General features: G+C 41.8%; 5 protein-coding genes across 11 annotated transcripts; 3 read left to right on the top strand and 2 right to left on the bottom strand.

Annotated features, from left to right (window-relative positions):
- Positions 1–10729: 10729 nt before the first annotated feature.
- On the top strand, positions 10730–12534 carry LOC139584071 (5-hydroxytryptamine receptor 1B-like). The gene has a single exon (XM_071415586.1). The coding sequence runs from the start codon at positions 11196–11198 to the stop codon at positions 12336–12338; it is 1143 nt and encodes a 380-aa protein (XP_071271687.1). The 5' UTR covers positions 10730–11195; the 3' UTR covers positions 12339–12534.
- Positions 12535–59336: 46802 nt separating this feature from the next.
- Positions 59337–91836, top strand: LOC139530985 (interphotoreceptor matrix proteoglycan 1-like). The gene is made up of 12 exons (XM_071327776.1): positions 59337–59601; positions 60251–60472; positions 64888–65054; positions 65196–65230; positions 74327–74415; positions 74614–75330; positions 75455–76011; positions 88243–88462; positions 88870–89080; positions 89530–89718; positions 89828–90023; positions 91372–91836. The coding sequence occupies exons 1-12, from the start codon at positions 59337–59339 to the stop codon at positions 91468–91470; spliced, it is 2967 nt and encodes a 988-aa protein (XP_071183877.1). The 3' UTR covers positions 91471–91836.
- Positions 91837–94537: 2701 nt separating this feature from the next.
- LOC139530593 (unconventional myosin-VI-like) lies at positions 94538–173864 on the bottom strand. 3 transcript variants are annotated; one of them, XM_071327132.1, is made up of 34 exons: positions 173689–173864; positions 168658–168800; positions 152647–152716; positions 150368–150441; positions 149870–149999; positions 149562–149667; positions 148311–148366; positions 148112–148209; positions 147694–147858; positions 143310–143390; positions 136927–137107; positions 136073–136217; positions 134646–134803; positions 134263–134354; positions 129905–129977; positions 127603–127730; positions 125266–125361; positions 120002–120166; positions 118694–118732; positions 118483–118576; positions 118187–118317; positions 118006–118083; positions 117586–117715; positions 116916–117006; positions 116024–116174; positions 113697–113905; positions 113205–113283; positions 109077–109237; positions 108709–108753; positions 107746–107781; positions 105664–105764; positions 98146–98277; positions 96255–96473; positions 94538–96018 (listed from the first exon to the last, which is right to left on the bottom strand). In XM_071327132.1, exons 2-34 carry the CDS (start codon positions 168772–168774, stop codon positions 95819–95821), a joined length of 3831 nt encoding a protein of 1276 aa, XP_071183233.1. In that variant the 5' UTR covers positions 168775–168800; positions 173689–173864; the 3' UTR covers positions 94538–95818. The 3 variants fall into 3 exon arrangements, with proteins under 3 accessions (XP_071183233.1, XP_071183234.1, XP_071183236.1); XM_071327133.1 differs by lacking the exon at positions 107746–107781; XM_071327135.1 differs by lacking the exons at positions 107746–107781; positions 108709–108753 and having other exon boundaries at positions 173689–173863.
- Positions 173865–174958: 1094 nt separating this feature from the next.
- Positions 174959–181592, bottom strand: LOC139530576 (sentrin-specific protease 6-like). 2 transcript variants are annotated; one of them, XM_071327112.1, is made up of 19 exons: positions 181457–181592; positions 180981–181097; positions 180715–180867; positions 180571–180641; positions 180287–180477; positions 179882–180055; positions 179716–179749; positions 179210–179371; positions 178859–179046; positions 178091–178551; positions 177882–177998; positions 177627–177749; positions 177440–177532; positions 176896–177248; positions 176714–176781; positions 176476–176543; positions 176149–176217; positions 175905–176055; positions 174959–175693 (listed from the first exon to the last, which is right to left on the bottom strand). In XM_071327112.1, exons 2-19 carry the CDS (start codon positions 181070–181072, stop codon positions 175556–175558), a joined length of 2706 nt encoding a protein of 901 aa, XP_071183213.1. In that variant the 5' UTR covers positions 181073–181097; positions 181457–181592; the 3' UTR covers positions 174959–175555. The 2 variants fall into 2 exon arrangements, with proteins under 2 accessions (XP_071183213.1, XP_071183212.1); XM_071327111.1 differs by having other exon boundaries at positions 178091–178554.
- A 3037-nt stretch (positions 181593–184629) lies between these two features.
- Positions 184630–193307, top strand: colec11 (collectin sub-family member 11). 4 transcript variants are annotated; one of them, XM_071327116.1, is made up of 7 exons: positions 184630–184773; positions 185946–186100; positions 186256–186327; positions 187860–187931; positions 188025–188078; positions 188160–188255; positions 191446–193307. In XM_071327116.1, the coding sequence occupies exons 2-7, from the start codon at positions 185971–185973 to the stop codon at positions 191724–191726; spliced, it is 705 nt and encodes a 234-aa protein (XP_071183217.1). In that variant the 5' UTR covers positions 184630–184773; positions 185946–185970; the 3' UTR covers positions 191727–193307. The 4 variants fall into 4 exon arrangements, with proteins under 4 accessions (XP_071183217.1, XP_071183214.1, XP_071183216.1 ...); XM_071327113.1 differs by lacking the exon at positions 191446–193307 and adding an exon at positions 188459–189069; XM_071327115.1 differs by lacking the exon at positions 191446–193307 and adding an exon at positions 188477–189069.
- Positions 193308–288358: the final 95051 nt, after the last annotated feature.

Here is a 288358-nt window from a genome sequence, read left to right on the forward strand (position 1 = left end):
CTAATTTGTCCTGGGATATAAACATTGAGTTGTTATTTTACCTGAAATGCACAAGGTCTTCTACTCCACCAATTAATCCACACATAAAACGGTAAACCGAATCGTTTCTAGTCATCTCTCATCCTTCCAGGCCTTTCCTTCTCTTGACTTTATATTGCGATTGGCAACTTTCATAAATTAGGTGCATTACTACCACTGACCTCGTTTGTCTTTCAGTCACCCACATGTGTTTAACCTGCTTCTATAAACCAATGAGGAGATGGGAGAGGCAGGACTTGCAGTGCGATCTGCGTCAGAAATAGAACTGACTTCTATTTTAGCCCTTGGCAACGCAGACGCTCGTTGGTGCAATAATTTAATAATATAGATTTCTAAATTTATTTTGCAACGCGAGCGGTGTAGTCAGCCTGTTATGGCTTGGGGGTAGAAGCTGTTCAGAAGCCTCTTGGACTTAGACTTAGCGCTCTGGTAGCAGAGAGAACAGTCAATGACTAGGGTGGCTGGAGCTTTTGACAATTTTTAGGGCCTTCCTCTGTCACCGCCTGGTATAGAGGTCCTGGATGGCAGGTAGCTTTGCCCCTTTGATATACTGTGCCGTACGCACTACCTTTTGTAGTTCCTTGCAGTCGGAGGCCGAGCAGTTGCCATACCAGTCAGTGATGCAACCTGTCAGGATGCTCTCGATGGTGCAGCTGTAAAGCCTTTTGAGGATCTGAGGACCCATGCCAAATCTTTTCAGTCTCCTGAGGGGGAATAGGTTTTGTCGTGCCCTCTTCACGACTGTCTTGGTGTGCTTGGACCATGTTCGTTTGTTGGTGATGTGGACTCCAAGGAACTTGAAGCTTTCAACCTGCTCCAACCTGTCCTCCTTTTCATGTAGTCCACAATCATCTCCTTTATCTTGATCACGTTGAGGGAGAGGTTGTTGTCCTTGCACCACACGGTGAGGTCTCTGACCTCCTCCTGAAGTCTGTCTCATCGTTGTTGGTGATCAGGCCTACCACTGTTGTGTATTCGGCAAACTTAATGATGGTGTTGGTGTCGTGCTTGGCCGTGCAGTCAGGAGTGAACAGGGAGTATAGGAGGGGACTGAGCACGCACCCCTGAGGGGCCCCTGTGTTGAGGATGTGTTGCTACCTACCCTTTCCACCTGGGGGAGGCCCATCAGGAAGTCCATCTTCAAGTTGCAGAGGGAGGTGTTTAGTCCCAGGGTCCTTAGCTTAGTGATGAGCTTTGAGGGCCCTATGGTGTTGAACACTGAGCTGTAGTCAATGAATAGCATTCTCACAAAGGTGTTCCTTTGTGAGAATTACTCAATTTGAGGTGAGTAATCCCAGTTGTGATGCCCTGAAGATTTTTTCGGTCATCAAGGTTGAATCATGACATCAGAGATCAGGTCAAAACTTTTAGAAAGAGGCTTGAGATCGACCGTTCAAAACGTATTTTCCCAGTCGGAGCTTGTTTTTTCAGAGTTCCCAGTTGTCTTGAACTCACTGAAGTCTGAGATTTCTCAGTTCCGAGTTTCCAGTTGTTTTGAACGAGGCAGAAGTCATGATGGATTGACAGCATGGCCAATGTATTCAACCTTTTCTGGCCCATGGGGTTGCGTGTGAATGTTTATCCTTTTAAGCTTGGAAAGGGCTCCCGAGTGGCACAGCGGTCTAAGGCACTGCATCTCAGTGCTAGAGGCGTCACTACATACCCTGGTTTGATTCCATGCTGTATTACAACCAGCCGTGATTGGGAGTCCTATAGCACAATTGGCCCAGCGTTGTCCGGGGGAGGCCGTCAATGTAAATAAGAATTTGTTCTTAACTGACTTGCCTAGTTAAATAAAGGTTAAATAAAAAAATAAAAAATAAAATAGACCCTTTCCAGTCACCTCCCTAACCAAGGCCCTTCTCCCCCGATTGCTCAGTTTGGCAGGACGGCCAGCTCTCGGAAGAGTCTTGGTGGTTTCAAACTTCTTCAACTTAAGGATGATGGAGGCCACTGTGTTTTTGGTGACCATCAATGCTGCAGACCTTTTTTGGTACCTTTCACCAGATCTGTGCCTTGACACAATCCTGTCTCATAGCTCTACGGACAATTCCTTCAACCTCAAGGCTTGGTTTTTGCTCTGACATGCACTGTCAACTGCGGGACCTTATATAGACAGATGTGTGGATTTTCAAATCATGTCCAATCAATTGAATTTACCACAGGTGGACATCAAGTTGTAGAAACATATCAAGGAGGATCAATGGAAACAGGATGCACCTGAGCTCAATTTATTTCGAGTCTCATAGCAAAGGGTCTGAATACTTAAGTAGAAATAATATTTATGTTTTTTATGTTTTATACATTTGCAAACATTTCTACAAACCTATTTTTACTTTGGTTTTGTGTGTAGATTACAAAATATTTGTATTTTTTTAAAATTAATTGTAGAATAAGGCTGTAAATTACAGAATGTGGACAAATTCAAGGGGTCTGAATACTTTCCAAAGGCACTGTACATCTATGGCAGCACCCAAGGGGGCTTGAACTGCCTAGCGCTCCCTGTAGATTCTGCGGTGACGTAGTGTCCCTGTCACACCCTGATCTGTTTTACCTGTCTTGTGCTTGTCTCCATCCCCCTTCAGGTGTCACCCATTTTCCCCATTATCCCCTGTGCATTTATTCCTTATGTTTTCTGTTTGTCTGTTGCCAGTTCGTCTTGTCTCATCAAGCCTACCAGCCAATTTTTTCCCGCACTCCTGTTCTCTCGTCCCTGTTTTCTAGTTTTTCAGTTTTTTACCTTTCTGCCTGCCCTGACCCTGAGCAAGCCTGCCATTTTGTATCTTTCTGACACTTCCCTGGATTACTGACCTTGGTAATGTGCAGATGGATCCCGGAAAGGTGAGAGCCGTGGTGGATTGGCCTCAACCCACATCCAGAGTGCAGCTGCAACACTTCCTGCGATTTGCCCATTTCTATCGCCATTTTATCCGGGCTTACAGCACCCTGGCTTCCCCCCTTTCAGCACTCACCTCTCCCAAGGTCCCGTTCAGATGGTCCCCAGCTGCTGACCGGGCGTTCCTGGACTTAAAGCATTGCTTCACCACAGCTCCCATATTAATCTATCCGGACCCCTCCCGTCAATTCATGGTGGAGGTTGATGCTTCGGACATCGGAGTGGGGGCTGTCTTGTCCCAGCATTCTGCCCTGGACCTAAAGCTGCATCCCGGCCCCTTCTTCTCCTATCATCTTAATACCATGGAGAATGTGGGAAATCGAAAACTACTCGCAGTGAAGATGGCATTGGAGGCGTGGAGGCACTGGTTAGAGGGGGCTGAACATCCATTCATTGTGTGGATGGATCACAAGAACCTGGAATATCTCCACACCGCCACGCATCTCAACTCCAAGCTTGATGGGCGCTGCTTTTCACTCGATTCAACTTTATCATCTCCTACTTCCAGGGTCCAAGAATGTTAAGCCGGATGCGCTTTCATGCCGCTATAGCCCCGCTGCTACTCCCTTGAACCCCGAGACCATCCTTCCTACTTTGTGTCTGGCGGCTGCACTCATCTGGGGAATAGAGTACCAGGTCTGGGGGTGGGCCAGATGTTTGTCCCAGACGCTGCCCGTTCCCTGGTCCTGGAATGGGCTCATTTCTTCAGGTTTGCCTGCCACCCTGGCACCCGGCGGACCATGGCCTTTGTGCGACAACGCTTTTGGTGGCCCACCATGGTTCCTGACGTCTCCGTGTTCGTCACCGCCTGCACTGTCTGTGCTCAGAATAAGACTCATCGGCAAGCTCCGGCTGGCCTCCTTCAACCACTTCCTGTCCCTCACCGTCTCTGGTCACATATATCCCTGGACTTCACCACTGGTCTCGCTCCATCTGATGGCAACACCACTATCCTTATGATAATGGACAGGTTTTCCAAAGCCGCCCATTTAATTCCCCTCCCCAAGCTACCCTCAGCCAAGGAGATGGCCCAGCTCATGGTGCAGCACGTCTTCCAGATCCATGGACTTCCAGGGGACATAGTCTCCGACAACGGTCCTCAGTTCTCATCCCGGTTCTGGAAGGTGTTCTGCACACTCATTGGGTCATCAGCCAGCCTGTCCTCCGGGTTTCTCCCCCATTCTAACGGCCAGTCGGAGCGAGTCAATCAGGACCTGGAGACAACACTTTGTTGCCTCATCTCCGCCAACCCCACCACCTGGAGCCAGCAACTTGTGTGGGTGGAATACGACCGTAACACACTTCCCTGCTTAGCCACTGGTCTCTCGCCGTTAAAGTGTTCAATGGGTTATCAGTCCCCATTCTTCCCTGAGCAAGAGGAAGAGGTCAGCATACCCTCGGCCCAGATGTTTGTACGCCACTGTCGCCATACCTGGAAGAGAGCCCGGTCTGCTCTTCTTAAGACCACCTCCAGACCGCCACCGGACCCCGGCTTCCCGTTATTGTCTCGGGCAGAGGGTATGGCTGTCTACTCGGGATCTGTGCCTATCTTTCACAGCAATCTCTTTAGATTGAGACACATCTGTCATGGACGAGTGGTGAAAATCTTTCATACACTTATTAAAAACGACAGAGGAACAAATGGAGAATATTGATTGTATCAACCCTTTCTGTCACAGAGTAGGAAGAGATACCTGAGTAACAGTTGTGCCATGGACGACAAGGAAGGGTGCAGGTAGCTCAGTTTTTACCCCAAACCCCAAGGCAGCAATGCGCCTTTCTGAATATAGTCCGTCAATAAAGCCTTGAAGAAGAAGAAGAAGCGGAAGAAGAAGAAGGAAGGGCGCACACTCTTGTCCATACCCGTGGGCTGTGGTTGTGGCAGTTCGTCAAAGGTTTGCAACGTCTTCAACGCTGTTTTGGGGAGAAGCAGCTTATCACTGCTCTTACTGTAGTATTCGTTTGTGTGCCTTGCGGTAGGCAGGTAGGGTTTGGTATTCTGTCTAGTCCACCTTAGCAAATGAACTGTATTTTTAGGGGGTAAATCAGCTTTAATTTTGCGGATAAATTGTGGCTTGCATCAATGTAATTGTCTGCATCATTTCCAATCCCCCATATAATGTATATTTTTTTGTAAATATATATATAAATTTTTTTTTTTTTTTTCTTTATATATTTTTCTTTATTATTTTCCCATAACCCTACCACCCCTCCCCTAATTGGAGTAAACTACTTGGCAGACTAGTTCATTTAAAAAAAATGTTTGTTTGTCTACCTGTTCATTTTGTGACCACTTCCCCAGAGACCTTTACGGCTGGCTGTTCTTAGGAGGGAACTATTTAGTTAAAGAAAAGGCAAGTCTTATTAATTCACATGCGCTTCCTCATGCTAATTTGGTAAGATGATAACACACTTGTGCATGCTATTCTCCTAGAAGTGTTGTACATGCGCAAGGATTAAAACTCGAATACTTGCTATTATTTCTTGCCCTGCTGCTAATTCATTGTGTGTGCCCTCTAAGCCACAGTTACAGCCAGTGAGTCGGTTCAAGTTGTGGTGACCTGTTTTATGAATTGTATTTAGTGTGTCTTATCTGTAGTAAACCTCGGCACTTTGGCTAACTCTTTGTCATTTATTTGACAGACCTGTATTTAACATGTCCCGAGGGCCTCCCCTCGTGTAACAAAAAGGTGACGTAGACGTAGTACAGTTTACAATTGTATTGACAGTTATGACGCACCGCAGACAGTCCAAAAAGTGTGAAGAATCTTACGTTAAATTCTCCGCACTAAGCCAGCGCCAAGACGTTTATGGTTCCTCATTGAAATTAGATAACTATCCGCTGGGCACACACTGGTTGAATCAACGCGGGATTCCACATACTTTCAATGAGATTACGTTGAACCAACTTGGAATAGACGTTGCATTGACGTCTGTGCCCAGTGGACAAACTATGATATATTTGACACCACTTTGTCATCCCTGAACAATTTTGAAAAAGTTCCCATTGGCTTGTTTGCCACCATAATATCTTATGCTTTTGTTAGAGGTCAAACCAGAGTTTGAACAGATGACTAAAGGAAATCAAAGGGAGCTCTGAACCTTTGAACCAAATGTGAAGAAATGTAAAAGTAATTTCCCCCTTGACATATATTAGTTCAGAACAGAGAAACTGGCCTTCTTAAATAAGCCTGCTTGAAAGAGCAGCTCAATCCATTCTATTGTCATTTGAATACTTGAGCTACCCAGTACACTTCAAACTTGGTCTACAATCAACATGTCAATCAGCAAAGTTTGACTGAGTGTTTGATTGAGCCTGCATGGAGTGCCAGATGGTTGGGGTAACAGGTTTGCACTTCTGGGACTATTCCATTGCTTCCATTTCGTAAGTCAAGCTCAATAAAGCGCAGCTAAAGTATTTGAAAGAAAATACATACTATTTGAATACTTTTCTGCTATATATACACATATGGCTGACATGATGCCTCTTGTGCCTTTATCTAAGGTGATGAAAGGCAGTCTCTCCATCTCTGCAGTGGCATGACTGGTTACTTCATGGGTCATAAATGTGCTGGATGGAATTGATCTTCAGATCCTCGTCTACTGCACTGGCAGTGGGTTGTGAGAAATATCAATAATGTCTCTTAATAACCCACTGGGCAAAAACCTGTTGAATCCACGTTGTTTCCATGTCATTTCAACCCCCAAAATCGATATGATGACGTTGAAAGAACGTGGAAAACTGATTGGATTTGCAAAAACTTCTCAACGTAAGGGCATTTCATATTTTTTTCACCCCACTTTAAACCTAAATCCAATGACATGGTGACATTTGTTGTTGATTTTACGTTGAATTCACGTTAGTTGACAGCTCAAACAAATGTAAATCAAAATTAGACATTGAACTGACATCTGTGCCCAGTGGGAAAATACCCTATGTCAATCATATACATCATAAACCATCATTTAAAAGCTGATTGCTGTCATTTATGGAGATATTTACTTAGCAAAAAAGTCAATAAGTTATGCCTTTGATGTGCCCCCTTTCAAAAATATATTACATGTACTATAAATATTTGTTGCAGGCCCAATGGTCCATATCGTATTGGAAGAAATGTAATATAAAAAATAATAATGCTGGAATATTTGCTTCCAGACCTTTTTTTTTTTTTTACATGACATGATGTTTTCAGTCTCTGCAAAGTATGAAACAGAATAACTAAATTGCCATATAAATCCATTGTATCTGTACCAAAAGGGCACAGCGATCCTTGGACATGTTTATTATTACCACACCACATTACCACATTGTTATTACACCTAAACCTTTGAATTATGGAGAAACTGACCAAGACACTACCAGCCACCTAGCAATTTTATGAAGTTGGCTTTAGCTAGCCCAGATAGGTTCCTAATCTCCCAACCTCATAACTAACTATCAATAAAGTCAGAGTAGCTAGCTTGTCTAGAAAATACTTTAGAAAAGCAAGCATTTACCAAATGTACTGAATAAAACTCACATTCCTTTCAATATTTGATCCAGATTGGAGCAGAGATGCAGAGAAGCATATTTAGTTTCTTTAAAACGCCCTAAAGTTGATTTCCGCGCCCCGCGAAAATGTACTTAGCATAATAAAGAAATCCTCATCAAAATCTGTCTGTTTAAGCCAGAGATAACTGTCTCAATTCACAGCATCCGCCAATGTCGACCTTCCGCATCTCAGTGGAAGGTGGCCGAGCTACAGCGATGTCTGTCAGACCAGGAGAAATCCCGAAAATCGGTCTTCTCACAAAACGTCTGTAGTGTCCGAACCGTCTACAAACAAGTATGACCACTCTATGGAAAGATGATACTCTCACAAACATGTAAATGTTGGCATTTTACCCAGATTTAAGCAGAGATGAAGAGAAGCATATTTAGTTTCTTTAAAAAAAATAACCACCAGTCAGGAGTATGCAGACAGCTCAAGAGGTATGTTTAGAAAATGCAGATTAATACATTTTTTTTTTTACATAGAATTAAGCATAATGATTATGGCTCTAGATTGCAGGAAACGCTGTTTCAGGTGTTTGAAAAATACTAAATTCTCCAACCTCTTGATGGGGTGCATAGCCCCCTGCGGACTACCTTCCAGCAATCCTCATGTACTTTGTGGCCCCTCAGATATTTGGGGTGCATGACGCCCCTGGAAGTACAAATTTAAATATCCTTTTCATTATGCTTGGCTTTGTGACTGATTGGAGGAAAGGGTTCGATGGTGAGCAATCAAAACCACAATTTCAATCAGACAACAAGTGCACTCCAAGTCTCTCTCTCACCAACAGCACAGATTGTGCCACAATATGTGATGGAATACATGTATGTTTACTTTGATCATAGCTTGACACTAAGAAAGTACTCTTTCATTCACAAAGGATCAAAGTATTTTCCCTCATGCATTGGTATGGTTTCCTAATAGTATCATCAATGCTGGTCAATGATGGTCTCTCCCTGTCCTTATGTGTCTCATTTGCAAAGCAATATTTTTTAAATTTAGTTTCTATCGTGGCACACACTTGAAAGACACCATGACAATCATTATGTTTTGTGATATTAAAGAAAGTTCTACACTCTACATTTGCCTGACTCAAGCTGCAAAAACTCCAATAAGATCTAATCAAACAAGCTTAATCTTAAGGCTAGCGGAACCCCTCGACAACATCCGCTGAAATGGCAGAGCGTGAAATTCAAAAATATTGTTTTGAAATATTTAACTTTCATACATTCACAAGTGCAATACACCAAATTAAAGCTTAACTTCTTGTTAATCTAGCCATCATGTCTGATTTCAAAAAGGCTTTACAGCGAAAGCACACAATTCGATTATGTTCGGTCAGCGCCTAGTCACAGAAAAACATACAGCCATTTTCCAGCCAAAGAGAGGAGTCACAAAAAACAGAAATAGAGATAAAATTAATCACTAACCTTTGATGATCTTCATCAGATGGCACTCATAGGACTTCATGTTACACAATACATGTATGTTTTGTTCGATGAAGTCCATATTTATATCCAAAAATCTCAGTTTACATTGGCGCGTTAGGTTCAGTAATGTTGTGCCTCGAATTCATCCGGCGAATTTGCAGAGAGCCACATCAATTTACAGAAATACTCATCATAAACTTTGATAAAAGATACAAGTGTTATGCATAGAATTAAATATATACTTCTCCTTAATGCAACCGCTGTGTCAGATTTCAAAAAAGCTTTACGGAAAAAGCACAACATGCAATAATAAGAGTACAGCTCTAAGCCACAAAAACAAGCCATACAGATACCCGACATGTTGTGGAGTCAGTAAAAGTCAGAAATAGCGTTATAAATATTCACTTACCTTTGATGATCTTCATCAGAATGCACTCCCAGGAATCCCAGTTCCACAACAAATGTTCGTTTTGTTCGATAAAGTTAATCTTTATGTCCAAATACCTCCTTTTTGTTAGCGCGTTTAGTTCACCAATCGAAATTCAGAAAGGCGCGGGCAAGTCCAGACGAAAGTCCAGACGAAAAGTCAAAAAAGTTCTATTACAGTTCGTAGAAACATGTCAAACGATGTATAGAATCAATCTTTAGGATGTTTTATCATAAATCTTCAATAATGTTTCAACCGGGCGATTCCTTTGTCTTTAGAAATGAAAAGGAACGCAACTCGCGAGAATTAGCTCATGGCATTCTGCCAGACACCTGGTTCAAACAGCTCTAATTCGCTCCCCCTTCATAGTAGAAGCCTGAAACAAGGTTCTAAAGACTGTTGACATCTAGTGGAAGCCTTAGGAAGTGCAATATGACCCCATTTAAACTGTATATTCAAAAGGTAATGACTTGAAAAACTACAAACCTCAGATGTCCCACTTCCTGGTTGGATTTTTCTCAGGTTTTTGCCTGCCATATGAGTTCTGTTATACTCACAGACATCATTCAAACAGTTTTAGAAACGTCAGGGTGTTTTCTATCCAAATCTACTAATAATATGCATATATTAGCTTCTGGGCCTGAGTAACAGGCAGTTTACTCTGAGCACGTTTTTCATCCGAACGTGAAAATGCTGCCCCCTAACCCTGCACTCTGGTGCACATGATACGATGGAGGAGAGATGCTTCACCTTCACATGTCCCTCCACTGGGAATACTGTCACACCTCTACTCCTACCTGCCAAATAAATGACTACACTTTCACACAAAGTGGAGGAATCTTCTCTTTTATTGGAGAACATTAATAATTTTTATATGAAAATGGCTCTGCAGTCTCCCAATCCCAGCACAATACATATTATCTGACCACAACCTTGGAAGATACACGTAGCTCAAGACCATTGTAGCCTACTATACGTGTTGGAAATTAAAATAATGATTTGATGTGATATGTAGGCCTATTGTCTAAATGCAGTAAAGGTATACAATGCCTCTGGTAATGTATTTACTCAGACCATGAGTGGCCAATGATTTGACAGATGTAGGAAGTGATGGATCTATTCTATGTTGAAATTGTTTTATCTCTAGTAGTCTATCGTTTGTGTGTTTCAGGTTCAATATAGGTCATGGAAGCATGGATATTAATGATAAAGTTGTAAATACATGACTCATGGTGACAGGTAGAAATCGCAGGGCACTATGACCCAGTGGAGATGTGCTCACCTCTCCAGAAGAATCACTGTGATCAATGCTGCATGTTAATGTTTGCTGTCAGAGGCAGGCGGCAGCAGCTGTATAAAACCAAGAGTGGAGGTCTCCTCCCCATTCAACTGAAGCAGCCTGTAAGACAGCTCCAGGAGACAAGGATTACAATGCAAATGGTAAGCTTGCAGTTGCAACATTTGTCAAATGGCTGCAAGTCATTGTTCTTTCATCAGTCTCAAGGTTTATTTTGATAAACTTTCTATATACATACTATTTATTTTGTTCAGATAGCTAAACTGTTAAAACAGTTGAGGACAGACGTTGTTATACATTTTCCAGAGTACATAATGGATATTTACTTCAAAATCCTTTTTTTACATCAACAATTATAATTGGGTCGCTTCTGCAATGAAAAAAAAATGAAGAAGAAACGGACAACAATGTTTCCTGTCCCAAAATACTTCACTAGATTGATTGAAATTTATTAAGAAAAAAATGGATGTTGGAGACTTGGCAACATAAGAAGAATATCCCTTCTCTTTGGACTGACCACACTGTTTCAAAATGATTAATCAATCAGTGATGGAGAAAAGCGACTAAGGGGATGGAGCGTCAACTCCAGTCAACTCCTGTATTATATGGACAAATGATGAATATCACAAACGATACCAATGTGACAGAATCTTCAGAGCTTGATGAAAATGATGAGAGTTTGGCGTATCAAACCAGTTTGGCAGTGATTCTCTTCGTTGTCACACTCGCTACTACTTTATCCAACGCATTTGTCATTGCAACGATTTATCAGTCTAAGAAACTGCACACTCCAGCAAACTTTCTCATAGCGTCTCTAGCTGTCACCGACCTCTTGGTGTCCATTTTGGTGATGCCAATATGCGTCCTGTACACGGTGAGTCACACCTGGACTTTGGGACAAGTTACATGTGACATTTGGTTATCCTCAGATATAACATGTTGCACTGCTTCTATCCTTCACTTATGCGTAATCGCTTTGGATCGATACTGGGCAATAACAGACGCCGTTGAGTACTCCAAAAAGCGCACGCCAGCGCGCGCGGCGGGAATGATCGTGACGGCTTGGGTCATCGCTATCTCCATCTCCCTGCCCCCGCTTTTCTGGCGCCAGGTGAAAGCGGAGGAGTTAACTGAATGCAATGTCAACACGGATCACATTTTCTACACTATTTACTCCACGTTTGGAGCATTCTACATCCCTACTCTGCTGCTTATTGTGCTTTATGGAAGGATATACTTAGAAGCACGTAAGATCATTTTGAAACAGTCACCCAAAAAGGTAGGGAAAAGACTCACTTCAGCGCACCTGATCACCAACTCCCCTGGATCTGTGGCATCGACATCATCTACTCAGTGTAAAAGACACGATACCCACTTCAGTGACACGGGGTCCTTGGCAAGTAAGAACCATGTGAAAGTAACCGTGTCTGACGCACTTTTGGAGAAGAAAAAAATATCAGCTGCTAGAGAGAGGAAAGCGACCAAAACATTGGGAATAATATTAGGCGCATACATTATATGCTGGTTGCCCTTTTTCATATACACCCTGGTGGTGGCCGCATGTGAAACTTGTTTTTACCCCGAGTTGTTTGACTTTTTCACCTGGCTTGGTTATCTCAACTCGTTAATCAATCCAATTATATATACCATGTCCAATGATCACTTTAAAAAAGCTTTCCATAAACTCTTACGCTTCAGATTTTGCATATCCTGAACATATGTCTTCCATGTCCTATTTTGTTTGCATTATTGCTCTATACAATACAGCATACAATACAGATACCCCTGTGTGGTGTTATATCTGTAAATGCATTCATATGATGCAATTTAGGTCACGATAAACCTTTATGAAATGATGGTATTATGGGGACCACAATTTTTACACAGTAGCTAACGTTCGCAATACTCAAATTCAGGTTTAATATGTAATATATACTTAAGCCGATTATAATAAATTGTGAATACAACTGAATAAAAAACTGACAGTTGGAAAATTCAGATTTGTTATTTGTGTTTTGCAAGGGCTCCCATTTGGGGATTATGGTGGCTCGCGGCGCATTGCGCGTAATTCCCTGCGCGACTGACCGTTGCATTTCAGATCCGCTGCATCATTAGTAATAGCTATCCAAACCAGACTCGACTGAAACCATTACTTCTTGGCTGGCTATGACATTATCCACTGGGCACAGACGTCAGTTCAGCGTCTAGTTTTGATTTACATTTGGTTGAGTTGTCAACTACCGTGAATTCAACATGAAATCAACAAAACATTTCACCATGTCATTGGATTTAGGTAAAACATTGGGTGAAAAAAATACAAAATGCCCTTACGTTGATGACTTTTTGCAAATACAATCAGTTTTCCATGTTGATTCAACGTCATCTAACAGATTTTTGGGGTTGAAATGACATGGACACAAAGTTGATTCAACCAGTTTTTGCCAAATCATATCAATAATCTAATTTATTTGATGCGATTATTTCCTAACATGATGATGTGTTTTTTATGTTTTTGTTTTGCATACACTAGTGTGTACATAATTTACGTTTCTTTTTCATTGTGAAACTGTTACACGGAGATAAGGATCTTACTCTATTCTATTTATAGTTGATGGACACACCGTAAAAAATATACAGTTGTTTCAACTAATTATTATTAAGTAACTGGTTCCACAGCCTACTTTAGTTTACTAACCTTTTCAGTTAAAGTGTTAACTGAACTTAAAATGTTTAGTTGGCCCAAACCTAGCGCCAACTTTAGAAAACTTGGGCAAAAAATTCAGTAAACATCAAATTATGTGTTTCTTCAACTTGTCTCATATGTTCATACAACTATTATTTGGGCATCTTAACTAAAAAAAGTCTGTGTAACTGGTTACAGACACAAACATTGCTTTTAACATGCAACACTTTCAACATACACTACCGGTCAAAAGTTTTAGAACACCTACTCATTCAAGGGCGTTTCTTTATTTTTACTCTTTTCTACATTGTAGAATAATAGTGAAGACATCAAAACTATGAAATAACAAATATGGAATCACGTAGTAACCAAAAAAGTGTTAAACAAATCAAAATATATTTTATATTTGAGATTCTTCAAATAGCCACCCTTTGCCTTGATGACAGCTTTGCACACTCTTGGCATTCTCTCCACCAGCTTCACCTGGAATGCTTTTCCAACAGTCTTGAAGGAGTTCCCACATATGCTGAGCACTTGTTGGCTGCTTTTCCTTCACTCTGAGGTCCGACTCATCCCAAAACATCTCAGGTTGAGGTCGGGGGATTGTGGAGGCCAGGTCAATGCTCCATCACTCTCCTCCTTGGTAAAATAGCCCTTACACAGCCTGGAGGTGTGTTGGGTCATTGTTCTGTTTAGAACAAATGATAGTCCTACTAAGCCCAAACCAGATGGGATGGAGTATCGCTGCAGAATGCTGTGGTAGCCATGCTGGTTAAGTGTGCCTTGAATTCTAAATAAATCACAGACAGTGTCAGCAGCAAAGCACCCACACACCATAACACCTCCTGCTCCATGCTTTACGGTGGGAAATACACATACAGAGATCATCTGTTCCCCCACACCGCGTCTCACAAAGACAGTGGTTGGAACCAAAAATCTCCAATTTGGACTCCAGACCCAAGGACACATTTCCACCGGTCTAATGTCTATTGCTCGTGTTTCTTGGAACAAGCAAGTCTCTTCTTATTATTGGTGTCCTTTAGTAGTGGTTTCTTTGCAGCAATTCGACCATGGAGGCCTGATTCACACAGTCTCCTCTGAACAGTTGATGTTGAGATGTGTCTGTTGAACTCTCTTAAGCATTTATTTGGGCTGCAATTTCTGAGGCTGGTAACTCTAATGAACTTACAGTGCCTTGCAAAAGTATTCATCCCCCGTGACGTTTTTCCTATTTTGTTGCATTACAACCTGTCATTTAAATGGATTTTTATTTGAATTTCATGTAATGGACATACACAAAATAGTCCAATTAGTGAAGTGAAATGTAAAAAATAACTGTTTAAAAAAAAATAACGGAAAAGTGGTGCGTGGATACGTATTCACACCTTTTGCTATGAAGAGCCTAAATAAGATCTGGTGCAACCAATTACCTTCAGAAGTCACATAATTAGTTAAATAAAGTCCACCTGTGTGCAATCTAAGTGTCACATTATCTCAGTATATATACACCTGTTCTGAAAGGCCCCAGAGTCTGCAACATCACTAAGCAATGGGCACCACCAAGCAAGCGACACCATGAAGACCAAGAGCTCTCGAAACAGGTCAGGGACAAAGTTGTGGAGAAGTACAGATCAGGGTTGGGTTATAAAAAAATATCAGAAACTTTGAACATCCCACGGAGCACCATTTAATCCAATATAAAAAAACAAAGAATATGGCACCATAAAACCTGCCAAGAGTGGGCTGCCCACCAAAACTTACGGACCAGGCAAGGAGGGCATTATTCAGAGAGGCAACAAAAAGACCAAAGATAACCCTGAAGGACCTGCAAAGCTCCACAGCGGAGATTGGAGTATCTGTTCATAGGACCACTTTAAGCCATACACTCCACGGAGCTGGGCTTACAGAAGAGTGTCCAGAAAAAAGCCATTGCTTAAAGAAAAAATAAGCAAACACGTTTGGTGTTCGCCAAAAGGCATGTGGGAAGGAAAACGCTATGCCTGGCGCAAACCCAACACCTCTCATCACCCCGAGAACATCCCCACAGTGAAGCATGGTGGTGGCAGCATCATTCTGTGGGGATCTTTTTCATCGACATGGACTTTCAAACTGGTCAGAATTGAAGGAATGATGGATGGCACTAAATACAAGGAAATTCTTGAGGGAAACCTGTTTCAGTCTTCCAGAGATTTGAGACTGGGACGGAGGTTCACCTTCCAGCAGGCCAATGACCCTAAGCATACTGCTAAAGCAACACTTGATTGGTTTAAGGGGAAACATTTAAATGTCTTGGAATGGCCCAGTCAAAGCCCAGACCTCAATTCAATTCAGAATCTGTGGTATGACTTAAAGATTGCTGTACACCAGCGGAACCCTTCCAACTTGAAGAAGCTGGAGCAGTTTTGCCTTGAAGAATGGGCAACAATCCCAGTGGCTAGATGTGCCAAGCTTATAGAGACATACCCCTAGATACTTGCAGCTGTAATTGCTGCAAAACGTGGCTCTACAAAGTATTGACTTTGGGGGGTGAATAGTTATGCACGCTCAACTTTTCAGGATTTTTTGTCTTATTTGTTGTTTGTTTCACAATACAACATATTTTGCATCTTTAAAGTGGTAGGCGTGTTGTGTAAATCAAATGATACAAAGCCCCCCAAAAATACATTTTAATTGCAGGTTGTAAGGCAACAAAATAGGAAAAATGCCAAGGGGGGTGAATACTTTCACAAGCCACTGTATCCTCTGCAGCAGAGCTAACTCGGTCTTCCATTCCTGTGGTGGTCCTCATGGGAGCCAGTTTCATCATAGCGATTGATGGTTTTTGCAACTGTACTTGAAGACACTTTTAAAGTTTTTGAAATTTCCGTATTGACTGACCTTCATGTCTTAAAGTAATGATGGACTGTTGTTTCTCTTTGCTTATTTGAGCTGCTCTTGCCATAATATGGACTTAGTCTTTTACCAAACATGGCTCTTCTGTTGAACACCCCTACCTAGTCACAACACAACTGATTGGCTCTTATGCATTAAGAAGGAAATAAATTCCACAAATTAACTTTTAAAAAGGCACACCTGTTAATTGAAATGTATTCCAGGTGACTACCTCATGAAGCTGGTTGAGAGAATGCCAAGAGTGTGCAAAGCTGTCATCAAGGCAAAATGTGGCTATTTGAAGAATCTCAAATCTCAAATATATTTAGATTTATTTAACACTCTTTTGGTTACTACATGATTCCATGTGTGTTATTTCATAGTTTTCATGTCTTCACTATTACTCTACAATGTAGAAAATAGGAAAAATAAAGAAAAACCCTTGAATGAGTAGGTGTTCTAAAACTTTTGACCGGTAGTGTTCATATTTAACATAGGTTGACATTGTGCATGTTTACAGTAGTTATTATTTAACTGAAGCGTGTCCTCACCTGGGATTTGAACTCACAACTTTCAGGTTCAACGCATTCCAATCTCCCGTCTACACCACCATATCTGTGTCAATCATCAGTTAATCGGACTGTTCTGTCACGACTTCCGCCGAAGTTGGTGCCTCTCCTTGTTCAGGCGGCGTTCGGCAGTCGTCGTCACCGGCTTTCTAGCTGTTATCATTATTTTCCTATTTAACCCTCTGGTTCTCATTATGTTTTGTGCGTGATTGTTCCTTGTCTAGTGTTATCATTCTTCTGTGTTATGGTGTGTTTTCCCTGCGTGGAATTTATGGTTGATTATTTTCCGAGTAAAGTACTCAGTTCTGTGTCCTGCGCCTGACTCTGTACTCACCTCGGCATACTGATACATGACATGTTCTCTTATCATTTATTTGATTGACTTATTTCAGCAATTGTAGGGTTTTCTGTATCGTTGCCTGATGTTGGTGGAGCATATTACTGTTTTAATGTTACTCTTTAATAACTATGATAAATATAATAGTTTTACTCAAGTGTACTTTCAACAGAGCTGAGATTTACTTTGAAGTACAATGTGTGAAATTAGTCATTGACACAGACATGGTGGCGTAGCAGGAAGTGCGGTATGCCGTGAACCAAGAGATTGTGACTTAAAATCCAAGGCGAGAACATGTTGGAAAATAATTACTGTATAAATCAACATCAACGTATGTCAAATACAGTGCATTCGGAAAGTATCCAGACAACTTCACTTTTTCCACATTTTGTTACGTTACAGCCGAATTCTAAAATGGATTAAATCGTTTTTTCCTCATCAATCTACACACAATACCAGATAATGACAAAACTAAAACATTTTTTTTTAGAAATGTTAGCAAATTTATTACAAATAAAAAACAGAAATACCTTATTTGCATAAGTATTCAGACCCTTTGCTATGAGACTCGAAATTGAGCTCAGGTGCATCCTGTTTCCATTGATCATCCTTGAAATGTTTCTACAACTTGATTGGAGTCCACCTGTAGTAAATTCAATTGATTGAACATGGTTTGGAAAGCCACACACCTCTCTATTTAAGGTCCCACAGTTGACAGTGCATGTCAGAGCAAAATCCAAGCCATGAGGTTGCTGGTAATTGTCCGTAGAGCTCGAGACAAGATTGGGTCGAGGTACAGATCTGGGGAATGTTACCAAAAAATGTCTGCAGCATTGAAGGTCCCCAAGAACACAGTGGCCTCCTTCATTCTTAAATGGGAGAAGTTTGGAACCAACAAGACTCTTCCTAGAGCTGGCTGCCTGGCCAAACTGAGCAATCGGGAGAGAAGGGCATTGGTCAGGGAGGTGACCAACAGCCCGATGGTCACTCTGACAGAGCTCCAGAGTTCCTCTGTGGAGATGAGAGAACCTTCCAGAAGGACAGCCATCTATGCAGCACTCCACCAATCAGGTCTTTATGGTAGAGTGGCCAGACGGAAGCCACTCCTCAGTAAAAGGAACATGACAGCCCGCTTGGATTTTCCCAAAAGGCACCTAAAGACTCTCAGACCATGAGAAACAAGATTCCCTGGTCTGATGAAACCAAGATTGAACTTTTTGGCCTGAATGCCAAGCGTCACATCTGGAGGAAATCTGTCACCATCCCTACGGTGAAGCATGGTGGTGGCAGCATCATGCTGTGGGGATGTTTTTCAGCGGCAGGGACTGGGAGACTAGTCAGGATCGAGGGAAAGATGAACGGAGCAAAGTACAGAGAGATCCTTGATGAAAACCTGCTCCAGAGCGCTCAGGACCTCAGACTGGGGAGAAGGTTCACCTTCCAACAGGACAACGACCCTAAGCACACAGTCAAGACAACGAAGGAGTGGCTTCGGGACAAGTCTCTGAATGTTGTTGAGTGGCCCAGCCAAAGCCCGGACTTGAACCCGATCAAACATCTCTGGAGAGACCTGAAAATAGCTGTGCAGCGACGCTCCCTATCCAACCTGACAGAGCTTGAGAGGATCTGCAGAGAAGAAGGGGAATAACATCCCAAATACAGGTGTGCCAAGCTTGTAGCATCATATCCAAGAAGACTCAAGGCTGTAATCGGTGCCAAAGGTGCTTCAACAAAGTACTGAGTAAAGGGTCTGAATACTTATGTAAATGTGGTATTTGTGTTGTTTATTATTTATAAATTTGCAAAATTGACTAAACCTGTTTTTGCTTCGTCATTATGGGGTATTGTGTGTAGCTTGATGATAAAACAACAATTTAAAACAACAATTTAATCCATTTTAGAACAAGGCTGTAACGTAACAAAATGTGGAAAAAGAGAAGGGGTGTGAATACTTTCCGAATGCACTGTATGTACGTTGAAAACATTTTATGTCAAAAGCATTGTGTGTAACTTGTTCCACAGCCTATTTTTGTGAAGATGCCCAAATAATACTTTCTAGTTGAATGAACATTTGAGACAAGTTGAGCAAGCACAACATTTTAAGTTGACTTAATTTCTGCCAAAGTTGTCTCCAGTTGTTGCTAAGTTTGGGCCAAATAAAAATGTTACGTTCTGGTAGCTTTTTTAATCGAAAAGTTGAGTAAACTTAAAAAGGCTGTGGAATCAGTTACTTAACAATATTTAGTTTAAACAACTAGATTTTTTTTTTACAGTGCAGGATTAAATGATGGTCAAACTGTTTTGGTTCACTATTAGCCTGTTATAGAACATCAAATTACACATTTCTCAACCTCCTGGATCATGAACAAGTCTTGAGCTACACAATGACCAATTTTCTCTAGAAATGTTAAATGTGCCTGTAAAAGCTGAATCCCTGGCATAGTCACAAAGTTAAATGCTTGACTGGGTGTGGAAACCTTTTATTGGGGTTTCAAGAGAGAAGGCCAGGATTCATACAACCTGAATGTCAAACACAGACCCAGACTGGTTTTATTGTGGGTGATATTTATCCAATAGACATAAGAGCTGATGAATACCTTCACTTTTACTGAACAAACATGTAGAATTTACAGTGTATGAGTGGGTGTGTTTGAACTGTATGTTCATACATTTAAGTGTATTCATGTCTCTGTATGTTCCGGCTAGCATCTGCTTCAAATTCTGCCTTGAATTACATAATACGTTAGCCTATCAAGATACAGAAAATTACATAATAAGTTAGCCTATCAATATACAGAGAATTATATAATAAGTTAGCCTATCAATATACAGAGAATTATATAATAAGTTAGCCTCTCAAGATACAGACAATGTATATCAAACTCATCTCTTGGCATTGATATGTGAAACATTGTGTTCTACAATATGTCCGAGGGCTTGCCATACATGTGAATTTGTGGACATAATTTTTCACAATATGAAATGCTGTAAAATAAATACTTCTGCAATGAAATACTGCTCCATGAGAGTAAAATGTATTGTTAAATGGAATCTACAAATATGAAGTGTCATATGGTGTTACAGTGTAGAGTCCATCATTTGATGTGTTGATCACTGTCATTGGTGATGAGGGACCCATAATACTCTGTCAGTTACTATTATGTCCATTTTTGGATACAAAGTAGGTTGCACTCCCCCTTGTGCCATAACGGAGCCCACAAGCATGAATAAAGCATGATGCTAAAACAATGGAAATGGTACAAAAACATGTACTCAAGAAAAGACCAAGAGAAGCAACTACCAGTATTAATCAACTAACTCCATGTATGATTTCAATCCATTATAGAAGAATCGCTGTAGGACTGGTGGAAGATGTTGAAATCTCATTTGGAAATATAGTAACCTGTTCTGAAGACTGAGGGCTTTATTCAATCTGCATTGCAGAAGTTCAGCTTTACAGCGTGATGGAAATTTAAATGCAATGTTCCAACTTTAGCGGAGACTACATTCATGATAAACACTGCATATATTGGCTCAATCGGAAACTGCCTTTGCGTTAATATCGCAGAATCTGTAACGCTGATTGAATAGAGCCCTAAACATATAATTCCTTGACATTAGTTATCCATCACAACCTACCCCACACCTCTTTGCAGGTTTTATTACATCACACGCATAATGAGATCAGCTGTGATCGAGGTGTGAAAACATGCACACACACACACCTTGACCTGTGACCTCACGCATCTACCAAACACCTGAGCTGCCACAGCGCAGACCAGCACCACTGTCAGAGGATGTGCACCACTGGTCCTTCATCTGTCATGCACCAATAGCCAAACACGGCAGAGCAACACAGCAGAGCGCTCATGGATTTTCACCAGACTCATCATGCATGACTGATGAATGTGTCCGGCAATGATAAGCTCTGATTGCAAATATATCCCCTTATGGTTCAATGCAAATGTTTTCCTATAGGGTTCACGCTGTCAATGGGAAATTCAATATGGATCTACATTATGTGGGTTGTAATGATTTCAGGTTGACCAAATGGGCATGTTGTCTGCCAATACAATGCTGGTTTGGGCTAACTGTGGGCTAACATTATAATGATGTGCCATGCAATATGTAGTGTGCCCTTGAGAAATGTTAAATGTTTCTGCTGAGTTGGCAGTGACATCAACAGGAGTGGGTCACAGCTGTTCAAAGTGAGGAGTCTCTGGGCAGTAAAACCAGGATCATCTATGTACTGCCAAGGTGACATGAATAGGATGACTTACAAGGCCTGAGGCCAAGGTTTTTCTAGACAGAAAGACAAATGTTCTCTTGGGCAGTCAAGTCTTCATTCATGTTTCAACTCAATCCCCTGAAACACTACAGAAAGGAGTTTCCCACATTCCTTTTAAGGGCAGCTCTGACTCGAGGACAGAAACAAATGTGATTAGTTAAGTTTGGGGAGGGATTAGAACCAGCAAACTTGTGTATGGAAACCCATGTGTTAGTCAATTTTACAACCTAGAAATATATTCAGAGTGAACATTAATTAAACCAAATTATAACATTGCTTGGCACAAAGCTCATAATACTGACTAGGGATAATGAAACCTGAGGGACATGGTTGACCTAGAAAACCATTGGCTGAAGCGCTGATGCAATATTCTTGTTGTCAAGTGAGTAAGATGGAAGGTATAAAGATACGGTATGTTATACTTACACATGCAAATGTCTTTTACAAAGCAACACATACATCACATTGTTATTGGCGGCTAATGCGATACAGCTAATTATATGTTACAATTTATGTTATATAGCTCAGTGTTCTGCTTCAGCGCTTCAATAGAAAACCTGTAAGTTGCATGAAGGTTACAGTAGAATGATCAATGAAGACGAGGTTGAAATTAAGCCATAAATATTATTATCTTGTATGCAGCTTTATTAACAGTTTATCGATTCACCCTCTTTGTCCTCTGAGGCTTAGGCAATCATCAGCCCACAATGGCCTTGCGAAGCTCCTGATTGTTGTGACCAAATTAACTTATGCCTCTAATAACCATGATTGACCTTGACTAAAACTAGCAAATAATTTAGGCATGACATTAAAGCAGGGAATACGGGGTTAATAATGTGGTTCCTCTCTCTAATAAATTATACTTTTCATGTCATCTCTAAATGACAAAAACAAAGAATTGCAAAATACAGTATATCACATGAAAGGCATTACAACAAAACAATGTTCGAGACATAATGTTCTGTGGAGTGATTCGTAGGACATCAAAATATGTGTGACTTGTTAAGGGACCCCGTTTAGTCACATAAACCGCATGAGTAATCAATTGCTTTGATCTTGCAAGGGAATAGCACATCTTTAACACAGCAACAATAGCAGGGCGTGATACTGGTGAGACTCCAATTATGGGAGTCCATTTTCTACCCAGGAGAAACCAGATAACGCACACAAAAAACTCATATTATGGCAAATTGTGTTTCTTTCTCAACTAAATAGTGACAAATGGACTCCTGGTGTCCTTTCAGGCTTTCTTCCTCACTCAGAAGTGTCATGCCACCTCAGATTTGTCCTGTTTAATAATAATAATAATTATTAGAATTATACATTTGTTGTTGTTGTTTCTCTGTAATACTACTAGCCACCTAGCAATTTTATGAACTTGGCTTTAGCTAGCCCAGATAGGTTTCTAATCTCCCAACCTCATAACTAACTACCAAGAAGCCATTTCAGTCTATCAATTGAGTTAGAGTAGCTAGCTTGTCTAACTATCTTAGCCGGCATGCCTGCTGGCAAGGTTGGTAGACTTTAGAAAGCATGCAATTACTAAATGTACTGAATAAGACTCATATTCATTTCAATCTTTTACCCAGATTTTAGGAGAAATGCAGAGAAGCATATTTAGTGTCTTAAAAAAAAAACACCAGTCAGGAGGAAAAATAAACATTTTTTTTTTTACATAGAATTAAGAATAATGATTATGGCTCGTTTGCAAGAAAAGGCTATTTCAGGTGTTTAAAAAATGCTAAATACCCAGTCAAGCATCCTCACGTACTTTGTGCCCCCTCAGTCAACTACAAGCAGCTGGAAAATGACCCTAATTAATGTGCTTTCATAAGCTCCTGATGGTGATAAATATGGATAGGGTGCTTAGACATGAATCAAAGCCGACAAGAAATGTGAAACCCAAACCTTTCATTCCATTGAAAAGATGACATGCATATATTGTAGGCCTACATGAAGCGCACAGCTACATCTTTAGGATAATTATTATCTCTGCGCTCTGTTGGTATCTTAATATAGCATATAAGAAATCTTAAATCATCTTTTATAGTTGGAATCACCTTGTTATTAACAATATTTCAATTATGCGGTATTATACAGTATTATAGCCTGACCAATGAGATACGAAAATAATCATGGATGGTTGAGCCCACAAACCTCCCCAAGCTCTCAATGTTCACATTGAGGAAGTGAAGCAGACTTTTCTCCTCACTCCTCAATCAGCTTATTCTACAGTTTATTTTTCAACTGAAAATGTCAGAAAATTTACTTTTTAGGTAGCTGACATCATGTATAGCCTACACTCTCCGGCAATGAATGTCTCACTTTAATCCTGATAAATGTGATATGAGGTAGTCAGTGGAGCTGGGGTTTAGATTTGAAATGCAGCTGGTCCACATATTGGGTGCCCTTCCATGTTCAATGCTGGTTCACACACTGACACTGCACAGCTCAGCAGTTTGGATCCAGCCTCATCATACACAGCACAACATTGAAGAAACCCCAAACACACTTAGACCATGATGATATTTTGGATCACTAACCAGCTTTCCATCCAACCTTTTTATACATCAGATAAAAAAATGTCAAGACAGGGCCTCCCGAGTGGCGCAGCGGTCTAAGGCACAGTGCTTAAGGTTTCAGTACAGATCCGGGTTCGTGCCCGGTCGTCCTATAGGGTGGCGCACAATAGGCCCAGCGTCGTCCGGGTTAAGGGAGGGTCTGGCCCTGGGTTAATTACTGGAGAAATGTCATGGAAATACTACTATTTGCACATTTTTATATGATAACCATCATATCAAAGCAAATTTGGAGTCACGCAATGACATGTTTTGTGGTCCTCCCACTACAACACGTAAGGAAAGCACGCAGTATATTAGGCTACAGATTCAATAAATGATGATGAACTTCACAAGGAGGTGAAAGTGCAACGTCATGAGCTTGATGCTCCTTTCCAATAATTCTGCTGACATGATCATCGATCCTTGGCTGCCGTTTAACAATTAAAACAATCTCGCTCTTTAGTCCATAATAATCTCATCATGTAGGTTTATGTGGACTCTAGCTAAACAGCGCACGCTTGTATCTGTGCGCTGATGTTGTCACGCCCTGGCCTTAGTTATCTTTGTTTTCTTTATTATTTTAGTTAGGTCAGGGTGTGACATGGGGGATGTTTGTGTTTTTTGTCTAGTCTAGGGTGTGTGTATTGTCTAGGGGGTTTTGGTAGAGTTCATGGGGTTGTGTTCAGTGTAGGTGTTTATGTAAGTCTATGGTTGCCTGGATTGGTTCTCAATTAGAGACAGCTGTCTATCGTTGTCTCTGATTGAGAGTCATATTTAGGCAGCCATAGGCATTAGGTAGGTTGTGGGTAATTGTCTATGTTTGACGTTAGTAGCTTGTGTCTGCACTTTCGTTTGTAGCTTCACGGTCGTTTTTTGTTTAGTTTGTATTTAGTGTTCGTTTCATCTTCTCAAATAAAGTGAAGATGTATCTATATCACGCTGTGCCTTGGTCCACTCTTTCACACGAAGACGATCGTGACAGATGTCTACACCGCACGTGCCAATACCCGAGTGGGCACACTAGCTATAGAATGCAAAACATTTTGTGAGAAACATAATTACATAAAAATGAAAACTCATTTAACTTGTATTTTTTATTCGGTACATGGGAATTTAACAGCATCATGTATTCTTATGTGCACTACGTCCTCACGGACAGTCTTTTATCTGCAACAAGTCAATTTGATGGAAACCCATCTCTGGTGGGAAAGTGAGCATATTGTTTTTATGCGGATTTTAGAATATTCGCATGAAAATCTGTCACCAATTAGATGGAAACCTAGCTATTGAGAGCCATGAGGAATTTAAATGAGCGTTTTCTCCACATCGGTGATGATTTACATATGTCTAACCTTTTGACATCAAACCAGAGAAACCATATTAACCCAGGAACCTGTCTTGCATGGTTGTAATGCTCTCATTTCAAGCGGTGGCAATAACCAATAGCGGTGCATGAGTAAAATCAACCGGGAAGCCAAGCCAGAAAAAAAGCCATATTACAACCTATGTGTTGTGATAATTGTGTAACCTGCTCTATAACCTGTTAGTTCATATGCCTTGTGACCGTGATATATAGGCCTAAGGCAGAGACAATAAGAAGACAGTGGCAGACTACATTCAACCACACATTAGTTTCATCACAAAACCGGAAAGCAACCTCTGTCCGAGGAAGTCCACAAAGCATGTAACAAACAGTTACAAGACCTACAGCATGATCAAGCAAGTTAATGTTTCCGAAATGTGGATTTAGAACCACAGAGAGTTGCCACAAGTCGCAAAGAAAACTGGAGCTTCCTCCACTATTCCAGCACCATTTCAACTTCAACATTTCAACGTCATCAAATCACCTAATCTTACAGTGACATCGAAGAGATACCAAAAACAATTTAGTCCAATCAACATAAGGTAAATATGATGTGGCTGCTCATGTTTCTGATTTGTGTGTGTGTGTGTGTGGGTGTATGCATGTGTTTGTGAAAGATTAAACAACAACATGTTGACTAACCCTACTTGCAGTGGTGTAAAGTACTTAAGTTAAAGTACTTTAAAGTACTACTTTTTGGAGTCTCTGTACTTTACTTTACTATTTATATTTTGGACAACTTTTTACTTTTACTCCACTACATTCTTTAAGAAAATAATTAAGAAAAAGTTAATAAATAACTTTTTACACCCAAAGGTACTTGTTACATTTCGAATATTTAGCAGGACAGGAAAATGGTCCATTTCACACACTAATCAAGAGAACATCCTTGGCAGACTTACAAAACGTAATCGTTTGTAAGTTATGTCTGTGTTGGTACTTAAGTATATTTAAAACCAAATACTTTTAGACTTTTACTAAAGTAGTATTTTAGTGGATGACTTTCACTTTTACATGAGCCATTTTCTATTAAGGTATCTTTACTTTTACTCAAGTATGACAATTGGGTACTTTTCCCACCACTTTCTACTTATAGAGAAATGCCAATGCCACCCTCCTCTCTTTCATGTTGATGAAACTGTCTATGACTCATACAGTAAACGCTTGTATTTTTTGTTGTCCTAGGTTAACTGGCTAAAATGCACAGAGAGACGTTGGTACATTTTTTGGGGAAGCCTGGCTTCCCTTGGCATCCACTTGTAATAACACAAATGTCACAGAAGCTATTAGAGCAGACTTAGCCACAGAGAAAACTTAAGTTGACCCTTTTTAGGTGGAGAGGGGACTCATTTTAATTAAACAAGGTTATACTCTATTTGCTATCTCCCAAATGTCATTTTGATAGTGCTGCTTTCATTCATTCAAATTACCATAGTGTGTATGAAAAATTGTCATACTTTATATGAAGATATGTGGAATAACATACTTCATTGGAGATGCATTGTTGATTAAAGCTGGAATCCTTAGTTGCTACATCCATTTTTGCATGCAGAAATTAATGATATATACCCATTGATTCCTGGAGAATATAACTTAGTAATGCCTCATGAGCTTAGTTCAACTGTGCCAGTGTTGTGTTTGAGACCACCTAAAGCGAGACTGATTCAAGACCAGGACCGGAGCAAATAGAGACCAAGTCAAGACCGAGACAGGACCAAGTCAACACCGAGACCGGGAGGGACCAAGGCATCCGAGACTGAGTCAACACCGAGACCAGAAAAATGCGAGTCCAATTCAAGACCATGATTGTAATTTCGACAAATCACCACCATAATAAGAGTTCAAAATGTCCAGTATTTATGTGTTCATATTTGATGTTCTGATATTCTCCCCAGTTTTTGTTTGAAAGGAAAGGTTTAACACTGAAGAGAAAAAAGATCCAATCAGGATTTTTCTTTGCTGGTCTCTGGGGAGATAAATCTAGCTAGCTAAGTCAACCATTGGCTAGACCATCAGAAGCTAGATAAAGGCATCTGCCATTCAACATTTAAGGCAACATTTTGGAGTGACAGTAGAATCAACCAATCACATTTTGACTTAATGGGTGGGGCCGTTTTTACAAAAATGTATGAAAGGTTCTGCCTTCTTGAAGGTCAACAGGTCACTGCGCAATAGCGAGCAATAGTTTTCACACGGTCTAGCTAGCTAGCTTTTGTTGTCGGCTAGTTTGCAGCGGCAGCAGCAGGTGTTATCAAAGACGATGTTGTTGCTAATTTGTTAGCTTCCCCCTTTTCAAGAATATCTTTCAACATGAAGTTAAGTTTCAAATGAGCATCATCTGGTGAGTGGAACTGTGTTTTATATTGCATCTCTTTGAAAATAACATGTGTGTGAAACATTGTTGCATTTAAATAGGAATTGACAGCATTTTAGAAACATGACATCTTATTAAAATCTGGTCATATACACCCCCAGGAATAATTGTTTAACATTTTCTGACAAGCGACCACTTAGATATGGTCATTTTCACATTTTCATAAATTCATAGAATGTTTGGGAGTTACGTATACTAAGGCATTTGTGAAATTGCTATAGCAATATAGAGTGGGAAAGCGGCCGTGCGTTTGGACAATTAATAGACACTGCAGTAAATAAAACCAAATAAAAACATCTGTCTTGTCCAGGACCGGAGTCTACACAGACCGGTGCGCTATAGCTAATCAGAGCTACAGCAGGCCTTTATACAAACAAGCCATTTGGCACACGGGCCTGCCGTCATTCACTTCGAACTGGACTGTGTGTTTACAGGCAGTTGCAACAGCGCGACTTTAGATCATTAGAACGCATTCGCCAAAAGCCACAAAATACACCTGAATGGATTTCTGCAAATATGTAAACACCACGGCAGTCCTCTTACATTTGGGAGCTTTACAGTCCTATTGATCAAACAACCATGAAAAGGTAGGATCTTTCTCCCTCAGTTATGCACATCAACAACAACAAGATCAACAACTAATGCTAGCCGGAGCAAGATGAGATAAAATCTTACGAAGGAACATTAGAAGGAACATGATAGTTTTTCCAGTTAGTTGGCCGTCAAAATTGCACTGATAAACGATGGGGAATTGTAGCCTCCTCGTACTTCTACAGCTTGCCTGCCAATGCATGCTTATCCCAAACCAAACACCCAAGTTAACTGGCTAAAGTTGGCTAGCTTGCTAGCTACTTCCAGACACAAATGAGAGAACACCTCACTCTGACCATTTTACTCGCCGTAGCAGAGCTGGTTAGTCTGTTTACATGTTATCTAGAGCATTCTTGACTAACTATTACTTTTTCCGCCTACGTTTACTGATACCGGTCATATTCAGCAGGTGTTGCGGGTTCATAAATTCATCAGTTGTTCTGCTCTGGCACACTCAGAAAAAAAGATTGCAGTCAGAGTGCAGTATAACTGTACATTTCAATTGGGAAATGCTTAATGGTTGTGTTTTGTATTCGTATGATTGGGACCTACTGGCTTATTGTGTCAGAGTTTATGGACTGCTTAGCCTTTAACACCGTGCTGTGTGTGACTGTTGTCTTTCCATCGGCCCTATGCAGTGGTGTAGGGGTGCCTGGAGAAGTGGGTATATCCAAATTTTGCCCAAAAGTTCCCAAACGGCCCACCCAGAGAAGGAAAGGTATCCTGTGTTGAAAATCCTATGATTTCCTATGCTTTTTTAAATTCGTTTTCCTATCGATTTTTCAGATTTTCACTCTCAAAATTAAATAAATGCTAACATTTGATGGTCTAAGTCCACAACAGTGCTTAAACCACATCAATCTGATTGGGTGGGCCTGTCAGGGCCTGGCTCCCCAGTGGGCGGTCCTCTGTCCACCCAATGTCCATCCATGTCTACACCCCTGATGCAAACAGAACATGATGACAATTGTGCATCATAAATAGCCTACTAACCAACACTTCGGACTAAACTTTTACAATACCTGGTTTACATACCCATTGTTGCCTTGGTTAGCATTTACTGGTATAAATTTAAACGTCTTTCCTACCCTACCAGCTACCGATGTTATTCTTCTGTGAGCTGCTCCATGCCAAAACCAGTTGAGATTGTACACTAGCTGCCTGCAGATGATATTCCACTGAATCTAGGCTATGTGTGCGGAGAGCATGTAAATATATTCCATGTGCTTTGCGATTGTGTAGGCTACTTTGTGCATGATTTCTCTATTGTATTAAATAACTGATAAATCGTATACCTCCACTACACTACTTTGATACGCATCATTAGGGATTAAGAAGTGAGTATACACAATGCCCACTGAAAAATAAGTGGGCGTACGGCTTATACCTGCGTATAGCCTACCCTCCACTACACCACTGGCCCTTTGTGTTTTACAGAAAGTGCACTCTCCTACATGAGTGCGCTGGTATTACGTTTGCTGTCCTTTCAGAATCACGAACCTTCAGTCACACACTGAAGGCCTATAGGTTCACCACTGTACTAACCTGTCACACACTGAAGGCCTATAGGTTCACCACTGTACTAACCTGTCACACACTGAAGGCCTATAGGTTCACCACTGTACTAACCTGTCACACTGAAGACCTATAGGTTCACCACTGAACTAACCTGTCACACACTGAAGGCCTATAGGTTCACCACTGTACTAACCTGTCTCACACTGAAGGCCTATAGGTTCACCACTGTACTAACCTGTCACACACTGAAGGCCTATAGGTTCACCACTGTACTAACCTGTCACACACTGAAGGCCTATAGGTTCACCACTGTACTAACCTGTCACACACTGAAGGCCTATAGGTTCACCACTGTACTAACCTGTCACACACTGAAGGCCTATAGGTTCTCCACTGTACTAACCTGTCACACACTGAAGGCCTATAGGTTCACCACTGTACTAACCTGTCACACACTGAAGACCTATAGGTTCACCACTGTACTAACCTGTCACACACTGAAGACCTATAGGTTCACCACTGTACTAACCTGTCACACACTGAAGGCCTATAGGTTCACCACTGTACTAACCTGTTTCACACTGAAGACCTATTGGTTCACCACTGTACTAACCTGTCACACACTGAAGACCTATAGGTTCACCACTGTACTAACCTGTCACACACTGAAGGCCTATAGGTTCACCACAGTACTAACCTGTCACACACTGAAGACCTATAGGTTCACCACTGTACTAACCTGTCACACACTGAAGGCCTGTGGGTTCACCACTGTACTAACCTGTTTCACACTGAAGACCTATAGGTTCACCACTGTACTAACCTGTCACACACTGAAGGCCTATAGGTTCACCACTGTACTAACCTGTCACACACTGAAGACCTATAGGTTCACCACTGTACTAACCTGTCACACACTGAAGGCCTATAGGTTCACTACTGCGCAAACATATCTATAATATATATAAAGGCTGTTAAGATACTGTATTCATGTTTCAAGAAAGGAGTGTATATATTTGGCCTGGCAAAGCGGTTGAATGCGCTGACTGAATGGAACTTGATAATTATGAGTGCTTTACTCCGCTGGTCTCGGGAAGAAATTACAAGTCCTCACTGAGACCGAGTCAAGACCAAGTACAAATGTCCGACACCGAGACAAGAGACAAGACCGAGTCACTCAATATGTGGTCTCGAGACCCCAGCAGAACTCAAAATATAAGCTTGTTTTACTTAAACGTAAACAAACACTGTATAGCCTCAAAACATGGTTAAAACTATAATGTTGATGTCATGGATAGTCAGTCTGTGTATCCATATCTCTGTCTATGAAGTTTACAGTAGTTACATTTCTCTAGGCCCATCCCTCAGCTTTTTACCAAAACATAGGTGTGGTGTCTGCCTTGTTGTTGTTTCAATTATAAACATAAACTGATCCCTGGCACCTCCAGCTTCCATAATGGATGTGTACTGTTATGCTGTGTGACAGTTAATCAAAAGGCTAGTCTTAACTAATCAGCCAGATTTCCTCCTAAAATGTGTTCACGACTGACTTAACACAACACGAGTAACTGTGATTATCAAGATATAACAGTTTAGATAAATAACAGAAATGATTGCAGGCGTTGGGCACAATATGAGCATGATGAGAAAAATGTCTGTCACGATGTGTGCTCAACATATGAGGGCTTGGTTGAGCTGCTGTCACACTGCCACTATCCTTTCCCCATTCCATCAGGCAAGCTCTTAATATGCCAGTCCCAAAGCCACTATCCTTTCCCCATTCCATCAGACAAGCTCTTAATATGCCAGTCCGAAAGTTGATCACCTGTTGGCACTACCCTGTTGGCACTACTTGATCTGTCAAGAAATGTTCATATTGATCAAAGTCTGGTCATCATTACTTTAATCAGTCTGAGCCCCCATTCCTCCCCATATCCATGCACACACACACACACACACACACACACACACACACACACACACACACACACACACACACACACACACACACACACACACACACACACACACACACACACACACACACACACACACACACACACACACACACACACACACACACACACACACACACACACACACACGCACAATGTTAAGTGTCAATTGGCTAGAATACTTCCACTAGCTAGCTCAGTTCAGGGTTAAGAAGCTATGCCATTTCTGTCGACTGTCTCCCATTCAAGATCATGCTTCAGGGAGCTAGCTAACAAGTCCCTGAATGTTTCCCAAGCAACCCTGAACATCTCTCCTACCTCGAGTGAACCCCATTGAATAATCACATGTAACTTCATCAGCACCTAGTGAGGGATGAAGGCTAAACAAGAATGAAAGTCTCACACCTGTATAAGGGGCCTCTTCAGACTTAGAAACATCTTTCCTGCACACTTCCCAGTAGTTGGTATTCAGACTTACCTTATGCAGGCACGTAGTGCACCCTATGGGTGTGGCTACCGTGCGCACACTGAATATGTTATTCAACCTCTGAAAACTCTCCCACTTGCTGGCCAACAGATTTTCTCATGGAGTTTTCCATCAATAGGGTTTTCAGTACATTTATTTTAAGCCATCCCTTTAAATACTGTGTACCTTTAAGTTTGAATTTTGTCAACAAACTGACTAGAATATATTGAGAGAATGGGTCATCCATTATTAGGGATCAATGAAAGAAAGCCATCTAGATATATGCATATTCATCTCCGTTTCAGCACCAATTGGGAGATTTAAAACTATTCAGATCTTGTAGACTATTTAGGGTTAGGGAAGTGTTTATAAATGATAAAAAAGAGAGCCTTTTCACAATAAATATATTGTTTAATAAAAAATGCAGTGGTTGCCGTATTCATGTTCAATCGCTGAAAAATTGGAAGGTGAGAAAAGCGTTGAACAATAGTCCTGTAAAATATCCTATTCCTCACTAATCATGGAACTGTATTGCACCGGTCCAGTCGTCGTGAACCGCACACCAGGGTCCAGGTATAAACTGCTACATATGGTCAGAGTACCATAATGATTCAAATAGGCTACACGTCCCAAGTTATTGCACAACGTTAGCCTAATATGATCCACTATTGCTAGCGACCCTCAGGAACAACTACACGGAAGGTGACAGAGGAAAGAAAGGTTAACGAAATGGAATGGAGTGACGCAAAATGTAGGCTACAAATTGAAGGAGACTAACATTAAAGTGACAGTTATAAATGAATCGGTATTACTGAACGTGGCTCCCAATAGTAGCTAATTTAACACGATACAAATTGTAAAAAAAAAAAAAAATTAAAATGGAGAAAAGCCGGGGCATATAATTAAAATATTCTACAGTGCATAAATCAACTTGGCATGTTGGGCGCTACAGAAGCCTATAGATTGGTTCTCCAAATGTCATCCCTGCAAATTATGAGGACATACAATAAAAATGATGAATAAAGGCACAGCTATTCATAGCCTACTTCACTGTGGAAAATACATGTCATGTTGATATGATTTTCAGTTTGCTTCCATATGACTGGTCATCGTAAACAATTGCTATTAGTATTTACAATCCCCTTCTCCAAACGGAAGGATTACTCATTTACCTAGCTCTTATCAATAGCTCTCAATGTATAAGTTACAGTACATGGAGAATGGTGTTATTTCTGTTGTAAAAATATCGGAACCGACAGGTGCTCGACATTATTCATGGTTTCCTCCCACGTAAAAGTGGTGGAATTATTCGGGAATTAAGTCAAGGTCAGAATATGGCTTATCTGTAGACACCTCCGCCACACCTCCATTTCTTTTATCTCCACCCAAAATGCATACCTTGGAAAAACGGACTTTTCCCCATTCCGTAAGTTCAAGGTCGGAATATGTAGAGAGAAAAGTACAAAAAACTGGAATAAAGTTCCATGCCCCTAAGAGCATGTCTGAGTGTTCTCTATTCTGAAGCAGCCAAGTAGCCAAGAGATACTTTAGGCTGCAGATATACAGTAAAGCAGTTGTGCCTCTCTGATTTTGCACTCTCCTGTGGGTTGAAGCTGGTCTGAAGCTGTCGAGCCCCAGTGCCCAGAAGCAGCTCTGTCCACTGGGAGAGAAACAGAATGGGCTGTCAGCCGCCTGGCGCCTGCCTCCCCCTACCTCCTGGGAAAATGAGTCCTGCCTGTGGGGAACATGATAAATAGGCTCCATTTTGCTGGGTTACCAGCACCACACTCTCCCAGTGGCCATCGAAGTTGTACATTTTCCCATTGAAGTCGGTTACGATGCCAAACTGTAGTGAGGTCAAGACCCTGGGGAGGACGACGAGCACACAGATGAGCTTCCCAGAGACGGTTTCTGACAGTTTGTGCAGATACTCTTCGGTTGGCCAAACCCACAGTTTCCTCAGCTGTCCCGCAGGTGAAGAAGCCGGATGTGGAGGTCCTGGGCTGGCGTGGTTAAACGTGGTCTGCGGTTGTGAGGCCAGTTGGACGTACTGCCAAATTCTCTAAAATGACGTTGGAGGCGGCTTATGGTAGAGAAATTAACATAAAATTATCTGGCAATAGGTGTACATTCCTGCAGTCAACATGCCAATTGCACGCTCCCTCAAAACTTGAGACATCTGTGGCATTGCATTGTGTGACAAAACGGCACATTTTAGAGTGGCCTTTTTGTTTTCCCAGCACAAGGTGCACCTGTTTATTGGTCATGCTGTTTAATCAGCTTCTTGATTTGCCACACATGTCAGGTGGATGGATTATCTTGGCAAATGAGAAATGCTCGGTAACATGGATGTAAACAAATTTGTCCGAACAATTTGAGAGAAACAAGCTTCTCGTGCTTCTGGAAAATTTCTGGGATTTCAGCTCATGACACATGGGACAAACACTTTAAATGTTGCGTTTGTATTTTTGCTCAGTATATTTGTCTGTCACATTTGTATATCATTTGACTATTAAAACAAACAAACTTGGACCATGATGACATTTTGGATCACCAACCAGGTTTCCATCCATCCTGTTTATGTAACTAAAGTACATGTCGGATAAAAAAATGACAGGGGCCTCCCGTGTGGCGCAATGGTCTAAGGCTGTGCCACTAGAGCCCCTGGTTCGAGCCCAGGGTCTGTCGCAGTTGGCCGCGACTGGGAAACTCATGGGGCGGCGCACAATTGCCCCAGCGTCGTCCTGGTTAGGGGAGGGTTTGGCCGGCAGGGATGTCCTTTGTCCCATCGCGCGACTCCTGTGGCGGGCCGGGCGCATGCATGCATGCTGACACGGTTGCCAGTTGTACAGTGTTTCCTCTGACACGTTGGTGTGGCTGGCTTCCAGGTTAAGCTGGCATTGTGTCAAGAAGCAGTGTGGCTTGGCTGGGTTGTGTTTCAGAGGATGCACAGCTCTCGACCTTCGCCTCTCCTGAGTCCGTACGGGAGTTGCAGCAATGGGACAACACTGTAACTAACAATTGGATACCATGACATTGGTGAGGAAAAAGGGGTAAACAAACAAACAAATAAATAAAAAATGTCATGACAGACCTGATGGAAACAGAAAACTAATCTAGACCAATTACTGAGATGTACCCATGGGACTGGTTTTGTTTACTAAACCAAACAATGGCAGACATGTAACAGCTGCTAATCAGATTGAGAGTACCATCCTAAAGTCCTCCTCTCTTCATCCCATAGACATTGGCCGGGTCTTGGTACATTTTCACTTTAAGTGACCCAATGGACATGAGCATTCACGGAGGTGTATGCAGGTGGCCCAGACAGCAACGACGAGGAGGGGAATTTCACACCCACAGCACTCTCATGCTTCATTTCCATGTCACAGCGTCAAATAGAGCTCTGTGCCTGACAGAATACATTATGTTGCTCATTTACAGAGCAGCTGCCCTTATCCAAAGCAATTTACAATGCTTACAATTGTCATACCGTAAATCTTCTGGACAGATGGATGTTTAGTGCAGTAATCAAATTTAATTGTTTCTCCGCTGCATAAAACAGACATGTTCCCTGTGGGGACCTGAGTTTTGAGACTTCAGACTACAGTCATGACAAAGCACAACATGGCTCATTGAAACTGCTGCATCTCAAGGTTACCTGACGCACATACACTGAGTGTACAAAACATTAAGAACACCTTCCTCCTCCCTTTTGTCCTCAGAACAGCCTCAATTCGTCAGGGCATGGAATCTACAAGGTGTCGAAAGCGTTCCACACGGATGCTGGCCCAGGTTGACTCCAATGCTTCCCACAGTTGTGTCAAGTTGGCTGGATGTCCTTTGGGTCCTCTTGATACACACGAGAGGAGGCTGGTGGGAGGAGCTATAGGAGGATGGGCTCATTGTAATGGCTGGAATGGAGTCAATGGATGTGAGCCAAACACATTTTTTCCATGTATTTGATGTGTTTGGTACCATTCCATTAATTCCATTCCAGCCATGACAATAAGCCCGTCCTCCTGTAGCTCCTCCCACCAGCCTCCTCTGAGCGTGAAAAACCCAGCAGCTTTGCAGTATTGACACAAACTGGAGCACCTGGCATCTACTACCATACCCCGTTCGAATTTAAGGCACTTAAATCTATTTTATTCTCTGAATGGCACACATGCACAATCCATGTTTCATTTGTCTCAAGGCCTAAAAATCCTTCTTTAACCTGTCTCCTGATTGAAGTGGAATTAACAAGTGACATCAATAAGGGATCATAGCTTTCACCTGGATTCACCTGGTCAGTCTATGTCATGGAAAGAGCAGGTGTTCATAATGTTTTGTACACTCAGGGATGACCTGAAATATTCAACTTTTATAAAATGTTATGCTGTTTTCAATTTAAACATAATACCTTGCTCTTGTTAAAGTCTTTAGAATTGATAGACATGCATAATACATTGACATAAATTTGTATATTTATAGGCCTCTACAAAAGAGACATCAAATGAATGAATTATCTATACCTAGACTGAAGGCTCAGAGAGAGTACTTAAGATCATAATGGTGGATTCTCTCGTTTTATTAGTGTTGATGTGATCAAAGACTTCATCAACTTTCAAAGGATTCATATACTGCGTCTGAGAGGCGCTCAGTAGGTCAATCGGAGGAATCATTGTCTTTTGTACCTGATACAAAGACGCTTTACATGTGCATCACACTCAGAGAATGGTAAATACAAATACGTTTATATTTTTCACATGCGCCGAATACAACAGGTGTAGACTTTACCGTGAAATGCTTATTGAAGAGCCCTTTGCCAACTATACAGAGATAAACACTAAGAAAAATAAATAAAAAAGGAACTAGTAACACAATAAAATAACATTAAAGAGGCTATATACAAGGAGTACCGGTACTGAGTCAATGTGTAGGGCTACGAGGTAGTTGAGGTAATATGTACATAAAAGTGACTAGGCTATCAGGATAGATAATAAACAGAGAAGCAGCAGCGTATGTGAAGTGTGAAGAGTGTGTGTTGGACTGTCGGTGTAGTATGTGTAAATGTGTGGGTAGAATCTAATGATTGTGCATTGAGCCAGAGCAAGAAAAAAATAAGGAAGAAATAGGAGGTCAACGCAAATGGTCCCAGATAGCCATTTGATTAACTGTTCAGCAGTCTAATGGCTTGGGGGTAGAAGCTGTTCAGGAGCCTTTTGGTCCCAGACTTGGTGCTCCGGGAACCGCTTGCAGTGCGATAGCAGAGAGAACAGTCTATGACTTGGGTGCCTGGAGTCTTTGACAATTTTTAGGACCTTCCTCTGACACCGCCTGGTATATGTTTGTTCACAAGGTTGGGTAGGTTACATTCTAAATGTAATCCGTTACAGTTACCTGTCCAAAATTGTAACGCAACGTTTGGATTACCCAAACTCAGTAACATAATAGAATTACTTTCCCCTTAAGAGGCATTAGAAGACAAAAATTATCCATCAAAACATCTTTTTTTCAATGCTGAATTGAATGTCATTGAGAAAACAGGAAGGTGTCAATGTATTTTTTTTCTCACAAACATCCCTTCTGAATTTAAAAGTAATCAAAGAAGTAATCATCTAGTTTTTCAAAAGTATCTGTAATCTGATTACAATATTTATTCTGGTAATATAAGTGATTACAGTTCGGTTTTATTTTTAAATCAGATTACGTTACTCCCCAACCCTGCTCTTCAGTGCCATTCAGTAAATTTTTTCATCCCTTTCTGCTGCTTGTACGGATTTATTTCCTTCTGTTCTCTCACTTCCTTGGCTGCTCTCTTTAGAACCTCAAAGGGAGCTAGACCCCTTGTTTTACATTTGTATACACAGGGCATGATGATGTCTGCTCTGTAATAATACAAATTAGTTCATATGCATGACACATTGCAAAGATACTATGCATATTGTGCATAAAATGGACAAAATGTAATCAGAATTTGTATGGGGTCTGGTGGCCATTGGCTCAACTTACCCCAAGGCAAACAGTTTGACCATATATTAGTCCACACAGCTACAAGGATGGATTTTCATGCTAGGTTTAGGACCTCATGTTGTATCTTATAGAGACCCCAACTGATGTATAAAACAATCTTAAAATTATCTACTTTGGTTAAGATACAAGCATCATGAAACCTATAACACAATACATATTATTTTTGGGACTTAACTTGCTTACCACTTTTTCCATCTGGTTTCTTCCTTCACAGACTCCATGAAATGATGACCTCTTCCTAAAAATATGGTCACATGATTAATTATGTGTATGGTTTCCTAGAAACAAGGGATGGCACAACTAACCCTTTGCCTTAACTTACCCACTCTCCCCTACTAGACAAAACCTCCACAGGATCAAGATACAACATCCCAAGAACATCCTAAAATCGTCCTTGGGGCATGTCCCGGGAACTAACCAGGAACTAGACAAAACCTCCAAAGGACCATTACACAACGTCCTAACAACTTGAGGCGAAAATTTTGTGACTTTCCAGGGACAACCTAACGACACATTTTTTTTCCGCAGGGTTAGTCGAACAGGTTTTAAGACATTCAAAGTTCCTCCATAGAAGCCACTCCTCCGTATGTATAATTCTGTGGGCCTAATTCAGATAATGCATGTCATAACAAGATGAACAGCACTTCAAGGCTAGCTTCCTCCATCCTCTCTCGCTCTCTCCTCCTCAACATTTCAGTTGCATCTCGCGTCTTACACTTTGACTGGCAGCACAGTGTGTGTGTTTGTCTTTCATTATAATTAGACCATGCTGTTACGGCAAAAAACAATTGGCTCTTAACGACATTCCTATACTGATTAAATCGCTTACCCGCTCCACAGCAAGCATCTCTATCCGCACTGACTGGTGAACAGTGGTGTAAAGTACTTAAGTAAAAATACTTTAAAGTACTACTTAAGTAGTTTTTTGGGGTATCTGTACTTTACTTTTCTATTTATATTTTTGACTACTTTTACTTTTACTTCACTACATTCCTCAAGAAAATGATATACTTTTTATACCAAAAGTACTCGTTAGATTAAATTGTCAAATTCGCACACTTATCAAGAGAACATCCCTGGTCATCCTTACTGCCACTGATCTGGCGGACTCACTAAACACAAATGCTTTGTTTGTAAATGATGTCTGAGTGTTGGAGTGTGACACTGGCTATCCGTAAATAAATAAAACAAGACAATTGTGCCGTCTGGTTTGCTTAATATAAGGAATTTACTTTTACTTTTGATACTTAAGTATATTTTAGCAACTAAATTTACTTTTGATACTTAAGTATATTTAAAATCAACTACTTTTAGACTTTTACTGAAGTAGTATTTTCTATTAAGGTATATTTACTTTTACTCAAGTATGAGAATTGGGTACTTTTTCCACTACTGCTGGTGAAGTAATTTAATGTCGCCCTAAATGTAAAAATAAATGACTTTGAATAGGTTTAAAAAGGAAGAGAAAGGAGCAATATAAATCGGTAATGTTTGGGGTTTCGACCTGTTCATAACTTTATTTTACTGGTCCGACCAGTGGAACGGAACGGCGAAGAATAATGGTTGTGTTTAAAACAAAATGATTGGAAAATAATTTCAGTTCTAACACTTTAATTTGTATTATTATTACTTTCATTGACCCCATTTGTCCCCAAAGGGCTCAGGCAAGGCGAAGGTCGGAACATGCAATCCCTCCAAAACGTGACCCGCCAAGCCGAGACTGCTTCACATTGTTCGCTTTACCCGGATGCCAGCCGCACCAATGTGTCAGAGGAAACACCGTTCGACTGACAACTGGAGTCAGCTTGTAGGCACCCAGCCCGCCACAAGGAGTCACTAGAGCACGATGAGCCAAGGAATGCCCCCCCGGCCAAACCGTTCCCTAACCCAGACTGCGCTGGGCCAATTGTGCACCGCCCTATGGGGCTCCAGGTCACGGCAGGCTGTGACACAGCCTAGGATCAAACCCCAGGCTGTAGTGGCACCTCAGCTGTGCGATGCAGTGCCTTAGACCGCTGCACCACTCGGGAGGCAACCCTTTCTTTTAACATACAATGTTTTCAACTTCACTTTAACTTAACATACATGATTACATGTTCATATAAACAGTTATTGTTATCATTCATCATGTCCTCACCTGAGATTTGAGCTCACAACCTCTTGGTTCACGGCATTCCAATCTTCCTGCTTCACTACTATGTCTGTGTCAGTTATCAATTAATCTGATTATCCGCTTAATCTGACTATCCGACGTCATTTGGGTTCTGGCATTGGAATTATATTGAATTAGGCTTATTTCACGCTAAACCCCAATAAACATAAAAGTTTAAATGATTTTGGCCAAGAACTAACAGGTTCAATTGCACAAAATCTCAGCTGCGCTTTATCAGAACCTTAGACAGGACCCTACACACTAAAGTAAGATTTTGATAAAAACCAACCAGCTAGATTGTTTCAATATTACCTTTTCAAAAGAGTTCATTCTCCTGGAAATATTCTTGTAAAATCCCTCTCAAATGCCAGTTGGATTAATTTAGCTTTCCTCGGGTGTAGCATGCTTCTTCTGTGCTAACTGAACACGTTTGTCAAAGTGGATAATGTACTGTAGGCTATTTGGCACACTTGGCGCACGTACAGTTTAGGCCCTAAAGCTTACGCGTAAGCACTAATTAATGCCAGATTGCCTAAAATAATGAAAGAAAAACCTCAAGAAATTGAATAAATTACACATTTATGGATTTTCTAAGGTATTGTTTTCTCTTTATTCAACCCGCCTGCCACCCACCCGCCCTTCATACACACAATGTTTAATTACCCTAAACCCACCCAGGTTATGAGTCAACCCACCCATCACTAAGGTGCAAACAGACACTACGCCCTCTGGTGCACACCTTCGCTCTAGCCACAATGAATTCTTTAGCTCCACTGGAATTAGTAGTGGAATTAATCACTGTAATGACTGCAGAACTTAGCCTACTGAAGGCATTTAAGAATAAAGGGCAGTTGCAACTATAGGCCTAGATTATTGTATAAGTTAACAAACAATATTCAAATAATTTCTCACCATGATAGACATATTGACAAGGCTTCAAATAAAATCATGTTCTTTAAAAGCTTTAATGAGATAAACAAACCTATTGTCAAGAAGGTTTATGGTAGAGAAATAGCCTTTACTTCAACAAACAAGATGAAGTATGAATGGGTGCCATGTTGGTATGATCCATTTTCACTCCTCACTCTCCCTGGGAACCATTCAAATTTTTAGCTGCTAATGCTGAGCTGATCATGTATGTTCTTGAAAGAAACTGCTTCAGAGCATCAGTGTGAGAGAGCGTTCCTTTCGTTTGATTTCACTGTAGAGTAGAGTTCCCATTTGATTCCGTTTCTTTCTCTATCTACACACAAACACACACAAGCACGACAAACAAAAGCATGCATGCAAGCATGCACGTATGCACACAAATACAAGCACGCACACACACACATAGCAGGACACAGACAGGATAAATGTGCGGTATGGTCAGCCATTCCCTCATTGTAGTGCCAGCGGCCTCACAAAAAGTAATTGTGTCTGGTGAAGCAATCACTTGCTTCCTCCCTGCCGTAATTTAAGTCATCGTCCCGTTAGGCGGTCAAATTACTATGTGTGGAGCAGGACATAGAAGGATTCATTGCTCTACAGTCTAACATCTCAAAGTCACTTTGTGTGCAACGTTACAGCTCAGTCAACCAGGTGTGTTTTGTGCCTGTTTTGCCCCCATTTTATGATATATTACAGATAGAGCTGAAAGTTCATGGGCATTATGACATTTCATGTCTTCATACATATTTCAACATGTCTGTTCCTCCGGATAGGGTTTTGGGTTAGGCACAAATATACCTGGACCCTAACCCAACAAACCTAACCTTTACCTTAATCCTAACCCTAAACCTAATCTTCAACCTGATCTTAACTATGACTTGGCATGCTATGTTCACACAAGTGCAACAACACCAACATAGTAACATTGTTATTTTTTGGCTTTGAAACATTCTCAGCACATTTAAGAAACTTGACAAAATAAACTATGTTATTTTCTTGGTAATCAAGGCAAAGGGTGGCTACTTTGAAGAATCTAAAATCTAAAATATATTTTGATTTGTTGAACACTTTTTTGGTTACTACATGATTCCATGTGTTAATTCATAGTTTTGATGTCTTCACTATTATTCTACAATGTAGAAAATAATCAAAATAAATAAAAACCCTTTTAATAAGTAGGTGTGTCCACACTTTTGACTGGTACTGTATTTCTTTACCCCTATTTCGTCAGATCCAATTGGTATTTACAGTCTTGTCTGATCGCTGCAACTCCCGTATGGACTCGGGAGAGGCGAAGGTTGAGAGCCATGCATCCTCTGAAACACGAACCTGCCAAGCCGCACTGCTTATTGACACACTGCTCGCTTAACCCGCAAGCAAGCCACACCATTACATCAGAGGAAGCCAGCCACACCAATACATCAGAGGAAACACAGTACAACTGGCGACTGCGTCAGCATGCATGTGCCCGGCCCGCCACAGGAGTCACTAGAGCGCAATGGGATAAGGACATCCCGGCTGGCCAAACCCTCCCCTAATCCGGACGACGCTGGGCCAATTGTGCTCCGCCTCACATTTCTTTTCCACATTAAAAACCACAAGAAATCTTTAGTAACATTCAGAGAATGTTCTAAGAACGTTATTTAAAAACATACATTCCTTTCTCAGAACGTGAAGAAAACTTTCCATAAAAACCACTTTGAAAATTTTTGTAAATGTTCTAAGAATGTTATTTAAAAACATACATTCCGTTCTCAGCATCAACAAAACTTTCTCTATTATCTATCTTGTTAAAGTGTGTTCAGTTGTGTTGGTCTCGCTCACTAATTGGCAACACCTGATCTTAATGAGTGTTTGTCGCCCTTGAAATGGGGTCTGTTAGAATAGACTAAAATGAAAAAATATGACATCCTAGCTCCATCGTGGTGGTGCAGTAGACTAAATCTATAGATAGAGAACAGAAGATTTTGGTTTCAAATCTCACTGATGCTGTGTCATAATGAAACATAAAATGTGTTTGCATGATTAATGCCCAAGGATATTATTGTGTTAATGTCCAGTGTTATTACAAGTCTTATTGAAACATTCAGTTAAAGTTTTAAGGAAAAGCTCCAAATAACTTTCAAGGAACCAGAGTAAAACATTCTCAGAACCTCATTGCAACCCAAAAATAAACTTTCCCAGAACAGGAAACCTTTTCACTTCTGTTCTCAGAACGTAAAAAAAAAAGTTCAGTTTTACTGGTAAGGAAACATATGGCTTCGTTCCCACAACTAATGTGAATCCAAAAACATACATTGCCACAACTTCCAAGGACCCAACTATGGCACCTGTGAATATTCAAATGATGTTCAGTGTACAGAAATGTCATAGTTTTGATGCAGAGTCAATTGGATGGTTGCAAGATATGTAATAAAGCACGTACAATTAATTATTAATTGTAAATAAATGTGTAAAATATGTGAAATTGTATTTTGGTAGCATATCCTGATTTACATATTTTTTTTTATTATGTGAATCTTCTATAAATGGCTTGTAACTGTATTAAATGGCTGGTAACTCATAACCTTCTCTGTGGGTCACCACCTTGCCATGTTGGAGAAGCCTGTGAGTGCCAAATATCCCTAGAGCAATGTCATCTGGAGTATTTTTACTACTGGTAGGGTCACTCATGACGGAAAGGTCCAGGGGGAGGTTCCAGACGAAGCACGATCTCATCTTTAGAGATGGAGTCCTGCCGGTCTCAAGCCCGGACAAAAGAAAAGGGTTGGATTTAGGGCTTAGCGTCCTTACTCTGGAAAACCGAATAGAGAAAACATTGTTGTGGTTTTCTAATGGATTAATGGACCAGGACAATGGATTAATGACGGATGTGGGCTAACCTGCAAAGAAGCCCCTGCAAAAAAGCCCTCACCCTGAAAATGGATCTCCTAACACCCAAAATGAATATCGAAGTTGGAAGCTGGAATGTAAGGACCCTGCATCAAACTGGAAGACTTGCACAAGTCGTCCAAGAGATGCACACATATGGCCTGAGCATTCTGGGCATCAGTGAGGCACGCAGGACTGGAAATGGGAGGAGCAACTTGACCACAGGAGACACCATTCTTTGGTCAGGAAGGAATGACCACGACAAAGAGCTCTCATCATCCAAAAGAAGCACAAAAAAGTGGAAACCAATCAAAGAACTACTGCTTGATGCAAGATTCAACTCAAAATTCACTAAACTGTCAGTCATAATCTGCTACTCCCCTACAAATGACAAAGAGCACAAATACATTTTCTACGAAAGCCTACAATCATCCCTAGAGCAAGTTCCAAAACACGACATACTCCTGATTCTTGGTGATTTCAATGCAACCTGGTAATAGGAGGGACGCTCTTCCAACATAAAACCATACACAAAGTGACCTGGAAATCACCTGATGGAAGAACCAAATGTACCACATCTTCATCAATGGAAAATGAAGACGCTTCCTTAAAGATGTAAGGACCAAAAGAGTGGCAGATATAGGCAGTGACCACAGCCTGCCGATCCGGAATTTGTCTCTGAAGTTGATGAAAGCTAAACTGGGTGAGAAAAATAACAGTTTGACTCTGCCAAGTTGAAACACAGGTCAGGCGTCAGTTCAATATTTCCCTAAAGAATAGATTCAACATCCTCCAAAAGAAAGTGTCGATGACCATTTACTCTTTTAATCAGGGCAAGGCCCTTTTTTTCTCCATTTCCGCCTTAATGACGTGCCCAAAGTAAACTGTCTGTAGCTGAGGCCCTGAAGCCAGGATATGCATATGATTGGTACCATTTGAAAGGGAACACTTTGATGTTTGTAGAAATGTTAAAATAATGTAGGAGAATTTAACACAATAGATATGGTAGGAGAAAATCCAAAGAAAAACCAACCAGATTTTTTTTTGAGAGACCATCCTCTTAGAAAGGCAAGTAAAAGGTTGTATTGAAAATTATCTCCCTGGATGCAATTCCTATGGCTTCCACAGGGTGTCAGCAGTCTATGTTCAAGGTTTCAGGCTTGTAACTTCAAAAACGAATAAGATATATCCGTTCTAGTACAGGGACACAGTCTTGAAATTCGTGTTTGCGTGCGCCATGAAGACAGTACGCAGTACGTTTCCTATTGAACATACTTCTTTCCGTAAGAAATATTATAGCTTGATTACATTTTAGGGTATCTGAGGAGTAAATAGAAACTTATTTTGACTTGTTGAAACAAAGTTTAGGGGTAGATTTTCGGATTCCTTTCTCTGCATGTTGAACGAGTGGATTACTCAAATCGATGGAGCCAGCTAAACAGACTTTTTGGGATATAAAGAAGGATTTTATCTAACAAAACAACAGTACATGTTATAGCTGGGACCCTTTGGATGACAAATCAGAGGAAGATTTTCAAAAAGTAAGTGAATATTTAATTGTTATTTGTGAATTTATGAAACCTGTGCCGTTGGGAAAATATTTTGATGTGGGGCGCCGTCCTCAAACAATCCCATGACATGTTTTCGCTGTAATAGCTACTGTAAATCGGACAGTGGAATTTAAGCTTTCAGACGATATAAGACACCTATATGTACCTAAATGTTTAATATCCATATTATATATGATTATTTATTGGAATTGCGCACCCTCCAGTTTCACCGGAAGTTGTCCTGCTAGTGGGACGCCCATCCCTAAGATCTTTTAACTAGGCAATGGAGGAGGCTGGCAAGACAGTTCTGGGCTATAGATGAAAAACAAAAAAAGGAATGGAAGACAATAGAACAAAGGAAAGGTGTCAAGAAACACATCATGTGTACAAAATCTACAAGACTAAAGGGAGAACTCTCCAAAGAATACCCTCAGTTAGACATAGAGGTAAAGAAACGTGTTAGAAATGTTCACTGAAAAGGTGGCTACAGAAGCAGAAGAGGCAACCTAGAAACAAGGCTTGAAATCCTTTTACAGAATAACAAATGATCTATAATTTACATAGTGGTGTTAAGTACTTTACTGTTTATATTTTGACAACTTTTACTTCACTACATTCCTAATGAAAGAAAAATATTTTTACTCCATACATTTTCCCTGACGCAAAAAAGTACTCGTTACATTTTGAATGCTTAGCATCCCTACTGCCTCTGATTTGGCGGACTCACTAAACATGAATGCTTCGTTTGTAAATTGTGTCTGAGTGTTGGAGAGTGCCCCTGGCTAGCCATATATGAAAAAAAACAAGAAAATGATGCCGTCTGGTTTGCCTAATATAAGGAATTAGAAATTATTTATACTTTTACTTTTGATACTTAAGTATACTTCTGCAATTAAATTGACTTTTGACACTTAAGTATGTTTAAAAGCAAATAGTTTAAACCTTTTACTCAAGTAGTATTTTACTGGGTGACTCACTTTTACTTGAGTCCTTTTCTATTAAGGTATCTTTACTTTTACTCAAGTATGACAATTTGGTACTTTTTCCACCACTGAATTTACAGAACGGAACAGCCCCATATACACCACCTTATTTTGAAAGGCTTTCGACAGTCTCCACCGAATATCCCTATAAAATACTTTGTCACTATGGAATCCCTCCCAAAATGGCCAGTCAACGTAATCAAGACCTTGTGATTTCCGCTGTCAGGTTGTCTGTAATGGACACGTAACCAACAGTTTCGGAGTCAACACTGGTGTTAAACAAGGAGGCATTCTTTCTCCCACCCAGTCCATAATAGCCATTGACTGGCTTATGACCCTGAAAAACTGAAAGAGTGGCATGAGATGGACACTCACCTCAACTCTGGAAGACCTGGATTATGCAAATGTTAACAAGCTCACAAACACATCCCTCCAAATTGGTTTGAAAATCAATGAAAAGAAAACTAAGCTCATGAAGAAAAAACCAGAAGACAGACACAAACATGAACATAAATGGAGAAGCAGTGGAGGAAATTCAAGAATTCCTCTACCTAGGCTGCAAGGTCACTGATGATGAAGATCCAGAAAGGGATGTCAACACCCGGATCATCAAAGCAACATACACTTTTGGCATGTTAAAAACCGTGTGGAAATCAAAACAACTCAACATGTGAATGAAGAGGACTAAGAGGAAGAACTGTATTATTGGTTCTGAATGATTTCGGTTTGCTTAAAAAAAAAATATATATATTTTTTTTGCCCTTTCCTCCCCAATTTCATGATATCCAATTGGTAGTTACAGTCTTGTCTCATCGCTGCAAATCACGTACGGACTCAGGAGAGGCGAAGGTCGAGAGCCGTGCATCCTCTGAAACACAACCCAACCAAGCCACACTGCCCATTTAACCCGGGAACCCAGCTGCACCAATGTGTCGGCGGTAACACTACACCTGGCAGATGCTGGGCCAATTGTGCACCGCCCTATGTCACGGCCACGGCCTCCCGGTCACGGCTGGCTGCGACAGAGCCTGGACCCGAACCCAGAATCTCTAGTTGCACAGCTAGCACTGCGATGCAGTGCCTTAGACCACTGCGCCTCTCGGGAGGCCAAAAATATATATATTTTCTAAACATTTCCAAAAAATAATTGTATTACATTTTGATACAGTTATCTCTAGGCATATCTAATGTCTTTTCAATACAGTGTAATTGAGGTGTGTTATCAGAAATGACGCAGCATGACATTACACCTATTTTGACTTATTAAGCACCGCAAGGTCAAACTTCTTTGTTTGGGGAAACCCTTAATGGATTTGTCCGGAGAAGGCTTATTTACAGGCTAGTGGGGTAATATTTGATATTGTAAATAAGCTATATTTTATATGCGACCCGTGATAAGACTTATTTAGCAATATGCAAGAAACTACAATGAGTGTACAAACCATTAAGAACACCTGCTCTTTCCATTACATAGACTGACCATGTGAATCCAGGGGAAAGCTATGATCCCTTATTGATGTCACTTGTTAAATCCACTTCAATCAGGGTAGATGAAGGGGAGGAGGCAGGTGAAATAATGATTTTTAAGCTTTGACACATGGATTGTGCACAGTATGTGTGCCATTCAGAGGGTGAATGGGCAATACAAAATATTTAAGTGCCTTTGAACGGGGAATGCCAGGCGCACCGGTCTGTGTCAAGAAGTTTCCCGTGTGAATCAAGAATGGTCCACCACCCAAAGGACATCCAGCCAACTTGACAGTACTGTGGGATGCATTTGAGTCACCTTGCAGAGTCCATGCGCCGACTCAATATTAAGAAGGTGTTCCTAATATTCGGTATTCACAATTGAGTTACAGTAATATGTATGTGGGAATTCCATCAAGAAAGGACTAAGAATTGTCTGTATTAATGGCAGACATTTAATATCATTGTAAAATGAACGATTCACATACAAGACATAAAGCTTAAGTTACAAGGCAATACTTTCATGAACAAAACATTAAGTATCTAATGGCATGATCAGAGAGGGAGAGAGAGAGAAACAAAGAAACCATGGCTTGTGCCATGGCCCATATCTCATGGAAGAGAGAGGGTGAGAAAGAGAGAGAGAGTGCATCTCACCACAGCAGGTCAGGAACAAAGCGAAAGACACATTGGATCTAAGACCCTTTTATAACATCTGAGTTGTTTGGATTCAAAATCTGAGTTGTTGACCAATAGCATTACGGTTGAGTTAACATCCAATCAGATATCAGACCTACAGCATGTCATCACAGCAGAACCTCTGCTTCACAGAAGTGTGACAGAATGGGGGACATGGAGAGCAACACAGAGAAGGATGAATTCCTGAGTAGACAGAACCTTTTGCATTTAGTGTTGATGAAAGTGAAGTTGTTTGCCGGGCCAGCTTACAACAGCAGGAATAGCCTAGTGGTTAGAGCGTTGGGACAGTAACTGAAAGGTTGCTGGATTGAATCCCTGAGCTGACTAGGTAAAAATCTGTAATTCTGCCCCTGAGCAAGGCAGTTAACCCACTGTTTCCCAGGCGCCAAAGACGTGGATGTTGATTATGGCAGGCCCTCGCACCTCTCTGATTCAGAGGGGTTGGGTGAAATGTGGAAGACACATTTCAGTTGAACGCATTCAGTTGTATAACTGACTAGGTATCCCCCTTTTCCTTTAATAACAGGCTAGAGCTGGTAATCCTCTTGTCAGCTTGGTGAGCTGAGTGGAAATCACCACAGCCCATTAACAGAAGGGAGGAGGAAACAACAAAAATAACAACAGAGCAGCTCTGCCACGCACCCAGAGCAGAGATAAAGCACATTTTGTCGGTCCAGTACAGTCAGTACATCCAGTACAGTCCTACAGCCCAGCAGCCTTGGTTGGCAGCCTGTGAGTTTGGCGCCCTTGAGGAGCATCTGGTGTGAGCTAGCCTGAAGAGAGTGCGCAGAGAATCTAGCCTGGTCTGGGAGCTAAGAGACTGAGGATCAGGTACACTGAATGGACACTATAGGACCATAGGGCAGTGGGCCCCGCTGACTGACTGACAGATGAGGCTCCAGAAGGGCCCTAACAGGATGAGGCTAGGCCACCACGTGGCCAGGGAGGGATTACAACGAGCAAGCAGAAGGTAAACAGATTATTCACGGAACCTGCTTTTTGAATCTCAGCACAGTTGTCACACCTACACTTACAGTTGAGTAACTTGGAGTTCTTCTACATGCCCCCCACCTTGACACCTTTTTCCATCCTTCGTCCAGGTCTGCAGGGATCATTGATTGACTCAGAGATCAAACTTCAGCCAGGACTGTAACACCATCTGCTAGTACCTCACTGGAGACGAGAAAGGAGTGAACAACCCCCCTTTTAGCTCGTTGACGGAAACTTAGACACTTTGTCACCATTGACAATACTTTTTTCCTCGTGGACTTGAGATAAAAGGAACTTTCCTTTTGTTTCCAAATGAAAAAAATTGGGCTCCGAAAGGACTTGAACTAGTCCATCATGCATTTGAGAACAGGACTGTTCCTCACCCTATTTCTGTTTACCATTGCAGCCACTCGAATCAAAGGTAAGCTCTCACTCCAGGGAACCTGTAATAGCATTTGCTGCTCGTCTGGTTGGTTGTTTGTTCCCTGTCTCAGTCTAATTGAAGTGAGATTATGCTTTGTTCTTTCACAATGAGAGAGATATGGTGTGCATGGCTGAGTACAGCGCATTCATGATGGGTCAGATTAGAAGGCAGAACATTGTGACAGTTTGGCAATTGTGACAAATTGATTCGCAAATCCCCCTGGTTCAAAGTTTCTTCATACTGCAGAACTGAACTGAACCATGTTGAAATCAAAGTGTATTTTGACAAAAGTTGGGGCATGCTTGGTGCATTACGTAAGAGGACTGGGAGAGCGTTGTGATCCACTTGACCTTTACCCCTTACTCCATCAAGGGCAACTGTATTTACAGCTGCTTTAGACATTAAATACAGTATCAGCTCGTCCTACCTGTTGCACTTGAATACACGTGTTACAGCGTTGATTTGAATATACATGCATATAAAATGTAATAAACTGTTAGGTCACATTACAAAAGTCACTATTTTTTGTTTTTGTTGAAAAAAATAAATGTTATAAATCTGTTATTTTACCAGGTAAGTTGACCGAGAACACGTTCTCATTTACAGCAACGACCTGGGGAATAGTTACAGGGGAAAGGAGGGGGATGAATGAGCCAATTGTAAACTGGGGATTATTAGGTGACCGTGATGGTTTTTTTGAGGGCCAGATTGGGAATTTAGCCAGGACTTATTGAGGTAGTAGATCCCCATGAAAGCATTTGGTAACACTTTACTTGACATCCAGTGTCATAACACGTCACGGTCTACCGTGCCAATATATCCTCCAAACACCGGCTTCAAGGCTTCAAGGGCATTATTTTATACAATGGGTTACCAACATATTCAAATAATGATTGATATATTTTCATTAAAAAGTTATTTTGAAGAATTTACTCATACTATTTCATCCTTCCACAAAATATAGTCCCGACACAAATCTAGGGTTGCTACCCAAGCCGGCTGGTCGTTCGTTCTATCGGTTCGGTTGCTAGAGACACTACCCAGTGGTTTAGTCTATTTGTTCTCTATCTATGGATGCGACCCAGTTGTCTGTTCTAAATGTTCCGTTGCCAGTTCTTATCCCTTGCTTGCTAGCTAGCCAACTACGGCTAACTTACAGTCACGTGCAGACAGAATAACAGCAAAGTAGCCACATTTATATTTGTTTCAGCTGTTGTCTAGTGACATTTATTTGGATAGATCCATAACAATGAGCTAATGAGGCACGTCTTCACCTGTCATAGAACATTTGCTCAATTGTCAGGACACTGTTGTTCAGAGGAGCTAGCCAACAACACAGCTAACACGATCAATTCAAACTAAAGCTGGAAAGGCTGCAAACTAGCTGCACTTCATTTCGTTGTACCTTTTTCAATTAACATTTCTTGTACACTACCGGTCAAATGTTTTAGAACACCTACTCATTCAAAGGTTTTTCTTGTTTTTTTTATACTATTTTCTACATTGCAGAATAATAGTGAAGACATCAAAGCTATGAAATAACACATGGAATCATCTGGTAACCAAAAAAGTGTTAAACAAGTCTAAATATATGTTATATTTGAGATTCTTCAAATAGCCACATTTTGCCTTGATGACAGTTATGCACACTCTTGGCATTCTCTCAACCAGCTTCCCGAGGTAGTCACCTGGAATGCATTTCAATTAACAGGTGTGCCTTCTTAAAATGTAATTTGTGGAATTTATTTACTTCCTAGGTAGGGGGGTATACAGAAGACAGCCTTATTTGGTAAAAAACAAGTCCATATTATGGTAAGAACAGCTCAAATAAGCAAAGACAAACGACAGTCCATCATTACTTTAAGACATGAAGGTCAGTCAAACGTTGAAAGTTTCTTCAAGTGCAGTCGCAAAAACCATCAAGCACAATGATGAAACGGGCTCTCATGAGGACCGCCACAGGAATGGAAGACCCAGAGTTACCTCTGCTGCAGATGATAAGTTCATTAGAGTTACCAGCCTCAGAAATGGCAGCCCAAATAAATGCTTCATGGAGTTCAAGTAATAGACACATCTCAACATCAACTGTTTAGAGGAGACTGTGTGAATCAGGCCTTCATGGTCGAATTGCTGCAAAGAAACCACTACTAAAGGACAACAATAAGAAGAAGACACTTGCTTGGGCCAAGAAACACAAGCAATGGACATTAGACCGGTGGAAATATGTCCTTTGGTCTGGAGTCCAAATTGCCGATTTTTGGCTCCAACCGCTGTGTCTTTGTGAGACGCGGTGAGGGTGAACAGATGATCTCCGCATGTGTATTTACCACCGTAAAGCATGGAGGAGGAGGTGTTATGGTGCGGGGGTGCTTTGCTGATGACACTGTCTGTGATTTATTTAGAATTCAAGGCACACTTAACCAGCATGGCTACCACAGCATTCTGCAGCGATACGCCATCCCATCTGGTTTGGGCTAAGTGGGACTATCATTTGTTTTTCAACAGAACAATGACCCAACACACCTCGAGGCTGTGTAAGGGCTATTTTACCAAGAAGGAGAGTGATGGAGTGCTGCATCAGATGACCTGACCTCCACAATCCCCCGACCTCAACCAAATTGAGATGGTTTGGGATGAGTCTTATCGCAGAGTGAAGGAAAAGCAGCCAAGAAGTGCTCAGCGTATGTGGGAATTCCTTCAAGACTGTTGGAAAAGTATTCCAGGTGAAGCTGGTTGAGAGAATTCCAAGAGCGGGCAAAGCTGTCATCAAGGCAAAGGGTGGCTATTTGAAGAATCACAAATTTAAAATATATTTTAATTGTTTAACATTGTTTAACACTTTTTTGGTTACTGCATGATTCCATATTTGTTATTTCATAGTTTTTATGTCTTCACTATTATTCTACAATGTAGAAAATAGTCAAAATAAAGACAAATCCTTGAATGAGTACAGTAGGGGTTCTAAAACTTTTGACCGTTAGTGTATATATCCATAAAAATGATGCAAGCTGATTCGTGATGTCGACTGGTTGAGAAACGCTGCCTGCCTGTTTGTCTCGTTCCGACACCTTCATTACTATGGGACAGCTGGAGATCAAATTTGAATATTGAAACAATGTTGCAAATGTGGGAGAGACAGACAGAAAGGTTTATACAAATCTCCGCTGTTGAACATGAAATGTTAGTCTAAAAGAAATGTAAGATAATGTCTAGATGCTCCTGCGTTCATTCCAGTCATCAGCGACAGAACATTAGTGCTTGTCTGACATCAGTTTGTGCACAATTACAATGATAATTTAATATGGTCAATTTTTGTAGGGGTCATTACCAGCCATAAAAGAACACAATATATGTCACAAAAGGTCCTAATATCTGTGTCATGACAGTGTTATGGCCATATTATAACAGGTTACGACAAGTTATGTCAGTTGTTATGACATATATGACATGGTTATGACCATGTCAGAATTGTTAAGAAGCATTTTCAAAATTCAGCAACTTTTGCATGAGACTACTTCTGAATGTTGGGTCCTGATTTTGGATGGATTGTGTCTTCGGTCCATTCATTATCCCAAAATAAACAAAGGCTTTCTGTTTTCAGTGGCTCTGGACACTAATCTTTTCTGGCTTGTAGCTCTGCTTTATGAGGCCATCACTGTTGTGCATTGCATTAGCGGCCATTTCCCCTGCAGGCCCTCATGCTGGCCCACGTGCATGGGGACCTCCTCCTTCCTCACTGAGCACATTTCTAATGTTATCTAGTTTGTTTGTCAATATGCTCTCTAATAGGAGAATAATCGGATTGCGAGTCTGTTTTGCGGCTAATGATTCCCATTCACCATATTACACAAACTTAACATTTTAACTTTGAAGTTGAATCTCTCCAAAAATGTACTTTCTGGACAGAAAATCAACCTCTTGGTGGTCAAAGTATCAGTGTTATATCATTAAGCTGATTTCTTTGTAGGCCCTCTACTGCCAAGATAGGTCTGAGGAAGCCCCTTGCCTCTGATAGGAGTGGGGGCTTAATGTCTTAAGAAAGCTTTTGAAGTTTACCACCTGGTTGTTGTAAGGCACGCCTTAAACAATTAGCTCACTTTGAATGGACTAACTGTATTCACTGGCTTAATTGTCTTTCATAACACCATGGCACTACCTTGCTGTGATGGCCGAGGCTATGAAATGGAGGAAGTCAATGTCTTGTGTTTCCTGAACAGAGTAAAGCCAGCTAGATCATAGAGAGCTTTTTCATCTGCCTCAGCTGGGGATCACTCTAATACGGGACTGGTCTGAAGGACATTGAACACTGGTGACTTTATTCATGTTTACATACTGTTTGAATTGCACCCCCCTATACCCCCGGCCCTTGTTGACTCGAATGCTTACCACAGTTATATACACTACCGGTCCAAAGTTTTAGAACACCTACTCATTCAAGGGTTTGTCTTTATTTTTACTCTTTTATACATTGTAGAAAAATAGTGAAGACATCAAAAATATGAAATAACACATATGGAATCATGTAGTAACCAAATTTGTAAACCAAATTTAAAATATATTTTATATCTGAGATTCTTCAAATAGCCCACCCTTTGCCTTGATGACAGCTTTGCCCACTCTTGGCATTCTCTCAACCAGCTTCACCTGGAATGATTTTCCAACAGTTTTTCCCAAGGAGTTCCCACATATGCTGAGCACTTGCTGGCTGCTTTTCCTTCACTCTGTGGTCCGATTCATCCCAAACCATCTCAATTTGGTTGCAGTCGGGGAATTGTGGAGGCCAGGTCATCTGATGCAGCACTCCATCACTCTCCTTCTTGGTCAAATTGCCCTTACACAGCCTGGATGTGTGTTTTGGATAATTGTTCTGTTGAAAAACAAGTTATACTCCCACTAAGCCCAAACCAGATGGGATGGCATATTGCTGCAGAATGCTGTGGTAGTCATGCTGGTTAAGTATGCCTTGAATTCTAAATAAATCACAGACAGTGTCACCAGCAAAGCACCCCCACACCATAACACCTCCTCCTCCATGTTATACAGTGGTAAATACACATGCAGAGATCATCCGTTCACCCTCACCGCGTCTCACAAAGACACAGCGGTTGGAACCAAAAATCTCCAATTTGGACTCCAGACCAAAGGACACATTTCCACCGGTCTAATGTCCATTGCTCGTGTTTCTTGGCCCAAGCAAGTGTCTTCTTATTATTGGTGTCCTTTAGTAGTGGTTTATTTGCAGCAATTCCACCATGAAGGCCTGATTCACATGGTCTCCTCTGAACAGCTGATGTTGAGATGTATCTCTTACTTGAACTCCTTGAAGCATGTATTTGGGCTGCAATTTCTGAGGCTGGTAAGTCTAATGAACTTATCCTCTGCAGCAGAGGTAACTCTGGGTCTTCTATTCCTGTAGAGGTCCTCATGAGAACCCGTTTCATAATAGCACATGATGGTTTTTGCGACTGCACTTGAAGAAACGTTCAAAGTTCTTGAAATTTTCCGTATTGACTGACCTTCATGTCTTAAAGTAATGATGGACTGTCGTTTGTCTTTGCTTGTTTGAGCTGTTCTTGCCATAATATGGACTTAGTATTTTACCAAATAAGGCTATCTTCTGTATACCACCCCTACCTTGTCACAATACAACTGATTTCCTTAAACGCATTAAGAAGGAAAGAAATTCCTTCTTAAGAAGGCACACCTGTTAATTGAAATGCATTCCAGGTGACTACCTCATGTAGCTGGTTGAGAAAATGCCAAGAGTGTGCAAAGTTGTCATCAAGGCAAAGGGTGGCTATTTCATCATTCAGCAGGACAATAACATAAGACACAAGGCCAAATCTACACTGGAGTTGCTTACCAAGAACACAGTGAATGTTCCTGAGTGGCCGAGTTACAGTTTTGACTTGCATCTGCTTGAAAATATTGAATATTGTACAATCCAGGTGTGCAAAGCTCTTAGAGACTTACCCAAAAAGACTCACAGCTAGGGCTGTGACGGTCATGAAATTTTGTCAGTCGATGATTGTCAAGCAAATAACTTCCGGTCTCACGGTAATTAACCGTGAATTAACATAAACACATTTAGCATCTCCTGGCTTCCATGCATAGCCTACAAGCCACTGATGCAGACCTTTGGAACATTTACATTTTAAAAAGTCTAGTAAATCCATGTAATATAGCCTACACCATCACAATAAATCCATTATTCATTTTAGACAGGTCTAAAGAAACATGATATGAAGAAAAAAAATATGAAGAACAGAATAGCATACTCTGAGTTGTCCTTAGGCCCTGATGTTAGAACCTGATCTGGCTATGCCTGTATTGAGCGGTTAACAAAGAAACATGTTCTCCTATATGCTTAATTTATTTATGCAACTTTAGTTGTGATACAAACATTGGGCTATGTGTTTTATCCTTGTCGAATTCCAAGGCGCATATTGAAGATGTTGGAAGAACTGTCCACATTTTCTTTTCGTCAGCCAACAAGATGAGTAGACCTAATGAACAGCAAAAGCACTAGCCTATGTCAATCTACTATCCCCCATAGCACAAAAGTTGACCTATTCTATTCTGTGCGAGAAAAAAATATTCCAAACATAGTCTGGGACAGTTGTGGGATGCGATAGATCCCAAATTAATTACAACCACTAGAATCAAAAAACCTTTTAAAAGCAACAGATCAGAAGTTGACCCACAAACTGGGCATCATTCACAAGTGATAATATATCATTCACAAGTGATAGGCTAATATTATCACCCATTATCACCCAGACTATTCTTGATTTAATATTATACTACTTAGTATACGTAAATACATTTGTGATTTTTTAAATTTAGAATGGGGCAGGGGAAAAATACATGTCATCTATGCACTTAAAAAGCGAATGGAGGATGCTTTTCTTGTGGTTAATTTTCTTGCCAGCCAAGGATGCTTTTCTTGTGGTTCATTTTCTTGCCAGCCAGGTAGGCTATACTCCTGTTGTAAAGAGAAGCGATGTGCTTAATATTAGGAAAGTTGAGAAATGAATACAGTAGGCCTCTTCTTTTTAATAGAGGCCATCAAAACTCTGTTTTCTCACGCAATTGTATAGTCCATAGAAATCTTGCGCAACATGAGCTCATGGACTTCCATGAAGCGTTTGATTAGATTTTCGAATTACATTTTTATTGATGTCAGAGTGATTAGAGGGACAATAGAGTGCTGAGTATCAGGCAGCTAGTACATTTGGTAGGCTACTAATGACCATCAGCAGCTTCAGAGCTTGGAGAAGCCTAATTACCGTGACTAAAACGTCACGCGAATTTGACTGCCATCATGACTCGTGACCGCTGGTGTGGTGGTAATACGGTCATCATAACACACCTACTGTAATCACAGCTGTAATCACTGCCAAAGGTGATTGTAACATTTACTGACTCAGGCATGTGAATACTTATTTAAATTTGATATTTCTGTATTTCATTTTCCATAGATTTGCAAAAGTTTTTAAAAACCTGTTTTCACTTTGTCATTCTGTGAGTTTATGGGTTTGAAAAAAAATATATTTAATACATTTTGAATAACACAACAAAATGTGGAATAAGTCAAGGAGTGTCACGCCCTGACCTTAGAGAGCCTTTTTATTCTCTATTTTGGTTAGGTCAGGGTGTGACATGGGTGGGTACTCTAGTTTGTATATTTCTATGTTGGCCTGGTATGGTTCCCAATCAGAGGCAGCTGTCTTTCGTTGTCTCTGATTGGGGATCATATTTAGGCAGCCTTTTCCCACCTGTTGTTTGTGGGATCTTGATTTTGTATTGTTGCTTGTTAGCCCTACAAAGCTGTACGTTTCGTTTTGTTACTCTTTAATGTTTTGTTGCTCGTTCACATTAATAAAAATTATGAACGCCTTCCACGCTGCACCTTGGTCCAATCCTTCAAACAACGATCGTTACAGAAGATCCCACCAACAACGGACCAATCAGCGTGCCCAGGAGGAGCAGACATCCTGGACGTGGGAGGATATATTGGACGGGAAGGGATCCTGGACGTGGGAGGAAATCCTGGCCGGAAAGGATCGCCTTCCATGGGAGCAGACGGAGGCAGCGAAGGAGCAACAACAACGACACCGGGGTTCGTGGCCACGACGGAAGCCCGAGAGGCAGCCTCAAAAAATGTTTTGGGGGGCACACGGGGTGGTTGGCGGAGCCTAGGTGGGAACCAGAACCAACTCCCTGTACTCACCGTGTGGAGTTGGTCACCGTTCAGGTGCCATGTTTTCTGGTTCTACGCACTGTGTCTCCAGTGCGCCTCCACAGCCCGGTGCGTTCTGTGCCAGCTCCCCGTACTTGTCGTGCTAAAGTGGGTATCTGTCCAGGATGGGTTGTGCCGGCTCAGCGCTCCTGGTCTCCAGTACGCCTCCAGGGTCCAGTACATCCTGCGCCGGTTCTACGCACTGTATCCCCAGTGCGCCTTCACAGCCCAGTGCATCCTGTGCCAGCTCCCCGCACTTGCTGTGCAAAGGTGGTCATTTGTCCAGGATGCGTTGTGCCAGCTCTACACTCCAGACCTCCAGTGATGATCCATGGCCCGGAGCCTCCAGTGATGATCCATGGCCCGGAGCCTCTAGTGATGATCCATGGCCCTGAGACTCCAGTGATGATCCATGGCCCGGAGCCTCCAGTGATGATCCATGGCCCGGAGCCTCCATTGATGATCCATGGCCCGGAGCCTCCAGTGATGATCCATGGCCCGGAGCCTCCAGAGACGATCCAAGGTCCGGAGTCTCCAGCAACAGTTCCCAGTCTGGAGCCTCCAGCGACGGTTCCCAGTCCAGAGCCTTCAGCGAGGGTTCCCAGTCCGGAGGCTCCGGCGACGATCCACGGTCCGGTTCCTCCGGCGACGATCCACGGTCCGGTTCCTCCGGCGACGATCCACGTTCCGGTTCCTCCGGCGACGATCCACGGTCCGGTTCCTCCGGCGACGATCCATGGTCCGGAGTCCCCGGCGACGATCTACGGTCCGGAGTCCCCGGCGACGATCCACGGTCCGGAGCCTCCGGTGATGATCCGGAGTCCTCGGCGACGATCCACGGTCCGGTTCCTCCGGCGACGTTCCACGGTCCGGAGCTTCCGGCGACGATCCACGGTCCGGAGCCTCCGGCGACGATCCACGGTTCGGAGTCCCCGGCGTCGATCTACGGTCCGGTTCCTCCGGCAACGATCCACGGTCCGGAGCCTCCGGCGACGATCCACTGTCCGGTTCCACGGAGGCGGAGGGATCCGCGAGCGGAGTGGGGTCTACGTCCCGAACCGGAGCCGCCACCGAGGCTAGATGCCCACCCGGACCCTCCCCCATAGAGTCAGGTTTTGGGGCCGGAGTCCGCACCTTTGGGGGGGGTACTGTCACACCCTGACCTTAGAGAGCCTTTTTATTCTCTATTTTGGTTAGGTCAGGGTGTGACTAGGGTGGGTACTCTAGTTTGTATATTTCTATGTTGGCCTGGTATGGTTCCCAATCAGAGGCAGCTGTCTTTCGTTGTCTCTGATTGGGGATCATATTTAGGCAGCCTTTTCCCACCTGTTGTTTGTGGGATATTGATTTTGTATTGTTGCTTGTTAGCCCTACAAAGCTGTACATTTCGTTTTGTTACTCATTATTGTTTTGTTGCTGGTTCACATTAATAAAAATGATGAACGCCTTCCACGCTGCACCTTGGTCCAATCCTTCAAACAACGATCGTTACAAGGAGTATGATTACTTTCTGAAGGCAACGTATATAAAGATGATATCTCTATCATTCTCTATGGTTAGACCTTACATACGATTTGGGAAAGTAAGCAGTATACATATTCTACATTTATATTATAAAATGACCAATAATGTAATACTATATTTAGGTGTATTTGGACAAAAATATAAAAATATAAATATATGGTTAAGATAACCATTTCCTATATCTGTCTTTTTTGTTGCAGACCTACAGGTCCAAGATTTGTCTGGAATCCGAGATGTCAAACACAGACATTTCCTGGATAGTGTAAGGCCAATCAAACACACCGCCCATGTTAAAACGAGACAGGACCAGGACAGACACCGGACGAAGAGGTCTACGTTCTTCACCACTGGGGTGAAAGTATGTCCTCAAGAGAACGTAAAGGCGGTCATCTCCAGCCACCGGGCCTACTACAAACTCAGAGGTAAGGACATGGTCCTAGCAATGCCAACGTCAATACTTCAATTCCCACTGGGGTCACATACTAAAAATGTATTCCCTCACTGTAAGTTGCTTTGGACAAAAGTGTCTGCTAAATGGCATATATTGAGGGTGAAGATCTACTGGGAACAGGAACATATAAACCTTAGAGATCCTATTAAATTACTAGAGGGGCTACGTTATAAACCCTCAGAGATCCAGAATGGGGTGAAAATGGCAGCCATTGTGGTCAGGGTGTCACGTTGTTCGTAATAATGGTCAGACCAAGGCTCAGCATACGTAGAGTTCCACATATTTTATTAGAGAAATTGAAACAATAAAGAATAAACGAACCGTGACGACAATGCAACTAAACATAAACAATATCCCATAACCCACAGGTGGAAAAAATGCTACTTAAGTATGATCCCCAATTAGAGACAACGATAGCCAGCTGCCTCTAATTGGGAATAATACTAAAACACCAACATAGAAAAAACAAACCAGAACCCCACATAGAAAATATAAACTAGACTAAACCCCTAGTCACGCCCTGACCTACTCTACCATAGAAATTAAAGGCTTTCTATGGTCAGGACATGACACAGGGAGAAATCCAACCCAGTCTAATTGCAATGAATGGCAGAAGAGTCATATCAAATCAAATCAAATTGTATTTGTCACACGCACCGAATACAACAGGTGCAGACCTTACAGTGAAATGCTTACTTACAAGCCCTTAACTAACCAGTAGAGGCATATGTGATGCATTTCCTGCTTTTACTTACGCAGGGAAATATAAGTAAGGCATGTGATATCACAATCAGAAATTGTGTAATGGAATTATTGCCAACCTTAAATATTGTCATATATTTATAAAGATATTTTACACAGGTTTTATACCAATTGTCTGTATAAATAACCTCTAAAATACTGTATATGTAAACAGACCATAAATGTCAAAATGTTTGTTTTCTTGGAAAGCTGTGTGTTATTACTTGATACTGTCACGTTCTGACCCTAGTTATTGTGTTAATCCTTTGTTTTGTTGGTCAGGACGTGAGCTGGGTGGGCATTCTATGTGTTGTGTTTCTATGTTGGGTTTAATGTGCCTGATATGGTTCTCAATTAGAGGCAGGTGTTTGACGTTCCTCTGATTGAGAACCATATTTAAGGTAGGCTGTTCTCACTGTTTGGTTGTGGGTGATTGTCGCTGTGTCTGTGTCTATTGCACCACACGGTACTGTTTCGTTCGTTCTTCATTTTTATGTAGTTTGCATGCTCAGGTCAGTCTACGTTGTTTGTTATTTTGTATTTATCAAGTATAGTTCGGTTCAGTGTTCGTCTTGTCTAATAAATTCATGATGTCTACATACCTCGCTGCACATTGGTCATCTGATCCCTCTCTCCTCTCCTCGTCTGAGGAGGAGGACGACGTAGAATGTCGTTACAGATACAATATCAGTACTTGTTGCCTATCATAAACTGATTTCAGCCAGTGAATGGACTGCATTGTTTGTATGGAATGTTGGGATATTGACAGTTAATAATAATAAAAAATTGCAAACAAACATACCCTGCAGATAATCTTCAAATTCATTGTTTTACACAATATCTTATCACGGCACTGGCTGAGCACCAACTCCCTTAACAAAATGGCTGACCTTAATACCGCCAGAAGAAGGTTCATGTCCATATTGTAATTCCTAATTCTATGATATAAACACACCCTATTGTGCCACACTTTGCTGTGAGCTTGTAAAACCTTACAGTATTCAGAGTCATGGGACACCTTTAGACAGTGGGGTGATTAAGCTATTCCAAAAACAGTGGCTCCGAACTGTTTCCTTCAAGAGAGAGATAAAGCAGTTAATCAAACAGAAAATCTTTGTCACAATTTAATAAATAATTGCTGGCTTGGAAGTTTTCATGGTTGAGACTTTACAAACTGAGAGAAGTTCAACTTGAAAAATATAAAATACTGTAGGTGTTCACTTATATTCAGGGACTGAGTTACATTAAGGTGAGGGTATTCAAACAGTAAATATGCTGTGGAAATAATAACTTCACTCTATGAAATGGAAATGTAAGAGAACTTCCCCCAGGCATAAACATATTGGATAATTCAACAGTGCTCCTCATAACAGAGGTAAATAAATCATAAAAAGTGTTAGGGCTTTTTTGATTAATGTTTCTAACATTCCCAAATATCAGGGACGAGTACATTTCATACCAGCATTGGGTTTCAATATCTAAAGTGACTAGCACAGAATGGAATATGTTCCGGGATTCTTCCGATGGCATTGAGGGGTACACCACATCAGTCACTGTCTTCATCAATAAGTGCATCGATGACGTCGTCCCCACAGTGACTATACGTACATACCCCAACCAGAAGCCATGGATTACAGGCAACATCCGCACTGCCGCTTTCAAGGAGCAGTACTCTAACCCGGAAGCTTATAAAAATCCTGCTCGACCCTCCGGCAAACCATCAAACAGGCAAAGCGTAAATGCAGGACTAAGATCGAATCATACTACACTAGCTCCAACGCTCGTTGGATGTGGCATGGCTTGCAAACTATTACAGACTACAAAGGGAAGCACCGCCGAGAGCTGCCCAGTGACACGAGCCTACCAGGCGAGCTAAATAAAATCTAGGTAAGTAACACTGAAACATGCAGGAGAGCTGTTCCGGATGACTGTGTGATCAAGCTCTCCACAGCCGATGTGAGTAAGACCTTTAAACAGGTCAAAATTCACAAGGCCGCAGGGCCAGACGGATTACCAGGACGTGTACTCCGAGAATGTGCTGACCAACTGGCAAGTGTCTTCACTGACATTTTCAACATCTCTCTGTCTGAGTCTGTAATACCAACATGTTTCAAGCAGACCATCGTAGTACCTGTGCCCAAGGACACTAAGGTAACCTGCCTAAATGACTACTGACCTGTAGCACTCACGTCTGTAGCCATGAAGTGCTTTGAAAGGCTGGTCATGGCTCACATCAACACCATTATCCAAAAAACCTAGACTCACTCCAATTTGCATACCGCCCAACAGATCCACAGATGATGCAATCTCCTATGCAATCCACACTGCCCTTTCACACCTGGACAAAAGGAACACCTATGTGAGAATGCTATTCATTGACTACAGCTCAGTATTCAACCCCATAGTGCCCTCAAAGCTCATCACTAAGCTAAGAACCCTGGAACTAAACATCTCCCTCTGCAAATAGATCCTGGACTTCCTGACGTGCCACCCCCAGGTGGTAAGGGTAGGTAACAACACAGCCGCCACGCTGATCCTCAACACGATCCCCTCAGGGGTGCGTGCTCAGTCCCCTCCTGTACTCCCTGTTCACTCATGACGGCACGGCTAGGCACGACTCCAACACCACCATTAAGTTTGCCGATGACACAACAGTGGTAGGCCTGATCACCGACAACAACAAGAAAGCCTATAGGGAGGAGGTCAGAGACCTGACCGTGTGGTGCAAGGACAACAACCTCTCCCTCGACGTGATCAAGACAAAGGAGATGATTGTGGACTACAGGAAAAGGAGGACCGAGCACGCCCCCATTCTCATCGACGTGGCTGTACATCCACATCACCAACAAACGAACATGGTCCAAGCACACCAAGACAGTCGTGAAGTGTGCTCAACAAAACCTATTCCCCCTCAGGAGACTGAAAAGATTTGGCATGGGTCCCTCAGATCCTCAAAAGGTTCTACAGCTGCACCATCGAGAGCATCCTGACCGGTTGCATCACTGCCTGATATGGCAACTGCTCGGCCTCCGACCGCAAGGCACTACAGCGGGTAGTGGGTACAGCCCAGTACATCACTGGGGCCAAGCTTCCTGCCATCCAGGACCTCTATACCAGGTGGTTTTAGAGGAATGCCCAACAATTGTCAAAAACTGCAGCCACCCTAGTCATAGACTGTTCTCTCTGCTACCGCACGGCAAGCAGTACCGGAGCGCCAAGTCTGGGTTCAAGAGGCTTCTAAACAGCTTCTACCCCCAAGCCATAAGACTCCTGAACATCTAATCAAATGGCTACCCAGACTATTTGCATTGGCCCCCCCTAACAACATGTACATATGACTCTTTTTAGGTATTTTCTTAAAACGGAATTGTTGGTTAAGGGCTTGTAAGTAATCATTTCACTGTAAGGTCTACACCTGTTGTTATCGGCGGATGTGACAAATACAATTTGATTTGATTTGAACAAATAGTTTACTCAAACCTCGATCATGATGAATCAATTTCTGTGTATTGTCGTACATGCATAAAGTAATGAGATTGTGAATACATTACATTGGATTGCCATTTACTCTATAAGCTTAGTTGTTCCCACACGGACACACACATCTTTATTCAGCAATTCTGACATGTTTTAATATTTATTTAGTTTGTCAGGAGGCGATATGGGAAGCCTTCCACATATTCCTGGATAGGGTTCCTAATTCAGAGGAGTACAAGCATTGGACTTATGCCTGCCAGCATGACTCTCTCTGTCTGGATGAGGTGGCAAGAAACTTCAGCAGTACCCAGGAACACATTGACATGGTGGCCACAGTGAGTATTAAAACCTGCATGCATCACAGTAATAAGGGGAACATGGAGGGTTAATAGCACAATGATTGGCTGTGATAAGTCATAAAGATGTTATAACATTTTATGATATATTTTGAATTTGTATGTTTGTTTGGTTTTCAGAGAGTTGCTGAACAGGAGAAGATCCAGCAACAAAGGTAGGTAGATAAAAGGTTGGAGAAATGTTAAATATTGTTTATAGAGATTACAAGAAGTGGGCCTGCAACGTTTATTTGAAACGGGTGTTCAACTCCTTTCCCTCATAAATGTTCAACCAACGACCTCTTTCTATCACTTGAATTCTAATTTAATATGGGTGTTGAAAAACAAAATACATGGTAAGAAAATCTCTAATGAATGTTTCATACCCCACAGATATTTTTGGTTTGAAAACTTCTAAAATGGCTGGCAACCATCTACAACTCCAGAGACTAGACAAGCCTTTCCAAAGAGCTGTTCATAAAGGTTTCAATTCTAATGGTAAAATGTCATCAAGACCAAAAACACTCTCACTTGCTGTTTCAGCAAGCACAATTGGTAGAGGGCAAGAACAGATAAACTCAAATTACCCTCCTCAGCTTCCTAAACTGATGGAGTCTGTACGTCTGGTGGCCTGATTTAACATACAACCATATTGGAAGGAAGGGGGGTGGGGGGGAAGGGGGGATAGTGAGGGAGGAAGTGCTCTCTAAATAATGCTAATTTAACCACTCTCCTATTTGTTGAGAGTGCAATTTGTACTGCTACAGTGGTAAATATGAAAATGAAAGCTTATTCTAAATTAAACGAACACCCTCACCTCTGTGTCATGGTTTTAAAAAATTATAATAATGTGACTGTGCTTGTCATTGCTGTACAATCCCGTATTTCAGCCCCTTCTCTCAACTTTTGATTCGACGTAAAAAAGTAATTTTATCAGCGAGACGCATTGATCAAGTGTAGACCTAATGACAATCGCTGAATGTCATGACACTTTTTGGTGTTTTGTAACAAATGACTCTTTCCATACAGTGCCTTCAGAAAGTATCAACACCCCTTGACTTTTTCCACATTTTGTTGTGTTGCAGCCTGAATTTAAAATTGATTACATTTCGTCATAGGCCTACACACAATAACCCATAATTTCAAAGTGAAATTATGTTTTTCAAAATGTAAAAAAATAAATAAATAATTAAATCTGAAAAGACTTGAGTCAAAAAGTACTCAACCCTTTTGTTATGGCAAGCATAAATACAATCAGGAGTAAAAAGTTGCTTAACAAATCACATAATAACTTTAATGGACTTTCTCTGTGTGCAATAATTATTATTATTTTTTCCCCGTTATTTTACCAGGTAAGTTGACAGAGAACACGTTTTCATTTACAGCAACAACCTGGGGAATAGTTACAGGGGAGAAGAGGGGGATGAATGAGCCAATTGTAAACTGGGGATTATTAGGTGACCGTGATGGTTTGAGGGCCAGATTGGAAATTTAGCCAGTGTTTAACATTATTTTTGAATGACTACCTCATCTCTGTGACCCACACATAAAGTTATCTGTAAAGTCCCTCAGTCGAGCAGTGCATTTGAAATACAGATTCAACCACAAAGACCAGAGAGGTTTTCCAATGACTCGCAAAGAAGGGCACCTATTGGGAGATGGGTAAAAAAGCAAACATTGAACATCCCTTTTGAGCATGGTATTAATTACACTTTGGATGGTGTATCAATACACCCAGTCACTATAAAGATACAGGCGTCCTTCTTAACTCAGTTGCCAGAGAGGAAGGAAACTGCTCAGTGATTTCACTATGAGGCCAATGGTGACTTTAAAACAGTTACAGAGTTTAATGGCAGTGATAGGAGAAAACAGAGGATGGCGTAACATCATTGTAGCTACTCCACAATTAACCTAATTGACACAGTGAAAAGAAGGAAGCTTGTTCAGAATAAAAATATTCCTAAACATGCATCCTGTTTGCAACAAGGCACTAAAGCAGGGTTTCCCAAACTTGGTCCTCGGGACCCCAAGGGATGCACATTTTGGATTTTGCCCTAGCACTACACAGCTGATTCACATAATCAACTAATCATCAAGCTTTGACAATTTCAATCAGCTGTGTAATGTTATGGTAAAAACCAAAACATGCATCCCTTGGGGTCCTGAGGACCGAGTTTGGGAAACACTGCACCAAAGTAATATTGCACAAAATGTGGGAAAGCAATTCCCTTTTTGTCCTAGACACAAAGTGTTATGTTTGGTGCAAATCCAATACAACACATTACTAGTACCACTCACCCTATTTTCAAGCATTGTGGTGACTACATCATTTGTTGTGGGTATGGATTGGGACTGGGGACTGGGGAGATTTTCAGGATAAAAAATAAACGGAATGGAGCTAAGCACAGGCAAAATCCTAGAGGAAAACCTGGTTGAGTCTACTTTCCACCAGACACTGGGAGATTAATTCACCTTTCAGCACGACAATAACCTAAAACACAATGCCAAATCTACACTTGAGTTGCTTACCAAGAAGACAGTGAATGTTCCCGTGTGGCTGAGTTACAGTTTTGACTTAAATCTGCTTGAAAATCAATGGCAAGACCTGAAAATGGCTGTTTAGCAAAGATCAGAGCTTGAAGAATTTGGAAAATAATTAGAAAATATTGTACAATCTAGGTGTGCAAAGCTCTTAGTAACTTACCCAGAAATACTCACAGCTGTACTCGCTGCCAAAGGTGATTCTAACATTTATTGACTAAGGGGTGTGAATACTTATGTAAATTTGGTATTTTTGTAGTTCATTTTCAAGAAATGTTCTAAAATTGAATAAAACGTGTTTTCACTTTGTCATTATGGGGTATTGTTTAATCCATTTTAAATTCAGTTTGTAACACAACAAAATGTGGAATAAGTCATGGGGTATAAATACTTTCTGAAGGCACTGTATCTACCTACCTCTATCACTCCAGTATCCCTGCACATTGTAAATATGGTACTGGAACTGACTGACCCTGTACTTACATTTTTGTGTTCTTCTTATTTTTTTATTTTTTTTGTTCTACCTTATGTTATTTTTTGTATTACACTGTTATTGATTTCTGCATTGTTGGGTTTAAAGCTTGCAAGAAAGGCATTTCACTGAACTTGTGTGTGAGACTTTAAAGCTTGACATTTGAATGGTTGCAAAACATGTATTTTTGATTTCCAGGGTTGAAGTATCAACAGCTGGAGGAACTGAGATTGAGAAATGTAAGTACTCCACATCCATCAATGCAGTATGCTAAAAGTAATAATGCAAAATTCCTGAATGAATGCACAATGCTCACTTTGTAGGCTCGAAAACTCCATCAGAACCGTGTATCATTCCGACTGAAGCAAAGGAGGTAAGTTTAATCATATTTTCTGAGGGCTACCTTGCCTTGGCTTTATAATCTTGATTGAACGTTGACATTGATGGCCATTGAAAATGACATTGCTGCTTTTGCTTACCACAGATAACAGACATTCCTAATATTGTACCAGAGGAGGCGATTATTGAGGAGCAGATAGTGGAGTTCAGTGTCACCATAGCAGACCCTGGCTACAGTGAACTTGTTCTGAGTGACCCTGCAGCTCCCCAGTACCATGACATCACACAAGATCTCCATGATACGGTGAGGAGAACTGAGAGGAAAATTCTTAAAGGCCCAGTGCAGTCAAATACTTGATTTTCCTAAGTTTTATACATATTTCCACACTATAAGGTTGGAATAATACTGTAAAATTGTGAAGATTATGATAATGCAGTTTCAGTGTACGTAACGTGAACACTGGGAGTCGGGAAGCAAGTACAGAGAGTGCAAATGTAATAATAAATAGAACATAGTACAAAACAAGAAACACGAAAAGCGTACAGAAATGAAACAGAAACAGAGTCAATAACGCCTGAGGAAAGAACCAAGGGGAGTGACAGATATAGGGGAGGTAATCAGGAAGGTGAAGGAGTCCAGGTGAGTGTCATGAGGCACAGGTGCATGTAACGATGGTGGCAGGTGTGCGTAATGATGAGACAACTGGCTACGTCGAGTGCTGGAGGGGGGAGCGGGTGTAAACATAACAGTGTAAGAGCTGTTTGAAAAGACAGCATGAAATTTCTGCCTGTTTTTGGTGGGATGGAGTATAGGCCTGCCTGGTGACATCACCAGGTGGTAAATTAGTTATTAGACCAATAAGAAACAGTTCCAAACCTATCTACCTATAACAGCTCGTTTTCAGTTTTCCCCTCCCCACTAAGACCACTCCCAAGTTGTCCTAGCTAAATTCTTGCTTGAGATATTGCTTTTTGCTAAGAAGCTATTTTTATTTTTTTAACCTTTTTAATTGAAAACAATCACAGTAAGGTACTTAATTGTTACCCAGAAATGATTCGATATTGAGATAAAAACAACTGTATTGGACCTTTGAGAATGAACAAGTAAATGAGCCTTTATTGCAGAGATGGGTTTAGTGAACTACATTCGCACGATTAATAACCTTGACTCGACTGAGACCTGTCAACTCATTTTAGCTCCCAGAGCTAATGCCTAGGCTCTAGCTCAATGGGCTAACATAGATCTTGTGTCTCAGAGATGAATCGGGTTTCGTACCTGGTGTGTTAGATTATGAATTCATGTGAAAAAATCTGACTCTGAAGGCAGGGACATTTATTTCTGCTTCTCTCGTGGAACGAGGATGTTTAGGGGCCCGGGGAGAAAACGCAACATTCTTCCTATACAAAATGTCGAAATGACATCAGTTTGACCAGTTTTAAGGAAATTAAAAGCTGTGAAAACAATCAAACATGTTTCTGATAAGATTTCAGTCGCTCTTGGATGCATTTATGTGGTTGAAATACTGTCAGCTTTTATGTAACAGTGTCAATCTATGAAAAGGTTTGCGGTCCCTACCTGCGCATTTGCATTCTCTCAAGAAATGCTGAAAGAAACAAATCATATTTCTCCACTCCTGATCCCGAGACAAAATTAACATTTGGTATACCATTTTAGTTAACATTATAATTGGCTACATGTTATATGTTATAGGCATACAGTAGAATCAGTGTCCAGATTTCAGTTACTATTCCATTTGCCCATCTGAACTTCAAAGGTGCGCAAAACATGGCGTGTCCCGCCGCACCCGTACTTCCGCCATCCTTGTCTTTCAAAAAAAAAATGATATCACACTCTTAAGATAATACTTTCATTGAAAGAACTGTTGGCCGGAAATTAGTTAGGCCTTGTGTGGGACAATCCTTACAATCCCTCACTGTATACTCCCGAGTGGCGCAGCAGTCTAAGGCACTGTATCACAACCGGCCGTGATCGGGAGTCCCATAGGGCGGCAAACATTTGGCCCAGCGTCGTCCGGGGAGGGTTTGGCCGGGTTGGCTGTCATTGTAAAATAAGAATTTGATCTTAACTGACTTGCCTAGTTAAATAAATAAAACAAAATATATACAGTTGAAGTCAGAAGTCTACATACACCTTAGCCAAATACATTTAAACTCAGTTTTTCACAATTCCTGACATTTAATCTAGTAAAAATTCCCTTTCTTAGGTCAGTTAGGATATTTTTTATTTTAAGAATGTGAAATGTCAGAATAATGGTAGAGAGAATGATTTATTTCAGCTTTTATTTCTTTCATCACATTCTCAGTGGGTCAGAAGTTTACATACACTCAATTAGTATTTGGTAGCATTGCCTTTAAATTGTTTAACTTGGGTCAAATGTTTCGTGCAGCCTTCCACAAGCTTCCCACAATACGTTGGGTGAATTTTGGCCCATTCCTCCTGACAGAGCTAGTGTAACTGAGTCAGGTTTGTAGGACTCCTAATTCGCACACGCTTTTTCAGTTCTGCCACACATTCTCTATAGGATGGAGGTCAGGGCTTTGTGATGGCCACTCCAATACCTTGACTTTGTTGTCCTTAAGCCATTTTGCCACAACTTTGGAAGTATGCTTGGGGTCATTGTCATTTTGGAAGACCCATTTGCAACCAAGCTTTAACTTCCTGACTGATGTCTTGAGATGTTGCTTCAATATATCCACAGAATTGTCCTTCCTCATGATGCCATCTATTTTGTGAAGTGCACCAGTCCATCCTGCAGCAAAGCACCCCCACAACATGATGCTGCCACCCCCGTGGTTCACGGTTGGGATTGTGTTCTTCGGCTTGCAAGCCTACCCCTTTTTCCTCCAAAAATAACGATGGTCATTATGGCCAAACAGTTCTATTTTGTTTCATCAGACCAGAGGACATTTCTCCAAAAAGTACGATCTTTGTCCCCATGTGCAGTTGCAAACCGTTGTCTGTTTTTTTTCTGGCGGTTTTGGAGCAGTGGCTTCTTCCTTGCTGAGCAGCCTTTCAGGTTATGTCGATATAGGACTCGTTTTACTGTAGATATAGATATAGTTTCCCCCAGTATCTTCACAAGGTCCTTTGCTGTTGTTCTGGGATTGATTTGCACTTTTCGCACCAAAGTACGTTCATCTCTAGGAGACAGAATGCGTCTCCTTCCTGAGCGGTATGACGGCTGTGTCATCCCATGGTGTTTATACTTGCGTACTATTGTTTGTACAGATGAACGTGGTACCTTCAGGCGTTTGGAAATTGCTCCCAAGGATAAACCAGACTTGTGGAGGTCTACAATTCTTTTCTGAGGTCTTGGCTGATTTCTTTTAACTTTCTCATGATGTCAAGCAAAGAGGCACTGCGTTTGATGGTAGGCCTTGAAATACATACACAGGTACACCTCCAATTGACTCAAATGATGTCAATTAGCCTATCAGAAGTTTCTAAAGCCATGACATAATTTTCTGGAATTTTCCAAGCTGTTTAAAGGCACAGTCAACTTTGTGTATGTAAACTTCTGATCCACTGGAATTGTGATACAGTGAATTATAAGTGAAATAATCTGCCTGTAAACAATTGTTGGAAAAATGACTTGTGTCATGCACTAAGTAGATGTCCTAACCGACTTGCCAAGACTATAGTTTGTTAGCAAGAAATTTGTGGAGTGGTTGAAAACCGAGTTTTAATGACTCCAACCTAAGTGTATGTAAACTTCCGACTTCAACTGTAACTGCGAACGTCTAGCAACCCAAAGGTTTCATGTTCAAATCTCATTATGGAAAACTTTAGCATTTAACTAATTTGCAACTACTTAATACTTTTTGTTTTTTAAAATGTACTTTTACCCCCTTTTCACCGCAATTTTCGTGATATCCAGTTGGTAGTTACAGTCTTGTCCCATCGCAGCAACTCCCCTACTGACTCGGGATGCGAAGGTTGAAAGCCATGCGTCCTCCAAAACACAACCCTGCCAAGCCGCACTGCTACTTGAAACACTGTTCACTTAACGCAGAAGCCAGCCGCAGCAATGTGTCATCCAATTGGCGACTGAAGTCAGTTGCAGGCACCCGGCCCGCCACAAGGAGTCGCTAGAGCGCGATGGGACAAGGAAATCCCGGCCGGCCAAACTCTTCCCTAACCCGGACGACGCTGGGCCAATTGTGTACCGTCTCATGGGTCTCCCGGTTGCGGCTGGCTGTGATACAGCCTGGGATCGAACCTGGGGACTACTTAGCATGTTAGCTAACCCTTTCCCTAACCTTAACCCTTTAACCTTACTCCTAACCCTAACCTTAACCCTAACTTCTAATTACTAGCCTAGGTAACATTAACCACCTAGGCTAGCTAACGTTAAGCACCTACCTAATGTTAGCATTAGCTACCGAGCTAATATGGATAATGGATATCCACAAAGGAATACATACCATACAAAACATAACATATACTAATTGGAGTGTCATGGATTTCCGTTTACTATGTTACGTCTACCCCTGAGTCCAGGTTGAATGACTGCCTTTTGCTAGTCTAGCAATACTAATGGTGATTTTCCATCTAGACTTGCCAGTGTTTGGCTCCAAGTCAGAGCAGGTCCGTCGGAGCCATGGCCCAGTGAGACACGGGTCCAGGCCGGGTTTGATGGAAATAGAAAAGTCTGAGCCTTTAGGGTAAAACACTGGGGTAAATTCTCAGTGGAAATGTGCAATAACATCCCAAATGAGCTTGTGCTTTAAAGGAGCTTATGATAAAAGGTAGACAAAGGGTAAAGCCAGCAATGTATTGGGCAACATCAAAAGACTGCATTGGATTTGTAACCCCAGAAAGATAAAGTGTGTACACCTCATGAATGATTCCTAGAGAAAATGCAGCCCTTCCAGATAAAGCAGAAATTCACAAAAGCCTGAGAGCGCATAGAGGATTCTACAGTGACAAATCTATACTGAGTGTACAAAAAATTAGGAACACCTGCTCTTTCCATGACATAGACTGACCAGGTGAATCCAGGTAAAAGCTATGATCCCTTATTGATGTCACTTGTTAAATCCACTTCAATCCGTGTAGATGAAGGGGAGGAGACAGGTTATTAAAGAAGGATTTTTATGTGTGCCATTCAGAGAGTGAATGGGCAAGATAAAAAATGTAATTGCATTTGAACGGGGTATGTTAGTAGGTGCCAAGCACAACAGTTTGAGTGGGTCAAGAACTGCAATGCTGCTGAGTTTTTCACACTCAACAATTTCCCGTGTGTGTGAAGAATGGTCCACCACCCAAAGGACATCCAGCCAACTTGACACAACTGTGGGAAGCGTTGGAGTCAACATGGGCCAGCATCCCTGTGGAACGCTTTTGACACCTTGTCGTCCATGCCCCTACGAATTGAGGCTGTTCTGAGAGCAAAGGGGGGGGTGCAACTCAATATTAGGAAGGTGTTCTTAATGTTTTGTACACTCAGTGTACATTATACTGCATGCCACTTATTTGTGTTTGCTTTTTCTCTGTGTTGGCTACACCGTTTCCAGTTGCGTGATGTTATTTTGTTTAGAGTGATTACTGCCCCAGAGAGAATGCTAAACATAACCATCAGATGTCTCTCTTTTCCACAGATGGTTCACGTTTTTGACAAACTTCCTGGGTTCAAAAATCTTCGTGTTTTGGGATTTCGGTTGGTTGAATTTCGGTAGGTTGCTCAAGGAAATGTGAAAGTACTAAGAAGTGAGTCATAGCATCACTGCTCAGAGAGTGTACTGTATATGTCATTAGCAAAGGAAAAACAAAGCAGTGTTATATTAGCCAGAGGTATTTCAAACTTTGGTCTTTGCTATATCTGCTAAAATGCTAAGATAGGAAATACTGCGAGAAAGACATACTATTTTTCCAATATAAGCTCTGCTTTGTTGACAGATCTGATGATGTGTCGGTCCGCTATGCTGTGGTGTTTGAGACGAATGGAGAAGACCATGAAGAAGAATCGGTTTCCACTATAGAACCAGGCACAAAAACAAGGACAGTTGTTTACACAAATGGACACAGACTGAAAGATATGGTTTCCAAGGCCTTAAGCGTGAAGACGTCCCTGCCTGTGGAAATACATACACTCAGTTTTGAACCTGGTAAGCTTCATTTAAAGCTCAGGTCAACTGGGATATAATCATTGAGGAGAATGCTAACTTTTCATTTTCCCCCTTCAGATCCCACTGTTTCTCTAAGAGAGGAGTTGGAAGCGACAACCTTGGTAACCTTGCCAGAGAAGGGAGTCGGGCACACTGAAGGTTTTTTCCCAACAGTTGCTGTCGGAGAGGACTATCTTGAGGCTTTTACAGACATGCCTGAGGAATACACCATTGTCCCATTCAGTGACTCAGTTATTGTTCTTCCTGCTGAGGCTACCACTGCCTCAGCCCCAGATACACCCCCCGCGGATATTAGTGAGGGTCCTCCCTCAGTAGAAGCAGTAGAGGAGACTGTAGTGGATGCTAGAGATGAGACAGCTGATGAAGAGGCCACAGATGAGACACTTGGCATAGAGGAGCCTCCAGTGGAGATGATTGAGCTAGAGGAAACTGTGGATGCCACTGAGGAGACAATTAACATGAAGCCTGCAGAGGATGGCACAGAGGAGACACTTGATATAGAGGAGACTGTGGATGCGACAGAAGAAGACTACCTTTGGGTTTGGCCACCAGTAACAACAATGGCGGCCATTACGGAACAGCCTGCCACTGAGGAGACACCTGATGTAGAGGAAACTGTGGATGCGACAGAAGTCTACCTTTGGGTTTGGCCACCAGTTACAAGAACGTCTGTTATGAAACAGCCTACTACAAAATTGACTACTCCCTTTCCTCCCGAGAAAGATGCTGTAGATGAGGAAACCCTCCCAACTGTTGAACCTGAGGAAGATGAAGGTAACATTCCTCTTATAACGCGAGTGACAAAATTTATGGGAGCATTTTTTGATTTCAATTTCAATCTTTTTGATTGAAATGGATTTGAATGTCATTTTCTGATATTTTTGATTTTCTTTAAAAGGACCCACAACTACTGAGGCGGCTTTAGAGGAGCAACTGGACAGAGAAAATCTAATTATCACCACTACAGCATCTCTAGACGTAGAACCTGCATCCATCGGAACATTCACCACTGCTACAAAATCACAAACCATGCCATCGGAGGATGACATCATCCAAGCAGAGCCTGAGGAAATCCCCTCGGTATCTTTTCCCCCTATAGCCCATGGACCTTCAGAAGGAGGGGACACCACCCGAGAACAGGAACCACTTGAGACGGCCATGGATATCTCTGCTGATGACTCTGACATGCAGGAGGATGTAGAAAAGGTAGAAACGGACGGTACAGAAGCCGCGGATACGCTGGATGAGTTTGGCAGTGGATTGGAAGGTCCATTTGAGTCCACTGCAGCCCCCGGACTCAGACACATGAGCACCCCTTTAATGGCCACTACTGAAGAGGACAAAGAGATGGTGGTTTTCTTTAGTTTGCGAGTCACTAACATGATGTTTTCCGAGGACCTGTCCAACAAGAGCTCTCCTGAGTACAGGTCATTGGAGAATACTTTTCTTGAGCTGGTAGGTAGATACAACTTTGTGCTCGATATTATGTTTCTGCATGCCATGTTGTCATACCTGTATTTTTAGCTCCAAACTCTTCTTTCAAACTGTTTGATAATCTAATTGTGCAGTAAGTAATGGTTGGATGTGGTTTGAAGTGACACCTCAGTATGAACTAAAGATTTGAGTAGCCCCAAGTGACAAGAGGCTATTTTTTAACATAGACAAGTGATGGCATACTGTAAGCCTTAAGGCGTCTGCATTAGAGGTCAACCGATTATGATTTTTCAACGCCGATACCAAAAATAGCCGATACCGATTAATCGGCCGATTTTTATATATATTTTTAATAATGACAATAGTGGTTAGAGCGTTTAGTCTAGTAACCGAAAGGTTGCAAGATCGAATCCCCGAGCTGACAAAGTACAAATCTGTCGTTCTGCCCCTGAACAAGGCAGTTAACCCACTGTTCCTAGGCCGTCATTGAAAATAAGAATTTGTTCTTAACTGACTTGCCTAGTTAAATAAAGGTACAATGAACCCTTTTATTTTACCTTAATATAATACATAAATACAATCTAATTAGTCTCAAATAAATAATGAAACACGTTTAAATAATGCAAAAACACAGTGTTGGAGAAGAAAGTGCAATATGTGCCATGTAAAAAAGTTAACGTTTTAGTTTCTCGCTCAGAACATGAGAACATATGAAAGCTGGTGGTTCAATATTCCCAGTTCTTCAATATTCCCAGTTAAGAAGTTTTAGGTTGTAGTTATTATAGGAATTGTGACGCTTCGACTATTTCTCTCTATAGCATTTCATATACCCTTGACTATTGGATGTTCTTATAGGCGCTTTAGTATTGCCAGCCTAATCTCGGGAGTTGATAGTCTTGAAGTCATAAACAGCGCTGTGCCTCAAGCATTGCTAAGAGCTACTCGCAAACGCAGTAAAGTGCTGTTTGAATAAATGCTTACGAGCCTGCTGCTGCCTACCACCGCTCAGTCAGACTGCTCTATCAAATATCTAATCATAGACTTAATTATAATAAACACACAGAAATACGAGCCTTTGGTCATTAATATGGTCAAATCCGGAAACTATCATTTCGAAAACAAGACGTTTATTCTTTCAGTGAAATACGGAACCACTCCGTATTTTGTCAAACGGGTGGCAACCCTAAGTGTAAATATTGCTGTTACATTGCACAACCTTCAATGTTATGTCATAGTTATGTAAAATTCTGGCAAACTAATTACGGTCTTTGTTAGGAAGAAACACAGTTCGCAATGAGCCAGACGGCCCAAACTGTTGCATATACCCTGACTCTGCTTGCACTGAATGCAAGAGAAGTGACACAATTTCCCGAGTTAATATTGCCTGCTAACATGCATTTATTTTAACTAAATATGCAAGTTAAAAAAAATATACTTCTGTGTATTGATTTAAGAAAGGCATTGATGTTTATGGTTAGGTACATTTGTGCAACGAATGTGCTTTTTTCAGGGAAAAGGGAAAATACAGCGCGCCATATTCAAATAACATGATATAAGAATCTAACTTTCATTAAATCACACATGTAAGATACCAAATTAAAGCTACACTCGTTTTGAATCCAGCCAACATGTCAGATTTCAAAAAAGCTTTTCGGTGAAAGCATACGATGCTATTATCTGATGATAGCACAAAAGTAAACAAAGAGAGAAGCATATTTCATCACTGCAAGCACGACACAAAACGCAGAAATAAAATATAAAACATGCCTTACCTTTGACGAAATTCTTTTGTTAGCACTCCAATATGTCCCATAAACATCACAAATTGTCCTTTTGTTCGATTAATTCCGTCGATATATATCCAAAATGTCAATATATTTGGACCGTTTCATCCAGAAAAACACAGCTTCCAACTTTCACCAAGTCACTACAAAATATATCAAAAGTTACATGTAAACTTTACCAAAACATTTCAAACTACTTTGGTAATACAACGTTAGGTATTTTTAAACGTTAATAATCGATCAATTTGAAGACGGGATGATCTGTGTTCAATACAAAAAGAAAACAATCTGACGCAACTTTTTTCGTAACGTGACTCTCTCAAAATATGTATTTCATGTCACCCTCATTTACGATAGCCCTACTTCTTCACTACACAAAGGAATAACCTCAACCGATTTCCAAGGACTGGTGACATCCAGTGGAACCGGTAGGAACTGCAAGCAAGTCCATTAGAAATCTGGTGTCTCTAAAAAAGCTAATTGAAAAGACAGTGACATCAAAAAAATACAAATTCTGAATGGTTTGTCCTCAGGGTTTTGCCTGCTACATAAGTTCTGTTATTCTCACAGACATGATTCAAACAGTTTTAGAAACTTCAGAGTGTTTTCTATCCAAATCTACTAATAATATGCATATCTTATATTCTGGGGATGAGTAGCAAGCAGTTGAATTTTGGGATGATATTTTTCCCGAAAGTGAAAATGCTGTCCCCTGCCCTCAAGAAGTTAAATCATCACCCGTTAGCCGAAGTTGAATTAGGCTGTGATTCGATGATAAATGAACAGGCACTGCATTGATTATATGCAACGCAGGACAAGCTAGTTAACCTAGTAATATCATCAACCATGTGTAGTTAACTAGTGATTATGTGAAGATTGATTGTTTTTTATAAGATAAGTTTAATGCAGCTAGCAACTTACCTTGGCTCATTGCAGCCACAAGGTCCTTTTGACGCTGCACTCGCGTAACAGGTGGTCAGCCTGCCACGCAGTTTCCTCATGGATTGCAATGTAATCGGCCATAATTGGTGTCCAAAAAGGCAGATTACCGGCCATGCCTCTAGTCTGAGATTATTAATGCCTCAGATTATTAATCGGCCATGCCTCTAGTCTGCAATCGGTCGACCTCTAGTCTGCATACTAGGTTCGGTTTGCTCCTAGCAGAACTCGGCTAGGCGACGCGAACGTCTATGCCTTGCATACTCCCTTAAAAATACAAATTGCTGTTTGTCCCTCATGAGACGCCGTACAACAACATAGCTATAACAGTTCCTCAAAATAGCCTGAACTATTCAAAAAAAAAAAATCAAGAAATCTGTAATTAATGTTGAAGTTAGTTGCACAATTTAACATCTAACTAAGATGTTTGGTGCAGTACTTCTCAAGTGAAACAAATTGCATGAAAACTCTTCTTCTATGGTATATATCTTCTACTTACTGTGCGGGATGGAAACAGGATTCCCCAAAATTTAACAAAATTCCCCCCAAAAACTTCCAAACTACCAATAAATAAATAAATCAACTAAATCAAACAACGTTTCTGTTAAAAAATCAACCAGATCTGATCCCTACACAGGTTCAAGGGGAACCTGGGAGGGCGGGCCTTCCAGCGACAGTACCCCTCGCAAGTCTTCAGATGTAAAATCCTTAAGTTCCAACAACTTTTCTGCCGCAGCCACAATAATGTCAAGTTTCTTAGACTTCTTTGAGACTTGTGCCGTACTGTTTATAACTGTGGCAATGAACGCCACGAAATCCACCTTTTTAACTAACAGGGTATCTTTTGACTGGCAGCAAACATTTACTACAGGCTGTGGTGTGTCCACTACCATGTCTTCACTAGCATTACTTGTTTTCTCAATTATTTTAATCGCCTCCACATAGGAGATGGCCTCCCGAGTGCTAGAGGCGTCACTACAGACCCTTGTTCGATCCCGGGCTGTATCACAACCCGGCCGTGATCGGTAGTCCCATAGGGCGGCACACAATTGGCCCAGTGTCGCTATGGGAGGGTTTGGCCGGTGTAGGCCGTCATTGTAAAAGAATAATTTGTTCTTAACTTACTTGCCTAGTTAAATAAAGGTTCAATTGAAAAGGAGATTCAATTGACCGCTCTAACTTTTTCCACCTCAATCTCCTTCATCCTTACAGGGCACTCCAGGAACTCAGGATCATGAACCCCACCACAATTGCTTTTAAACACCGTTCTTCAATATACTCTGTCCGTCTGCACACACTTGAAACATGGCCAAATCTTTCACAATTCTTACACTACAATGGTTTGGGGACGAAAGCTCTTACAGCGTATATGACGAAACCATGCTTCACATGCGTAGGTATTTGCTCTTTATCAAAAAACAACAGGACTGACAGACTTTATTATTTTTCTCCATTCACCCAGCGGGTCAGACGCCGGGCACCAACCACACCAGGAAGTTTTCTTCATCAAAATAAGTCTGGTCACTTTTCACTTTTCCCAGCGCATCTTCAGCATTTTCCACACCTGAAATGAGTTCCCCACATATCCATCTTTACTCGACAAACACATCCCAACAAGAAGCGATTCATTATCAATCATACACATATCCTCCACTCCAATTTTAGAGTAGAGGATATGTGTAACAATTTCCTTTTTGTTCCAGTTTTTCCAACCACTGTTGTCCATTCAGAACATTCGTCTTCACCAACTTTGCTTGACGCGCTGCTTGATTCAAACTCAGCATCCACTTCCGCCATCTTTTTCCTGAACCGGAACCGTAGTCCTCAAAACTTGTCGTCTCTCGTTGAATGACAACAAACACTTAATTAAAGATTCTCTACTGTTGACCAATCACGATGAATGGGCGTAGACTTCAGCTACCAAACTTTTGGTTTTTCAGGGTCTCATTGCTGCTAAGAGTTAACTAATGGCAAAGAGGTTTGTTCATTAATGAACCATGTTTTAGGATGTGTATACAATCTTTATGTCTGTCCACTAAGATTTGCCAAAGTTTTATTAGGTAAATAAAGTTAGGAATGGCTGTTTCAGGTACAAAAAAACAGTGTATAGTTATGGCAATATGGGTAGTGTGTGTGCAAGGCACTATTTATTTTCACTTATGCCAGAACACGAGATAAAATGTTGATATTAGTATCCTGTATTTTTACCTTAAAGCTGAGATCCGCGATAGGCGAAACAGCGCCACTGGCCGTCGCAGGTCCATTTGTTATTGTTTTTGTTTTGAGGAAATTAGCATCCAGCATCGTGGTAAAAAAAATCATAGTACAAACTCTGCTTTTCTATCTCGCATGCAATGCTGTGCAGTGATATCCGAGGGAAAAAACTGTATTCGTTGTTTGAAGTAACGTCTTTGTTGTTGTAATATCACAAACGGACGTGGCAGTTTCATCGCTGTGGATTTCAGCTTTAAAAAGTTTAAAAACAGTGTCCGAACCAAATATTTGCTGCAATTGGTTTTTAGGAACATCCAACTATTGTTGACAGCTTAGAATTTTGCTTGGAATAATTATTTATCTTGTGCTCTTTTGCTTTGTATTCTCAATTTACATGCATCACAATGTTTGTAATACATTCTGACTAGTGTGCATGCTTGCTTTAGCTTGCTACATACTTTTGAAAGAGGAGCTGTGGTCAAGGAAAGTATTATTTTCGTATGTTGGCTTCTTACAGTATGTGTGAGTAGGACTCTAGAAGTGAATGAATTGTGACTATGGTTTGATGAACTGAATAAGTGCCTGATATTGCAAAAGCAGGAAAGTCTCCATCTTTTGTTCCATGATGGGAGTGAGCTTTATTAAACTCCCTTATAGCTAACTGTATGTGGACAGCCCTGGGTGGTCTGAGTCAGGGGTCCCAGTACTATAGGCAATGTTTGCCTAAGGGGGTTTCTGACTGAGTAAGAGGCTTTAGGTAATTCTGGTTAGCACAAGCACCACTCATGTTCTACATGAGTTCTCTTTTTAGTGGTCTCAATCCTCTTAGTTCAAGATCAGTCAATTGTGTGTGTTTTAGTGTGCACGAACATGTATGCATGAGATTTTAGGTACATCTTTTTGAGGATGTAGGCAGGATTACAGCTACTGGGTAATGGCATGGGTAATACAATTGGTTCAAGTGCACAAGAGAGAACAAGTGCTTAGGGAGCGAGCTATTTTCTCCCAATACGAGTAGGTTGTAATGAATTGGTACGTCGTCCCACTGTATACGTCTGCCAAGTCAGCTCTACCATTGCAATGTTTGACAGCCCTGCCTAGTACAAACTATAATCACTTAAGCCCATGAAAGATAAACACTGCTCTCTTTTAGAGATCTGAATTCATACCAATTGCAATTGAATCTTTGGATTCTTCCAACTTGCACTCATTGATATACATCAGTGAAAGTAATATATCTGTTGATGTTCGTATTTAGTTTGACAGTGGGAAATATACTTGGATTCTGTAGAAGTGCCTTTACTTCGTGTTATGTAAAGTCGTCAGCCTTGAACTTGGGATGTACACTGAGTATACCAAGCAATAGGAGCACCTTCCTGATATTGCCCTCAGAACAGCCTCACTTCGTTTTGGCATGGACTCTACAAGGTGTTGAAAGCGTTCTACAGGGATGATGGCCCATGTTGACTCCAATGCTTTCCACAGCTGTGTCAAGTTGGCTGGATGCCCTTTGGGTGGATGACCATTCTGGATACACACGGGAAACTGTTTGACGTCAAAAACCCAGCAGCGTTGCAGTTCTTCACACAAACCAGTGCGCCTGGCACCTACTACCATACCCTGTTGAAAGGGACACAAAAAATGTGCCTTGCCCATTCACCCTCTGAATGGCACTCATACACAATCCTTGTCTCAATTGTCTGAAGGCTTAAAAATCCTTCATTAACCTGTCTCCTCCCCTTCATCTATACTGATTGAAGTGGATTTAACAAGTGACATAAATAAGGGATCATATCTTTTACCTGGATTCACCTGGTCAGTCTATATGTCAAGGAAAGTGCGGGTGTTCTTAATGTTTTGTATACTGAGTGTACTGTATTGTAGTCATGGCTCATCCTATATACAGTAACTACTGCTTTACACACCTTTTCTATTTATATACTGTCCATACTGTCTATACACACCATTATTAATATTAGTACAAGTCAACATTTTGGACATACCTACTCATTCAAGGGTTTGTAGAATAATAGTGAAGACATACAACTAGGAAATAACACATATGGAATCATGTAGTAACTAAAAAAGTGTTTAACAAATCAAAATATATTTTATATTTGAGATTCTTCAAAGTAGCCACCCTTTGCCTTGATGACAGCTTTGCACACTCTTGGCATTCTCTCAACCAGCTTCATGAGGTAGTCACCTGGAATGCATTTCAATTAAAAGGTGTGCTTTGTTAAAAGTTCATTTGTGGAATTTCTTTCCTTCTTTAATGTGATTGAGACAATCAGTTGTGTTGTGACAAGGTAGGGGTAGTATACAGAATATAGCCCTATTTATTTGGTAAAAGACCAAGTCCATGTTGTGGCAAGAACAGCTCAAATAAGCAAAGACAAACGGCAGTCCATCATTACTTTAAGACATGAAGGTCAGTCAATGCAGAAGATTTCAAGAACTTTTAAAGTTTCTTCAAGTGCAGTCACAAAAAACATCAAGCACTATGATGAAACCGGCTCTCATGAGGACTGCCACAGGAAAGGAAGACCCAGAGTTACCTCTGCTGCAGAGGATATGTTCATTAGATTTACCAGCCTCAGAAATTGCAGCCCAAATACATGCTTCAAAGAGTTCAAGTAACAGACACATCTCAACATCAACTGTTCAGAGGAGACTGCGTGAATCAGGCCTTCATGGTCGAATTGCTGCAAAGAATCCTCTATAATAAGAACCTCTACCAATAAGAAGAAGACACTTGCTTGGGCCAAGAAACACGATCAATGGACATTAGACCGGTAGAAATCTGTCCTTAGTTCTGTCCTGAGTCTGTCCTGAGTCGAAACACTGTGCCTTTGTGAGACGCAGAGTAGGTGAACGGATGATCTCTGCATGTGTGGTTCCCACCGTGAAGCATGGAGGAGGAGGTGTGATGGTGTGGGGGTGCTTTGCTGGTGACACTGTCTGTGATTTATTTAGAATTCAAGGCACACTTATCCAGTATGGCTACCACAGCATTCTGCAGCAATACGCCATCCTTCTGGTTTGGGCTTAGTGGGACTATCATTTATTTTTCAAAAGGACAATGACCCAACACACCTTGAGGCTGTGTAAGGGCTCTTTGACCAAGAAGGAGAATGATGGAGTGCTGCATCAGATGACCTGGCCTCCAAAATCACCCAACCTCAACCCAATTGAGATGGTTTGGGATGAGTTGGAAAGCATATTTCCATCGGTCTAATGTCCATTGCTCGTGTTTCTTGGCCAAAGCAAGTCTCTTCTTCTCATTGGTGTCCTTTAGTAGTGGTTTCTTTGTAGCAATTTGTCCACGAAGGCCTGATTTTAATGTAGAAAATAGTAAAAATAAAGAAAAACCTTTGAATGAGTAGCTGTGTCCAAACGTTTGACTGGTACTGTATATGTTGTCCCCTTATCAATCTACACACAATACCCCGTAATGACAAAGCGAAAACAGGTTTTTATAACTTTTTGCAAATGTATTAAAAATATGAAACAGATACCTTATTTACATAAGCATTCAGACCCTTTGCTATGAGACTCAAAATTGAGCTCAGGTGCATCCTGTGTCCATTGATCATCCTTGAGATGTTTCTACAACTTGATTCGAGTCCACCTGTGGTAAATTTAATATGGATGGACATGATTTGTAAAGACACACACCTGTCTATATAAGGTCCCACAGCTGACAGTGCATGTCAGAGCAAAAACCAAGCCATGAGGTCGAAGGAATTATCCGTGGAGCGCCGAGACCGCATTATGTCGAGGCACAGATCTGGGGAAGGGTACAAAAAACATTCTGCAGCATTTAAGGTCCCCAAGAATACAGTGGCCTCCATCATTCTTAAATGGAATAAGAGGTGACCAAGAACCCGATGGTCACTCTGACAGAGCTCCAGTGTTCCTCTGTGGAGATGGGAGAACCTTCCAGAAGGACAACCATCTCTGCAGCACTCTACTAATCAGAGTGGCCAGACGGAAGCCACTCCTCAGTAAAAGGCACCTAAAGGACTCTCAGACCATAAGAAACAAGTTTCTCTGGTCTGATGAAACCACTATTGAAACCTTTAGTCTGAATGCCAAGCGTCACATCTGAAGGAAAACTGGCACCATCCCTATGGTGGTGGCAGCATCATGCTGTGGGGATGTTTTTCAGCGGCAGGGACTGGGAGACTAGTCAGGATCTAGGGAAAGACGAACGAGGGCAAAGTACAGAAAGATCCTTGATGAAAACCTGCCACAGAGTGCTCAGGATCACCTTACAACAGGACAATGTCTCTAAGCAGACAGCCAAGACAATGCAGGAGTAGCTTCGGGACAAGTCTCTGTCCTTGAGTGGCCCAGCCAGAGCCTGGATTTGAACCCGATCTAACATCTCTGGAGAGACCTGAAAATAGCTGTGCAGCGACACTCCCTATACAATCTGACAGAGCTTGAGAGGATCTGCAGAGATGAATGGGAAAAACTCCCCAAATACAGCTGTGCCAAGCTTGTAGCATCATACCAAAGAAGACTCGAGGCTGTGATCGCTGCCAAAGGTGCTTCAACAAAGTACTGAGTTAAAGGTCTGAATACTTATTGTAAATATGATATTTCAGTTTTACATTTTTAATACATCTGCAAAAATCTCAACTTTTTTTGCTTTGTCACTATGGGGTATTGTGTAGATTGATGAGGGGGAAAATGTAATCCATTTTAGAATAAGGCTGTAACGTAACAAAATGTGTGAAAAGTCAAGGAGTCTGAATACTTTCCAAATGCATTGTATACGTATACTGAACAAAAATTTAAATGCAACATGCTACAATTTCAAAGATTTTACTGAGTTTCAGTTCATAGAAGGAAATCAGTCAATTGAAATAAATAAATTAAGCCCTAATCTATGGATTTCACACGACTGGGTGTATAACTCAGTGTATATCAATACAAATTGGATTGCCTGCTCTTACTGACAGGGAGGCAGACGCTGCATAGTACAAAGAAGCCTACAGTACTGGAGGATAGAAAGTTACTGGTACAGTCTTGGAATGGAAAATTCTGTTTTAAGAGCTAACATTTACTTTATATTGTAGTAATATAAGATACATGAAAACATAAGTCAGTCAGCTCATATAAAGTTAGGGTCAATCATGAGATAAGATGTTTGGAATACTATAGGTCAAACTTGTTTCTTAATCAGGTTTTACTATGCATTTAATGCATTGCAATGTTGCGATGCAGGACAAACAGCGTAGCAATCCCTGGATTTATCCTTTCGAAAATGGTGAACTTTCTGCTGTATTGCTTTTAGATCATTGTATATGAGGTAACCTCAACTAAACCAGGCAAGTCAGTTAATTGACTACTAAGAACTCCAAGTTATTTGATCATTGAATAATTAGGTAGTGTAACACAGCTGCATCCATTTAAGTTTAAACAGATTTCTTGAAAACAATGAAAACAAATGTAACAATATTTCAATACAAAACAACTACTAGGTAGTTCTATTTCAGGCCCAGCTAAACGAAGAATCAAATTTGTGTTAAACGTTTATAGCCCATTTGTCATGTATCCCTGCTTCCCTTTTGTCATACGACTTATTTTACTCCTGTCTCTACTGGTTTGTGTAACAACCAATACATTGGATATGGAGGTTTAAGTAACTTCATACAAAAACACTACCTATTTGATTGATTGGAAAATGTTTACACGTTCAATAATTGAGACTATGGTAGGGAGGTTTCACCAGGACATCCCAGAAGAACTAATAGATACAAGTGTAACATTTGGACAAGTATGGGCGGGTTTGTCATAGACTGAATGCAATTACATTCTGTAGGTTTGTGTACATAATTTGATATTAAGAAAAACATTATTTTAGTGACATATTGTTTTCAGTTATTTTCTCAAACAGCAAGGTTATTGCTATACGGACCTAGCTTGAGCAAAGCAGGATGTGAAGACTACAGCACAGCGAGGGTGGCTAATTTGTTGATTTGAAATGTTGAGACAAATGGATGTACAGTACCTGAGAAGTGCACCTGTCTAGCAGTCCATTTGCTGCAGGCCTTACTATAGTATGGAGCATGGTGCTTTGTTTGTGTGTTAAATGAGGTTGTATGAGGCCCATAGTGACCTGGCCCTCTGCCTGCCAGTGATAAGTGGAGTAACCAGATCAGATAGAGCTCCTTTAATGCCTCTTATCTCTTTGTATACAGGCATGGAACAGCTGAGTTAAGGCACCGTAGTCTCTCCTCACAGTAATTGGTTTTCCTGCAGTTACTTGTCTAAATGCAGGTGCCTCACTCTTGAAGACTGAGAGAGCAGCTATAATAGCAATGCTCAGTCTTATTCTCGCTGGCAGTCAGGGACATTTTTTAAATTGCCAATCACGTTTTCGAAATGGACATGATAAATGGAGATGCCATAGATATGGCTAAAATATAGAGCTTGACGGATTTGAGATTGTTCTGGTGGATTTGAACTGTTGTATTGCTGTTTTTTTTATTTGTTTCTTGGACAGATTTTCACGGACAGATTGGTTGTCGTACAGGTCTCAATGGCCTTGCATTCTCGGTTTCTTACATTTGAACCTTTTTTTTCTCTTTTAACGTGGAACGAACACGGCTTGACTGTCCATAACACCTAGCTAACTAATGCTGGGTTTTGTGCTACATTTGGTAATGTTGATAATTTCCTTGTAATTTGCAGGATTTTACTATTGTGATGAATGAGATTATGTACACATGCATTTTATCAGTAAAAAAACGCTGACCTGAATACAACTGCTCAGTTCCAACCTGTATAGATGTAGAACTGACAGACTGTGTGGTCCTCTCCAGATAATGTTCTCCCAATCTTGGTCCTGGGAGGAAACAGATGTGCAGTTTTGTTGAAATGAAACTCTGTCAAATGAGAGATAAAAGTGGAACTTTTCAAATAAAACATTGAATTGAACTTTTATGCTCCCAGGAGCCAGATGAATTCACTAGTCCTTCATGGAGATGGCATTGGGGATGATTTTAAGATGACCTTCATGTAAAATACTCTATGCCAAATTGTCATACCGTGTCCCAAATGACCATAATCATTTCGAATCTAAATGGTATGTTTGCCATCATTTTATTTTATTTGCCATAATGCCGTCTTGAGAAGAAACTAGCCAACCAACACCGTTTCCTCCTTGAAACTAAAAGCCAATCAAATCAGATAGTTTTGAATGTCAACAGAAATAGTAGTCAAATTACCATGAGAGAGTGGAAAGACAAATGTGACTAAAAGAAAATGACATACTACATTTGTTCTTTCCCCTCTTTTCCAGATTCTCCCATATCTGCAATCTAATTTGACAGGATTTAAGCAATTGGAAATCCTCAACTTCAGGAATGGTAGTGTTGTGGTGAACAGCAAGATGAAATTAGACAAAGATGTGCCACATAACGTGACACAGGCCGTGCACTGTGTGCTCGAAGACTTCTGCAACACTGCATCGAAACGACTAGACATTGAGATTGATAGTCGCTACCTGGACATAGAACCTGGTAAGATATCTCTATATTGGCCTCAGAAAGTTCTCACTGTCCTATGTGATAGGGGATACCATAGACAGAATCAGCTCCTATCTAAGTTATGGCATACTAGAGGTCCCATGTCTTAATTATACTGTACTTCTAGAATGCTCAATCTGGAAAGGTCAAAAGAATGCATGCCACAGCTTTGTCCTCTGCGAATCATGTCAAAAATAATTCTCCAATAAAGCCTCACAAGCACTACTCTGTCTGAAACCTAATCACCTGCACCTTATTTAAAGCAGACGCCTTCATTCACGTCAATCAATGTGTCCTCTAGTTTGTCCTTTGCATGTGACGAAAATGAAGGAACAAAACAGGGAGAGACAAGCGGACAGCATTTAATTAATGCAAATGATTTATCTTCTTACTCATTTCAGCTGACCAAGCAACCCCCTGCAAGTTCTTAGCCTGCAATGAGTTTTCCCAATGTATGGTAAACAGTTGGACTGAGGAGGCTGAGTGCTTGTGTGACCCTGGCTACAGCACTATGGATGGTCTGCCCTGCCAGAGTATTTGTAACCTAGAGCCACACTACTGCTTCAACGGGGGCCTTTGTGAAATCATCCAGGGCCATGGAGCCACCTGCAGGTACCACCGAGCTAAACGATCAAGCGAACAGAGATAGCTATGGTCCTAACCAGTGGGGGCTGCTGCGGGGAGGACAGCTCATAATAATGGCTGGAATGGAGCGAATGGAATGGCATCAAACCATGTTTGATGTATTTGATACCATTCCACTCATACCGCTCCAGCCATTACCATGAACCTGTCCTCCCCAATTAAGATGCCACCAACCTCCTGTGGTCCTCACCATCTACAAACTGAAACACTGACAACAGCTCTTCTTGATGTTGTCTTGCAGTAAAAAAAAAAAAAGATCTGTCAATTCTGCAAGATGCCCTTCGTATTCAACAATGCTCCAGCACGTGCCTAGAGGCATTGTTCAATTCGAAAGGCTTTTTGATGTATTGTTACCATAGTAGAATAGCAACAGCTGATAGGGTTGACTCTAATCCTGTTTTCTCTTTAACATTTAGATGTCCTGTAGGGAAATACTGGCACTATCACGGAGTGCGCTGCAATGAGCTCGTGTTGCTGCCTGTAGACCCAACCATTTCCATAGCCTGCCTGGTGGGAAGCCTCACCTTGGTTTGTGTCATCATAGGCATCTTGGTATTCATAAACAAGAAATGTATCGGGACCCAAAAGACAGTGACTTTGGTGTAAGCAGGCCTTTTTAACCTTTATTTGTTTTAGAGAGTTTTGCTCCAATAGCTCTACCGGTTGTTGTTTTACAGCTTGGTTATTACAGCCGTATCTGCTTTATATTATAGGCACACTTGCTCCCTACGCCTTTGAGAACACATTGAGAGTGAATCCTGTTTTTGAAAATGACGACGGTGTCTTGACTCAAGTATCCAGCATAAGTACCCCACCAACATGGAGTAGTGGTGCTGGTTCTTCCCAAACAGAGCAAGAAGTTTTTCGCTCAATTGAAAATATACATCAAAGTGTTGAGCTAATCTATATGGCTCAATTGGCCCCATGTTCTAAATAAACGAATACTACTAATTCAAACCTTTAGCAATCACCTAATAGCTACTGATTCCGCTTATGACAAATTATCATTACGAGCCCCAGGAAACAACTTAGTATCCTTTCTATAGTAAGAATAGGGGTGACAAAATAAGAAAAAAGAAGAGCTTAAATCTTTGTGATTTAAAGTAAAGCTTTAAGGAAGTAAAGTACTCACAACAAAAATGTTCTGTGGTATATCTTAAAAATATCCAGAACAGACTACATAAGAAAGGCTTAAGAAAACACTCAGTGAGCACGCAACGCATTGCTTGGGGCAGACCAATAGGTTGAAACGCGGTGCGTGCTGTCCGAGTATTTGTTATGTGATACGTTTTATCTTTTGAAGACAAAGCACTGAGTACTTCCCTTCATTAAATCTCTTTTTTCAAAGGAGCTCTCTTTCCTCGTATTTTGCATGATCTGCTCTTTTGCTCTCCTTTTCTTTCCACTAACTTATGGCTTCAACAAACATTTGGGGTGGTTAGTTCCTTCAACAAACTCTGAAGGAACACTTTACTGCTGCATTGTACAGTGAGATATACTTTCATACACTAAACCCATGCAATAATATCCTCATGATACAGTATCCATGAAATTGGTTGAAACCTCAGTGATACTGTTTAGAGATTAAATGTCTGTCTATATATCAATTCGTAAAATATCAAAATCATGTGCATTCATTTCAATTCCCCTGCACATATTGGCCAGATTATATATCTATTGTATTGCAGTGATTTTACTTGAGATCCTTTGTGGTCATGATCAATGTACCCAAAAACATCCCAAAAACATTTTAGACTACTACGGTAGATGTGGTGCAGTTTCAAGAGAATACTCTATGCCAAACCATGCTGGGAAGGCAAAGTGGGGGGGATACCTAGTCAGTTGCACAACTGAATGCATTCAACCTAAATGTGTCTTCCGCATTTAACCCAACCCCTCTGGATCAGAGAGGTGCGGGGGGCTACCTTAATTGACGTCCATGTCATTGGCGCCTGGGGAGTAGTTGTTGGGGGTTCGAACCAGCAACCTTTCATTTACTGGCCCAAACCTCTTAAAAGCTAGGTTACCTGTAGTAATAGAGCCATGCACTTGTAGATGTCTGGTGTAATACTCATTTATCATCATTGCAGAAAAATATTACCCAACCTCCACCCTCAAAGATGTCTCCCCTTGAAATTATATTTAGTGCCAAACGCTTGCCTGCATACCCCTTTGCTCAGCCTTTTAAAACGCTTCTAGTGAGTTCCTTTTGAACTATGAACAGTGTAAAGCTGTGTTTCTCTTATGCTTTTTCACAGATCCCCAGACAGCTCTACACAACCAGACACGACAAGCTAGTCTCTGAAATGGTAGATTTACATCACCGTATACCACACAAGGTAAGGACAAAAATCTGATCTTGGGCTCAGTTTGAACGAGTCATATTGTACCATGTGCACATATGTTTAAATATTACTTTAAATACTTCCTTGGAAAAGCATTTAAAATCATTAGAAGGTAAGACATGAATTGATAAGGTTGATTCAGATGTATTACTTAACCAACTCATATTTTTCAGCTTTCCATTGTATTTCTTCAAATCAAAAAGTACGATTCAGAAAATGTAAAAGTAAATTACTGGTTGTGACATTTTCCATCTAACACGATCATAATTACTTACGAGTAGGAATTATTTTAAAATGGATGTGAATGATAATTGCAATATTACTGCATGCTAAAGTGAAATTATTCACCAAATGATTGTCTGCAAGATAACCTAAAAACAACCATAATGTATATTGTTTGTAATATACACTAACGTTCAAAAGTTTGGGGTCACTTAGAAATGTACTAGTTTTTGAAAGAAAAGCAAAAAAAAAATGGTTCATTAAAATAACATCAAATTGATCAGAAATACAGTGTAGACATTGTTAATGTTGTCAATGTCTATTGTAGCTGGAAACGGCTGATTTTTAATGGAATATCTACATAGGCGTACAGAGGCCCATTATCAGCAACCATCACTCCAATGGCATGTTGTGTTAGCTAATTCAAGTTTATAATTAAAAAAAATTGAAATTATGTTAGCACAGCTGAAAACTGTTGTGCTGATTAAAGAAGCATTACAACTGTCCTTCTTTAGACTAGTTGAGTATCTGGAGCATCAGCATTTGTGGGTTCGATTACAGGCTCAAAATGGCCAGAAACAAAGACCTTTCTTCTGAAACTCGTCAGTCTATTCTTGTTCTGAGAAATGAAGGCTATTCCGTGTGAGAAGAAACTGAAGATGCCAAGAAACTGAAGATCTCGTACAATGATGTGTACTACTCCCTTCACAGAACAGTGCAAACTGTCTCTAACCAGAATAGAAAGAGGAGTGGGAGGCCCCAGTGCACAACTGAGCAAGAGGACAAGTACATTAGAGTGTCTAGTATGAGAAACATACGCCTCACAAGTCCTCAACTGGCAGCTTCATTAAATAGTACCCGCAAAACACCAGTCTCAACATCAACAGTGAAGAGGCAACTCCGGGATGCTGGCCTTCTAGGCAGAGTTGCAAAGAAAAAGCAATATCTCAGACTGGCCAATAAAAAGAAAAGATCAAGATGGGCAAAAGAACACAGCGTTGTACGAGACCTTCAGTTTCTTGGCATCTTTTCGCATGGAATAGCCTTCATTCCTCAGAACAAGAATAGACTGACGAGTTTGAGGAGAAAGTCTTTGTTTCTGGCCATTTTGAGCCTGTAATCGAACCCGCAAATGCCGATGCTCCAGATACTCAACTAGTCTAAAGAAGGACAGTTTTATTGCTTCTTTAATCAGCAAAACAGTTTTCAACTGTGCTAACATAATTGCAAAAGGGTTTTCCAATGATCAAGTAGCCTTTTAAAATGATAAACTTGAATTAGCTAACACAACGTGCTGTTGGAACACAGGAGTGATGGTTGCTGATAATGGGCCTCTGTACGCCTATGTAGATATTCCATTAAAAATCAGCCGTTTCCAGCTACAATAGTCATTTACAACATTAACAACGTCTACACTGTATTTCTGATCTATTTGATGTTATTTTAATGGAGATTTTTTTTGGCTTTTCTTTCAAAAACAAGGACATTTCTAAGTGACCCCAAACTTTTGAAGTTAGTGTATGTAAATTAGTCTGGCATGCTATAATCAGCTGTTTTAGTCATTAAGGGATAATTTCACCTTGACATTTAGCACATATTAATTTATTTTAAGTGGGTGTTTAATAATGACATACCGTTGAGCATGTATCATTTGACTATTTTAATTGGGGTATATTTATATAATTTACCACTATTCTGGATATATTATTTCACAGTTCAATATGATTACAAAGGTTATATGAAATTTGTGACATGGAATAACATTTGGTATACCCCTTTTCACTTGTCCCCTTTTCAGTTGTGGCGACCACCAAATTAATACCGAACTTGTTGCCTGTTAAGGGCTTCAGATAACGAATGCTTTGAGGTAATTGTTCGTTGATGGCTCATCTCTTGCCAGTCTACACACAGACTTTAAAAGCAACATAAGTCTCGGTTGCTTTGAACTTGAGCTGTATATTCATGTCATGGCAGTGGACTCCTCTATTACTGGAATTACATGGTGAAATGTACCTAGGATAGGATGCATAATTTCAGACAGCTGTGTGGATATTATATGCTGGACTAGAGGGTTGTGTTAAACTGTACATATTAACGGCTAGGTTATATATTGAAGGCTAGGAATGTTTTTCAGACACTGTATATCCTTCACAAAGGTTGTTTTCTTTCCTCACAATGAGGAATTTATTTACACATTGATACACATGGTGGTATCATGACCATAGATGAGATTGTTGTTTCAATGTTATTCTAACTTGTGTTCAGTATCCCAAAAAAGAAAATGAATGTGAACTTTGACTCCAGTCTTGTTTTGAAGCAATACTCTTGTATGTGATTATAGCCTAGTGTTGAGTAGGTGAAAAATGTAGCAATACATCTGTGTGAAGAAAAAGTCAGTCCTATACTATTGGTCAATACATTTCCACCAATTACTTGTGTTTTGAGTACAGGATCAAAACACACTTGGAGGATGTGTAAAGATTTTTTTTACTCTTACATTTGATAGTAAAAAATAAAGTATTTTCCTACAAAGTTTTTTGGGGGATCAATTGGTTATTTCATTGAATTGCTAACAATCACAATGCATTTCAATTGTTTTTCGATCATCGGATTCTGTTATTTTCTCATGATTATTAGAAGATCCAAAGTCAAGTTTTTATTTTTACTGCTCTTCATGGCTTCATTTGGATCAGTAATACAACATGAGGACCACAATTTTTTCATCATTCATTCTTAAATCAGTCATCTTGTTAGATACTGTAATCAATTAGCTAGTCTAAGCCGTTTAGGGAGGTACTAATAGAAGACCTGACTTAATGGGAAAGTCTTGCTATTAACTAGAGTCTACACAATGAAAAAAGGTTGAACGCATTTATTTCCTATATTGCAGTGCAATACTCAGCATACAATTGAAGTTGAATCTGAAATCGCAAAACAATTTTAATATACAGAAAAGAATACAAACAATTAGATCACTCATTATCAAATTGTTAATAAATTATAGTTGGGGGTCCACAATGAGATGAATTACTCATATCAGAACATCAAGGATAGGCAAAAGAAGTCAAGCAATCTAGATTGAAAGACCAATACAAATCACACCTAGAAACCTTAAACAATGTTATTAAAATAGTTGGACAATTCGGTTTTTAGTGTTTTATATTAGTGGTGAACAGAAAGCGCTTGGGAGTTCCCTCTATGAAAAGACGTTTACAAATTCTACAATTTCTTTTAAAAAGGAGTTATTAGATGAAAATACAATCTGTCACTATGGAATACAAATACAGTGACTCCGATTTCTTTCACTATGCCATTATCGGAAAGTGTATATTTTCACTACACCCCAAAGAGGTTTGTGCTCTAATTAACCTCCTGTATGGTTAACGATGACATTCAAAATACAGTCTTCGACAAAGTCATAAACAAGATGTTATTTTTGATAAATATATCATGTCATCTGCCTTCCTATGAATCATCTATCATTGCAAAAGTCCTGCAATGTCCGTTGTTAAAAGATGTGAGCTAGTGCGCTTTCATTGTCATGAAAATACAAAATGTAAAATAAGCTTTCTTAAAAAAAAATAACAGCAACAAATTCAACATCAAGGATACAACCTGCCCCAGCATTATGGAAATACCAGCCCTATGGACAGAGGAACATTGCAGCTGCATTATCCTGAAAATGTGTCGACAAAATCAATTATTCCTAGAGATCTCCAGTCATAAAGCCAAATATTTGCAACAATTTATTCAATCAAATACAATAGTTCTAACAGTGCTTAGATTTCATTTAACAGCTAAACATGAATATACAATTAAGACTGTCTTGAGGAAAGGCCAATCTGAAACTTCTCATTAATACCAATAAAATAGTTAAGGCCTCGTAGTAAAATTTTTATTCAAGCGGAGGTCATTGCTTGAGGACGAGATGTAAATTGGTATGTATATTCACAGCAAACTAACAAAGAAACAAAACCAACATAAATGACCGAAATCAACAAATCTAAGTAAAATGTTTAAATGCCCTCAGTGAGATAACAGTTAGCCTCAAAGACTGCTATAACAGGGAGTGCTTCTGCTTTCTTCCCTTTATTTACTGTATTCCTTTTGAGCCCATGGACATGGGTGCTCCTCTGGTTCACTGGAGGAGGTTCTGCAGCATGGCTGTGGCGTACGTGGGCCTGGCCTGTCTGCTTTCGATGGCATTTCGCAGGTACATGTTCCCGTTGCAGCGTTCCCAGATCTCCTCAAATTGCCGAGGGAGGATCTCAGCACCCCTCTTCGTGGTCAGGCCCGTCTCCTCCAAGCTTAGCTCACACATCTCCATGTCATCTTTTCCTAAGGATGTGTGGGGGGGGGGGAGAGTGAGAGAGAGGAGGGACACTGACAGTCAAACACAGGATTTAATACACACACAGGAAAGGATAACATATGATTGAATAGAGATAATTTTTTAGGATAGGATAACCACATTCACAACATGCACTATGACATAGAGCACATAGTTTCATATTACAAACACATCAATGTACATTAAAAGAACATATGAAGCTGATCTAGCCCGAGGGACCCACCTGCCACCAGTAGGATGGGCTGCTTGTCTGGGTGTAGCTCCATCTGCCTGGCGATCCAGGGCCCGTCAAAGTGGGCGTACCACCAGCCCTTCTTCTTGTTCTGGGGGTCCTTATACTGGTCACTGGGATGGATGAAGGGGATGCGGAAGTAGCGCTGCTGGCGGTTCATGGCTATCTCCTGCTGCTGGGCGGCCACGGCTGGAGCCGGGTTCTGTTGGGCTGTGTGTGGCGGGTTTGATGTTCTTGTTACTGCCACAATACTGCTTTACTATGACATTGTGTGATTACTGGGGCAAATAAATGTAGAATAATTTTTTTTGTAAGCGGAGCAATACTGTATTTACACAGCAGTGTTTGAAGCAATATATTTGCAAAGTGTTCGAACATGACTGAGTTGAATGATTAAATCATAGGGTGGTGGAAGGAAGCAAAAACATGAAACTGTGAAAATATGGGACATCAAAGATGGCATAAAATACACAAACAATGCTATGGGTGAAAAGCCAGGTAAGCTGCTTTCTCTCCTCTTACATGGCAGACTTGCCGAGACCTGCTTCCATTAGCGAGAGAAGAGAGAACTGCAGCCAAACAAAAGGCATATAAAATGGGTTCAACATGCCTTTTAGAAGCTTTCACATCAACAAATGAGTAGCTGAAAGCTGGGTAGCTTTCATGTAAGTAAATAATACTTTCTTTAAACATGATTTCCAACCGCCCCTGTTGTCTGAGTTGAATACACCATGCTTGACTGGATAGAGCAAGCGGTCATGGTAGCGCACAGCTAAACCCGATGATGCGTTGTGGCAGCTGAGTCTAATTGGAACAAATACTTTTGACGCAGATGGGACCTAGGTTTTGGGGCCAGGCTTTTAAGAACACTAATTGAATGTCAGGAATAACAGGAAGGCAATTTATAAAGTGGACATTAATCCTCCTCCATCATTATCAGGAGAAGAGACGGTGAAGCTGTGAAGACAAACCCCACTGTTTTTACCTCATGTAACCCACCGGGGTCTCACTGAAGCATTGCTGCTTCTTCTTGGGTTTTTGACCTCCATGTTAATCTGACATGAATGCAATTGTGAGACTTTTTCCCTTTGGGAAAGTACATTGACAAGTGGGCAAATGAGTACCTTGCTAGCAAATTAGGTACTCTGTGTGGACGTACAAGTAACTGCCAAAATAATGTAAAGACTTGAGTAAATAAGGAATGCAAAGTATATTGAAAGAAGGTGCTTCCACACAGGTGTGGTTCCTGAGTAAATTAAGCAATTAACATCCCATCATGCTTAGGGTCATGTATAAAAATGCTGGGCAGGCCATTATTTTGGCTATCATGGATATACCCACATAGGATGACAATGCCTCCATCCGTAGAGCACGAATGGTCGCTGAATCGTTTGATGGGCATGAAAACGATGTAAACCATATGCCATGGCCGTCTGTCACCAGATCACAAACCAGTTGAACACTTATGGGAGTTTCTGGAGTGGTGCCGGAGACAACGTTTTCCACCACCATCAACAAAACACCACATTAAGGAATTTCTCGTGGAAGAATGGTGTCGCATCAGTCCAATATAGTTCCAGACACTTCAATGTCAAGGTGCATTGAAGCTTTTCTGGCTCGTGGTGCCCAACGCCCTATTAAGACACTTTATGTTGGTGTTTCCTTTATTTTGTCAGTTACCTGTAACACAACTTTCAAGGTCAAATATGGTCACAGAAAGAAAACAGATGAAAAAAGGATGTTACTGTTGAAAACATGTCTGCAATGGACACAGGAAATGGTAATAGCGGGGTTAAGACAAAACGTATTAATGTCTGAACACAATCCTGGGTTGAGGAGGGTAGCCTACAGTAGCACAATAGCCCAGGATGGGGTATCTCACCGTAGTCTGTGATAGATTTGGGGGCCCTCTGCTCCGTGGCTGTGTCACGTTTCTTGTTCTTGGCCTTCCAGGCATGGTAGACCTTTAGACGGCGATGGAACTCCTCCCTGCATGCCGCCAGCAGCTCAATATCTACACAGGGATGACATCAACAGAACTTAACCACAGTGAATGAGCATAAATATTTTTTCCCAAATATGTAGCCAAATCTATATGTCAATAGTTTTATGATTAATGAATGCCATAATGTAGTATTGTTAGTTACTTCTCCCTATTAGCTGATAGCTGTCGCGCTAGCTGTTTGGGCCATACATTTTCACAAATCATGGGAATTTCACGTGCCATCTAGACATTGACTACCTTCGAGGCACGTGTTGCTAGGCAACCCCCCAGACTTGCCTGGGCAGCCCCAGCTAAAGCCAGTGTGAGAGACTTGATAGCAAACATTAGTGCTATGGAACGAAATAAATACTGCACCCACAAAACTTATTTGCTAGATTCATGATAGTTTTGTTAGACAAAGCAAGGAAAGTGAACTTCAAAACATCATGTAGTTTTATTGGGATTTGCAGCTGTTGCTGGTAAGTAATGAATCTGCTAGCTTCTGAAATACTGTAACTTACTCATCCTTTAAGGTTATGAGAGTAGGTCTTTATTATCTTTTATGCCTCCATCAGTGGAGGCTATTCAGAGGAGGAAGGGGAGGACCATCCTCAAGTGAAATTTCATTTTTTTTAAATTTTATTTATTGTGAAACATAAAACTAAATATATTAATATGTCACCAAATAATTGATTAAAATACACTGTTTTGCAATAAAGGTCTACAATAACTTCAACAGCACTGTGGTGTAGCTAGCTTCAGTCCTTCCTCTGGCTACATTGACTTCAATACAAAACCTAGGAGGCTTGTAGGCAGAGCGTCGACCTCTGCCTGAGATCAGTTTCATGAAGAATGATGAAAAGGTGAGGGCGTTCAATACCAACTGGTATCAAACGTATAGCTGGTTAACGAGGAGCCTTTCATCAAGCCGCCTGTATCGCTGGCCTTGCCTGCTTTTTGGAAAGTCGGAGCCTTGGTCGAAAGGTGGGTACAGTGACCTGAAGAACATCGATCATTCAGCTAAATGGCAAAACAAAAGCGGGAAGCATATAAATGACCACATCAGATTCATGCTTCTGGGAAAAAGCTGCATCGATTAAGACAAAGGTCTGGGTATTCAAATCGCGCAATACAACGAGAAAGTAAGAAGATGCAGGGATGTTTCTCAAGCGGCTTGTCAACACCACTGTTGGGCATGCAAGCATTTGCTTTTAGAGGACACGATGAGAGGGAAAGTTCCGCCAACAAGGGAAACTACAAGGAGCTTGCAGAGGTAATTGCACGTTACGATGCTTTACTTGCTGAACTGTAGACTACTAATAAGAGCAGCTGCATACAGCCTATGCTGAAATGTGAATGTGATCTAATGTAGTTCATTTTCAAAATTGGGCTGGCTAGGCTGCCGATACATTTTTTATCCAAAATTATTAACTGGAATTAATCAATCAACATAAGTTTTAAAAAACTATTAAAATGTTTTATAAGGCCTACAGTTGCATAGGCCTGCATGATGCAAACATGCATAAAGCAAGCTCTGAGTTATATTGTCTATCAGTTGTTGTCTATGTGTCTGGATAGAGGAAATCCACCTCCTAATCTAAATATAATTTATATAAACAAATACTGTATAAGGTAGATGCAGTTTTTACAGGGTTTTAATCCTCCCCATGTGACCTGATTAGTAAAAACTGGTCCCACATAGCCCATATAAAACCTTTTTACAACTGATTAATTTACATTTACATTTAAGTCATTTAGCAGACGCTCTTATCCAGAGCGACTTACAAATTGGTGCATTCACCTTATGATATCCAGTGGAACAACCACTTTACAATAGTGCATCTAACTCTTTTAAGGGGGGGGGGTTAGAAGGATTACTTTATCCTATCCTAGGTATTCCTTAAAGAGGTGGGGTTTCAGGTGTCTCCGGAAGGTGGTGATTGACTCCGCTGACCTGGCGTCGTGAGGGAGTTTGTTCCACCATTGGGGTGCCAGAGCAGCGAACAGTTTTGACTGGGCTGAGCGGGAACTGTACTTCCTCAGAGGTAGGGAGGCGAGCAGGCCAGAGGTGGATGAACGCAGTGCCCTTGTTTGGGTGTAGGGCCTGATCAGAGCCTGAAGGTACGGAGGTGCCGTTCCCCTCACAGCTCCGTAGGCAAGCACCATGGTCTTGTAGCGGATGCGAGCTTCAACTGGAAGCCAGTGGAGAGAGCGGAGGAGCGGGGTGACGTGAGAGAACTTGGGAAAGTTGAACACCAGACGGGCTGCGGCGTTCTGGATGAGTTGTAGGGGTTTAATGGCACAGGCAGGGCACAGGCACATTAATCCCTGTCATACCTTACAGGGTCCAGAGTTTTCCTAGTTTTCCAGGCCCCATGGGGTTAAAATTGCTCCCCCACTCTGGGACCTATGGTGCAACCAGTCTGCTTGCAGTTGTCAGTTATTGTCAGTTATTGTCAGTTATTGTCAGTTATCGTCAGTTATCGTCAGTTATCGTCAGTTATCGTCAGGTATGTGGATGAGGGCTTTATTCAGGAACGTTTCTTGGGCTACTTTGATGTGTCAAGTGGGCTAGATGTGCAATCTGTGTTTGACTTTATGAATTTTGAGATGTCTGAGTTTAACTTCATTGAGAAACTCGTTGTCCAAACCTAGGATGGCGCAGCTATTATGGAATGTATCTGCTATTTATATTTACAGCTAAGTCCCCTCCTGTTCCCTGATTAAGAGGTGATGACTACTCCACTCCACTACCATTGTCAACTTTCTCCTGACATGAACTGAAGCCACGTCTCATGTGCCTGCTCATCCACTGGCACATTGAATGTGTACAAATATAAAATGTATCTTACTACTGTATGTAGAGTCAATCACATACACAAACACATTATTACATCAATGATTTTTCTCCTTGCCTGGACCAACTCATTCTTAGCTCTTTTGTCTAAGTCTAGTGTGTTGTGTTATTGTTTTTTGTCTTCCCGGTCAAATCCTGTCCTGCACTGGTCAAGCCTCTGAACACCAACTCATGCCTCATACCCTCATTCAATCACTGCCGTTATCCCTTTCCGACACTGTAAGTAGCCCTCTCATTCCCATTCCTCATAATATTGTACTATAAACAACTTTATTAAATGCTTTACATGCTGACCACACCGCTCGCGTAGCAAAATAAATGTACACATACATGTTATTCAATCATTGCACCCACACTGCTCGCGAGCGCCAATGAGCGTCTGCGTTGCCAAGCGCTAAAATAGAAGTCAGGTCTATTTGTGACGCTGAACGCGGTGCAAGTCCTGCTCTCCCATCTCCTAATTGGTTTATAGAAGCATATACCCACATGCCATCTCCTCATTGGTTATACCCACGTGGGTGATTGAAAGATGAACTGAGGTCGGTCATGGTAATACACCTTATTATGAAAGTTAGATGCCAATCGCCATATAATGTCCAAAGAAGAAAAAGCCTGGAAGGAGGAGAAATGACTAGAAACGATGTGGTTGACCGTTTTATGCGTGGATTAATTGTCAGAGTAGAGGAACTTGTGCATTTCAGGTAAAATAACAACAACGTTCATATCCCAGGACAAATTAGCTAGCAACAGCAAGCATTAAACATTTATGGCAATTTAGCTAGCTAGCTTGCAGTTGCTAGCTAAATTGCCATAAATGTTTAATGCTTTTCGACCTGTCCCCAAATTAATATAATTGGTTCAGAGTTTGTTTTGATATTTCAACCTGCGTGTCGTGTTCGCGCTTAGTCTGGGGGGACAAAATCAATTTGTGCACGATGGCACACGCGCGTCCGGTTTGGGCATGGTGTTCGGTTAAAAGAATTAGTCTGACGATTTTTTAAACAACACTTTGTCGTCTCTGTGTGTTACGCGCCTATACTGTGGGTCTCCCATCCTACTAAATGTTTTCAAGTCACCAGCCTCCACTGGCCTCCATTAATGTAATTTCTGTTAAAAAAACGTTTGGTACAGATAATATTAGGGCGATTCCACGCGAGAGGGAGCCTAAAATATAATTGGTATCTCAAATTATTCTGGAAATTCTTACATTTGTATCACAAACCATTTTTGAGAAAATCATGAAATTGGCCATTTTAGACCTATACATGCCTCCTGTAAGACTGATCAGTGAACCGTACATGATACAGAGAACAGCTTATTGTCATTATAATCCTTATAGTGTGCTTTAATATATGGAGTATGTTTAGATTCTGAAATAAACAACCCTTTTTGAATATATTAAATTTAAGCAGTTGTGTAAAGTACTTAAGTAAAAATACCTTGAAGTAGTACCTAAGTAGTTTTTGGGGTTATCTGTACTTTACTACATTGCTAAAGAAAATATACTCACATACATTTTCCCTGACACCCAAAAGTAATTTCATGTCGAATGCTCAGGCAGAACAGCAATATGGTCCAATTCACGCACCTATCAATTATGTCAGTGTAGGAGTGTGCCCCGGTCTGCCCATGAATAAAAAATAATAATTGTGGTATCTGGTTTGCTTAATATAATATATTTGATGTATAGTATTTACTTTTACTCAAGTATGACATTGAGTACTTAAAAAAATTATATTTTAGACTTTTACTGGGTGACTTTCACTTCAGTCATTTTCTAGGGTAAGGGAAAGGGGGATACCTAGTTAGTTGTACAACTGAATGCATTCAACTGAAATGTGTCTTCCGCATTTAACCCAACCCTTCTGAATCAGAGGTGCGGAGGGTGGCCTTAATCAACATCCACGTCTTCAGCGCCCGGGGAACAGTGGGTTAACTGCCTTGCTTTACTGTCAAGTATGACAATTCAGTACTTTTTCTAACACTGGTTTAAGACATTTTTTGGAACAATGTACAGTACTCTACAAGTACATAACATTTCCAGAGTGAGCTCTCTGATAATTATGAAGTTAAGATACATTTTATGAACACCACCAACACAGTGAACGGTAAATGGATTCAAACGGAACTCCCTCTACCGGTGACTTGCTGAATGTGCAATCCTAAAGGAGGGCTGTGATTGGTTAATTGACCTATAATGTCAATTTCTATGTATAAAATGGGTAATATCATTAAAAGTACCAGAGAGCCCACTCTGGAAATGTTATGTGTTTGAAGAGTATATTGTTCCATAAAAATAAGCAACATTAAAAAAAATTGTAGTTTTGAGATATTCACATTAATATTTGTATTGATGAAGAAATTAATGTGAATTATTTTATTTCAGAATCTAGACACTCCATATATTAAAGCAAACTATAAGGATTATAATGTACAGTTCACAACTCATAGGGTCTTAAAGGCCTAAAATGGCCACTTGATTTCCCCCCCAAAAATGTGTGATACAACTGTAAAAATCATGTCAAACATCCTTCCTCCCAATTAAGTTTTTATGTGAGAATTGACAAAACAATCTGAGATACCCGAAATAGTTTCTGCTTCCGCTGTAGTAGAATTGCCCACTCTTCAAGATAATATTCAAGTTCTAATCTTCACCTGTCAGGAAACAATGAACACATAAAAATTGGGGGTTGTGAAAACAGGTCACAGTTCAGTTTCTTCACAGCAAAATGTAAGGAGAGAAAGTGGCAACAGGATGGGTGTAAATAATTCAAAAGGGCCATGGAGAATGTAACAAAGTTGTCGCAACCCTCCCAATTTACATTTCCGCCACAATTAATGCATTAGGGTGATTCCATTTGATTTGAACTAAACACTATACACACAAAATTATGTGAACACCCCTTTAAATTAGTGGATTTTACTATTTCAGCCACACCCTTTGCTGACAGGTGTATACATTCGAGCACACAGCCATGCAATCTCCATAGACATTGCACCGTCAATGGATGACACCTTTCCAACAACACAGTTCGTCAAATTTCTGCCCTGCTAGAGCTGCCCCGGTCAACTGTTAGTGCTGTTATTGTGAAGTGGAAACATCTAGGAGCAACAACAGCTCAGCCGCGAAGTGGTAGGCCACATAAGTTTGGTGGGGGTGGTCTGGGGCTGTTTTTCATGGTTCGGGCTAGGCCCCTTAGTTCCAGTTAAGAGAATTCTTAACACTACATTCTAGACGATTCTGTGCTTCCAGCAGTTTGGGGATGCCCCTTTCCTGTTTCAGCATGACAATGCCCCCGTGCACAAAGCGAGGTCCATACAGAAATGTTTTGTTTAAATAGGTGTGGAAGAACTTGACTGGCCTGCACAGAGCCCTGACCTCAACCGCATCGAACCCCTTTGGGATGAATTGGAACGCAGACCGCGAGCCAGGCCTAATCGCTCAACATCAGTGCCCAACCTCACTAATGCTTGTGGCTGAATGGAAGCAAATCCCTGCAGCAATGTTCCGACATCAAGTGGAAAGCCATCCCAGAAGAGTGGAGGTTGTTATAGCAGCAAAGGGGGGACCAACTCCATACTAATGCCCATGAATTTGGACTGAGATGTTTGACGAGCAGGTGTCCACATACTTTTGGTCATGTAGTGTATTTGCCAATAGCAGAAGTGGTCAGAAAGTAACTTTTTGGAACTGAATGACAAAACATTTAGGAGATAGAGGTGCTCAAAGTTGACCCATTTTGCATACCCCACCCTACCATGAGACAACCATGTCTTCATCACTGGAAAAAATACACGGTTGAATTTGATATCATTTAAAAGCCTAAAAACAGGGCTGTCAAACTATTTTATAATTTATTTGAATAAACATTGTCAAGTTCTTTTAAATACACATTGTCACTTTTTTCCCTTTAATGTCAATTTCTCACATATATTGTAGCTTAGACCCTATTTCCCATCATCTGAGGTGTTTGTGCTGTGCTTGCCATTGGTTGATACACAGCATGCTCTTAGGGGAAGTGTTGGTACGAAGCGCTCCCCAACTGACAGCTGGCCTATTCATCTCGCCTATTCACGCATGTCGAATCAGACTGAGGCGGTAAGACTTTCCTCCACGTTTTTATATTGAAACGGCTACAGAGGGAAAAACACAAATTCACCTTAAATGGTAATAATTTCCCACTCTGCCACAATGCTGTACCCTCATCAACGTAGCAGCTGCATGTACACTCCTGTCGGCTCTTAATCTTACACCCTCACCCAAATAGAATTCCTCTATCAATTTCAGCCCGGTTGCAATTTCCTCAAAATGACCTCCCACTTTAGCTATCTGTGAAAATTACAGGGGAAATCACGCCTAGGCAGGAAAGTCTAGAGCGGGGCGAAAACCCATTTGCTATACCTTTGAAGAGATTGCGTTACTGGCCAGATTTTCAATTATTAACATTGGGGCTGAATTAATGATTGCGTGAGTGATGGAGGTGCACAGAGCTGGATCATGAATCTCCCCGAGAGCTCGCCACCTTGCCCAGGTTTCCATGGTTGGGGAAAAGTCTTACCGCACGAGGTGTTGATGACATCCCGCAGCTCGGCGTACTTCCACTTGCTCAGGTCGTACTTCCTCACGCCGGCGGCTTTGAGTGCCTGCACCTGTGGACCCCTGCATTCCCCGCAAGGAAGGGAGAGAAGAAAATGATCAATTTTCAAAAGTCAGAGCAGTGGGACGTCTCGGAATCCCCGCTCGGATCGGCGCCACCATAGTGATGCGGTGGTCATTTTCAAAACCTAAAATACTGGTAACAATCAGAAAAGAATCAAGTGCTAAGTGGGGCAAAAAGGGGAAAATCTGTGTCTGACTTCGTCACTGCTCTCCGACATCCCACAGGCAATTACACTCCCACTGCACATGTGTGGCCATTTAGTGTGACCATTTTACCCTATAACCTAGTCCCCACCCCACCTAACCTTAGTCAATGTGTTCCTGGGCTTCGGTAAGCACAGTCTGCAGCTCTTTACCCGCCTCCCGCAGCATGCTTCTGAGATCTCGAATTAACAACCCAACAGGCAGGATTTGGCCCCTATTTACGGGTGGCCCTCCAGGTCTGTATGGGAGTCTGTGTGGCAGGGTCAAGGCTTTGGGCCGCTGTAGAGGAATCCTTGGGTCTTCTAGTGCTAATCCAATCTTCGGACGTTAAGCCTCCCTGTAAGAGGAGGGCCAGCCTGGGCAGATACCGGAGTGACAGAAGAATGTCAGGGAGAGACTATGTTGTGTGTGGTGGTAACAGCTCACCTGACCTTTGGGGCTGAGCGCTGGATAGTCGCCATGTCACCCCCTCAAAGTGCTCCCGGGGGTAACAGGGATTGAGTTTAGACACGGTGACTTGAAAGTGCGTTGGCCAACTAGCTCTAACAAAGAGCGCTTATTATAGATAGCATGCAATTCCCCTTACTATGGAATCCCACCACCGTTATTGTTGCCGATCTGAGCAGCTTTTTTACCGTCATGGTAAAAAACAATTGCAGTACATATTGTGCTCCTTTGTCGCAAGTACATTGATGTCCAAGGGGAAAAAACTGTGTTTGTTGTTTGCAGTAACTTCTGCAGTAGTAACTTTCTTAAACCAGTTTTAAGGAAGTTAGTTGTGTTCAAAGTGAAATAGTTGTGTTCAAAGTGCAATAGTTGTGGTCAATGCCACTGCTGGCACACAATCAGATTTCATCCCAAAATACACACACGCATACAGACATGTCTAATTTCAAGATTCAATAAACTGATCAACAAGATAACATCCTTGGTAAAATCTCTTAATTTCCCTTTGCGCACTAGGATTGTAAACAATTTTAATAATGAATTTGAATTTTTCGGGAATGATTAATTCTGATTAATCAATTTCAGGTGATCATTGATCCGAGAAAAAACTATTTCTCTCCATTACCCACCAAGCCAGAAGTTGTGACATTTCCAGCGCCATTTCCTCCCTATAAACACATTAATACCAGCACACATAAATTACTATAACAGAATAATACATCAATGTCTCTGATTCATACATAGCCATATATCATTAGTATTTCCCATTGGTCACAGAGATCAGGGTGGCTTCCACTATGAACTGTGTGTGCAGCCATCTGATGCGTTGATGTCAGCGTGCGTTGTGACAGTCACACACTGTTGTGACACTTGTGGCGTGTTGACAGCTGTGAAAATTGGAAGCTGCTTAAATGTATCCCTCAGTGACAAGTCATGAAGAAGTAATCGCGTCTGATGAGTGAACAGGTAGAGCAAGTGTCAGCAACCAAATACAGTACTACTCTATTCCAACTGTAACTAACCATGGCTAAACTCATCCATTTGTTTGACGGTAGTAGCTACTGATATCCTTACTGGAGTGGTTAAGTGTGAGTCCTAAGTAGTTAGCTAATTAGGCCTACCACGAACGTTGGTTAGGAGTTAATTCTACAGTATATCCCCACTGAGTAGTAGATCGGTTTAAAGAGGGGGAGGGGTTTTTGTGTGTTTAACCAAATAGTTGTGCAAAGCTATCAGATCTAATACAATAGGAATGAAATATCAATGTTTGCCATATCAATATGCTTTATAAGAACAAATACAATGTATAAAAAAGTCCCAGAGAACATACATTGTGATTGCTTTGAGGTTTTGAAGTCCATCAGCACTGCAAACAGAGGATATGATGATTAGGATATATGAGCATATGATTGTTGCAACTCAGAAGAATCAGCAGAATCCGATCAAAAGCAGATCGGCATGTTTAGATTTGTCACGCAACGGTTGTCTGTTTGCCTTGGACTAGTAACAGACGTGCTTATCTCTTGGCACTGTTTCTTTCTTTTTTGTTGTTGTTGAATTTTACCCCCTTTTCTCCCCAATTTCGTGGTATCCAATTGTTAGTAGTTACTATCTTGTCTCATTGCTACAACTCCCGTATGGTCTCGGGAGAGACGAAGGTCGAAAGCCATGCGTCCTCCGAAACACAACCCAACCAAGCCGCACTGCTTAACACAGCGCGCATCCAACCCGGAAGCCAGCCGCACCAATGTGTCGGAGGAAACACCGTGCACCTGGCGACCTGGTTAGCATGCACTGCGCCCGGCCCGCCACAGGAGTCGCTAGTGCGCAATGAGACAAGGATATCCCTACCGGCCAAACCCTCCCTAACCCGGACGACGCTAGGCCAATTGTACGTCGCCCCACGGACCTCCCGGTCGCGGCCGGCTGCAACAGTGCCTGGGCGCGAACCCAGAGTCTCTGGTGGCACAGCTAGCACTGCGATGCAGTGCCCTAGACCACTGCGCTACCCGGGAGACCCTCCTGTGGCATTGTTGATTCATGCCCCGGGCCGGGACCACAACGGCGGATTGATTCGTGACTGGAATGTGGTGTTATTTGGTTCGATCCAACGTGAAGAGTTAGAGAATTTGCGTATTGTTTATGATGGCTTTGCATGGGATGGTATAATCCTGGATATAAATTGATGAAAGATTAGATTTGAGGTTGAGATTAAAGCATGCGGGGGAGTGTGATTAATGGGCTGTGTTAGGTTACTGGAAGCAGGAGGCTAAACTAATGGCTAATGTCTTACATGGATCTCACTGTGTCTGGATAGAGACCCGAGAAAGACCCATTTCTGAGAGAGGGGAGAACAAAATGAGAAAAAAAATAGGTTATGCATGCAGTGGACAGGTAGTGGTCTCCTTTCGGACCTAGATGAAACACAACACCTATTTTTATTTAGCTTGTTGAATCCTTACCAAATCCTACCGCAGAAGCTCCCTTGAGCTCTTATTACAAAATTTTCTGGGTTAAACAACAACCTCATCCACGTACTCAACCTTGGGTACGTCCTGCAAAAACCTAATCTAGGGCTCGTGTTCTGAGACACTACAATATATGAATAACAATATACAGCACAGTGTGTGTGTTTGTGTGTTTGTTTGTATCCGTGTGTACCTGCGCAGGCTGAGGTCCATCAGGGCCTCGTCGGTGATGAGTTCGGCTTCACTCTGGGCGATCCTCATGGCCAGCTCTCTATCCCTCTTCTCCTGCTCCAACACGGCTGACCGCTGGGCGTCCTCCTCTCGCTCCAACGCTATCTGGATGTCCATCTCCGCCTGAATGCACACATTGTCGGCACCATCATCATTATTCTTAACACCGCCATTGCATCATGAGTACAGGTCGACCGATTATGTTTTTTTCCATGCTGATACCGATACCGATTATTGGAGGACCAAAAAAAGCCGATACCGATTAATCGGCCGATTTAAAAAAAATCTATTTGTAATAATGACAATTACAACAATACTGAATGAACACTTTTCTTTTACCTTAATATAATACATCAATAAAATCAATTTAGCCTCAAATAAATAATGAAACATGTTCAATTTGGTTTAAATAATGCAAAAACAAAAAGTGTTGGAGAAGAAAATAAAAGTGCAATATGTGCCATGTACAAAAGCTAACGTTTAAGTTCCTTGCTCAGAACATATGAAAGCTGGTGGTTCCTTTTAACATGAGTCTTCAATATTCCCAGGTAAGAAGTTTTAGGTTGTAGTTATTATAGGAATTATAGGACTATTTCTCTCTATACCATTTGTATTTCATATACCTTTGACTATTGGATGTTCTTATAGGCACTTTAGTATTGCCAGTGTAACAGTATAGCTTTCCGTCCCTCTCCTCGCCCCTACCTGGGCTCGAACCAGGAACACATCGACAACAGCCACCCTCGAAGCATCGTTACCCATCGCTCCACAAAAGCCGCGACCCTTGCAGAGCAAGGGGAACAACTACTCCAAGTCTCAGAGCGAGTGACGTCACCGATTTCACATCGGTTACACCAGCCTAATCTCGGGAGTTGATAGGCTTGAAGTCATAAAAAGCATTGCGAAGAGCTGCTGGCAAACGCACAAAAGTGCTGTTTGAATGAATGATTACGAGCCTGCTGCTGCCTACCATTGCTCAGTCAGACTGCTCTATCAAATATCAAATCATAGACTTAATTATAACATCATAACACACAGAAATACGAGCCTTTGGTCATTGATATGGTCGAATCTGGAAACAAAATGTTTATTCTTTCAGTGAAATACGTAACCGTTCCGTATTTCATCTAACGGGTGGCATCCCTAAGTCTAAATATTGCTGTTACATTGTACAACCTTCAATTTTATGTCATAATTATGTACAATTCTGGCAAATTAATTACGGTCTTTGTTAGGAACAAATGAACTTCACACAGTTCGCAACAAGCCAGGCGGCCCAAACGGCTGCATATACCCTGACTGCTTGCACGGAACGCAAGAGAAGTGACACAATTTCCGCAAGAGAAGTGACACAAGAAATTCATGTTAGCAGGCAATATTAACTAAATCTGCAGGTTTAAAAATATATACTTGTGTATTGATTTTAAAGGAAGGCATTGATGTTTATGGTTAGGTTTGGTGCAACGACAGTGCTAAATCATCACCCGTTTGGCGAAGTAGGCTGTGATTCGATGAGAAATTAACAGGCACCGCATCGATTATATGCAACGCAGGACACTCTAGATAAACTAGTAATATCAACCATGTGTAGTTAACTAGTGATTATGTTAAGATTGTTTTTTATAAGATAAGTTTAATGCTAGCTAGCAACTTACCTTGGCTTCTTGCTGCCCTCGCGTAACAGGTAGTCACAGCCTGCCATGCAGGCTCCTCGTGGAGTGCAATGTAAGGCAGGTGGTTAGAGCGTTGGACTAGTAACCGAAAGGTTGCAAAAACGAATCCCCAAGCTGACAAGGTAAAAATCTGTAGTTCTGCCCCTGAACAAGGCAGTTAACCCACCGTTCCTAGGCCTTCATTGAAAATAAGAATGTGTTCTTAACTGACCTGCCTAGTTAAATAAAGGTGTATACATTTAAAAAAATATATATAATAATTAGCGATTTCCGATTGTTATGAAAACATGAAAATGGTCCCAAATTAAAATCGGCCATTCCGATTAATCGGTCGACCTCTAATCATGAGTGGTTCATTTATATGCGCTTCATATAAGGAAGCTGTTATCGATGTGAAACATCAGTACAGCAGAGAAAGAATAGATGATCTTTATCACTAGACAGTTACTTTCAGACAGTCAATAGCAGAAACTTGGTAAGATTCAAACATTTTACACGCCATAGATTGACATTTTCATGATGATTGACATTACACGCCACTTTTAATCTGTAAACACAACTCGGATGTTCTTATTCTCACACTTTTTTTGGGGGAAAGCCAGCCACCTCTGGAGTCAGAGATTAGAGCAGGACCATGGGCTGTGTCAGACTGTCTTAGTCCTGGGGAGCAATGGAACCTCGACTGGCCCTGAATGCCAGGAGAACTTAGGCAATTACAGGGCCTGCTGTGTGGCCTGATTAGACATACAACCTGGTTCAAGCCGCTGGTATGGAGTCTGTCCCCGTGACTGCGCATCTAGACGATGCAGACATGCACCCAGCAGACAACTGCAACAACAACACGGCAGCCTAATCAGAGAGAAAGGTCAGAGGGAACCCTGAAAGTCAGAGGGAACCCTGAAGGTCAGAGGGAACTTTAGGTCTTGTGAGGAAGTTGGAGGGCGATAAACAAGGTAGCAAAGAAAGTTGGAGAGGAGGAAACTGAGGGCAAGGTGAAAGTAGCAAAGCTCTGAGGGGAAAAAAAGCACAGGCAGCCCCCCCCAAAAAAAGCGCATTTCCACTATTCTATGGCTTTGAAGTAGGATGAGCCAAGGCTAAAGACGCATCGGAAACTCAACTTTGTGCATGTGAATCGTGCTACTAAAAGCAACGGGTGGAAGATCTATGAATATCAATGCTGTGCTGGGGTGAGCTTGGGAGGGCAGACATGGGTGCCTCTGCTTGCGGTCCATGAAATGAACTAGCATCAGTACTTCTAGTACTCCTACAGTAGCAGGAGTGCTTTGACAGGCCTGGGCTTCCAGCCCGGGTAGATTAGAGACAGTGAACGGTTGTGAACCGCCAGGATAGACCATCGTAGGGGAGAATAGGAGGGCATGGAAAAGAGGAGGACTGGTGTGTTGAGAGGAAGAGAATGGGATGGAGGGGGAAGAGGGAAGTAGGGATTACAGAGAGAAGAGGAGAGGAGAACAGGGAAAGAAGACTGTCTAGAGAGGAATTAGGGGATTAGAGATTAAAGACTACCAAAATAAGAGGGCAGGATAAAGGAGAGCAGTAGTGAAGAAAAAGAAGAGATGGATGAAAATAAGTGATGGATGAGGAAAGAAGAGGTTTGATGGAGATGGAGGGTTGAGGACTGAAATAGATTGTGGGAATGAGGGGGATAGAGAAAAAAAAGAGAGCGGGAAAGGGAGCCTGAGGCTGGGAATAGAGGGCAGAGGAGGAGAGAAAGCGATAACAGCATATTGTAATAAGGGACAGAAGAAAAGGGGGATGAGGGTGGGAAGAGAGGGCAGAGGAAGAGAAAATTTGGAAAATGCATATGGGATTACAGGGCAGAAGGGGGATGGGAAGAAATGGTAGAGGGAAAAAAAGGAGGTAACTGCAAACAGTAATTGAGGGCATGATCATCAAGGGAAGTGGAGGACAGGCCCAGTGGGAGGGAGGAGGGTGGTTCTGGGAAGGCAAGGGGAAGGAGAAACTCAGCAGGAGTGATCCATCACAAGAAAGGGATTGCCCACTGGGAAATCTGACCAATGCCACGACCTCGGTCTTAGTACAACAAACACGACAGGTAAGAAATCAGTCCATTACTGCTCCAAGTCATTGGAGACTAACAGGAATTTAAGGTCAATGTCTGAGGAAGTGGACCAATGTTAGGGTCTCTCTAGTGGGAAAGGAAGGGTCAGTAACTCCCGAGTGGCGCAGGCACAGTCTGGTTCGAAACCAGTGCACCGGCCGTGATTGGGAGTCCCATAGGGCGGAGCACAATTGGCCATCCGGGTTTGGTCGGTGTAGGCCATCGTTGTAAATAAGAATTTGTTCTTAACTGACTTGCCTAGTTAAATAAAGGTTACATAATAATAATAAAAAAATAAAAAAAATCTCTCCTTTTGCACTTCAGTGGGGTCACAAACCTGCATTATCCTCTCCTCTTCCTCCCTCCTCTTCCTTTCCTCTTCTTCCTGCTTCCTCTTATGCTCCATCTCCGATTTCCTAATGAGGGGACAGGGATGACAAGAGGACAGAGGTGGTTAATGCCTTTAAATGGCAAAACGCCATGTAACTTCAAAATCACAGATGTACTCAATGACACGATCAAACCATGAATAATGTATAAGCTCAATCTCTGAACATCAACTCCGGACATATCCTGTTGGGGGTTTCTTTAAAATGTATATTCATGTCAATGACTTCAACTAAAACAGTGCAAGCGTGGACAACTCCAATCATGGAGGGCTGCAGGCTTTTGTTCCAGCCCAGCACTAACACACTAGAACCCAAAGCCTGCACAGTGAAGCCATCCACTACTTAAATTGCCTACCCCAGTACTATCAGCCCATTCATGTTCTCGTTTGTACCCCTGATACCACCATCATTCACCCTTCCCTTCCCTCCCCTCCACTTACATCCTTCTATCGTCTTCCTCCTTCTGGCGTCGCTGGTCCTCCTCCTCCCTTCGCCTCCTCTCCTGCGCCATCTCCTCCTCGATGCGCCGCAGCCTCTCCATCTCCTCCTCCTCCTGCTTCTTCTTCTGCATAGAGGAGAGCAGTTGCTCCAAGCGCTTCACCAGACCCTGGTACTCCTGGTCAATCTCCTTCCGGGTCATTACTGTTGCCTATAGGAGGGGGCATAGGTCAAAGGAGTTGTGTCATAGGTCAACGTCTTTGGCATAAACACATAGCCTATACAAAATTGTGTAATAAGCCTAAATTATTTGGACTTGTGTTGTCAAAGTGTGTCATGGTCATTATTATAAATGCATACAGCATATACAGTAGGTTTAATAGGACATGTTTTTCACAATGACGTAAACAAATGATACAATAAAAAGCCTGTGGGCTAAACGTTAAAAGCAACATTACATTCCCAATATCCCAGAATCTCGTTTAATTCAACTTTCCTAATTTCCTCTGCACATACAAATGTTTAATTAAAACTGTCCATGGGTTTGAGGGTTTTCCCTGCTGGAACGGGGTCTGACGCCATTGACTAAATGACAACCATTGTTTATGACTCATGTTTAATTCAGCTAGCGATGCTAACGCTACAGGCTTCATATAGGGCTGAGAACATCATCAGGCACTAGTGAACACAGAGCGGATGCTAACAAAGGAGTGCAGGGTTGGGCAGACGCACAGAGGTGACTGAACTAGGGACTAAGGGAGGGAAGTAGGGAAGCAGAGAAAGGGAGAATGAGACAGTTGCTCATATGGAAAAGGTTCTGCTCGGATTCCAGTCATCTAGTCTAAGGGATGGCTACCAGCCCTCTAGCTAGCTACCTCTGCCAATAACACACATCCGGGTTACAAAGACAAAAAGTTTACAGACAACACTAAACAACACTAAACAATTAGGGAATCAATTTCAGAGTCTGGATAGCATGTGTATGCCATACATCTAGAGGCCCCAAATAACACTGGTGTTTCTAGCAGAGGGAGACAGGCGAGTTCCCTAACCATATTTATCCATATTAGAGGATTACACATCAAATCAACCAATGTTCCCTCTAAGTTGTGTGCACACGCAAAGCTCCACCAGGACTGCCGCGCAGAAGAAATTCCAACCCGCGAAAAGAGACGCACGAGATTGAAATTCACTCAACTTTACTACAGTTGGCCCCGTTAGTGTAAACTATCAACATTTCCCTCTACTTTGGGAATTGTGATCGAATCAAGATAGTATTAGCCCCTTTTAATGCAACATACAGAAACAAATCTAACTATGCAAGACAGTCTGTGATTTTGTTTTAGGCAAAGCGCATTGTCGGTAGATTCTATTGAATTGACGGGCACAAGCGGTCACGAGTAGATGCGCTTGTTTTGAGATCAAAGTGCATAGCCGCGTGTGCACATTTGTTCAAATTCATTGCTAGTTAGTGAGTTACTAGCCCAGTTACAACTCATTTCTGGTGATTGCTTCCTAGAAGAGCACACAACGTGTAAAACGAGTCAAGTAAAGATCTTTTTTATGCCTTAAAGGGTCAGTGTTCTATTTTGAGACAGGTTTGAATAAGCCAAGAAGCCAATAGGCAGTGGGTAGCATACAATTTCCGTCTGATTCTCTGTAATAATAATAATTGAATGGGAATAATATTACATTTTATTTTGTGATGTGGTTTCTTGCATCAAACACACAAAACATTTCAGTCACGTCCTTGTTTAAGTGGCTCAACAGGATACTGCCAAGCCCTGAATTTTTTCAACAGTCTCATGGAATGTAGGCCTACATTGAACACCACACATTGGCTGCTACTGTAGGCTGTATCATAGAACAGCTGTTTCAATAGCTACTTCAATAGCTATGTTAAAATATTAATGGGATGCATTTTCTCCATTGTTTTTGATGGTAGGCCACTCTGGTAGGACTACATTATGATCAAAAAGCCACAGTAGCTTATTTGGCCACTGTTAAAACTGTAATTTTAAAGCCTCAGAATTTTCCCAACTTTGCGCTCAGCAGATATAAAATTTGCTCAGTGCTGAAATTGTTTTGAGGGAACATCAAAAACAACCCCAGGAAATGGCTTCCTGTTGAGATGAGAGAGATGAGATATGCGGGATTAGATCAGAAAAGTAAGAGAGGTGAGTCACCCTGTCCTTTTCGGTTTAGGGTGAAGTTGCCCCTGGATGCTGATCTTGGGTCAGTTTTGCAATTCCCAGATTAGGATAGTGGGAGGGGAAGCTGATCCTAGATCTGTGCCTAGGAGCACTTTCACCCACGGAGCTGTCCTCACCTTAATCTTGGCCATAAGGGTGTCGATGGAGGCCCCCAGCTCCTGGACCTGCTTGGCGATCTCCTGCTTGCCCTCCTTCAGTGCACCCACCACCTCGTTGACGCGCTCCATCCGCGTTTTCAGGTTACGCACCTTCACCATGCCATCGATGCTGTGGCCGCAACACACACACACACACACACGTATGAACATACACATATAGGAGCAAATGCAAGTATACGTGCACCCACATAAGTGTGAGCACTAAAGCGTGCACGTGCCAACACACACACATCGTATTGGTTGAGATGAATAAAAGCCTATTTTAGTTTTTATGCTTGAAAATGGTTTGTGTGAAACTGACATTTTGTGCTAGCTACATAATAACTTATTCACAGATCATGTACAGTGCCTTCAGAAAGTATTCAGACCCCTTGATTTATTCCACATTTTGTTGTGTTACAGCCTGAATTCAAAATGTATTAATCAGATTTGTTTTACTCACCAATCTACACATACCACATAATGAGAAAGTGAAAACATGCTTTTACATTTTTTTGCAAATGTATTTCAAATGAAGTACAGAAATCTCAGCTGCCTTTGGCTTTATCTGTCAAACAACCCATCACACACATTCTAGGGTCCTGAGCAGTCAATTCAAAACACTCATCCCATTCACAAAAGCAATATATATTTTCCAAAGGCAATACGACAACGACATACTGTATCTTCAAAAGCAATACAGTAAGACTAACATTTCTTAATGCAATATGGTGAGTGTGCCAGGAGTCACGGCTAAGCTCTCCAGATAGATTTGAACTTCTAACTGCACAATGTGTAGAAGCTATCAAAAGGCACAGTGTTAAGCACTTTCAAACAAAGGGAATGTGTGTGTGTGTGTGTGTACACCCACCGTGGCTTATGTTTCCTCTTACAGAGCCACATGCGGACGGTCTTCTGAATCTTAATAAGGGCAGAGGCACGATACTTCATCTTCTCCTTCACTGTGTGTGTGTGTGTGGGGGGGGGGGGTAGAGATAGAGAGCCAGAGAGAGAAAGTGAGTGAGTATGACAGAAAGCGAAAGAGTGAGAGAAAGTGAGAAAAGAGAGAGAGTAAGAAGGAGATCCAATCATCAGCATAGTATTGGGCCTATTCACACAAACAGAGATGAAGCTACACACACTCCCTATGATCTGTTGACTGAACTTGTAGGGATATTAAGTTGGAGTTTTTTGAAGGAAAATAAATGGAAGTGCAGCCAGCCGTACCAGTGCATATAGCCTCAGCTATGAGACATCCTGAAGGGGAAGTTTAGCAACTCTGATTCAGCAGAAATCGTTAACATTTTTTGTTACGGTGGTTGTATTAAAAGCTATATTCCTTTGTTTTCTTTAACGCCATCTTTAAGCCTGTCTAGTGACTAATAATAAAGCATGATGGTGCAACGCAACAGACTCTTAATGATGATTCAATGCGTCAATGTTTTAATTGTATCTGTCCTTAACAACTAAATACATTATTATTTTTAACTAGGAGAGCTACTGTATGTCGTCCAGCTCAGTGCGAGTATGAGTCAGCGTACGTTTGATGACGGAAAGGGCACACCACTGGACCTTCTTCCAGCGGCTGATGACCAGCCACTGGTTGACCTTCTTCACCAGCTCTGCCAGGTGGTCCGGGTCCGACTTCATGATTTGGTCAAACTCTGCAAACTGACCCAGAAACAGGACATCAACAGAATCACTCAAGGTAATTTGGGCCTATGTAAATCAGCAGCTTTTCTCTAGCTCGTCCTAGGGACTCTAATGGGTGCACATTTTGGTTTTTGCCCCAGCACTACACACAGCTGATTTGAATAATCAAAGCTTGATGAGTTGATTATTTGAATCAGCCGTGTAGTGCTGGGGCAAAACCAAAAATGTGTACCTATTAGGATCCCCCGGATCGAGTTTAGGAAACACTGCTGCAGAGTATTAAAAACAGAGCAGAAAGCAGTGCTTACCTTCCCAGGACGGAAGAATACTCTGGTCAACCCAAACTTGTAGTCATTCTCATTCAGCCCTAGTGCTTTGAACAAAGCCTGCAGAGGAGCAAGAACCAAAACCATCAGTCTCTTAAAATGTATAAACATCTGAGCAAGGTTACATATGAAATGTAATACTGTGTTTGGGGGAGCCATCCACCTTGCAGAAGAGCCTGGGGTCCAGTCGTATGAGCTTGTCAGGCATGTATTGCTTGTACATGTTGTAGAGCTCATGGAAGGGAGCTCGGGAGGGGAAGCCGCCCTGCATTAGGTCCAGCACTGACACCATGCCTGGGGAGGAAAGGGAAGAGAATGTCTTAGAGGTGTGTGTTCGTGTGTCTTTACTAATCTTTATAACTGATTATGAACTAATGTTTACTTCGTTTTTTTTTTTTTACAATGCGATTGTGTTAATGATACCTCTCAAAACGATTTTCTTCCTCTCCAAGCCCATACCTGAACACTGCAGCTGAGACAGAATCTGGGCTCCTTCAAATTGGTGGCTCACCATCTTTAAGTTGGGTTTTACACAGCGAATGAAGCTGGAGCCCTTTGAAAGACAGGTAAAATCATATCCATTACATATCCATCGATCACATCCAATCTGAGGCCATTTCCTGACTACCAGTGTGTGAGAGAGGACATCAGGTACGGCACAGATACTCACAGTGCTGCGAAGCTTCTCCAGCAGTAGGTTCAACTGGGTCTGTGAAGGCAGGCAGAGAAAAAGCTTCCTTAATACTTAGTCTAAGTCCCACCGCACTGCACAAAAAGGGGGTAAGGAGCACTTACAAACAAATTGGGATTATATTTAACATTTCACATTTACAACTGAAGAAAAGCAATACTTATAATGTTGACAAGAAAGTAAAACATGTGAATAGGTGAGGGATAACAGCACACGGAAAGACAAAGGAAAACCATGCATGACTCATGACGATTCTGCAAAAGCCACTTGCACTGTTCTCAATGTGATTTGCTTTTATCAGTCCTAAATTAATTTGGATGATTTCTCAAGATATATTACAAATGGACTGCAACTGTGCCAAGTAGATACTTTTTGGGATGTTTTCCAGAATAAGTGAACGATAACTGATGAATGAATGAGTGTCCTGAATACACGCATCTTTCACTGCTCATAGTAGGGATGAATCTTTTAAACATAAATAAAACTTGACTATGTTCCCTTCCTCACAGCATTGCAATATATTGCCTCACAATGCCTAACTTCTATCATTATTTTATGTTTTATTAAAGCACATTTGTGTCATTAAGCTGAAAAGATCCGGTCTTGCTCTTTTCTCTGCAACGCTACCCTCAGGCCATTGTGTCCATATTATCTTGTGAATTAGTGCTAAAAGCGTCAACTCAAGCATCACGGCACACAAAGACCATAGACAAAGACAGGTGGAGGGGAAATATGACAGGAAGTCAGTGATGGGTGCTCTGTGTGCATCTGCTGATACAGTATGGTGTTGTTGAAACAATCTACAGTGAGACAAGTTACCTTCTGTCCCTGGCTGACTATACTTCTTTGTGAGCGACTTTAGCCTGGCTGCTACTTTCTATCTCAGACTTTTTCCACACTTTTTCTTTCGCCCCCCTCTCTAGCTGACAAGGATTTCTTGGGAAAAGAGGTAGGAGACTGGAGGTCTACAGAGGAAGGGAGGGATGGAAGAAAAGCAGGAGGGAGGGGAGAGGCATTAGAAGTTCAAAGGTAAAAGTTGGAAAATAGTGCACAGCGTTTTCTCTAACGTGACGGATAACATCTGAAACTACAATCTGAAATAAGCAATAGGAAAAGCATTAGACTACAAACTAAACACACTACTCACTTCAATAGCGAAAGCAGAACGTGAAACAATGTCAAAAGCTGTAAGAATTTTAGATTTACACAAACTAATAAGAACTTGTGTTGTGTTTTTCCTTCAAGTGTCATCTCAGAGCCAGGTGCTGCTACAGTCTCCTTCCTCACCTTGAATTTATTGCCCACACTGATGAAACTGAGTTTGCCAGCCTTCTGCTTGGAGTCCTTGCTGTTGTTCTCAAAAAGCTCTCGCACAAACTTGTCCTTGGACTCACACACAAGGCTCTCCAAAGACATGTGGAGGGCATCGTTATTCTTCTCTACAAACTGGATCTGCAAACGCACGCACACAGAAAAAACATGACAAATACATAAACAGACTTTGCCGTGGGTGCTAAGTAGTGATAGGGGAAAACATCAATATAGTTACATATTGCAATAATATTTTGGATGATGTTATAAAGACACAGTACTTTTTTTTGGTAGTGTTAGTTAGTGCTAGTAGGCTGTACATGAGCCAAAACTCTGGTATTTTTCATCCTATAGCTTGTTCCCCACACAACTACTGACCACAACAACTGACCACAACCAAACAACTTCTTATCACACAACTTTTGACCACAACCACACAATTTATGACCTCAACCACACAACTTCTGACAGTAACCACACAACTTCTGACAGTAACCACACAACTGCTTACCACAACTTTTGACCACAACCATACAACTACTGACCGCAACCACACAACTACTGACCACAACCACATAACTTCTGATAGTAACCACACAACTGATTGCCACAACCACAGAACTTCTGACAGTAACCACACAACTGCTTACGACAACTTTTGACCACAACCATACAACTACTGACCGCAACCACACAACTACTGACCGCAACCACACAACTTCTGACCACTCATCTACTGAACACAACCACTGACCAATCACACAACTTCTGACAGTAACAACACAACTACTGACCACAAACACACAGCTACTGATCACTCATCTACTAACCACACAACTACTGACCACAGCCACACAACTTTTGACCAGAATCACACAACTTCTGACAGTAAACACACAACTTGACCACAATCACACAACTACTGACCATAACCACACATATACTGACCACACAACCCCACAACTACTGACCACAGCCACACAACTTTTGACCAGAAGCACACAACTTCTGACAGTAACCACAAAACTACTGACCACGACCACAAAACTACTGACCACGACCACACAACTACTGACCACAACCACATAACTACTGACCACAACCACACAACTGCTTACCACAGTTAGTGACCACAACCACACAACTACTGACCACAACCACACAACTATTGACCACTCAACTGCTGACCACAACCACACAACTTCTGACCACAACCACACAACTTCTGACCAAACACACAGCTACTGACCACAACCACACAACTACTGACCACAACCACACAACTACTGACCACAACCACACAACTACTGACCACAGTTAGTGACCACAAGCACACAACTACTGACCACAATCACACAACTGCTTACCACAGTTAGTGACCACAGCCACACAACTATTGACCACACAACTACTGACCACAACCACACAACTATTGACCACACCCAAACTCCTGACCAATCAACTGCTGACCACAATCACACAACCTCTGACCACAACCAAACAACTGCTGACCACACAACTACTGACCACTCAACTGCTGACCACAACTACACAACTACTGACCACTACCACACAACTACTGACCACTACCACACAACTGCTGACCACTACCACACAACTTCTGACCACTACCACACAACTTCTGACCACTACCACACAACTGCTTACCACAATTAGTGACCATAACCACACAACTATTGACCACAACCACACAACTTCTGACCACAACCACACAGCTACTGACCACAACCAACCGGCCTCACAACCGCAGACCACGTGTAACCACGGCAGTCCAGATCCTCCACATCAGTCTTCTTCACCTGTGGGATGGTCTGAGACCAGCCACCCTGACAGCTGATGAAACTGTGGGTTTGCACAACCAAAGCATTTCTGCAAAAACTGTCAGAAACCGTTTTAGGGAAGCTCATCTGCGTGCTTGTCATCTTCACCAGGGTCTTGACCTCGCTGTAGTTTGCGGTCATAACAGACTTCAGTGGGCAAATGCTCACCTATGATGGTACTAGCATGCTGGAGAAGTGTGCACTTCACGGATTAATCCTGGTTTCAACTGTACGGGGCAGATGGCGTCGTGTAGATGAGTGGTTTGGTGATGTCAACGTTGTGAACAGAGTGCCCCATGGTGGCGGTGGGGTTATGGTATGGGCATGCATAAGCTAACGACAACAGTTGCATTGTATCGATGGCAATTTGAATGCACAGAGATACCGTGAAGAGATTCTGAGGCCCATTGTTTTGCCATTTACCTGCCGCCATCACCTCATGTTTAAGCATTATAATGCACAACCCCATGTCGCAAGGATCTGTACACAATTCCTGAAATCTGAAAATGTCCCAGTTCTTCCATGGCCTGCATACTCACTAGAAAGGTGACCCATTCCCATTGAGCATGTTTGGGATGGTTTGGATCGACATGTACGACAGCATGTTCCAGTTCCTGCCAATATCCAGCAACTTCGCACAGCCATTGAAGAGGAGTGGGACAACATTCCACAGGCCAATCAACAGCCTGATCAACTCTATGCGAAGGAGATGTGTCGCGCTGCATGAGGCAAATGGCAGTCACTCCAGATACTGACTGGTTTTCTGATTCACACCCATACATTTTGTTAAGGTATCTGTAACCAACAGATGCATATCTTTATTCCCAGTCATGTGAAATCCATAGATTAGGAACTGTATATGAACTGTAACTCAGTAATTCTTTGAAATTGTGTCATGTTGCGTTAATGTGTAGTTGTTTTTATTAAAACACAAAGGGTGTCTTCAGAAAGTATTCACATCTCTTTTAACCCCCTTCACTTTATCCACATTTTGTTGTGTTACAAAGTGGGATTAAAATGGATTTAATTGTATTTTTTTTTGTCAACGATCTAGACAAAATACTCTGTCAAAATGGAAGAAAAATTCTAACATTTGTAAAAAATTATGAAAAATAAAACACTAATATATCTTCACTAGATAAATATTCAACCCAGAGTCAATACATGTTAGAATCACCTTTGGCAGTGATTACAGCTGTGAGTCTTTCTGGGTAAGTCGATAAGAGCTTTCCATACCTGGATTGTACAATATTTGCACATTATTTTTTTATATATTTTTTAAAATTCTTGAAACTCTGTCAAGTTGGTTGTTGATCATTGCTAGACAGCCATTTTCAAGTCTTGCCATAGATTTCCAAGCCAATTTAATAAAAAAAACTAACTAGGCCACTCAGGAACAAATCAATCAATGTCATCTTGGTAAGCAACTCCAGGTATATTTGTCCTTGTGTTTTAGGTTATTGTCCTGCTGAAAGGTGAATTTGTCTCCCAGTTTCTGGTGGAAAGCAGACGGAACCAGGTTTTCACTAGGATTTTGCCTGTGCTTAGCTCTATTCCGTTTCTCAAACTCGCCCCACGAAAAAACATCATTCCACTTTGACATTATGGGATATAGTGTGTAGGCCAGTGACAAACAAATATACATTTAATCCACCTTAAATTCAGGTTGTAACACAACAAAATGTGGAAAAAGTAAATGCGTGTGAATACTTTCTGAAGGCACTGCATGGAAAAATACACGTTTCAAAATTTGACCCAATCGATTAGCCAAAACAACAGCTGACTCTGTCAACCAATATAAATGTAAACTCAGCAAAAAAAGAAACGTACCCTTTTCAGGACCCTGTGATTCAAAGATCATTCGTAAAAATCCAAATAACTTCATAGATCTTCATTGTAAAGGGTTTAAACACAATTTCCCATGCCTGTTCAATGAACCATAAACAATTAATGAACGGTCGTTAAGACACTAACAGCTTACAGACGGTAGGCAATTAAGGTCACAGTTATGAAAACTTAGGACACTAAAGAGGCCTTTCTACTGACTCTGAAAAACACAAAAAGAAACATGCCCAGGGTCCCTGCTCATCTGCGTGAACGTGCCTTAGGCATGCTGCAAGGAGGCATGAGGACTGCAGATGTGGCCAGGGCAATAAATTGCAATGTCCGAACTGTGAGACGCCTGAGACAGCGCTATAGCGAGACAGGTAGGACAGCTGATCGTCCTCGCAGTGGCAGACCACGTGTAACAACACCTGCACAGGATCAGTACATCCGCACATCACACCTGCGGGACAGGTACAGGATGGCAACAAGAACTGCCCGAGTTACACCAGGAACGCACAATCCCTCCATCAGTGCTCAGACTGTCCGCAATAAGCTGAGAGAGGCTGGACTAAGGGCTTGTAGGCCTATTGTAAGGCAGGTCCTCACCAGACATCACCGGCAACAACGTCGCCTATGGGCACAAACCCACCGTCGCTGGACCAGACAGGACTGGCAAAAAGTGCTCTTCACTGACGAGTCGCTGTTTTGTCTCACATGGGGTGATGGTCAGATTCGTGTTTATCGTCGAAGGAATGAGCGTTTCACCGAGGCCTGTACCCTGGAGCGGGATCGATTTGGAGGTGGATGGTCCCATTGTCAGTGTTCTGCCATGGCCAGCGAAGAGCCCGGATCTCAATCCCATTGAGCACGTCTGGGACCTGTTGGATTGGAGGGTGAGGGCTAGGGCCATTCCCCCCAGAAATGTCAGGGAACTTGCAGGTGCCTTGGTGGAAGAGTGGGGTAACATCTCACAGCAAGAACTGGCAAATCTGGTGCAGTCCATGAGGAGATGCACTGCAGTACTTAATGCAGCTGGTGGCCACACCAGATACCGACTGTTACTTTTGATTTTGACCCCCCTTTGTTCAGGGACACATTATTCCATTTCTGTTAGTCACATGTCTGTGGAACTTGTTCAGTATATGTCTCAGTTATTGAATCTTGCTATGTTCATACAAATATTTATGTGTTATATTAACTTATATGTTAAGTTTTCTGAAAATAAACGCAGTTGACAGTGAGAGGACGGTTCTTTTTTTGCTGAGTTGATTTATTATTCAGGAACAGCCAGTGTCTATTAATGGAAAAATATATGTTTAAAAATGTAGACCAATCAAATCATATCGGCACCCAAGTATTGTGACAATATTGTATCGTGAGGTCCCTGGCAATTCCCAGCCCTACTAACAAGCTGAGAAGACTTTTACCAGCAGCAATATTTAAAATTGCTGCATAGTTACACAACGTCTGAGATATAACTGCATATAGTCTAGCAAAGTTACATCATACAAGGTTAAACAACACGCAATCACAAGAGCAAATCAAAATATAATCGATGTGCGTGATGGTTACCGTCTCGTAGCACACAGCTCCGGCAAAGTGTCTGACGATGAAGCCTTCATCATCTCTGACATTCCTGTGAACAGCCAGCTTCGACTTCCTAGGGACCTGAGAGATGGCAGCGACATATTAGATTGATATACAGTTGAAGTCAGAAGTTTACATACACCTTAGCCAAATACATTTGAACTAAGTTTTTCACAATTTCTGACATTTAATCCAAGTAAAAATTCCCTGTCTTAGGTCAGTCAGGATCACCACTTTATTGTAAGAATGTGAAGCGTCAGAATAATAGTAGAGAGAATGATTGATTTCAGCTTTAATTTCTTTCATCATATTCCCAGTGGGTCAGAAATTTACATACACTCAATTAGTATTTAGTAGCATTGCCTTTAAATTGTTTAACTTGGGTCAAATGTTTCAGGTAGCATTCCACAACCTTCCCACAATAAGTTGGGTGAATTTGGGCCCATTCCTCCCGACAGAGCTGGTGTAACTGAGTCAGGTTTGTAGGCCTCCTTGCTCGCACACGCTTTTTCAGTTCTGCCCACAAATGTTCTATAGGATTGAGGTCAGGGCTTTGTGATGGCCACTCCAATACCTTGACTTTGTTGTCCTGCTTGGGGTCATTGTCCATTTGGAAGACCCATTTGCGACCAAGCTTTAACTTCCTGACTGATGTCTTGTGATGTTGCTAAAATAGATCCACATAATTTTCTTACCTCATGATGTCATCTATTTTGTGAAGTGCACCAGTCCCTCCTGCAGCAAAGCACCCCCACAACATGGTGCTATCCCCCCCGTGCTTCACGGTTGGGATGGTGTTCTTCGGCTTGCAAGCCTCCCCCTTTTTCCTCCAAACATAACAATGGTCATTATGGCCAAACAATTATATTTTTGTTTCATCAGACCAGAGGACATTTGTCCAAAAAGTACAATCTTTGTCCCCATGTGCAGTTGCAAACCGTAGTCTGGCTTTTTTATGGCGGTTTTGGAGCAGTGGCGTCTTCCTTACTGAGCGGCCTTTCAGGTTATGTCGATATAGGACTTGTTTTACTGTGGATATAGATACTTTTGTACCCGTTTCCTCCAGCATCTTCACAAGGCCCTTTTGCTGTTGTTCTGGGATTGATTTGCACCAAAGTACGTTCATCTCTAGGGGACAGAACGCATCTCCTTCTTGAGCGGTATGACGGCTGCGTGGTCCCATGGTGTTTATACTTGCGTACTATTGTTTGTATAGATGAATGTGGTACCTTCAGGCGTTTGGCAATTGCACCCAAGGATGAACCAGACTTGTGGAGGTCTACAGTTTTTTTTGAGGTCTTGGCTGATTTCTTTTGATTTTCCCATGATGTCAAGCAAAGAGGCACTGAGTTTGAAGGTAGGCCTTGAAATACATCCACAGGTACACCTCCAATTGACTCAAATGACTCATTTTCTGGAATTTTCCAAGCTGTTTAAAGGCACAGTCAACTTAGTGTATGTAAACTTCTGACCCATTGGAATTGTGATACAGTGAATTATAAGCGAAATAATATGTCTGTAAACAATTGTTGGAAAAATGACTTGTGTCATGCATAAAGTAGATGTCCTAACCGACTTGCCCAAACTATAGTTTGTTAACAAGAAACTTGTGGAGTGGTAGAAAAACGAGTTTTAATGACTCCAACCTAAGTGTATGTAAACTTCCAACTTCAACTGTACGTAACGTGTGTGTGTGTGTGTGTGTGTCTGTCTGTCTTTATTTCTGTCTTGTGTAAGATAGACTGGGCTGAAGTGGTGATGGCAAAAGTCATCTTTAAGACCCTCATCATTATGCATGATCAGTGGCCACTATTAGGATACTCACCTATCTGTGGTAGTATCATACTGTAAGGCAGTCATGATTAATATTATATGACCATACACATCTGAGAGAATATATATTCCACATTTCCATATGAAAATGACGAACAATATAGTCTAAAAACCAGCTGTAGCCAGCCCAGTCTAATCTGTTGGTCTGAATTTATATCAATGCTGCATTTCAAACAGGATTTTACGCCTGTCAAGCTTACAGAAAGCGTGACAAAAGTTCCCTAAGAAAAGGGACTGGGGCTGCTGGTTCACAATAGCTCTAATGTTTCACATAGACCAAGTACCAGAATGTGCATTACAATACCATTGTGACCCCTTGGCATGAAAGTGTGGTGAGAGGGCAGTAACAGTATAAGAGTATCAGTTCACTAAATGTTGATCTAAGGTAAGTTTAGCATTTTTCAACATAGATGGTTCAAGGTAGGATCCAGGGTGGTTAAGCTGATCCCAGATATGTGCCTGCAGGCAACTTCCACCCACAGCTCTCACCGTCAGTCTAAAGTGGTCTTTGTGCTGGCTGTGGATTGTGTTGGCAAAGTGATGGTCGCTGGGCTGTGGTAGACGGTTCTCTTCATCCAGAATGTCCAGGATGCCCACTAGTTTTGCTTCCACCAGGTCTATGGGGATAAATGAATGCATTATTACAGATGTAGTCAGCAGCATAGTCAAATTATTAAGATACGAATAAGATAAGTATTTTATTGATGTGCAAGGGGGAAATTTGTCTCGTGCTACTAATGTTGTAATGCGGATTGTGTTTTGAACATTTCTCAATGTCACTGTGTGAAGTCATATGCAAAATAAAGTTAAATTCTAACATATTCCAGAGAGGAGCGGTCAACTGTCAGAATGTCTGGAAAGATGCAATCGGTGTCTCAATGTTCCCTTTCCTGGAACATTGACAACCTTTGTATCTTTCTACTGTGCGCTGTGTCTGAGGCTTTGGGTGTTCAAATTGGAGGCACAATGCCTTGTATATCCGGATGCTCATCATAACCTCTCCTAGTGAATTATTCATACAGGACATTCTGTTTGGAATAACATCTGACGGAGGCACACCAATACATTTGCATGAATAGGCACCTGGGCATAAATTGGGGGGGGGGGAGATTGATGAGCGAATTAATGGACAGCCAGCGAGTAATTTGCAAGTCTTACGAACATTATTCATGGCTGCCAGTTAACCTGGCACCTGACTAATCAAAACCCTGTTTGATATACAAATCGAAATAGATCACGTTGCCACCTACGGGACATTTGATCCTATTCAATGGAGGTTGGGGTTGTGAAAACATAGGCAGAGGGGAACAAAAGAGCACTGACAATCACAAATGCTCATTACACAATGGCAACTTCCTGGTTTAATGAGGACCCTCTTCGCCACTAACTCCAGAGAAGTTATATTGTATAGGGCCCTATAAAATCAGTGTTCTTATTTGCCTAATTCTGTTTTCTATGTATTGTTTTTCCAAGTTTATGATTTTTCCCTGTTTTTACAGGTTTTCGGTCTCAAACTTTTTATAGAAAAACAACAAAATAGAATGTTCTAAGTCCAAAACAATGCCTAAACCACATCAGGAAAACACTTAAGGTCTGGGAAAAATCTAAGAATTTTTTTATTTTTGGGTGTAGATCTCTTTCATTCAAGTGCACACCAGCAAGAGACTTGTTTGGTTAGGGGTGTTTCTGTAGCACAAGTGATTTCAGAGTTTGCTTAACAAATCACCACTCGATTGATGCAAATATTCACAATATCATTCTGCCAGGTAGGCATTAGCTACTTTGTAGTTAACATTGAGAAGGTTTTTGACTTCATCGCTAACGGCTACATAAACTGGTAGACAAACGTGGACACACAGACAGGGGCATTCCTGCATTGCCTCTTCAGAAAGTGTAAAGGAAAATGCGAATCCCTGATGCATTTTGTTAATGTCTTACGATAATCTTAAGCAAAGTAATACATTTTCTAATCTATTCAATACATTTAGTTGATTTCCTACTAAATTCAATAAAAATTTATTATTTTGTTGACTTCCGATGTAATGTCTGGATTACGTGATACCGTCAGCGTTCTCCGCAGATTTTATAGGGCCCTAAATGTGCAGTCGAAGGAAGTCAGTGCAAACTCATGTCGTGGGGGTGGTTTCATGCAATCCAGTTTCTGAAAAGTGAGAGTGCTCTGTCGAGGGCTGTATCTCTCATCATGTCTTGTACGAGCCTTAAAAAGACAGGGCTTCAAGTTAATCATGTCTCTGTATGTCACTCTAAGGCACCCAGAAGCTGGAGATTCCCACTCCAATCTCTGCACAAACTCACACACCTCTCCTTGCCTCTCTGTTTGGTTCCTAGTTGCAACTCCTAGTCAGCAGTCAGACACAGAAAGAGATTGCATCTTTTCCATCTAAAGCCAGTCCTTGCATTATGTTTGACATTGAAGCTTACAGTACAGGCACAATATAGATCGTAGAGAGACTTAGAGTGCTGTGCCACATATTAAACCAGTAAAATAGTTTAGGAGCTGCTCTAGGGGAATTTGACTTTGCACCATGACAAGTTGATAAAGTGAATGTGTGAAACAGGCTGGGAGAAATGTCCTGTTTCACTGGTCTGGCATCTAAATATGCTGCAATATCAAGATATATTTTGGGCGTATGAAAGAGCTCCAACATAGAATGAAATATAACATAGCAATATCTATGGGCTTCACAGCCTACTGTAGAAGAAATACACAAGACATGTCTAATAATAATAGTATGGAGTAAAATGACAATGGTTTGACAGTGGCACCCACCTATGCAGTCCTGGTTGTCGACATAACGAACTTCATTGACTCCCAGTCCTTCCCTCTGATATAGCTCTTGCTCCTGCAGAAAGAATGGTAAGTCAACACTAAAGTACAAAGATGTTGCTCCTGACCACTAAAGTACAAAGATGTTGCTCCTGACCACTAAAGTACAAAGATGTTGCTCCTGACCACTTTTACCAGGTCAGATCTTTTTTCATCCTCTAATGGTTAGTGTGTAATCTGAGCCTAGATTTATCAACAATCATGACTTACTGAATCAAGTACACAAACTCCTTTTCAAAATTGATATTTAAAAAAAAAAAATTAAGCATGCTTCTCTGGATAATTTCAGGCCAACAAACACAAATATCTCTGCACTCCAATGTGATTCAAACGCCATGAAATCCCTTAATCTTAATTTTGATCATTAATTGGAGACCTTAAAAATCAATGAATAAAACAAGAGCTCCCAGAAGAGAAACGCTGTCATCTCCACAGAGAGAAAGATTACCATTCTAATGAGTGTAACGTGTGGACTGACTCTTGCAGGGAGAAGAGTGTGTTCGGTGTGTGTGAGTCCTCTTAGTGTTGCACGGTATACCGAAACTTCAGTACTTTTTTGATACCCCCTCCAAAAAAGGACCATGCATATATTTTTTTGTCTCGTGACATATTGGCCAGGACCGGGGGTATGATCAGCGTTGATTAGTCTATAAATTAAGAAAAGGTTCCGTATCACATTATACCATGCCAGGTTAGAGAGGATTGGCGCATTTTCCATTCGACACATTATAGGCCTCAGAGCCAGAACAACCTTGTCGACTGCTGTTGAATAATTAATCAATAGTCAGACGCATCCAACCTTTTTTAAAAGACAGATTTATTTATTTACTAGCAAGCAATAAAAATGGGCATTGTATAAAATAAGTACACACATCAAACTATTAAAAAATAAATAATTAAGTGCCATAGCCTATAGCGCTCTACACCTCCGCACATCATCAGTTGGAAAGAAGAGGCGATGTAGAAAGTTTCATAGACTAAGTTAGCAAAACAATTTCTTACAATCATTAGTAAAACACCCCCGCTATTAGGTAAAGTTTATCAACATGAAAGTAAAGGTAATACAAATAAAACCTAAAATGAATGTAGGCCGATTTAAACGGTTTTGATGGTTAATTAGTTAAACTTTACCTAATAACGGGAGTGTTATCTACATGAAAGTAAAGTTAATAAAAATAAAACCTAAAATGAATGTAGGCCTATTTAAACGGTTTTGACGGCTAATTAGTAAACACTCCCGTTATTAGGTAAAGTTTATCAACATGAAAGTAAAGTTAATAAAAATAAAACCTAAATCGAATGTAGGCCTATTTAAACGGTTTTGACGGTTATTATATTTTCATGACGGTCTTCATCCATCAGTTACACGGTTATTCAATTACCGTTTACTGCATTTGTAAAATTTGACACCCTCGCAATTGAGTAGAGAAATAAATGTGGTAGCAATGTAAAACTGGGATCCCCCTCTTTTTTAAACAAAGGCCAAAACTGCATTCAAAAGTATTTTCCCACGATTGCATTAAGAATAGTTGTGCATTGACTGCTTGTCTGATGGCTCTCCGAACGCAAATGCGCCTTGAGGAATATTTATCTTGAATACAACAGGTAAATACAGTGCATTCGGAAAGTATTCAGACCCCTTGACTTTTTCCACATTTTGTTACATTACAGACTTATTCTAAAATTGAATAAATAGTTTCAAATTCAATCTACACACAATACCCCATAATGACAAAACAAAAATAGTTTTTAGAACGTTTTGCTAATTTATCAAATATAACTGAAATATCACATTTAAGTAACTATTCAGATCCTTTACTCAGTACTTTGTTGAAGTACCTATGGCAGAAAATACAGCCTCGAGTCTTCTTTAGGGAGTTTCTCCCATTCTTCTCTACAGATCCTCTCAAGCTCTGTCAGGTTGGATGGGGAGCATTGTTGCACAGCTATTTTCAGGTCTCTTCAGAGATGTTTGATCGGGTTCAAGTCCGGGCCCTGGCTGGGCCACTCAAGGACATTCAGAGGCTTGTCCTGAAGCTACTACTGAGTTGTCTTGGCTGTGTGCTTAGGGTCGTTGTCCTGTTGGAAGGTGAACCTTCGCCCCAGTCTGAGGTCCTGAGCGCTCTGGAGCAGGTTTTCATCAAGGACCTCTCTGTACTTAGCTCCGTTCATCTTTCCCTCAATCCTGACTAGTCTCCCAGTCCTGAAAAACAACCCCAAAGTATGATGCTACCACCATGCCTCACCATAGGGATAGTGCCAGGTTTCCTCCAGACGTGACACGTGGCATTCAGGCCAAAGGGTTAAATCTTGGTTTCATCAGACCAGAGAATATTGTTTATCATGGTCAGAGTCCATTAGGTGCCTTTTGGCAAACTCCAAGCAGGCTGTCATGTGCTTCTGTCTGGCCACTACCATAAAGGCCTGATTGGTGGAGTTCTGCAGAAATTGTTGTCCTTCTGGAAGGTTCTCCCATCTCCACAGAGGAACTGTGGAGCTCTGTCAGAGTGACCATCAGGTTCTTTGTCACATTTGCTCAGTTTGGCTGGGCATTCAGCTCTAGGAAGAGTCTTGGTGGTTCCAAACTTCTTCTATTTAAGAATGGAGGCCACTGTGTTCTTGGGGACCTTCAATGCTGCAAAAATGTTTTGGTACCCTTCCCCAGATCTGTGCCTAGACACAATCCTGTCTCAGAGCTCTAAGGACAATTCCTTCAACCTCATGGCTTGGTTTTTGCTCTGACATGCACTGTCAACTGTGTGACCTTATATAGACAGGTGTGTGCCTTTCCAAATCATGTTCAAACAATTGAATTTACCACAGGTGGACTCCATTCAAGTTGTAGAAACATCTCAAGGATGATCAATGGAAACAGGATGCACCTGAGCTTAATTTTGAGTCTCATAGCAAAAGGTCTGAAGGCTTATGTAAATAAGATATATCTGGTTTTTATTTTTAAAAACTGTTTTCGCTTTGTCATGATGGGGTATTGTGTGTAGATTGATGAGGGGAAAAAAATTGTATACATTTTAGAATAAGGCTGTAGGTAAACTATTCTACTATGCGGTTGTCTGATTTTGCTTTAACAACATTACATGGCAAAAATAGTAGCACTGAAAAGTTACATCCTAAATGTTATAGTACAGGCTTTGAATTACTTTGCCAGCAGCTACAGGATGTTACACACCGCTGTCTGAGTTGAGCACTGCTGTTTTGAGCATTATAGAGGACAGACTATTTAATTCCCTTCCTCTGAACATCGGCGTGTCATCAACAATCATGCATATCAGTTCAGTGCACACAGTATAACAGAAAAAATAAAATATTTGAGAATACAGTTATTTGGGAATATATTTCGTAGAACAGATATGCTTCTGTCTGTACTAGGCTATGCCATCTCCAAACCGGATCTACACTGATCTCAAAAAAGACCTCTCCTGAATCCATGACGGAGAACTTTAACCCCTCACTAGAGCTTTCTGGGCTGCATTGTTAGCTCCTCACTCATGCTGAGTTAGCACACTTGAATAATGCAACAATGCATGTAGAAATGTTTAAACTGTTAATTACTGTTTGCAAAACAATGTCCATACAGGCTAGAACACTTTTTTATTTTTGTAGGCTAATTTTCCTTGCTAGCTTACAGCTGAAGCAAGATCAATTCACTACCCTAGTACTTTTTGTGATAATTTGCAAACGATAATGCAAAATATGCTGATTTCAAAGCTGATTCTCACCAAAAAGCTTATTCACTTTTTCACGTATCTGGTTTCCAATAGATTCCATAGCCACAAAGTCAGATTCCACAGGCACATCTGCCTCGCAAAAGATGGCATTACATTCTTAAAGAGTCAGCGCAAACTTTTATAAAAGAGATTAATTCTTCCATGCAATCTGTTCTCCTAGCAGTCGCCAATAAAATAAGTCCTAAATGGTAGGGATTGTTTGTCATCTGTAGCCCCTGAAATCAGCTAAACAAGCTCAATAACTCAATGAATGCACACACTCCTATTGAATAATATGCATTCACCTGTATTTTGCATAGACCTAGGCTACATCTTGATTTACCCAGTTAATCAATAGAGATTTAGCTTTCAAATAAATTATTACCATTGTTGTTTTGTAGTTAGATTAGTAAAAACAAAGTCAAATTGATTGTATGATTATATAATTGATTCATTAATGCATACATGGCTTCCTTAAAAAAAAAAAAAACTAAACCTGGTATCAGAGTCAAAATTCTGGTATCGTGACAACACTAGCGAGCCACCTCTACACCCCCAGACTTCACTCTCACTCACCTCTTTCAGGATGCGCTCGTTGAAGAACTGCTGCAGCTTCTCGTTGCAGTAGTTGATGCAGAACTGCTCAAAGCTGTTGTGTTCAAAATACTCTGAGGGGAGTGAGAAGCAGTATGAAAGTGAAAATGATCTGCCACGTCTGAAGTGGGAATGAAGAATGCTCATCTTCAGGCAGTTACTGGTACTGAATATATCAAATTATGTCAGGAAAGTTTTTAGAACGTGACGAGAAAAGGAGTTTGTGTGAGGACATGAAGGAAACGAACACCTACAAGATAAATTAGCGGAAATATGGCTAGATAGACTCACAGGCAGACAGAGAAACAAACTTACAGAGAAACAGACAAACTGTCAGACAAACTCACTGCTCTAGGCCGACTTACCGAAGCCGGCGATATCCAGCACCCCGATGAAGTTGGAGGAGGTTTTGAAGGGGAAGCACTGGTTGACCCTCCTGACCACGTGATCGAAGAGGCAGCTGTACACTGCCTTGGCCAGGGCGTCCCGGGCGTTGTTCGCCTGTTCCACCCTCAAAGGCACCCTGGGGGGAAAAAACTAAGTGAGAGGCCGAAATTGGGACACTGGGGTACTCTTTAATAAAAAATAAAAAGCCTTTTTAATCAATACAGTCATTTCAGGTTACTGTGCAAAGAAAGTTTGAGTTGTTTCTTAAAGAGTACGTTTTTACAGGATGGTATTGTTTTGCTAAAACAAGTAGGTAAGGAGATCAAAAGACAAGCCGTTAGAAGTGACTGTACTCCCTGAACCCTGGCTGACTAATTCTCCTAGCACTCTCCAACACCATTTGGCTTCAATTATTCAAAGGGTTGATGATTATGAACAAAGTGGAGTTCTTCTGAATGGAGGAAGTTCAGCTATGGTGTAGCACTCTGTCCTGCACTCAGTCTCAGTATTCCAGTCCACAGTGACTTCACTGTGCCATTACTAGATATGTTAATTTATTGACTTATTTTTAACTGTTAGTTTTGCCAAAATCTCATTTGTTGTGTAAGGTTAAGGTTTATTTTAGTTTCAAATATCAATTTTTGTGCAGGACGGAGTGGACTGGAATACTCGTCAAAATTCAAACATTCAAAAAGTATTCTGCACTCCGTTTTTTTCTGGACAGGCATCGAGCTGAAGCAGCAGGTTCAGAGCAAACCTTTAACTTTGAAGTTACTGTAGGTGCCATTACTGCCCACTTTCCCCACCCCATATTCTCATCTATAATCTAGTCATGTTCAGTCTCATGTTTTATTATCACCTGAAACAATGTATTTATGCGATCTCTGACGAGAGACAGGCTCTCCTCCATCTTGCATTACAAATACTACACTTGATTGTTCAGTAGCGGGGCAAGACACCGTGAAGATGACGTACGGCATAATTAAATAAGCCACAATGTAAATGGGGCATTAGACTTTAAAAGTATAAAAGTGCAGCAGCAGTAGAGGTAGTTTAATGCTGCATTCAGACGAGGGAAGCAAAAACCGTCATATCAGTCGGCATAGCGGGACAAGAAAGCAGGAAAGATGGTGATGGCATAAGTAAGGCAGCACGACGGTATGCATTACTATAGTGATTTCAGTAAAAAAACGGTGCAAATCAACATCCGGTTGAAAACAACGCTATGGCAGACGGCAAAAGTAAAAATATTTGAACTCCGGCGGCAAGTCCCATCTATCGTGGCGGCTGATGGCATTCACCGCCAGCCTCAACTTCATTTACCGTCGTGCTCTCATCGAAACAATGCCATCGGGTTTGCCGTCTACCTCATACCATCTAAATGCAGCATTAGAGGTAGTCTTACTTGATAACTGTTCCTTTGGCGCCCCCTGCTGTGGTGAGCATGACCCTGGTGGTGAGGCTGACTCTCAGGTCCTCCTGGTCTAGGCCCAGCAAGTCAGCACAGTAGGCCAGCTTCTGACTAGACTGGTTCATCAGGATGCAGCCGCCTGGAAACACACACACACCAAAACAAATTATTGGTGCGCACAAAAAGAAAATGGAGCAACATCCATTATGCCTCCTCAATTGGATTTTGGATGGATTTTAGTACTTTCTTTCTCCTGCCAAATGCTTGAATACAGCCACACTGGGAATACACGCCACACATTCTGCAGAAGAAGTACCGTCTTTGTCGCAGGCTGTGAAGTAGTAATGCACTTTTGAAGGGCAGAGACAGACAGATGGTCTGAGAGAGGGAAATTAGCTGTCAACATGTAACCATTTCAACGGAGAGTGAGCACCTTGCGACGTTCCAGGTAATATATGCTCTCGAGGCAGCAATCGATTACATCATCCATCTCAAGATAAGATTGAATCATCACTTTTCTTTTATGACAGATGTATTGCATCACTCTTGTGCAGCTGGTAGGAGAGTGGAATCAGAGCATGTCCTTTTCAATGGGTGTACTTCAAAAGTGGGACAGTGAGACCCTACAGAGAATAATGTGTCAGCCAGGGGTGGGGAGTAGACCTCCTGCCACGTTATAGAAGTGATTCAATGCTGTCAGAACAATAAAAGGACCAATAAGCCCCATTGAGCGTATGCAGATGAGTGCTTGTGCACACACACACACGTATCTGCGTAAGTGTGTGTACATTCTAATACTCCAGAGAGCTACACTAAGAGAGATACGCTAGGTATGTAACTTGATTTACCCGATGTACTCCCGGTTTCCTCAAAGTCAATGTTTCCCAGGTGGAGCACCCCGGCCACCACCCTGAACAGGTCCAGCTTCTCCGTGTCATCCAGGCCAATCTTCTTCATGGCCCCGCACATCCTGTTGAAGTCTCCCTGGTCGTCCAACAGAGGGTCCTTCAGGGCGCCCAGCTTCACATGCTGGAGGAGGAAGAGACAGGAGAGTCAGGATACTACACCTAGGCCCGTATTCACAGAGAGTCTCAAAGTAGGAGTGCTGAACTAGGATAAGTTTCGTCTTTTAGATTATACTGAATATGATTATGGACAGGGTGACCTGATCCTAGATCAGCACTGTTTGTGAATACAGGCCCTGTGCTAGCTAAAGTGAAGAGTCTTTCCAGTGCCATCGTGTGACCCAACTAGGAAAGACTCCTGGCCTCCCTTGTAGGCTGTCATTTTTCATGTGAGAGCCATCACACACACACACACACACACACACACACACACACCACACACACACACACATCACACCTTCCTACAGTATGAAGGCTACAGTAGCCTTGACTGACCTAGCGTCAAATGCTACGTCTCACCCCTAATATCAGAAATTAGAAATCCACCACTGACAGATAAAAGCAGAAGCATAGATAAGTACAGTGGATTTGTGGTTTCTGGTTTGAATGAAGGTTGGCAGACTTCAAAGCAGAGGCACACTAAAGCGAATGTCACAGTGTGATGTTGTTCTAACACTACTTCACTTCCGTGAGATTTTGGTTGTTGGATTTCCCCTGACCAGTCATAAGTGTGTGTCTAACAGTTTCTCCTTAGACGGATAATTCACCACACTGTGACATTCTGAGCCTGACAGAAGCTGGATAAAGAAAAATCCCATGCACAATGATAAAGAAGCATGCTCTGCATAGCTCCTGTTTGCACTACAATCACAAGCATGGGGTTTACATAGTGAGCAAAACAAAGAGTGTCTTCTAAGGAAAGCGTCATCACCTCATCATCCTGCATTACACAGACCCGAGGCAGGGCAAAGAGACGTGCAAGCTTTATTAGTTACACCCCAACTGTCATGTGATCATTGCTCTCTCAACACACTGAATATAAGCTGTGAAAAGGTACATTTGGTTCATTGTTAAAATGGTAAATACATAGGCCTGTTTAAATTTGTCTGAATGTAACAATTCACACATAGCCTACAACAGATTTGCCAGACTTTCACCTAAGCCAAAGCACCGGAAGTTATTTATTTCTAAAGACAATCCTTGATACAGTGTGGCATGAATACTTCCTATACCCTATATCTAAGGTTGGGCGATGTCAACCTTTGTCCTATTGTGATTATGTACTCATAAAAGCTCATGATATATGATGGCATTGCACCCTATTGGCCAACCCAAAAAAGTATAATAATGTGAGGGTTTTTAAACTCTGCTAAAAACCACCGTAGGCCTATAGCGCGAAATTACAACTAGACGAATCATGACGAAAGATAATGTTGAAAGCCTGGGCAGAGGCTAAGTGCAGGCAAATCTTTTTTAATATTCCTTTCTGGTGAAGCTTCAGCATGGAAGAGGTTTGTGTGTGTCTGTCTGTGTCAATGCGGCACACACATGACGGCGCATGCGAAAGTTAGGCTATAAATCAAGGGCTAGATCGAAGAAAAGTCTAGACCGTCTTCAGAACTAGATAATACCTGCTTTATTTGCATCCTCCTATCTTAATATTGTTTGTTCAATCTCTCATAAAGCTATGATTGAGAATATGCCTATAGACTAAGACTTTCATTCTTGTTCTTTTTGAAAGCGCCAACAACTTCTTAGGATATTTGAATATTTGGGAAATATACTGTTATGAATATCCAGTACATAACTTGGGCAATTCCACCACTTTTTAACCTTATTTTCATCATATCCAGTACAATACCAGTGTCTACATACAGTACATTCAGAAAGTATTCAGACCCCTGGACTTTTTCCACATTTTGTTACATTACAGCCTTATTCTAAAATGGATTAAATACATTTTCCCCCTCATCAATCTAAACACAATTCAGCATAACGACTAAGCTATGAGACTCGAAATTGAGCTCAGGTGCATCCTGTTTCCATTGATCATCCTTGAGATGTTTCTACAACTTGATTGGAGTCTACCTGTGGTAAATTCAATTGATTGGACATGATTTAGAAAGGCACCTGTCTATAAGGTCACACAGTTGACAGTGCATGTCAGAGCAAAAAACAAGCCACGAGGTTGAAGGAATTGTCCGTAGAGCTCCGAGACAGGATTGTGTTGAGGCACAGATCTGGGGAACGGTACCAAAACATTTCTGCAGCATTGAAGGTTCCCAAGAACGCAGTGTCCTCCATCATTCTTAAATGGAAGAAGTTTGGAACCACCAAGACACTTTCTAGAGCTGGCCGCCCGGCCAAACTGAGCAATTGGGGGAGAAGGGCCTTGGTCAGAGCGGTGACCAAAAACCCGATGGTAACTCTAAAAGAGCTCCATAGTTCCTCTGTGGAGATGGGAGAACCTTCCAGAAGGACAACCATCTCTGCAGCACTCCACCAATCAGGCATTTATGGTAGAGTGGCCAAATGAAAGCCACTCCTCGGTAAAAGGCACATGGCAGCCCACTTGGTTTGACAAAAGGCACCTAAAGGACTCTCAGACCATGAGAAACAAGATTCTCTGGTCTGATGATTCCCTGAATGCCAAGCATTAAGTCTAGAGGAAACCTGACCCCATCCCTAAGGTGAAGCATGGTGGTGGCAGCATGATGCTGTGGGGATGTTTTTGAGTGGCAGGGACTGTGAGACTAGTCAGGATCGAGGGAAAGATGAATGGAGCAAAGTCCAAAGAGATTGCAATTTCAGTTTAATCCACCTGAAAAAACAGAACAAATAATACAACAAATATTGTGGTTAAACTCAAATATACTAATTGATAAAAAAAATATTTTCAGAAGAAATTTAAAAAAAGGTATAATTTTAGTGAATGATATCATAAATAGGACTGGTGGAGTTACATATGGAAATGTCTGCTCTACCCAAAATTACAACCAACTAATTGCAGCGTTACCACAGAAATGGAAGAAGCAAGTAGAAGGGGAAAAAAGTAAGGAACTTGTATGTCGGCCGTGCATTAAAGAACATAAATGGTTAAAGAAAAGTGTGATAAATAAAAACATATACCAATTTAATTTAAGGACCAAAAAACTGACAGCTGTGCCATATAAATTGCTAAATAGTTGGTTAGAGATTTTCGATGTACCCATTCCATGGCACATGGTTTATGAATTGATACGCAAAACAACGCCGGATTCAAAACTTTAAATTTATATACAAAATTCTTGCAACCAATAGAATGTTATATATATGGGGATACAATCTTCCCAGCTCTGCAGATTTTGCTGTGAGGAGGCAGAGTCATTAGATCATTTATTTTGGTATTGTCCATATGTAGCACGTTTTTGGTCACCGGTCCAGGAATAGCTGAAGAATTGCAACATTTGCCTAGAACTAACGCTGCAGATAGCAATACTGGGTGATTTGAAAAGCCATAGTCAATCAATCAATAATATAGTAAATATTTCAGAAAAAAAAATCTTTAATTTACAATCTGTAGAAGCTATGAGAATAGAAAGATTCAGTACTTTTGTGAATCATCACATCCAAAATGGATGGTGTTAAGCGATAGATGGGAGGGGTTGAATGGAGCTGAAGGGTGGAATTAATAACAAGATAACCAATGTAAAACATACGGGGTCTGTAAAATGTATATAGGTTCAGAAATAGCACAGTTAAAAATTGAAATCAAACTGGATGGATATCAGAAATAGAGGAAGGACTAAAAACAAACAAAATATAACTATTGTAAAATAGATTGTGTCTGTAAAATGTGTATAAGATGTATAAACTGAAGGTAGAAGCCTAAGTGTTATTGTTTATTAGTTTACTCCAATTGGGGGAAGTCCAAAGAGATCCTTGAAGAAAACCTGCTCCAGAGCAATGAGGACCTCAGACTGGGGAAAAGGTTCACCTTCCAACAGGACAACGACCCTATGCACACAGCCAAGACAACGCAGGAGTGGCTTCGGGACAAGTCTCTGAATGTCATTGAGTGGCCCAGCCAGAGCCTGGACTTGAACCCGATCTAACATCTCTGGAGAGACCTGGAAATAGCTGGGCAGCGACACTCCCCATTCAACCTTACAGAGCTTAAGAAGATCTGCAGAGAAGAATGGGAGAAACTCCCCAAATACAGGTGTGCCAAGCTTGTAGCGTCATACCCAAAAAGACTCAAGGCTGTAATCGCTGCCAAGGGTGCTTCAACAAAATACTAAGTAAAGGGTCTGAATACTTATGTAAATGTGATTTCTAAAAACCTGTTTTTGCTTTGTCATTATGGAGTATTGCGTGTAGATTGAGGGGGAAAAAACTAACTTACTCAATTTTAGAAGGCTGTAACGTAACAAAATGTGGAAAAAGTCAAGAGGTCTGAATACTTTCCAAATGCACTGTATGTGAAAACGGCGCATTTTTACAAAGAAAGTTATACCCGATAAAAAATAAATAAAAAAAACATTTTAAAAACAGTGATTTTCAAATGCTATGAGATTAGTGGTGACGTGGGGAGCAAGAAAATAACCTCCCTCTGGCTAGAAACTCGTTGCAAGTTTTGAAAATCTGTGTTTTTCTTCCTTTAATCCTACCCTGATCACACAGAGAAGCATTTTTCAGCTTCAGCTTTCTTCTTATCTTGTTAACCACGCTCCGTTTTCATATATGTGGACACTGGTATGGTGCTGGAGATAATGAGGTTGAAAAGTGGCAGAATTTCCCTTAAAAGCATTTATGATAGGTCTAGTAGGAGGATTGGCCAATTGCTTTTCAACCTCGCATGGAGTGATTTTTCCAGCCCCACTTGGATAATTTCTTTCTTATTTAACTTAAACTTGATTAAACTTGTCATTAGATTGTTCAATAAGCTATAGATATTGTTTCTTCTCTGTCGTTATTAGTCCCCTGGCTACCGTACGTTTTTAGGCTTTCAAAACAACTTTTTGAGAAGGAACTCCAATTAATTCCTTGTTTAAATCGGGAGAAAGCCATGCATGCATAAAATGATGAAAGCCCATAGTTATATTCGTAGCCTATCGAATGGAGAGAGAAGGGAAAATAGCCAGTTTATTTTTAAACAGCTAGACTCAAGATAGTTCACAGAAATGACAAAATTATTGGTTTCCTTACCCTGTAATCAAACTATGGACAAGGTATTACAGCAATCCAAGCTTTGGTTTAGTTTCCCTGGCACAATTTCCAAATGCTAACGTTTTAGAATTTGTGTTACAAATCCCAAGTCATGGTACCTATATTATAATTTTTCACGCATCATGTTCTAATCATCTATAAGTGACTATTGAGCTTCACAATACATTTTAGATACTTTCGGAAGGAAGCAAAAAAAAAAAGACATACATATCTTGAAGAAAACAGTCCTAATGTTGGAAAAAAATGTTGGAAATGATGCCTCAAAAATACTAATATCGATACTATGACTAGATCCCGACCGATTTATCGGGTGACCGATGTTATCGCCGATATTAGCCTTTCACGGATGTAGAATTCTGTGGCTACAGTCCTACAATCGACAAAAACATAGCTAAATACCAAAACATTGAAAATGTGTCCTATGTTGTTGTTTTTCAGCTGGCTAGCATGAGGCAGCTCAGTCTTCAGAGCCTAGGCACATTTCTTTGCTGGAATCAGTGTAGTTTATCCTCCTTTCACTAGAGTAGCACAGTTTTCCATTAAAACATCTTGTCTTAGAGCCTCCCGAGTGGCGCATCGGTCTAAGGCACTGCATCTCAGTGCTAGAGGCGTCACTACAGACTTGGGTTCTATCTAGGCCGGCCTCAACCGGGAGACCCATGAGGCGGTGCACAATTGTACCAGCATCGTCCGGGTTAGGGGAGGGTTTGGCCGGCCGGGATGTCCTTGTCCCATCGCGCACTAGCAACTCCTGTGGCGGGCCGCACGCTGACTTCGGTCGCCAGTTGTACGGTGTTTCCTCCGGCACATTGGTGCGGCTGGCTTCCGGGTAAAGCAAGAAGCAGTGCGGCTTGGCAGGGCGTATTTCAGGGGACGCATAGCTCTCGACCTTCGCCTCTCCCAAGTCCGTACGGGAGTTGCAGCGATGGGACAAGACTGCAACTACCAATTGGATATCACGAAAAAGGGGTAAAAGTAAAAATTAAAGATATATATATATATACATATTAGTACCAGTCAAAAGTTTGGACACACCTACTCATTCCAGGGTTATTTATTTGTTTACTATTTTCTACATTGAAGAGAGGTAGAAGACAATAAGCTGAAAGGTACAGTACCTCAGGACTCTTGCGATTCTGCATGATCTGTTTGTCTGTGTCCTTGCTGGCAAAGTATCTGGTGCATCCTCGATTCAAATACTATGAGGGACAAAGGAGAGCATACACAAACAATTAGCATTCCAGAAATGACATCTGTAGACACAAGCTATAAGCTAAACTATGTTGGATATGTTTATAATTGAGTGACAGAGACATTGGCATAACATTTGATTAGAATGAGACGGACCACAATTTGGGACAAGTGGCTTATCGGACAAGAGACCAAAAGTGGATTGTGCAAAGTGAATGCCTTAGGGACAAAACCCATTTTTCTTACGTTTGGTCCTGAGAATACAGTATCTTACCCCAAGCAAGTATATTTGTTATTAATAAATGTTGTAGGATAACAATGCATGCAAGAACAGTGGCATTGTTTTTTGTCATGTTCAAAGATGAAGTATCTAATATCCATGGCTTCACAGTTCACTTGGCTTTAATTGCATTGTAAACTCAGCAAAAAAAGAAACGTCCCTTTTGTAGGACCCTGTCTTTCAAAGATAATTCGTAAAAATCCAAATAACTTCATAGATCTTCATTGTAAAGGGTTTAAACACCGTTTCCCATGCTTGTTCAATGAACCATAAACAATTAATGAACATGCACCTGTGGAACGGTCGTTAAGACACTAACATTTGTTGTCCCCATAAATATTAACCAGAGCCAACTTGTTTTCAGACAGCAGATTTTAAATATCAACCGCTAACTTGTGGCTATCAAGAGTTGTTGCTTAACTTAGCTGCGTGGCAAGCTAGCTAGCATGGTAATGGTACAGTAAAGTTACAGTAGCTCTAGCATTCATTTTCATAGGTTAGTAAGAACTATCAAAGTTGGTTATATCTAAAATATAATGCAATCTGCTACTGTTACCAAGGTTAAGTTAGTCCATTTTAGTAAATACTATTCAGCTAGCTAAGTTCATTAGCTATCTAGAAAAGAGCTTACAGTATGGTCATGTATATCATTTGGTAATGTTACAGTAGCATTATTTTTCAAATGGGGGGAGCTTTCAGAGTTAGCGTCACCTCATTTTCTCTTGACTAGCTAGCTAGGTAGCTATATTATTATGCCAGGTAAGTTAGATAATGCTTTGATGTCAATGCTTTGATATCCAGGGGACAAACTATGGTTATAAACGTCTCTAGCCATAGCTAACATTACCTATGTAAAATCAGTCAGTCCATGATATAGCCTCCCTGATATAGCCTAAGTTGACTAATTTGCCATGATACTTGATTGGCCTACTTGCTTGAATACTGACAAATTTCGCAACACCACCATGTATTCTTGTGGGCTGACTGATAGCCTTGTTTACATTAGGTTTGCTATGTATTGCTAATTGTTCTTGCGGTAGTGTGACACACTCATCATGTTGGTTTCAGACATTTAAAAAGCCCCATAAAGGAGTTGATGTCCTGCTTGGGGACATTTGCCACCACAGGGGTTTGGCCTGCCGATCGGGCAACAGGCCAGCTCCGAGGCAGAAGAGATGGCATGACCTCTTTCAGAAGGTATGTATTATGACAACAGATAATGGCAAAACATGCAAAGACATATGAACTTTGTGTTCATGTAGAAAACATACTGTGTTACTAGAAATGCCGGTCATTAAATGTAAGCCTTTACTACTAATGAACAGTAACTTTATTATAATATTTGGCAATTAAAATTGTCATGGCATATTGTAACAAAGAGAGTGTATACAGTGTCAAAGTCCCAAGTTGTGACCTTGTCTACCAATCATAACAGGTTGAGGAAAGTTCCAGAGAGCCAGGGTTCATCAACCCTTGACTACAGGTTTCGGCTGAGCTGTTTGAGAGTGCTTTGATATGGAAAGTCACCAGCAGGGGGCTTCCTAAAACAAGCTTCCTTAAGTATCATTACAGAGAGAATTGTCCAATGCAGGTCCGTAGACAGCTTTGCTCGGGGGGCTTCAGAGAAGGGTCTGTGGATTTCTCCCCAGGAGGTCAAATTAATAAAGCTTACAGGCTAAAACAACATGTACTCTCTTCTGATTTACTGAAATTAGATTCCATACTCTAGTGTTGTCTCTGTATTCCCCCCCCCTCCCTATATTTTAACGAGTTATCTACCAGTGGACCTACAGCTCCGCCAGCTTCTGTGTCTGCTGTTCAGACTCCTCCATTGAGGACTGCATTTAACTTGTTGTCAATGGTAAATATGACATTTTTTGTCACATTTTTTCCTCAACTACTATGGCTCTGCTGCCGTGATGGAACACTGTTTCAGATAATTATTTTGACAGGTGACTTCCTACTCTCTTCATTGTGACTATTAGGTGTCTAGGTCTTACTAGTCACCGCAAAATGAAAAGCTCGCTATTTGCTGGTGCAAGTGGGGGCACTTCAGGCTGAGGAGTAAGTTTCACACATTGCCATGTGCTACAATGACCCCTCAAACTTACTCAAAAGCTACCCCAGTGTTGAGCTGAGCGCAACTGTAGATCCAAGTCACTAGGTACCACTGTAAAGGAGTTGCCGCAACACAATACCACAGATGTCTTAAGTTGAGGGAGCGTTCAATTGGCATGCTGATTGCAAGAATGTCATACCAGAGCAGTTGCCAGATAATTTAATGTTAATTTCTCTACCATAAACCTCCACCAATGTCCACCAAGGTAAATGTGTGTTTAGTTTTTTTTGCACCTTCCTTGTGGAATGATCTCCAGAACTCTAACTCTAATTTGTATGACTGTGTGCAGGGCTCCCTTGAAAAATAGGCCTGGGTCTCAATAACATTCCATTTAACACCCTTGGCCTATATGGATAGGGCTAAATTGAAATATTTCTTACAGAAGAAATATCGAAAGAATATGCATAACCATCGTGGTAATTAAAAGGGAACAGTTTGGAGATTATGGGGAAATTATTTGACTAAACACGACTAGCTAAATTAAAAAATACAATCTTATAGTGTTAGGCTTTCAAAAGGTAATTCAGAGAAACAGATTGTAATTTTTGTTCGCATAGAATGGAGTGCATTCAGATGTGTGGTCCGTTGCCAATTTTCTTCACAATACAACAAACCAAGGCTCATTCTGATTAGGACAACCCAGGGTATTATGCCATGTCATCTTGTAACTGTACATCAAAAATATTGATCATAAATGTTGTCACTGTATACTATGTGAGTTTTACGATATGGAAATATGAAGTGCACATTTGGACTCACAGGTGCTTGGCTTGCTTGTAAAACATCAAAGTTCTAATTATTATAATCATCACGTCATCTTTCAAAATACAGAGTCCTCGTAACTTACAGTGGGAGGGATGGGGGCAACTTCTTGTCACAAGCGGTGCTCAAGTTCAGAACGGCTGTCAGTCAAAACCCACACAGAGCTGTGAAGCGTAGACCCTGAGCTCTGACGTCATGTATAGCACATTACTGTACAGCCACTGCGTTCCAATTTAGGCGCTTATCAGTGTCCAAATCTGCCATTTTCAACCCGTATACGGGTACGAGTGTAAAGGGTTAAATATATTTCAATAAAAAGTATGTACGCATGACTAAGTCGATTTGGATAAAAGCGTCTGCTAAATGGCATATTATTATATTAGTGTTATTATAGTGTTGTTTAGAGCGCAGGTGAAATGAACCAACTAATTTAGGTAATCCCCTAACACCTTTAGTGTGGGTGTAGGCTCTAGAAAACTGATTGTAATTATGATTACATTACAAATCCCAAGTTCACAAAGGTGAGTTTAGTTTCACTGGGGGCACAGCTGAAACTGAGAAATGAAAAACAAATACTAAGTAGGTGTGCAGAATCTCTCCACTTTAAAATATAAATTAGAGGGTTTTGTATATTATATATAACACACATGACATCTAGTGGTCATATAGAGAATATATTTACATTTATGAACAGAGGTATGCACAAATCTGGTTCAGTTGTGGACATAATCGAAAGCCTCATTGTTGTCTATGACTACTTTCACACCACTTGGCAGCAAGATTATGTCAAAAGGGAAAAATGTTGGTGGAAAATGTCAGACTAAAACAGAACACACTGGAACATTTTCACCAACGATACAATAGAATTTTCCAATTGACACAATTTGCATCATGGTGGAAGAATTTGCCAGGAGGATGTGTGTTGCTTTATTAGGTAGGGAGAGGAACACAGGATATCTCTCTCGCAAAGAACCCAGTCAGGCATAGGGAACAGGGAGTTCACACGCGAGTGCTATTTGCAGCATTCTTTCCTCTCAACCTGGTATCGAAAGATGCTCTCTAGTTACCCTCCACAGTAATACACAGGTCACCCTCTAGATTGTGCAGTATGCCCGCTTGTGTATGCATAGTGTGTGTGTGTACCACTGACCCTGAAGCTGTCAGGGGAGTCAAGGTGCAGCCTCTGTCTGATGTCCTCGGAGGCTCCGGCACATAGCCTGTAGAAGATGTGGTAGTTCCTCTCCTCTTTACTCTGCATGCAAATCCTTGACTTCTCCAGCAGGTAGTGGGACACGAAGCCACCCACCACTTTATTCTGTCACACACACACACACACACACACACACACACACACACACACACACACACACACACACACACACACACACACACACACACACACACACACACACACACACACACACACACACACACACACACACACACACACACACACACACACACACACACACACAATGTGGGCCAATGAAGCAACAATGAAATTTACCAAAATACAGAAATTCCTTTTTAGGCTGAAATTGCATTAGCCACAGAAAATGATGGCTAACCTTTTCATTGAAGTGGATTTCCACAAACTTCCCAAAACGACTGCTGTTGTTATTTCTGACTGTCTTGGCGTTTCCAAAGGCCTCAAGCAGGGGGTTTGCTGAAATGTACATGCACAAAATAAGTATTGGGATCTCTTCCACTTTGGATGGCCAAAGAACGATTTGGAAGTTATTGGTGAAGTTATTTGTTAAATCCTACCTTGAACAATTCTCTCATCAATATCTTGCCCCGTTCCGTATGATGTTGTTAAATATCTATAGGATGAAGAATAGCAATGATGCTACAGTATATGACGTTAATCTTTGGACTAGGGCTATTAACTCAAGTTAACTTTTTGTAATTGAGGGGACACATTTTTTCATCATGATTTATCGCATTGTCTGAAAGCGTTCAAAATACACTGAAAACATCCAAAATACATAATCTATACAGCTAAAAACAATGCGATGTCAAAACAAGTTGACGTCGAGGGTAAAGAATGTGTGCGTTTATCAATTTACCTGATTTTGCTAACGTCAATATTCTTGTAATACTTAAATTACAGCTCAATTTGAGCAAATTCATAATATGCGTTGAATTGTGATTAGTAAGCAAATCCTGTGATTAACTCCATAAAAAAAGATATACTGTTTGACATCCCTACTTTGGAGATCTGTGAAATTACAGAAAACATGGCTTATGCACTGACGACCAACGTCATTACACAACATCAGGGCTCGACATACAGGGCTGCCCGCTGGCCCAGGGAGGTTGAGGAAACCCTGTGGGTCTGTCAATCATCCACGTCAGTGGCCCACTTGTTCCACTGATACAAATATTGTAATAATGCTATTTTCAATCTAGGCTATATAATAATTGATAAAACAAATAAAGAAATTCCTAAAGCTATTAGGTATGTAGATTATTTATCACGAGCGCACAGCACACATTGCCTATTTTGAGCGGAAAATCTGTTGGGCAAGAGTGCACAGCTCTCAACTGGTTGTCGTGTGAAAGAGCTCACAGCATAACAACAGCGGTATGGTAGGTACTAGGAAATACTTCTTAACTTATATCTACCAGTAAAAAAAAAAAAATCGGTCTCCTAATGTGGTTTAAGCATTGATGTGGACTTGCGAAAACCTGAAAAAAAACGAAATCCTGGAAAAACAAAACCAGGAAAACTGAATTTAATAGCCTACTGACTGTTCAAAATGGCTAATAACAGCCTTTTGAGACACAGTTACTGTGCACATGCAAGGGTACGCTTCATACTGCTTCAGCATGATAGCTACAGGACCAAAACAGCAGAGAAGTTTAGTCTTGCGCTACAACACTCTTAATTGTTGCGGAAATTGACACATTGTTTACGTCGTGCAATGTTATCTCGCTCAGTCTATCTTTAATATTTTAAAGGTTGTCTGTAGTAACTAACAAGATCATAGTAGTCAGTAGTATTTTAGGCCAGACCTGAGGACAAACTTTGTGTTTTCTGTCTTCCCGGCCCCAGATTCTCCAGACACTATGATAGACTGGCTCATCTTCAGCACCCTCATGTCCCGGTAAGCCTTGTCCGCTGAAAGACAGAAAGCCAAAAAAAACACAATCAATCAAGTAATGATCTGATGCTTTGGCAACACTTTCACATGACATAGTCCTAGGCTTTATTCAAATGTATGTCAAATGTAGCCATTGCTTTACATTTAAACACACTGCATTTATGACCAGTAACCAGGCAGTATAGCAGCCACTGATGTAATAGAGATGTCTGCCCTCACCGATAGCGTAGACGTGAGGTGGTAGAGTGCCTAGGGACCGGCCCTGATAAGACTTGATGGTCTCTGGAGTGTACAGTTTGGGTATGTCATAGTAAGGGTTCACCGCAATCAAGATGTTGGCCACACAAGTCTGTGTAGCAAAAAGTCACATTTTTAATCATCACATGAGCTAGAGCACACGTGGCCAAACTCATTTCATGGAGGGCCGAGTGTCTGCGGGTTTTCACTCGTCCCTTGTACTTGATTGAGAAATGAAGGTCACTAATTAGTAAAGAACTCCCCTCACCTGGTTGTCTAGGGCTTAATTGAAAGGAAAAAAACAAACATCCACAGACACTCGGCCCACCGTGGAATGAGTTTGACACCCGAGAGCTAGAGCATCTGAATTTCACAACTAGGCCTATGACCAACAGATGTTTCTTACAGGAAGAGAATGGTCTATCTTAAAGGCCTAGGATTAATCTACATTTGATTTGTAATGAGATGAGGACATCTTACATAAATCTTGTCTTTACTATACCGCACTCTGACGTTGTTTAAGAGTGTGCCTTCATTCAGGTACATAAGAGAACCTGAAAGAGAAAAACAGTCACTTGTGAGAAAGCATCCTTTAAAGAGATTCTCCGGTACTTTTGAATACTTTTTAGCCAGTAGTTATGAAAGTAGCACTCACGAGCCAGACGTGGTCCCCAAAAACTGCTTACTACGTCACATATGTGCAGATACTGTATGTGGAGCTTGCATGGCGGCACAGCCTGCATGGTGCCGCAGAATTCTACTGCACGTTATTTAAGTGCCAACCACTGGTACCATTAATGCTAGTTAGTGCTAGTTTGATCACCAGAGGGCATCTTTGAGAAGCATTTGATAGCCTTCAATAGCAGCTGTACTAGAAAATGTAAAACTTTTTTTGTAAGAACATAGTATATGGGACTGATTTTAAGAAATTTTGCTTCATTAATTTGCTTAATATTATGGGGTTTCTAATCCAAGAAAAACTAAAAACCCTCTGGGTTTCTGTTAGGATGGAAAGGAAAATATGGTGCTGTACAACATGACAGTTGGGAGTAGGATACAGTAGCTTTTAGCTAAAGAATCCCTGTGTTGTGCGGGCACGCGGTTGACAGGGGTTCAATTCCCCAACTGGGAGGAAGGAGTAGGGTGTCCTTGTAAATAAGAATTTGTTCTTAACTGACTTGCCTAGTTAAATAAAGGTTACACTAAGAGCATAACATTTCTACACCCTAATTGTATAATTGTAGTCTAACCAGTACCAAAACAGAGACTCAGTGAAAATAAAAATCTCAGGATAACCAAAACATTTCTTTATTAAAGACTATCAGAAAGAATGTTGGTACTTATTTATTTTGATCCAAAGCCATGAATGAGTGAGTCACTCAGCTTTATGTAGGTGCCGGACTATATGACTGTGCCATCAACTTGATAATATATAACGATATTTTGGAGGTTATTTCGAATTCAAAAAAACGAAAGTGAGCGATTGTAATCTGAATAAATACAAAAATAATATTTGTAAAGGCCAAAACATTTATTTCTGTTTTAAGAGGGAGAGAACCGCTGGGCCAATTGTGCACCGCCCTATGTGCCTCCCAATCACGGTCGGATGTGATACATAATAATAGTTTTTGTTGTATTATTTGTTTTGTCTTTTCTGGAGAATTAAACTGAAATTGCAACCGATCACAGCCGGTTGTGATACAGCCAACCTAACTTAGAAATACATTTGACGATAGAATTCTCCCCTACCCTCCTTCTAGGCAAGTCTATTGTCCAGCTACCTGCTAATATATATAATGGCGCTGCACAACGTGACTTTGTGTGTTTAAAATAGTATTTTCCAGTAAGCAACCATTTGTTTACTTTCATTAGACAATTTTGTTCCAATATTTCTGTAATTCAGTGATATTTATTCCCATAGTAATTTGTTATGGATCCATAACTAAATAAACATCTGCATTTTGAAAGAGTATTTTTATCATAATTATATTAACTAAAGCATAAAGATATTGATGAAGAAATACTGTACTGCTGTTTTGAGTTAGAAATGTAACACTTCAGAGTACTTAATCATTGAATACATTGCAGGCAGGTGGATGTTCACACCTACAGTAGCCAGGCTATAAAGCGTATATTGTCCTACTAAGTCGGGCCACAAGGGTTTGAAAACCTGTTTTCAAAATGCCACCAGCTGTCCACCACTACTGTAAATAAAAACACAGCATCTTGTTTACATTCTTTATTGTAACCACAATGTCACAAATAGATAACGTGACCGGCCAGGAGTGGGCTACAGTAAGAGCAAAATAATCCTAACAAAATATAAGAATAAAAACCTTAGTGTAACAACCTTAGTGTAACAACAGTTAACAACAAGTGTAACAACAGTTACACTTGTGCATGACTGAAGTCATGCACAATTTATAGTTTCTATTTAGGTTTATGTCACCCATTCATTGTCAGAGACACAGTAGGACCCGAAAGCATAATCAGTGCTCTAACTCCCCCTTGTGCTGGTATGGAGCAATGAAGTGGTGACGCAGGGGACCGTACTAAACCACAAATTACCTCTAAGTCATGCAGCATTATCGCAAAACTTTTAGGGGAGCAACCACTGTATGAACTACACATTGACACCTCTAACCCAAGTACGGGAGCATGTCTTTAAAAACATCTGCACATTAAGTTACATACACCAACATAAAGTCCATACCAGTCAAGCCAACTTGAGGATAGACAAAAGTAATGTGTGAACTTACAGTTGTCCTCCATATGTTTGTTGACATCCTCCTCAGCAGGGAACACTTGGTTCATAGAAGCCAGAAAGGTCTGCAACATCAAAAGCACTTCTGTTATAAACATTTACACAATCTAAACATTTTAATGATAAGTCCTCCACCAGTAGCGGTATACTAAGAGCCAGACCATTTATTTATGTCTCATAAGGGCCTCCTGAACATGTTCTAGTTCAGTTTAGGAGATATATATAGATATACACTACCGGTCAAAAGTTTTAGAACACCTACTCATTCAAGGGTTTTTCTTTATTTTTACTATTTTCTACATTGTAGAATAATAGTGAAGACATCAAAACTATGAAATAACACATATGGAATCACGTAGTAACCAAAAAAGTGTTAAACACTGACACTGCCCACTGACAAAGAAATGATCAGTCTATAATTTTAATGGTAGGTTTATTTGAAGAGTGAGAGACTGAATAACAAAAAAATCCAGAAAAACGCATGTCAAAAATGTTACAAATTGATTTGCATTTTAATGAGGGAAATAAGTATTTGACCCCTCTGCAAAACATGACTTAGTACTTGGTGGCAAAACCCTTGTTGGCAATCACAGAGGTCAGACGTTTCTTGTAGTTGGCCACCAGGTTTGCACACATCTCAGGAGGTATTTTGTCCCACTCCTCTTTGCAGATCTTCTCCAAGTCATTAAGGTTTCGAGGCTGACATTTGGCAACTCGAACCTTCAGCTCCCTCAACAGATTTTCTATGGGATTAAGGTCTGGAGACTGGCTAGGCCACTCCAGGACCTTAATTAATGTGCTTCTTCTTGAGCCACTCCTTTGCTGCCTTGGCTGTGTGTTTGGGTCATTGTCATGCTGGAATACCCATCCACGACACATTTTCAATGCCCTGGCTAAGGGAAGGAGGTTCTCACCCAAGATTTGACGGTACATGGCCCCGTCCATCGTCCCTTTGATGCGGTTAAGTTGTCCTGTCCCCTTAGCAGAAAAACACCCCCAAAGCATAATGTTTCCACCTCCATGTTTGACGGTGGGGATGGTATTCTTGGGGTCATAGGCAGCATTCCTCCTCCTCCAAACACGGCGAGTTGAGTTGATGCCAAAGAGCTCCATTTTGGTCTCATCTGACCACAACACTTTCCCCCAGTTGTCCTCTGAATCATTCAGATGTTCATTGGCAAACTTCAGACGTGCATGTATATGTGCTTTCTTGAGCAGGGGGACCTTGCGTGCGCTGCAGGATTTTAATCCATGACGGCGTAGTGTGTTACTAATGGTTTTCTTTGAGACTGTGGTCCCAGCTCTCTTCAGGTCATTGACCAGGTCCTGCCGTGTAGTTCTGGGCTGATCCCTCACCTTCCTCATGATCATTGATGCCCCACGAGGTGAGATCTTGCATGGAGCCCCAGACCGAGGGTGATTGACCGTCATCTTGAACTTCTTCCATTTTCTAATAATTGCGCCAACAGCCAACCTTCTCACCAAGCTGCTTGCCTATTGTCCTGTAGCCCATCCCAGCCTTGTGCAGGTCTACAATTTTATCCCTGATGTCCTTACACAGCTCTCTGGTCTTGGCCATTGTGGAGAGGTTGGAGTCTGTTTGATTGAGTGTGTGGACAGGTGTCTTTTATACAGATAACGAGTTCAAACAGGTGCAGTTAATACAGGTAATGAGTGGAGAACAGGAGGGCTTCTTAAAGAAAAACGAACAGGTCTGTGAGAGCCGGAATTCTTACTGGTTGGTAGGTGATCAAATACTTATGTCATGCAATAAAATGCAAATTAATTACTTAAAAATCATACAATGCGATTTTCTGGATTTAAAAAAAAGGTTCAGTCTCTCACAGTTGAAGTGTACCTATGATAAATATTACAGACCTCTACATGCTTTGTAAGTAGGAAATCCTGCAAAATCGGCAGTGTATCAAATACTTGTTCTCCCCACTGTATATATATATATATATATAGCTAACAGCGTGGTTAGTTAGCTAAGTCTTAAGCCTTGGTCACATTGGCAGTTTGAAGTTTCACCCTCCTTGGATATTTTTCCTATTTTGTTGCCTTACAACCTGGAATTAAAATGTATTTTGGGGGGTTTGTATCATTTGATTTACACAACATGTCTACCACTTTGAAGATGCAAAACATGTTTTAGTGTGAAACAAACAAGAAATAAGACAAAAAATCAGAACTTGAGCGTGCATAACTATTCACCCCCCCAAAGTAAGTCAATACTTTGTAGAGCCACCTTTAGCAGCAATTACAGCTGCAAGTCTCTTGGGGTATGTCTCTATAAGATTGGCACATCTAGCCACTGGGATTTTTGCCCGTTCTTCAAGGCAAAACTCCTCCAGCTCCTTCAAGTTGGATGGGTTCCGCTGGTGTACAGCAATTTTTAAGTCATACCACAGATTCTCAATTGGATTGAGGTCTGGGCTTTGACTAGGCCATTCCAGGACATTAAAATGTTTTCCCTTAAACCACTCAAGTGTTGCTTTAGCAGTGTGCTTAGGGTCATTGTCCTGTTGGAAGGTGAATCTCCGTCCCAGTCTCAAATCTCTGGAAGACAAGCAGCTTTCCATCAAAGGTTTCCCTGTATTTAGCGCCATCCCTCATTCCTTCAATTCTGACCAGTTTCCCAGTCCCTGCCGATGAAAAACATCCCTAAAGCATGATGCTGCCACCACCATGCTTCACTGTGGGGGTAGTGTACTCGGGGTGATCAGAGGTGTCGGGTTTGTGCCAGACAGCGTTTTCTCGATGGCCGAAAAGCAAAATTTAGTCTCATCTGACCAGAGTACCTTCTTCCATATGTTTGGGGAGTCTCCCACATGCTTTTTGGTGAACACCAAATGTATTTGCTTATTTTTTTCTTTAAACAATGGCTTTTCTTCTGGCCACTCTTCCGTAAAGCCCAGCTCTGTGGAGTGTGTGGCTTAAAGTGGTCCAACGGACAGATACTGCAATCTCCTCTGTGGAGCTTTGCAGCTCCTTCAGGGTTATCTTTGGTCTCTTTGTTGCCTCTCTGATTAATGCCCTCCTTGCCTGGTCCGTGAGTTTTGGTGGGCGGCACTCTCTTGGCAGGTTTGTTGTGGTGCCATATTCTTTCCATTTTTTAATAATGGATTTAATGGTGCTCCGCGGGATGTTCAAAGTTTCTGATATTTTTTTAGAACCCAACCCTGATCCGTACTTCTCCACAACTTTGTCCCAGACCTGTTTGAAGAGCTCCTTGGTCTTCATATTTTTTTTCATTTCACTTCACCAATTTGGACTATTTTGTGTATGTCCATTACATGAAATCCAAATAAAAATCCATTTAAAATACAGGTGGTAATGCAACAAAATAGGAAAAGTGCCAAGGGGGATGAATTATTTTGCAAGGCACTGTAAAATGTGGTATCCAATTAGCTTGTTAATTGTTTACAAATAAATAACTGAATGTGCTAGAAAGCTAAACAGTTGACTGATGTGGCTAGCTAAAAAGGACTCATTTTGAATGTTGGATCATCTTATGCTTTGAGGCATTAAAAGTGTTCCTACACTATGATTTTGAACATTCAAAGAAATTGGGAAACGTCCATGGCAAGCATGTCACCATAGCTTGTTACATAACTTATGAGTGACAGGAAGCACAAGCACCACCACCAATCAGTCTACACCGTCAGTTGCTACGATTACAGTTTGTTCTGACATGTCTCTCCTATATCTGAGACAAAAGAAAGAACAGGAAACATAAATATATGTCCTCTCACTGTCGACTGCGTTCATTTTCAGCAAACTTAACATGTGTAAATATTTGTATGAACATAAGATTCAACAAATGAGACATAAACTGAACAAGTTCCACAGACATGTGACAAACAGAAATGGAATAATGTGTCCCTGAACAAAGGGGGGGTCAAAATCTTAAGTAACAGTCAGTATCTGGTGTGGCCACCAGCTGCATTAAGTACTGCAGTGCATCTCCTCCTCATGGACTGCACCAGATTTGCCAGTTCTTGCTGTGAGATGTTACCCCACTCTTCCACCAAGGCACCTGGAAGTTCCCGGACATTTCAGGGGAGAATGGTCCAAGCCCTCACCCTCCGATCCAACAGGTCCCAGACGTGCTCAATGGGATTGAGATCTGGGCTCGTCGCTGGCCATGGCAGAACACAGACATCCCTGTCTTGCACGAAGTCACGCACAGAACGAGCAGTATGGCTGGTGGTGTTGTCATGCTGGAGGGTCATGTCAGGATGAGCCTGCAGGAAGGGTACCACATGAGGGAGGAGGATGACTTCCCTGTAACGCACAGCGTTGAGATTGCCTGCAATGACAAGAAGCCCAGTCCGATGATGCTGTGACACACTGCCCCAGACCATGACAGACCCTCCACCTCAAAATCAATCCCGCTCCAGGGTACAGGCCTCGGTGTAACGCTCATTCCTTCGACGATAAACGTGAATCCGACCATCACCCCTGGTAAGAAATAACTGTGACTCGTTAGTGAAGATAACTTTTTGCCAGTCCTGTCTGGTCCTGCGACAGTGGGTTTGTGCCCATAGGCAACGTTGTTGCCGGTGATGTCTGGTGAGGACCTGCCTTACAACAGGCTTACAAGTCCTCAGTCCAGCCTCTCTCAGCCTATTGCGGACAGTCAGAGCACTGATGGAGGGATTGTGCGTTCCTGATGTAACTCGGGCAGTTTTGTTGCCATCCTGTACCTGTCCCGCAGATGTGATGTTCGGATATACCGATCCTGTGCAGGTGTTGTTACACGTGGTCTGCCACTGCGAGGATGATCCACTGTCCGTCCTGTCTCCCTGTAGCGCTGTCTTAGGCGTCTCACAGTTCGGACATTGCAACTTATTGCCCTGGTCACATCTGCAGTCCTCATGCCTCCTTGCAGCATGCCTAAGGCACGTTCACGCAGATGAGCAGGGACCCTGGGCATCTTTCTTTTGGTGTTTTTCAGAGTCAGTAGAAAGACCTCTTTAGTGTCGTAAGTGTTCTTAACTGTGACCTTAATTGCCTACTGTCTGTAAGCTGTTAGTGTCTTAACGACCGTTCCACAGGTGCATGTTCATTAATTGTTTATGGTTCATTGAACAAGCATGGTAAACAGTGTTTAAACCCTTTACAATGAAGATCTGTGAAGTTATTTGGATTTTTAGGAAATATCTTTGAAAGACAGGGTCCTGCTGAGTTCACAGTTTTATTATATATATTATATATATTTTTTTAACATATATACAGTGCATTCGGAAAGTAGTCAGACCTTCACTTTTTCCACATTTTGTTGTTACAGCCTTATTCTAAAATTGATTAAATTGTCCCCCCCTCATCAATCTACACAAAATACCCCATTATGTCAAAGTGTAATTTTGTTTGTGGATTTTTTTTTTAATGAATTCATTTAAAGCTGAAATGTCTTGAGTCAACTGCTTTCAACACTAATAAGGTCCCTTAATTGAGTAGTGAATTTCAAGCACAGGCTTAACCACAAAGATCACAGAGGTTTTTCAATGCCTCGCAAAGAAGGGCACCGATTGGTAGATGTGTCAAAATAAAAAAAGCAGACGTTGAATATAATCCCTTTGAGCATGGTGAAGTTATTAACTAGGCTTTGGATGATGCAAAATAATGATTTTTATTCATTGTTGGAAATACCAGTCAATGGAAATACTTGACTGTCATAATTATCGGTCTATGCGTTCATTTGCATAATTTAGTGGAATTAAATTGGCCTGTGTGCATTTTCTTTAGTCATCATGCATCTTATTTATCTAACAAAACTATGACGCGCGCACATCATATTTTGAGCAGGATTTCTCCTGCAGCTCCTCAGCTGGTTGCTGCTGGAGTAAAACATGTTTTTGTAAGTCCATTCATTGCTCAACAATTCTCAATGCAATCGCATGTTAACAGTTTTGGTGCACGATTAAAAAAAGCTACTATTTTTATTTCTCAACTGGTAATTGAAGCGTGCCTCCCATTCACCATTCAAGTGCAGGCAACAGCACTTCACAAATGTGAGCTAGAGGCAGCATGCATTTTAAAAACGTATTTAATTGTGTGAAACCTGAATATTTTATCTCATATTTTGAGGCATGCCTTACCTTGCTTCAAAGTAGCCTATAGGCAAAATCTGACCACAGAAACGTGGAGGCAATTATTTTATAAAGACTTCAAAAGCTGTGCGTATCAAGTTTGGGGAAGCTTACAATTTATCCAACCTTTTATACCATTCTGTGTGCTAGTTATTATTTTTATGGAACATTTGAATAATTACATTTTCGTTTTTCAAAATCATTGCACGTGGTTAATCATAAACTCTATTAAAATGATAAAAATGCAAAAGTCAAAAGTCAACTAATGTGAGATCACCAGCCTCTGCCATATAGACACGTTGATACGCTGTAATCCATTAGATGCTAAAGAAATGAGTGTATGGAATGAATAGCCTATATGCCAATGCAGCAGTAGTGCTGGGTGATATGGCCAAAATATCATATCATGGTATTTTACATTTTTTTAATTAATAAAAGTTCTACATTTGCTTTAAGAGTAGTGCATGACCCAAGGGTGGCAACACATTTTCAAAATTATTTCAATTGGTGTTTCTCCATTCTGATTGTTTTATACTGTTCAATTCAACTTCAACATAAAATAATTTGCTGCATTTCCATCAATTTCTGCATTTGAGATAATGTCCACACTGCCACGATATGGGCAAAAAAACTAGGCTCCGCTGTCTCCCGCATTCATTCCTAACTCAGTTGCCAGCAAGGAAGGAAACTGCACAGTGATCTCACCATGAGGCCAATGGTGATTTTAAAACAGTTACAGAGGTTAATGGTTGTAATATGAGAGAACTCAGGATGGATCAACAACATTGTAGTTACTCCACAATACTAAACTAAATGATAGAATGAAAAGAAGGAAGCCTATACAGATTAAAACATGCATCCTGTTTGCAACAAGGCTGCAAAAAAACACTGCAAAAAAAATTGGCAAAGAAATGAACTTTTTGTCTTGACTACAAATTATTATGTCTGGGGAAAATCCAACACAATCACTGAGTACTACTTCATATTTTCAAGCATGGTGGTGGCTGCATCATGATATGGGTATGCTTGTCATCGGAAAGGATTAGGATTTTGGGGGGATAAAAAGAAACGGTATAGAGCTATAAGCACAGTTACGGTTTTGACTTAAAATCGGCTTAAACATCTTGAAGAATTTTTAAAAGAATGAATGGGCAAATATTGTAAAATCCAGGTGTGCAAAGCTCTTAGACACTTAACCAAAAAAACTCGGAGTTGTAACCGTCGCCAAAGGTGCTTCCACAAAGTATTGACTCAGGGGTGTGAATACTTATGTAAATGAGATCTGTATTTAAATTTCAATGAATGTGCAAAAAATTTAAAACATGTTTCTCACTTTGTCATTATTGGGTATTGTGTGTAGACGAGTAAGAAAATATATCCCATTTAATCCATTTTGAACTCAGACTGTAACAACAAAATGTGGAATAAGTCAAGCGCATATGACACTTTCTGAAGATCACTGTAAATTGAAAGGAACAAGCTGCTTGTGCGAGAAACAAGGGCAGGGACATGGCAGGCTGATGAATAATTTAGTGGGAGGGAAACAGGATATGAGCTGTGTGTGTCCTGGATAGCGATATGAGCTCAGACTTGATTCTGTACTGTTACTGTGGGAACCCAGCCGTGTATTTACATATTTACGACCCCAGGCCTAAACCCACTCCTGCCCAGATCATTTTACAAGCTCTACGTAGGTATAGGTATGTGCGCGTCTGTGTTTGTATATGTATGTCTAAACTGCTTACCCCACTGGCACAAACAGGATGTAAGCAAAAACAGAAGAAGCTTTGTGTGCAGGGGCTAATAAAGAGCTGCCAACCCCAACAACAATGGGAGCATTACTCCCCGCTAACAAGACATAGCCAGGATGCTCTAGCCTCGGTCTGACAGAGGGTCATAGGCAGAGCTGTGATTTAATGAGCAGAAGTGAGCAGTGAAAGTTGTTCAATTAGGCCCTGTATCCCTTAATGACTGGTTCTGGGCCTGTTTTGCTGTTAGAGAGTTCATAATGGTTTCTGGTTAAGGATAAAAAGTAAACAGGGAGGGTAATAAAGCCTTGTTCATAATGCAGCCCTTAAAATACCACCCCCGTGGAATTCTAATTTGCAAATAAAAAAATCCCCATAAAAATCTGTTAGTTTAAAATAGAGATATGTTATTTTTGCATTGGATGCGTCTCAATCCCCCGCTCCGCCTATGTCGCACTTCCGGATCTGCGGTGAAATGTGACAGGGGTAGAGCGGTGTTTGTCAAACCATGAGACATCCCGAAAATCGCTGTTCTCACAAAACTGTCTGTAGCGTCCAAATGGTTTGCCTACAAACCCCTCTATTACTCACAAAAACAATGGTGTTTTCCGTTTCGCTCTATGACCTCCATAAGTGTCAGGAGACTCGTCTGAAGTCTGTACAGACGATCTGCCATCGTCTGTCTGTAGCGTCCGAACTGTTTGTAGCGTCTGAAACGAAGCACGGTGGTCGCAGCATCATGCTGTTGGGACGTTTTTCAGCAGCAGGGACTGGGAGACAAGTCAGGATCGAGGGAAAGATGAACGGAGCAAAGTACAGAGATCCTTGAAGAAAACCTGCTCCAGAGCAATGAGGACCTCAGACTGGGGCAAAGGTTCACCTTCCAACAGGACAACGACCCTAAGCACACAGCCAAGACAATGCAGGAGTGGCTTTGCGACAAGTCTCTGAATGTCATTGAGTGGCCCAGCCAGAGCCCGGACTTGAACCCGATCTAACATCTCTGGAGAGACCTGAAAATAGCTGTGCAGTGACGCTCCCCATCCAACCTGACAGAGCTTGATAGGATCTGCAGAGAAGAATGGGAGAAACTCCCCAAATACAGGTGTACCTAGTATGGGTCGACCGATTAATTGGAATGGCCGATTAATTAGGGCCGATTTTAAGTTTTCATAACAATCGGAAATCGGTATTTTTGGACACCTTTATTTAACTAGGCAAGTCAGTTAAGAACACATTCTTATTTTCAATGACGGCCTAGGAACGGTGGGTTAACTGCCTTGTTCAGGGGCAGAACGACAGATTTTTACCTTGTCAGCTCGGGGATTCAATCTTGCAACCTTACGGTTAACTAGTCCAATGCTCTAACCACCTGCTTTACATTGCACTCCACGAGGAGCCTGCCTGTTACGCGAATGCAGTAAGAAGCCAAGGTAAGTTGCTAGCTAGCATTAAACTTATCTTATAAAAAACAATCTATCAATCAATCAATCATAATCACTAGTTAACTACACATGGTTGATGATATTACTAGTTTATCTAGCGTGTCCTGCGTTGCATATAATCGATGCAGTGCTCATTCGCGAAACACGACTGTCGTTGCTCCAACGTGTACCTAACCATAAACATCAATGCCTTTCTTAAAATCAATACACAAGTATATATTTTTAAACCTGCATATTTAGTTAATATTGCCTGCTAACATGAATTTCTTTTAACTAGGAAAATTGTCACTTCTCTTGCAACAGAGTCAGGGTATATGCTGCAGTTTGGGCCGCCTGGCTCGTTGCGAACTGTGTGAAGACTATTTCTTCCTAACAAAGACAGCCAACTTCGCCAAACGGGTGATGATTTAACAAGCACATTCGCGAAAAAAGCACTGTCGTTGCACCAATGTACCTAACCATAAACATCAATGCCTTTATTAAAATCAATACACAGAAGTATATATTTTTAAACCCGCATATTTAGCTAAAAGAAATCCAGGTTAGCAGGCAATATTAACCAGGTGAAATTGTGTCACTTCTCTTGCGTTCATTGCACGTAGAGTCAGGGTATATGCAACAGTTTGGGCCGCCTGGCTCTTTGCAAACTAATTTGCCCAAATTTTACGTAATTATGACATAACATTGAAGGTTGTGCAATGTAACAGGAAAATTTAGACTTATGGATGCTACCCGTTAGATAAAATACGGAACGGTTCCGTATTTCACTGAAAGAATAAATGTTTTGTTTTCGAGATGATCGTTTCCGGATTCGACCATATTAATTTTTACATTTACATTTAAGTCATTTAGCAGACGCTCTTATCCAGAGCGACTTACAAATTGGTGCATTCACCTAATGACATCCAGTGGAACAGCCACTTTACAATAGTGCATCTAAATCTTTTAAGGGGGGGGGGGGGTGGGAGGGGGGGGGGGCAAAAGGATTGCTTTATCCTAGGTATTCCTTGAAGAGGTGGGGTTTCAGGTGTCTCCGGAAGGTGGTGATTGACTCCGCTGTCCTGGCGTCGTGAGGGAGTTTGTTCCACCATTGGGGTGCCAGAGCAGCGAACAGTTTTGACTGGGCTGAGCGGGAACTGTACTTCCTCAGTGGTAGGGAGGCGAGCAGGCCAGAGGTGGATGAACGCAGAGCCCTTGTTTGGGTGTAGGGCCTGATCAGAGCCTGAAGGTACTGAGGTGCCGTTCCCCTCACAGCTCCGTAGGCAAGCACCATGGTCTTGTAGCGGATGCGAGCTTCAACTGGAAGCCAGTGGAGAGAGCGGAGGAGCGGGGTGACGTGAGAGAACTTGGGAAGGTTGAACACCAGACGGGCTGCGGCGTTCTGGATGAGTTGTAGGGGTTTGATGGCACAGGCAGGGAGCCCGGCCAACAGCGAGTTGCAGTAATCCAGACGGGAGATGACAAGTGCCTGGATTAGGACCTGCGCCGCTTCCTGTGTGAGGCAGGGTCGTACTCTGCGGATGTTGTAGAGCATGAACCTACAGGAACGGGCCACCGCCTTGATGTTAGTTGAGAACGACAGGGTGTTGTCCAGGATCACGCCAAGGTTCTTAGCGCTCTGGGAGGAGGACACAATGGAGTTGTCAACCGTGATGGCGAGATCATGGAACGGGCAGTCCTTCCCCGGGAGGAAGAGCAGCTCCGTCTTGCCGAGGTTCAGCTTGAGGTGGTGATCCGTCATCCACACTGATATGTCTGCCAGACATGCAGAGATGCGATTCGCCACCTGGTCATCAGAAGGGGGAAGGGGGAAATATTAATGACCTAATGACCTAAGGCTATTATTTCTGTGTGTTATTATGTTATAATTAAGTCTATGATTTGATAGAGCAGTCTGACTGAGCGGTGGTAGGCAGCAGCAGGCTCGTAAGCATTCATTCAAACAGCACTTTCCTGCGTTTTGCCAGCAGCTCTTTGCAATGCTTCAAGCATTGCGCTGTTTATGACTTCAAGCCTATCAACATCCGAGATTAGGCCGATGTGAAACCGATGTAAAATGGCTAGCTAGTTAGCGGGGTGTGCGCTAATAGCGTTTCAAACGTCACTCGCTCTGAGACTCGGAGTAGTTGTTCCCCTTGCTCTGCATGGGTAACGCTGCTTCGAGGGTGGCTGTTGTCGATGTGTTCCTGGTTCGAGCCCAGGTAGGAGCGAGGAGAGGGACGGAAGCTACACTGTTACACTGGCAATACTAAAGCACCTATAAGAATATCCAATAGTCAAAGGTATATGAAATACAAATCGTAGAGAGAGAAATAGTCCTATAATTCCTATAATAACTACAACCTAAAACTTCTTACCTGGGAATATTGAAGACTCATGTTAAAAGGAACCACCAGCTTTCATATGTTCTCATGTTCTGAGCAAGGAACTTAAACGGTAGCTTTTTTACATTGCACATATTGCACTTTGTTTTTGCATTATTTAAACCAAATTGAACATGTTTCATGATTTTATTGATGTATTATATTAAGTTAAAATAAGTGTTCATTCAGTATTGTTGTAATTGTCATTATTACAAATCAATTTTAAAAATTGTCAGTTTAATCAGTATCGTCTTTTTTTGGTCCTCCAATAATTGGTATTGGTGTTGAAAAATCATATTCGGTCGACCTCTAGTACCAAGCTTGTAGCGTCATACCCAAGAAGACAAGGCGGTAATCGCTGCCAAAAGCTGCTTCAACAAAGTTCTGAGTAAAGGGTCTGAATACTTATGTAAATGTGATATTTTAGTTTGACATTTGCAAAAATCCTTTAAAAAACCAACAGTTTTTGCTTTGTCATTATGGGGTATTGTGTGTAGATGAGGGAAAAAACGATTATCAATTTTAGAATAAAGCTGTAACGTAACAAAACGTGGAAAAAGTGAAGGGGTCTGAATACTTTCAGAATGCACTGTATACGGAGCCTGTTGCCAAACATACAGGGTTAAATACCTGTTAAAAACAAAAACGAACAAATGTTTCCTGATCTTTCTTATATCTCTCAGATATAGGAGACACACTTCAGAACAAACTTCCTTTGATATTATTTTGGGACTATCAGATACACATAACATGATATTACCCAGGGAATCGATAGATCATCATTCAGAGATGCACAAAAACAATATAATATTAAAAATGGGTGAACCTTTCCTTTACCGCTGAAAATACTGGAATACTGACTGTCCAAACAGTATGTTAGAAGTGATCAAATCGGATGTGTGTGTGTGTGTGTTCAGACAGCACTCATTTGCTGACATGACTATGCTAGTTGTCAAAGTAACAACGGGTGTGTGTACAGTGGTTTAGCCTGATTGGTGGTGGTGCTCGTGCTTCCTATCACTCAGAAGTTATGTAGCAAGCTAAGGTGACAACAATGCCTTCCATGGCCATTTCCAAGTTGCTTTGAATTTTCAAAATCACAGTGTAAGAACACTTAAATCCTCAAGGCATAAGAAAATCCAACATTATAAACAAGTCATTTTTTTCTAGCCACAGCAGTCAAATGTTTAGCTTTCTAGCACATTCAGTAATTTATTTGTAAACAATTAACAAGCTAGTTGGCTACCACATGTTCTTCTCAAAACTATCAACAGAGTCGCTAGCAAGCAACAAGATTCAGATTTGTATCTTATTTCAAACCACCTATGAAGGTCGGCTTGAAATATCTAAATCCATTTGCTTTTTGGCTGTTCAGACTGCAGGATAAAATAAAGATTTGAATCAGATATGCAAAACAATTATATTTGAGTCACTTCAAACTGCCAATATGAACAAGAGTTAGCTAACTAACCACGCTGTTAGCTAGCTACAGTTGAAGTCGGAAGTTTACATACACTTAGGTTGGAGTCATTAAAACTCGTTTCTCAACCACTCCACAAATTTCTTGCTAACAAACTATAGTTTTGGCAAGTTGGTTGGGACATCTACTTTGTGCTTGACACAAGTAATTTTTCCAACAACTGTTTACAGACAGATTATTTCACTTATAATTCACTGTATCACAATTCCAGTGGGTCAGAAGTTTACATACACTAAGTTGACTGTGCTTTAAAACAGCTTGGAAAATTCCAGAAAATGATGTCATGGCTTTAGAAGATTTTGATAGGCTATTTGACATCATTTGAGTCAATTGGAGGTGTACCTGTGGATGTATTTCAAGGCCTACCTTAAAACTCAGTGCCTCTTTGCTTGACATCATGGGAAAATCAAAAGCAATCAGCCAAGACCTCAGAAAACAAATTGTAGACCTCCACAAGTCTGGTTCATCCTTGGGAGCAATTTCCAAATGCCTTAAGGTACCACATTCATCTGTACAAACAATAGTATGCAAGTATAAACACCATGGGACCACGCAGCCGTCATACCGCTAAGGAAGGAGACGCGTTCTGTCTCCTAGAGATGAACATACTGTGGTGCGAAAAGTGCAAATCAATCCCAGAACAACAGCAAAGGACCTTGTGAAGATGCTGGAGGAAACAGGTACAAAAGTATCTATATCCACAGTAAAACGAGTCCTATATCGACATAAATGGGGTGGCAGGTAGCCTAGTGGTTAGAGCATTGTACTAGTAACCGAAAGGTTGCAAGATCCAATCCCCGAGCTGACAAGGTAAAAATCTGTCGTTCTGCCCCTGAACAAGGCAGTTAACCCACTGTTCCTAGGCCGTCATTGAAAATAAGAATTTGTTCTTAACGGACTTGCCTAGTTAAATAAAGGCAATTTAAAATTTTTATTTTTTAAATGTTTAAATAATCTGAAAGGCCTCTCAGCAAGAAAGAAGCTACTGCTCCAAAACCAACATAAAAAAGGCCATAATGACCATCGTTATGTTTGGAGGAAAAAGGGGGAGGCTTGCATCGGGGTGGCAGCATCATGTTGTGGGGGTGCTTTGCTGCAGGAGGGACTGGTGCACTTCACAAAATAGATGGCATCATGAGGTAGGAAAATTATGTGCATATATTGAAGCAACATCTCAAGACATCAGTCAGAAAGTTAAAGCTTGGTCGCAAATGGGTCTTCCAAATGGACAATGACCCCAAGCATACTTCCAAAGTTGTGGCAAAATGGCTTAAGGACAACAAAGTCAAGGTGTTGGCATGGTCATCACAAACCCTGACCTCAATCCTGTAGAAAAGTTGTGGGCAGAACTGAAAAAGCGTGTGTGAGCAAGGAGGCCTACAAACCTGACTCGGTTACACAAGCTGGTGAACTTGGTGAACTCATTCAGTGAAAGTAATGCACTGGGGAGTGACATAAGGTATAGTGCATGAGGTGGCTCTTTTTCCTCTAATGATCTTTCCCGCCAGGTAACGCAATCACCACACCTTCTGCTGCTCCCATTACTTATTGATTGCCTCTGTTAGTGACACTGATATAGTGCAGGTCTGTTTTACATACTCTTACATTTATCATATTATCTGTTCAAACATCTCTGTAATTCAGGTCAAGTGCTTTCTGAAAGGGGAACATGCTGCAGTGTACCAGCCAAGAATCTAACCCACACTGATACCATCATATGGTAGCAAATTCAGCTCTTGTAATGAACCTAGGGTCAACAGAGGTTAGGTTTTTGATTAGGGCCGGGACGATACCAGCATCATGATACTTGTTAGTATCATGGCAAGGAAAGAAGACATAAAGTGGATAACCTCTTTGGAAAACAGCCTTAATGTTGAAAACAAACATTATGTTGAAATCCAGTCACATTTGTTTATTTTCCAAGCTTTAGCACACAATATTTTACATACAGCAGGTTTTTAAAGGACCAAAGAGTTTGGTCTGCTTCGTGTTTTCATTTTTGCTGTGTAAAAAATATTGCGATACCAGTATCGTCACAGCCCTAATTACGACATTACGTTATTCACCTAGTGACCCAATAACAATGATTGGGCCATCCTGAGTGGCGCAGCAGTCTAAGGCACTGCATCGTAGTGCTAGAGGCATCACTACAGAACCTGGTTCGAGCACAGGCTTTGTCGCAGCCGGCAGCAACGGGGAGACCCATGAGGCGGCGCACAATTGACCCAGCATTGTCCGGGATAAGGGAGGGTTTGGCCGACCGGGATATCCTTGTTCCATCGTGCTCTAGCGACTCGTGGCGGGCCAGGCGCATGCACGCTGACTACGGTCGCCAGCTGTACGGTGTTTCCTCCGACACATTGGTGCGGCTGGCTTCCGGGTTAAGCGAGCAGTGTGTCAAAGAAGCAGTGCGTCTTGGCGGGGTCGTGTTTCAGAAGACACATGGCTCTCGACATTCGCCTCTCCCGAGTCCGTACGGGAGTTGCAGCGATGGGAGAAGACTAACTACCAATTGGATATCACGAAATTGGGGTGAAAAAGGGGTAAAACGTTTGTATTTTTTTAATTCATAAATAAAATACAGGTTGGAGTGATTATGTGACGCGTATGTAATACGGAACATAAGCAGACACATTCTAAATCACAGGTGTAAAACTCATTCCATGGAGGGCTGAGTCCGAGTATATGCTGTTTTTTGTAATTCCTTTCAATTTGTGTCCAATTAAGACCTGGACAACCAGGTGAGGGGAGTTCCTAAATAATCAATAACCTTAATTGATCAATTAGTACAAGGGAGAAGCTAAAACCTGCATACACTCGGCCCTCCATGGAATGGGTTTGACACGTGTTCTAAACTGTGCCGAGTCTGACTGACCTTGCCCTTCCGGTTGAATGGTTCGATGGTGAGGGCGCCAGCTCCAATGTCCACGATCATGCCCAGTTGAAACCCATCGGTGGGGTGGGGCGCCCACACTGGTTTCCCATCCTCCATGGCTAACTACAGCTACCCTGTGGGCTCTGCACAACATGGAGAGAGGAGAAGAGTCAGGAGGTAGAAGCCTGATGATATGCATGCCAACAACAAAATACTACTGAATTTCCCCTTGTGGGGTAGTTTAATAAAGTATGAAGCTATTCATCTATCTACAAGTCTACCTTCTGTACATCCCTGATTGAATAAACATGCCATGCTCCATTCAGATAAACAAGTATAGGCATATACAAAATTGTTTGGCAACATTCATCCAACCATGTAAGTGTGTGCAACCCTAGTGTGTGCTTGTTTTCCATTACATTATCTTGTTATTCCCTTGATTGACAGATCCTGTAAAAGTGGATTTGCCATATAGGAGGGAACAGGACCTAGGTTTTTCTCCAGAGAGACTCTCCACTTGAGAGCAGAGCTTGAGTCATTTTGACACCAGAGGGGAGCCAAAGGTGGTGACTTCAGTAAAACTTGGGCTCTCACAAACTGAAAGTGTACAATCAAGAATGAAGTGCAGTTTTTGCTTGGCAAAACAGTTATTGAGTGCTGCTAACAATGGTGCAATTACACTGTAAATCAAGGACTAATGCTAAACATTTAGCTAGCCATTTCTGGTCACCTAAAGTTAGTTAAAAATAGTTACTATTTGGCCTATTTTGAGACCAATTATATTTCAAAAATGCTTTTAGTGGGTGAACTGAGGGAGCCAAGCATGTACCAGCTGTTGATGGTGGCATAAATGACTCCCAACAACAGCAGTCAGAACAGGAGCGTGAAATACACTCCGTCACACCAGCCCCTAGAGGTTTGATCTGTCACTGTGTGAGGGGTGACTGGAGAGTTCCATTGTACAGCATCACACAGTGATTGTTCGCCTAGTTAGCAGCTTCCCAGACCAGACAGTGTGTGTGTGTGTGGTTTCTCAGGACAGAGGGCTTGCTGGGTGTTTGGCGGTGACCCAGATACAGCATGGACGCCTGGGAGATTCTTCCAGTGCACTTGTTAATTATTCAGCTTACGCTTGGCCAATCACTTAGTGATTAGATCAACAACGCCTGTTAGCTTAGGCATGGCGATGAACTCAAAAGCAGACTAAGTTTAGGCCTACAGTAAATCTACTAATGTAGGTCCTATGAGTATGTGGACCGTATTAGGTCAGTTCTGTAGTTGGTTTGACACAGGCAAAAATCAGGTCTACGCAAGGTCTACTACGCCTGTTGTGTTCAACACACGTGACAAATTAACTTGATTTGATTTATTTCCAGCAAACTAGATACGCCCCATTTTATTGCAACACACACTATCATTGATGAGAACAATCAATGGGGAGAACATTATCCTAAAAAGGGAAACAAAGGCTACACTTCAATACTGCCTTCATGTCAAAGTCCCAACCAATAAAGACAGGGTAATAGACAAGACAACAGGTGTGGCCACTGCCCTACATCTGTTATAGAAAGTGCGCTTGGGAAGGTTGGGTTAGCAAGCCATGAGATAAAATCAGCCATAACTGGGATCTTGGAACTACGTAGCTAAAATATGGAGCCTAGCTTATGCAAACAAGGTAAGTATGCCGAATATAGATATCCCTTAAATATTTTATAATATGCCAACCATACATGCATACAGTATACTTAAAAAGTCCACTGTACCACAAGGAGAACCAAATGTGAAGTGCCCCCTGCTCACTTCTGGTATTGTTATATTGCCCTGCTTTATATTACACTGATCCCATCTTTACAATGGAGTTCTTGTTAAAGAAAAGGTTGACCCATTTTGAATGTTTCATTGTTTTTGTGCATTTCTGAGTGAAGTGCTATTGATTCCCTGGGTCATTTCATGTTTATCCGAGTTATTGGCGTTCAAACAGGAAGAAATTTGGCTGGTATGACGCAGCACTGTGATAAAGTCGCTCTCATTACACTCCAAGTTAATATGAATACAACTTTTAGATCACAAAAACGTCCATCATACATGTCAGATTTTAATATTGGCCATTGATCATATTTTTGCGATATTCCTACCTCAAGAAATGTGTATTTTAAATGGAGGTTCTAGCACATTTTTCCTATTTGTCTGCCTCTTTAGGCCAGCAACATACTACCATGCATCCCACTGCTGGCTTGCTTCTGAAGCTAAGCAGGGTCAGTCCTTGGATGGGAGACCAGATGCTGCTGGAAGTGGCGCTGGAGGCCCACTTGCACCATCTCTGGGTTGTCATTGTGCCCATTATCTTAACAGGAGGCACCCTTTTTCTGGTCTAAAAAAATATCCCAATGCCCCAGGGCAGTGATTGGGGACATTGCCCTGTTTAGGGCGCCGTCTTTTGGATGGGACGTTAAATGGGTGTCCTGACTCTCTGTGGTCACTAAAGATCCCATGGCACTTATCGTAAAAGTAGAGGTGTTAACCCCCGGTGCCCTGGCTAAATTCCCAATCTGGCCTTCATAACATCATGGCCACCTAATCATCCACACAATTGGCTCATTCATCTTCTCTCCCAGTAACTATTCCCCAGGTCGTTGCTGTAAATGAGAATGTGTTCTCAGTCAACTTACCTGGTTAAATAAAAAGGGGATTGGAATCCAATGAATGAAGGAACATACAACGCCCCACCCAGCAGACTGTCGACCAATCGCGTTCACGGTGTCATGCTGCGTCACACGGTTGCTAAGCTGGCTCCAGCTGTCCTGTCTCAATGTCGAGAAATGTGCCTATTTTCCTCGTAATGTCATGATTCCAAAGCTATACAATATTACAGACAGCAAGTTTCTCACATCTCTGAAAAGATTTGTAACGTTGTACTTCTTGACAAAATTCTTGCTAAAGCGCCCAATAGACTCCCATTCACTCTTTGAAGTAGAGCTCCTTGTCCCAGAATTGCCCAGAATGCACCGCACGGCTCATGGACGTTGCATGGGCAACACTTCCCCATCTCCTCAAAAGTATATCTGCCTTTGCAAATGTCAGACACTACTCTGTGAGGCACATCAATCAGCAGGTTGAACATGCTGAGATTGTAGACTCCTAAATTGATAGCTGTAAAATCACCTAAAAAAACTGCACTAACGAGCTACTTTACACGCTGATATTTGTCTTTGGTATTATTGTGTGCTCTTTGGATTATAGCAGCTGCAAAATGGCATATGTAAGACAGGGTTCCCAGGGCGGTTTAATTAGGCCCTCCAAGTTATAAAACACCAGCAAATAAGTTCCAAGTAATTCTTATTTTGGAAATCTATTCCAAGATTTTCCCACACATCTTGTTCTGTCCTTAGCACAATAATTTCACAGTCTACTGCTTCCATGTTTGATGGCCTCAACAGGAAATATCACCAATAACAACTACAAAGACATCACATAACTAACATCCTTCCTGATGTTTAAAGATTGAAGTCTGCAAGAATTTTGTCAACACCAAAGCAGCAGAGGGTATGCATTTTTTTAAACACAAAATGGGCACAATGTTCATCAGAAATGCTATGCTACAGCATTATAACATTGCATATTACATCTTGATAGTTGACTACATGACAGACACTATCACATGAATAAACCATCCACCTAATACAGGTCCCATTATGGGTAGCTTTGAGTCTACATGTAATCCTCTTATGGCTCCTAAGACTGAACGGAAGTGAGATATTTGTCAGGCCTGTTGAAGTATGTAAGGTGTGGTTCCCAGTCAGCTCATGAAGAAAACAAGACACCAGTGCAGTAATGGGGGAGACCAAGGTTCATAGGTTAAGAAGGGTTTCCTGGAACACACATACACACCAAACCTCCTGCCTGCCTCAAGCTTCCTGTTCCCCCTATGGAAGAGAGGATATGGAAAATACCTTGGGATATCTGCTGTAACCTGACAGGATGTAGGGAAGAGTGCAGTGGTGCTGGTGAGTCAGTGGTCAATGCAACAATAGCCTCCAACCTAAAGGAGGCCATTCGGGGCTTGTCAGAGAGTAACTTGTCTTTTTTCTTAGCGGTATTCTATCAAAATCTATTACAATACAGAACAGACAGCATTGATTAAGCACATTATCAATGAGCCTAATGCAGGGTGACCCAACTAGCAGACAGCGGGTTTGAAATGATTAGTCAAATATTATATCTGTTTGGGCTTCTTGCGATCAATTTGCAGTCTACAAATTATTTGTAATTATGTTCTGGCACCATGAGCATCCGTTCAGGAACAAAATAACCCTGCGGCTGAATCTAGTTGATGATCCCTGGCTTCGTGTACCTTCAGAACATAACTACTTTGATGGTTAAACTCTGCTGTTGTTAATTAACAAGCCAGAATTATGCCACTAATATTTTTGTGATGCTTATTTCATGGCAATTGAAAAATCATGGCATGCACATCATTTCAATAAACAGTTACAGTAAGAGCTACTTCATAGCTTTGTCAAACAATCATTGGATAAAACTATTAACTAGCTATTGTCTAACAGAAATGTCACATGCACATACTTACATTCTAACCTGACAGCTTAAGTCACATGTCGACATATTTACCTAGCTAAATATGGAGTATCAATCAAGACAATGGCTACATTTACCGAACAAAAGCAGGCAGGCTCGAGTTAGATAGTTATAAGTTACCGTTATGAGCTAACTAGAGCCCTATAATAACATTAGCAAATGGCATGCTTAGGCAGCTTCAGCATTGTGAGACAATTCCACTTAGACATAATGCAACGCGAAATTAAAATGAATATGATAATTTTAGCTACCTAGCTATATCAGTATTTTGACGAAGTCAGTATCTATCTCATTGGTATTTGCAAACTGCGCTCGCTCCACCATCATCACATAGCTAGCCACTCCCAGTTAGCTAGCCACGAGCTAACAAGTGTAGCCTACAGGTTATATCTAGCTACCTCGCTAAATGGTTTGCAAGAATACTAAAGAGGAACTTACAACAATGTATCCCGTAAAACGATACGTCTGTATTCTTGATGTGGCTCAACGAAAAACTGGTTAAAATTCCCGCATACAAAATATAATTGACAATATCCGAACTCTTATTTTGGTACTCTGTCGACCGGTAATTCAGCAGCAACCTACCCACAGCTGAGCAGACTGAAGTCCACCTGGGAGGCAGACATGACGTCACTGGGAATGCGTTTCTTTCCAGGAACAGTAACCGTCATCATAATGATAAAATAGCATAAAGGTCGAGAAATTGTAGTTGCAGCGTAACTTGATAATCTGCATTCGTATGTACTATATTGTCGAAGGATATTGATTCTCACTTGATACAGATAAAAGTAATGCATTTGTCCTTGTTTAATGTTTATAGCTACAGGATTGCTTTTAAATAATATTGTTTCCCCTTTCCCCCCAGATGATCATGGGGAAAAGTACAGAGGGCAGATGATAGATGCAAATTAGCATACATCACAATGGTTTCAATAAAAGGTGTGTAAAATGCTACTTCAGGCTCATAAATATTTGAGAGGCTGGTAATTTAACACTTTTTTAAGACATCACCTGAAGACAACATATCCCCCATTGAAGTCTATAATGGGTTTGTAGATCTAATTAGGACATATGATACCCATTGTATCACATTTCCCACAGGGAGAACGCATTTAAATGTGACATTACATTTTTACTTTCTTTGTTCATGTTATAATCCTGTCCTCCATGTCAAAGACCGCAACTGCACACAATGCCAGTCAAACAGTAGTTTTCTGGGTAACTGACCACAAGGGTGAACCATTGAAGGAATTAACCTTTATTCAACCATATAATTGGTTGGGATCAGTGAGAACATCTCATTGACAACCTGAGGAATAGTGGATGAGTCAAATGAGCCAATTCGAGACTGAGGATAGAAGGATAGGAAAGCTTTTGTTTAAGGGAGGGACTATGACAACTGGAGAGCTGAGGCTGAGCCAATGGAACAGAGGACAATATAATCAGATTAATAGAGCAGTACATCTGAGGCTGAGCTCCCGTCAGCTCTGTTGAGCCAACAGACCACCATGCAAGGGGAATCCCACAGCCGGAGATGGGCGTAAACAAGGAACAAGGCAGAGCACATGATGAAACTGCAGTTAAATCAATATCTCTCCTAAAGTGGGTTGGTCGATAGGGCTGTTAATTTCCTACAGTCTTGTTTTTGCATAGGCAACTACCCGGTCCTTAAAATAACTGCTTTATAAAAAGGACCACCAAACAAGAATTGGTACTTAAACATTTATTTATTTTTCACTTTCTTCTACTTCAAATGAAATTGAACAATGCTAGGCTGCTCGCTTATCAGATGGGCAATCCAACGAAGTGCCCCTCACAAATAATGCAAGTACTATGAGAACTTAGAGACATTCAAAAATGTACAAAACAATGTATTACAACAGTCTCATGTCTCTGACATTACATTTTCAAGCATAACAGGACATTAAGAATAAACCGGAACCCTTTATAGAACAAAGCTAAATTTACACAGAAATTCTCAATTTATGCTATTTTAATCTGTGATGCGACAACTAAGGGAAGAATCATATCACCATCCTATCAACCAATAAACATTGCAAAACACAGATGCTTAGTCACAAGCGCAACCATGAAAAAAGATTATGCCTTAAAATTAAAAAGGTGAGGTGTGTATGTATGTATATATACACATACACACACAGTAACAATGTGATACAGAGTAAGGTAAAGGAACTAAATGTACCGTCACTGAGCCAGGTCCATTGAACCAAGGGAGACTAAATAACCCCACCAAATCAAATGGTGAATTTCATCATATTGAATAATATATCCATTTAAATGGAGGTTATGAGTCATTTGTGTCCTCTTGTTGATGTTGAATTTTGAGGACGAGTTTCCTGATATCTGCTCGCTTGCGCTTCACCAGCATCAGTGGAAACCATTCCTTCAGGTCCATGGGCGGCTCAAAATCTTTTGGGGGATTCTAAATCCCCAAAAATATATATTTTTAAAGACTTCTTTAGAAATCTCAGAAATATTAGCATGGTACAAGTCTCATTCGTGGGGCCAGGAGTTATCTAACCAGTATTTATTTCCTGATCATATCATGGTCAGAAAAAAAAAACACTGACCCGATTCATCCTATATTAACCAATTTATTTTTATGTACTGAAGTCAACAATTTATGTCCTCACCTGGAAAAAGCTCTCCACATATTGAAGCAGGTAAACGCCACAGTCGCTGTAGTTGTCCTGCTGAGGGACCTGGGGGTTTGAGCCCCTCATCGAATCTTTAGAGAAACTCCTCAGACTCCCTTTCCTCACCTCCCACTCCACCTCCAAGTATCTGCATTCACACACATTTCCAAACTCAGTCCGTACTACAGTCAAAAAGGTGTTGCTAACCTGATAGGTGGATAAATAGTAGATAAAATCTTACTCTTGCAGGATCTTCACGACCCCCGATCTCACATGGCCTCCTAGGGAATCCATGATCAGGATACAAGGTCTGTTTGAGGAAAAAGCAAAAGATTTGATATGATCAGACAGTCTGTGATAATTCAAGGTATTGCTCACCATGAGGACATTGTAAATCTTATCAGTTTATGGTACATACAAAGAATGATTCTGGTGCCATCTAGTGACATGAGTGAATAACATTTTCTTGCAGGAATAATAAATGTTCAACTATTGTGAGAACTACAATAGTCTACAAGGCAGCTGTAAGGTAAAGGAGTGTGTTAAAACCCCAGCCCATGGAACTTACTGTTTACAGGTAGTGGGTTGGGAGGAGATATCGACACTGTCCTGCTGGTCACTCTCATTGCACTGGTCCTTGATAGGGAGAAAGATTTTTAGTGTCAAATTCAGACGTAACATACTTGATAGAATGGCCTGAAAGACACATTCTCTAATCACCCCTTTTGATAGTAGTATACTGTCAAAAAAACTAATGTCAAAAACAGAATATGGTGTCACACAAAATATATATACAGATCCATTACCTGATTTGAATCCTGAACAGGAGAAAAGGCAAAGATATCCTTTTCCATTTCATATCCGTTGCAATCATCTAAAACATAGTTCACATGCTCCCAATTCAGCAGTTGAGAGGTCATGACTAAATGCAATTCCATTTATAATGCAGTTAACGATCAACTAGACTGTATTCTCTCTCCTCACTCACCTGAGAGGAGCTGCTTCTTTATCCGACCTAGACCATGGACCCCTGTGGTGGTGGGGCTCACACTGAGCTCCAGCTCCTCTCCGCCCCCACCGTTTGAGCACACACACAGCCTCACCCCTATGGTGAGGTCGCAGTCTGGGGCTTCTGGGCCTGGCTGACCCCTGGTGCTGCTGCCCGGGGGGCTGAAGAACAGGGACATGGGGTTGGGGGAGGTGTAGTCCATCAGGAAGCACTTGTCCAAGCTGCTCTCTGCTTCCTCCAGCCAGGCTGGGAATGGGGAGTCTGGAGACAGGGGCTCCTGCTGGAGGTCCTCTAGGCCAGGGAAGCAGATGACCGCCAGGAACCAGTGTGCCCTGAGGAGAAGAGGGTGTTTTGACATGGATGGAAAGAAGAGTTGAGAAGGTGACTCAGGTAAACTAAACTAAAACATATGGGAACTTGACATTTGGGAGGAAAGCATACCTTAAATAAGATGCAAAGCAATATCATGACAATTTATGACAGAGTATATACTGTAATAGTATGCACGAGAGGATGGACTCACGATTCATTTATGGGGACAAAGATGAAGTCCTTCTGGAAGAGGTCAACATTCCTGGTCCATGTTCTCACTCGGTTGTGTCTCCTTTTCTTCACACTGGAATGAACGGTTGAGGTTGAGTTTAATTGTCCCACAGAGCTGGAACCTATTGGGCACTGGTTAAGTACAGTCGGCATACTACAGTACTTACGGTAGGTCCTCAGAGCATGGGGTCTTTCTCTGCTCTGTCTGGGTGAGGCGCTTGTAAAAGAAGGAGCTGAACATGTGACTCCTGTTGGCATCCTCCTCTTTCAGCATTGCAGAGACCAAGTACCTTGACAAACAATGAAGTATAACGTAAAGCAAAATTAAGCAACTTAATTCCATAGGAATGCAGATACTGAACATACACCAATGTTAACCCACTACGAGCAATGTAAAAGCAGATCTTACAGACTTCACTCACTTCAGGTAAAAGTCAATGATGACATCATTCAAGAACTCTCCCTCGTTGAGACAGTGCAGGTCTTCATTGGTGACAGAGATCCCCCCTCTGGCTGGATGAGGGGGGTACAGTATTATCCTAGCAAGACGACAACCCAAACATCACAATGGGGTTAGCAGAAGCAGTCTATTGTTCACTATAACAAGAGCACAAAGGGAATTGTCATTCACCTTTTGACTGGCCCTTTGAAGGTTGATTCAATCTCCACTATTTCATCATCCAAGACTTGTATTGGGGCAGGAGACAGGCATGCTGGGGGAGGAGACAGGCATGCTAGGGGAGGAGACAGGCATGCTAGGGGAGGAGACAGGCATGCTAGGGGAGGAGACAGGCATGCTAGGGGAGGAGACAGGCATGCTAGGGGAGGAGACAGGCATGCTAGGGGAGGAGACAGGCATGCTGGGGGAGGAGACAGGCATGCTAGGGGAGGAGACAGGCATGCTAGGGGAGGAGACAGGCATGCTGGGGGAGGAGAGATCCGTGGTAGGGCAAAATAGATCCGTGGTAGGGCAAGAGAGATCCGTGGTGGGGCAAGAGAGATCAGTTGTGGGGCAGGTGCAATCCATCTTGGGGCAAGAGGCTTGGAAGATGGTGTCTGTTTACTGGAGCCACAAATGGAATCCAAAAACTGCTGCTGAAACGCATCAGAGGTCAGAGGTTTAGATGGACCTGAAATGGCCTGGGATACCTTGTGCAGAAATGATGAAGCTGGGCGAGGAGGAGATTTAGGTGGGCATGCAATGGGCTCTGAAACCTGCTGCAGAGCGGAAAACAAACAGAGGACACAAATAAAATCCATTGATGCTTCATCAGGTTATGTCATTGTGGATGATGCTCCATTAAATGCCTACAACTAAGAGTGCATAAGTAAATGGATTTTCATTTATTAAACTTTCCACCATGCCCCATCAGTAACATTACATGTTCAACATGCTTACCTTCTCTGGGGTTGGATGGGAGGAATGCATCAGTATTCTGTTGGCCTCCACAAATGGCAACTGTACTGTGAAATCCTCAGGAGCTTTATTTGCTCTGCCAATTTCTCTGAAGACCTTCTCCAGTTCAACTTTCTCCAGGTCAGACAGCATATTCTCAAACACTAAGATTATGTAGTTCTCGCCGAGATCTGCCGAAAGACGACAAACTTCAGATATATAGACCGAGGGATTAAGTTTGATTAAGTCAGCAAACTGAATTTACATTGGGGAAACAGGGGAGTCTACAGACGAAAATCTACAGTATTAGAGTTCCCTTGGACAGTTCTTTGAGAAGTGTTCTGTAATACTCACGTTGGCCCTTGCTGTCATACCAGGCACCCCCGTTGGCTCGGGACATCTTGAGGAGAAGGCGGAGGCGCTGGGACTCCCCTGAGGTGGTCTTGAGGAAAAGGGCAGGCAAGTTTCGGGCATGGCACCACGCACAACTGGCCAGACTATACGACCATAGCCGCACTAATATTAACAGATTAGGGATGGGAAAATGTATTAAGGCCTTTACATACTGTCTGTGTGCTACATACCTCAGATTTATAACTCACTTTTAACAGCTTCAGCTCTTGGCTGCTCATATGTTCATTCCAGTGGAGGCTGCTGAGGGGAGGTCGGCTCATAATAATTGCTGGAACGGAGTAAATGGAATGGCATCAAACACATGGAAACCATGTGTTTGATAGCATTCCACCTATTCCGCTACAGCCAATACCACCGAGCCTGTCCTCCCCAATTAAGGTGCCACCAACCTCCTGTGGTTTATCCCAATAAGGCACAAATTCAGACTGAAGGGCTTTCTTTCTTACCTTGTTCATCAATCTGGATGTACTCTGCTGTAAACTGAAACAGAGTCAAATAAACTGAGTCAGAGGAATACTGGAATATCAGTGTTGTGTTCTCAACTGGTAAAGAGTTTCAATTTTGAAATACTGTACTGTTTTCAATATTATACTGAAATGATAATAAGCTTACGGTGACATGCTTGGGAGGTGTCCTGCGCATTGTTCCCACTCTCACACATCTGCAGAACACATCAATCCTCTCAGAAATGTCAGCAGATGTCTTTTTAGGAGGAGGTGATATGGGATGATTCTGTTTGACTCTTCGCCGTTTTGTGGTGGGTTTGTCTGGGACCAACTTTCCAAACTTTGAAGGGAACCATTAAAAAAGGTGAAAACCGCGACATAACAGATGGTGTTAATAGGTATAAACAAAATCACATACATTAGGGTTGTATTTGGTGTGTACAGATAGGTCACTCAAATGTGACATGTCCCTTGACTAAGTCGTTTTACTAGTCAAGATTCTTATCAAGAATCCAATTGACCTTTGATCACTGACAGACTACGGCTACACAGCATTGAGTGTTTCTGATACCGGGTCTTTCATTCGCTTCTTCCTTGGTAGTCTGGTTTTGGAGTTGGTAAAGTAATTGCTTGTGAAGTCATCGTCATCAGCGACTGTCTCCAAACTGCCACCAGAGGGCGTTGGTGAAGAGTGACTAGTCCCTGACATTGGCGTACCAGAACAGACTGAGGTTTCTTCCTTGTCATCACTTGACAACACAACTACATAAAAACAATAAGCATTATGTCAAGGATTGGATTTACTCTGTACAGTAGGATTCTTATGAAATGGCAGTCAAGTGAATAACCATTTACCTGCAGGTTGTAGGAGAGAAGGATTTTTCTTGGGCGATTCTTCTGTTTGAAGACATAGTGTGCCGTCAATCCTATAATGCATTCCAGACATGAGTGACAAATGTTTAAAATCCTTCATTACCTTTTAAATAAGGGATACCTCACCTTTGGGCATTATTCTGAAGCACTAAAGCAGGGGTAAACGCATGTTGGAAGATGCTGCCTTGGACAACCACTCCTGGAGAGGGTACCTGGCTCAGAATGAAGTAGTCACTGTGGTTGAGGACTGTGCTGAAATGCACTGCTTCATTTTGAGAGCTGTGGTGACAAAAAGTGAGTTTTAAAAGATGTGGATTTTCAAAAGCAAAAGATAATTGTTAAACATTAATGAGTTTGTAGCTAAGCAAACTAAACTTCATAGAAACACATACCTAGGCATCTTGCCAATTCCCAACATATTGAGTCCAATGGCATTTCCTTTGAGAGATCTTTTCAAATGTTTATTTGCACAACGTTTTTTCATTTGTCAGTCAGCAGTGCAGGTAAAACTGTTGGAAAATAAAACATATCAAATTGAGGAAATCCAAATCCATTAGTCACCCATCCATTAATTAGCCTACCCACAACACGAAGCATGAGAACTGCATTGCTGGGTTGCTACCAAAGTCAGGTAAACATATATTCATTGGAAAAACATCAATATTTTTCACTGTCACCGAGGTCCAACTTGCAGGGGTTAGCTTTAGCTAGCGTTCTTCTTTCATTCGGTACTATGTTAGTTAGTTATTTTCAGACACACAAAAAAATGAACAACCACTCTCTTCGCAATATTAACTAAACTGGTGGAGAGTAGACGAATGTTATGTGAATTGAAACGCAAAACATCTTCTGAACTGGATAAACATACCTTGATAGTAAGCTAACGCAAATGTCGTAGCTAATTTAGCCAGCTAATCAGTTCGCTCGCTAGCTTGATTTGAACTGATTGCATACACAGCTATTATGGTTGGTTAATGGAACTTTTCATTAATCTAGCAAAATACTAGCCTTGTTTTTCACAGAACATGTCTGCAATTCTGAAGATGACCGAAATTATTCGCACGCCCACCTATAACCACCTATCAGTGGTGTCATCAAAATGTGAACGTTCAACATTGATTGGAGGCTGAGCCAATCAGCGCCTCAGATGCCTGTTCATCACGTTGTAACAATGAGCGCCCAAATATACTTAAATATCAAAAGTAAAAGTATAAATAATTTCAAATTCATTATATTAAGCAAACCATACGGCAAAATTGTCTTGTTTTTTAAATTTATTTACAGATAGCCAGGGACACTACAACACTTAGAGGTTATTTACAAACGAAGCATTTTGTGTTTAGTGAGTCCGCCAGATCAGAGGCAGTAGGGAGGACCAGGGATGTTATCTTGATACATTTCCTGTCCTGCTAAGCATTCAAAATGTAACGAGGACGTTTGAGTGTCAGGGAAAGTTTATGGAGTAAAAATATTATTTTCTTTAGGAATGTCAAAAATATAAATCGTAAAGTACAGATACACCCAAAAACTACTTAAACAGTACATGCAAGTACTTTTAGTACTTAAGTCGTTTTAAGGTATCTGTAGTTTACTTTACTATTTATATTTTTGACAACTTTTACTTTTACTTCACTACATTCCTAAAAAAAATAATGTACTTTTTACTCAATACATTTTCCCTGACGCACAAAAGTGCTCATTACATTTTGATTGCTTAGCATGAAGGAAAATGCCCCAATTCATGCACTTATCAAGAGAACGTCCCTAGTCATCCCTACTGCCTCTGATCTGGTGGACTCATTAAACACACATGCTTTGTTTGTAAATTATGTCTAAGTGTTGGAAATTTAAAAAACAAGAATATTGCGCCGTCTGGTTTGCTTAATATAAGGAATTTTAAATTATTTATACATTTATTTTCACTTTGATACTTAAGTATATTTTAGCAATTACATTTACTTTTGATACTTAAGTGTTTAAAAAAAAATACTTTTACTCAAGTAGTATTTTACTGGGTGACTTTAACTTTTACTTTAGTCATTTTCTATTAAAGTATATTTACTTTTACTCAAGTATGACAAATTGGGTACTTTTTCCACCACTGTACTAGAGATGTTGGTTATGTAATTATTATCCAAGCATGTGCCTTATTCCATAGGAAGATTTGCACGGGATTCATTTCTCTAAACTACCCCCTGTAATTCTTTACTTTTTTTATTAAATTAAGTCTATGACAGAAGCCTGGTGTTTTTTATTCTAGGCGTGATGATATTTTAACATCATGCCTAGACGATATTAAGATTACAGTGATCACTCGTGCTTGGCTTCCAAATGTATAGGTGTCCCCATAGGCCTAATATTTAAATTGAGGAAATGTGATCATAATCATTATTCTAGCGATCCACGTTAGACGCCCATCCATCCTGCTGATGTGAGCTGCTGGGCAGCACGCTTGTACTTGATATGCATTTATGGATGAGAACGTGAATTTGACACTTCCAAAAATTTGGCGTTTGGCGATGTTTAACTTCAATTCATTGACACAAAAGTTGCGTCAGACAAAAAAAATGTTTTGTCTCTGGCTTGCATAGCTTTTGATATTGAGTCTCTGCCTCACAAAGTGATTGATGTTTGGATATTCCATTTATCCCGTACAAGTTTATGTGCCAAATAAATTTAAGACGTTACAGGTGTCAAGTTTATGGGCATGTGGCAGCAGTCTGTAGAAGGGAGGTTCCTAGGTGTGAGAAGTGTGCAGAAGGGCACGAGACAAAGGAGTGTGTAGCATTTCTAGGGAGTTTTTCCTAGCCACCGTGCTTCTACACCTGCATTGCTTGCTGTTTGGGGTTTTAGGCTGGGTTTCTGTACAGCACTTTGAGATATCAGCTGATGTAAGGGCTATATAAATACATTTGATTTGATTTGATTTGATTGGGGTAAGAAGCGGTATGTGTTAATTGTATGGGTGCCCATGGGGCTGGGTGGGAATCAGAAATGTCTGGTGCAAGAGAGGCAGGTTGAGGTTACTTAGAGTAGAGCATATTGTGCTGTATGCTGAGGCAGCGAAAGTTGAGGAAGATGGGTCAATGAGGATTCGTGTGAGTAGTGTAGATCTGTATCAGTACAGAGGGATAGGCCAACGAGTGATATATGCTTCAGTAAGATTGGCTTTTTAGCATTCATAGCAATGGTTATAAACTGTACTGCAAGGATGGAACGTAAATCACAGAAAATAGAGGTTGTGGTGGCAACTGCAGAGAAGTATTTGGGTGTGCGAGATTTGACGTCAGAAGAGTTACAGCGTTTGTTGAGTGGTGGTGTCCTGTCCTTTCAGGCTGTTGGCCTGAGGTAGGACTAGATAGGTTTAAATAGTGGAGTAGGGTGGTGGGTTTTTAATGAGTGTAGGGTTAGATGGTAGGGTATTTGTTGATTTATTTCCCTGGCCTCTCTCGCTTCCATCCTCTGTATTATAGCCCTGGAACCAGTAGCCTAGGCCAATGCGTGTCCCAGAAGTAACAATATAGTAGGAATATAGTCAATCCAATAAAATTATTGAATTAAGTTAGAACGTCTTCCTATCAGTCTAATTTACGTATACATTGTGATTGGACGATAGCTGTGAAGGTTATGGAATCAGGATAACCTCAAGCTCATTAATGATAGAATGTTCATATTTGAAGATTGCTGAAAGACCAGTTTGGCAATGACGAGTAGAACGTTAGCTAAAGAGACTGGTACTCAGGCTAGTAGAAAAGCACCGTATAGTTTTTGTACTTAAATGTTTTTGTGTAAACTGAGAACTGACATTGCAACTCTATTAGGTTGTTGTTTTGTACTAGCTACATCATAACCTATTCACTGAACATATATTTCAGTATTTGTGTGAAAATCAAGAATGGACCTTATAGTTTTTAATCCCCTTTAATTTAGTTTGTGTGCTATCAGAAGTGGATGTTGTCAATGACCCCCATGCTTTCCCATCCAATTATCTTTGAAGCCCCAGCTGCCTTTGGCTTTATCTGTGAAACGACCTATCACACACATTCTAGGGTCCTGAGAAGGAAACATGAAATCCCTGGAAAAACCACCAGTGTGCAACCCCATGTTAACTCATGTGGATCATTTAGAATAATCCTCAAACTGAAGCTACTTGCTGCTTTGTGGGTCTGGAAAACTCCACAAAAGGTAGGTTACATTTAGAAACATTGATGTGACTTGAGACCCATATAACAGTATCCTGTGTATGTCATGATAAACCAACCAAGGTTGCTTCATCTTTGGATGTTGTTTGGCTGTATGTGATTTGTCACAGCACTCTGTATTGTTTCATCTGGCATGTGCCAAGGCACTTTTCAAGGGAATTGACATCAAAGCCAGATAAGGAAATTTGGTCTTAGGTCAGATACATTCTGGCTTAGGCTACTGCAAGTTTCACCATTTTTTTGTTGTTGTTATATTGAGTGATGTGAAAGGGTTGGTTTGAGGTCTCCAATCAGTTGTTGTGATGGACTGTATAAAAGCACACCATCACATAGACTTGGGTAATCATTACTCATATCAGACTTAATTGTACCACGATTAATTGTACCATGATGTTGCCTTTTCTCAATTTACTGCAAAAAAGTCTTAATCTTAACTCTGCTCTTCAGATGTACAGGTAACTGCGAAAATAATGGAAACACAAAGTAAATGTGGGAGATACAAATTATTTTTAAAGCAGGTGCTTCCACACAGGTGTGGTTCCTGAGTTTACTTAAGCAAATAACATCCCATCATGCTTAGGGTCATGTATAAAAATGCTGGGCAGGCCATTATTACCATGTCTACCATGGCTATGCCCCCATAGGATGACAACCCACTGGGCACAAACTGGTTGAATCAATGTTGTTCCCACGTCATTTCAATTAAATTACATTGAACCAATGTGGAATAGACATTGAAATGACATCTGTGCGCAGTGGAAATGTCCCCATCCACAGGGCACAGGTAGTCACTGAATGGTGTAATGATCATGAAAATGATGTAAACCATATGCCATGGCCGTCTCAGTCACCAGATATCAACCTAATTTAACATTATTGGAGATTCTGGAGCAACGCATTAGACGGCTTTTTCCACCACCATCAACAAAACACCAAATTATGGAATTTCTCGTTGAAAAATGGTCTCACATCCCTCCAATAGATTTCCAGACACTTGTAGAATCTATGCTAAGGTACATTGAAGCTGTTCTGGCGGCTCGTTGGTGGCCCAAGGCCCTATTAAGATACTTTATGTTGGTGTTTCTTTTATTTTGGCAGTTACCTGTATCTCTGTGTGTGTTTGTGTCAGTGTATATCTCATACAATTTCTTCCAGTCCATCAACCCATCCATGTTGCAGGATGAGAGGAGAGAAGCTGATGCCTTGTGTACTTATCACTCTACTGGGGCTGACCCTGATGGAGTCAGCTCATGGACTGCACATGTCAGACGAACCCTGCTCTGTCCAAATTCTCATCCCAGGACTCAAAGGCATACACTCACGCTTTCATCAAAAATTAGAGTCTAAAACAAGAAATCATATAGGACTCATAGGATTGCAGTGTGCACTATTTATCAACAGTAATAACATTTCAGAGTTGTGCAGTTTGTGTTTTGATTCATGAAGCTTTCTCTCCATTTGACAGGAGAGGAAGGAGAAAAGGGAGTGAAAGGAGCACCTGGGAGACCAGGAAGAATGGGTCCACCAGGGGAGATAGGTAAGCCTCTATCTTTGAAAACAGAAGCAAAAACAACGTTCAGCATTCTCTCTGTACAGGTGCTATGCTTTGATGACATCCCTCACAATATCACAAAGTTTTGACTCTATGGAGGCTGGACTTGGGAAACTTGGGCGTGGTATGTTTTTCAGCGTTGTAGGGTGTTGGGAGTAGTTATCTGCTTGAGAATTTGGTTGTCATGAAAAGCTTTTAGGACACGCCTACTGATTTCCCTTCGGAAAAGGTCTTTGGATAACCCTTTGGCCTATCACTAAGGTGTCTCACTACATTTGTGTACTTATTTATTTTACAATAGACTAGAACCATACAGATTTTTCCCAGAATGGTTTAAAATAATCATATTTCCTTTAACAACATGATTCTATGATGTATTTATTTAATTGGACAGTTATTGCAGGAACTAGAGTAAAGATCACAGCATGTACTGACAATCATTTCTCCTAGAGGATGTTGTGCGCTGGTTACATCACTACTAGGCAGTCCAGAGCAACAGAATGTTTACTTTAGGTCAGAAGTTGCGTGAGAAACACTACCCAGAATCCCCTGAATCACTGACAAGTGTTTACAGCAGCTGTTAATTAATGAGGACTGGTCATAGAGATAGATAGAGTACTCTAGTGTCCAAAAGCCGGTTTTAGCATGGGCAGCACCATTGAGGACTTTCACCATTTTGAAGTAGTCAACTGGGTGGGACTTCCTATGGGTTAAGTAAGGATCACATAATTCCATCCAGGTCACCAGGAGGGAGCAGCCAATGAGTTTACTCGTGAACAAACATTCCATAACTGCAATTGGCAGTAAATTGCAGTATGCACCCTTTCAGTTTGTTTGTCATAGAAGTAGTAGAATAATAAAATTCACTACTTCAAAATGGAGATGGCTCTCACAGACGCCATAATGGCTCAGTTACAATGTCTATCTAAGTCTATGGGGCTTGGTGGACGCTGTCACCAAAGACAGGTTTTTTATTTTTATTTATTTAACCAGGTAAGTTGACTGAGAACACATTCTCATTTACAGCAACAACTTGGGGAATAGTTACAGGGGAGAGGAGGTGGGATGAATGAGCCAATTGTAAGCTGGGGATGATTAGGTGACTATGATGGTATGAGGGCCAGATTGGAAATTTAGCCAGGACACCGGGGTTAACACCCCTACTCTTACAATAAGTGCCCATGGGATCTTTACTGACCACAGAGAGTCAGGACACCCATTAAACATCCAATCCAAAAGACAGCACCCTACACAGGGCAATGTCCCCAATCACTCCATAGGGGCGTTGGGATATTTTTTTTAGACCAGAGGAAAGGGTGCCTCCTACTGGCCCTCTAACAAAACTTCCAGCAGCATCTGGCCTCCCATCCAGGGATTGACCAGGACCAACCCTGCTTTGCTTCAGAAGGAAGCCAGCAGTGGGATGCAGAGGCTTTGTTATTTAACCCACGTATTACTTTGATTCTGAAATCAGTAACAAAACACTTCTAGTAACAGTAAAACATGTTTTCCTACAGGACATCTGGGAGTTAAAGGACAGAAGGGTATAATGGGACATTATGGGAAGATTGGCCCCAGTGGAGTCAAAGGTAGGAAAAAAACAGAACAACTTGCATTTACACTTCTGTTTAGGGATGCATTGCTATATTTTCCATGTACTTTAACAATGTTTCTACTCTCAGGTGTAAAGGGAGATATGGGTGATCTTGGATCAAGGGGCCCGAATGGTGATCCAGGTAAAACATTTATTTGTTTGGAGAAACATTCTAGGTCTAATTAACAATAAGCCCAAGCCACGTTTTGTTTTGTCTCATCAGGTGTTCCATGTGAATGCACACCCCTGAGGAAAACTATTGGCGAGATGGATATCCTAGTGACACAGTTATCCAATGAGCTGAAGTTCATAAAAAATGGTACACTTTCAGGATGTCTGGTTGAATGTTAAATTAGGAATTTCCAATGAGTAACGTAAAGACATAGAGCTATCAGTTTCATTTCAGTATTAGTTTAAATGCTCGTATCGTAGACCATTTTGCTTTGTTTTCTTCCATTCACAAAGTAAACGCTGGGTATATATGTCGGTGTGATTATAGAAATACAAGTGCTCATTTTTCAGCACTGCCCTCCCCTGCAGCTGTTGCCGGCATCAAAGAGACCGACAGCAAGGTCTATCTGCTGGTCAAGGAGGAGAAACGCTACACCGACGCAGAAGTCTATTGTCAGGGGAGGGGTGGACACCTGGCCATGCCCAAGGATGAAGGGGCCAATACGGCCATCGCTGGGTACATCACAGAGGCGGGCCTGAGCCGGGTGTACATTGGTATCAATGACATAGACCGCGAGGGCCATTTCACCTACGTGGATAGCTCCCCAATGAGCACCTTCAGCAAGTGGAGGGAAGGGGAACCCAACAATGCCTACGAGGACGAGGACTGTGCTGAAATGGTGGCGGTGGGGGACTGGACCGATGTTGCCTGCCACCCCACCATGTACTTTGTCTGTGAGTTTGACAAGGACAGTGTCTGAGGAGCATTTGTTTGAAAGTGGTAGTGAGTTATAGAGAAGCCTTTTATAGAGTTCTTCAGATCTTGTTCAGTATGTTGAATTATTTTGACACAGCTACATTTAAATGTAATCACCCACCAGTGCTAAATATCATTGTACAGTATAAAAGATTGTGTACTGACATGCAACAACAGTTGTGTAAAGACAAGGGGTTTCTTCTCAGTTGTTCCAGTTTTCTTCCTTTTTGACTTGAATGGATGCTGTTTTTATAAACCATTGCATTTAATGGATACAGCAATTTCTACCTTGATCTCTTAATCTACTTGGTATCTGCTTTTTGAAGATGAAACTTTTTTTGTCTTTCTTGTCATGTTTATGTGAGTTATATATTGTATCTTGAAGTGAACTGATTTTTAACCCTCAAACTACCAACATAGTTACATACAGTGCCTTGCAAAAGTATTCATCCCCTTGGTGTTTTTCATTCAGTTCATTCAGTTTTTAGAATTTTGAAGTAAACATTAATTTTGTCATATTTATGTAGTAAAATCGACGTCCAATTAAAGGGGCAGTACATCAACATTTTAAATATACTACATTTTTGGGGGCAAAAAGTTATTCATCCATTGATCCTGAGAAACAATGACCAAAAATATGGCTTAATCTTTTTTATTTACTTACCCCACAGCCAGTATTAGCATCACTGCTAGTGAAACAATGGGAGTGGTAGGGCCAATGGCAGGATGCTTCAAAAAGCATACCCATACCCTCAGTCACTTTAAACCAAATGTTATAACAACCAAAATACCATAACAAGTTGCACATATAGCATATTGGAGGGTATTATAGAAATTAGGGTATTTTCTAACATTTTAGATTACACACCAAGAAATATATTTTTTTGATTACCCAGTGTGTACATTCAGAGAGTAGCTGGTTTCTGTATTGCAGTTCTATCAAGTATTCATACCACTGACAGTCTGTTTTGACTGCAACTAAGCATATGTCTAAGATCATTTTGATTTTGTACACGTTCATACCTAGTTATAACTAGTTAAAACCATGGTCGAGTGCATAAGGTGCTCCATCTCTGCAGGTAATCTTTCTATCAGATCACGATCACTCCAACAGGTAACCCTCTAGCCTCTGAGGGTCTGGATTACTTATGTATTCAGAGAAACCTAGATTCAAATAAAGGTCCTATCTATCAAATTTCTATAGGGGGAATAAGGTGTTTTTGTCTGGGGTCAAAATTACCCGGACTTGAACTTTTTCAAAGTCCATATTCATACAGAAACACTAAACAATTATTTAGATTTATTAAGAACAAGTCGATTGACGAAGTCATGAAAAAGCACCTTTTGGGTCAAAAGGACCCTTAACAAAAATATTACTTTAGTTAATCAGCCACTTCTCCTTTGTTAAATGTCACGACTTCCGCCGAAGTCGTCTCCTCTCCTTGTTCGGGCGGCGTTCTCCTTGATCCAGTCCCAGTGGGATGCGGCGTTCGGCTGGATCCAGTCCCAGTGGGATGCGGCATTCTCCTGGATCCAGTCCCAGTGGGATGCGGCGTTCGGCTGGATCCAGTCCCAATGGGATGCGGCGTTCGGCTGGATCCAGTCCCAGTGGGATGCGGCGTTCTCCTGGATCCAGTCCCAGTGGGATGCAGCGTTCTCCTGGATCCAGTCCCAGTGGGATGCGACGTTCGGCTGGATCCAGTCCCAGTGGGATGCGGCGTTCTCCTGGATCCAGTCCCAGTGGGATGCGGCGTTCTCCTGGATCCAGTCCCAGTGGGATGCGGCATTCTCCTGGATCCAGTCCCAGTGGGATGCGTCTCTCCCTTCCCAGGGAGTATGATGGGACGGCAGCACGGTGCCAGTGGTTCCTATTACAGCTGGACCCATACCTGGACCTATACCTTCCCTCGGGAAGGGAGAGGGTGTCCGCCCTCATCTCATGCCTTTCGGGGAGAGTTCTGGAGTGGGCAAACGCTGTGTGGGGCGAAGGAGACGCGGCGTTGGACCACTTCGAGGAGTTCTGCCGCCGCTTCCGGGCCGTCTTCGACCATCCACCCGAGGGTAGAGCGGCGGGGGAACGGCTCTTCCACTTGAGGCAGGGGACGAGGAGCGCCCAGGAGTTCGCCCTGGAATTGGCCGCCGGAGCAGGATGGAATGACAGGGCCCTTATCGACCACTACCGATGCAGCCTGCGCGAGGACGTTCGACGGGAGTTGGCCTGCAGGGATGCCACCATCACTTTTGACCAACTGGTGGTTCTGTCCAACTGGTGGATCTGCTCCTGTGGTGGATGACTGGTTCAGGAGCGCGGAGGAGACATGGGAAGCCGCCCATGTTCACCTCCAGCGAGCCGTGCTGCGCCAAAAAACCAGCGTGGACCGTCACCGCAGTGAGGACCTCAACCGGGGGACCGGGGCTGGGTCTCGACCCGAAACCTGCCCCTTCGCCTGCCCTGCCGGAAGCTGGGCCCGTGGTTTGTGGGGCCATTCAAAGTCCTGAGGAGAGTGAACGAGGTGTGTTACAGGTTACAGCTTCCCCCCGATTACCGTATTAACCCCTCGTTCCATGTGTCTCTCCTCAGGCCGGTGGTGGTTGGTCCGCTCCAGGAATCTGAGGTACTGGAGGTTCCTCCGCCCCCTCGACATCGAGGGGGGCCCGGCGTACTCCGTTCGTTCCATCCTGGATTCGAGGCGTCGGGCGAGGGGCCTTCAGTACCTCGTGGAGTGGGAGGGGTACGGTCCGGAGCAGAGGTGCTGGGTTCCGGTGGCGGATGTGTTGGACCCTGAACTGCTGCGGGAGTTCCACCGTCGCCGGCCGGATCGCCCTGCTCCTCGCCCTCCGGGTCATCCCCGAGGCCAGTGACGGCGCGCCGCTGGAGCCACGCGTCAAGGGGGGGTACTGTCACGACTTCCGCCGAAGTCGGCTCCTCTCCTTGTTCGACGTCACCGGCTTTCTAGCCATCGCCGCTCCATTTTTTCATTGTTCCATTTGTTTTGTCTTGTTCCCTGCACACCTGGTTTACATTCCCTAATCACACTGCATGTATTTTTTCCTCTGTTCCCCCCCATGTCTTTGTGTGGGATTGTTTTTGTTGCGTGTTTCATGTTACGCGCCAGGCTGGTTTTTCCCCCTGTATTCCGTGGTATATCCACGAAGGATGTTAACTGTTAAACATTTGCTTATTTTTGTGACTGTTTCGCGCCTTGCACTTTTTACCTTTGACTGGAGGTTTAGACGCAATGGCATCTGTCTGTTTTATTGCCTCTGCCTAAATAAAGTGTGCGCCTGTTCACAACTCTCTGCTCTCCTGCACCTGACTTCTCCACCAGTAGCGCACAACACTTACATTAAAGTTAAAATAATTTGTGTAAATAATCTGAAGTAATATATTTTGCATTTTTAAATGGCTTAAATTTACTGTATCATTAAGAAATATATTCTTTCCAGTCATCGTATTCACCATATTTGTTTTTTGCTATACTGAATATTGAACTTTTTGTTATATTGCCTTACCATGCAAACTCATCAAAATAGTGAGTTATTGAAGTGATTCAAATTTGTATAACTATTTACCTAGGCCCAATCCATGTTGGAAAAAACAAGATTATGTCTTGTATGTTGTTCTTTTAACTTTTAATGACATGCATTTATTGGAATGCACACTTACAGGAACACTAATATAAACTATGTAAGCTAAGCTATGTGCAGTGTGTAGGTTGGAATAGGGTTGAAAGTGCACGAGAGGTCATCTGACAGATAACAATGGCTGATTGAATGGTGGTTAAGAGGTTGTGTGGCACGAATTGGTTAGAAAAAGTAATGTTTTCAGGTATGTTCAGAATAAAACATGGAGATTCCATAATGTTTTGCTAATAGGCTTTATGAACTGGTACTAAATATCTCTATTCTCTATGCTGCACTGTCTTCAGAGATTTTTAAAAATATATGTAATTTTTTATTTAACCTTTATTTAACCAGGTAGGCCAGTTGAGAACAAACTTACAACTGCGACCTGGCTAAGATAAAGCAAAGCAGCGCGACACAAACAACAACACAGAGTTACACATGGAATAAACAAACGTACAGTCAATAACACAATAGAAAAAAAGTATATACAGTGTGTGCAAATGGCGTGAGGAGGTAAGGCAATAAATAGGCCATAGTAGCGAAGTAATTACAATTCAGCAAATTAACACTGGAGTGATAGATGTGCAGATGATGATGTGCAAGTGGAAATAATGGTGTGCAAAAGAGCAATAAAGTAAATAAGAACAATATGGGGATGAGGTAGGTAGATTGGATGGGCTATTTACAGATGGGCTGTGTACAGCTGCAGCGATCAGTTAGCTGCTCAGATAGCTGATGTTTAAGTTAGTCTCTGGAGATGCAGGGTGAAATATGTGGTTTGGGGTTGATAATTTGCCTGTATTGTTCAAAATATAATTAAATAAAAAAATTATACTAGTAGTCTACTATTGTCATTATTTTGTTGATTTAAACATTGTATAACTGTCCTGCTGGTGTATTGTGTAGGCTACTGCCACCTAGTGGCTAATAGTAAAACCCTGCTACCACTGTTCACTGTTAATCTCACATATGATGGGGTAGTTAAAAGCTACTTAGAATGTTTTTCCAAGATGCTACCAAATTAAAATTATGTTCACAATGTATCAGGTAAAGATAAGAAGTAAACCAGATGTAGCTATTTCTAGGAAACCAAAACACATTATTCAATTTCAACCAGCATACCTTGCATGTGAACCTATGAAAAATAGGTTTATGATACTTGTGCATCATCTACAACGGTGATCATCAACTAGATTCAGCCGAAGGCCGATTTTATGTTGAGCGGATGGTCGGGGGGCCGGAAACAAAATGACAAATAATTTGTAGACTGCAAATTGACCGAAAGAAGCCCAAACAGATTTAATGTTTGACTAAAACATAATAATTTCAAACCTTGCTTACATTTGTATACAATTACGTGTCTCTCTATTATGCGTGGGAATACTTGGGAACATATTTCTTAAATTATAATCATTTAGTGAAGTCCTTAAAATGACCTTTTCCTCTCATACAAATGTCTGTAAAATAAGTAAAATTATATAGGCCTACTAATCCGACCAGAGACAGAAGCAACATTTTTGGATGACTGTCTGCACATATAACAACTTTTCCATTACATCGGGTGAAAACATTTGAAAAGATGCCATGACCTTGAACGCAGCATAGGTACTATACTCTTGTCATGAGCTGAGTCATAATTGGGGGAAATTCATGTTAGAATGGTGCCCCCGACTGGAACTCCATATATGGGCATAGCTTCATAATCTAGAATTAATGTTGTAATGGTTTCCTTGCAGGAACTCCATTGGCCTAACAGGAAGACCTTATATGGACATAGTCATTATTTTGGTAAATGATTACACCGGCGTTCACTCGGAATCAAATAGGTCTGTATATTTAAAGGGAGATTCCTTGCCAACATCATCAATTGATTAAGGATGCTTTGTGTAAATGCCATTGCTGTAGCAGTGTGATAGGCTCTAATTGAGGGCACATGGGATGTGTAATAGTGCCTTTAAGACTGCACCTGTTGAGGCCTTAAAAGTGGTGGTGTCTCAGAGGGTTTTTGACTGGGTGATTGGAAAAAGGATAGCGAAGTAGGGTCGCAGGGATCTGGTAATAGGGCCATCTGTGGCACTGGGGAAGATCCTCTATGGTTCTTTTCAAGGCCTTATGTGGATTTTAATCTGATTGAGGAATAGGAGTGGTGGGATGTTGGTACTTAGTAGATTAGTATGTTTGTTGTAAGTTCTATTCCTTTTTTAGAGTAATGGGGTTCGGAGTTCTGCCAATCAGCACCTGATTAATTGTTGAGTTCCAACCTGTGGAAAATAAATGCTGGGTTCATACCTTCATTTTGTGGTCCTGTGTCTCTGGTGTAACGCTGGGTGAGAAGGATCATTATTGAATGACTGTTACTTTTTGAGGGGGGGTTATTGCCAGGTTATTTTGGTGCAAAAATCCATAACAGTGACAACTAAAATAGACCAAAAATGATTTGGTCCAATCAACGTTAGCTAAATATGATGTGGCTGTCCATGTTACTGTTTTTTGTGTGTGTGCGTGCCATCTATGGAACTGAGGAAAAACATCCCTACTTGTAGAGAAACACCAATGCCATGTTACCTAAATGGTCTATGACTCTGTCACACAGTACGTGCTTCTTGTATTTGTTGTCCTAGGCTACCTGGCGAAAATGCTTGCTCGCTAGCCTAACATCCTTTCATGAGCAACAATACGCCAGGTCAGCTAGTTAACATTACCCTACTACTTCTAGTTACATGTTGAACTTCCATCCTCTCAGGTCAGGGGAACAATGTATGACTTTAAGGTTGGATCAGAATCACCGTTATAATCATTAAGTAAAACCACAAGTTCAAATCCCTTTCTCCAACCATGGCTAATTTGACACAACAGTGGTACTGATCACCGACAATGATGAGACAGCCTATAGGGAGGTCAGAGACATGACCGTGTGGTGCAAGGACAGCAACCTCTCCCGCAATGTGATCAAGACAAAGGAGATGATTGTGGACTACAGGAAAAGGAGGACCAAGCACGCCCCCCATTCCCATCGACGGGGCTGTAGTGGAGCAGGTTGAGAGCGTCAAGTTCCTTGGGGTCCATATCACCAACAAATAAATGTGGTCCAAGCACACCAAGACAGTCGTGAAGAGGGCACGACAAAACCTATTCCCCCTCAGGAGACTTGGAATGGGTTTGGAAAGATTTGGAATGGGTCCTCAGGTCCTCAAAAGGTTTTATAGCTGCACCATCGAGAGCATCCTGACTGGTTGCATCACTGCCTGGTATGGCAACTGCTCGGCCTCCGACCGCAAGGCACTACAGGGTAGTGCGTACGGCCCAGTACATCACTAGGGTCAAGCTTCCTGCCATCCAGGACCTTTATACCATGCAGGGTCAGAGGAAGGCCCTATAAATTGTCAGACTCCAGCCATCCTAGTCATAGACTGTTCTCTCTGCTACCGCACGGCAAGTGGTACCGGAGTGCCAAGTCTAGGTCCAAGTAGCTTCTACTCCAAGTCATAAGACTCCTGAACACCTAGTCAAATGGCTACCCAGACTATTTGCATTGCCCCCCTCCCCCCTCTGGAACGCTGCCGCTTCTCTCTGTTATTATCTATGCATAGTCACTTTACCTCTACCTACATGTACATATTACCTCGACACCGGTGCCCCCGCACATTGACTCTGTACCGGTTCCCCCTGTATATAGCCCCGCTATTGTTACTTACTGCTGCTCTTTAATCATTTGTTATTCTTATCTCTTGCTTTTAAAAAAATATTTTCTTAAAACTACATTGTTGGTTAAGGACTTGTAAGTAAGCATTTCACTGTAAGGTCACTGTTATCTTCGGCGCATGTGACAAATATGATTTGATTTAGGAAACTGGTGATTTTAACTAGCTAGCTAGCCACCGGAGGACAACTACACAACCAGATACAACAATTCATTTTTTTTTTGTCAATGACGTTTGGCTTCTGATGTGATTGGTGTGAAGCCAAGCCTATTGTTTTATACTTTTTTTAATCAAGGGAGGTCAAATGATCACTGGCTTCCCTTGCATTCAATGCTACGGGCGACAACAGTGTCATACTCTTTTTGACCAGACAGCATCAGATACAATGCATAAGGAAAGTATTCAAACCTTCACTCTTTCTACATTTTGTTATGTTACAACCTGATTTAATTCATTTTAGAATAAATCTACACACTATACCCCATACTAACAAAGCAAAAACAGGTTTTGATCAATTTTAGCAAATTTATACATGAAATATCCAATTTACATAAGCATTCAGATCCTTTACTCAGTACTTTGTTGAAGCCCCTTTGGCAGCGATTACAGCCTTGAGTCTTCTTGGGTATCACGCTACAAGCTTGGCACACCTATATTTGGGGAGTTTCTTCCATTCTTCTCTGCAGATCCTCTCAAGCTCTGTCAGGTTGGATGGGGAGCGTTGCTGCATGGCTATTTTCAGGTCTCTCCAGAGATGTTATCGGGTTCAAGTCCAGGCTCTACCTTGGCCACTCAAGGACATTCAGACTTGTCTCGAAGCCACTCCAGCATTGTCTTGGCTGTGTGCTTAGGGTCATTGTCCTGTTGGAAGGTGAACCTTTTCACCAGTCTGAGGTCCTGAGTGCTCTGGAACAGGTTTTCATCAAGGATCTCTGTACTGTGCTTCGTTCATCTTTCCCTCTTGCCTAACTAGTCTCCCAGTCCCTGCCGCTGAAAAACATCCCCACAGCATGATGCTTCCACCACCGTGCTTCAGTGTAGGGATGGTATTGCCCAGGTTATGAGCGGTGCCTGGTTTCCTCCAGACGTGACGCTTGGCATTCAGGCCAAATAGTCCAATCTTGGTTTCATCAGACCAGAGAATATTGTTTCTCATGGTCTGAGAATCCAAGCGGGCTGTCATGTGCCTTTGACTGAGGAGTGGCTTCCGTTTGGCCACTCTACCATAAAGGCCCGATTGGTGGAGTGCTGCAGAGATGGTTGTCCTTCTGGAAGGTTCTCCACAGAGGAACTCTGGAGCTCTGTCAGATTGAGCATCAGGTTCTTGGTCACCTCCCTGACCAAGGACCTTCTCCCCTGAATCTTGGTGGTTCCAAATGTCTTCCATTTTTAAGGATGATGGAGGCCACTGTGTTCTTGGGAACCTTCAATGCTGCAGATATTTTTTGGCACCCTTCCCCAGATCTGTGCATCGACACAATCCTGTCTCAGAGCTCTACGGACAATTCACTCAACCTCATGGCTAGTTATTTGCTCTGACATTCACTGTCAACTGTGGGACCTTATATAGACAGGTGTGTGCCTTTCCAAGTCATGTCCAATCAATTGAATTTACCACAGGTGGACTCCAATCATGTTGTAGAAACATCTCAAGGATGATCGATGTAAACAGGATGCACCTGAGCTAAATTTTGAGTCTCATAGCAAAGGGTCTGAATACTTATGTAAATAAGGTATCTGTTTTTTATTTTGAATACATTTGCAAATATTTCTAAAAAACAGTTTTTGCTTTGTCATTTTGGGGTATTGTGTGTAGATGAATGCGGAAAAAGATTTTAGAATACATTTTAGAATAATGCTGTAACGTAACAAAATGTGGAAAAAGTCAAGGGGTCTGAATACTTTCCGAATGCACTGTAGATGGGCTACACATACTGAGACAAAGGGGGTGCTGTTTCATTCACTTGGATGCTTTCTCCGGTGAGATACTTTCAGCCTCTTGCGAATTGAAGGACATTTATGAAACACAGAGAACCAAAAGTACTTTTTTTTTTTTTAGTCCATTTTTTGGGGGAGCCTGGCTTCCTTTGGCATTCATGAACACACGCCACTGTCTTATCATCAGGTGAATGATGATGGCAAGGAGAATTATAATTATAATTATTATTACACATAATTGGAGGAGGAAGTGTAAACTCTAACATAGCCTATTAGCTAGAAAGTTAACTCCAAACACGTTTTCGCTAAGAGCAGCTAATTAGCTGGTTAAATTGGCAAACATATATGTCCAAGTGAAGAAAGCTTACAGCCACTTACTGCACTGGTAGCCTATTTGCGGGTGCTTTTTCAAAGCCTATGGTAGGTACTTAAGTGAGTGTAATTTCTTCAATATTGGGAGTTGGGAAATAAAGGTTACACCATTACAAATAAGTTATTCTCCTCTTTTCTACTGTCGGTATGTAATAAAAACATTTTTTGTTGTTGTTGCTAGTGATATTCCTAAAAACATTGAAATAAAAAATGTATTATTTTTTATAATCATTTTTTACAAATATTTCCGTGGACCCCCTGCAGTATCACGGACGCCTGGTTGACTACCCTTGGCCTAGGCTATCAATGTTACATTTACACAATAAACTTACAAGATTGTAAGGTTCTTGGTAATAACCATACTGTAATAAATGTTATATCTTTTGTTTTAAATCACAGAGGACAGTGATGATGACGAGGATCCAGCTGATGAGGTGCTTGGTTTCATCAGCATGCTCAACCTCACTGAGAGAAAGGTAGGTACGGTCAGATATATGTTATCTATTTGGGGCGGCAGGTAGCCTAGTGGTTAGAGGGTTGGGCCAGTAACCAAAAGGTTCCTAGATCGAATCCCAGAGCTGACAAGGTAAAAATCTGTCGTAGATTTTATAATGACGGCCTAGGAACAGTGGGTTAACTGCCTTGTTCAGGGGCAGAATGTAGTTCACAGCAGTATAGTTTGTTCGATTTGATCGTTTCATGTAGGCTAGGCCACGCCTACTAAATGTCTGATGTTGAAAATGTCAACGATCATAACCAAGTTGAAACTGCAAGCCCTTTAAAAGGTACTGACTTTCAGGAGTTGTATATTGTAGCGTTTTTACCAATGGAGATGTGTTCGTTCCTCCAGCTCGCATACTGATACCAAAGTACACTCTCACAAACTGGCAAATATGCAAAGGATATGGTAAGTACAGTGGGGAGAACAAGTATTTGATACACTGCCGATTTTGCAGGTTTTCCTACTTACAAAGCATGTAGAGGTCTGTCATTTTTATCATAGGTACACTTCAACTGTGAGAGACGGAATCTAAAACAAAAATCCAGAAAATCACATTGTATGATTTTTAAGTAATTAATTTGCATTTTATTGCATGACATAAGTATTTGATCACCTACCAACCAGTAAGAATTCCGGCTCTCACAGACCTGTTAGTTTTTCTTTAAGAAGCCCTCCTGTTCTCCACTCATTACCTGTATTAACTGCACCTGTTTGAACTCGTTACCTGTATAAAAGACACCTGTCCACACACTCAATCAAACAGACTCCAACCTCTCCACAATGGCCAAGACCAGAGAGCTGTGTAAGGACATCAGGGATAAATTGTAGACCTGTACAAGGCTGGGATGGGCTACAGGACAATAGCCAAGCAGCTTGGTGAGAAGGCAACAACTGTTGGCACAATTATTAGAAAATGGAAGAAGTTCAAGATGACGGTCAATCACCCTCGGTCTGGGGCTCCATGCAAGATCTCACCTCGTGGGGCATCAATGATCATGAGGAATGTGAGGGATCAGCCCAGAACTACACGGCAGGACCTGGTCAATGACCTGAAGAGAGCTGGGACCACAGTCTCAAAGAAAACCATTAGTAACACACTACGCCGTCATGGATTAAAATCCTGCAGCGCACGCAAGGTCCCCCTGCTCAAGCCAGCGCATGTCCAGGCCCGTCTGAAGTTTGCCAATGACCATCTGGATGATCCAGAGGAGGAATGGGAGAAGGTCATGTGGTCTGATGAGACAAAAATAGAGCTTTTTGCTCTAAACTCCACTCGCCGTGTTTGGAGGAATAGAAGGATGAGTACAACCCCAAGAACACCATCCCAACCGTGAAGCATGGAGGTGGAAACATCATTCTTTGGGGATGCTTTTCTGCAAAGGGGACAGGACGACTGCACCGTATTGAAGGGAGGATGGATGGGGCCATGTATCGCGAGATCTTGACCAACAACCTCCTTCCCTCAGTAAGAGCATTGAAGATGGGTCGTGGGTGGGTCTTCCAGCATGACAACGACCCGAAACACACAGCCAGGGCAACTAAGGAGTGGCTCCGTAAGAAGCATCTCAAGGTCCTGGAGTGGCCTAGCCAGTCTCCAGACCTGAACCCAATAGAAAATCTTTGGAGGGAGCCGAAAGTCCGTATTGCCCAGCGACAGCCCCGAAACCTGAAGGATCTGGAGAAGGTCTGTATGGAGGAGTGGGCCAAAATCCCTGCTGCAGTGTGTGCAAACCTGGTCAAGAACTACAGGAAACGTATGATCTCTGTAATTGCAAACTAAGGTTTCTGTACCAAATATTCAGTTCTGCTTTTCTGATGTATCAAATACTTATGTCATGCAATAAAATGCAAATTAATTACTTAAAAATCATACAATGTGATTTTCTGGATTTTTGTTTTAGATTCCTTCTCTCACAGTTGAAGTGTACCTATGATAAAAATTACAGACCTCTACATGCTTTGTAAGTAGGAAAACCTGCAAAATTGTCAGTGTATCAAATACTTGTTCTCCCCACTGTAGACCTACTGTGCGGCAAAAGCACGGCAAAAGCATACGAGTATGTACAGCATACAGTACAGTGCCTTCAGAAAGTATTCATACCCTTTGACTTAATCCACGTTTTGTTGCTACTGCCTGAATTCAAAATGGATTAAATATTATTATTTTTCACCCATCTACACACAATACCCCACAATGACAAAGTGAAAACGTTTTTAAACATTTTTGCAAATGTATTGAAAATGAAATACAGAAATATCTAATTTACATACAGTTGAAGTCGGAGGTTTACATACACCTTAGCCAAATACATTTAAACTCAGTTTTTCACAATTCCTGACATTTAATCCTAGTAAAAATTCCCTGTTTTAGGTCAGTTAGGATCACCACTTTATTTTAAGATTGTGAAATGTCAGAATAATAGTAGAGAGAATGATTTATTTCAGCTTTTATTTCTTTCATCACATTCCCAGTGGGTCAGAAGTTTACATACACTCAATTAGTATTTGGTAGCATTGCCTTTAAATTGTTTAACTTGGGTCAACTGTTTCAGGTAGCCTTCCACAACCTTCCCACAATAAGTTGGGTGAATTTTGGCCCATTCCTCCTGACAGAGCTGGTGTAACTGAGTCAGGTTTGTAGGCCTCCTTGCTCGCACACGCTTTTTCAGTTCTGCCCACAAATGTTCTATAGGATTGAGGTCAGGGGTTTGTGATGACCACTCCAATACCTTGACTTTGATGTCCTTAAACAACTTTGGAAGTATGCTTGGGGGGGTCATTGTCCATTTGGACGACTCATTTGCGACCAAGCTTTAACTTCCTGACTGATGTCTTGAGATGTTTCTTCAATATATTCACATACTTGTCCTACCTTATGATGCAATCTATGTTGTGCACCAGTCCCTTCTGCAGCAAAGCACCCCCTCAACATAGTGCCACCCCCATGCTTCATGGTTAAGATGGTGTTCGGCCCTTTTTCCTCCAAACATAACGATGGTCATTATGGCCAAACAGTTTATTTTTGTTTCATCAGACCAGAGGACATTTCTCCAAAAAGTACAATCTTTGTCCCCATGTGCAGTTGCAAACCGTAGTCTGGCTTTTTTTATGGCGATTTTGGAGCAGTGGCTTCTTCCTTGCTGAGCGGCCTTTCAGGTTATGTCGATATAGGACTCGTTTTACTGTGAATATAGATACTTTTGTACCTGTTTCCTCCAGCATCTTCACAAGGTCCTTTGCTGTTGTTCTGGGATTGATTTGCACTTTTCGCACCAAAGTACGTTCACCTCTAGGAGACAGAATGCGTCTCCTTCCTGAGCGGTATGACGGCTGCGTTATCCCATGGTGTTTATACTTGCGTACTATTGTTTGTACAGATGAACATGGTATCTTCAGGTGTTTGGAAATTGCTCCCAAGAATGAACCAGACTTCTGGAGGTCTACAATTTATTTTCTGAGGTCTTGGCTGATTTCTTTTGATTGTCCCATGATGTCAAGCAAAGAGGCACTGAGTTTGAAGGTAGGCCTTGAAATACATCCACAGGTACACCTCCAATTGACTCAAATTATGTCAATAAGCCTATCAGAAGCTTCTAAAGCCATGACATAATTTTCTGGAATTTTCCAAGCTGTTTAAAGGCACGGTCAACTTAGTGTATGTAAACTTCTGACCCACTGGAATTGTGATACAGTGAGTTATAAGTGAAATAATCTGTCTGTAAACAATTGTTGGAAAAATGACTTGTGTCGTGCACATAGTAGATGTCCTAACCGACTTGCCAAAACTATAGTTTGTTAACAAGAAATTTGTGGAGTGGTTGAAAAGTTTTAATGACTCCAACCTAAGTGTATGTAAACTTCTGACTTCAACTGTAAGTATTCACATCCCTTGAGTTCAGTTGCACCAAATTTCCTTTGATCATCCTTAAGATGTCACTACAACTTGATTGGAGTCCACCTGTGGCCAATTCAATTATTTGGACATGATTCAGAAAGAAAGACATCTTTCTATATAAGGTTCCACAGTTGACAATGCAGGTCAGGGCAGAAACCATAAAAAAACATGAGCTGGCGCACACCCAGAACAATAGTTTGTGTGGAGGTGCTGACCAACAGAGAATAATCTATAAACTATCAAAATAAAGTCGCACACCCCATGTATAATCTTCCAGCAATTTAATGGGTATTTACCAACATTTCGGCATCACCATACCATGAAATCCAAGGAACTGTCTGTAGATTTCCGAGATAGAATTGTGATGAGGCATATATCTGAGGAAGGGTATAAAATAATTTTTAGAGTGTTGAACGTTTCCTAGAGCACAGTGGTCTCCATCATTGGGAAATGGAAATAATATGGAACTATCCAGACTCTGCCTGGTGCTGGTCGTCCGACCAAACTGAGCAACCAGGCAGGAAGGACCTTGGTCAGGTAGGTGACCAAGAACCCAATGACCACTCTGACAGAACTATGGAGTTCCTTGGCTGAGATGGGAGAACCTGCCAGAAGGAAAACATTCTCTACAGCACTTCATCAATCTGGGCTTTATGGGAGAGACTCCAGACTGAAGCCATTCCTGAGAAAAAGACACATGTCAAAAAGGGTTCTCCTATGGGGACAGCCGAAGAATCTAAGAGTTTAGACTGGGACGAAGATTTACGTTCTTGCAGGACAATGACCCCAAGCATATAGCCAAAGCAATGCTGGAATGGCTTTAGAACAATAATGTGAAAGTCATTGAGTGGCCCAGCCAAAGCCCAGACTTGAATCTCATAAAAAAATCTGTGGAAAGACTTGAAGATTGCTGTTCACCACCACTTCTGCAAGGAAGAATTGCAGATTCAGACATACCCAAAGCTGTAAACGCCGCCAAAGGTGTTCTACAAAATATTGACTCGTGTGAATACTTATGTAAATGACATATTTCTGTATTTCATTTTCAATACACTTGCAAAAATGGCTTAAAACAAGTTTTCACTTTGTCATTATGGGGTATTGTGTGTCTATTGGTGAGAGAGAAAAAAAAGATTGAATACATTTTGAATTCAGGCTGTAACACAACAAAATGTGGAATAAATCAAGGGGTATGAATACTTTCTGCAGACACTGTACATGCTTGCACTGACTTGTACTGATCAACATTGATAGGTGTAGTTGTAGATCTGACCATAATCACTTAAGAAATCGGCCTCTCCTACTTATGATTTCCCCCCCATGAAACCATTATTCTCAGTCCAGGAAAAGCAAGAAACAAAGACCTTTTTAAAGCGTTCCATTTAAATAAGATAATGTTTTACAACCTTGTAGTAGGAAACAGTTGTGATCAGAGTTGATCCTACAATCATTTTCTGTCAAGGAGATACTTTACAGTTTGTACTGTACATTGTCTTCACACCTCGAACAGTGAACACTGTAAAAGTATGCCGTTGCGTACTGCATTTCAATTAACATTTCCAGCACGTGTTGTGCGTGAGCCTTTCTGTCTGCGATTTGTTACGAGACAGTCCTATCATCAATCACTGTCTGGGTGAGGCATTGAGTTACCATTGCCTTCCACTTTGATAGGTAATCCCAATGGAACGAGCCTGGCCCGCTTGATCAAGTAGCAGCGAGTCTCATAGAGTGAGCAGATTCACCAGGGGGCCGTGCTGACTGAAAGAAAAAAATAAAACTCATTCCTCCAGTACCGGGGCAATTTGTATTGTGATTAAGTAGACAGTGAAATGCATTGCAGTCGTATGATAATTGCACAGGACCCAAGATGAGCACCACGTACATACAAACAAGTGAAGAAGAATGAACATGCACACTCAGCGGATGTATTGTGAGATATCTGACAGATGCTTCTTTTCTAACCATGAAAGATGAGTCACATCATGACGTGTCCGTTTTTCTGATAAAGAAAATGCTCTTCTTTCTTAACACTTGAAGTGCCGTCTTGTCCTCAAACTATTTGATTATGCTTTATCAACATGATGGAAATGGCAAGAAAAAAAACGTACAGTATCAGCAGATATGTGAATTCAGTTACCAAAGCACTTTTGTTTATTTTTGTTTTTGAAATAGCAGAATTGCTCATGCATGATTATGCCAGTTTTGCAATGCAGGATAAAATCCACAAAGAGCAGTTTGCATGTTTATGTAGTCGTAATTCCACCAACAAGCGCTCTTACTGTATTTATTATTGTTGTTTAGTATGTGCTTCTACTGAACACATTACATTGACCTGCACAGAGGGAGTGTCATTTTATTTGTCGCCAGAAGGGGGAGACAGAGACAGTGTTATGTACTCTCCCTCTGTAAACTAATCCACTATTACTCATTGACTGGAAACGCTGCCATACTTTTAGGCTTTCTCCTCGCCTTACCCCTCATGAATTCCTAAATACGATTTGACCAGTTATTGAGGACATTTCATAAACAAGGCAGGGAAATGGTCCATTGTAGTTAGATCTGTCAGCTGTTTAGCTTACTAATTACACAAACGTTTATAGGCCGTATCCCTCATTAATTTCGGTTTGACCTCACAAAGCGAAAAACGATCTGATTTAAAATGCCTGTAAAATCTCTGTAACATCCCTTTTGTGGGCTTGTGTAAAATGTAACCTTCTTTGGACTCTGCAACATTGCTGTGTGAGCATGGAGCATGGTGTCTGTATTCCCCAACAAAGCGTATCGATCACTTAGCACTGTATAGGGGCAGCTGGAGCACTGAGTAGTCACCGAAGTCTGCACTGAAGGCTTTGCTTGCAGCATGTTGTATTGACAGTACAGTACATTCCCGTTGGCAGTCTAGATGCTGAGCTATGTGTCTATGTGTGATGATGAGCGGGAAAGGGGATTGGTCGGAGTGATTCATCTCCTGCATTTGAGCTCCATTGAGCACGGTAACATGTGACACCACACAGGCGCCAGTAGGCGCAGTCACCTGGTCATATGAGAAGAACTCAATGAACGACTCGGGCAGCAAGGAACCAGAATGCTTCCGTCATCTTGACATCACCCCTTCCCGACTCGACTGTTCCCATACCATGTGACCTCATTCATAGGAAGTGTTGATGCCCAGCGGAAAGCACTACACCCTAGTCGCCATCTATCTGTCTGCCCACTGAGGACCAGGCACTGGGAGTGTCTCTGTGATATTGCACAGTGGTTGGAGGTTGGCCGCTGCTGGCTCTTTCTCAGCCGGTCCAGCTATTATATCGCACTGTCCTCTGGTTGACTCCTCCACTCTGCCACTTGAGAGGGCAAGAGATTACACGCTGGTCCTTCTCACGCTGATTCCAGACGACTCTGGTCTCGGCGGGGCCGGTAGACACTGCCGCCCCACAGGACATAGCAGATATGTAATGCCAGCAGAACGAGAAGCAGCAGCAATGACTTCATCTTTTTCCATTGCTGTGTTTTGCAGTTGCACTGTACTGCGCTCCCGGAGCTCTAACTGTCCCTCCTCTTTCTCTCTGAGAAGGGCAGTTTTTCTGTTGATTTTAAGAATTAGCAGTTTCGCCACCAGACTTAAGATAAGTGTTTACTCTGTTGATATCTCAGACGGATTGTAAGATTTCATTTCAAATCATTATACAGTCAATCACACCACATTATATGATAACAACAAAGTGTTGTTACAGCGTGTACAGTACTTTTATCTTTGATCTTGTTATGCGGACACCAGCATGTGAACTCAGATTGAACTTTCCCTAACTGAATATCCAAGGCAAACTTCAGTCTTTTCTTGTTGTTTTATTTTTCTCTCCAGTCCTCCAACGGCTGTATAAATTCAAAAGAACATCAACACAAACTCTGCCTTTGCATTAAAGAAAGCAAACAAGTAGAAGAAACACAGACACGCTATTCCCCAGACCCCATGTTAGCGGGCTCGCAAACACCATTGCCCGGAGTGTGTTCTTGTGTGGAAGCTTGAGATCAGTATACTGGCCCTCCAGTCAGCCTTGGGATCCAGGCTGAAGAGAAAAACAACATTAAGTGCTCTTCCTTCTCCTCAGAGGAAGACAGAGCTCACCTTGCTACCTACAGTGAGGCTGAGCAGCCTGCGAGGGTAAAATTGCCTTTTGTGGAAGCATTCATTCAGATGTGTACCGTGCTGTCTCAAGTATCACTCTGAACTCATCTTCCCACTGCTCTCTCTCTCTCTCTCTCTCTGTCTCTTTCTCCCATCCCAGCTCCCCAGCCCCTTCTTCCGACTGCTCTAAGAATAGGTTATTCCCTGCAACTCCCTTTCCCTTTAAGCTTGTTTGGGTTTTCATTGTTTGATCTGGCTTGATAAATATGAGGAAAGCAGTTAGAAATTCATGGCTGCCTCGTTTCATCAATAAATTATTAGTTTTCTGTGCTCCCCAGTGATTGATAGGTTCTGCACAGGATGTATTGGAACCAGATGAATCCAATACAGTGGGAGTCACTGGGGAGCCACAAAGCATATCAGCTCATGAAAAAATGTAGGTCAATGGAAAATGTTTTTTTTAAAACAAGGGGAAGAAAGAAAGGAGGAACACGTTTTTAAAGCACATTAGATATAATCCAACATCTTTGAAAACAACAAGAAATAGATACTTCTCAATGAAAAAAAACACTTCAGTTCAGATTCGATCCATGGTCTTCGTTTTGTGTAGTTTGCGCACACAGGCTTTGGAGAGGACCTTCAGCACACAGCCAGGAGCCATCCCAAGATGTCCACAGAGTTTTGCTTCTACGCCAAGCTAGTGAGCGGGAAAGATAAAGCCCAACAACAGAAGCAGGTGTCCAGAATCCCACTTCTTTACACAACAGGCAGTAAGTGGAGCAATTCCTATAGAAATGTCTTCCAATGTTTCATGTGTTTCACTACACCCCCCTCTCTTTTCCTCGCTCTCTGCGAAATGAATTGGCCCTTTTGCTTTTGTCAAAGGGAAGGTTTTCTTAGCACTCGGTTTGTGCGTGTGTGTATGGAGACAGCAGAGGCATGTCAAAGTCTGAAGCGCTTTCTTTGAATTCTCAACCTGCTCTCCAAACTCGACTTTCATATATCAGGGGAACAGAACAGGTTTACAGCCTCAGAAAGAATGTATCTCTTTACGCTGTGAGTATATACAGTACAATACTTCAAACACCATCCAGCGCTCTAAATCATAGATGAATTCAATCAGGCCATTTTGTTTAATATGTATCCAGAAAAGCCTGGTTAACTGTGTCAGGAAAACAAAATGCTAATTTTCTCCTAATGGGGGAATCAAAATGATCATGAGTTATTCATCACAATAATATAGGGGAGAGATTATAATGCTGACACAATCGTCTGTTAGATTAATGGTATTTAGCATTGCAGCAATTACACATTTTGATCATGATATATATATATATATATATATATATATTTTTTTTTACCTTTATTTTACTAGGCAAGTCAGTTAAGAACAAATTCTTATTTTCAATGACGGCCTAGGAACAGTGGGTTAACTGCCTGTTCAGGGGCAGAACGACAGATTTGTACCTTGTCAGCTCGGGGATTCGATCTCGCAACCTTTCGGTTACTAGTCCAACGCTCTAACCACTAGGCTACGCTGCCGCCCCATATATATCCTATACAATACATAGTAACTGCAACAGTGGCCTTAGATGCTCAACTATCCAATAGTTATTACGCCTGTGTTTCTTTAGTGTGTACGCATACACACCGACAAACATAATGCCGCTCCCCAAACGAATTGACCTCCGGGTCAAGTAAAATTTTATTCGTCACATGCTTTGTATGTAGACAAACAGTGAAGTGATTACTTAAATGATTCCGGACCTGAGAAATTATAACTTAAATGCTTCTGGACCTGAGAAATGATTACTTAAATGCTTCCGGACCTGAGATACACCATGACACCGTTTGAGCACCCTTCCATAATTTCACATCACCCATTGCAGCCGACCCAGCAGTATCCGATGTAATGGAGTTGAATTTCCTTTCATCCACTCACATTTGGACAGTGCAGTAGCGCCAAACTGGCTGTCTACAGCCCCTGCAGTCCCGGTTATGAGAGTGCTCCTCTCCCAAGTCTCTGGCCACTTGATCATCCCCTGGTGGCAAGAACCCCACTCCTGATAAAGTCATTACTAATGGTTTAGGAGGAAAATAGGAAAAATACCTAGGCTTTCTCTGAACTACATCTATCTGACTGCACGCACGCACGCACGCACACACACACACACACACACACACACGCACGCACACACACATCACTCTAGCCGCATAGGGACAATCAGGGCCTATCAGGCACGTAGTGACTCGCAGTGCTGTTGGCAAGCATCCGCTATCTATAGCAGGAGAGGAGGCAAAGGTTTTGGTAGCAGATTTTCGTCACTGACTTTTCTTCTGAACTTGATATCGAAGGATTGATCCGCAGTGCAAACCATGTGACATACTTAAATTTGGTGGCGTCCAAGTTGGTGGCAATGTCTGACCTTTCCTTTCACTACTTGCTCACACATTAATCTCTTGTCGACAGACTACTTGAACATAAATGATACAATGGGATGCGTGTGATAACGAGCAGCATTAGTTCCGGTGCTTGGGTTTTTCGTCACTGGTTATTTGGATAAATCATCTTTTAAATTTCGGAAGGTGATGGGACATTTGGCCCTTAGACTTGCCCGTAACTTACAAAGAGAGAGGGTGGAGCTCTTCGTTCTGGTTCCGATCCTCATTCTATGTCTTCTCTTAACATACAGTGGGGCAAAAAAGTATTTAGTCAGCCACCAATTGTGCAAGTTCTCCACTTAAAAAGATGAGAGAGGCCTGTAATTTTCCTCATAGGTACACTTCAACTATGACAGACAAAATGAGAAAAGAAATTCCAGAAAATCACATTGTAGGATTTTTTATTAATTAATTTGCAAATTATGGTGGAAAATAAGTATTTGGTCACCTACAAACAAGCAAGATTTCTGGCTCTCACAGACCTGTAACTTCTTCTTTAAGAGGCTCCTCTGTCCTCCACTCGTTACCTGTATTAATGGCACCTGTTTGAACTTATTATCAGTATAAAAGACACCTGTCCACAACCTCAAACAGTCACACTCCAAACTCCACTATGGCCAAGACCAAAGAGCTGTCAAAGGACACCAGATACAAAATTGTAGACCTGCACCAGGCTGGGAAGACTGAATCTGCAATAGGTAAGCAGCTTGGTTTGAAGAAATCAACTGTGGGAGCAATTATTAGGAAATGGAAGACATACAAGACCACTGATAATCTCCCTCGATCTGGGGCTCCACGCAAGATCTCACCCCGTGGGGTCAAAATGATCACAAGAACGGTGAGCAAAAATCCCAGAACCACACGGGGGGACCTAGTGAATGACCTGCAGAGAGCTGGGACCAAAGTAACAAAGCCTACCATCAGTAACACACTACGCCGCCAGGGACTCAAATCCTGCAGTGCCAGACGTGTCCCCCTGCTTAAGCCAGTACATGTCCAGGCCCATCTGAAGTTTGCTAGAGAGCATTTGGATGATCCAGAAGAAGATTGGGAGAATGTCATATGGTCAGATGAAACCAAAATATCACTTTTTTGGTAAAAACTCAACTCGTCGTGTTTGGAGGACAAAGAATGCTGAGTTGCATCCAAAGAACACCATACCTACTGTGAAGCATGGGGGTGGAAACATCATGCTTTGGGGCTGTTTTTCTGCAAAGGGACCAGGACGACTGATCCGTGTAAAGGACAGAATGAATGGGGCCATGTATCGTGAGATTTTGAGTTTAAACCTCCTTCCATCAGCAAGGGCATTGAAGATGAAACGTGGCTGGGTCTTTCAGCATGACAATGATCCCAAACACACCGTCCGGGCAACGAAGGAGTGGCTTCGTAAGAAGCATTTCAAGGTCCTGGAGTGGCCTAGCCAGTCTCCAGATCTCAACCCCATAGAAAATCTTTGGAGGGAGTTGAAAGTCCGTGTTGCCCAGCAACAGCCCCAAAACATCACTGCTCTAGAGGAGATCTGCATGGAGGAATGGGCCAAAATACCAGCAACAGTGTGTGAAAACCTTGTGAAGACTTTTGACCTCTGTCATTGCCAACAAAGGGTATATAACAAAGTATTGAGAAACTTTTGTTATTGACCAAATACTTATTTTCCACCATAATTTGCAAATAAATTCATTAAAAATCCTACAATGTGATTTTCTGGATTTTTTTTTCTCATTTTGTCTGTCATAGTTGAAGTGTACCTATGATGAAAATTACAGGCCTCTCTCATCTTTTTAAGTGGGAGAACTTGCACAATTGGTGGCTGACTAAATACTTTTTTGCCCCACTGTATATGGACCTGAACTTAACAAGCATCTGACCAATTACGTAAGACTTTAGTTCTGGGTTAACTGAGATCGCTCACATACAGTGTGATTGTCTATTACAAACACACGGTAACTGAACACAGTTGAAATGGTTCTAGGTCTATAGGTTACTTTAACCACAGACCAATTATATTTATTGACTACCAACTATTCAAGATGGCACCGACAGAAACGGTCACCCTCTTTCTAGCCCCTAGCCAACTTTGCAGTATTTTTGTGGGGTGTTATTTCTTACATTATTTGCTCAGAACGTCTCTAGTCTAATTATCTACAGCTGAAAATAACTTTGGGATATTAGATCAGCGGTCATTGAAAGAAAAACGTGGGTTGCTAAATCCGGCGAGAACTAGGACCAGGAAAAAAGGTCTAGCTGGAGCTTGTGTGAGTAGTCGGCTGTGGATGCCCTCACCCGCTAGTAAACGTGAACTGATTCTCTAAGATCTGCCCATTATGGTGCTGTCCGGTCAGAACATGATGTTGAAGCCTACACTGAACACTTGTTCACCACCACACACACACAGATGCAGCTGATTCCATTAGAAGTTATTTATATTGTTGTGGTTCTAAAAAGGGGAAACAATACAACCATTAGGATCAATTTACAAGATACTAAGAGAGACATACATGCAAAAGGAAAATAGACATGCAAACTGTAAATGGACATCAGGATGTGTAAACATATGCCCTGATAAAAGCACATTAACGATTGCAATAATAATACAGGCTAACACAGGGATATTCATACATCAGTCATGTAAACATATTGAGAGGGAGCCAATGCTAACTAGCATTAATGCAATGAATGGAAGGAAGTCTATTGGTATCTACTAGCTTGCTAGCAGATACCCATACAGTAGACTTCCAGTCATTGCGCTAATGCTAGTTAGCATTGGCTCGCGAAACTACCTCTTAACTTCCTTCATACTGGACACAGACACAAAAATGGTATCCACGAGTTCATCTGACGTTGGGGAAGTAGATAAAGGGCATTCCTTTAAGATTCATGGCATCTCTCCCCCTGTTTTCAGTCACAGGTGCGGACTGGATTAGGTGTGAGCAGGAGTCGGGCTCCAATTTTACTGAGGAAAGCTTTATTTGTGACCTACAGGTACAAATTAGAATCGTGCAGTAGCAGAGCTTAAGAGAGTTGCCACATCAATGTTACACTGAGTTAATTAGTTCAGTTATTGTTATTAAATGTTATATTCCATTGTTATTTAATGTTATTATTTATATTCCATTCCAATATTATTTACCAATTAATAATTTAAAACAACTATTGAAAACCTTTTGCTCCTGAATGTAATTTTAAAGACTGCCGGCAATTAAACTCTTGCATTATTTAAATCATATTTATTGCAATTGTACATAATGGAAGAGGAACAACAAAGAAAAGTAATGTGCAGGTGAGGGACTTTACGTCAAGTCTCCTCATAGTGCGGATATTAATGGTGACATGTGCAACACCATTTCCCCCCCCCCCAATATTTATTTAAATAATTAAAATAAGACAACTAGACTTAGCTTTAAAGTGTTACTTACTAAAGAATTTCTAAATAAAACTGATTCAATTAATTTGAACACACTTGTGTGAAACCCTATGCCAAAATCCCCCGGGGGCCATGAGGGGGACAGTTACCCTGGGACTTAAAAAAGCGCCCCTTTTCTAAAAACATCTTTCCATGAAATAACTAAAAAAGTGTAAACTCTAGCCATTTATTTCCCTTGATAGTATATTCGCCTAAGCATGACCTTCATCCACATACCAATTTTTTTTCTAAACGTTGCTTTTTTGTCTCAGCAATTAGACATTGTTCTTACGAGGGGTTAGTTACTCCTAGTGCCCTATTACCTGTAGTAGAAAGCAATGGGTTAAAAGAAGCCTACATAACCAACCCATAAAGTACATTGTTATTGTATTTCTATTTTACCAGGTAAGTTGACTGAGAACCCATTCTCATTTACAGCAACGACCTGGGAATAGTTACAGGAGAGAGGACGGGGGATACATTAGCCAATTGGAAAATACAACATCCATTTATGGCCAGCTATGTAAACTCTGACATTGATTTATCGTGCAATGGATGTTCATTTGGTAATATCCATTTTTGTCTTCTTCTAATGCCTCTTAAACAGGTTGACGTTCATTGGGATGAGTATTGTTCTTGAGGTACAACTGAGTGATTTCCACTAGATAGGCCAGCTGCAAAGTCAAAATGTGCTATATTGTAAAAATAAATGAAAACAAAAATGTGCTCTTTGGTCTTAATTTACAGTTAGGGTTAGAAGTATGATTAAGGTCAGGGTTATTTAAGGTTAGGGATTAGGGTTAGCAGTGTGGTTAAGGTTAGGGTTATTTAAGGTTAGGGATTAGGGTTAGCAGTGTGGTTAAGGTTACAGTTAAAAAAAAACAGTTATAGTTAGGTTTAAAATCAGATTTTATGACTTTGTGGCTTCGTCAGCTATTAACCTGCTGTAACGGCAGTCTAAGTCGTCCTCCTCATCGGACGAGGAGAGGCGAGAAGGATCGGAGGACCAATTTGCAGAGTGGTAAGTTTCCATGGTAATTTAATGAACACGAAAACAATACACGATACAAAACAATAAACGAACATACCGTAACAGTCCCGTGTGGCGAAAAACTAACACAGGAACAAACTTAGGCAAAATCATGCCTAAGTATAATTCTCAATCAGGGACAACGATTGACAGCTGCCTCTGATTGAGAATCATACCAGGCCGAACACAAAATACCAACATAGAAAAACACACAGACAACCCACCCCAACTCACGCCCTGACCATACTAAATAAATACAAAACAAGGGAAAACAGGTCAGGAACGTGACACCTGCACCTCTCAAAGGGAAAGTAATCTAAGAGTAATTGAAATTAATCAGATTACGTTACTGAGTTTTGGTAATCCAAAAGTTACGTTACTGATTACAATTTTGGACAGATAACTAACTAGCAACTGTAAAGGGTTGCGTTTCTAAAAATGGGTTAGGGACCTGGGTTAGGGACTGGGTTAGGGACTGAGGTTAGGGACTGAGGTCTGGGTTAGGGACTGAGGTCTGACTAGTGCTGCAGATCTAGTAAAACAATTTATAATTATGTTGTATTGTCACATACACCAGATAGGTGCAGTAAAATGTGTTGTTTACATAGTCAACCATAGTAGTTTGGCGCCCCTGCAGCAAATTAGGGTTAAGTATCTTGCTCAAGGGCACATCGACATAGTTTTCACCTTTTCGGTTACTGGCCCAATGCTCTAACCGCTAGGCTACCTATTACAGCTGGAGACTGAGGACCTATTGATAGGGACTGATGGCAGAACCTAGCACAGGCAACTTGTGGACTAGCAGGGCAGGATGCTCTAAGCCTGGCGGGCTAGGCAACTGCCTACCAACTTGAAACTGAAACTCTGACCCTACCGAGAAGGAAGGGAACTCAACATCTATGCCAGGGGGGACATCAGAGGTGACTTCTGGTGGGTCACACAGGGTGATGTCTGGTGGGTCCCCTAAGGCAATGTCTGGAAGATCTAGAGGTAACAGGACCCCAGGGCTGGAACTAGCACGGTACTGGCAGGTGGGACTGGAGAGGCTCCAACGTCCTGGCTGCACTTGACATTTGCAGTAGCTGCAGGCTCCATCCTAGGAGCAGATGAAGAATCCCCCGCTGGGTTTGGCTCCGGGCCAGGAGCAGGAGAGGCAGGTGGAGACTTCGTGGTTGAAGGTTCCAGGGCAGCAGACAGTCGAACCCCGGGCACAACTAGTAGGGGATCCCCACTGGGAGGAGAGTACGACTCTGCAACGACAACCAGAATGGGCCTGTCATGCCAAAAAGTGTCCCCCCTGCGTCACAATGGGATTCAATGAGTTCTAGCTTCTGTTGCTAGGGTTGTTGCTAGAACTTCCAAAATTCTGACCGCCCTATCTCATGATCCAAAGTGTATTGATATGCTGGTTGCTTGGCTCTATTTTACCTATAGCGTTCGCGGAGGATGGAGGATGTGGGCAGTTTTAGTTCTATTTCTGTCACGTTCGTCGTAATGATTGGACCAAGGCGCAGCGTGCGTAGAGTTCCACATATTTTAGTAAATTGAAACTCACCAAACAAAACAAAGCACAAGAACAAACGAACCGTGCCGCTACTGGTGTGCACACAGGCAACTATCTGTAGACAAGATCCCACGAAACACAATGAGGAAATAGCTACCTAAATATGATCCCCAATCAGAGACAACGATAAACAGCTGCCTCTGATTGGGAACCATATCAGGCCACCATAGAAATACAATTCACCTAGATGACCCACCCTAGACACTATCACGCCCCAACCAACATAGAGAATAAACAGCTCTCTATGGTCAGGGCGTGACAATTTCACCTCATTGTCACGTTCGTTTGTAGAATTAACGGACCAAGGCGCAGCGTACGTTGAGTTCCACATGTTTATTAAATGAAACTCACAAAAACAATAAAGAGCAACGAAACGTGACGTTCTGTAGTGCTCACAGGCAACAACACAAAAACCAGTGGGGAAATGGCTGCCTAAATATGATCCCCAATCAGAGACAACGATAAACAGCTGCCTCTGATTGGGAACCATACCAGGCCAACATATAAATAATTAACCTAGATAGGAACACCCCCCCTAGTCACACCCCGACCTAACCAAAATAGAGAATAACAAGGCTCTCTATGGTCAGGGCGTGACAGTACCCCCCCCCCCCCCCCAAAGGTGCGGACTCCGGCCGTAAAACCTGAAACCAACTGGGGAGGGTAGGGGGGGTGACTAGTGTCGGTGGCGGCTCCGGTGCGGGTCTTTGCCCCCGCCCAGACCACGGGTCCGGCCATGGAGCCGGGTAGAACGCCGCACCCGGACTGGGCACCGGCGCCGAAGGAGGCTCCGGCCATGGAGCGGGACTGGACGCCGTGCCTGGACTGGACATCGGCGCAGAGGAAGGCTCCTCCCATGGAGCGGGACTGGACGCCGTGCCTGGACTGGACATTGGCGCAGAGGAAGGATCCTGCCACGGAGCGGGACTGGACGCCGTGCCTGGACTGGACATTGGCGCAGAGGAAGGATCCTGCCACGGAGCGGGACCGGACGCCGTGCAAGGACTGGGCACCGCCGCAGATGAAGGCTCCGGCCTTGGAGGGGGACTGGACGCCGTGCCAGGACTGGACATCAGCGCAGAGGAAGGCTCCTGCCATGGAGCGGGACTGGACGCCGTGCATCGGCGCAGAGGAAGGCTCCTGCCCTGGAGCTGGAGGTTCTGGACCGTGGACCGTCGCAGGAGGTTCCGGACCTTGGACCGTCTCAGGAAGTTCCGGACTGTGGACCGTTTCAGGAGGTTCCGGACTGTGAAACGTGGCCGGAAGCTCTGGACTGTGAACCGTCGCCGGAAGCTCTGGACTGGGACTTGTCGCCGGAAGCTCTGGACTGGGACTCGTCGCCGGAAGCTCTGGACTGGGACTCGTCGCCTGACGCTCTGGACTGGGGAGGCGCACTGGAGGCCTGATGTGTGAGGCCGGCACAGGTGGCACCGGACTGGTGACATGCACTTCAGGGTGAGTGCAGGGAGCAGGTACAGGACGTACCTGACTGGGAAGGCGCACTTGAGGGAGAGTGCGAGGAGCAGGCACAGGACATACCGGACTGGGGACACGCACTTCAGGGAGAGTGCGAGGAGGAGGCACAGGACGTACTGGGCTGTGTATGCGCACTGGAGACCTGGTGTGTAGAACCGGCACAAATCGTACCGGAACGGTGACACACACTTCAGGGCGAGTGCGTGGAGGAGACACAGGACGTACCAGACTGGGGAGGCGCACTGGAGGCCAGATGCATGAAACTGGTGCAGATGAAACCGGACTGGTGTCACACTCCTCAGCACGCCCACTCTGCAGCACTCTCATCGCCACCACCTCTCTCCGGAATCTTTCGTCGAGTTTCTCCTTCGACTCCCTGACGGTCTCCGGCTCATTCCTCGGCTCCGCCGACCACCCCGTGTGCCCCCCCCCAAAAAAATTGGGTCTGTCTTTTGGGCTTACTCTGTGGCCGCGAACCCCGGCGTCGTTGCTGTCCTCCCTTTTCTCCCTGCGTCTGCTTCCAAGGAAGGCGATCATGTCCTGCCAGGACCGAAAAGACTGGAACGAGAACGCTCTTTCTTTACCCTATATTGTTTTTGTCATTATATAAGAAAATATTGTTAAATAGGAATAAATAATTGAAGCTGTTTTTAGATATACTGTACTTATACCTGCCTAGTCAGCTAGATAGCTAGCCATAGCTTTATTTAGCTAATGTTAGCTAGCTAGCTGTTATTGTAGCTTTTTGTTTGTATTTAGCTTGCAGTTCAATGGCATCCGTCGAGGACATTTTCTTTTATCTTTCCAACCAGGCGAAGTACTATGAAGGCACCACTGATCTTGACAAGAGGCACAACATTTGTAGGGGGCAGAGGTTTTCCCAATTCAGGGTAACTTAACGTTAAGCAGTTAACTTATATTAGATAACTGAAAGGATTTAGCTATGTACAACCATTTTTTCAACAACTATTTTCCATCTAGCTAGTTTGTTATCTACATGTTGATAGCTATACATGTAATTATATGTCTGTCATATTGAGGTATATAGCTATAAGTTAAACCTGAACAATCAAATAGATAGGTGTAAGCAATTATGGTAATTACAACTGCACTTAACTAGGTGTCTTTGCTAGACAGACAGAGAGACAGAGAGAGAGGGGATGGATGAGACGAACAAAGTGAGAAAGAAAGGATGAAAGTGAGAGAGGGAGAGAGAGAGAGAGAGAGGTGGGAAGAGAGTGGAAGACAGAGAGAGAGAGAGAGATGACGAGAAACAGAGAGAGAAAGCCAGCAGTGCAAATGCACTTAGACTTGAGTATTTCAACAACTCTTCTCTTCCAAATTGTTAGGCAATCACATGTACCTACGGTGGAAGGTTGGCCAGCCACATAGGAGGGTGATTTTCACTGAGGAGAAGGTTGCCATGCTGACCGAGATGCATGCTGGCCATTTCGGAGTGAAGCACATGATTGCCAAAATCAACCTACGCTTCTTCTGCCGTGGGATTGTCAAGGATGTGGGTAGCTGGGAAAGTGGAATAACCTTTTGTTAATCAATCACATTCTATTATATCTGAAATGATTATGATTTCAATGAATGTCATAACAGAGAGCACACAATGTTTCAATTTGTAACTTTGTACTTAAAGGTCAGTACCTGTCTAGCCTGCCAGAAGTTTGAGAGTGTGAAGACTGTGTCGCCGGAGTTGAAGCCCATCAGTTGTTTCACCATGGCACATGATCGCTAAGTGTCACAATAAAAATGTTGCACTGATAACTTGTTTTGTAATGGTTGCTTTATTTGACCACAGTAGTGTTCAATATTATATAATTTCTGTGTGTCAGTATCCTTACAAATATGAAAATCTGCATACTGTATGACACAGATACGGGTAAGAATAAAGTAACCTTCTGTCCAACACTTCAAATGTTAGGGGTGAACCTCATCGGACCCTTCACGAAATACAGGAATGGCAACAGCTGGTGTCTGACGGCGACTGATTACTTTACCAAGTGGGTGGAGGCAATCAATACCCATTAAGGTCAGTAAAGAAAGAGAAAGTGCTTAACTCTAAATTCCCTTCTGTAACTCATTAAAAAGGGTGCTTGGAACCAAACATTTATATTTGTGTTGTATGAAACCCATCAAGGATGAAACTGGCGATACCCATTAAAGATGAGACTGGCGAGGCCACCTCCAAGGCGATGATGGACATCTTCAACACCCACGGTTCTCCTGAGGTCATCTTGAGTGACCGAGGTCGTGAACTCTGGAACAAGGTACGGATGTTTTAGGTTATATATTTTTTGCTTTATTGTTCCATAGTACATAATCAGACATATTTCAATATCTTACATTGTCAATAGATATCCTTTCCTACCCCCTCCTCCAGGTTTGGATGAACGGACCAACCAGACCCTCAAGACGGACATAGGAAAGTCCCTTGATGGGTACCAGGAACGGTGGGAGGACAAGCTGAAGGTAATTCTCTTTGCACGCAACAGCAGCGTACAGGCCTCCACCGAGATCTCGTTCTATCACCTGCTGTAAGGACGGGAGCCGCAGCTGTTGACTGAGGTAAACAATGCAATTGTATATACAATTATTGCATATACTGTAGTCTTTAACATTTGTGATTGACTTTGTGTTGTTGTTTGTCTATTGCTATTTTTGTATTACGTACTTTCAGATTACTGAAGTCCCACCTGATGTGGTGGAAGTTGTCTAGATCAGAACGTCTTCAAGGACCCCCTTCAGGCACAGGCTGAGAAGGATGTGGAGTTTTTTTTTGCTGTTCATTTATTTTCTGGCCCTCCAAAAGATATGTAAGAAATATAATTGCATTTATTTCTGTTATCAATCAAGGTGACATTGAACATCGACAAGGCGCAGGAGAAACAGAAGGGGAGCTACCGAAGGAGATTCAAAAAAGGGACGAAGTGCTTAGTGTCACGCCCTGGCCATAGAGGTTTTTATTCTCTATTTTGGTTAGGCCAGGGTGTGACTAGGGTGGGCATTCTAGTTTCTTTATTTCTATGTTGGTGTGGTTCCCAATCAGAGGCAGCTGTCTATCATTGTCTCTGATTGGGGATCAAATATAAGTTGTCCTTTTCGTTTGGGTTTTGTGGGTAGTTGTTTTCTGTTTAGTGTCTGCACCTGACAGGACTGGTTCGGTTTTCCCTCTTTATTATTTTGTTCGAATGTTTTGGAGTAATACATTTATCATGAACACTTACCACGCTGCGCTTTGGTCCAATCATTCCGACAAGAGCCGTGACACTTAGACATCCGGGCAAATTACTTGGTTTGGAAGAAGAACGAAAGGAAGGCGAGACCTGGCTGGGGTCGCCATCTGTTTAGGTGAATTTAAAAATCTCAGATAATAACTACTTGCATTTGCACACAAAATAACCTGAAGGTAGTTTGAGTTTCTTTTCCATCTTTGTCTTCCTATGGTTACTTCGGAGAAAACAAGAACCTTCTCCAGTTGGAGCAGTTATACGGTCGACCACTGAAAGCCCCGAGGCCCTACACTTCAGTGAAGCACAATAGACAAAGTATGTTAAGCTTTGGTTGACATTTGAGAAAGTAAAAAATGGTAGTTATGCTGAGTTTATAAAAATGTACTTCTTCAATTTACCTCTCCAAATGACTTCAGGACCATTGACTGTCTGAGTCATCCAGGAGGTATCCCATTCACTAGAGCCAGTGAAGTGAAGTCGGAGTGGGATCAGTGAAGTCGAAGGGGGACCAGCTTGAGGTAAGCTATACCTTCAAAAACTGTTGAAAAGTACATATCTTCCATTTATAACATTGCAATAATCCGTCAGATTTTCTCACAGTAAAGTGTAACCTGTGCATTTGCTTGTTTACGTTTCTATCTCCTACCCTGCTCCCTTTAAAGGGAAATCAACCAGATTCCTTTCCCTACGTCTTCCACAGGGTGTGAACAGTCTTTAGACATAGTTTCAAGCTTTTATTCTGAAAAATTAGCGAGATTTATCAAATCGCGTCAGTGGACTGCCAGATGTCCTTCGATTAGTTCATGCGCGCGAAAGTGGTAACTCAACATTTTCTTTCTCTCTTGTATTGAATAGTTTACCATCCGGTTGAAATATTATCGATTATTTATGTAAAAACAACCTGAGGATTGATTATAAAAAACGTTTGACATGTTTCTACGAACTTTACGGATACTATTTGTAATTTTCGTCTGCCCTTCATGACCTGCACGAGCCTGTGGATTACTGAACATAACACGCCAACCAAATGGAGGTTTTTGGATATAAAAATAATCTTTATCGAACAAAAGGAACATTTATTGTGTAACTGGGAGTCTCGTGAGTGCAAACATCCGAAGATCATCAAAGGTAAGCGATTTAATTTTATTGCTTTTCTGACTTTCGTGACCAAACTACTTTGCTGCTAGCTGTTTGTAATGTTTTGTCTACTGATCGATAAACACACAAACGCTTGGATTGCTTTCGCTGTAAAGCTTATTTTCAAAATCTGACACGACAGGTGGATTAAGCTAAACTGTGTTTTGGTATATTGCACTTGTGATTTCATGAAATAAAATATTTGTAGTAATTTTTTTTGAATTTGGCGCTCTGCAATTCAGCAGATATTGACAAATGATCCCGCTAAAGGGATCTGTGTGCCAAGAGGTTCCCTTTAACTCTGCTCCTGTTCTCCAGTACCTAGGGGTTCACATTAATGTGTTGTGAAATCTGTTGTGAATGTATTGTAATGTTTTTACAATTGTATAACTGCCTTAATTTAGCTGGACCCCAGGAAGATTAGCTGCTGTATTGGCAGGATCCTTAATAAATACAAAGACGCAGATGTGGATCCACCTGATGTCCTCCATTACCAACCACCCTCCAACTTTTCATTACATCATCTACAGCTGTTGTCATTATCTGCTAAGAAAGTTTTCTTGCCCTATCATACTGGGCACATAATATGTGAAATAAACTAAAAACACTAGCTCTGCAAACACTCGGAACAAAGAGAGCAGCAGTGCCTGGACTTTGTAGTCTCCCTCTTCAAGTCCCCCTTCCGAGACTGGCTGCCTGTTGAGAACAAGTGACAGGCAAAACCTCCCAACCACACAGCAACCACCTACTCACTATTCCACACACCATAATTCAGTATTTCAGTCTATGATTGCCAAGTGAGTGTACAAAAAACTGTGAAAATAAATTAATGATAAAAAACTGTAACAAATCAAAGTTTATATATTTCAATCTTAAATATTGCCAGGTTGGGTTTCACAGCTGTTTCACAAGGTGTTCATAGTTCCACATTATTCAATGGAATATCTCCATAGGAGTACAGATGCCCATTATCAGCAACCATGTTCTCCCGTGTGGCTCAGTTGGTAGAGCATGGCGCTTGCAACGCCAGGGTTGTGGGTTCATTCCCCACGGGGGGACCAGGATGAATATGTATGAACTTTCCAATTTGTAAGTCGCTCTGGATAAGAGCGTCTGCTAAATGACGTAAAATGTAGACAAGTTGAGTATCTGGAGCATCAGCATTTGTGGGTTTGATTACATGCTCAAAATGGCCAGAAACAAATCACTTTCTTCTGAAACTCGTCAGTCTATTCTTGTTCTGAGAAATGAAGGCTATTCCATGCGAGAAATTGTCAAGAAAATGAAGATCTCGTACAACGCTGTGTACTACTCCCTTCACAGAACAGCTCAAACTGGCTCTAACCAGAATAGTAAGAGGAGCGGGAGGCCCCGGTGCACAACTGAGTAAGAGTACATTAGAGTATGCCGTTGGAACACAGGAATGATGGTTGCTGATAATAGGCATCTGTATGCCTATGTAGATATTCCATTACAAATCAGCCATTTCCAGCATTAACAATGTCAACACTGTTTTTCTGATCAATTTTATGTTATTTTAATGGACAAAAAAATAGCTTTTCTTTCAAAAACAAGGACATTTCTAAGTGACCCCAAACGTTTGAACAGTAGTGTATATTCAACAACACGGGTGTACTAATGAGCTATGCAAGATAGAAAACAATCCATCATAATAGAGAACTACTGAAATAACATGCCAGCCAGACAAGCTAGTGCATCAATCAAATGAATTTGCATATGAATGGAGTGGAAATTAGTTGACTTTTTGATCTGTAAGGTGAGCAACATTAATGTGTCAAGCAGTTTACACGTTTTATTTGCCATTTCCGAAACAGAGCAAAATTTGTGAAGGTTTCCCGCGAGAGAGTAACGGTTAATGTGTTTGAATGTTAATTATTTGACTAGGCTACCTGTATTTGACATTGTGTTGTTATTTCACTGAACACTAGATGGTTTCAATTTATTTTTGGCAGTGAAACGAGGCTACTCAGGCGAGAAAGAAACCTCACCCAAATGTGTAGCCCCGTTGGAAAATATAAATGTACTGTTTTTTAAAATATGAATCACATTTGTATATGGCGTACCCCCATAACCCAGTTTGGGAATACCTGGTCTAGGGTATCCGGGAGGATGCTGTTGATGTGAGCCATGACCAGCCTTTCAAAGCACTTCATGGCTGCCGATGTGAGTGCTACGGGGTGGTAATCATTTAGGCAGGTTACCTTCGCTTCCTTGGGCACAAGGACTATGGTGGTCTGCTTGAAACATGTAGGAATTACAGACTCGGTCAGGGAGAGGTTGAAAATGTCAGTGAAGACACTTGCCAGTTGGTCCGCACATGCTTTGTGTACATGTCCTGGTAATCCGTATGGCCCCGCGGATTTGTAAATGTTGACCTGTTTAAAGGTCTTGCTCACATCGGCTACCGAGAGCGTTATCACACATTCGTGCAGAACAGCTGGTGCTCTCGTGTATGCTTCAGTATTGCTTGCCTCGAAGCGATCATAAAAGGCATTTCGCTCGTCTGGTAGGCTCGCGTCACTGGGCAGCTCTCGTCTGGGTTTCCCTTTGTAGTCCGTAATAGTTTTCAAGCCCAGCTACATCGGGCAAGCATCAGAGCCGGTGTAGTAAGATTCGATCTTAATCTTATATTGACACTTGCTTGTTTGATGGGTCGTCTGAGGACAGAGCGGGATTTATTATAAGCGTCCGGATTAGTGTCCTGCTCCTTGAAAGCAGCAGCTCTAGCCTTTAGCTCGATGCGGATGTTGCCTGTAATCCATGGCTTTGGTTGGGATATGTACATACGGTCACTGTGGGGACGACGTCGTCGATGCACTTATTGATGAAGCTGATGACTGAGGTGGTATACTCCTCAATGACATTGGATGAATCCCGGAACATATTCCAGTCTGTGCTAGCAAAACAGTCCTGTAGCGTAGCATCCGTGTCATCTGACCACTTCCGTATTGAACGAGTCACTGGTACTTCCTGCTTTAGTTTTTGCTTGTAAGCAGGAATCAGGAGCATAGAATTATGGTCAGATTTGCCAAATGGAGGGCAAGGGAGAGCTTTGCATGCATCTCTGTGTGTGGAGTAAAGGTGGTCTAGAGTTTTTTTCCCTCTGGTTGCACATGTGACATGCTGGTAGAAATTAGGTAAAACGGATTTAAGTTTGCCTGCATTAAAGTCCCCGGCCACTAGGAGCGCCGCTTCTGGTTGATTTTCTAGTTTGCTTATGGCCTTATAGAGTTGGTTGACTGCGGTCTTAATGCCAGCATTGGTCTGTGGTGGTAAATAGACGGCTACGAATAATATAGATGAGAACTCTCTTGGTAGATACTGTAGTGTAGTCTACAGCTTATCATAAGGTACTCTACCTCAGGCGAGCAATACCTCGAGACTTCTTTAATATTAGACATCGCACACCAGCTGTTATTGACAAATAGACAGACTTAGCTTCTCTGTTCTGCCGGTGCATGGAAAATCCCGCCAGCTCTATATTATCCATGTCGTTGTTCAGCCACGACTCGGTGAAACATAAGATATTACAGTTTTTAATGTCCCGTTGGTAGGAAAGTCTTGATTGTAGGTCATCGATTTAAAAAATAAATAAAAAATAGCACAGTTGGTTAGGAGCATGTAAAATGTCAGCCATTGCATGCGAGAAGATGAAAGAATCGAACCGGTTCTGAATAAATCATTAACGGATTGTGGCAGTACTATATTTCACAACTGGTGTGAATGGAGTCATTAACAAGACGTGCTCATATTATTCTGATGAAAATAACTGACTTGGTGAGAAAGGGCCTATACTGAAAATAGGCCTTTTACAAGATTAAATCATGACAGGAGCTTTTGATACTTATTATTGAAATAGAGTCCAGATATGATACTTTAGGAAACTTTCTGAATGGACATAGGCCCATTGAGATAATCAGCAAACTCAGCATAAAAAGACACGTGAATAAAAAGACAAGCAAATATTTATCCTTTCCTTAAAATTTATTTAAAAATCTAGGCTCACCTTTCCCGAAAGTAGGCTATAAGAATGAATTGGCAAGACAATTATGAATGGGAGAGAGACAGCTGTGCTATAGCATGATGATGAAACTGACAATCATTCAAATAGAAATAAATATACGCAACATGTCCATAGCCTATTTATCAGTGTTTATTAGTAGTCTATAAATTAAGAAAATATTCCATATCAAATTATACCATGCCAGGCTGGATAGCATCCATTTGACTCAATATTAGAGCATTATAGGCCTCAGAGCCAGAACAACCTTGTCACCTGCTTTTGAATAACTAATGAATAGTCAGACACGTCCAACCTGTTTTAAAAGAAGACCGATTTAAATAAAAGAAAGTCCACACATCCATTTTTTTTACTGAAGTGCCATAACCTATAGGCTAGTGCTTCTAGACCCCCTGCGCATCTAGTAGATTAACGTTAGCTGCTCGAGCATCAAATGACAGTCGGAAAGAGGAGGAGATGTAGACAGACCGTTAGCAAAACAATTGCTTATAATCATGAATAAACACTCCTGCTATTCGGGTATAGTTTATCTACATGAAAATTAAGTTAATAAAAATAAAGAATGAATCAAAATGAATGTAGGCCCATTTCAACGGTTTTAGCAGTTATTTTATTTTCATGGCGGTCTTCATCTGGTCTTCACAGCCCTATCTACTTAATCCGGTCTTCACAGCCCTATTTACTGCTCTATATATGATTCATAGTATGTCTTGTGTAAATTACTGCATTGTTACGAGTTCAAGTTGAAAGTTTTAATGTCACATTTCAAGTTATTGCACGCTCTAAACCCAACAATGCAGTAATCAATAACAATGTAATACTAAAAATAGCAAGGTAGAACAAAAACACACGAGAAAAAAAAGAAATAGGAACACAATAAAGTAAGTAAGCATACTATATACAGTGTCAATTCCAGTACCATATTTACAATGTGCAAGGATACAGGACGGATAGAGGTAGATAGTGTATGTATAGGGGTAAGGCATCAGGATATAAATAACAAAGTAGCAGCAGCGTATATGATGATTGTAAGTGAGTGGGTGTGCGTGTGTAGAGTCAGCATAAATATATGTGCATATTATGTGTGTGTGAGCAAATTATGAAGTGAGTGCTAGTGTGTGTGTTGGCGTGTCAGCGTGCGTAAGTGTGTAGGGCCCTGTGAGTGTGCATAGAGACAACTCAGATAGTCAGTGTAGCCATTTTGTTAGCTATTTAGCAGTCTTATGGCATGGGGTTTGAAGCTGTTCAGGAGCCTGTTGTCAGACTTGATGCACCGGTACCGCTTGCCATGCGGAAGCAGAGAGAACAGTCTATGTCTTAAGTGGTTGGAGCCTGTAACAATTTTCTTGGCCTTCCTTTCACGCCGCCTAATATAGACGTCCTGGATGGCAGGGAGCTTCGCTGGGCTGTCCACACTACCCTCTGTAGCGTCATGCGATTGAGGGCGGTGCTATTGCCATACTAAGCAGTGATGCAGCCGGTCAAGATGCTCTCAATGGTACAGCTGTATAACGTTTTGAGGATTGGAGGGCCCATACCAAACCTTTTCAACCTCCTGAGGGGGAAGAGGTGCTGTCGCGGCTTCTTCACGACTGCATGTGTGTGGACCATTTTAAGTCCTTAGTGATTTGGACACGAGGAACTTGAAGCCCTCAACCAACTCCACTGCAGCACCTACATTTCCTGTGGTCCACGATCAGCTCCTTGATCTTACTAACGTTGAGGTAGAGGTTGTTGTTCTGGCAACGCACTGCCAGGTCACCGACCTCCCCCCTGTAGGCAGTCTCATCTTTGCCGGGGATGAGGCCTACCACCGTCGTGTCGTCAGCAAAGTTGATGATGGGGTTGGAGTCGTGCTTGGCCACACAGTCATGGATGAACAGGGAGTACAGAAGGGTACTAAGCACACACCCCTGTGGGGACCCCATGTTGAGGGTCAGTGTGGTGGAGATGATGTTGTCTACCCTCACCACCTGGGGTCGGCCCATCAGGAAGTCCAGGAACCAGTTGCAAAGGGAGGTGTTCAGTCCCAGGGTCTTAAGCTTGGTGACGAGCTTGGAGGTGAAATTGGTGTTGAACGCTGAGCTGTAGCCAATGAACAGCATTCTCACATAGGTATTCCTCTTGTCTAGGTGGGTGATGTCAGTGTGGAGTGCAATTGAGATTGCGTCGTCTATGGATCTGTTGGGGCGGTATGCAAATTGGAGTGGATCTAGGGTGTCTGGGATGATGGAGTTGATGTGTGCCATAACCAGCCTCTCAAAGCACTCCATGATTACATATGTGAGTGCTACAGGGCAGTAGTCATTGTGGCATGAAGCTTTAGAGTTATTGGCAACAGGAATGATGGTGGTCATCTTAAAACATGAGGGGATGGGTCTCCCGAGTGGCACAGCAGTCTAAGGCACTGCATCGCAGTGTTGCGGCGTAACTACAGCCTGGTGTTTGATTCCAGGGTGTGTCACAATTGGCCCAGCATCGTCTGGGTTATGGGAGCAGCACCGACACATTGGTGCTGCTGGCTTCCGGGTTAAGCGAGCGGGTGTTAAAAAGCACGGCTTGGCGGGTCATGTTTCGGAGGATGCATGACTTGACCTTCGCCTCTCCCGAGCCCGTTGGGGAGTTGCAGTGATGAGACAAGATTTAAATTGGGGAGAAAACGGGGGTAAAATAAATACAAAATAATAATACATGTGGGGATAACAGACTGGGACAAGGAGAGGTAGAAAGTTACCATGAATATGCCTGCCAGCTGTTCTTTGCATGCTCTGAGAACGCGCCCTGGAATACCATTGGGCTCCGTGGCATTGCGGGTGGACCTTGCGGGTGGACCTGATTAAAGACTTTACTCACTTCGGCCTCGGAGAGCGAGATTACCTAATCTTCTGAGTCAGTGGCGGCCCTCACACCTGGCACAATGTAGTTATTGTCAAAGTGTGCATAAAATGCATTGAGTTCGTCTGGTATAGAGGCATCATTGGGCAGATCACACCTGGGTCTTCCTTTGTATTCCATAATGGACTGTCTGCAACAGCCCTGTGTGCGGTAGCCCGATGCTTTAGTTTAGCACACACCTCAGTGTTAATCCAGGGCTTTTGATTGGGGAAGCAGCGAACCTTCACTGTGGGGACAATGTCGCCTATGCATATTCCTAATGAAGTCGGTGACGGAGGTGGTTAGCTCGTCGATGTTATCGGAGGAGTCCCAAAACATATTGCAATCAGCGCTAGCAAAGCAGCCCTGTAGCATAATCTCAGATTCTGGTGAACATTTCTCAACGGGTACTTCTTCTTGTAAACAGGAGACAGGAGTACGGATTCCTGATCTGATTTGCCGAATGGGGGATGAGGGACGAGGGAGGGCCTTGTATGCTTGCTTGTGTGTAGAATTACAGTGGTCTAGGACTTTATCGCCCTTTGTGGCGAGGAAGACATGTTGATGGAAGTTGGACATCAAATGTCTTAATGAAGCAGAATTAAAATCGCATATGGATGTAAGTGTTCCTGCTTGTTTTTAGCCTCGTACAGTTCGTTAAGTGCCAGCTTATTTTTTCTTGTCCTGAGGTGGAATGTACACAACAGTCACAATAACAGCTGAAAACTCCCTCGGGAGGAAGAATGGTCAGCATTTTACCATCAGGTATTTTAAGACGGGGGAACATTGGCTCGACACTTCCATATACACTCTAGCCAGCACACCAGTTGTTGTTGATGAGGAGGCAAACCCCTCCCCTTCTCGATTTCCCCGACTCCACTGTCCTGTATGCACGGTGAATGGAGTTGAGTTAGATAGCCATGGTTGGTATCTTGTCTCAGAAAAGCAGAGAATGCCGTTTCAAGAGTCCCATTGGTAACAAATCTGCGATCGGAGATAATCCATCTTATTATCAAGTGATTGGCCTGTAGAATGGAGGGAAGAGGTGGCCGGTTTTCCCTTCTCCTTAATCTCGCCAGGATCCCCCCTCTCGTTGGCGTTTCCTCCGAATTACAGAAAGAGCCCAGGAAAGATGAGTCGAAGTCGAAGTTGAATCTGGGAATTGAAGTAAGTAACTGCCGATCTGATGTCAAAATTCTTGTTGGTTTTATGAAATGTTAGAGGATACGTTTTGTGAAAATAAAGTAAAAATAAACTAAATAAATACAAAATAAATACTAAATAAATCACAAAATAGCAAAGTAGTGTCAGAGCTTCCAAAATGGCGGCCATCCAGTACGGCGCCACCTTCATTAGTAACATAAGCATTTCGCGCCACTCACCCTAACATCTGTTAAACTGTGTACGCAACCAATAAACTTTGATTCGATTTTTAGGATTTTTATCAAAGGACAGAGTGATGTGCATTTCTGAAATGCATCAAGAGTAAACTGTCACTGTCAGAAACTAACATAGGAACATATCCTCACGCAGGGTGGCAGAGAAGTCTTGGCTTACAGTAACCTTTAGGTCTTTGTGTGCACTCTAAATAAATTAATAGTTTGACATGAATGGAGAATTGTGATCAATCACTTTTACAGAAGGCAGTGTGTTCCGAGCGAAAGACAAAAGGGAAACAGTGGGAGCGGAGCGAATGAGGTCCAAGAGGATTGCAGAGTGAGGTGGACTTGCCAATTGACAAGATAAAAATCAACTCTGTTAGGCCTTGATGACCTCCACTACATGGTCATAACTCATATGAAAGGACTACCCAAAGTGGTTGTGCTGTAGCCTTGTTCCAGATCTGTTGATGCTGTCTTGGCAACTTCTATGGTCAAACAGACAGATCTGGAACCAGGCTAGCTGTAACTGACCATCAACAAACATGTGTACAAGACAAGTGATGCAGGGCTACTGTATGGTGATCGGTAATAAACTCAAAGAGGGTTTCCCTTTCTTTCTCCCCAGGTTGAGACCATGGTAGTAGATGAGGAGGAGCAGTATGACCAGGGGTATTCTTGGCCGAGCAGTCCTTACAAAGCTTTCCTCCAAGGCTCTGACGCATCTAATGTTGTCCAGAGGCCTGTGTCTGCAGGCTTCAGGAAAGTCATTGGGCTGGACTGCCATGTGGACAGTGCAGTGCATTTGTGAATGAATGGATGGATACATTTAATTGAATGATACTGTATTGATCCGTTAGAGGGGAAATTGTGTTTGAAGTTCACCACCACCGGTGTCGTGGAAATATTCTGTCAATGTGAGTTCAAATAGACTTTTATGACAATATAATAAAAGCCGAGCTGGTTCATGAAAACAACTGCCGTTTCAACCTTGGCACACACTTCTAATACATTTTTCCTCCTTACATCACACACATAGTAACTCCTTTTTATGTTAATAATTCATCCCCTCTGGCATTTAGCTACCGTTATCTTTTTGCCTTGCACTAGTTTTAGTTTGCTTCCTATTAGGGCATGGAAACATGAGAGCCATAGCAATAGTTCAAAAATAAACAGACATGTCATCCTGCTAAATCCTCTGAAATGAACACACATGTTCTGGAAAAATCTCAATAGGCGTAACCATAGCAACAGTACATATTAGGCCATAGCACTGTTGCAGAAATCAACAGTCATGTCCACTCCCCAGACAGGTGCATGTCTAATGGTGTCTAATGACCCAAAGCACATATGAGTGCACTATTCTTGCTGGCTCCTCTGAAATGTATAATGGCCACACATTGCCTCCATCCTCTCTCGCGCTCTCCTCACCCACAACATTTATGTAGCATCTCGATCCCCACACTGTACTTGCAGCACAGTGTGTGTGTTTGTCTTTCATTATGATTAAACCATGCTGTTACGGCAAAATACAATCTGCTCTTAACGACTCCTATACAGATTAAATGATTAAATCGCAAGCTGCTCTATCCGCACTGATTGGTGAAGTCATTTAATGTTGAGCTAAATGTAAAAAATATATGTTTCAGAGGTTTGAAAAGGAACAGAAAGGAACGATACAAACCAATACTTTGGTTTATTTTGCAGAACTTTATTTTGCTGGTCGGAACAGTGGAACGGAACAAACATTATTTTATTTTTTTTCAGAATGAAATGGTTGGAAAATACAGTAATTTCAGTTCCAACCCCTGGTATGTGTGCCTGTGCGCGTGTTCCTGTCCTCGGCCCCCTTGTCAGGTTTCGGAGAGTCAGGTAGAGGCACTGGTCTGACCAGCCCCAGAGACGGAGGACTAAAGTCCCCGTTGGAACCTGAGCCACACACACCACACACACAGAGTTTATCTCCAGCTAGCAGAATTAACAGAGTGATGGCTACTAGACCGGGGAAATACAACATGGGCCCATCTTATTAGTGTAGAATACCATAACCACCACATTTACTTGTGCTAGATCCCCATCTCTCCCTTATTCTAGTTATTATGTATGTCATGAAGAATGGTTAGAGCGCTGTGTATACAGATGTTTCTGCATGGATGTGTGGTTTCTAGAAATTGCACTCATTTAAATACACTTATTCTGGTATAATAATTCTCAAAGGAATTAGAATGGGGAGCTTCATAACAGTGATGAACGTACACAATAGTTGGGCGATATTACTATTCCATGTAATTGAAGCCTGCTTTGGAAATTAGAAGATAGAGTCTTATTTAAGCAATCAATAACAAGTGAACATTTTGTTTAATGAAAACTATAATTTCAGCCTATGGCAATTATGGCATAGGGAGATGTTTTGGTGTGGTATGCACTTTTGTAATAAAGATGTTCTCATTTTCTTATCTAAATCATTATTGACTTCGGGGGGTAGTTATGACACTGCTAAGGACCTCATCAATAGCTTTATTTATTACTTATCGCATTTACTCAGAAATTAATATTGCTGAATCAGAATGGCTATAGATTCCGTCAATGACCATTAGATAATGGGGAATAATGATATTCCGCAATCCTGACTCAGCTAATTTGTGAATCATCTCACCGCCACTGCACCAAACAATGTTTGATTTGCAGCAGCTAACAAGAAGTAGTGCAATTGTAATTGTGTTATTCACACTTCTGTCCTATACTGTCAAGAGGTGAGTGTAGCTGGTGCATCGAAGTCAGGCGCAGGAGAGCAGAGATGAATGGAAAAAACACTTTACTAAGGCAATCATTTGCACAGAACGCAACTGCGTCACAAAACAAATGCCCAACGAACCAGTAAGGCAGCACAAAGTACAAAACACACAAGTACAAAGTACAGGCTGCCACAAAGCACGGGTAATAAAATAAACCCGGAGCAAACCAGCCGGAAGCGTGCACACCTCAACAATAAACAATTACACACACAGACATGGGGGGAACAGAGGGTTAAATACACAACATGTAATGAGGGAATGAATACCAGGTGTGTGGGAAAACAAGACAAAACAAATGGAAAATTAAAGGTGGATCGGCGATGGCTAGAACACCGGTGACGTCGACCACCGAACGCCGCCCGAACAAGGAGAGGGACAGACTTGGGTAGGTCTGCCTACCCATGTGAGAGACGCAGACTCGGTCTCAACCTTTAAGTCTTTACTGAAGACTCATCTCTTCAGTAGGTCATATGATTGAATGTAGTCTGGCCCAGGAGTGTGAAGGTGAACGGAAAGGTTCTGGAGCAACGAACCGCCCTTGCTGTCTCTGCCTGGCCGGTTCCCCTCTCTCCACTGGGATTCTCTGCCTCTAACCCTATTAGAGGGGCTGAGTCACTGGCTTACTGGTGCTCTTCCATACCGTCCCTAGGAGGGGTCACTGACGTGATCTTCCTGTCTGGGTTGGCGCCCCCCCCCCCCCTTGGGTTGTGCCGTGGCAGAGATCTTTGTGGGCTATACTCGGCCTTGTCTCAGGATGGTAGGTTGGTGGTTGAAGATATCCCTCTAGTGGTGTGGGGGCTGTGCTTTGGCAAAGTGGGTGGGGTTATATCCTGCCTGTGTAGCCCTGTCCGGGGGTATCATCGGATGGGGCCACAGTGTCTCCTGACCCCTCCTGTCTCAGCCTCCAGTATTTATGCTGCAGAAGTTTATGTGTCGGGGGGCTAGGGTCAGTCTGTTATATCTGGAGTACTTCTCCTGTCTTATCCGGTGTCCTGTGTGAATTTAAGTATGCTCTCTCTAATTCTCTCTTTCTCTCTTTCTTTCTCTCTCTCGGAGGACCTGAGCCCTAGGACCATGCCTCAGGACTACCTGGCATGATGACTCCTTGCTGTCCCCAGTCCACCTTGCCGTGCTGCTGCTCCAGTTTCAACTGTTCTGCCTGCGGCTATGGAACCCTGACCTGTTCACCGGACGTGCTACCTGTCCCAGACCTGCTGTTTTCAACTCTCTAGAGACAGCAGGAGCGGTAGAGATACTCTTACTGATCGGCTATGAAAAGCCAACTGACATTTACTCCTGAGGTGCTGACTTGTTGCACCCTTGACAACTACTGTGATTATTATTATTTGACCATGCTGGTCATTTATGAACATTTGAACATCTTGGCCATGTTCTGTTATAATCTCCACCCGGCACAGCCAGAAGAGGACTGGCCACCCCTCATAGCTTGGTTCCTCTCTAGGTTTCTTCCTAGGTTTTGGCCTTTCTAGGGAATTTTTCCTAGCCACCGTGCTTCTACACCTGCATTGCTTGCTGTTTGGGATTTTAAGCTGGGTTTCTGTACAGCACTTTGAGATATCAGCTGATGTAAGAAGGGCTGTATAAATACATTTGATTTGATTTGATTTGACTTCGGCGGAAGTCATAACATATACAGGCATCTACATTTAAGTGGTTTGAAATAGGGTTGGTGAAATAGGGTTGATGAAATTAACTTTGTGTACAAAAATGACTTTATTTATTAGTGTTAGAACAGGGAATTGCTGCTTTAAGAGCAAAGTTTGACTTCTTGAAGTTTATTGTCGTAATTAGAGAATAACTGAAGCATATTAAAGTCATCCCCAGTGAATATATTTAATGTGTTTTGTAGCTACATTTTATGAGCCGAAATGTTTATTGGAGATGATAATATCAATATTATTTATTGTAGCTTTGATGGCAGGTAAAACTTGAAGCTAATATTCTGGCTAAACAATCTATTACAATTACTCACTTCTCTCACCAGCTCTTTCCCAGTCTCCTACAGTATATGAAGACGAGCAAAATATTTCCATCTTCATCATCTAGTGTAAATGAAAGTAAGAGACTATGTCTATAACCCATCGTTGAGCTGAGTTTGAAATAGATTGCAACCCAGTCTGGCCACGCTTGTGAAATACCCCTCATGCCGTATATATTGGACCAAATTCAATTACATGATTGCATTCTCAGCCAAACCCTCTTCCCTTCAGCTTAAATGGTACACTGCATTGAATTGAAATAGTGAATAGTTCCACTAAACAACATAAAGAGTTATTAGATTCAGCATGTCTGTCTGCCAAATGGTGACACACAATGTCTGGTGGGTATCCTTCATAGGTATGACAACATATGACTGCAATAGACTGATGCAAAGGCGGCTGGAACAGGGCAATCACCTAAAGAGTTGGTTCATTTTGGCCTTGTTTGAGAGTTCGACCTGATCACAGACTGACCTACAAATAATAGTGAGTAGTAATTTAGACTGCAAGGTGATTTGTAGATCAGTCATTGTGCAGATGCCGACTGCAATGCAGCTGATCTCAAACATGACCATTGAGTTGAATTGACAGTAGTTGTTTCCAGATGGGTCTTTTGGAACTTCACACCTTTAGTTATGTTCCCCTTATCTCAGTAATATACTGTTTTCCTTTAGCCTAGAAACAATGTAGAAATGGTAACGGTTAGCTGAATGTTCATGGATGTTAAACAAGGGTAGAGTTGTAATGTTCTGTTTTTAACAATCGTTTGTTGTGTTTTAATGATATCAGATGATTTGTCATTTATCTTAATTAATATCACTAGAAATGCCAATAGGACTAGGCGTTTTATCAATCTTCTTCCTCTTCTTAAGAATTTTGTGATTAGAAATCAAAGAGTTATCGTTCGTGCCATCGACCTCCCCTATTCTTTGCCAATGCAATTCCTTTTCATTTGTCTTGTCCTGTTTTCCTGGCTACTATTCCCTAGCTTAGGTTCGCTGTTTCTAAAGCTTCTCCTCTCGTGCAAGGTCAACTATAATCAACCCCAGACAATGTCACTGGCTTCTGCAGCAACCAGGCTATTCCTCTGGGGCTTGGAGGGCCTACTGCATTGTACCATTCAATTACTGTTCATTAGACAGTGTACAGCCATTAATCAGACTGAGATGTTCTGCTATTCCTCAAAGGGCCATTGAACCAGGGAGGAAAAACACATGGTGTTTATCCTTGTTTCCTGTTTTGAGATACTGTAGGAGTACAAAGAAAACACTCGGGGATTCCGACTTGATATGTCTCTGTTTTTTACTTCTCCTCCACAAGTCTTGGAATGCAAGATTAAGAAACAGAGCGAGCTAGAGATTTAGCGCATATGCACCGCAGTAAGGAATCAAATAGATCATTTGGAGGAGACAGATTTTGTGAATCGGGCCCATATGCATTGAATCTGGCTGGATGATGATATGAGATATGATTTATGTGCCTTCGTTCCAGGAGACTAAAGAGGAGGTGGAGGCGGTGTCATCCTCAAAGCTGTGCGGAATAAGGTCACGGATCTCCAAGTTCTTCAAGGGTAGGTTCATCAAAGCATAGTAGCACCGCAAGCTAGTAGCCCCACGTTTCCTCCACAACACAATTGAACATAATGCGCCCATAACAGACCATAAAGAGACCGCTAATACACTCAGCGTTACCCGGTTTCCCCCTTCGCATGTCACCGGATCCCCAACCGCAGCTCCACACATCTGGGAGAGCTAACGTACTTTATGTTTACCATCTGGTCGAGAGGTTGGAGTTACATTCCCTGATCTCAAATGACTTATTATTTAGTATTAAACACACCTGCACTTCACAAAGTGCCCCATACAGTATGTCCCGTACTGTGGATTATTCACCTTCGTTTTATTTTTCCCATGTAATCGTGTCTACCCTGACAGATATTCAGGGTTTTCCCCAGGATTTTTTACATGGTGGTGCTGCTGAGTATGGCTAGGGGAGAGTCCCGGAGGGGGGCAGAGATTTGCGAACACCTGTAACTGCAATTTCCTTCAATCTAGAGCAAAAAATGTGTTAATATGATAACAAATCTCTTAGATTCTTTGGGGAGAACCTTGGATATTGTATATGGTCTTAGTTTAGTATGCCTGTATCTTCTAAAGTATTTCATTTTGGATACAGTATTTTAAAATGGGTTGAATAGAATGTATGACTATGAAAAATGTAAATGGCATATTCTTGAAAATGACTTCAAATCATGTGTAGATGAGCACAATGATTAGAATGATATACCATGACAGAACGAGACCTAACGGTACCATGATAGAACATGACTCTATGTCGGAGGATGTGCCTCACACCTAGCTCAAACAATTTTCTCTAATTGGCCACATATCATAGTCTGTAGGAGCAAGGCCATTCAGTGATCCAGAGGTGTTCCAGCATTTTCCATTGTCCCGTGAGAATTCCATTAGTGAATAATGAAAGACCGGGTCCTTCCACGTGGTTATTTACTGTCCCTGATCTGAGGTGACACAGCATAATAACTACATCCTGTGTTGCTAACAGTAGGCAATTTACAGAAGCCGTCTCATCTCCATGTCTCACCCATATTTTCTTTATATTCACATTTGCTTTATATTGACTGGACTGGAGCTCTGGCATGATGACAGAGATGGGAATTTTAGCGAATGGATAGAAATATGGCCTGTTAAGTTCTTCTCTTTGTGTGGAATAGAGATATTCCCATTAGGGAATCCTGCCTTCTCATCATTGGCATTGTGAACTCTAGACTTGTCCTTTCTATTTGTATGCACATTGCTGTTTATTGTCATTATTTGTCAATGAGACTTAATGACTTGGTGTATATGCCCCATATTCAATCACACAACATCTACACATCTGTTCAGAAGCATAGATCATCTATGCCACAACCACTTCAGAGCTGAAGTGAAGGGGAATTTTGAAATACAGGAAATTAATGGGATCTACTCTAACAGTAAGGGAACCCAACACTGCCTGGCTATGCCGCATCTGTCTGTGCCAGTCTTTATCCTCAATGGGATTTTTCCAATTGGTCAAAATAGGAAACCTTCTTCAGTTCAGCAAATGTAAATCTACCTTCAAAGAGCTTTTTCTTCATATTTGTGTCCAGGTTGGATTGGGTATGGCCTCTATACTAGGGCATTCTGTCCTGGGTTTCCTTGTATAACAGTAGACAATACAGTGTTCAGTTTGCTGGAGATTCTCCCTCAAAGGTTATTGGCAACATGAACAATGGCCTGGTAATTTACAGTGAATGATAGGGCTGCTGACAGAAGTTGTAAAGCATCATGATTGCTTGTTCTGATGTACAGGTTGTCATATCTATAGGTCATGATGGTACTGTTTAAGTCAAAAACATTTTGTTTTTCATTTTACCGTAAGTCTTCTGTTAAATAATTTACAGTAAAAAAAAAAGTTATTTATCAGACGCTTTTATCCAGAGCGACTTAAGTACATACATTTTAATACCCCCCCATACTGGTCCCCCGTGGGAATTGAACCCACAACCCTGGCGTTGCAATGCTCCAATGTTTGTAACTGAATCTTTTTTACAATTTTTTTTTTTACAGAGAAAAGCTAAAAGTGACCAGCTTCTAGACCAATATACCATTTATTCAGTCAGAGGTAGGTTGTGCGGGGTAGAGGGTAAAAAACATGGCAAATTAAAAGCCACCTAAAGATCTAATTATGATTCCTGCATTTTCACAGACCCTGTATCCAAAATACAGGTATTGGGTCTGTGTTAATGGTTCTCTGCTTTTTTGCAGGTAAATTCATTAACACTTCCATTGCTTAACACCTCCCTAATTTGAAATGCACCCATGGTTTAACATAATCTCCCACCCTTGATATGTATAAAAGGGGAACGTCATGATATTTGTCACATTGGTAATTGCATGTTCCATGGATATTTGAGCACACAGTTAATTTCATGATACGTCTTTTCATACTCAAGTTGAGTACTGGTTTATGCTCAGAGCAAATAATATCCCTATGGAATTGAACACTTGAGGGGGGAAAAACCCCATTTGATTAACTATGGGTGAAAATGTATTCTTCTCATTCATCAGTTACATGGCACGAAAGAGCCTTTCAAAGCAGCTCCACTAGCAATACGTTTTCGCCATGGAAAAATAATAAGTTCCAAAGAATTTGCCATTGTGACATGAGAAGAAGAGAGTGGATGTCTGCGTGTGATCTCAGCTGCCATTGTGATGACGGGCCCCTGTGAAGTGCACCACTGGCCAGTTGCTCTGGCCGCGATCCGCTTTGGACTGCATCTCGAGATGAAAGCCGTCCCTGTCCAGTGTGTCCATCCGTTGTAGCTACTGCTCCAGCTCTTTATTTGCTCTAGGCACCATCAAGGGCATGCTGCGATGAGCATTATGTATAATTTATCATACAATGCATCTATGACAGCAGGGACATCTCTGTTCCTTCATTTTAATTGAATGCCATTTTTAATTCCTCCTGTTGACAGACTGTGTGGTCAACCTATTGCAGCAAGGTATGGCTTTGTTGTGTTGTTGGATGCACTTTGACATGAGTGGACCCTGTGGTTCCAGAATGCATTAGCATCTCTGTTCTCTCTTTCTCTACACAGAAAGAACCAGAGCCAGGGAGTCCTATAGTAGCATAAACAGTGGAGCACAATGCACCCTTCTCCTTTGTGAGACCCCCATGTACGAGATGAAACAGTGTTATAAACCAAATAAAAACGTCTTCGTCTTGGCAGCCCCACCGAAGATATATGGCCTCTTATTCCAGGGACTATATTGCATAATTATGTATGGCTATGAATATTGCAGGGTGCCTCACACTGAGCGCATGGTAAGATGCCTAATTGCAGAGTTTAATTATTAAGAAGCAAAGATCCTGGGTGGGTTTCACAGAAGCACTTTTGATAAATTATTTTTTGAGGTTTTCCTGATGAATTATTTTGGGGCTGGTACCTCATCAGCGGGCAGAGTGGAGAGAGACTTATCCTCCCGGGGAGAGGAATTACTATGCTGATTCAAATTCGGTGGAATCAACAAATAACAAAATGGTATTGGAGTGGATCAAACAAATGATTCACTCCTCTCACAGTCAAGGCTATTAAAACACAGAGGCACTGTGATGGGAAGAATACGATCTGTTGGCATTGACCTTCAGGGCAATGGTTTAATTTCTCTGTGTAACATAAGAGAGATTGAAAACTATGTTGTTTGCCTGAGCGCAGAGGACTCTATGTCAGTGATTCTGAACCAGGGGTACTAGGACCCCTGGGGGTACTTGGCCAATTCACAAGGGGTACTTGAGAAGACTCATTAGACCATTGGCCTACTGGTAAAATGCACATGAGGGGGTACTTCAGAGGTACTCTGGGTAGAGAAAAATTCAGTTGGTGGTACAGTAACCAAAAAAGGTTCAGAACCAATCAATCAATCAATCAAATGTATTTATAAAGCCCTTCTTACATCAGCTGATGTCACAAAGTGCTGTACAGAAACCCAGCCTAAAACCCCAAACAGCAAGCAATGCACGTGTAGAAGCATTGTGGCTAGGAAAAACTCCCTAGACAAGCCATTGCTCTTAGTTGTAAATACCATATATTTCGTGACATAATCCTGGGAGATACTTAGCAATCAAGGAGAGAGAAAGGAAACCACTTATTCACTTTTTCTCCAACACGAATGCGGCTAAAGCTGTAGATTATATCTATATACAGTTGGGAGCACAAAGCATGTAGAGGTCTGTAATTTTTTATCATAGGTACACTTCAACTGTTAGAGACGGAATCTAAAACAAAAATCCAGAAAATCACATTGTATGATTTTTAAGTAATTAAAAACTATTCCGTCTCTCACAGTTGAAGTGTACCTATGATAAAAATTACAGACCTCTACATGCTTTGTAAGTAGGAAAACCTGCAAAATCGGCAGTGTATCAAATACTTGTTCTCCTCACTGTATATGTGAAATGAAGCCTCCAGTGGAGGTTCTCTGATTGTTAAATTGACTCATTGACAGTAATTGTTTTACCCAAAAACTATTTCCTCGCCACAAATGAATAATGGCCTATCTACTGTACAGGGTTTGCTCCATTACCTACTTCCACTGTTCCACAATGGTTGTAAGACATTAACTTTTTGGTGAACTGCATGGGAGAGGCCACCCAAAGTCTCCTTCAACACCCATTAGCATGTCATTGTGTGAGAAAAAAAATGGAAGCCACTTTGGCCTATAATGGAGGTCAATAGCTGTTTTTAGAGCCCCTTTCCACAGTTAGCTCATGTTGCGACATAAGTGCAACTTTAAAGGCTATCTTCTATAACTACAATAATAATCATGTTGACAGCTGACCTGTAATACTCAGTGCCATGCAGTCTACCCAAGACAAGATATTGCAGTGTGAACAGTAGCTTGGCACGACAATAGGTTCAAACTCAGAGTAATGGATCAAATGGCTCCTGCAAAATGCATTGCAGTCTCGCACTTACGAAATCCAGTCAAGCTGCTTTTTGCAAGACCAGCACAAATAGCTGAATAATTGATCAGGATCAATGGGAGGATGACTTGAGTGTGTCCAGCAGTGTTTGGTCTGGCTTACTCTCCTATACCCAGTCTGTCAATGATGTGTCAGTGGTCTTATAGCCTACAGACATGCAAGACATCACCTAGCTATCCACTTTGTTTGTGTGTTTTTGAACAACCAGCTATTCTTTGACAGTTTGAAGACATCCTGACAGAATATTGTCTAACATTGAAAGAGATTCTGGAACAGGCTAAAAAGAAATACAATAGTGAAAGAAAGCAAAGGATCACAAATTGGTAAAAGTCAATATCTAACCAAGGCTTTTACTTAAACAGATCACTGGGTGACTGATTGACTAAATTTCAATGCTTAGGTCCACTAGCCGCAGTGACATTTTAGAAAGCAACCAGCATCAAGATTTACATAAATGATGGATCAAGATATAGTATGTGTGTGTGTGTGTGTGTGTGTCTTCATGTGTGTGTATTTGTGAGAGAGTGTATGTGAACCGGTATGCTGCCTATGTACCAGCAGCTCTCTGAAAGGCCTAAAGTGGTCCTCCTAGCAGGCAGTCTTACAATCCCGGTCAACACTGACATCATCCAGAGCCACCAGGAGCCACTTATTTCTTCCCCTCGCTCTCTTCCGGTCGGCGAGCTACTGCTAATGGCTGGAGGCTCAGCTAAAAGCCCCCAGTGTGAATAGATGTGAGTCAAAGACAGAGCGAGAGGGAGACACGGAGACTGTATCATTGGGCCAGATACAGTTGAAGTCGGAAGTTGACATATACTCCACATATTTCTTGTTCACAAACTATAGTTTTGGCAAGTCGGTTAGGACATCTACTAAGTAATTTTTTCCAACAATTGTTTACAGACAGATTATTTCACTTATAATTCACAGCTTAGAAAATTCCAGAAAATGATGTCAAGGCTTGAGAAGCTTCTGATAGGCTAATTGACATAATTTGAGTCGATTGGAGGTTTACCTGTGGATGTATTTCAAGGTCTACCTTCAAACTCAGTGCCTCTTTGCTTGACATCATGGGAAAATCAAAAGAAATCAGCCAAGACCTCAGAAAATAAATTGTAGACCTCCACAGGTCTGGTTCATCCATGGGAGCAATTTCCAAACGCCTAAAGGTACCACTTTCATCTGTACAAACAACAGAACGCAAGGATAAACACCTTGGGACCACGCAGCTGTCATACCGCTCAGGAAGGAGACGCGTTCTGTCTCCTAGAGATTAACGTACTTTGGTGCGAAAAGTGCAAATCAATCCCAGAACAACAGCAAAGAACATTGTGAAGATGCTGGAGGAAACAGGTACAAAAGTATCTATATCCACAGGAAAAAGAGTCCTATATCGACATGACCTGAAAGGCCGCTCATCAAGGAAGAAGCCACTGTTCCAAAACCGCTATAAAAAAGCCAGACTACGGTTTGCAACTGCACATGTGGACAAAGATCATACTTTTTGTAGAAATGTCCTCTGGTCTGATGAAACAAAAATAGAACTGTTTGCCCATAATTACCATCGTTATGTTTGGAGGAAAAAGGGGGAGGCTTGCAAGCCGAAGATCACCATCCCAAACGTGAAGCACAGGGGTGGCAGCATCATGTTGTGGGGGTGATTTGTTGCAAAAGGGACTGGTGCACATCACAAAATAAATGGCATCATGATGAAGGAAAAGTATGTGGATATATTGAAGCAACATCTCAAGACATCCGTCAGGAAGTTAAAGATTGGTCGCAAATGCGTCTTCCAAATGGACAATGACCCCAAGCATACTTCCAAAGTTGTGGCAAAATGGCTTAAGGACAACAAAGTCAAGGTATTGGAGCAGCCATCACAATGCCCTGACCTCAATCCCATAGAAAATGTGTGGGCAGAACGGAAAAAGCGCGTGCGAGCAAGGAGGCCTACAAACCTGACTCAGTTAGACCAGCTCTGTCAGGAGGAATGGGCCAAAATTCACCCAACTTATTGTGGGAAGCTTGTGGAAGGCTACCCGAAACGTTTGACCCAAGTTAAACAATTTAAAGGCAATTCTACCAAATACTAAATGAGTGTATGTAAACTTCTGACCCACTGGGAATGTGATGAAAGAAATACAAGCTGAAATAAATAATTATCTCTACTATTATTCTGCCATTTCACATTCTTAAAATAAAGTGGAGATCCTAACTGACCTAAAACAGTGAATTTTTGTGAAAAACTTTTTTGTGAAAAACTGAGTTTAAATGTATTTGGCTAAGGTGTATGTAAACTTCTGACTTCAACTGTATGTCAAATCAAATAGAATTTTATTTGTCACCGAATACAACCGCCGAATACAACCGTGAAATGCTTACTTACAAGCCCTTATGTACTGATTTCTCTGTGATGAGGAACTGGAAAAAGGCTCGATGATATCATCCCCAGATTGCTGACAATGGCGACTGTAGAGCAAGGGGAGGGAGGAGAGTGTGGGGGACGGCAACTTCTCTGCTTCCTAAATGACTTGACCTTAGACAAATATGGTAGAAGGTAAAACTGGTGCTAGTAAGGCTAGTTAATAGCATGAGGAGAGGCCACCCATCCACAGGACTGTGCAGGACTGACACACTATGGGCCTACCGAGCTCTAGCGGACTACCGAGCTCCAGTGGCCTATCGGGCTCTAGGGGCCTTTCCACACACCCAAAGATTTTTTTTCTTCTTCAAACTGTTGGTGACAAATAAACATCACAATAAATACACTATATACCAATACGACAGTAACCCTAAGTTGTTGATAGACCTTTAGAATTTTCACCTGTAACAAGCCCTCCTAATTAGCCTTCAAGTTCAGGTGAGGTGACTTGTGACCCCAATGCTCATGAGAGTTGTGACTTGTCCGGTCAGAGAGTGAGTGGACTATCAAAATTAGTAGGCTAAACTAAAGTTTTAAATCTTCAAATCCCATAAATTAGCTTCCGTTTTGATTAATGATAAACGATTTGATTTGATTTAGTCCTATTCTTTAACTTACATTTTTGGTTGAGATCTTGACCTGAATCCAACATACCAATTCTTAATTTGTAGACAAACTGGAATTAAAGCAAGACTAAGGCACAGGTTTTATGCTCGATTCTCCCACTCAACAAAAAATACAAGTTAAAGAATGGGATTCAACCAGTGGCTCAGATGGAACTATCCAAGCAGTAGATAAACTGAGTGTATTAGGTACATCCATCTACAGTAGTACTGGACCAGACACTCCCTTTGCCCCATAACAACCTGAATTATTCGGGGCATGGATTCTACAAGGTGTGGTGTTCAAATGTTGCTCAATTGGTATCAAGGGACGTAACGTGTGCCATTCTCTGTAAACCTTAGACAATGTCGTGGGTGAAAAGCCCAGGAGGCCGGCCATTTCTGAGATACTGGAACCAGTGCACCTGGCACCAACGATCATTTCACGCTCAAAGTCACTTAAGTCACTTGTTTTGCCCTGTAACGGATTTCCTCTTCGTCTGAAGAGGAGTAGCAAGGATCGGACCAATGTGCAGCGTGGTAAGTGTCCATGATGAGATATTTAATAAATCAACAGAACACTTAACAAAAGTACAAACAAACAACCGAAACAGTCCCGTATGGTACAGACACAAGAAAACAACCACCCACAAAACACAATAGAAAACAGGCTACCTAAATATGGCTCCCAATCAGAGACAATGACTGACACCTGCCTCTGATTGAGAACCATACTAGGCCAAACACATAGAAATATAACAGAACAAAACATAGAAAAACAACATAGAATGCCCCCCCCAACTCACTCCCTGACCAAACTAAAATAAAGACATAAAAAAGGAACTAAGGTCAGAACGTGACATGCCCATTCTAATGTTTAATCAAACAGTAACTGAACGCCTTAATGCCTGTCTGCTTGCTTTATATACAAAGCCACGTGTCTCACTGTCTGTAGGAGTGAACAATTTTTGTGAACAGTGTACATCTCCACTGAGTGTTGAATCTTGATATTTGATTGCTTTGTAAACTAAACACAAATCAATATTAATTTTTGTAATACAGTAAATAGCCTAAAGTTAAAGCTATTTTACAAACCAATGTAACATTCAACCTTAAAATGAGTAACACATCCATGGCCACATTTTGAGGTTACTGTAACTACACATGTCTTCTTATGTAATCATGATAGCATGCTAAGGTCGCAGACGAAGGTCTGTGGAGATCTTCACAATTGCTATAATAATCTGTGCAGAATCTCGAACAGCATTGATCACTTGCACTATGCACTTTTAATGTAATCTCAACTGTAATCCAGGTCATTTGGTTGTGCTATTAGATGAAGCACAGTGATACAATATATTTCCTGACATTGTTTTCCCATTGGAATTTGGTTGTGCTTTTAGATGGTTGAACGCATAGTGATAACTAATTGGAAATTCAACAAACTTCTGGCTGTCTTTTTGAGTGGCTGAATAAAGGTTGAAATGTCATTGGTCAAGGTCTCAACCAAATATGACCCACATCTCCGTGTTGAAATTATGTGGTGTGCCCAGTGGGAGACTACTGTGTAGCCAGAAATTCGTAGGTGCGTTAGCCAGCAGAAATTTGGATGGGCCAATGAGGGGGTGTTGAGGAGTAATTTTTAAAATAATAATGTAGAATTGTGTTGTTTTTGCTCAATCTGATTGGGTCTGTGGCCTGTGTCCACTCAAGCCCACCCATGCCTATGCCCATAGTTGAAATGCACTGAATTAATTAAGGAACATGATAACGCTCAGAATTTAGGAACGGCCTGTTTCACAATTCACAGCAATGTCTTTGGTGAACAAAAACAGTCACTCTATCATTACTAAATATACATTTAATTTGCTATGAAATCTTGACATATTGGCTTCCGATTTCTGCGGTATTTCCAGGGACTCTAGAGATATTAATTATTCCCTGTATTGAAACGGTGTCACGCCCTGACCTTAGGATCTTTGGGATCTTGTCTTTTTGTGTTGCAGGTGTTGCACTCCAAGCTTTACGTTCGTTGAGTTGTTTATTGTTTTTTGGTGGAACATTTATATTAAAGAAAATGTACGCCTACCACGCTGCACCTTGGTCTCCTTCTTCATCCGATGAGTGGCGTAACAGAAGATCCCACCACCAACGGACCAAGCAGCGTGGTCAGGAGGACTGGACCTGGGAGGAAATCCTGGAGGGAGCAGGACCCTGGACAAGGGCCGGGGAGTATCGCCGTCCGAAGGAGGAGATAGAGGCAGTGAAAGCGGAACGGCGACGATACGAGGAGATAGCTCAACGAAGCAAGCACGAGAGGCAGCCCCAAAACATGTTTGGGAAGGTGCACACGGGGAGATTGGCGGAGTCAGGGTTCAGACCTGAGCCAACTCCCCGTGCTTACCGTGGGGAACGTGTGACTGGTCAGGCACCGTGTTATGCGGTGCCTGGACGGTGTCTCCAGTGAGCATTTACAGGCCGGTGCGCTCTGTGCCAGTGGCCCGCATTTGCCGGGCGGAAGTGGGCATCCAGCCAGGACGGGTTGTGCCAGCTCTACGCTCGAGACCTCCAGTGCGCCTCCAATGCCCAGTGTATCCGGTGCCTGCTCTACGCACCAGGCTTCCAGTGCATCTCCCCAGTCCAGTGAGACCTGTTCCGGTTCCACGTACCAGGCCTCCAGTATGTCTCCCTAGCCTGGTAAACCCTGTGGCAGCTCCATGCACCAGGCTTCCAGTGCATCTCCCCAGTCCGGTGAGACCTGTTCCGGCTCCACGTACGAAGCCTCAAGTGATAATCCATGGCATGAAGCCTCCAGTGATGATCCAGGGCCAGGAGCCTGTAGTGATGATCCACGGCCCGGAGCCTGTAGTGATGATCCATGGCCCGGAGCCTGTAGTGATAATCCATGGCCCGGAGCCTCCAGTGATAATCCATGGCACGAAGCCTCCAGTGTTAATCCATGGCCCGGAGCCTCCAGTGATAATCCATTGCCCGGAGCCTCCAGTGATAATCCATGGCCCGGAGCCTCCAGTGATAATCCATGGCACGGAGCCTCCAGTCTTAATCCATGGCCCGGAGCCTCCAGTGATAATCCATTGCCCGGAGCCTCCAGCTGGGATCTTGTCTTTTTGTGTTGCAGGTGTTGCACTCCTAGCTTTACGTTCGTTGAGTTGTTTATTGTTTTTTGGTGGAACATTTATATTAAAGAAAAGGTACGCTTACCACGCTGCACCTTGGTCTTCATTTAACGACGGACGTAACAAACGGTAGATTTTTGGGAAAATATGAATCTCCCTACATCCTATACATTATTTACATACCCTTTAATCATACATAATTGGAAAGCTTAGATGCACAGCTATCCGTCAGACACATTTTGGGGATGTTCAGGTCAGCAGAACTTCGACCTCTAGGGTATATACCATAATTAACTGTATATATTGCTTTAAAGGAAACCCTGATACATTTTAAACTTTGTTTGACAAGTGGTTATGAAAGGTCATGAAATTATCTTTCAAATTATATATAATATAACCAACTTTTAAAGCACCAGTCACAACTGTTGTTTAAAAATCGCCCGGCTGAGCTCCCTGCTATCCAGGACCTCTATTTCAGGCGGTGTCAGAGGAAGGCCCCAAAAATTGCTGAAGACTCCAGCCACCCAAGCCATAGACTGTTCACTCTGATACCCAGGGGTGCAACTTTGGTTTTAGAAGTGGGAGGAAGGGGCATAAATATAATATTTATTTCGTCCAGTCGGATAAACACTCCAAACAGCCTATCCGACCGCTCGGAGGCGTCCGCATGGTCCTAAAGCACACCGTCGTTTTGTATCACATTCCAATGATAAAACTGGGGGGGACAAAAATGCAATTTCAGAATGTGGGGGGGACTTGTCCCCAGTGAAAGTTGCATCCCTGCTGCTACCATCCAGCAAACGGTACTGGAGCATCGGCTCTCGGACCAACAGGCTTCCGAGACAGCTTCTACCACCAAGCCATACGACTGCTAAATAGCCAGACTGCTAAATAGTCAATTAATGGGTCCCAAACTATCTTCACTGACTATCTTGCACTGACCCTATGCACACTCACTAGACAACATATACTCACCATATACACACAGGGTGTTTCTCAATATCCATACTACCGTGCTTCACACTCTCATGCTCCAAGTGCATTCTCCGAGGACATTCTTTTGAGTACATTTTTGTGAGGGCGAGAGTGTGGAAAATGCATAAAACATTACATTAGAGAAGCTCTCCCCCTACTATGTAACCTCACGCTGCACCTCCCCATTCACTGAACCATCTTCCAGCCAGGACAATAGCAACAATAGAGACAAATCAAGATATACAGTGTATTCGGAAAGTATTCAGACCCCTTGACTTACAGCCTTACTCTAAAATAGATTTAAAAAAAACAATCCTCAGCAATCTACACACAATACCCCATAATGACAAAGCGAAAACCGTTTTTTAGAAATGTGTGCAAATGTATAAAAAATAAAAATTGAAATACGTTATTTACATACCTATTCAGACCCTTTGCTATGAGACTCGAAATTGAGTTCAGGTGCATCTTGTTTAGGTTGATTATCCTTGAGATGTTTCTACAACTTGATTGGAGTCCACCTGTGGTAAATTCAATTAATTTAACATGATTTGGAAAGGCACACACCTGTCTATATAAGGTCTCAAAGTTGACAATGCATGTCAGAGTAAAAACCAAGCCATGAGGTTGAAGGAATTGTCCGTAGAGCTCTGAGACAGGATTGTGTCGAGGCACAGATCTGGGGGGTACCAAAAAATGTCTACATTATTGAAGATCCCCAAGAACACAGTGGCCATCATTCTAAAATGGAAGAAGTTTGGAACCACCAAGACTCTTCCTAGAGCTGGCCACCCAGCCAAACTGAGCAATTGGGGGAGAAGGGCCTCAGTCAGAGGTGACCAAGAACTCGATGGTCACTCTGACAGAGCTCTAGAGTTCCTCTGTGGAAATGGGTGAACCTTCCAGAAGGACAACCATCTCTGCAGCACTCCATCAATCAGGTAGATTGGCCAGACGGAAGCCACTCCTCAGTAAAAGGCACATGACAGCTCGCTTGGAGTTTGCCAAAAGGCACCTAAAGACTCTCAGGCTGTGAGAAACTAGGATTCTCTGGTTTGATGAAACCATGATTGTGGTCCACTATGCTCTTGATAAGAAGTCTCATTGTGTGTCTGTCTTCATTGAGTTGTCGAAGGCTGTGGACCATGCTGTGTTAGTGCAAAGGCTAAAATGTTGTGGAATTACTGGTCATGCTCTAGATTGGTTTATAAATTACCTATCAAATCATACACACTGTGTAATGGCGGGTGTTCCTCAAGGTTCTATTTTGGGCCCACTGTTGTTCATTTTGTATGAAACAGCGAATGTTCATTTTTATGCAGATGATACTGTTCTTTATTCAAGTGGTAGTAGTTTATCTTTAGCTTTTGAAAATGCCCAAAGAGCATTTAACATCATACAACAGAATCTGTATGATTTAAAGCTGGTTCTAAATTCGGGTAAAACAAAACGCATGGTATTTTCAAATGCCAGGCATGTTACTAATCATGTCATTGCTACATTGGTTGGAAATACTATAGAGCAAGTTACAGTATACAAATATTTGGGTGTTTGGGCTGATGATAAGCTGAGCTTCACTGTGCATGTAGAGAACTGGATAAGGAAGCAGAAGCTGAGAATAGGTTTTTATTACCGGCATAAGGCTTGTTTTTCTTTGGAGGCCAGGAAGGAGCTGGTACGATGTACATTACATTACAGCGCTGTTGGCTGGTCGTCATTGACCTTGCGTAGGCTTAAACACTGGTATACACTGATTTATAAGGCCATATTGGGTAAAATTCCATTTTATCTCTGTTCTTTTTTAGTCATGTCGGTAAATAAATATCAATTACGGTCCCATTCTCATTTGCTTCTAACAGTACCAAAAATTAGAACAGGTCATGGTATGGAATAGTTTTAGTTACTTAGCTCCGTGGTCTGGAAATTCTCTCCTGAACATTTAAAAATTTGATGATCTAGTTTCGTTGGTGGAATTTAAACACTTGATCGATGTATATATCATAGAAGAGTGTAATTGTCTTTAGGACAGCTGTTTTTACTCAAGACTTTCGTGTTTTTAATGTAATATGTAATTGTTGTACTGTATATGTTTTTATAGTTTTGTTTAATGTTGTGTTAGTGTATGTAAGTTGTTTTGTCTGAAACGTTGTTCCCCCTGCTGCTATTGGACCAGGTCTCTCTTGGAAAAGATATGTTATCTCAATGAGAAAAACCTGTATGAATAAAGGTAAAATAAAATAAAAAATTATTGAACTCTTTGACCTGAATGCCAAGTGTCACATCTGGGGGAAATCTGGCACCATCCCTACGGTGAAGCATGGTGATGGCAGCATCATGCTCTGGGGATGCTTTTCAGCGGCAGGGACTGGGAGACTAGTCAGGATCGAGGTAAAGATGAACGAAGCAAAGTACCGAGAGATCCTTGATGAAAACCTTCTCCAGAGCGCTCAGGACTTCAGACTTGGGCGAAGGTTCACGTTCCAACAGGACAACGACCCTAAGCACACAGCCAAGACAACACAGGAGTGGCTTCGGGACAAGTGTCTAAATGTTCTTGAGTGGCCCAGCCAGCTCCCCCCATCCAACCTGACAGAACTTGAGAGGATCTGCAGAGAAGAATGGGAGAAACTCCCCAAATACAAGTTTGCCAAGCTTGTAGCGTCATACCCAAGAAGACTCAATGCTGTAATCGCTGCCAAAGGTGCTTCAACAAAGTGCTGAGTAAAGGGTCTGAATATGTAAAAGTGATATTTCAGTTAAAACATTAATAAATTAGCAAACATTTCTAAAATAATGTTTTTGCTTTGTCATTATGGGGTATTGTGTGTAGATTGATGAATAAAAAAACGATTTAATACATTTTAGAATAAGGCTGTAACGTAACAAATTGTGGAAAAAGTCAAGGGGTCTGAATACTTTCCAACTGCACTGAAAATCTACCTTAAAAACCATGTACCTTTGCACATTGATCTGGTACTGGTCTCCTTATATATAGCTCCATTCTTGTGTATTTAATTTAATTCCTTTTGTTACTCTTTTATTTTCCCAACTCTGCATCGTTGGGAAGGGCTCGAAAGCAAGTATTTCACGGTAAAGTCTACATCAGTTGAATTTGGCGCATATGACAAAAAAATTGATTTATTATGCCATTGACATGGGTTGTTTGTCATAGGGTAAAGTTATCGGAGGGATGAAAGAAACAGTGATAACACACAGAAAACTACCATTTATGCAATGCTATCACAGATTCTCCAACTCTAGGGACATAAACCTTAAATGTTTTTTTCAAAGGCTGCGTTTACACAGGCAAAACAATTCTGATATTATTTTTCACAAATTGGTCTTGTGACCAATCAGATCAGCTCTGAATAAAATATGATGTGAAAAGATCTGTTGTGATTGTGAGCCTGTTGATTGTGGCCTGTGGAATGTTGTCCCACTCCTCTTCAATGGCTATGCGAAGTTGCTGGAATTAGGCGGGAACTGGAGCACATTGTTGTACACATCCAGAGCATATCAAACATGCTCAATGGATGACATGTCTGGTGAGAATGAAGGCCATGGAAAAAGTGGGATATTTTCAGCTTCCAGAAATTGATGGCTGCGAATGAATGGCACGACAATGGGCCCCAGGATCTCGTCACGCATTCAAATTGCCATCGATAAAATGCAATTGTGTACATTGTCCGTAGCTTATGCCTGCCCATACCTAACCCCACCGCCACCATGGGGCACTCTATTCACAACATTTACATCAGCAAACCGCTTGCCCTCACAACGCCATACGTACTGCCAAATTCTCTAAAATCACATTGGAAGTGGCTTATGATAGAGAATTTAACATTCAACTCTCTGGCAACAGTTCTGGTGTACATTCCTGCAGTCAGCATGCCAATTGCACGCTCCGTCAAAACTTGAGACATCTGTGGCATTGTGCTGTGTGACAAAACTGCACATTTGAGTGGCCTTTTATTTTTCCCATCACAAGGTGCACCTGTGATCATGCTGTTTAATTAGCTTCTTGATATGCCACACCTGTCAGGTGGATGGATTATTTTGACAAAGGAGAATTGCTCACTAACATAGATATTGTTATTTATGCACGGACTGGTTTGAATTTTTGGTCCCGCTTTAAATGACATGAAGCTTATAAAGGCTTCATAAAGCCTTCATAAACACTACATAAAACGGTATTCACGTATGACTGTAACTCACTTTGGAAAAAAGGTGTCTGCTAGGGCCTCCCGAGTTGCTCAGAGGTCTAAGGCACTGCGTTACTACAGACTCGGGTTCATTCCCGGGTTGTGCCACAACCGTCCGTGGCCGGGAGTCCCATAGAACAGCACCCAATTGGCCCAGCGTCGTCCAGGTTAGTGGAGGGTTTTTGTGGGGGGTGCTTTACTTGACTCATCGCGCCCTAGCGACTCCTTGTGGCAGGCCCTGTGCCTGCAGGCTGACCCCGGTCGCCAGTTGAACGGTGTTTCCTCCAACACATTGGTGCGGCTGGCTTCCGGGTTAAGCTGGTGGGTGGAGCGTGGATAGGCAGGTCATGTTTCGGAGGATACATGACTCCACCTTCGCCTCTCCCTAGCCTGTTGGGGAGTTTCAGCGATGAGACAAGATCAAAATTGGGGAGAAATAGTGGGGTAATAATTATCTGCTATATTCAATATATTATATTACTAAAAAACATTTCTAGGATAGCCCAACTTCTTTCCCTCTTGAGTGCATAGTCAATATTGGACCTGAGGTCAACTTTCCCCAAAATGCTGTGCTGCATGATGACACACACTCTAAAGTGCAGTCATGCACAGAAAAAAACGAGGCCTTTTAAAATCAGTTTAAAAAAATAGCGTACTAATATTTTTTTTAGGTTTCGGATTTCCCCCATTTTTTCAGGTTGTCTCACACTTTTTCTGATAGAAAAACAACAACTTTTGATTTTCTGTGTTCACAACAATGTTTAAACCACATCAGGGTACGACTTTTGACGTCTGTGAATTTTTTTATATATACAGTATATATATTTTTGAGTGTAATTGCCCTTTAATTCAGTGAGCATGCCCTGCACTGTTGTTTGGTTGGAGGGTTTTCTGTAGCGCAGTAATTGCACATTTGATGATTATGTGTTCCATACAGTGATTCACATTGTGGCAGCCAATGGATTGGGTGGAGTAAAAAGCCACTCCGTATTATTCAGAACCCCATGAAGTGACACCATATATACATTCTACTATGGAGTACTCCCTTCAATACTTTTACTGGGGCACCCAGAATAGTTTTTGCTGTATAAGCCAATATGTGGCATTGGTAGCAGTGATTAGCATTGGGGCCATTTATATGACCTTGGATTTTTTTTTACAACCCACATTTAACGCAAATGTCACTTAAATATGAACAAATATGAATGAATGTTAATGTTTAGACAATTATTTTTCATATATCATCAATAAATACAGGTTGTTGACACTTTTATACTATTACGTGGGGGACTTTTATTTATAAAGGTTTCGAAATTCCATGACCCGGAAGTACTCACAAATGCTGATGCTCCAGATACTCAACTATTCTAAAGAAGAACAGTTGTATTGCTTCTTTAATCAGAACAACAGTTTTCAGCTGTGCAAACATAATTGCAAAATAGTTTTCTAATGATCAATTAGCCTTTTAAAATGATAAACTTGGAATAGCTAACACAACGTGCCATTGGAACACAGGAGTGATGGTTGCTGATAATGGGCCTCTGTACCCCTATGTTGATATTCCATAAAAAAATCTGCCGTTTCCAGCTACAATAGTCATTTACAACATTAACAGTGTCTACACTGTATTTCCCATCAATTTGATGTTATTTTAATGGACAAAAAAATCTGCTTTTCTTTCAAAAACAAGGACATTTCTAAGTGACCCCAAACTTTTGAACAGTTTGTGTTATAAATGACTAAAGGTGTTTTACTTTATAGTAAGTACAACGTCATATGATATAAGGCATTTATGTACGTGTTATGAATGACCAACGGTGTCTGACTGTAAATTAAGTAATGCGTCATGCAATATAGAGTCTTTATGGCTGTGTTATGAATGGCCGAAGGTGTCTCACTTCAAACGATCTATTACAGGACACTACATAAAATGTCAATAAACAGGTTATTAATGTTCTGCTGATTTATGAAGGCTCTCTCATGATCCACCGGTTATTGTAGGGTGCGAGAGGTATTTAAATGGGTTGATGGACCTGTGAAGCTTGTGTGTCTGTCAGAGCCAAGATGATTTGGAGTATCAGGTATTCCTCTTCTGTTCCCATGCTGGAGACCAGGGCTTGATTACAACCTGTTACAATGGTGCCAATATTTTGTGGCTAATCTTTCAGTGGGGGAGTGGGTGAATGTGTCAAAGACCTGACTGGGCCCAGCACAGTATGGCTTGTTTTTGTTGTGTGCGTGTTTGAATACTGAGGAACATGTAACTTGGCTCCAGAAGAAATACACTTCCAACATCTTTAGGTTGGGGGCTTTCATCCAAGTAAGTGTTTATTGGTGTAACGTCATCCCCAGGCTATTGCACACACAACACATACTACCCTGGGATATCAACAATTCAACAGGGTATGGTAGTAGGTGCCAGGCGCACTGGTTTGCGTCAGGAACTGCAACGCTCCTGGATTTTTCACACTCAACAGTTTCCCTGGTCTACCACCCAAAGGACATCCAGCCCACTTGACACAACTGTGTGAAGCATTGGAGTCAACATCCCTTTGGAACACTTTCAACACCTTGTACAGTCCATGCCCAGACGAATTGAGGATTTTCTGAGGGCAAACATATAAAATACTGTCAAATACTGCCATACCATCAAAAATGAGAAAAAAATCATAGGCTGCATTTACACAGGTAGCCCAATTCTGATCTTCAGATTAGCTCTGAAAAAGATCTGATGTGAAAAGATCTGATGTGATTGGTCAAAAGGCCAATTAGTGAAGAAAACAATCTGAATTGGGCTACCTGTGTAAACGCAACCATATTCAAATTCTGCCTGCTTCTCAGAGCTGATTACATTGCTGAGCCTGGGGAGAGTACAGTAACCTTAGTCTACCACATCATTGCATCTGTGTAGTGTTACAGTGTTACTAACTGCAAGAGTGATCACTCCTTTTGAGGTCAATCCTGTTCTCAAACTCCTAGTGGTTCAGTAAGTGATATTGCAAGATAGTAGAGTTGGTTACTGTACAGCAGGGACTCTACTATTTGAGAAGGCCCGGTTACACAAATTTCCAAGATGGGAAAGGTCCGGATGGATATTTTTCATTTATCAGCATAGTAACAAACCCCCACTTCGCGTCACAAGCGACCTCAAACTGTTCACACCCCTCTTGTTGGCGTAAAGAAAATGTTGCCGTTTTTTAAGCTCTTTTCCTACAATTCTACACATTTTCACATGGGGTGGAGAGAAACTGTTGCAGTTTTAAGCTAATTACGTGCAATTCTACACATTTTGTCATGCCTTATGTGTGTTCCAGTGGAGGCTGCTGAGGACGGCTCATAATAATAGCTGGAATGGAGTAAATGGAATGGTATTAAAGAAATCAAAGACATGGTTTCCATGTGGTTGATACCACTCTATTGACTCCATTCCAGCTATTATTATGAGCCGTCCTCCCCTCCGCAGCCTCCACTGGTGTGTTCATACGATACCTGAGGGACTCAATAAAATCAATTGGGGCCCCCTGAGGGTTGAGGCCCCCATGTGCACTTCATCTGGCATCAATAACTACAAGATTTAAACAGGCTGGTTAGCCTAACTTACCTACCTAACTAACATAGGATAGTTGATCAACTGGACATTTCTGACCGGTTATAAATAGCTCTCTAAGGTCTGTCAGTGAATGACATAACCCGAGCAAAACTGCCCAATTGCACCTTGTGCATTGTGCATTCTACTATTACAACTCAGCATTACATTGAAAGCCTGACTGAATTCCTGACAAAAATGGTATGATGAGTATTACTGCTGTGCTCTATGGGACATGTAGTGCTAAAAAACACTGGTGTATACTGGTTTATATTCAATAGTAAGGTTATTGTGCAAAAAACATTGAGAGGTGGACATAAAATGAAATGCAGAGACAATGGATTTATTTAACATTTTGTATTTATATAAAACCTTTAGGACTGTATGAACTACACTTGTTTCCTACTACATTCTCACATGCTATTATTATGATAGGATACATGTTATATTGTATTGGGTGTTGACAACATGTCTAAAGTTGCATGATGAACTCCCAGTTATGTGGGAATTTTGACTGGTTTTCACCAAAGGGATTAGACTGTTGTCTTGCTCTGCATGCAGTTCATGATTTTCACATCCTCCCAATAATACCTCTGATTGGCTACCATGTTGCATAATGGCAACCCATGTCTTTTTGATAGATTAATTTCATTTCATCGCTGTGATGAACTTTCATAACAGCTATCATTTACCTGCAACATACAGTTGAAGTCGGAAGATTACATACACCTTAGCCAAATACATTTAAACTCAGTTTTTCACAATTCCTGACATTAAATCCTAGTAAAAAGTCTCTGTTAGGAGAGTAAAAATTCTCTGTCAGTTAGGATCACCAATTTATTTTAAGAATGTGAAATGTCAGAATAATAGTAGAGAGAATGATTTATTTCAGCTTTAATTTCTTTCATCACATTCCCAGTGGGTCAGAAGTTTACATACACTCAATTAGTATTTGGTAGCATTGCCTTTAAAGCATTGCCTTCAAACGTTTTGGGTACCCTTCCACAAGCTTCCCACAATAAGTTGGGTGAATTTTGGCCCATTCCTCCTGACAGAGCTGGTCTAACTGAGTCAGGTTTGTAGGCCTCCTTGCTCGCACACGCTTTTTCAGTTCTGCCCACAAATTTTCTATGGGATTGAGGTCAGGGCTTTGTGATGGCCACTCCAAGACCTTGACTTTGTTGTCCTTAAGCCATTTTGCCACAACTTTGGAAGTATGCTTGGGGTCATTGTCCATTTGGAAGACCCATTTGCGACCAAGCTTTAACTTCCTGACTGATGTCTTGAGATGTTGCTTCAATATATCCACATAATTTCCCAACCTCATGATGCCATCTATTTTGTGAAGTGCACCAGTCCCTCCTGCAGCAAAGCACCCCACAACATGATGCTGCCACCCCCGTGCTTCACGGTTGGGATGGTGTTCTTCGGCTTGCAAGCCTCCCCCTTTTTCCTCCAAACATAACGATGGTCATTATGGGCAAACAGTTCTATTTTTGTTTCATCAGACCAGAGGACATTTCTCCAAAAAGTACGATCTTTGTCCCCATGTGCAGTTGCAAACCATAGTCTGGCTATTTTTATGGCAGTTTTTGAGCAGTGACTTCTTCCTTGCTGAGCGGCCTTTCAGGTTATGTCGATATAGGACTCGTTTTCCTGTGGATATAGATAATTTTGTATCTGTTTCCTCCAGCATTTTCACAAGGTCCTTTGCTGATTGATTTGCACTTTTCACACCAAAGTACGTTCATCTCTAGGAGACGGAACACGTCTCCTTCCTGAGCGGTATGACGGCTGCGTGGTCCCATGGTGTTTATCCTTGCATACTATTGTTTGTACAGATGAATGTGGTACCTTCAGGCGTTTGGACATTTCTCCCAATGATGAACCAGACTTGTGGAGGTCTACAATTTATTTTCTGAGGTCTTGGCTGATTTCTTTAGATTTTCCCATGATGTCAAGCAAAGAGGCACTGAGTTTGAAGGTCGGCCTTGAAATACATCCACAGGTACACCTCCAATTGACTCAAATGATGTGAATTAGCCTATCAGAAGCTTCTAAAGCCATGACATCATTATCTGGAATGTTTCAAGCTGTTTAAAGGCACAGTCAACTTAGTGTATGTGAACTTCGGAACCACTGGAATTGTGATACAGTAAATTATAAGTGAAATAATCTGTCTGTAAACAATTGTTGGAAAAATTACTTATGTCATGCACAAAGTAATGTCCTAACCGACTTGCCAAAACTATAGTTTGTTATCAAGAAATTTGTGGAGTGGTTGAAAAACACATTTTATTGACTCCAACCTAAGTGTATGTAAACTTTCGACTTCAACTGTAAATTCAGCCAGGCCCAGGCGGCCATATGATATTATTGTGAACGGCGGAGCAGGGAAGCCAACACGGGTCTCCGGGGTGAAAGGCGAACATCCTACGCATCGCGCCAATAGGGTTAACCCACTTGGTGGGAATTATAACCTGGCTCATATCGTGAGGATTTTTACAATACGCTATGCTCTGTGATATTGCCATCTTTGTCTAGAATGCCTAACCCCAACCTTAATTTCAATCTCAGCACGCGATCGGAATGTCGTCCCTTAGCTGTTCCTATCAGATCTAATAAATGTACTGCCACAAAGGTGAGTGCCATAATTGATTAAAAACCATAATGTTTTCGCCTGGCCTGAATGCTGGACGTGTGTAGGCATCAAAGTTGTGCAGCACGCCACGCACCGGCACTATTTCATCCTGGTTAATGAGCAAACGGCGAGAGTGCTTCTGGGTCACCGTGGGAACATGCCCGGCGAGGTTACTTCAAAGGTGGGATAATGACGGATTAAGTTTAAATCACGGCGATGGTTTAGTCCCTGCGTCACATTTCCCACTGTCGTTGTGCATTTGATTAACAAATCATTGCAATATGAGCTGGTAAAATGTGTCCGGTGTCATTTTCCTTGTCCATCTTACTCTACTACCCAGATTACTGGATAGACAGCATGGGCAGTAGGTATTTTATAAAGCTCTGATAATGGTGATTAAATATCCTTTCATTATAGCCCTATATCTCTTTGGTGTATTCATATTTTAATGTAATGCTGTCCTCACTTCCTTAATTGCCTCTTACGGAGGTGTTGTCAAATGATAGGGACAGGGCAGAAGGGGATTCAAAATGGCTGTCTCCCTCTTCATCCACTCCAGTTTCCAGTTCGTTTTAGTGCTCCTCTATCCAAGAGGAGTGGCTGTCAGCAGGAGAATATAAATATGTGATATATCTTACCCATGGTCTTCTCCTTCAGTTTATAACCCTGACCATCTCTTCCTTCGGCCATTCCAGAGTCCTCCTCGTTAAAGGTATGTGCTAAGATCACTCACTGTACCTGCAGGTATGAGACCACTTAAGCCCATAAATGAAGCTGAAGAGATTTATGCACCTGTAGGCTATCCGAGTGCACTCCAGCAGAGAGACACTCTTGTCAGCACACCCCCCAAATTATATTAGGGAGGGTATACATTAGAAGGAGTAAATAGTGGCTCTCTGGATAAGGATTTAACCAAGTGGTTGTTTATGACACGTCTCGATAAAGTGCCGAAAACGATTATGGATTTAAGCGTTTGTTCTGACAAGGGTCAAGAAGGGGTCAAGGTTTTTATGACAGCTCTTAAACACTGGGGCCAATAATCTTGTATCAGCCACAGTAATAATGTTTACATGTATGCCTGTAAACCATGGCAACAGCAAATATAATCCAGGATACATAGGTTATTATTAAGATCAACAGTATGTCAGTATCCATGTCGGCATATTTGATCGTTTTAGTTTAGCTGTTATTAGTGGAGGTTGTAGCAGCTGAGATTGGGCAGTCTACTCCACTCCCTGGCCAGAGGGGGAAATCAGGCTCATTTAGCTGCAGGCTCTGAGGTGGCTCTCATTTCACCTGAGTTCTCCAATGTTTAATTGGCCTCATTATGTGATTAACTTAGCAAATGTACCTCTTCCCCTCAAGGGCACAGCGTTTAACAGTAGCAGACCAAGAGGCTTCCCAAAGTCTCCATCATACAAACCACAGTGTCAGCATGTGTAGAAGAGCTGCTGCTGGAAATTGGGACGGAAGTTTGAGGAACGTTTCCAAGGTCTCAGCAATATTGTTTTGGACGTGTGGCTACAGTAGCACTAATGAGTTTGACTCTCAATTCCCAATGGCTTAACTCTATGATAAATGTGTTATGTCAACCAAATAACCAATAACAAACATAAAGAACTGCACTACAAGTTGGAGTTTAGGCTAGTTTGATATTCTGAAGGACAGTATGTTCTGTACTGTAATACAGAAGTCTTCTGGTGTCACGCCCTGACCTTAGAGAGCCTTTTTATGTCTCTATTTGGTTTGGTCAGGGTGTGATTTGGGGTGGGCATTCTATGTTTTGTTTTCTATGTTTCTATATTTTGGCTGGGTTCTCAATCAGGGACAGCTGTCTATCGTTGTCTCTGATTGGGAACCATACTTAGGTAGCCTTTTTTCCCTCCTTTCAGTGTGGGTAGTTGACTTTTGTTTGTGGCACTAATGCCCTGTAAGCTTCACGGTTGTTTCTTTCATTTGCTGTTTTGTTGGCGACATTTTAAATAAAAAGGAAAATGTACGCTCACCACGCTGCACCTTGGTCTTCTTCCAGCATCGGCTGTGACATCTGGCCCTATGGATAGTGTAGTATTGTATTTATGTAGTGTGTTGGTTTAGGATGTGTGCTCTATTACAGTCATCATAACAAGGACAAACACCACAGTAGTGTCAATGGCACCCCTAAACCGTCAAATCTAAACACACCATCTTGTCAAGGAACCTTGAAAGGCTGCAGTCTTGTCTGCCTTTGGTGCTGATGCATATTGGTTTTTTTCTCCTTTGGGGAATACAACAAATGAATGGTAGATGAAAAACAAAGGGCATGATATTAATCTATGTTGAATTCAACATTGAATTCTCTAAGTCCTCAGTGAATTCCCTGACAACCAGATGGAATGGCAGTGCTAAAGTGCCAATTTAACCAGTTCACTTGTTATTTGCCGGCAAAGTCATTGGGCCGCTTCCTGTTTTAATGACCACTGGCAGACCTCTCTGAAAGCCCAACGATGTGGGCTGGACGAGCACGGCTTTACAAATGGGATCCGTCATTTTTCATGCACAGGGTGACATCTACCCGACAGCCAATTTCGCTCCGATAGCTTCTCTCCGGGATCATTGATATCTGCATTAGAGACCTTTGTTGAAGGTCTCATCTAAATGCATTGGGAAAAATGCCTTGCTCTCCTGTGTACTTCCTGCTGAAAAAGCAACGGGTTGGTTGTGTGTGGGCTCGCAGCGCTGAGATTTGGCCGACTTGGCTTTGTCTACATTAATGTTAGCACTATGACAAAGCAATATGGTGTCACTGAACCCTGGCGCTAAACAACTGGAGAAAAGCAACAACAAGAACAATACAAATGGGCTTTTAGAGGGTTCTCACAGCAGTGCATACAGGTACATTTGACCGGTGTATCGTCAACAATGAATTTAAGGAAAATGCCGAGCCTGTTATTGTATAAAAACTTTTACATTTACAGCACAGAGAGTAATATGCATATATGAGTTAGTCAAAGTATGCGGGTAAATGCAGACAAAACATAACAATGAGGCAGTCTTAAAAAAAAGTAATTGACATGAAAAATAAGGCTTCAAACAAATATTAATGTGCTCAGCGTCTTAAATGTGATGTTGGTTTGAATAGCTCTCCATTAACCAAACCCCTACAGAAGCACTTACTTCTATTTGACTGAACCCTATCTCAAAAGTATGTTCATATAGTAGCCTATGCTTGACAAGTACTCAGCCTTTCCCTCTGATCCTTAATGCGTTACTTGCTATTACTGCCTTTCTATTTCCCAGAGCAGCACGAGGCAGAAGTGATCAAGTGTTCACCTGCGTTTTAAGGTAATAATGTCACTGTCTATCCACCGTCTCTTCTCCTCTGTGACAAACATTTGACTTAATTTCCCCTCTAATCAAAGCGCCGTTGAGCTTCAAGGGGCCTCACTAATGCCCTTAAATTTGAAATTGCCCCAACCTCTCTGCCCACTAATGTAGCCACTGTAAAATACCACATAAAACCTCAGACCTGCTTTCAGGCAATCCTGTAAAACAGTTATATATAGGATACAAATGTATGTCGAACACTTCATTAGGATGTAATAGGTAGTTAGGCTATATCTTCTGGCACACTTGGAAGATATATTAAGAATAGTAATTAACAAACCTGATAATTCAGAGTATCTTGAAATTGACTAATAATGTGGTGCTGGAGGACATCCCCGCTGTAGGGTTCCATAGGGACCCCATTAGGGGCCTCTTCAAGAAAATATTTTACGTTTATATAGTTGTGCCATTCGTACAGTTTGGCCATATTATCCCTCTCACAACAATACTGAAATCCACTTTCAAATGTCATTGCAGTAAATATTGTATTTTGACCATATTCATATTATCACAATGGCTAATTGTTACATAGACGGTAGTTTGAGTTTGTCCAACGTTTACAATTTCACTGGGGCCATCTGTCATTGACGTTCACGTTCTCAAAAGAAAAACTTGACAACTTGACAAAAGCTGTTATCAGAATGCGTGAGATCCTGTTGGTGTTTCTGTCAAAAAAAATAGAGAACGTGTCAATGGTTACCAACATCAAGCATCTATTTGATAGACAATACATGGAAGATAAACATACACAAACATAAAATACATCAAAGGAAAGCATAAAGTATGCAATTTTCTCCCCCTTCTATTTGAAATATACATATCAGAAGCACTCAACTACTTTATCATGTGAGGCGGAAATGTCTTCTTTTTTTCAGCCTCAACTCCAACAGAGAACACCCAAACCCCAAAACATGGAGAAAGATTGGATGAGAAATCAGTGCAAGGGTCACTGACAAAAGAAATTGGTTTTTATGCAGAGCGTGTGCCCCAATACACAACACTCCCAACAGCTCTGTACCAAAGTAAAGGCACAGCCTTACAGCTATTTCCAACCCCTCATTATTCCTCATAAATCCCAAACTAGTCCAGACCACTGCCTCTGACAACATGACTGATGAGTTTTCTGTCGTGAATGTCAAGAGAAATGGTCTCCCGCACCTTATCTCCCCCATTTCTCATTGTGTGTGAGACTTTGGGTTTATGGATAAATACAGCCGTTGTGATGAACATTACTCGGCGATAATGAAGGTTACGTTGATGTTGCTGTCAGGTTCTTACCAGCAGGCAAGCCCCCGTGCAGAGATGTGGAGACATTGTCCATTCAGGCATTTCCCTTGCTTTTATCTGGAGCCCAGGGATAAATAAGCATATTTATACATATTTATATATTTACATTGTGTCAACGTGATGATTGCCTTATCTAGCACCGCCTTTACTCATGAATAGAAATGTCAAGAGGTAATCAAGTCACATAGCGCCTTTATCAATGCTATTCCTGTACGAGAAATTGCATATTGAAAGCATTTTCCCCTTCTTTCCTACTTTGGACAAATGTTCCAGATCCTTGCAAGTTTTGCTCAACTTTGCTATGCAAATAATCCTACATCTTCACTATCCATTATCTTCATCGCTAGTCTGTGTAGATCATTATGCTTTTTAAAAAATGTATGTTTTTTAAAAAACATTTAACCTGAGCTAAGCACGAGATGAACATTTTAGATGAAATGCGATGAACATCTTCACTTAAAGATTGACTCAGCACAACACGGTAGCTTAACCCTTGCTTGTTTTGAAAATCTGACTGATTCACGAGCACCTGATCAAAGAGGGCTGTAGTCTTCGGAGGCTAATGTAGGGATTTTACTTATTCCCCTTCACCCTTTGCACGCAACAGCCTCTCAGCGGAGCCTACGGATAATGAGGGCTGAGCCAGGTTTTAGCAATGGCTATTAGCCCCAGCAAATGCATATTTATGAAAGCTTTATCAAGCATTTACAGCTTGGTTTCATCAGACAGCTTTCCTTTGAGATTAGTCTCCGATACCCTTGTTAGATGGCAGTCTGCACAGATCAGTTTTCCCGCTGTTTCCCCTCCTCTCTGAAAGAAAGTCCTCCTCGGCTCTTAGGTTCTACTTCTGGGGCCCTGTTACACAACTGATACGAATCAGAATAAGAGTGTTTGTTTACTGTGATGAGAGAGAGAGAGGAGAGACAGAGAGAGCGTGCAGCTCACCGCTGTGGTAAATCAGCATTTGTTTACTGAGAAAAGAGAGCGAGACAGAGAGGGAGAGACAGAGAGAGACTGAGGGAGTGCAGCTCAGCGCTGTGGTAAATGTCAAGGATGATGAGGTCGGTCAGGCTGGCAGCGCTGTTGCCATTACGGCAGCAGTCGTCTTCGCATGGCATCATCACAAACTCTGACAAAACACAGTAAGACCCAGTAATGCATGCTTTAGAGACTTGCTCCTCCGAATCCCGCTGTGTTTCACCGGGAAATTAGATACACATGTTATCTTTGAGAACATCCTCCCTCATCGCCCTGATGCCAGCGTCGGGAGTAGGTAAGGGCCAGGTGCCCCACTGTGCTGTTGTTAAATCAATGAACAAAGGACTTAGGCTTTGGAATGTTGTACAAAACTTTTTACTTTGTGGTTAGACGAGTACTTCTGAAACTAAGTCGACAAAACACATTCAGAAAACACGTTCTTTGTATGGCAGTATGGTATTGTCTTCTACAAACTCACTAATGGGCCTAGAGTAGCCGACAATATTGTGCAACTTCAACTTGTGCGGTCAGCAAACATAAAACGACAAGTTACTTCAAAGAAAGGACACAGAGAAATAAGAACAAGATGTGTTTGACCTCACTATGGCACATACAAGACAGTAAACGTGCGCTCGCACCGTTACATAAGGGAGCTGCTATAGCCAGGCTCTCTGTCTGTTTGCTGAGCCTTGTATGTGTATGGTTCTGTCATGTGCTTGTGCTGGCTGGCCTTTCGCACGCGCTCCTCTCATTGAGCACTTCATCAATAGCTGTCATCTCCAAGTCATCCTCCAAAGTAGCCCACCATTCTGAGTCTGCCCCATAATCCATCACCGTGGTGCTATTTGAATTTGTATTAGACGCTAAGAGGATCTTCTTTACCGTCAGATGACTTAAAGGATTGTTTAAGGACCTTCAGTACGTAGTTTCATAAGCACAAGAACTGCTTTATAATAATCTATACAATACAGCCTGAGGTCCTGAGGCGGCCTGGTAACACAGGAAAGAGGACGTGTGGAGAATCCTAGTTTTCCCACCTAGTTCTCCCACCCAAAGGCAATTTCGGTGTTTAGATTTATCTGATTGTTTTGTAAAATCGGTTTTTATTAGTGTTTTTCTCCAGCTCCTGTATGCATTTGCTTTCGGGTTGACACAGGTAATTTATGGCATTTACTCCTTGGAGGAGAGTGTTTATAAGGTGTTTCTAAAGCTGACCTACTCCAGACTGCAGAGAAAGCAAGTAGACCGGTGGAGTGAGTACAGTGGTGGCTTGGGATTGTACTTTGTGAGTTTATCTGAAGTAAACACTAATTGTATTCTCTGGGCAAAGTCTATAAAGGCATTCTTCCAAGTGATTGTTCTGTGTAGTTTGTGAGTTTATCTGAAAGAGCACTGATAGCATTGGAGACGCAATGCCTGTATACAGTCTATTTGAGTGAATACTTTGTTTTCGATGTACTCTCAGTTCTCTACAACACAGCAGTCTCAGCAGATATACATGTACACTGATCTGTTGACCCGACACAGTTAAAGAAAACTGTTTTCGAGAATAGATTTTTGAAAGAGTAATTGGAGGTCAATGGAAACAAATGCTTAAATAGTCATTGGTAAGTTGCTCTGCCACCTCTACAGAACCTAACCCTACAGAGAGCAGAGTAGAGGAACAGCCTTACAGGCTGGCTGCCTGTCAATCAGCCAGTGTTTTGCCTGCATCGCCCCTTAATTTAATCACTGTTTAATTACTGCCGTCCCCGGAGGGGTCGTTCTGCTGGGTTCGGTTACTGAGCTTTTCCTTCTTCCTCTCTTCCCTCTCCTCATCTCCTCCATCTCTCAGCGCGTATTTAGCCCTCGGACACTCTGAAGCAGGTCACTCGTTCTCGAAAGCCTCAGCAGTATTTCAACCTTACCTCAGGGCCTCAGCACATCTGCTGATGATAATGTCAAGGGCAAGCACATATGCATAAATGTGATGAGAGTTGCCTGCGGGAGTGTAGAGGAGGCAACTTTAGCTAGCCCAGCAAGCACATGCAGGAAAAAGCTTGGAAACATCTTGTACTAGCGCCACCACTTCCACTTCTACCTTCTCCACACGTTTTCCACTCAAAGTCAAATCAAATCGAATTCTTCTACCATTCTCACGTGCGAGGATGATGTACTACGACATCCTCGAGCTCTACAAATCATCCACTTACAATCACTGCTGAAAGGCCAAGGTGGGGGATGGGTGAGGGGAACAGGTTCCAGGGGAGAACTACTGCCCCCTCTCGTTGAGGGCTCCCGAGTGGCGCAGCAGTCTAAGGCACTGCATCTCAGCACTTGAGGTGTCACTACATACACCCTGGTTCAATTCCAGGCTGTATCACAACCGGCCGTGATTGGGAGTCCCATAGGGCAGCGCACAATTGGCCCATGTTTGGCCGGTGTAGGCCGTCATTGTAAATAAGAATTTGTTCTTAACTGACTTCTCTAGTTAAATAAAGGTTAAATAAAAAAAGAATTAAATCCATTGAAGTTCAAGGCCAACTGTGGTACTGCAGGCATTGTTAGCAGAAAACAAGATCCCGCATTTATAATGAACGGAAAAATGTCAATCTTTGTGTAAATTAAAATTAAAAGACAATAATAATACACCAGATGTATGTCCTTGAACCGATTATTTAAAAATCGCACACAGAATAAGTTATAAGGATAATTTAGTTTCTAATGGCAGCCTGCAGTATCCCGGTCAACCTTCAACTTGAGCTACTCAATGAGAGGGGGCAGCACTGAGCTAGCCTCAAACATTGCATGTTATGTCTCCATGAGATGCCATCGTAACTGACTTATTTTGGCTACAATGCGTTATTGAGTCTTCACATAGGAATGAATGCCGTCACGTGATCGATGGCTTTGTCCATTCATATATTAAGTCATTAATATGTTCATATACCGGTACTGTATAATACGACCATATCTACACCAAACACAGTGCACATGTTGCAGCTGCATTAACAGCTCCACCACGGTATCGTACATACGCGGCCATTGCGCCAGGGGAATAACTGACGTTTATCTATTAAACTACAGCAATCAATATAAATGTAGCATGGTAATGATCATGCAGTGGAGGTATAACTCTCCAGTGCCCTGCCTCTTCCCCTCCTGCTGCTGCGGTAGTAAACTACACGGTCCCCACAGGCTCAGAGGGAACACTATGGGCCTCTACTGAGGATTACAACAAGGATACACACAGTCAAACGAGGCTGTTTAGAGAGCATCATTTGTAAGTGGAAGTGCCTGTGAGTGTGTGTTCCTCCTTAGACCTAGGGAAGGCAGCAGGGGGACATTTAGAGTGTGTTAAGGATGTAAATGAGACAAACAGAGTGAACGCATTGAGGGTTGTGTGTGTGTGTGTCTGAGTGACAGATGGATGAGATGCGGTCTCTGAGGAGAGGGACTGTGGTGATGACTATCACTCAGTGTGTGTGTGTGTGTGTGTGTGTGTGTGTGTGTGTGTGTGTGTGAACAGTTTTTTACATTTTAATTGAATTATTATTTGGTTCCGTTGAATGGATGGATATGTCGTCAGAACATCGAAGCCTCAGTGTTTTTCCATGTTTCATGCCTGATGCATACTGACACACAACGCAAACATCTGCAGTGCTATTCTGTGAATCATTTCACGAGTTTTCCTAGTGGGATCATTTATTTCGATAACGATGCTAGAAAATAAGTGAATTATGTTAATAGTTAGCTGGATGCGTTGGAACCCCTGCCCCATTCCAATCTACATGACATCCCTTTAAGTCATTGTACATTTACAATGGCGAGGCCCGCTTACTCTATTAATGCCCCCAAGAACCCAAACTGGCTCCAGAATTGTGCCAAGCCTAATCCCGTTAACCCAGTGAGCCAAAGGCTTTGTTTATGTCACCAAATGCATAGCCAGGGAGCAAAGGCCTTTAAATGCAGTTGACGACCTGCTGTCCCTGACGTTAACAAAGATGGAACATGCACAGGAAATTAAACCCTCACTTTTCTATTGTAATGAGATCTTATCCATCAGGCCATTGTTTACAATCAGATCAAACAATCAAAATTGAATCTCAATCAGGCTCAAGCGCCACGCCATCTCTTCAGCCTGCCGCCATCACTCCTCTGAATGGACGGGAAGTAGAATGTGATTTAAATAAAGACTCTATATGTTAATGGTGAGGAGGGTTCGAGCTCCCCGGTGCTCTGCATTATATAGAAAGAGGGGAAGAGGAAGACGAGAGACCGGTTAGAGGTCCCTGTGTCTCCTGTGAGTTGCAGAGCTTATGCAATATAAACGTTAAGACTTCATTTTGAATGCTTTACAAAGTGCATGACCAACATTTAACATGTTGACCTAAGCAGAAAATGTGGAACCCACCACAGTATGGTTTGGAGAGTGGCCACAAGAGGGGAGTAGCTGCACAGAGGACGGACCAAGGCCAGACAAAACAGCCCACCAAGGGGTTACAGACAGCTGGGATAGGAGGAAGAATTACGAAGAGCTATAACACATTATCATTCATTTCAGTTCTCTTTATGATTTACTGTGGTTTTTTTTTTGCGTCTCCTTTAAGGAGTCTATCATGTCTAATATAGATGGTGGAAAAAGGCAATGTAACATTGAATGGTGGGGGCTTTTATATATAATAAGGATCCTGATCAAAGGTTCACATTACTCAGATGTAGCAAGGTTGCACTCAAGAGGTGGAACAAGTGCTCTCTAGCACCATGCAGCTCACTAAATTGCCAGATCAGCTAATCAGAATTCAGCTGGAATACGATGTTAGTTGAGAGTAATTGAAGACAGATTTTAGGGCATCCATCTGGATACCTACCCCACTCTGGCTCTTTGCCGTAATTTGTGGTGAATCTTAATACAGTTTTTTTTTTGATATAATATGTATAATAGCTGGCTTCCTTAAAATGAAGTCTAAAAGAACTTTGGACGCATTGGGAAATATATGAAGTACACTATCCATTTACTTTTGTACCTCTCCATGGGTCGGGCATGGTGGAGCTTGATGTAGTCGTATTCATGAATAACAGTGCATGAGAGACATTAACAGCATCTGCTCATGATAAGTATTGTGCAAGCCAATTACACAAGTCCCATCCTTTTCTAGATGGGAAGATACATATGGAGTGTGTTCTTCTACTTGACCTCATCATCATAATCAATTCAATATTCTCCTGAAAAATATTGATTAAAGAGGGCAGTATCTGTAAAATGAATAGTTTAGTAATAGGGCCCCACTAGGAAGTGAAACCACAGAGTGTGTTAGATAATACAAAACACTTATTGGGTGATTCCTTACGACAAACAAAACAAGACCATGATTTGGGGGATATTCACTATCAATACAAGGCCAAAATGTTGCAAATACTCCAACCTCAATTAATTATTTCTTAAGTTCAAGATACCAATGTAAAAAATATGTCAACAATCCTTCCCCCAAATGATCCTTGTTTTGTTGTAGTTTCTTGAGGAATCCCCCAATAAGTGTTTTGTATTATCTAACACACTCTGAGATGTTATATTTAATTAATCAGTGGTTTTCTCCATCTGGAGTGGGCTTTCTTCCTAGTGGGGCCCTACTTGTTTGTGAGGAATTACCCTATTTAAAAGAATGCAATGCACTGGAGATTTCTAAAGAGAAATCTAGCTGTTCTATACCGTATGTGTTTATTCACATACAGCATATGAAGTGTATGAGGCCTCGCTCATTGAATGCTCATCTGCCCACTATTAAAATCAATAAGGCGGTAATACACTCCGTGTTCTGACAATCAATAAGCAGTATTGAAGTGGCTGGCTTGATTCTGCCAGTAGTACTGTTGTAAGCGTTGGTCAAACTACACCATCAAAATGCGCTTTCCCTGTTTCACGATTATGTCTCAACATCATCTTATTTCCCTTAACAAAGTCTATTTTCAATCCAATATCGTGTTCAGTCTTTACCCCGATGGCAACATTCAGTCTTCATCCTCTCAAAACGTGTTAATATCTTACAGTGGCCTATAGTGCAAACATCAGGCACATTGTCAATATGGCACACAGCAGCATGAATGGTGTTATTTCCCCTAGGACTTAAAATATTACATTTTATTGATACCCCGGGAACTTATTTAGCAGATGGACCTCCAAGCTGACAGTACTGTAACCAAAAGGAACCTTACTGACTGTCACACTGCCTAACAGACATAAAAAACAGCCAAAACCAAACTACCTTCCTATCACCCTCATACACTGTGATATCGGGATATTTAGAGGAATTATCAATCTTAAAGCTGTCATCAGACCCAGAGATCACATTTAAGGTGTGATTACTGTCCCCAGGTGTCAGTAATGATGGAGTCGACACGGAAGAGAGCATGATGATTATTAGTCCCCGAAGGCTAGAAGATATAATATGTTCCCTTATTTAACTTCTCTCATTCCGGGATGCATTTTCACTCTCCAATGCTTTGCTTTGCCTGGCTGCTTCCAGCGTGTTACTCCGTAAAGAGCCCCCCTGCGACAGACAGGTGTCTGGTTCCTATTCCCGACAGGAGATGTGTCCTACTACTACTAGATGCAGATTGCATGTGGAGATCGCCGCTTGAGCAAAATGATAGTGGTTTGGGAAATAACGGTACAGAGGCCTTTAGTGATGCATTCCACGAAGAAACGATACAACAGTGAAAGAATGATTGCTATAATGATAGAGCGCTAGTAACCAGACATTTTTCATAGATGGAAACATGGAATTTTGGCCTGATTTGAGAAGAGAGAAGCTGTCCATATAATATACGGTATGATGTCTCAGACAATTTGGAGAAGTTTGATTCTAAATTGCTGCATGGATGCTTTGGATGCTTTAAGCCGGGTGTACACTACACGATTTTGGCCACGATTTAGCTCTCCCAGACAAGTTTTTGAGATCAGAGACAATCCCCATGTCGTTGCCTACTCGGGGCTCGTTTAATGTGAGCTAGGCAGAGACGCAATCCGAGGGCTCCTGTCTTTGAGCCGTCCCGATATTTTCAAACATGTTTGGTTTTATTTTTATGCAGCCATTTTGATCTCAATATCAAATCAATTCTGGGTACTGTGATTATTTTTCAAAATTTTAATTGAAAACAGACAAAAATAGCTTCTTAGGGACAGATCGATATTCACTGGGGGAGGTGTGGTCCAGAATGCTTTGGGGAGGGTTGAGTGGTTTTTATTGGGCACGGGAGGGTAGTGAGTTTTTCCCTGGTTTACATTCACTCTTCTGCTCGTTTTTTCCCCTATAAACAATGGCTTGACTTACTTTTGATATTACCCTAATAAAGTTTAGAAAAGTTTGAAGGTTTGGTATGGTGCGGCTATTATTAAGCTTTAGCTACTGCAAGCCTACATATGAAGGCAATGCACCCTGGCGCTCCAACTGACTCAGACGAATTTGAGGTAAGGAAGTCTGTTTCAGGCCTACCAGAGTTACTCCTATAATATAACAATATAATGCTTATCTTTATGCAAAATATTCCGATTGAAAATCTACAAAAGAGCCTCCTTCTGTGCGTCTATATCTGTATAGCAGACGCATTAGCCATCTGACATAAAGAAATGCATGTTGGTGTTGTAGCCACCGGAATATCTCTCTGGGATTAGGCTCCATTGCGCCATTCATCTTTCCCTGACTAGTCTCCCAGTCCCTGCAGCTGAAAAACATCTCCACAGCATGATGCTGCCACCACCATGCTTCACCATAGGGATGGTGCTAGGTTTCCTCCAGAAGTGACGCTTGGCATTCAGGCCAAAGAGTTGTATTCATCAGACCAGAGCATCTTGTTTCTCATGGTCTGAGAGTCCATTAGGTGCCTTTTGGCAAACTCCAAGCGGGCTGTCATATGCATTTTACTGAGGAGTGGCTTCCGTCTGGCCACTCTACCATAAAGGCCTGATTGGTGGAGTGCTGCACAGATGGTTGTCCTTCTGGAAAGTTCTCCCATCTCAACAAAGGAACTCTGGAGCTCTGTCAGAGTGACCATTGGGTTCTTGGTCACCTCCCTGACCAAGGACCTTCTCCCCCAATTGCTCAGTTTGGCCATGCGGCCAGCTCTAGGAAGAGTCTTGGTGGTTCTAAACTTCTTCCATTTAAGAAGGATGGAGGACACTATTCTTGGGGACCTTCAATGCTGCAGACATTTTTTGGTACCCTTCCCCAGATCCGTGCCTTGTCACGATCCTGTCTCGGAGTTCTACGTACAATTCCTTCGACCTCATGGCTTGGTTTTTGCTCTGACGTACACTGTCATCTGTAGGACCTTATATAGACAGGTGGGTGTCTTTCCAAATAATGTCCAATCAATTGAATGTACCACAAGTGGACTCCAATCAAGTTGTAGAAACATTTGAAGATGATCAATGGAAACAGGATGCACCTGAGCTCAATTTTGAGTTGCTCAGCAAAGGGTATTTCTGTTTTTAATACATTTGCAAAAATCTCTAAAAACCTGTTTTTGCTTTCTCATTATGGGGTATTGTGAGTGAGATTAAGGCTGTAACGTAACAAAATGTGGAAAATCGAAGGGTTCTTAATACTTCCCAATGCACTGTATATTCTGTATATGTCATACAGTAGGCTTGAGCGGTATACCATATATATCGTGTACTGGGGTATTTGGTAATAGCCCAGGGTTGGTTTTAGCACAATTGGTTGTGCGCCGGTAAAACTTTTCAGTATTGACGGTTTTCCAATATCGTCAAAACAATTTCTTGAAGGTTTCAATACATTTTTATATTTGTAGCTATTTTTTAAGTAAATACCTGCAGTCAACGTTAGGAGATGAAGCAGATCACGTTCTTCATTTCACCTGTCACATTATTTTACATTATGAAGCTTACCATTGTTCCCCAGAACAGTTGAGCCAGTCTCGTGTTTGTTAGTAAATTACAGAATGGGTGAAAGCGGGAGCAGGTGAGTCCAGCTGTGTATTGACAGGGGTGGGTTTTATATTGAAAGTCAGTGTTTTTTTGCTTCAATGGATTGAAAATACATTAGTGCAACACATTCAGTGGAAAATAGCTTCATTTTCAGAAACATTTGGCTGGCAGCCACACAAGTAAATGAGCTTACAATGAGAAAGCAATATATTTTTTTCAAAAAAAATGCATGGCCAGCTACATTCCTAATGTTTTGCTCAAAGTTATTCTTGAATTGTATGAAAAGTAGGTTGGCTACACCGAGAAAAGTACTGGGAGAAAAAAAGTCAGAGCGCTGTCTGCTGATAGAATGCCTGTGTGAAAAATGAAGAATTCTGCGTTAACGCAACCACTAAGTTTAACTTGCTAGTTATCTAAGTAAGTTACTAAATTAATAAGGTGACGGGCCATCATATTGTGTAAGCTTTCTGCCGTGTTTGAGAAGTCAACTCCCTTTGGATGAGTTATTTGTACAGCTGCTACTGCTCTTTTGATTTCCTTGTTTTTTTCTCCTCAGTTCTTGGACCGTCTGCTCCTCCCCCATCTTCTCCAAGCAGAGCAGGCAGGCCCTTTGTCCTAAGGATTCCAGAAAGACACAGTGTGCACACATGCTGCTTCAGAGCAGACAAGCATGCATCAAAACTACATTCATTTGCACAATGTATCTCGATCACATTCTCTTGTAAATGTCCAAACTCAACAAAAATGACATTCGGTAATGTCTACAGTATGACTTTATGAGCTGGATTGCCTGTCTTTGCAATTTGTTTGCTCTCGTTAGCATATTTAGCAAGCCGGCCTCCATGGAAATTCACTATTACTTCTGCTAATTGTGTTAGCATTCTGGTAACAGATGCCCAATGGTCTTTTTTTTGGGGCACCTCTTGTGTACTAAACCAGTAATACCGTAAATATCGGAATGAGAGAAGGATGGTATGATGATATGAAAATCTGGAAACTGCCCAACCCTATCTTACAGTGGACACCTAAGCCTATAGGCCCATGCATAGGGTGATACATTTAGTGCTGAAATCTATGACAGCTGAACCGTAAGGTGGACAAAGTAGCCTAAAAACTAATACAAAAAAAAAAATTGGCTAAAAAAGTTTTGCATTTTAAAGTCCAATCATGATATTTTCATAAGGATGATAATTAATTATTATATTAATTTTCTTAAAGGAAACTCTGAAATGGCATATTGTTTTAAATGAAGATTTTAGAATATTTAGATGAAAATCTCTCATCAATTGGATGGAAACCCAAAAAATTCCAGAGTCACTTTGATTATGCCAGCACATCATGGTTCACCAGCAGCCCCAAACATTTAACTTCTTATGGCTGGGGGCAGTATTGAGTAGCTTGGATGAATAAGGTGCCCAGAGGTGCCCAGAGTAAACTGCCTGCTCCTCAGTCCCAGTTGCTAATATATGCATATTATTAGTATATTTGGATAGAAAACACTCTGAAGTTTCTAAAACTGTTTGAATGATGTCTGTGTATAACAGAACACATATGGCAGGCAAAAACCTGAGAAAAAAATCCAACCAGGAAGTAGGAAATCTGAGGTTGGTCGATTTTCAACTCAGCCCCTATTGAAGATACAGTGGGATATTGGTCATGTTGCACTTCCTAAGGCTTCCACAAGATGTCAACCGTCTTTAGAAACTTGTTTGAGGCTTCTACTGTAAAGGGGGGCTGAATGAGAGGGGATTGAGTCAGAGGTCTGGCAGAGTGCCAGGAGCAGGTCACGCGCATTCAGATGAGAGGTAGCTCCCGTTCCATTGGCTTTTTCTGAAGACAAAGGAATTCTCCGGTTGGAACATTAATGTTAAAAACATCCTAAAGATTGATTCTATACATCGTTTGACATGTTTCTACAGACTGTAACGGAACTTTTTGACATTTCGCCTGCAACTAGTGAACGCGCTTCGTGAGTTTTGATTTGTTTACCAAACGCGACCCATACTAGTTGCTGGCTCCAGGTGGTTGGGTTAGCGGAGACCAGGCAGCGAAGAGTCGTCTCCAGGTCTTGGTTGGCTCTTTCCGACTGGCAGTTGGACTGGGGATGGAACCCAGAGGACAGGCTGGCTGACGACCCAATGAGAGTGCAGAACGCCTTCCAGAACCGGGACGAGAACTGAGGACCCCGGTCGGAGACCATGTCCATTGGGAGTCCATGGATCCAGAAGACGTGCTGCACCATGAGCTGGGCCGTCTCTTTGGCAGAGGGAAACTTGGGGAGAGGAATGAAGTGGGCGAGGTGGAAGCCTTGGGCGAGTGAAATCAAACCTTCTCTCCTTCCTTCGCTCCCATAGTAGCTCATCAATCCAAATGGTCAAGGCGATGAGCGAGTCGAGATCCGTCGGTATTTCCTGAGTTGCAAGCTCGTCCTTTACATCCTCCGATACTCTGTGCAGGAACATGTCGAGCAATGCTTCCGGGTTCCAGGCACTCTCAGCTGCCAACGTGCAAAAATCCACTGCTTAGTCTGCCACACTACGGGAGTCTTGACGTCGCTGGAGCAGCTTTCGAGCAGCCTCTCTCCTGGACAATGGAGAATCAAACACCTTCCGAACTCCCTCCACAAACTCCTCCAGACTGAGGCAGAATGTTGCTCCCACACCGCCATGGCCCAGGCGAGTGCCCTCCCGGACATCAGCGTTATGATGTACGCTATCCTCGAGCAGTCCAAGGGGAACGAAAAAGGCTGCAGCTCGAAAATGAGGGAGCATTGGGAGAGAAAAGCCTGGCAGGTTCTGTAATCTCCAGCATAGCGCTCCGGAGGAGGTAAGCAGGGTTCTCGGAACACTGGGGACACGGGTGTGACCCGCTGCCCAGTGGGGAATCTGCAGTATTACTACAGCAACGTATCGAACGCCTAGTCATGCTGTTCTGCCAGGGTATGGAGTCCCTCCATAAGACATTGAAGTAACTCCTTGTGTCTTCCAATGGTGGCTCCTTGCAAGGAGACATCATTGTGGAGCTGGTCTTAGTCTGCTGGGTCAGTCATGGCCAGTTTGTACTGTCACATTTCAGAAGAAGACCCAGATACAGACAGTATCGAAGTAACAAAAGTTAATTAGCAGAACAGGTGGCAGGCAAAATGACAGGTCAATGACAGGCAAAGAGGTTCAAAACTGGGAAAACTAGAAAACAGGAACTAGAAAATGACTGGAGGGGGAAAACGCTGGTGTGCTCGACGAACAAAACTAACTGGCAACAGACAGAGAACACAGGTATAAATACACTGGGGATAATGGGGAAGATGGGCGACACCTGGAGGGGGTTGGAGACAAGCACAAAGACAGGTGAAACAGATCAGGTTGTGACAATTGTGTTGTGTGACAAAAATACACATTTTAGAGTGGCCTTTTATTGCCCACAGCACAAGGTAATGTGTAATGATCATGCTGTTTAATCAGCTTCTTTACATGACACGTGTGAGGTGGATGGATTATCTTGTCAAAGGAGAAATTCTCACTAACAGGGATTCAAACAAATTTGTGCATAACATTTTTTAGATTTTTCTTTATTTTTTCTCATGAAACATGGGACCAACGTTATACATGTTGTGTTTATATTTTTGTTTAGTGTATATATTTCCCAAAAATATATATGGGGGATTGGAAATGATGCAGACAATTACATTGATGCAATATTAAAGCGGATCTACCCCTAAAAGTTAAAAAAACAACAACAACAAGACACTCCTACACATTTTATGTATTTATTTAACCTTTATTTAAATGTCTTTCTCAAGGGAGACCTGGCTGAGAAGGGCAGCTCGGCAAAAAATACATTTGTACACATTATAGCTCCAGTGTACACTTCTTCTAAGCAGACAACAGTTCCTCCTCTGCATGACCCCTATTGACCCCTAGAATAGCCAGCCAGTCCCAGTTGGAATAATGACACACTCAGAGGTTATGGTCACACCATTGCCCTATACAAAACAGCATGCCACTGGAGACTTGAATGTTTGTCTTTGACTTTAATGCGCTGGGCTCAGGCGGTCAAACAGTATTCTGCCACGCAGGCCTAGGTAACTGGGAGATTACTAGTAGAACAGGTGTTGTCGGCAGACCAGACCATCAATCTCCCTGTGCCCTGTCTCTGTAGGATTCAGGGTTAATTATCGTCAAATAATCCATTAAAGAGAGCGATGAAAACAGAGGAGTGGGGATGCTAACCTTGCCAAAGAGCTGGGGTTTGGATGTATTCTGTCATTGGGACGACTATTCAATGGATCAAAAGTGAGGGGAAAAGAGGGGAAAAGGTGTTGGAATCACTATTCACATTTAAATTAAATAAATTCCCTCCATAAAAGCAGTTTATTTTATAGGGCCATGTCTTTTCCAAGGTCTTAGTGTATCCATCTTGCTCTACATCACTTCATAATGCATAAATGCCAAATGCCATTAGGGTTTATTTTAATACCATTAACATATTAACTGACATTCGACTGCATGTGAGATCATACAGTTATTGTATGCAGAGGAGTCAGCGACACCTGACCTATTGGAGCTTTTACAGTGTGCCTGTACCTTCATTTATCTACAGACAGTCACCTAGAATATTTAAGGCGGCCAATTATTAAACTCCAGTTAACCTGCTGGATGGAGGAGGCTACTGTAACACATGCAACCACACAAACACACACGTGCCAACCACACAAACACACACATGCCAACCACACAAACACACACGTGCCAACCACACAAACACACACGTGCATGCACACACACTGACATGACCCATCACACCCACACAGAGGCACACACTCTCTCTCTCACACACACAAACATACACGCACACACTGTGACACTGACACGGACCAGGCCTGACAGTCACGTCACACGTGTAATGTTTATGAGGGCATCTACAGACTGGGTTTGTGTTTTCTGTATGTAAATGTCTTCAGAGGGTCAAAGTTAATGGGTGTCAGTATGCTCATTCACCTTGCTGTGGGAAAATAGAATGTAGAGGATTCAGTTGCCACTGCACAGCAATGGGAATCTCTAAACATGGCAATTAGCAGTCCAACAGATGTTTACCCCAAAGAATATATGTCACTTCTAAGATATTATTCCTGCTGATTGAATATATTCCATAACATCCAAATTAAGTGAGTGATTAAAAAGAGAGGAGACTTGTCACCGTGCTGCTGTGCTCTTTGTTGCTACTTGGCTATCTGCCAAACTTTTCAGTTTTTACTTTTAATAGCCGTTTAATCAAAATCTGCATTTAACACATTTACCAACGTCTTCGTTTTTTCCTCGCTCAACTTTTTTCATTCCACTTTTTCACGCCGGTCGCTTTATCTGGACATGGTTCTACAGGACCTCCACCAGCTGAAAAAGTAGTAACATTAACGCTATGCCATCTAATTGCAGTTGCTGTACTCATAATATACAGCAGAACTATCGCCCTATGGTGAGGGCTTGAAAACTATTACAGACTACAAAGGGAAGCACAGCCGAGAGCTGCCCGGTGACACGAGCCTAGCAGACGAGCTAAATTACTTTTATGCTCGCAAGTGGCTTCACTGACATTTTCAACCTGTCTCTGACTGAGTCTGTAATACCAACATGTTTCAAACAAACCACCATAGTCCCTGTGCCCAAGAACACCAAGGTAACCAGCCAAAATGACTACCGAACTGAAGCACTCACGTCTGTAGCCATGAAGTGCTTTGAAATGCGGGTCATGGCTCACATCAACACCATTATCCCAGAAACCCTAGACCCACTCCAATTTGCATACCGCCCCAACAGATCCACAGAAGATGACATCTCTATTGCACTCCACACTGCACGTTCCCACCTGGACAAAATGAACACCTATGTGAGAATGCTATTCATTGACCACAGCTCAGCATTCAACACCATAGTGCCCTCAACACGGGGCCCCTCAGGGGTGCGTGCTCAGTCCCCTCCTGTACTCCCTGTTCCCCCATGACTGCATGGCCAGGCACGACTCCAACACCATCATTAAGTTTGCCGATGACACAACAGTGGTAGGCCTGATCACTGACAACGATGAGACAGCCTATAGGGAGGAGGTCAGAGACCTGGCCGTGTGGTGCCAGGATAGCAACGTTTCCCCAATGTGTTCAAGACAAAGGAGATGATTGTGGACTACAGGAAAAGGAGGACCGAGCACGCCCCCATTCTCATTGACGGGGCTGTAGTAGAGCAGTTTGGGAGCTTCAAGTTGCTTGCTGTCCACATCACCAACAAACTATCATAGTCCAAACACACCAAGACAGTCGTGAAGAGGGCATGACAAAGCCTATTTCCCCTCAGGAGACTGAAAAGATTTGACATGGGTCCTCAGATTCTAAAAAAGTTCTACAGCTGCACCATCGAGAGCATCCTGAGTGGTTGCATCACTGCCTGGTATGGCAACTGCTCGGCCTCCGACCGCAAGGCACTACAGGGGGTAGTGCGTACAGCCTAGTACATCACTGGGGCCAAGCTTCCTGCCGTCCAGGACCTCTATACCAGGCGGTGTCAGAGGAAGACACTAACAATTGTCAAAGACTCCAGCCACCCTAGTCATAGACTGTTCTCTCTGCTACCGCATGGCAAGCGGTACCGGAGCGCAAAGTCAAGGTCCAAAAGGCTTCTTAACAGCTTCTACCCACAAGCCATAAGACTCCTCAACAGCTAATCAAATGTCTACCCAGACTATTTGCATTGCCCCCCCTCCCACACTCTTTTACGCTGCTGCTACTCTCTGTTTATTATCTATGCATAGTCACTTTAACTCTACCTACATGTACATATTACCTCAATTACCTCGACTAAGCTGTGCACCCGCACATTGACTCTGTATAGGTACCCCCTGTATATATCCTCGCTACTGTTATTTTACTGCTGCTCTTTAATTATTTGTTATTTTAATTAGTTTTTTTTTAACTTAACACTTATTTTTCTTAAAACTGCATTGTTGGTTAAAACCTCTTATGGCTGCAATCCCGTTAACGGGATGATATGACAACAGCCAGTGAAAGTGCAGGGCGCCAAATTCAAACAACAGAAATCTCATAATTAAAATTCCTCAAACGTACATGTATCTTATACCATTTTAAAGGTAATCTTGTTGTTTATCCCACCAAAGTGTCAGATTTCAAATAGGCTTTACAGCGAAAGCACCACAAACGATTATGTTAGGTCACTGCAAAATCACAGCCATTTTTCAACCAAAGACAGGAGTCACAAAAAGCAGAAATAGAGATAAAATGAATCACTAACCTTTGATGATCTTCATCAGATGACACTCACAGGATTTAATCTTACACAATACATATATGTTTTGTTCGATAAAGTTCATATTTATATCCAAAAACCTCAGTTTACGTTGGCGCCATGTTCAGAAATGCCTCCAAAATATCCGGAGAAATTGCAGAGAGCCACGTCAAATAACAGAAATACTCATCAAAAACTTTGATGAAAGATACATGTTTTACATAGAATTAAAGATACACTTGTTCTTAATGCAACCGCTGTGTCAGATTACGGAAAAAGCAAAAACCATGCAATAATCTGAGGTCGGCGCTCAGAGCCCAATCAAGCCATACAGGTACCCGCCATATTCGGCAGTCAACAGAAGTCAGAAATAACATTATAAATCTTCACTTACCTTTGATGATCTTCATCAGAATGCACTCCCAGGAATGCCAGTTCCACAATAAATGTTTGATTTGTTCGGTAATGTCCATCATTTATGTCCAAATAGCTACTTTTGTTAGCGCGTTTGGTAAACAAATCCAAAGTCACGAAGCGCGTTCACTAAGAGCAGACGAAATGTCAAAAAGTTCCGTTACAGTCCGTAGAAACATGTATTGAATCAATCTTTAGGATGTTTTTAACATAAATCTTCAATAATATTCCAACCGGAGAATTCCTTTGTCTTCAGAAATGCGATAGAACAGAGCTCGCTCTCACATGAACTCGCATGGTCAGCGCATGTTCAGCTCATGATCGACCTTACTCAATCCCCTCTCCTTCGGCCCCACTTCACAGTAGAAGCATCAGACAAGGTTCTAAAGACTGTTGACATCTAGTGGAAGCCGTAGGAAGTGCAAAATGACCCATATCCCACTGTGTATTCGATAGGCGATGAGTTGAAAACCTACAAACCCCACTTCCTGGTTGGATTTCTTTCTATATGAGTTCTGTTTTACTCACAGACATAATTCAAACAGTTTTAGAAACTTCAGAGTGTTTTCTATCCAAATATATGCATATTATTAGTCTATTAGCAACTGGGACTGAGGAACAGGCAGTTACCTCTGGGCACCTTTTCATCCAAGCTACTCAATATTGCCCCTGCAGCCATAAGAAGTTTTAAGCAGGTTTATTTTCACGGGACTGTTTTTCCAGCACGTTAGTTTAGTAGAGGAGTGTGTTCCTCCGTTTTCGACTCGACTGTGTTCCTGTTTTCTAGTGGCTGCTTTTGTGGTCCTGTACCTGTTTTGTTGGTGGACCAGTAAATAAAACGCCCTTCTTGAAATTCTTGCTCTCCTGCGTCTGACTCCACACCCACCTCTCCTAGGGAGATACTGACAAGATAATTATTTTTTTCAGCTTTTATTTATTTAATCACATTCCCAGGGGGTCAGAAGGTTACATACACTAAATTAGTATTTGGTAGCATTGCCTTTAAATGGTATAACTTGGGTCAAAAGTTTCGGGTACCCTTCCAAAAGCTTCCCACAATAATTTGGGTGAATTTTGATCCAATCTTCCTGACAGAGCTGGTGTAATTGAGTCAGGTTTGTAGGCCTCCTTGCTCTCACACACTTTTTCAGTTCTGCCCACACATTTTCTATGGGATTGAGGTCAGGGCTTTGTGATGGCCACTCCAATACCTTGACTTTGTTGTCCTTAAGCCATTTTGCCACAACTTTGGAAGTATGCTTGGGGTCATTATCCATTCGGAAGACACATTTGCAACCAAGCTTTAATTTCCTGACTGATGTCTTGAGGTGTTGCTTCAATATATCCACATAATTTTCCTCCTCATAATGCCATCTATTTTGTGAAGTGCACCAGTCCCTCCTGCAGCAAAGCACCCCCACAACATGATGCTGCCACCCCCGTGCTTCACGGTTGGGATGGTATTCTTCGGCTTGAAAGCCTCCCCCTTTTTCCTCCAAACATCGCGATGGTCATGATGGCCAAACAGTTCTATTTTTGTTTCATCAGACCAGAGGACATTTCTCCAAAAAGTACGATCTTTGTCCCCATGTGCAGTTGCATACTGTAGTCAGGCTTTTTTATGGCAGTTTTGGAGCGGTGGCTTCTTACTTGCTGACCAGCCTTTTAGGTTATGTCAATATAGGACTCGTTTTACTGTGGATAGAGATACTTTTGTACCTGTTTCCTCCAGAATCTTCACAAGGTCCTTTGCTGTTGTTCTGGGATTGATTTGCACTGTTCGCACCAAAGTACGTTCATCTCTAGGAGACAGAACGCGCCTCTATCCTGAGCGGTATGACGGCTGCGTTATCCCATGGTGTTTATACTTGCGTACTATTGTTTGGACAGATGAACGTGGTACCTTCAGGCATTTGGAAATTGCTCCCAAGGATGAACCAGACTTGTGGAGGTCTACAATTAGTTTTCTGGGGTCTTGGCTGATTTTCACATGATGTCAAGCAAAGAGGCACTGAGTTTGAAGGTCGGCCTTGAAATACATCCACAGGTACACCTCCAATTGACTCAAATGATGTGAATTAGCCTATCAGAAGCTTCTAAAGCCATGACATCATTATCTGGAATGTTTCAAGCTGTTTAAAGGCACAGTCAACTTAGTGTATGTGAACTTCGGAACCACTGGAATTGTGATACAGTAAATTATAAGTTAAATAATCTGTCTGTAAACAATTGTTGGAAAAGTTACTTATGTCATGCACAAAGTAGATGTCCTAACCAACTTACCAAAACTATAGTTTGTTAACAAGAAATTTGTGGAGTGGTTGAAAAACACATTTTATTGACTCTGTCTGTAAGTTTTAGAACGTCCACTCATTTAACGGTTTTTCTACATTTTTACTATTTTCTACATTGTAGAATAGTTGTGAAGACATCAAAACTATGAAATAACACATATGGAATCAAGTAGTAACCAAAAAAGTGTTAAACAAATCAAAATATATTTTAGATTTGATATTCTTCGAAGTACCCACCCTTTGCCTTGATGACAACTTTGCACACGCTTGGAATTCTCTCAACCAGCTTCATCTGGAATGCTTTTCCTACAGTCTTGAAGGAGTTCCCACATATGCTGAGCACTTGTTGGCTGCTTTTCATTCACTCTGCAGTACATTTCATGCCAAACCATCTCAATTGGGTTGAGGTCGGCTGATTGTGGATGTTTAAAAAATCCAAATAAGAAATAAAAGTTTTTATAAAAGTTTTTCAATCCCCATTGAGACTGTGTCTGTGCCTCGAACGATGTTGGGCAAAACTAAACATGGCGGTGTTCGCCTTAGCAATCTCACTAGGATAAAGACCTCCTCCATTCCTGCCATTATTGAAAGAGATCGTGATACCTCACATCTCAAAATAGGGCTACTTAATGTTAGATCCCTCACTTCAAAGGCAGTTATAGTCAATGAACTAATCACTGATCATAATCTTGATGTGATTGGCCTGACTGAAACATGGCTTAAGCCTGATGAATTTACTTTGTTAAATGAGGCCTCACCTCCTGGTTACACTAGTGACCATATCCCCCGTGCATCCCGCAAAGGCGGAGGTGTTGCTAACATTTACGGTAGCAAATTTCAATTTACAAAAAAAAATGACGTTTTCGTCTTTTGAGCTTCTAGTCATGCAGCCTACTTGAGCTTCTTCTATGCAGCCTACTCAATCACTTTTTATAGCTACTGTTTACAGGCCTCCTGGGCCATATACAGCGTTCCTCACTGAGTTCCCTGAATTCCTATCGGACCTTGTAGTCATAGCAGATAATATTCTAATTTTTGGTGATTTTAATATTCATATGGAAAAGTCCACAGACCCACTCCAAAAGGCTTTTGGAGCCATCATCAACTCAGTGGGTTTTGTCCAACATGTCTCTGGACCTACTCACTGCCGCAGTCATACTCTGGACCTAGTCTTGTCCCATGGAATAAATGTTGTGGATCTTAATGTTTTTCCTCATAATCCTGGACTATCGGACCACCATTTTATTACGTTTGCAATCGCAACAAATAATCTGCTCAGACCCCAAACAAGGAGCATCAAAAGTCGTGCTATAAATTCTCAGACAACACAAAGATTTCTTGATGCCCTTCCAGACTCCTTCTGCCTACCCAAGGACGTCAGAGGACAAAAATCAGTTAACCACCTAACTGAGGAACTCAATTTAACCTTGCGCAATACCCTAGATGCAGTTGCACCCCTAAAAACTAAAAACATTTGTCATAAGAAACTAGCTCCCTGGTATACAGAAAATACCCGAGCTCTGAAGCAAGCTTCCAGAAAATTGGAACGGAAATGGCGCCACACCAAACTGGAAGTCTTCCGACTAGCTTGGAAAGACAGTACCGTGCAGTATCGAAGAGCCCTCACTGCTGCTCGATCATCCTAATTTTCCAACTTAATTGAGGAAAATAAGAACAATCCAAAATGTATTTTTGATACTGTTGCAAAGCTAACTAAAAAACAGCAATCCCCAAGTGAGGATGGCTTTCACTTCAGCAGTAATACATTCATGAACTTCTTTGAGGAAAAGATCATGATCATTAGAAAGCAAATTACGGACTCCTCTTTAAATCTGCGTATTCCTCCAAAGCTTAGCTGTCCTGAGTCTGCACAACTCTGCCAGGACCTAGGATCAAGAGAGACACTTAAGTGTTTTAGTACTATATCTCTTGACACAATGATGAAAATAATCATGGCCTCTAAACCTTCAAGCTGCATACTGGATCCTATTCCAACTAAACTACTGAAAGAGCTGCTTCATGTGCTTGGCCCTCCTATGTTGAACATAATAAACGGCTCTCTATCCACCGGATGTGTACCAAACTCACTAAAAGTGGCAGTAATAAAGCCTCTCTTGAAAAAGCCAAACCTTGACCCAGAAAATATAAAAACCAAACCTTGACCCAGAAAATATAAAAAACTATCGGCCTATATCGAATCTTCCATTCCTCTCAAAAATTTTAGAAAAAGCTGTTGCGCAGCAACTCACTGCCTTCCTGAAGACAAACAATGTATACGAAATGCTTCAGTCTGGTTTTAGACCCCATCATAGCACTGAGACTGCACTTGTGAAGGTGGTAAATGACCTTTTAATGGCTTCAGACCGAGGCTCTGCATCTGTCCTCGTGCTACTAGACCTTAGTGCTGCCTTTGATACCATCGATCACCACATTCTTTTGGAGAGACTGGAAACCCAAATTGGTCTACACGGACAAGTTCTGGCCTGGTTTAGATCTTATCTGTCGGAAAGATATCAGTTTGTCTCTGTGAATGGTTTGTCCTCTGACAAATCAACTGTACATTTCGGTGTTCCTCAAGGTTCCGTTTTAGGACCACTATTGTTTTCACTATATATTTTACCTCTTGGGGATGTCATTCGAAAACATAATGTTAACTTTCACTGCTATGCGGATGACACACAGCTGTACATTTCAATGAAACATGGTGAAGCCCCAAAATTGCCCTCGCTAGAAGCCTGTGTTTCAGACATAAGGAAGTGAATGGCTGAAAACTTTCTACTTTTAAACTCGGACAAAACAGAGATGCTTGTTCTAGGTCCCAAGAAACAAGGAGATATTCTGTTAAATCTGACAATTAATCTTGATGGTTGTAAAGTCGTCTCAAATAAAACTGTGAAGGACCTCGGCGTTACCCTGGACCCTGATCTCTCTTTTGACGAACATATCAAGACTGTTTCAAGGACAGCTTTTTTCCATCTACGTAACATTGCAAAAATCTGATTTTTTTTGTCCAAAAATTATGCAGAAAAATTAATCCATGCTTTTGTTACTTCTAGGTTAGACTACTGCAATGCTCTACTTTCCGGCTACCCGGATAAAGCACTAAATAAACTTCAGTTAGTGCTAAATACGGCTGCTAGAATCCTGACTAAAACCAAGAAATTTGATCATATTACTCCAGTGCTAGCTTCCCTACACTGGCTTCCTGTTAAGGCAAGGGCTGATTTCAAGGTTTTACTGTTAACCTATAAAGCGTTACATGGGCTTGCTCCTACCTATCTTTCCGAGTTGGTCCTGCGGTACATACCTACACGTACGCTACGGTCACAAGACGCAGGCCTCCTAATTGTCCCTAGAATTTCTAAGCAAACAGCTGGAGGCAGGGCTTTCTCCTATAGATCTCAATTTTTATGGAATAGTCTGCCTACCCATGTGAGAGACGCAGACTCGGTCTCAACCTTTAGGTCTTTATTGAAGACTTATCTCTTCAGTAGGTCATATGATTGAGTGTAGTCTGGCCCAGGAGTGTGAAGGTGAACGGAAAGGCTCTGGAGCAACGAACCGCCCTTGCTGTCTGCCTGGCCAGTTCCCCTCTCTCCACTGGGATTCTCTGCCTCTAACCCTATTACAGGGGCTGAGTCACTGGCTTACTGGTGCTCTGTCATGCCGTCCCTAGGAGGGGTGCGTCACTTGAGTGGGTTGAGTTACTGACGTGATCTTCCTGTCTGGGTTGGCGCCCCCCCTTGGTTTGTGCTGTGGTGGAGATCTTTGTGGGCTATACTCGGCCTTGTCTCAGGATGGTAAGTTGGTGGTTGAAGATATCCCTCTAGTGGTGTGGGGGCTGTGCTTTGGCAAAGTGGGTGGGGTTATATCCTTTCTGTTTGGCCCTGTCCGGGGTATCATCGGAGAGATACTCTTAATGATCGGCTATGAAAAGCCAACTGACATTTATTTGACTATGCTGGTCATTTATGAACATTTGAACATCTTGGCCATGTTCTGTTATAATCTCCACCCGGCACAGCCAGAAGAGGACTGGCCACTCCTCATAGCCTGGTTCCTCTCTAGGTTTCTTCCTAGGTTTTGTTCTTTCTAGGGAGTTTTTCCTAGCCGCCGTGCTTCTACACCTGCATTGCTTGCTGTTTGGGGTTTTAGGCTGGGTTTCTGTACAGCACTTCGAGATATTAGCTGATGTACGAAGGGCTATATAAATCCTGAGACAAGGCCGAGTAAAGCCCACACAGATCTCCACCACAGCACAAACCAAGGGGGGGGCGCCAACCCAGACAGGAAGATCACGTCAGTAACTCAACCCACTCAAGTGACGTTTTTTAGTTAGCTTTGCAACAGTATCAAAAATAAATTTTGGATTGTTCTTATTTTCCTCAATTAAGTTGGAAAAGTAGGATGATCGAGCAGCAGTGAGGGCTCTTCGATACTGCACGGTACTGTCTTTCCAAGCTAGTCGGAAGACTTCCAGTTTGGTGTGGCGCCATTTCCGTTCCAATTTTCTGGAAGCTTGCTTCAGAGCTCGGGTATTTTCTGTATACCAGGGAGCTAGTTTCTTATGACAAATGTTTTTAGGGGTGCAACTGCATCTAGGGTATTGCGCAAGGTTAAATTGAGTTCCTCAGTTAGGTGGTTAACTGATTTTTGTCCTCTGACGTCCTTGGGTAGGCAGAAGGAGTCTGGAAGGGCATCAAGGAATCTTTGTGTTGTCTGAGAATTTATAGCACGACTTTTGATGCTCCTTGGTTGGGGTCTGAGCAGATTATTTGTTGCGATTGCAAACGTAATAAAATGGTGGTCCAATAGTCCAGGATTATGAGGAAAAACATTAAGATCCACAACATTTATTCCATGGGACAAGACTAGGTCCAGAGTATGACTGCGGCAGTGAGTAGGTCCAGAGACATGTTGGACAAAACCCACTGAGTTGATGATGGCTCCAAAAGCCTTTTGGAGTGGGTCTGTGGACTTTTCCATATGAATATTAAAATCACCAAAAATTAGAATATTATCTGCTATGACTACAAGGTCCGATAGGAATTCAGGGAACTCAGTGAGGAACGCTGTATATGGCCCAGGAGGCCTGTAAACAGTAGCTATAAAAAGTGATTGAGTAGGCTGCATAGATTTCATGACTAGAAGCTCAAAAGACGAAAACGTCATTTTTTTTTGTAAATTGAAATTTGCTACCGTAAATGTTAGCAACACCTCCGCCTTTGCGGGATGCACGGGGGATATGGTCACTAGTGTAACCAGGAGGTGAGGCCTCATTTAACACAGTAAATTCATC

This window comes from Salvelinus alpinus, chromosome 9 (genome assembly GCF_045679555.1).
Source record: "Salvelinus alpinus chromosome 9, SLU_Salpinus.1, whole genome shotgun sequence".
Classification (NCBI taxonomy): domain Eukaryota; kingdom Metazoa; phylum Chordata; class Actinopteri; order Salmoniformes; family Salmonidae; genus Salvelinus; species Salvelinus alpinus.

Coding starts and splice junctions, on each gene's coding strand:
- LOC139584071 (XM_071415586.1), top strand. CDS start 11,196: ATGGAGCGTCAACTCCAGTCAACTCCTGTATTATATGGACAAATGATG.
- LOC139530985 (XM_071327776.1), top strand. CDS start 59,337: ATGATCCGGAGTCCTCGGCGACGATCCACGGTCCGGTTCCTCCGGCGA. Junction 59,602..60,250: donor GAACCGGAGCCGCCACCGAG/GCTAGATGCCCA, acceptor TTTTTGTTGCAG/ACCTACAGGTCCAAGATTTG. Junction 74,416..74,613: donor GGTTTCCACTATAGAACCAG/GCACAAAAACAA, acceptor TTCCCCCTTCAG/ATCCCACTGTTTCTCTAAGA.
- LOC139530593 (XM_071327132.1), bottom strand. CDS start 168,774: ATGGAGGATGGGAAACCAGTGTGGGCGCCCCACCCCACCGATGGGTTT. Junction 147,859..148,111: donor AAATCCACTTCAATGAAAAG/GTTAGCCATCAT, acceptor TGTGTGTGACAG/AATAAAGTGGTGGGTGGCTT. Junction 105,765..107,745: donor AACCTCAAAGCAATCACAAT/GTATGTTCTCTG, acceptor CGGGGAATGCAG/GGGTCCACAGGTGCAGGCAC.
- LOC139530576 (XM_071327111.1), bottom strand. CDS start 181,072: ATGAAAAAACGTTGTGCAAATAAACATTTGAAAAGATCTCTCAAAGGA. Junction 180,642..180,714: donor CTTCAGAATAATGCCCAAAG/GTGAGGTATCCC, acceptor AATGCATTATAG/GATTGACGGCACACTATGTC. Junction 177,533..177,626: donor CCATGCTCTGAGGACCTACC/GTAAGTACTGTA, acceptor CGTTCATTCCAG/TGTGAAGAAAAGGAGACACA.
- colec11 (XM_071327113.1), top strand. CDS start 185,971: ATGAGAGGAGAGAAGCTGATGCCTTGTGTACTTATCACTCTACTGGGG. Junction 186,328..187,859: donor GGGTCCACCAGGGGAGATAG/GTAAGCCTCTAT, acceptor GTTTTCCTACAG/GACATCTGGGAGTTAAAGGA. Junction 188,256..188,458: donor GCTGAAGTTCATAAAAAATG/GTACACTTTCAG, acceptor CTCATTTTTCAG/CACTGCCCTCCCCTGCAGCT.